Raw genomic sequence first — 278,071 nt, 5'->3', positions numbered from 1 at the left:
CCAGGCAAAGCCATGTGCCCCTTTGGCGCGTGCGGCTTGGGCAGCGCGCCGGCGTCAGCTGCGCGCCGCAGGGGGGTCTGTTTTTATCGTCCTTCTCTCCGGCTCCATCCAGTGACGTCAGACCCGGAAACTCCGTTGAGCGGGCTCTCTGCCCCGGTCCACCGCTCCAGTCCACCAGATGAAATTAGGGGTAAGCTCTCCTCCGCCTCGGGTCAGCGCCACAGGGGGGGGGGTCTGTTTTTATCGTCCTTCTCTCCGGCTCCACCCAGTGATGTCAGACCCGGAAACTCCGTTGAGCGGGCTCTCTGCCGCGGTCCACCGTCGGGCAGTCCCTCCGCTCCAGTCCACCAGATGAAATTAGGGGTAAGCTCTCCTCCACCTCCGATAAAGTGTTTTTTATCTGTACCTGAAAAAATCTATTGCTGAGGTAGGATCTGAACCATTCAATTGTTTTGTTTTGTAGTCCTATTTCTTCTAGCCTTTTTAATAGTATGTTATGATTTACTGTATCAAATGCTGCTGACAGGTCTAATAATATCATAATGTAGTGTTTCCCGCTGTCAAACCCACGTAGTACATTATCTGTTAGAGAGATAAGTAATGTTTCAGTACTATAGTGTTTTCTGAAGCTGTGTTGTGAGGGGTAAAGTATGCTGTTGTTGTCTAGATGTTCTGCTAGTTGTTTTTGTATCATTTTTTCTATTAATTTAGCAAGCATGGGTAAGTTTGAAACAGGTCTATAGTTACTCAAGGTGTTTGGGTCACTGTTTTTTTTCTTCAGTATTGGTTTAATTATAGCACCTTTAAGAGAGTCCGGCATTAGGCCTTCACTAAGTGATAGGTTAATTATTTTTGCTATAGTGAGGGAGGTTATGTCAGCTAGTTTTTTTATGTCCATGGTGGCAATGGTATCAATTTTATGAGGGGCGGGGGTTCAAATTTTTTATCATGGATTCTACTTCAATCTGGGACAGCTCGTCAAATGTGGACCATGGTGTCACATCTCTTTTGTGCATCTTAATTTCTTGCTTTGTTGATATCGGAAGTTTTGCTTTAAGGTTAGTTATTTTATCAGAGAAATAGTGTGCTATTTCATTGCATTTATTCTCTTGTGGGGTTTGGGGCATCTCTGTTTTATCAGTAGTTAGATTTTTTACTATGTTAAATAGAACTCTGGGGTTATTTGTAAATTTTTCAATTTTTGAGCTAAAGAATTGTTTTTTTGCGTCGAGAATTACTTTTTTGTAATAGGCTAGTTGTTTCCTGAATTTGGTTAAGCTTTCCTCTGATTTGTCTTTTTTCTATTTTTTTCTTTTTTTCTCAGACTTTGATTTCCTTTATCCTCTCATTAAACCATGGGTTTTTTTGTTTAGGCTCATGTATTTTCATTGTTTTTATGGGGTTAATGTCATCAGCCAATTTACTTGTGCTCGTCAGCCATTCTGTAGTTGCGGTTACACAGTCTTTGTGGTCAAAGCGTATTAGTGTCTCTTCTAGTTTAATCTTTAAAGTTTCAATGTTAAAAGGTGGACGGTATTTAAACTCTAGCGGTTCCTTTTTTATTATCTCCTTTGGCTTTATACACTTAATACTGGACTGAATTAGGAAATGGTCTGATCATGGAATTTGATTATATTTAGTGTTCAAGTGTTCAAAGAAACTATGGTTGATGTATGTGAGGTCAAGTGAGTGTCCTGCTTTGTGTGTGGGTTTATCTGTGATTAATGTGAATCCTAGTGCTGTCATCAAATCGTTTAGGGTCTGGCATGTATTAGATAGTGGATGTGTGTCCATGTGAAGGTTGAAATCTCCAAGTACAATGGTTGGTTTGGAAGGGTTTAGGTTTACTGTTAGATATTCAATGTCGGGCGGATTTTAAAAGCCCTGCTCGCATAAATCCACCTGGATTTACGCGAGCAGGGCCTTGCGCGCCGGCGCACCTATTTTCCATAGGCCGCCAGTGCGCGCAGAGCCCCAGGATGCGGGTAGGTCCCAGGGTTTTTCGAAGGGGGCGTGTCGGGGGCGGGACCGGATGACGCGACGTTTCGGGGGTGGGGCGCGGCGTTTCGGGGGCGGGACCGGGGGGCGTAACGCCGGCCCGGGGGCGTGGTCCAGGCCTCCGGACCAGCCCCCGGGTCGGAAGACGGCATGCCAGCAGTCCGCTGGCGCGTGTAGATTTACGTCTGCTTCTCACAGGCGTAAATCTAGGGACAAAGGTAAGGGGGGGGGTTTAGATAGGGCCGGGGGGGTGGGTTAGGTAGAGGAAGGGAGGGGAAGGTGAGGGGAGGGCGAAAGGAAGTTCCTTCCGAGGCCGCTCCGATTTTGGAGCGGCCTCGGAGGGAACGGAGGCAGGCTGCGCGGCTCGGCGCGCGCAGGCTGCCCAAAATCAGCAGCCTTGTGCGCGCCGATCCAGGATTTTAGAGGATACGCGCGGCTATGCGCGTATCTTATAAAATCCAGCGTACTTTTGTTTGCCCCTGCTGCGCGAACAAAAGTACGCGATCGCGCTTTTTAAAAAAAATCTACCCCTTAGTGGGGATATATTTAGGTCAAGTATGCTGGGGGGCAATAAATAAGGCATATTTGAGTATGTTCGGTGTCAAACATTGCAATTTCATGGTTTCGTGGGGGTGTAGTTTGAATTAGTTTACATTTGAATTTTTTTTCAATAATTAGTACTAAGCCGCCGCTGCGTTTATTAATCCTGGGGATTGAGAAGACGTCATAATTATGGTGTGCTATTTGGTTTTTTAGGATAATGTCAGATTTTTTTAACCAAGATTCGGTGATAGCTATAAAACTTGGTTTGATGTCATACAATAGGTCAGTTACTATTGGGAATTTTTTTGTTATTGACTGAGCATTAACTAGGAGGAATGTTAAAGTTAACAGTTTGTTCAGATTTAATGTGTTTTGATTATTAGTCTTTTTTACTTGGATGATGTTAATTAGGTTTGGGTTCCTGTTCACTACTGACTTGTATTTGATATTTGATATCCTTGAGTATTTGTAGTTGTATTTACCTTTGTTGATGCATGTTTAAATGATTTAAATCAAATAATGGGGAGGTATTTTGATAAATACCCCATCAATTACTATGAGAAAGTAGTTAAGATATTCCCTGATTTGGCAGTTGCTACACAGACTAGACTGAAAGGTTTTTTTAGCATTTCAATTAGAAGTAATTGCAATGGGATACACCTTCACCCTACGCTTTCCATGTAAATGTATGATCAAGAAACAAAATGATCTATTTATTTTCTTCATGCCTGATCAGTTAAAAGATTTTGTTCAACAAAGAAAATTAGCCACTTCCTCTCCAGTTATTTAGAATGGTAAATAAACAGAATTGTATGGGGGTCTATGCAAAATTTTCTTAAATTTAATTTTATTCTAAATTTTTCTCCCTTTAATCTTTAATGCCACCATGTAGAATCACTAATATTGATTGATATTGTAATGGTATTGGTGAATGAAAAGTATGATTGTAAAATTTATATATATGTAATGAGAATCAACCAATCTTTGATATTCTGTTACAAACATGTTTTTGGTTTGTATAAATGAAAAAATTTAAAAATAATAAAAAAAAAAATCGGCCCGCCTATGGCTCTCTTCCGAGGTGAGGGAGAAGGGAGCACAGACCTGAGAACAGAGCCGGACTTGCTGACAATTATTTCCTGGAAATCTCTTGCTGCTGCGGGTGAGAAGGAGAGCTTGTCCTGACGACGGAACTTTCACTTCCGGTTTCTGACATCAGAGGGGCCTTTAAAATTGGCCCACCTATGACGCGCAGTTGCTTGTGGCACACGCGTTGCCCAAGCCGTGTACGCCTAAGGGGCACGCGGCTTAGTATAGAACAACCTCCCTGGGTCTCCTTCACCTTAAAAGTGAGTAATTTAAGACTTTACTTTATCTCTCTCTAAACCTCCTTTTGGACAATCAACACTTTTCCTAGCAAGAGAAATAAAAGAAGTTTTCTGGTATTGATTTAATTTTTTTTGTGTCTAATTGATTTGGCATGCCCCACACAAAAAGAAAGGGCAAGATACGGGTGGTAACCCCGACCACCCCGTCAACAGCCCCTTTGCAAACAAATATCGAAAACATCTTTGTCCCGATGGCGAGCTCTTCCCCGAAGGTAATGTCCATAGCGATGGGAGGTAAGGAGCTTATACCAACCTCGTAGGACTTATTAAAATCTTGGAGCCCCGGGGCTCCCATAACACCTTCTCCTCCACGTTTGGGGCAGACACAGGATTCGGGACTAGTTACTCGACCGAAGTTGCCGAGGGAGCTCGATCCATTCAGGAAGAATCCAGTGGGGCTAACCTTAAACGCATTTAGTCCTGGAGTTACTGGAACCATAGAACACATGTCACAGCATGTGCTGGAACTGACTGTGAATAAAGAGCTGGAACCAGTTACCCCAGAGTATATATAGTATATAGTTACCCCCAGTATTGGGAGCAGAAAGCCGTCCTGAGGGTATGGTTAATGCTTGTTCCACTCTGACTGCTGTAAATCTGCAAGAAATAAGTCTAGAGTCTGTTTGGAAAGCTATACTCTCCTTGGAATCCTCCATAGTTAACTTGTCTAAAATTATGATGGATACACAAAATCACATATATCAAATTGATCCTTTGTTAACAGTACATAATGATAAAATACAGGGTCTGGAAAATCAAGTATCTGCACTTCAGACTACACAAAATACCTTAGTACAAGGAGGTTTGACGAATTCTAGGAAAATAGAGAACCTAGAAAATGAATTGAGACCTAAGAATTTAAGAATACTGAACTTTCCACATATACGTTTAATTGCACCACTGGAACAACTTAAAAAGTATTTAGTGGAAATAATGCAAATGCCTAGAGAACAGATTCCAACTATTGTTAAGGTATTTTATACCAAAACTGAGAAGAAAGAAGGGCAAGGAATTCCAATAACAAATTTGGATACTGGAAATTTAACAAATTTCCTAGAACAACCATCTGAAGAGCAAATAGATTATAGTGGGACATTATTAGTCACTTTCTCATCTGTAGCAGATAAAGAACAAGTCCTAAAGCTATTTCTTCGAAATAGAGAAAAATTGTAATTAGGATACAAGTTATGGATCTACCCAGACCTGACAAAGATTACTCAACAAAGGAGGAAAAGCTTTTTGACTATGGGGCGGATTTTAAAAGGGTTACGTGCATAAGTTACGTGCATAACCCTTAAAAAAAAACCCTGCGTGTGCCGAGCCTATTTTGCATAGGCTCGGCGGCGCACGCAAGCCCCGGGACGCGCGTATGTCCTGGGGCTTGCAAAAAGGGGCAGGGTGTGGGCGGTTCAGGGTGGTCCGGGGGCATGGCGGGGGATGTGGCCCGAGCCTCCAGGCACAGCGGCCATTTGCCACTGTGCCCGGGATCACGGGATGGCCATCGGCCGGCGCATACGTTACGCCTGCATGGAGGCAGACGTAACTTATTCAACAAAGGTAAGGGGGGGTTCTAGGTAGGGCTGGGGGGTGAGTTAGGTAGGGGAAGGGAGGGGAAGGTGCGGGGGGGGGGGGGGGCGGAAAAAAAGTGCCCTCCGAGGCCGCTCCGATTTTGGAGCGGCTTCGGAGGGAACGGAGGCAGGCTGCATGGCTCGGCGCGCGCAAGTTGCACAATTGTGCACCCCCTTGCGCGCGCCGACCCTGGATTTTTTAACATGTGTGTGGCTGCGCGCGCATGTTATAAAATCGGGTGTAGATTTGTTCGTGCCGGGTTGTGCGAACAAATCTGCGCCCGCTTGCAGGTTTTAAAATCTGCCCCCATGTGCCAGGAGGCTAGGGATATGGGAGCACAGATCACAATCCGATATCCCTGTAAATGTGTAATGCGATTTAACAGTTTGAGATATGTTTTCTTTGATCTACAGCAGTTAAGATTATTTCTTGATTCATATTGCCCCGTTAATCAAAGCACTAACTAAAATCTATTATGGGAATAAATAATTTTAACACTGTCAATCTCTTGCTTATTAGATATGCTTTTTTTTATTTCTTTTTTCCTTTAAATAGCTCCTAGTAAGTTGATTCTCCAAGTTTCTTTATAACGAACCTGGAGTATATTGGAAAAAAAAATTGTTATTGTTGAATTGTTTACAAAAGAATTTGTTATATGACTTTTTTTAATGTAATATGAGTGAAATATTACCTTATGGTTCAATATAATGATATGCATGTACTGCTATCTAAGAATGTAAAAATGCAATAAATAATAAATTAAAAAAAAAAAAAGCTGATGTATTTCTGGGTATGAGAGTGCAAATATTCCCTAATTTGGCGAAAGAAATGCAGCTCAGGAGAAAACAGTTCCTAGAATTAAGACCAAAAATATTACAATTGGGTGCGCAGTTTCTCCTTAGATTTCCCTGCAAGTGCCTCATTAAATTCAAAGATTTAAGTTGTACTTTTTTTCAGCCTTTTCAGCTGGAAAAGTTTATAAATGAAAGGTTGACTATTAGGATTGAAAGTAGCCCAATTCTGGAGCAGGTGTAACCTCATAGAGGATGTGTTCAGATAAATTTACAATTCTTGTCTAGAGCTTTCAGCAATAAATTGTTATTGATATGTTATTTCTTTATTAATAAGACGTCTCATGTGTGGATCTCCCCCTAAGTATTGAGGGCTAATGAGATGTAATGATAGTTTGTAAGTTGATTCATGAAGGGATATTGGGGTTAATATCTATATGTTAATATCACTACATTGTATTTTCCTTTTCAATTGTATACAAATGTATCATTGAAAAAAATTTAATAAACAGATAATTAAAAAAAAGAAATTTAAGAGGCTGTTGAAAGAGTTTCTGCTCCAGCGTGTCTTTAGTATATTTTAGAATGCATGATCTTGACATATGCTTAGACCTTTTTGTAAGGTCTATTTGAGTCATTTTTGTCTGCTTACTCCTATATTATGTGTTGGCATAAGATTGTTGAGATTATGGTTTCTATGAGACTTGATGACTTTTGTTTTTGTTTTGTTTGTCATGTTATTGTTTTAATGATATATATGTACGTTGTAAATCACCTAGACCTTTGCGTTAGACGATTAATACATTTTAATAAATGAAAAATGAAATGAAATATCCTAATTGCCAGCTGCAGAATGCAATATTTTTCCTTATCCAGGACAATCATTTTTTGTCTTCCTTCTTTGTACTCTACTGTCTTGGGTTAAGGTGGGTACCGTTGTGACGGTATCCACCTTAACGACGGTATAGAAAAAGATTTAAATAAATAAATAGAAAAGTATACAAGATCCCTACTTAGTCCCCTCCAGCTCCCATTTTTCCCATGCCTAACCATGAGGACCTTGATGCAGTCATCAAACCCTAGGCTGGTTCATAAATGTTGTATGAATACATAAGAGAATGAAAATCTTTCAAGGCTGCAGAACAAGCTACTTACTTGGCTTGATGCAGAAGCTGTTATGCCTAGTTTGTAAGGAAGGATTGTGAGAGATGGTATTAGATTTGAGGAAAGGATAACTTGCTGATGTGGCTTTTACTACCCTTAATCACTAAGCCTGATAAGTTTGATGCAAGTCCAACTTTGCTCTCTGCTTCCACGGCAAGGAAAATTGGATTCAAACAGCATCCGAGGCCCTGACTTTTATGGTCTGGGAAACTGATAAGCATAGGGGTAACCTGCACACATACTGGCATAAGCTTGCTGGGCAGACTGGGTGGATCATTTGGTCCTTTTCTGCTGTCATTTCTGTTTTTATGATATGATACGCAACAGCAAGAAGACTGAACTACTATACTTAGCAGTGATACCCACAAAACAAATCAACACTAAAGTAAATTTGCTTACTGTAAATGGTGAATTCTGTAGATAGCAGATGAATTAACCATGTGGGTGATGTCATTGGGAGGCACCAAATGGACTTGCCTCTCCTAGCTAGTAGGGCTTTTAGCTCTACTGAACATGCATGGCACTTCCTGCACAGCCATTGCCTTGTGAGTTTTCTCAGTTGATCCTAAAGTTGAATCTAGCAAAGTAGTTGATTCTCCAGGGAGGTACATGGACATTCCATGGCTAATTCATCCTGCTATCTATGGAAAACACCATTTAAGGTAAGCAAACTTGCTTTTTCTTTTCATAAACAGGCTGAATTAGCAATTACATGTGGGAAGTCCCAAGCTAAGGGTTGCAGCGGAGCATTTACTAAATGAGCAACCCAGATTCTTTCCTAGAGAGTAGATTATTGTAAACAGGCTATGCCAGACCACTTGCCCAAAGATACTGTCATACACAGAGAATATACAGACCTTAAAGGGTCACGAAGACGCTTATTGGCAACCTTGTTGCAGCCGTGTAGATGCTTTCCAGCATGCAGCTTGAAATGAGCTGCTGAGCAGGCATGATTGTAACTTGACAAATCTCAATGGTGAGAGTTACAGGTCAGCTAGTGGAAAGCCTAGCACAATGTAGTCTACTTCTATGTCCTGCCTGCTGCACACGTAAAAAAGAGCTAGTTGTCTAGCCTGAATATGCGACTGAGGTTTTTACTCCAAGTAAGTCAAAACTCTGTTACAGTGTAAGGTATGAAGTATATATCATCTTCCTGTTGTGTGTAAAGCCTTGGTAAGAACATAGAATAAGATAGCCCGATTAATATAAAAAAGGGCTAATATTACATAGTAGCATGACAGCAGAAGACCAAATGGTCCATCCATCCAGCCTGCCCAGCAAGCTTCTTCTGGATGTATCTGATGCGCTGTGCAGATTATCTCCATGTTTCTGTTAAGGGTAGCAATTGCCGCTCCGTGCAGTTATCCCAAAGCCTTATGATAAAGGTAGTAATATTTACAATCACAACCAAGCAACTGTCAAACCTTTGAAAAAATTGCCATTAGCAACATTTTTACTGCTTGGCATGCTTTGCTTTTGGACTTGGCCGTAGAGGCAGTCCTGTGCTTTTTCCCTTCTGTCAGCATATCAATACCCAGACCATAAAGGTCAGGGCCCATGATGTTTGTCATCTGAATCCAATTCCCCTTTCCCCACCCCCTCTCCTGTTGTTGAAGTGGACGGCGATGCTGCAATTGCATCAAAAGCATCAAGGCTTATTGGTTAAGGGTAGTAATCCCCATGCCTTCTGTTAAGGGTAGGAACCGCTGCACTGAGCAGGTTACCCCCATGCCCCCTTTTCTTCATTTCCATCCTCTAACCTTTAGGGATTCACAGTGTTTATCCCATTCCCCTTTGAATTTTCTGTCTGTTTTGGTCTTCACCACCTCCTCTGGAAGGGAATTCTAGGCATCCACCATCCTCTCCATGAAGAAATATTTCTTGAGGTTGATTCTGAGTCGTCCCCCCTGGAGTTTCAAATGTCTTTTTAAATTTAAGGTTTATTGAACGTATCCAATAAGGTACAGTACAATGGCTATGTATGAAAGAAAAATAAGCAAAGTTCAGAAGCCAAATACTTGTTACCTTTCTTTAAAGGTTTTCATGTATTAGTTGTAGAAGTAAAATCAGAGCATGTTTTCTTATAATCTTGATGGAGGGAGAGTAGCTAATGGAATGAACTTCCATCGATTTAAAACATGAATTCTAATGTGTACACTAACTTAATATTGAATGATAACCTCTGTTATGCACACTGAATTAATAGTGAACCGTGGCTTCTCCTATGGTGCATGCTGAATTAATACTGAGTGATGGCGCCTGCTACTGTGTAATTTTTAATTAATTGAATTTAATTAAAAATGTATCAGTTGCACAATCCATAGGTCTAGACGACTTATACTTTGACATACATAATATCATTTAACATATAAGATATAAAAATGAATTTATAAAACTAATAACTAAAAATAACAACAATAATTAAGGTGGAATACTACTGGATGGCTCTTGCTGCTCTGTACACTGAATTAATACTGAGTGATGGCTCCACTTGCTGTGTACACTGAATTAATACTGAATGATGGTGTCTGCTGCTGTGTACAGTGAATTACTACTAGTGATAGCACTTGCTGCAGTGTACACTGAATTACTACTACTGAGAGATAGCTCTTGCTACTCTGTACGCTGAATTAATACTGAGTGATGGCTTCACCTGCTCTGTAAACTGAATTACTACTGAGTGATGGCTCCTGCTGCTGTGTACACTGAATTATTACTGAGTGATGGCGTCTGCTGCTGTGTACACTGCATTAATACTGAATTGTGGCTTCTGCTTCTGTGCACATTGAATTAAAATTGAATGATGACTTCTTCTGCTATTGGATTAGTACCTCATCCCAATGCTTTTCACTGGGGCTTCATGACACAAACCTCATTTCCATCGTCTATCCCAAAATGTTCCTCAGAACAGTATTTACAAATTGGCCACTTTAACTGTGACTGCTCATAGACTATGGCACTGTACTGACACAACTTGACATTGTATCAAGAGAAAATGAAATGTCTCTTTTCACAGTGCAGACACTGGCTCAGACTCTGCAGCCTCACTGCTCAAAATTTTCTTTTTATTTCTTTTCTGTTCTTTTCTACAACATAAACCCAGTAACACAGCCAAAAGCCTGGAAGCTCTTTCTTTGAAGGGGGCTCAGTTCCACTGGCAAACTAACGACTGCAGGAGCACCTACCATGTCTAGTTTCTTGTGGTCTCGGAAGATGGCAGAGGGACTGCGGGAGCATTAGCCATGTTTGTATCTCCCCGTTCATTGTAAGATATTATCCAAGTTTCATTCACCCTGTTCATTGTAAGACATTATACTTTATACTGTCATTGTAATTGTTGAAATGTAAACCGAAGTGATTAGTAACTCTGTTACCTGAACCTCGGTATATAAAACTGTTAAATAAATAAATAAATAAATAAATATCTCTGTGCAGTCTCAGGAGAAGACAGACTGCAGGAGCACCAGATGTGTTCGTATCTCTCTGTGATTTCGAGAGAAAGCAGATAGACTTCAGAAGCACCGGACATGTTCGTATCTCCCTGTGATCTTGAGAGAAAGCAGATAGACTTCAGAAGCACTGGACATGTTCGTATCTCCCTGTGGTCTTGAGAGATGGCAGAAAGTCTGCAGGAGCATCGACCATGTTTGTATCTCCCTGTGGGCTCAGTATTAAGAGGAAGTGATGCCAGTGAGGGAAATGATAATACGGCATTACAAAAAAGACTGTAGTCTATCTGTGCCTGTGCAAAGTCAGACAAACGCTCAGGACAGGTTTTTTTTTTGTGGGGGAAGAGGGTCAGCAGTAATTTTCACCTTCTTATTTGAGCTTCCAGCTCAGTCAGAACTGGCCTGCATTAGGCTATAGTTCCATGTGCCTGTTTTCACAACTATCAGCCTCGGGTTCTCTTCCAAGTTTCTGACACTGGGTCCTGACTGTCATCCTCACTCCTGCCATCCTTAGATGGAAATGTCACTCTTGATGTCCCTCACCTCCCACAGGCCCCTGATGATGATGTTACTCTTATACAGTGTGGCATGAGCAGTAGGGTGCGGTTATTAAGAAGGATGAGTAAAATAGTGTGAATGTTCCAAGTCGCCCTCTCCCTGCCAGGACTGGGAGAAAGGTTTCCAGTTCTATACAAATTATCTCAGACAAAAACAATTCCACTCTAGCACAGACTACATCCAATCCTGCATGATGTGGTCTATTAAATGTGAATTACTACCAAATCCCCTCAGAGTCTTTCTCTCCTATTGCCAGCTCGCATAGTCCCCTCAGCAATTTGGCGCAGGATCTGTTATTCTGCAGTGCCCCCTTATGGCCCTCATGATTGTTACACTGTTAAAGCAGTTGGCTCCCCAACAGGGATGTCAGTATCCATATCCATAGCTGTTCATTTTCATGGTTGGTTTTATTAGAGTTTCATTTGGAAAGCAATGAGATCAAGAATAAATTATAATACTTTAAAATCAGGAAAAAGGAAAGAGGAAGGGATATTCTACCAAACTTGGCTTGCCATCTGAGATGGATACATGATTAGGAAAATAACTCTGATAATAATGTTACCATTGGGGGTGTGCATGGAAAATACATTTGGATTCAGTTTGTGTGCTTTTTTGCTTTGGCTTTTTGTTTCATTCATTTCATTTAGTTCAGATCAGAAGCTCATTTGTTTCCTGCGGATCATTTGTTTCCATTAAAGTCAAGGGGAAGCAATGCATCCTATTTTTGACTTTAACGGGGTTTTCCATCCAGTTTCATTAAACTTGCTGGCAGGCATCAGCATCAAAGGCAGTAGCACCCCAAGCCACCAAGACTAGTATGAACACCCTATGGCACCAAAAGAAGATCAAAGGGCACCAACAGTGACATGAACAGCCCAAGGCATAGAGTGAGGAATATGGCAGGAAGAAGAGTAATATGAACACGCTCAAGCCAGTAAGCACAATGGCATCAACATCCTAAAACAGCAAGTGAGCGGTAAGGCAGGAAAAAGAGTTGCATGAACACCCCAAGGCATAAAATGGGTCAAAAAGGCAGTGAAGCAGGTCAGGCAGCAGCATCAAGAATGGCAACAAGATCCTTAGGTATCCAGAGGGGGGCAGAGGAAGAGATAGGGGTTTTTTCCTTTTTTCTTCTTTTTTTTTTGTTTTGTTTTGGAGGCTAAAACACCCTAGTGGAACCAAGAGGGTGGCAGAGCAGCGGGAGCAGGCTAGGAAGCAGCAGCAAGACTGACAACATCAGCACAGCAGGGCGCTAAAGTAGGAGAAAGGCAAGGCGGGAGAAGTAGGCAGCAGCAGAGGTGCCAAGATCCCAAGGCATAAAAAGATGAACTGTAGGACAATGTGTGCAGAGGTATCCTTTACTGGGGGCGGGTGGGTGGGGTGTTACTGGCTTTGTGGCCATCCACTCAAGCTATGGCCTGTGCCAGGAGAGTCTGTTGAGTGGTGGCCATGGAGAGGGGTGGTGAATAAAGATGGGGAAGGAAGAACAGGGTACGGCTGATGTTGACAATACTGTGTGGGGAGCGCACTCTTTCCTCCACTGCATCCTCACTGCTCTCTACCTGTGGTGCTCCCATTTTTGTAACCTTTTCCTTCCAGTATACCAGAGTGCCAAAGTGGAGGACAATACACCCTTCCACTTTTAGGTCACACAGTGTAGCCAGCATATAAGGATCCAGATGGATGAAGAGTCTGAATCGATTTTGCACTTGCAGATGTCAAGGCTGGGGTTACCATTAGACAAACTGGACAGTTGCCTCGAATTCCGAAATATGGTAGGCCCCCAAAACCACTGCATTGAGGAGCTGACCCAAGTTGGCAGGGTCCCCCAGATTCTTCCAGTCAAAGATGAGGAGGAGCACTGACATCAAGTGGAGGGGGGCCAGTGGGGTTTACCAGATCTGCCAGCTGAAGAGGAGGGATGCTGGCAGCAAGGATAGGGAAATACCCCAGGGCCTCATCAGGATTTGGTTGGGTTGGAGCAACTAGATCCTGACTTCTGCTCCCTGCCACTCTGCCTTCTTTGAGTTAGCACACTCGCATGTTCAGAACTCAGGGCTGGGACTTCCTGATGCCAATCTCATGCATCGTGAGATTAGAAGCAGAAGCGCCAGCCACAAATTTTGCAAAAATGCTCACAGTGGCTGTATAGAGAAGGCAACGCTGTGGGGAGCAGTGGGCCATGCTTCTGCTGTTCCCACATCAACCCCGGGAGAAGGAGGAGGGGAAAACATGGATGAGATTAGCTTCTGATGTGGTTGAATGGTGAGGCTGCAGAGCCACTACCAGTGGTAAATTCAGGAATGGGAGTAGGTGCAATGCTGAAGATTCACCTAGGCTGCCTATTGCTCTTGCACCTGCCCTAGCAGTTGCAACACCTCTGGTGCCAAGCCAATCCCTATTCCTGCCAGAAACCCCTATAATTATGGGAATGACATTGCCCAGGCTGTCAGTTGTTGAATTCAGATCTTTTGTGGCATCCTTGAAGGATTTCAGGTCTTGTACCACCTGCGCCATGTGTAACCAATCCTGAAGTCCCATGGGGTGATCCACACCAATCTTGGCATCCATAGACAACTAATGGAGGGGGGGCCGTTGCTCCACTAACTTCTGCATCATCAGATACGTGGAATTCCATCTGGTCCCTACATTCTGAATAAGCTGATGCACAAGTGCTCCAACTGCTTCCTGCTTCTCATGGTGCTGCAGCCCGCCCTTCATGCTCTGGTTAAAATGCCATGCTGTCCCACAGTACAAAGGTCCCACAATACAAAGCGGCCACCTTCCTTGGCCCTCAGCACCAGGGAGTCCCTTATTGCCAGATTATATACCCGGATGGCATGACATCAGCAAGGGGAAATGCCCCCGAGGTTTGCGCCAAGGTTGGAATAAAGATGTGGGTGGCGCGCGTGCGCACCCTAGTAGGTACCTGGGAGGAGCATGGTGGGAGGCTGTACCATAGCCGTTCCAGGGAAGCCGGAGAGGTCGGCTTGTAGACGCGGCGGTAGCCATCTTTCCTAGGTAAGCGGGAGGAGCCATGAATAAGGTGAGGCTAAGGTGAGGCAAACGGGGCGAAGCCGTCTAGCACCGACGGATTCAACATGAATAAGGGTATTAATCACCAGGTAATAGCTGTCATTCCCACAAGCCACCCCATTGCCTCTTCTCTTCATTCATGAGAGGCTTCTAGGAAAACTGAAAGGGCATGGAATGGGAGGTGATGTCCTTTAGTGGATTACAAACTGGTTGGGAGATAGGCAACATAGAGTAGGATTAAGTGGTCAATTTTCTCAGAGGAGGGGGGTAAGCAGTGGAGTGTCTTGGGGATCTGTGCTTGGACTGGTGCTTTTCATTATATATATGTAAATGATCTGGAGAGGAATGCGACGAGTGAGGTTATCGAGTTTGCGGCTGATACAAAATTGTTCGGAGTGGTTAGATCACAGGCGGATTGTGATGCATTACAAGAGGACCTTGCAGGACTGGAAGATTGGGCATTCAAATGGCAGATGAAATTTAGTGTGGACAGGTGCAGGGTGTTGCATGTAGGGAAAAATGGCTCTTGCTGTAGTTACACGACGTTGAGAACTACCAACCAGGAAAAAGATCTGGGCATCATGGTGGATAGTACTTTAAAATCATTGGCTTGGTGTGCTGCAGCGGTCAAAAGAGCAAACGGGATGTTAGGAATTGATGGAAGGGGAATGGTTAATAAAACGGAGAATGTCATGGTGCCTCTGTATCTCTCCATTGTGGGACCGCACCTTGAATACTGTTTATCGTTTTGGTCGCCGCATCTCAGAGAGGATGTGGTTGCGATGGAGAGGGTACAGAGAAGGGCAACCAAAATGATGGGGGGGGGGGGGGGGGGGGGGGGTGGAACGGCTCCCCTATGGAGAAGGGCTGAGGACCTTGGGCCTGTTCAGCTTAGAGAGGAGGCGGCTGAGGGGGGATATGATGGAGGTCTTTAGAGTCATGAGAGGTCTTGAACGAGTGGATGTGAATCGGTTATTTGCACTTTCGGATGGTGGAAGGACTGGGGGGCACTCCATGAGGTTGGCAGGTAGCACATTTAGGACTAATCGGAGAAAATTATTTTTCACTCAACGCACAATTAAGCTCTGGAGTTTGTTGCCAGAGGATGTGGTTGATGCAGTTAGTGTGGCTGGGTTCAAAGAAGGTTTGGATGAGTTCTTGGAGGAGAAGTCCATTGACTGCTGTTAATCAAGTTTGCTTGGGGAGTGGCCACTGCTATTAATTGCATCAATGGCATGGGATTTTCTTGGTGTTTGGGTGGTTGCCAGGTTCTTGTGGCCTGGTTTGGCCTCTGTTGGAGGCGAGATGCTGGGCTTGGTCTGACCCAGCAAGACAATTTCTTATGTACCAGAAATAAGTCTTGTCAGATGAATCTGATCAACTTCTTTGACTGGGTGACCACAGAGTTGATTAAGGAAGAGAGCTACACTTAGTGTACTTGGATTTAGCAAGGCCTTTGACACGATTTTACACAGAAGACATAAATAAATTGTGCGTCCTTGGTATTAACTGACTGGGTTAGAAACTGGCTGAGTGGGAGGTGTTGCGACCATCGCTGCCCGACGTCTGCACTCCGCCCTCTTTTACCTTTGACGACTCCCTCTCTGCTCGCTGGAAGCTTTGGTTGCCGCGACCTTCTCCGGTGTCCCCGGATCGGCCCGACGTTGCACTCCGCCATGTTCCCAGAAGGCCTAGGGGCGCACGCGGCGCGGCCCCAATTGAAGTACCAGAAGTGGCATGAACCTCAGGGGCGTTCCCCCGAGATGACGTCATTCGCTTCGGATATATAAGGTCTCAGAAATCGCTAACTAATCGAGTTAGCAAGGGTTACACTACCTAAGTGACTCTGCCTCCTCGAACTTACCAGGAATACCCGCTCCTCGGGAGCCTCCCTCTCTCTTTGTTTTTCAGGTCACAGTCTGGAACCGGTACTCGCTCCTCGAGGGCCTATGTTCCTGGACTTGTTGCTGAATACCTCTTCTGCCTGGAAGTCATTGCTGCCTACAAGCACAAGTGAGTTACCATCTCTCTCTCAGAGCCTTCCTGGAACTAGCTCAGCCATCCCGGGATCGCTGTTCCAGTACCTGAGGGACTACAGCCCAGCCGGGTGCTTCCAGCTCACTACTGCCACCTCTGGTGGCTCAATATATTGTTTAATAAAAGAACTAGTGTGTGTCTGTCTCCAACCTCTGAGCCTGACCGGTGGCCCCTCTCGGAATCTTTCCCTGGGGGCGTGGTCATCTGCCACCGGCCCAAGGATCCACCCACAACTACCACAAATAATAACAGGAGGTGACAAAGGGTAGTGGTAAATGGAGTTTTCTCTGAAGAGGGAGGTGTTACTAGCGATGTGCCCCAGGGATTGGTCCTTGGACTGGTTCTTTTCAACATTTTTGTGAGTAACATAATGGAAGGATTGTCAGGAAAGGTTTGTCTTTTTGCTGATGATACCAAAATTTGTAACAGGGTGGACAACCAGAAAGGTATGGAAAAATGAGGAGGGATCTAGTGAAGCATGAGGAATGGTCTAAGGCAGCTAAGATTTAATGCTAAAAAATGCAGAGTAATGCATTTAGGATGCAAAAACCCAAGGGACAGGTACAGTATTGTAGGTGAAATTCTTCTAAGCACAAAGGAACTGCGGGATCTAGGGGTAATTGTATCAGAAGGTAGCCAAACAGGTGGATAAAGCAATAGTAAAAGCCTGAATATGCTTCGCTGCATAGGGAGAGGAATCATCAACAGAAAAAGGGAGATGATATTGCCCCTGTATAGGTCCCTAGTGGGAACTCACTTGAAATACAGTGTAAAATTTTGGAGACTGCACCTTTAAAAGGATATAAACAGTATGGAGTCAGTCCAGAGGTCTTTGTTCTAAATGGTCCATGGTCCATGATCTTTGTTCTAAAGCATATACAGATAGACAAATATCTAAACATGTATACCCTAGAAGAAAGGCAAGATAGGGGAATTATGATAGAGACATTTAAATATCTAAAAGGTTTCCATGCACAGGAAGTAAGCCTTTTTCTATGGAAAGAAGGCTCTAAAATGAGAGGTCATGCGATGAGGTTGAAAGGGGGTAGACTCAGGAGTAATCTTAGGAAATATTTCTTTACAGAGAGGGTGGTGGATGCTTACAACATCCTTGAAGTAGAAGTGGTAGAGACTAAAATAGTATCTGAATTCAAGAAAGCATGGGATAAATACAGGGGATCTCTAAGGAAGTGATGAGAATTATAATGCTAAATTCATTGGACAGATGGGCAGACTGAATGGGCCATACAGTCTTTTTCTGCCGTCATGTTTCTATATGTTTCTGTCTTATTGTTGGGTATGATGTGCTGATGTCAGAAGGCCTGTATATAGAAAAGCTCAACAAAGTGGCATGTTCATACACTGGAAACTGCATCAATACTATAATACCGATGTACCAAAAAAAACACTGGAATCACAACTGTGACAGAACTGTAGAGAATGACAAAGTTGTGATCACCTAGGACAGGCCTTCCCAAATCTGTCCTGGGGACTCCAAAGCTAGTCGGGTTTTCAGGATATCCACAATGAATATGTATGAGATAAATTTGCATATCATGGAGACTCAATATATGCAAATTTCTCATGCATACTCATTGTGATTATCTTGAAACCCTCACTGGCTGTGGGGTCCCCAGGGCAGGTTTGGGAAGCCCTGACCTAAGACATTCCAATTCCAACCAATAAAATCAGTGCTAGAGAACCAGACAATGTGGTAAAGGAGAAAAACACAAGAATGGCATTGCTAATAGAGGTGTTAGTACCAAGCAACTATTCTGTGGAAGGCATGGAGAGGAGATCCTCACGTACTTAGGGATGCAATTAGGAACCAAGAAAATGTGGCAGAAAGATACAGAAATCGTCCCAAGTATACTGGGCACCACTAGCCTCATTAAAAAGAACTTCCCTGTGATCCCTAATATGTTGCCTATACATTTTACACCCTAGGAACTCCAGAAGGAAGCTCTCTTTGGGCACAATGCAAATACTACGCCAAGAGACCTGCCATCTAACTTTTAAGAAAAACCTAAAAACGTGGCTTTTCAGGCAAACATACACAGAATCACAAGTTCACTTAGACACCGGCCAAAAAGAAAAACAGCCCAACAACAGATCCTAGATCACCTTCAACAGATCCTAGATCACCCTCACCCCCCTCAAGACCCAACCACGGCAGACCTGAAATACACACCTGCTTAAGACTTCTACTCTGATTCATCAGTATTCCTCAACTCATGCATATTTCGCATTTTTTGCACATCAGCACGGACTATGTACCCTCATATCACAATTTAGTCCACCCCTTCAATTTTTCTAGATATTTATTCTCGCTTTAAACATGCCGAACATTTACCCACGTCCTGTTGACGAGTTATTATTATTATTATTATCTATGTAATATTTAATTCTTATTATTTATACATATATGTTATATGTTATATGCCATATGTTATACGTTATATGTTAAGAAAACGCTGTTCAATGTAACGCCTTTGTTGCGAAAGTTTTGTTATATGTAAACCGACCTGATTTGATAATTGTATTGAGAATGTCGGTATATAAAAATCCGAAATAAATAAATAAATAAATAAATATTAAGAAGAGCATTAGCAGTACATTTAAAAGACTGAAATAATTCCCAAATTACTCTGATTTTGGAATGAAGTTCATTTCTGTCAAGAAATGCACAAAACAAACCCATTTGGGGACACTTCCTCCCGATAAAAGATCTCTAAGAACATTCCTGAAAACTTCCATTTCTTTAAACGTCTTAGAGAACACTGCACAATTAAAAATATGTATTTCCATAGCTATTTATAAATACAATGATTTCTTCCATTCAAAATATTTAGTAGCTTTAATTTTTTGACAGGAGAGAACATAATAGTGCAGCAATAAGACAATTTTAAAGCTACTTCAGCGAAGAGAGGGCGATTTGTCATGGAGCGATCCTCGATCTGGGGGCTGGGTATAAACAACAGCCTGGCTGCCTACACATTTCATTCATTTCCAAAGTCGCTAAGTGATACAGAATCTAAAAGGAGACTTTTCAACAGTCCTGGGTTTTTAACTTCCGAGACCGATCGATCCGGTCTGCTATTCTGTGCCGTGGGAGTTAACCTCCTAGAACCGTTACTATGACGATGGGGCACGCTCCGGATCCTCTTGTTCCGGTTTCCGACCGGAAGAGTCAGTTACCATGGAGACGTGACGCGTTCTGCGCCCCAGGATCCTGCTCAGGTAGGCAAAACGTGGCTCATGCTTTGGACGCGCTCTGAGCAAATTTTTCCAAATCCTTCTACAGGAGGGTAATAGCACCGGAGCTCCTCCGAGCTCATCGCTTCCCGAATATTAAAGATCGTGAGCGAGTCTTGCGGAATATTTCTATCACACTTTTGGGGACAGAGGGGCACTGCTGCCCTGTATTCTACTTTGAATGAAAAAAATCTACCCCATCACCCCCTTTAAAATATGATGGGGGTCAGTGTGCCTTATGTAACCTGACAGCTATATTCTAGGAGGAGGCATCTATGTCTGTATTTAATACATTCGGTAAACTATGTGAACGTGTCTGTAATTATATAAGTGTCAGCCACTGTGCATAGTTCTGATAGGCAAATGTGTGTGCAGTGACATTATTGTATAATAAAAGATACCATTCATTTTAAATGTTATCTAATTGTAAAGCACTTAAGAAATGTATTCCCCCAATTCAGCACACTGATATTGAGGCTGATGTATGATGCTACAAATACAAATCAGAAGGCGTTTGATAAAGTCCCTCATGAGAGGCTTCTACAAAAACTAAAAAGTCATGGGATAAGAGGCGATGTCCTTTCGTGGTTACAAACTGGTTAAAAGACAGGAAAAAGAGAGTAGGACTAAATGGTCAATTTTCTCAGTGGAAAAGGGTAAACAGTGGAGTGCCTCAGGGATCTGTACTTGGACCGGTGCTTTTCAATATATATATAAATGATCTGGAAAGGAATACGACGAGTGACGTTATCAAATTTGCGGATGATACAAAATTATTCAGAGTAGTTAAATCACAAGCAGACTGTGATACATTACAGGAGGACCTTGCAAGACTGGAAGATTGGGCATCCAAATGGCAGATGAAATTTAATGTGGACAAGTGCAAGATGTTGCATATAGGGAAAAATCATCCTTGCTGTGGTTACACGATGTTAGGTTCCATATTAGGAGCTACCACCCAGGAAAAAGATCTAGGCATCATAGTGGATAATACTTTAAAATCGTCGGCTCAGTGTGCTGCAGCAGTCAAAAAAGCAAACAGAATGTTAGGAATTATTAGGAAGGGAATGGCTAATAAAACGGAAAATGTCATAATGCCTCTATATCGTGCCATGGTGAGACCACACCTTGAATACTGTGTACAATTCTGGTCGCCGCATCTCAAAAAAGATATAGTTGCGATGGAGAAGGTACAGAAAAGGACAACCAAAATGATAAAGGGGATGGAACAGCTCCCCTATGAGGAAAGGCTGAAGAGGTTAGGGCTGTTCAGCTTGGAGAAGAGACGGCTGAGGGGGAATATGATAGAGTTCTTTAAGATCATGAGAGGTCTTGAACGAGTAGATGTGACTCGGTTATTTACACTTTCGAATAATAGAAGGACTAGGGGGCATTCCATGAAGTTAGCAAGTAGCACGTTTAAGACTAATCGGAGAAAATTCTTTTTCATTCAACGCACAATAAAGCTCTGGAATTGTTGCCAGAGGATGTGGTTAGTGCTGTTAGTGTAGCTGGGTTCAAAAAAGGTTTGGATACGTTCTTGGAGGAGAAGTCCATTAACGGCTATTAAACAAGTTTATTTAGGGAATAGCCACTGCTATTAATTGCATCAGTAGCATGGGATCTTCTTAGTGTTTGGATAATTGCTAGGTTCTTGTGGCCTAGTTTGGCCTCTTTTGGAAACAGGATGCTGGGCTTGATGGACCCTTGGTCTGACCCAGCATGGCAATTTCTTATGTTCTTATGTTCTTAAATAGTTTTGCAGGAATGGGCCGATAATGACTTTTGAGTGTTGCCAATTTATTTGAATTTGGAGAACGCTATACTAAGCCAAGTAAAATTTTGCAAACTCCGCTTTGTGCGCAAAAATGGATAACAGTGCACATGCAGGCCAATGCAATAAAGTGCACCCAGTCCAGCGCACAGTTTAACAAGCATTTGAATGTTAGTTTTGACATGCGTCCATAACCCCCTATGCGATAAGGAGATCAGCATGTGCAAAACGTGTATCCAAATTCACATTAGCCAAAGCGCTCATTCCCTGTACGTACCCAGATCAGTCCAGACCATGGGTTGAGCCTCCTGTCCAGCAGATGGAGACAGACAAAAACTGAAAGGGTATCCTGTATCAGGACAGAGCCTACCCTGCAGCCTTTCAGTATTTGTCTGTCTCCAGCAGTTGCCAGGCAGCTCACCCTGCGGTTCCCTTTCCTTAGTAGTTCTTTCTTCTTCCTTAGGGCAAGCTCAAGCAAGTATTTAATTTGTTATTCATTAGAAAAAAAAAACAAAAAAGAACTCTGTATTTAGGGAGACAGTTTTTGTCTCCCTTGCTCTTGGGGGGCCTAGGGGGGCTTGCCCCTTGAAAATCCTTCAGCCTAGGCCCTCTCTCCGGTGACCAGCGTAGTTTGGGGCGATACTGGTGGTCCAGTCACTCCCTCTGCTCGCACTGCCTTGCCCTGAGACGTTCATTCCTCGGGTGCCCTGAAAGAGATGCTTAATTCCTCTGTGTGATCAAAAATAAATAAATAAATAAAAATAAAGATATACAAGAGTATTTAAGAAATTGTAATTTTCAGGTCAATAAAGTTGAAGGCAGTGCTTTCAGACGCGGGAGAGTGCAGGGTTCGATCTCCTGCACTTCTCCCCCAGGGCTTGTCGGCTCAGCTGATTTTTTTCCCTCACTCGCGCGGCTCCCTGCCTTGATGCCGCGTTCTCATTTCTGGTTCGCTTGCGGAGAGCCGGCCTCCCGACTCTCGCGTGATCGAGTGTGTTCCGGATGCTTGCCGTGTGGGGAGGGCCCCTCCTTGGCAGCTCCGAAGATTGCAACCTAGGGACGCGCTCCCCGACGCATGGCTAGGCCGTTCCCGGCTCCTCAAACCGCGGGAACGACATCCATTTTGGGGGTGTGTGCTGATGCCGATTCAGGAATGCAGGCACGAGAGGAGGCTGTTTTCCCATTATCTCCCCCCGATTTGAGCCCGGTGCATTCTCAGGGGGATGTTCCTGACCCCCCTCCCCCCCCGGGAAATGAAAAAAACAAACAATTTGGCCACGTTTTTCTTTAGATTTTGTGCTTCTAATGCACAATTCTTATTTGGCCAGCCTGCAGGAGGAGGTTGACCCCCACCAGGCCCTCCTCCTTCCAAGATCTTTCGGATGCCTGCTCCAAGGCATCCCACTGTCCCGGATGGGTAAGGCTCCGTCCGGGTTCGAGTGGTGCCGAGGACACCCCTTTCCCCGGATCCTCTGCAGCCTCCCGTGGATCCAGCCCAGGACCCAGAGTGGGATCCCCCTCTACTGACCCCTCCCCTGGAGGGAGATGACCCCCGAGTTCTTCTCTTGTTCCAACGTGACAAGCTGGAGCCGCTCATTCCTTTTATACTGCAGGAACTTGGGATCGATGCCCCTCTGGAGGATTTGGTGACAGTCGCGATGCCGGCTAACGCGGACCCAGCCCAGGCAGGGCTCAGGGCACTTCCGCGCATGTTCCCTTTTCATCCCAGGCACAAGCTACTTCTCTTAAGGGAATGGGAAGCTTCTGAGATGGGTCTCCAAGTAGGCAGAGCTATGGACGAGCTCTATCCCCTCCCCGAGGATTGCCTGGAAATGTTAAAGATTCCCAAGGTGGATTCTTTCGTATCGGCGTTTACCAAGCACACCACCGTCCCTGTGGTGGGAGCCACAGCCTTGAAGGATGTCCAGGACCGCAAACTTGAATTTTATCCTAAGCAGATCTTCGAGGTCCTGGCCTTGGGGTCCCGGTGACTATCTATAGCAGTCTCATGCAGCGGGCAAGTCTCAGGTGGGTCCATCAATTGCTCAGCATCTGGGACCTCCCGTCTGCAGAGGCAGAGCAGGCTGGGCGCTTGGAGGGCGCCATTGCGTATGGAGCGGATGCCCTCTATGAGTTGCTTCGTGTGCAAGCCAAGGCAGTGGTCTCCGCAGTGTCAGCCAGACGTCTTCTCTGGCTGCGCAATTGGTCTGCAGACTCTTCTTGCAAGGCGCAGCTGGGCACACTTCCTTTCAACAGGTAAGAACTAATTTTCCTTTGCATGTAAATTCCATGTAGATGAGGCTATTAGTTATTACCCTGCGATGCAAAAAATCCCCGAGTGCCCGAGGCACACTTTTTAACCCATAACTTTTTTTTATAAACTGTTTCTTTATTAACAATCATATGCCACAACATACAATAAAAACAGCAGCACAGAAATCCTATTGTCACTCTTCTGGCTAAAAACAAAGATTATAACATTATAACATATGGCAGCATAATCCCACTGCCCCCACCCATCCCTTCCCTGCCACCCTACGCCCTCTTCCTTTTCTGCACTTCAGTTGAGGTGCTACCATGGAATTGAAGTTAGGGTCAGCTTAAGACCAACATAATCAGCAAGTAAAGGAACCAGGAGCATTAGGCGCTCGTTAAACGTGAATGCAGTAAAAATCCCACTAAACTTTAGCATGATCCAGTGCCTTTCCATTAGCAGCTGCATCCACCCACCTTTGAAAAGGTGACCAGAGTTGAGTGCTATTGTGTAAAGAGTCATGACGCATAGCTGTCAGCTTTTCCATATAATGGACTGTAAACAATCTCTGGCTAACCCGTAAAATGTTTTGCTTGCCTCGGAGCAGGCGTAAAGTCTTCCCTGCGCGTCAAGGGCTCAACTTAAAAAAACAAAAAAAACCCCCGTTTCTGTGGTTCCTCCTACTTAGTATCACCGCAGTATTAAGTAGGAAGAACCACAGAAAGCAGCAGCATGCAAAAAAAAAGTCTTGATGTAAAAAAAATTTTTTCGAGGCGCACAATATACACCTACAATATACATGCGCCGGGCCGTGTATATTGTGTGTGCATATTGTGCTGGTAAATTAGTTGCCATGGGATAAAATGGATGTCCGTAACAGCCACATCTCCTGGGCACTGGATGACATGGTCACGCTAGTGATGTACAATTTATCCCTGGCATGGCCTTTTTAGTGCGGCAGCTCATTTGCCCAGGAGAGGTGACAAAGCATGCGTTAAAAAAGCATGCTCGCAGTTTGGACGCATGTTTTTAGCGCATCCATATTGCATCAGCCTGATTATTTGCAATAGCACACAGTTAGGGCCAGATTTTATAACATGCGCACAGGATTAGCCCGATTTTATAAATTGTGCGTGCTGCCGCGCGCATGTTATAAAATCCAGGGTCGGCGCACGCAGGGGGGTGCACAATTGTGCAACCTGCGCGTGCTGAGCCGAGCAGCCTGCCTCCGTTCCCTCCGCCCCCCCCCCCCGCACCTTCCCCTATCTAACCCGCCCCCCAGCCCTAACTAAACCCCCCCTGACCTTTATTGAAGAAGTTATGCCTGCCTCCGGACAAGCATAACTTGCGCGCGCCGGCTCTCCAGCCCCCGGCCCGGTGGCTGTTCTGGAGGCTTCGGTCCTGCCCCCGGAATGCCCCCGGGCCAGCGCCCCGCCCACGGCCCCACCCCCAGAACAGCCATTTTTTCAAGCTTCGGGACTTACGCTCGCCCGAGGCTTAGGCCCGGTGTGTGCAGGGGGAGGCAGGGGTAGGTTTTCGGGGGTTCCGTGCATATCTTATGCGTGCAGTCCTTTGAAAATCTACCCCAATATTTACTATTTTAGCTTGCAAAGCCGAGTTTGTGAAGAAATTCAATTTTGCATGTAGTATTTCATATATGAAATTTTATTAAATGCATAGTTAATAAGTTACTGCAATACAAAACCATGCAAAGCAGCTAAATAATATTAATGCAAAAGTAAACTATGTGCAAATTTTGCTTCATGAACAAATTTTGCAAAAGTGAATAACTATGCCTCTATGTCTAGTTTTCTAAGGGGCTCATTTGCATGTGAAAAAATGAATGAACTTTAGTATGAGCCTTGCCGTTATAATTGTTTAATGGGACTAAGTTTTGCAAAAAGGTTTGCATGAAATCATGGCCTTTTTTCCAAAAAAAATATTCTGTAGTACATTTCTCTGAGATATAGTTAAATTTCACAAAAAATTTGCCACATTTTTAGCAATAACACTAGTGCTGAATCGCTAATGGGCTGGTCTGCATGATTTTTCAGTTCCTTAGCAATTTTGTATAAGTTTTGCGAACAGCTTTGTAAATTAAAAATAGCACAGGCAAAAATTCCAAATCTCAAATGTGATTACTCATGCTAATTGGTATTTATATGCATACTGTTGATTTTGTGAAGCCATTCGCAATAAGATAAGATATGCCATACTGGGTCAGACCAAGGGTCCATCAAGCTCAGCATCCTGTTTCCAACAGTGGCCAATCCAAGTCACAAGTACCTGGCAAGTACCCAAACATTAAATAGTACATTAGCCTCATAAAGTACACATTGAGGTATAATGCTTTGAGGAAGTTTAAATTATATTATCCTGAATCTGATGAGGCAAAATATTGAAACAAACAACATAAACTTAAATCCCTGTGCCACTTTCCAGTTAATACAGTATTCTGAGGAGTATTGAGAATTGAAATATCTATGAAAGAGCTCAGCTAACCTAGATTTCCCATACAAGCTTTCAAAGGATTCACAGAGATATTTAACTGAATTTCTGGGACAGGGGTCAGCCAAGATATTCTCTGAGATACACATTCCTCATCTCTAAAGTTTGTATCTAAAGTTGTAGAGAATAAACCTGACGACAGAGCTCTGTTTAAACAAAAAAAAGTAATCAGAGATGGCTTAAGGCAGTGATATTCACTTCTGGACCTCAAAGGCCACAAACAAGTCAGGTTTTCAGGAGGATATCCTTAATGAATATGCATGAGATTGAACAGGGATATCCTGAAAACCCAACCCCTTTATGGCCATCTAGGACTGGAAGTGAACACCACTGGCTTAAGGCAAGCCAAACTGGTTGGAATTTCACCTGTTTTTTTTGTTAATAACATAGGTGAGACTACAAATTTAAAAGACTGGCTGTTACTGCTTTCAGTGGTCTGGTGATGTTTGGCATATCTGGTAAAGACTTTACTGAGGGTCCTGGTTTCCTTTAAAGAAGAACTGCCATTAATTCAGCCCATAAATGTGTGTAAACAACAAGAACATAATATTGCAGAGCTGGTGAACTCCAGTCCTCGAGTGCCACAAACAGGCGAGGTGTTCAGGATATCCGCAATGAATATGCATGAGATAGATTTGCATACAGTGGAGGCAGTGCATTAAACATGATTTATATGCACTATTCATTTTTTGGCACACATTTCTAGGTTTATGCACTTTTTTTAAAGTCTGGATGTATTTGCATACTATTAGCATACTGCATCGGGAGTTAATTTATTTTTGGCAAGCATATTAAGAAAATGTGCCTTAAAATTCAGCACCCATTTTTTAAATTTCTGTCTCATTACATCGGGCCTCTAGTTTTGAAAATCCAATGTAGGCATGCTGTTTTCATCCTCCAAGAGGGCCTCTTTTCCCGTCGATAGCAGGGATGAATTAGCCATGCTGTCCTGGGATCTGTCAATCAGGTCCGGGAGGCGGAGCTTGATAAAGCAGAGGATAGATCTTTGTTCCCTCTGCGGCTGCGCGTGGGTTCCCGCGCAGGAAGTACAGATTCTCCTCAGTCTGTTCTTTCCGCGCGCGGGATCGCACGCGGAGCCAACACTCTCCTCAGAATGTCAAAATCGGGCTTCAAGCGCTGCCGCTGTGGTAAGGTGATGTCGGTCACGGATGGCCATGACCGGTGTTACCGATGCCTCGGTGGTAGCCATGATGTCCCGAATTGCGAATTCTGCTCCAAAATGTCTCCAAGAGCCAAGCGACAGCGAGCGTATCGCTTACAGGAACTTCTAAGTACCTCAGACCCCTCTGAGGTACACTCTTCACCGGGCCCGGTGAAAAAGTTGAAGTATTCCGCTCCAAGGACGGCGTCGTCGGACACCCCACGCCCCAGTGACAAGAAGGTAGGAAAACAGGGCTCTGTTTTCCCCAAAAAACACGGAGCGCCCAGTATTTCGAGCAGAGACTCGAAGTGTGGCCTATCGCCAAACAAACGCGCAGACATGGCGCACAGAGAAGGACATAAGACGGCGCCGGAAACTCCACGGAGTGAATCGCAGAAGATGGCGCCGAGTCCAAGGGCGCGGACACTCACGGCGCCGAAAATAGGTCAGCAGACGGCGCCGAGTGCAACGGCGCCGATCTCCAAACACCGCACGGCGCCGGAATCAAGCCACCAGACCAAGATGAAATCGGCCCACCATAGAGCTCCGAAGCAGACGGCGCCGAAGACATCTACTTCCTCGGCGCGGGGGAAATCCGACCACGCGCCGTCTCTTTCGGCGCCGTCTAAGACGCCGGCGCCGTCAAGGGCGCAGGAGATGTCAGAGCCGTCGAAGGTACAGGACTCACTGGCATCCAGACCAGCACAAGAGAGGTCGGCGCCGACAACGACGCGGGAACCAAGCTCCAGGGCTGCTTCACCAGAAACATCAGCCCCAAAGAGGGCACCAATGCCATCGGCCTCACACAACACAGGAGTACATAAGAAAACAACCTCCGAGTTGGGGCCAAAACCACGTCCAAAGAAGCGACCACTCCCTGCCTCACCTGACTCTTCCTACAGAAGTGATAGAGCATCAGGGAAGAACGGAATAGGCCCAGAGGGACGGTTTGTCACAGAACATACAGACAAACGTCCGGAAAGATACTCCCTCTCAAAACATCATAGGGAACATTCTCACAAGCGTACTAAGAAATCGCCTTCTAGAGAATCTAGGGCCTCCAAGAGACAGTCTTCACATGACTCAAATACCTCAAAAACGAGACATGCTACGCAGGGACGAGAAGCGCACCATCGACGCAGACGGGAAAGGGCGGTCAGCCCGTCCACCTCCAGGTCATCCAAACCATCCAGATCAAGAGGCTCACATTCCCCGATTTATGTGACTTCCTCTCAGGCATCTTCTCCATCCAAGACCTCCAGCACACCAGACGGTGCGTCTAAACCTAGTACAAGCCACCATAGACCAGAGATGACAAAAGCCACCAAGGATGCGTTCTGGCAACTATCCCAATCCCTGGCGGGATTTTATAGCACATTGGAATCATCATTCAAATTGGGAAAAGATTCCAAGATTACACAACCGGAAGCGGAGGACACACCCCCATTACCGGACAGAGAAGATATACCAACCTCGCCGGAGCGGGATACTCCTCAATCCTCTCCACACCATTGGAACTCACCAGAACACTTCCACTCTCCGACTGAATCCCCCTCTTCATCCACGGGGTATCCTTCGGATGTTCCAGACACTCAACCGGAACCATACTCTCCCCCGGAGGACTTATCATATCCTCGCTTTTTAGAAAAAATGGCGAACATCCTCCAGTTACAATTTCTAAAGGAACCTGATCCTAGAGCAGAGACCCTAGGACTGTTAAAAAATTTTGATGTACCGGGGGAACCCACCACCCTTCCGCCTCATGATCTCCTGCACAAACTCATGTTAAAATCATGGGAAACTCCCTTCTCGCTACAGGCCGTATCTAGAAAATCAGATATTAAGTTCCGTATAAAGAAAGAAGCTCCGTACGCACTCCCTCAACTGCCTCACGAGTCCGTAGTAGTAGAATCGGCAATGCAGCGCTTCAGAAAACAAAAGCTTCATGCCACATATCCTCCCAATAAGGACCTTAAGTACCTAGACGAAGTTGGGAGGAAAATCTATCAAAATTCAATGCTCACTACTCGTATCATCCACCACCAGTTTTACATGATTCAATACATGTACGAGTGCATACAGGCCACTAAAGGATTCCTCTCCACTACAGCGGAGAAATTACCACAAACACTTCATGATATGGAGGAATGCTCAAGGCATCTCCTACGTTCCATGTACGAGGGAATGGAGACTTCAGCAAGAGCGTCGGCCACAGCCATAGCGGCGCGGAGAACCGCGTGGCTACGTTCCAGCTCTATTAGGGAGGACGTGCATGAAAAACTCGCGAACCTTCCATGCACAGGGGAACACCTTTTCGGCACCAAACTACAGGAGACTGTGGGAAAACTAAAGGAGGAAGCATTAGCGGTACAGTCGCTGCAATCGCATCAACCTTACCAGTCTTCCAGACGGGGCTACCCATACCCTCGCAGATCGTCATATGGACGTCGTCCATATCGCTCTTATCAAGGATATCGTGCTCAACCGTATTCTACATACCAGAGATCACAATCTAACCAACACACCGCTCAAATTCCACGAAGGGGTAAACAACGGGCGCCCCGTCAACAAACCCAGACACAACCGGCGGCAGCTAAGCCGGTTCAATCTTTTTGAATCTAATGCCACCACCACGTCCATCACTACCGCCGGGACGAATCCAAGCTCGTCTACAAGTGTGGGAACATATAACATCAGACCAATGGGTTCTCGACATTGTACGTCAGGGGTATCATCTACATTTTCAGTCAAAACCTCACCTTCCACAATTCACCTCTCCAAACCAGCTGCGGTCTCACCCACAGCTTCAACAGGAGATATCCCTCCTTTGTCAAGCAAAGGCCATAACACTTCTTCCCAAGAACTTGCACAACCAAGGTTTCTATTCTCCATACTTCCTCATCCCAAAGAAATCAGGCGGCCTACGTCCGATCTTGGATCTACGCGAACTCAACAAATTTCTGGTAAAGGAAAAATTCAAAATGGTATCCCTGAAGTCAATCCTTCCACTCTTGCAGACCAACGACTGGATGTGTTCAATCGACCTGAAGGATGCATACACCCACATTCCAATGCACCCCTCTTCCTGGCGTTACCTATGCTTTCGTTACCAACACAATCATTACCAGTACAGAGTACTCCCCTTTGGGTTATCAGCTGCACCCAGAGTGTTCACCAAGTGCATGGTAGTGGTGGTGGCTCATCTCAGACTACAGGGAATGACAATCTTCCCTTATTTGGACGATTGGCTAATAGTAGCTCAGACCCGAGAACTCCTCAACTCTCACCTACATCTCATCCTGCAATGTTTACAACACTTGGGGTTGGTAGTCAACTTCCAGAAGTCTCACTTACGACCGACGCAACAACTCCAATTTATAGGGGCATATCTGGACACTACGCGAACCAGAGCATATCTGCCGCAGGACAGACAACTTCAGTTACGACAGCTCCTACTGAAGCTGCACACAAAGCAAAGAACATCAGCACGTCAGGTTCTAGTAGTCCTCGGCCACATGGCAGCAGCCAATTTCCTGGTTCCGAATACCAAATTACACATGAGAAGATTACAGTGGGGACTCAAACGACAGTGGAGACAGCATTCGCAGCCTCTCACTCAGTCCATCCTCTTAACAAGGGAAATGCTCAAGGACATAGCTTGGTGGCTCCTTCCATCCACCTTAGTGAAAGGAGCTCTCTTTCGACAGCCCATACACAACACAGTCCTCACGACGGACGCTTCCCGAAAAGGCTGGGGAGCACATCTAGAGGTATACGAGACGCAGGGATTATGGACTTTAGCAGAACAATCCCTACAGATCAACTTACTGGAGCTGAGAGCAATTCGACTGGCGTTGCGAGCATTCCAGACATTTTTGCGTGGCCGCAGACTCATGGTATATACGGACAATCAAGTGGCAATGTTCTATATAAACAAACAGGGGGGCTCAGGCTCCTGGATCCTGTGCAGAGAAACACTACAGATTTTCCACCTAGCTCAGAAACAGAGCATCCATCTTCAGGCTACATATCTGCCAGGAATAGCAAATACAAGGGCGGACAAATTAAGTCGTATTTTTCATCCCCACGAATGGTCCCTCAATGGAGAAGTAATTCTCCACATATTCAGCAAGTGGGGAACTCCGACAATAGACCTGTTTGCTACGGAACACAACACGCAGCTTCCCAAGTTCTGTTCCCTCCATTCCAGCAGGCTCAGGATAGCACAGGACGCTTTTCTGATCCCGTGGTCTTCAGGCCTTCTATATGCCTTTCCACCGATCCCTCTGATCACCAGGACCATACAAAAGTGCATAGCAGACAGGGCACAAATGATACTCATCGCCCCAGCTTGGCCACGCCAACCATGGTACAGTTACCTCCTTCGCCTTTCAGTGGACGATCCGATCAGACTTCCGAATCGTCCAGACCTTCTACTCCAGGAGCAAGGAACGCTGCTACATCCGCTACACTCCTCCCTCCATTTGACAGCCTGGAGGCTGACAGGTGGTTGCTAACACAACAAGAAGTTTCTCAGAGGGCTCAGCTCATACTTCTCGAATCCAGGAAACCCTCCACTAGATTGAACTATAGTTACAAGTGGAAGAGGTATACCTCGTGGTGTCTTTTGAACCAGGTTTCTCCCATGGATTGCACGCCTCAACAATTGCTGAATTATCTGCACACCCTATACGAAGCGGGCTTAGCAACAGCATCCATTCGAGTCCATCTGAGCGCTATTGCAGCCTACCATAGGCCAGTTAATAATGTAATAATAGCGGCTCATCCTCTTCTGGCTCGATTTCTTAAAGGCATGCTCCACATTAGACCACCGTACAAGAAACCGGCAGTTCCATGGAACATCAACATAGTATTAGAACAACTTATGCGTGCTCCATTCGAACCCATAGAATCCGCACACTTAAAATACCTAACCTGGAAAGTAGTATTTCTTGTCGCAGTCACTTCAACGAGACGGGTAAGCGAACTACAGGCGTTGGTTCATTATGAACCATACCTACAGTTTTTCCATCAGAAGGTAGTACTACGGACGCACCCCTCCTTCCTGCCAAAGGTCGTGTCACAATTTCATATTAATCAGACTATTGACTTACCAACCTTTTTTCCAAAGCCGCATGCCAATGAACGCGAATCCTTACTGCATACACTGGATTGTAAAAGAGCATTAGCTTATTACAGAAATAGAACAGCGGCTGCTTCACGACCATCTCAACTATTTTTGTCCTTTGACCCTAAGGGACCTGGACTTCCGGTCACAAAACGAACCATTTCGAGCTGGATTATCCAATGCATCCAGTTCTGCTATGACAAACAGAACTTAACATTACTTCCTAAACCTAAGGCGCACCAGGTGCGGGCCCTATCAACAACATGGGCTCACCTCAGGAATATTCAGCCCATAGATATATGCAAGGCGGCGACTTGGACATCGCTTCACACTTTCACAGCACATTACTGCTTGGATCAACAAGCTTCGGCGGATACAATGCTAGGTCAGATAATCCTACAATCCGCAACAGCTCAGACGAAGTGATTGCCACAAACATTTCACGTTCAAAAAAAAAAAAAAAAATACACAGAACGTGATTGGGAGCTTGGAACTCCCAGGACAGCATGGCTAATTCATCCCTGCTATCGACGGGAAAAAACAAGTTTGCTTACCGTAAACGTTGTTTCCGTAGATAGCAGGATGAATTAGCCATGCTGACCCACCCTCCTCCCTGGCAATCACCTATATTTCGATCTACCACTGCTTAATCACAGACTGAGGAGAATCTGTACTTCCTGCGCGGGAACCCACGCGCAGCCGCAGAGGGAACAAAGATCTATCCTCTGCTTTATCAAGCTCCGCCTCCCGGACCTGATTGACAGATCCCAGGACAGCATGGCTAATTCATCCTGCTATCTACGGAAACAACGTTTACGGTAAGCAAACTTGTTTTTTTGATCCAGCTAAACATGAGTGCACTGTGAAAGCCTGTGAGGGTTTTTAGCTGTTCTGAGTGGGCAGTTGTCAGCTGGGGCAATCTAATCAGGCAAATATCTATTTCACTGCTTCAGCATCTTTGAAACTTGTTCTCTTGGGAAGTAATTTTCTAACAGCTCGCATAAGAAAGTCATCAAATATATGCATAAATTACACCTGTTTTCAAAGTGAATGTATGCATGTATGTTCACGTTGAAAATGATCCCACCTAGTTGTGTGTAGCACATTCTCCAGGAAATCTTTGCACTAATATTTTTCAAAATCCAAAAGTGTGTGCGTAAGTTCCAAACCCTGCCTCTGCTCAGTCTGGGTAAACTTGCATGCATACAGGCCCAAAATGCGTACATTTACCCGCTTATCGGGCAGGCAATTTTATAACAAGCACTGTTTTACCTGTGGAAATGCCAGTGTGTTTTTACCAGTGTGTTTCACTGTCTCCATCAGCTCGATAGGAAAATCGAAACGGCATCTCCGAGCATGCGGTAGGGCAAAACCAGGACTGACTCAGTTTGTTTCCCCCTGACATGGAGCTTTATGGTCACCCTGTTTAATATATAATTCAGTTTATGTTATATTGTCATCAACGATGACATACAGTATGGGGGCAATTTCCAAACTGCCTCGTTGGAACAAAGTTTGCGGGTGCCTTTTCCTTGTGGACTTTGCCCCAGAATTCAAAGAATAAGTCTCGTGTACCCTTGCCGTGGGTACAAAATACCCAGGGACCTTTGTACTTGCTTTATAACACATAAGAGAGTTAGACATGCCATGTACACACGTTCTCTTCCTACCCTAACTTGTACATGCTCCCGGGCATGCCTGCTCAGGACTTTTAGGTGCATTGAGGGAGGGCGATTTAAAGATGGCTAGTAGACACAAAGAAAGGGCTCTGAAATGATCCTCCTAGCCTCTCTTCACTATAAACCTGCTGAAATAATGTTTTAGATTCCCTTCTTGCTCATGTGTTTTCCTCTGAACTATAAATGTGCATCTGACATGCCCAATAGAAACAAAGGAGGTAAAACACTGCTAGTTCACTGCATTTCTACCGGGGTCAGTGTTAATGGGGGCAATATTCAAAGTCATTTCCACGAATAACACAATGTTTTACCCGCAGAAATGGAAGTTTTGAAAACAGGCCACTCTTAATGCTGATAAGAATATTGCATGTGTTTTTTTATTGTATGTTTTGACACTGTGAACCTACTCCATCTGTTGGAGCATACGGTATATAAATTATTTTAAATAAATAAGAGTGCATGTGTTGTTCCACAGCATGCATGCTTTTACCCGTATAGAGCAGAGGGACAGGGTTAGGATGGGGAAAGTCAACAGTGTGCCTGTAAAAATTGCCCATAGAAAAAGCAGAACCAAATTGCTGTGAATGATGTTCATGCAGCAATAATTAAAGCAAAACTACACTCGTCGTTTTACCTTGATTACTGGTGCGAACTTTGAGGGTAAAACCTATCCACAGTGTTTGCACCACCGTGGGCAGTTTAATTATTGTACCCAGAATATATCCATGATATCACTGTTAAATAAAACAACTTTGTCCATGTTAATTCCATGGCTTGCTAAAGTTTCAATAGAAAAATAGAAATGAATTTTCATTTGATTGCGCAATTATATTACTACTTTATGTAACACACAGGATTACAACCCAAGCTAAGATTAAGTCTGCTCGAAAAATATCAGACTTGCTGGTCTGGCCTTGAGGACACTATACTTCACTCTCTCTTAGGTGCTTTCAGTCATTGAGTTGACGTGTGCTACTGTAGAATAGATACCAACATTGGAGTTTTCAAAGGGGGTTATTTTCTGTTGAATTGATGGGTATGCCTCAGTTCCTCACTCTTATACTTTATTGTGCAAAAAATTAACATCTTTCCTAGCCAAAATGCTGGCTTTATCCTCCTAAAGAGGGTCTCATTTAGGAGCTCTGTATACCGAATAGAGTCAACTTGCCTTTACCCAGGCATGAGTTAAAACTGGCTTGTATGTGCTCCTCAAGGACTATCAGCCAGTAACACAGCCTTAGGACATGTGCTATGATGACATTTAATTTAATATAGTATTTTTTATTCCACCTTTTTGAGCAATTGCTGATACAAAGTGGCTCGCAACATATATCTTAAAATAACATACAATCATTCAAAATTACCACTTCCCCAGAGTCCCCGTTTAACAATGTACTAAATACAGTGTCACATATGAGCAAAAGTAAACACATAAGGTACATTATAAAAATACCACAGTTACCACCAAAACCATAAAATCAGCTCATTTCTTCCAAACATTTCTGCATCACCATACTCTACATTGCACTCATACCTCCCATCTGGTACTTCTCAGGTAGCATCACATCCATGTCTCACCCCTACCACTATACAATACCATAACAGCTAGACCATCCCACCATCATTTCCCTATCTGGCATTTGCCTTTGTAAGCACTTTCAGATCTTATATTTGAAAAGAATAACTGACAATTACCCAGCCGTCAGTCCATCATGAAGGAGAAAGGCCTAATATCCAACTTCTTTATTCCAGTCTTTCATCCATAGGTGGTGAAATGAATGTTGACATTGTTGGGACGATCTGGCCTAGCCAGCAGGGGGAGAGAGAACCCAGTCTGCATATTTCTGGACTAGGGAAGACTGTATCGCTATCCCCTGGGGGTGATGGACTGTCTTTCAGGTAAAGTTGAATTTGAAATTGTTTCATTTCCTCATATTATATCAACTGATAAGGAAGGATAGCTTCTCAGGAAAGGCTGAGACTATGACTATGCACTTCTGGTAGTGCCACTATCGTGTCACTGGTTTGCCTTTATAACATCTCCATGGTAAAATAGCACTTGTAAAATCTCAGACAACATCAGGTAAGAAACAAACTAATTTTAAGGGAATTGAGCAAAACAAAAACAAAAAAACAGGTTGAGGAATTGGTCAAGCAGCACACTTATCTCAGTCATTTGTACATTTATTAAGGCTTTTTTTTTATACCGATATTCGTGGGTACATCATATCGGTTTACAAAGAACTTGAAACAATGTACAGTGAACAAGGAGCAGTAACTTGGAGGGGGGGGGGGGGTAATATAACAGTTTACAGAAAACTTGATATGGGAAGGTGGAGAAGATTATTTAAGTATATTCAAGGCATTAAATGCATTAGGAAGGGGGTGAGGGGGAGGAGGAGGTTGGGCATGTACCAAGATTATCGTAGGAGGGGGTAAGGTGTGGGAGGAATTAGGCCATAATAAATAAAATTATATTTATTTTGATAATTGTATAAATTCTCATTTACATAGTAACATAGTAGGTGACAGCAGAAAAAAAATGCATCTGGCTCATCCAGTCTGCTCAGCTATTCTGTGCACACTAAGGATACATTGCTGTTGTCAGCCACATTTTAATTTATTTATTTAAAAGTATTTATTACCCGCCTCTCCTAATAGTTTGGGGCGGGGTACAAAGAATGTGACCGCCTGCAAGATTTCTTCTTGTTCAGGACAGTCCTTTTGTCTTCCCCCTTTATGCTTCACCATCTTGGGTAGAAGAGTGTACAAGATCCCCCTTAGTTCCATCCAGCACTCACTCTTCTGATGCCCGGTCAAAAAGCTCTGTAATGATCTAAATAGCCAGGAACACTCACATAATTGCTGCCCGAATATGCAGCCTTCTAGGGGGACCTGCACAGCCTCTCAGACAGACCTTACTATGACAGTGACTTTTAAACCGGCACGCGGTCGCGTATGTACGCATGTTCATCGGCCCACACCCAGGGATACAGCCATTTTATAACATGCGCATGCACGGGTGCTCAGTTTTAAGCGAGCGTCGCCTGTGCTCGCAATTGCTGCTTCTACCTCATAAGTGTGGGGGATTTTAAAAGCCACTTGAGCTGACATCATTGCCCGTTTTCCCAGTTTGTTCCCAGTTCGCCCAGTTAAGGGATATGACTTTCCAACCTCCTTCCACCTCCTTCTCCCCGTTAGCCCCAATCCTTAAAACCTCTCTGATCTGTTTAATTTTTTTAATTACACGCCATCCATAGCACAAGTAAAGTTACGCAGCAGGGGATCCCGGCACGCGCCAGTGCACGTAAGCATTTATGTGCTAATTTCAAGTCAAAATCCAGAAACACCCATGCCCCGCCCACACCCCACCCCTATTTGGAAACTTTTCATTTGTGTGCACAGCGGGAGATACGTGCGTATCCAGGCGGCTTTTAAAATCTGCTTGGCGCGTGCTGGCCTGACATATTCACGCATCCCCTAATTGATGCACGCGTCAGGCTTTTAAAATTCACCTTTATGTGACCACCTGCACTTCAGCTAACCGTCTTCTAACATTTCATCTTAACCACTTTTACATTCATTCTGGCAGCCCCAAAACTTGTTCAATCAGGTGAATATGGCACTGTGAACACTTAAACACGTGCTACTAGGTCATGCTTTCTGCTCTCATCATTTTTAGCAGTTGAGGATCCTGTAGGCTTAGCCCAAGCTTTCTTAACTTCATTACCATTTTAGTTGCCACCACTCATCCCAGGAAGGCATTCTCTACTTCCACCACCCTTTCCGTGAAAAAAAATATTTCCTGACATTTCTTTCAGGGGTCCACCAGTTTCCTTCTGCACCTTTGAACCTCCAGCTCATCTAGAACTAGCTTTCATTGGGCTAAGGCATCATGAGCCTTCATATACAGTTACCTGGGGTTTTGGCCACAAATTTATATTCCTTCCTATTTAGCCCAGCCAATGCAGTGACAATCCTTGGCCAGGGGACCTTGATCTGGCTAGCAGATGTAACCCAAGAACAGTGACTAAGATTTCTGATCTTCCACCCTGTGTATTCAGCAGAAGAAGTTATCCGGCTAACTTTTCCACTCACCAGCTTACTGAATATTGGCCTGGATGTGTCTCGGACAAAGGCAGAATCCAGGTAATGCCCTTCTTTCTTACCGTGTTGCTTCTTAATGTATTTCCTTTCAGTTTCCAGGAGCTGTTTGATGCCCGAGCTTCAAGAGCATCTGTTTTCTCCAAGACACTGGAACCTCTGCTGAATGTCTTCACTGAGGGGATGAATGTGGCCATTATGACTCTTGGGGAGTGGGACTCCAGGAAATCCCAACTGCTGACCGGCGACAAGAGTGACCGCTCAGGTCTTGTCCCTCTGACCATTGATTACCTGTTTGGGGAGCTGCTGTCTGCTCAGAGATTAGCAGCAGGTGAATGTAAAATCAATGATTTTATTGAGTAACCCTTCTCCAGTGGTATATATAAAGGAGGGCTTGATTTGTGGGAGAGGATCAGTGCACAGGACAATGAAACATCATTTCATAATATGATTTCTGCCACATATGCATTTTCTTGGTTAAAGCTGAGAGGAAAAATAGCAGGCCTCAATCTAGCCAGGTAAATTTTGACTGGCTAGATTTGGGAGAATTTTCTTCTGAAAGCATAGGTAGGTTCAGGTGAAAATCTGGTAAAATTATCCAGTTGACACTTCTACAGGCACGTCTGTCTTGAGTCCTGCGTGCTAATCCCAGGCTCTAGTTTTAAAATAGATTCCACCATGATTGATGTTTAATCCAAAAAAGGACATACAGTATAAAATCAAACTGAAATCAGTGTTTGATAGCTGTATTTTATTTATTTAAACAAGTTATAATCTGCTGATTCACCAATCTCAGCTGGTTGCAAGTTACATACCAAGTCAATTTAACATACAAGTTTATCAAAGCATAAGTAACAATAGCACAGAACAAATAGCATAAAATCAAATAGTATTTTATATTTGAATAGCCCAGTGGAGAAGCAAGTAAAATAGCATCATATTCCTCTGGTTTCCGCTTAATTGCAGCAGCAAAAAAAGTGCTGGAAGTTTCCAGTGTCACATAGATTTAAGTAGAGACAGCAAGGAGCTGAAACTGCTTCAAGAGTGGATATCTCAGACTGGTGCAGCTGTATAGTCGGCACTCAAAAACCTGCATTTGCATTTGCCCTCCTCTCACAAGGCACTTAAGTGCCTGGTGTAAATGATGAATGGGGGAGCCAAGGGAAGAAGGCCATAGACACGCTGATTCATTTTCCTGCAGAGGATAGAGAGAACTTAATTCAGAGTCACGAGCTGACGCATTGGTTTGGGCTGTGACCTGCAAGTTGTTCTTCCTATGGAAGGTGACACTGCCCTTAAGGAGGCAGAGGACAGGAAGACTGCAGCCTTTTCCTTTTCAATCTGCGCTGTCCAGTTCTCTAGTTGTGGAAGATACATGGCTTGGGCTTTAGTGCGCTGTCGCAGAGGTTTCCAGAAAGTCCAGAGGTTATCTTGTGGGAATCCAGGGCCACCTTTATAGTAGAGGCATTGTAAGACCTTGTGAGAATTTCTTTACCAGCAGTAGTGGCAGTTGTTTTGGTAAGAAGACTGCTGTGGCTGCATAACTGGGCGGCAGATACAGTATCCAAGGCAGGGGTGGTCAACCGGCATCTTGCGAGCCGCATGCGGCTCTTTCACGCTCAAACTGCAGCTCCTGAGTGAAATCTTCCTCCATTGCTGACTGCTAATGCACACATGCAGGTTTGCTGTCTGCCTCCCGCAAGCAGCAATCCTCCTCCTCCTCAGCAGCCGGCTCGTGCCCAGGCAGGCTGCCGAGGAGGGGAAAGATCGCCATGTGCCTGAGCTGCCCGCCTTCAAGCTGCTCCCCCCTCCCAAAGCACTGCACAGAACTTGAGTCGGACCAGACCCAAGAGGCTGCCCCAGACGTCATCACCCCAGAGCAGGGCAGAGAGCCAAGAAACCCTTCTGCTGCAGCCTGCCCTCACACCGACTCTGCCTCTATGGGCAGGAGGCAGTTAGCAGACCTCCTGCTGCTGTCTCACCACTAGCTGAGTGCCTCTACTGGTTTCCTCTGCCACCAGCCTCCCCTCACCCCCAGTGCTCAGCTGTGACAAACAGTAATTAAAAAAAAAAAATACAGCACTGGGGGCCTTCTTTCTTTCTTTGAACAATTTATATACCGCATTATCCTGCTTGCTAAGCGGTTTACAGTATCACATGCATAAAATCAAAACAAACAGATCAATGCAAACTAAATGACAACATAACAAACCCACTCAACATATTTTCAGAATCTCTTCTACTAATCGATGGTCAACTCCAAAACAAATTGTTTAAAAATGTTAATTATCCAACTCTTGCATAGTAGTTAAACCAGGCTTCTTATCTTAGTTTGTACTATGCTCAAATGCTGTGTGTTCCTGTCATTTTTATTTCATCTCTTCTTTAGGTTCTCCTTCCCAGAAGCAGCAGCAGCAGCAGGACTTTGGGATCTGGGCACTTTCTATGTCTATGTATGAAATTCACAATGAAGTCTTAAAGGATCTTCTCCAATCACCTGGACTGGCTGCCACCAATGTAAGACTGGCTTATTCTGCCCAGGATGGAGCCCATATCAAGGTATTTTTTTTCCTCTCAATATTTTTTCTCCAAGTTTACCTGTTTCCTGCAGAACAGTAACTCTAAAAAAAACCCTTCAAACTATAAATATTTGTAGTTGGTCCAATAAACAGGCCTTACCTGATGACTGCCAGGTAGGATGCACCCTTGGAGCTTCTGGTCATCAGTTCATGGAACTGTTCGCTTTCAGCCTTAAAAGTGTTCGCTTTCAGCCTTAAAAGGGACAGATCATAGTGACATCGGGGAGCTGGGGAGCTGACAATTGTGTTGTTGGGCACCGGAGCAGAGAGGCATTTGTGGGACCTTTGACTGGAAGCTCTGGTGAAACACTTCTGAGATTGTTGGAGTGCAGAGTCTTCTGTGGGACTGTTTTTTTGAGGACGCTGGTAGCTCATTTCTGAAACTGTTGGAGTGGAATTTTATTTTTAGGACTTTGTTGGTGGCAGGGAGTCACTGAAATATTTGTCAGGGCTGTGGAAGTGGAGAGGAATTCGGCAGGGATCTTCACATCGGAATGCTGTTGGGGCATTCTTTTGCAGTACGTGTGGTATGGATCTTTGAGTCTGGGGAATTTTGTTTTTCTTTATTTTTGGGTTGCCTCTTGGCGACAGAAGAAGGCTTAGAGGCATGCCTAGTTTTGTAGGCAATGCCGGCCAACTCTCAGACCTCGCTTGCAGCTGTTTTACCAGTGAACCTTTTTGTGATCAGGGGGATGCTAGCACTGGCAGATACTGCTACTTAATTTTTTCAGTCACCAGTTCCTCCTTTTCTTGGTGGCCCCAATGGCTGGATCTGTTTTAGAGGAATTATAGTCATCTCAAACCCGAGCTTAATTTGAGGAATCAACCCCTAAAGGAGAGGATTCAAGTTTGTCAGATGTTCGATCCCCAGAAGTACATTTTCTGACTATTTTTTTAGCTATACAGGAGTTCCCTGTATGTACTCGGATCAATCCAGACAGTGGGTTGAGCCTCCTTTCCAGCAGATGGAGACAAAGAAAAATTCCTATATCAGGACAGTGCTCCCCCTGTGTTCCTTCATTATTTCTCTATCTCCAGCAGATGCAGATAGCAGAACCTGTGGTTCCCTTTCTTTGTAGCAGTTTTTGGTTTGCAGAAGTTCTTCCTCCTTCTCTAGTTATAAAGGATCAAGCAAGTATTGGTTTAATTCCCAGTGTTTAAAAAGTAAAAAAAAAAAAGATGTTTAGTCATCAGGAGCAGTTTTGTTCTGACTCCTCGCTCTTGCTTGGGCCTAGGGGGGTCCTGTCCCCTTGATTTATTCAGCCTAGGACCCTTTTCCCGGTGGCCTCTTGCCTGGCTCTGGGGTGATACTGGTGGTCCAGTCCCTCCCCCGTTGAGATCCCTGAGAACAGGGGGAGCACTGTCCTGATACCTTTTGAGTTTTTCTCTGTCTCCATCTGCTGGAAAGGAGGCTCAACCCACTGTCTGGACTGATCTATGGTACTACAGGAACGAAAATTAGCAGGTAAGAACCAGTTTTCCTCTTGAGTCGATTGATTACAAAATACAAGCATTTTCTACTTCATCAGAATGTTTGCAAAAAGAAATAAAAATTTAACAAATAGATATGGTCAAAATGATCCTCCAGTTGGAAGCTTATAAGGCTGTTTCTGGCTGTTTAATTAAAGAAAATGCAGCTTAGATCTTCAGAACAAATATTTGCATGATAAAATTAGCTTAAAAAATGTATGTCTGATTGATTTACCTGAGAATGCTGATTTTCAACATTTTTAGCAAAAATATTGGAAACACATTTTGATCGCTTGCTTCAAATAAACAAGGCTTATTGTATTCCAGAATCTTCCTTGTATTAGTTCTACCTTTTTATATAATTTTACTTTGAGTTTGATAAAGATCGTATTATGTCTTTGGTTAGTAAAAGAAGCTACTTAAGTATCAAGAACTTAGAGATTATATTTTTTCAGTCTTGACAAGAGGAACCCAGGAATGTCATTAGAAATGTATTTGATTTTGACAGGAATATTAAAGCCTTGATTTTAAGATCTCAGTCTTATTTCCAGCCAAGTTGCAGGTGGTTCATGAACATTCTGGGTCAGACCAAGATCTATCAAGCCCAGCATCCTGTCTCCGACAGTGGCCAATCCCAGTCACAAGTACCCAGCAGAATCCCAGTCCTTCTTGTTTCATGCTAAAGTGATATAATAGATGATGGCAGTTGGCAGATAAGGAGCAAATGGCTCATCCAGTCTTCCCAGCTGTCTACATGTGGTTCTCTATCATTTGGGTAGATAAGCATATAAATCTCCATGCTTAAACCAACGTCATCTCCCCTGCCTCCTTGTCACTTGTATTTTATTTAACCACTCAACTCTGTTCCTTCCTCTGCTCTGTATATCTATCTCAAGCATATTTAATCACTGTTACATTGCTGACCCCACAACCTCTACTGACAGACCATTCCAGGCATTCACCACAGCCTAGCATTTCCTTTGAGATCAACATATAACAGATGAAGATGACAGCAGAAAAGGACCAACTGGCCCATCCTGGTTATTCCTGTCAGACTCTAAGGATATATTCCAGATGTTGGCCATAGAATCTGAACTGTCTGCAGAATATTGCTCCTTATTTAAGTCAGTTTTGTGATATTTCTCTTTGTTTTTTACAAGATCTATATTTTGTCCAACACCCAGGCCCCTCTTATATGCAGTACCTGGTTGAAATTTTTTTCTTTATCAATATTTGAGATTTATTTATTATTATTTCTTATAAGCACACAACAGATGCCAGATCTGGCCAGAGCGGTTTACAATTAAAACAATGGTTAAAAAGCTTTACAATCAATGTAACCACATACATAGTCATAAAAATCACTCTTAAAATTATCACACAGTACATTTAATAGCACCTCAAACTTATATCCTTCATAATCAAAACTTTCTGAGTTTGGAGAGGCAAACAACCTGACTTGGCACCGTTGGATGATTTCACCCTTCTTGTGTGGCTGTTTGGGATGCTTGTCATAAGAACAAAAGAAATTGCCTTACTGGGTCAGATCAAGGGTCCATCAAGCCCAGCATCCTGTTACCAACAGTGGCCAATCCAGGCTACAAGTACCTGGCAAGTACCCAAAACATTAAGTAGATCCCATGTTCCCTGTACATACCTGGATCAGTCCAGACTCCTGGGTTTATTCATCCGTGCCAGCAGATGGAGACAGAGAAAGTAAAACTGACACTGCTTCAAATACCCTGGTGCCACCTGCAGTTCCTCAGTATTTCTCTGTCTCCAGCAGATGGTGGCTGGAGAATATACCTGCAGTTTCCTTCAGTGTGCCCAATATTTTTTTTTCTAGCTTTTTTGAGCATTTCTGCCAGGGGTTGGGGTTCCTAATCAGGGATCCTACCCTGTTTGGTTGAGGCAGATGGGCTGGGGGGTTGGTGACCCTTTTGTACACCTGGTCCCAGAGTAGCCGTAGGGTGTACATGTGGTGGTCCAGATCCCTCCCCTCACGTGGTCACTTCGGTGACTTTTGTTCTTTGGGCTTTGTTAGTTTTTGTTTTTTTTCCCCTCTCCATTCCTTAATTTGCTGAATTGAGCTGGATAGCTCTCTTCAGTTTTAGGAAAGGGGACCGGCTGTAAACTTTATTAAAGTTCAGAAAAAAAAAAAGGCAGGGCAGGGGACGGTTATCAGCAGAAGGCAGCGGTAAGTTCTGCTCTCCCCCGCCCCCCTCCCCCCCACGCGTTGCTTTGCCTTTCCTTCGGGGATCTCTTCTTTTTTCTTTTCCCTCCCACGGTGCAAAGGTGCGTGGGTCAGCTTTTCGCGTGTGTGGTATGGCTCCAGGAAGGCGAAATTGTCGTGGTCCGTGTGTGGCGTGTATTTCAGGGGGGCAGGGCCCCCCTGAAATACATGCTAGCGCGGCCATGCCCATTTTAGAGCATGTAGACACTGTGGGATGTGTGCAGCCTCTCGTGCCTTTAACCGCAGGAACGACAGCCATTTTGGGATCCCCAGGCATTTCCACGCTTTCAGGGCCTGATGGGGATTTCCCTCCCCGGCTTTCCTCAGTCCAACCAGGACCTGTTGGGGGATAGTGGGACTCAGAGGGTGCCCTGGATCAGGGTCCCTCACCTACGGGTGGGATGGATTCGCGCCAGCAGGTTTTTCCTGTGGCCCCCTCGGCCTTTTTCACCGGAATTTATCCTGCTGTTGCACCAGGCTTTTTTGGCACAGCAGTGGACTGGCCTTGTGCAGATTTGGACCCCGAGGATCCATCTGAAGGGCCAACGACTTCCACGAAAGGACTGCCCCCAGGCCTGACCCCGAGGAGAAAAGGGTCTCTGCGCCACGTAAGCCCCCCCTCGCCTAGCGAGCTCTCTGATTGTCCCGAAAACGCAGATGTGATGGAAAAGCAAGTTTGCCCTTAGGTCTGTCTTCAGGCAATTTATGCACTTTATTGTCACCTAACTGCTTCACTAGGTGCTCCAGGTCCTCCCCAAATAAGAGGTGACCCTTAAAAGGCAAAGAAGCCAGCTGGGACTTAGATGAAACGTCCGCGGACCAGTTACGGAGCCACAAGAGGTGCCGTGCAGAAACCGTAGCCCCCATAATACGGGAAGAGGTCCATACCAAATCATACAAGGCATCTGCCACATAAGCTTCCGAAGCTTCCAAGCGGTCTGCCTGCCCACCTTGGGAATCAACAGTCAGCTGTCCATCCTGGAGACGCTGCACCCAGTGCAAGCAAGCTCTCTGCACAAAACTGGTGCAAATGGCCACCCGGAGACTCAGAGCTGCAACCTAAAAAATTCGCTTGAGGTGGACCTCCAGCTAACGATCCTGAACATCCTTCAGTGGCGCCGCTCCCACCACAGGAATAGTCATCTTTTTTGTGACCACCGAGACTGCCGCATCCACCTTGGGGAGTGCAAAGAGGTCCAAAGTGCCTTCCGGCAAGGAGTAAAGCTTCGCCATTGCCCTGCTGATACGCAAACCAGCATCCGGGGCGGCCCATTCTTGACCCACAATTTTCTTAATGGATGCATGATAGGGAAACCCAGAGGGAAAGTTTTGCATACCCTCCAGTACCGGATTTGCCCCATCTTTGATAGACTCATCCCATAAGGACTGGAGTCCCAGCTCCTCCAGCACCTGGGAGATGAACGGGGCAAGTTCCTCCCTGCGGAACAAACAGAGGATTTTGGGGCCATTCCCCTCTGGCGCAGGGACAAGATCCGAATCATCCCGTTGGGCGGCGTACGTAGCCCCTGGGTCCAACCCTGGCTCTCCTGACAGCGTCGCCCCCAGGTCAGAGGCCTCGTGCCGCAGAGCGGGACAGGCCGAACATACCACCCTGGGACCTGAGGTGACCTGCAATGTCCCACGCCCGACTGGTCCCGTGGCTGGCTCAAGGGACAAAGTGGGAGGGATCTGACTCCCCTGCTGTAAAGGAAGGCCTTCCTGCTGTGCCAAAAAAGCCTGGTGCAATAGCAGGATAAATTCCGGTGAAAAAGGCCGAGGAGGCCACAGAAAAAACCTGCTGGCGCGAATCCATCCCACCCGTAGGTGAGGGACCCTGATCAGGGCACCCTCTGAGTCCCACTATCCCCCAACAGGACCTGGTTGGACTTCAGTACTTACTTCACCTCATGGCTCTGGGCTAAAGACAAACTTCATCAGGGTACATTTGCGTGCAGTAGCAGTCTACCACATCACGACTGATGGAAAACTAATTTCTTTATATCCATTAGTGGCAAGATTCATAAACGGGCTATGTAACCTTAAGCCATCACTAAAATAGCCTTCACCTCAATGGGATCTGAAAATTACATAGAAACATAGAAATGACGGCAGAAGAAGACCAAACGGCCCATCCAGTCTGCCCAGCAAGCTTTTGCACTTTTTTTTTCTCTCACATACTTATCTGTTTCTCTTGGCTCTCAGTAACCTTTTTTATTCTATTTCCCTTCCACCCCCACCATTAATGTAGAGAGCAGTGTTGGAACTGCATCTAAGTGAAATAGCTTAATTAGTTAGGGGTAGTAACCACCGCAATAAGCAAGCTACACCCATGCTTATCTGTTTATCCAGACTGTGTAACAGAAGGGGCACTGAAAGGGCAGAAATGGTTCCAGGAGCTGTACCCTGTCCCATGTAAAAGCACATAAACCCCTCAAAATCTCCTGGGAAAATCACTGCCCAGGGCAACAAGAACACATCCAGAACAGGAATATTAAGTACTGCAGCTGCAGAAGCAACATATGCCCTCAGGACTGCTTCAAAGTCCAACTGATGTTCAAGACAGAGGAGGGAGGCCCAATATCCCCTTCACCGTGGCTGTGTCAATGCTGCTGGTGACCTTCAGCAAAGACTGCAATGCAGACTCTCCTTTAGATGTCTTCCCCACTCCAGATCCCCCAGCCACCAAAAAATTGTAGTTTAGCAACTAACCCCTGACTGCAAAGCAATCCTACTACTTACATACTACTACTACAGCGCTGTACAAACAAAAAACAAACAAAAAAAGACAGCCCCTTTTTAATACACCTTACAGTCTAATAAGAAACATATAGGACAAGAGACTTGGAGCATTTCATAACATAGAAACATAGAAATGACGGCAGAAGAAGACCAAACGGCCCATCCAGTCTGCCCAGCAAGCTTTGCACTTTTTTTCTCATACTTATCTATTACTCTTGGCTCTTAGTAACCTTTTGGTTTTATTTCCATTCCACCCCCACCATTAATGTAGAGAGCAGTGTTGGAACTGCATCTAAGTGAAATATCTAGTTTAATTAGTTAGGGGTAGTAACCGCCACAATAAGCAAGCTAAACCCATGCTTATTTGTTTACCCAGACTATGTAATTCAGTCCTTGTTGGTTGTTGTCTGTATATAGATCCACTTTTCACAACTATATCATTACCCATGAAAACCTTCTCCAGTACGGGTACCTCCCCAACATCCTCTACAGTAAACACCGAAGCAAAGAAATAATTTAATCTTTCCGCGATGGCCTTATCTTCTCTAAGTGCCCCTTTAACCCCTCGATCATCTAACGGTCCAACTGACTCCCTCACAGGGTTTCTGCTTTTGATATATTTTAAAAGGTTTTTACTGTGAGTTTTTGCCTCTACGGCCAACTTCTTTTCAAATTTTCTCTTAGCCTGTCTTATCAATGTCTTACATTTAACTTGCCAACGTTTATGCATTATCCTGTTTTCTTCTGTTGGATCCTTCTTCCAATTTTTGAATGAAGATCTTTTGGCTAAAATAGCTTCTTTCACCTCCCTTTTAACCATGCCGGTAATCGTTTTGCCTTCTTTCCACCTTTCTTAATGTGTGGAATACATCTGGACTGTGCTTCTAGAATGGTATTTTTTAACAATGACCACGCCTCTTGCACATTTTTTAGTTTTGTAGCTGCTCCTTTCAGTTTGTTTCTAACAATTTTTCTCATTTTATCAAAGTTTTCCTTTTGAAAGTTTAGCACGAGAGCCGTGGATTTGCATACTGTTCCTCTTCCAGTCATTAAATCAAATTTGATCATGTTATGATCACTATTGCCAAGCGGCCCCACCACCGTTACCTCTCTCACCAAGTCCTGTGCTCCACTGAGAATTAGATCTAAAATTGCTCCCTCTCTCGTCGGTTCCTGAACCAATTGCTCCATAAAGCTATCATTTATTCCATCCAGGAACGTTATCTCTCTAGCGTGTCCCGATGATACATTTACCCAGTCAATATTGGGGTAATTGAAGTCTCCCATTATTACTGCACTACAAATTTGGTTAGCTTCCCTAATTTCTCTGATCATTTCACTGTCCGTCTCACCATCTTGACCAAGTGGATGGTAGTATACTCCTATCACTATAGTCTTCCCCGACACACAAAGGATTTCTACCCATAAAGATTCAATTTTGCATTTAGTCTCATGCAGGATGTTTATCCTGTTGGACTCTATGCCATCCCCGACATAAAGCACCACACCGCCTCCCGGGTGCTCCTCTCTGTCATTGAGATATAATTTGTACCCCGGTATAGCACTGTCCCATTGGTTATCCTCCTTCCAACATGTCTCTGAGATGCCAAATAAGTCTATGTCATCATTCACTGCTATACATTCTAATTCTCCCATCTTACTTCTTAGACTTCTGGCATTAGCATACAAACATTTCAAAGTTTGTTTTTTGTTTGTATTTTCATTCTGCTTTTTAATTGATAGGGATAAGTTAGAATTTTTTAGCTCAGGTGAGTTTTTAGTTACAGGCACTTGGACTACTTTTCTTATTATTGGAACCTCACTGTCGGGATGCCCTAATTCAAATTTAAACTAATAACTGGAAGGGGGACAATAAGTAAATCTGCAGCTCTAACACTAAACTTTCAAAAGGGAAACTTTGATAAAATGAAGAAAATACTTAGAAAAAAACTGAAAGGTGCAGCTGCAAAAGTTAAAAGTGTTCAACAGGCTTGGACATTGTTTACAAATACAATCCTAGAGGCGCAGTCCATATGTATTCCACAATTTAAGAAAGGTGGAAGGAAGGCAAAATGATTACCAACATGGTTAAAAGGTGAGGTGAAAGAGGCTATTTTAGCCAAAAAAACATCCTTCAAAAATTGGAAGAAGGATCCACCTGAAGAAAATAGGATAAAACATAAGCATTGTCAAGTTAAGTGTAAAACATTGATAAGACAGGCGAAGAGAGAATTTGAAATGAAGTTAACCATAGAGGCAAAAACTCATAATAAAAACTTTTTAAAATATATCCGAAGCAAGAAACCTGTGAGGGAGTTGGTTGGATAATTAGTTGACCGAGGGGTTAAAGGGGCTCTTAGGGAAGATAAGGCCATTGCAGAAAGAATACATTAATTCTATGCTTCTGTGTTTACTAATGAGGATGTTGGGGAGATACCAGTTCCGGAGATGGTTTTCAGGGGTGATGAGTCAGACGAACTGAACGAAATCACTGTGAACCTGGAAGATGTAGTAGGCCAGATTGACGAACTAAAGAGTAGCAAATCACCTGGACCGGATGGTATGCATCCTAGGGTACTGAAGGAAGTAAAAAATGAAATTTCTGATCTATTAGTTAAAATTTTTAACCTATCATTAAAATCATTCATTGTACCTGAAGACTGGAGGGTGGCCAATGTAACCCCAAAATTTAAAAAAGGCTCCAGGGGTGATCCGGGTAACTATAGACCAGTGAGCCTGACTTCAGTACCAGGAAAAATAGTGGAAACTATTCTCAAGATCAAAATCGTAGAGCATATAGAAAGACATGGTTTAATGGAATACAGTCAACATGGATTTACCCAAGGGAAGTCTTGCCTAACAAATCTGCTTTACTTTTTTGAAGGGGTAAATAAACATGTGGAAAAAAGGTGAACTGGTAGATGTAGTGTATTTGGATTTTCAGAAGGCATTTGCCAAAGTCCCTCAAGAGAGGCTTCTAAGAAAACTAAAAAGTCATGGGATCGGAGGCGATGTCCTTTCATGGATTACAAACTGGTTAAAAGACAGGAAATAGAGAGTAGGATTAAATGGTCAATTTTCTCAGTGGAAAAGGGTAAACAGTGGAGTGCCTCAGGGATCTGTACTTGGACTGGTGCTTTTCAATATATATATAAATGATCTGGAAAAGAATACAACGAGTGAGATTATCAAGTTTGCGGATGATACAAAATTATTCAGAGTAGGTAAATCACAAGCGGATTGTGATACATTACAGGAGGACCTTGCAAGACTGGAAGATTGGGCATCCAAATGGCAGATGAAATTTAATGTGGACAAGTGCAAGGTGTTGCATATAGGGAAAAATAACCCTTGCTGTAGTTACACGATGTTAGGTTCCATATTAGGAGCTACCACCAAAGAAAGAGATCTAGGCATCATAGTGGATAACACATTGAAATCGTCGGTTCAGTATGCTGCGGCAGTCAAAAAAGCAAACAGAATGTTGGGAATTATTAGAAAGGGAATGGTGAAAAAATGGAAAATGTCATAATGCCGCTGTATCGTTCCATGGTGAGACCGCACCTTGAATACTGTGTACAATTCTGGTCGCCGCATCTCAAAAAAGATATAATTGCGATGGAGAAGGTACAGAGAAGGGCTACCAAAATGATAAGGGGAATGGAACAGCTCCCCTATGAGGAAAGACTAAAGAGGTTAGGACTTTTCAGCTTGGAGAAGAGACGGCTGAGGGGAGATATGATAGAGGTGTTTAAAATCATGAGAGGTCTAGAACGGGTATTTATTTATTTATTTATTTATTTATTTAAGGAGTTTTATATACCGTCATTCGGAAACGTTAAAATAATGCCATTATAACGGTTTAACAAAATAGGTTACAGGGAAATGGGGGGTTAACAATGGTTGTAAAGTACAAACTGTTATAAGGCTTAGGAAATAAATAAGTAATGTTAAAGTTCAGTTTATGAGTTCTTTCTTATTTAAGAAGAGCATAGATGTGATGAATTTCAATTAGTCATGAGGCTGTGTTGGAGGACGGCGATGTTTAGATGATCCTTGGGTGGATTGGTATGCTTTGTTGAACAACCAAGTTTTTAATTCTTTTTTAAAGGTTTTTAGGTTTTCTTGAATTCTTAGCTTAGTCGGGAGGGAGTTCCATAGTTTTGGGCTGTCAAGGGAGATGGCTCTATTTTGGGTGGAGTTGAGTTGATTTGAATGCGTTGGTGGTGTTTTTAGGAGTCCTTTGTTTGCTGACCTCAGGTTTCTACTTGGGGTATGTAGGTGTATGTAGGGGCTTAGCCAATTTTTTTGTTCTCCGTATATAATTTTATGTAAGATGGAAAGGACTTTGTATTCAATCCTGTATTTTATTGGTAGCCAATGGAGTGAAATAAGGGTTGGGGTGATATGGTCATGCTTTTTGGCTCCTGTGAGGATTCTTGCAGCTGCATTCTGTAGGATCTGGAGAGGGCGAATGGTGTTTAGCGGTAAGTTGAGAAGTAGAGAGTTGCAGTAGTCTAGGGTAGATGTGAATCGGTTATTTACTCTTTCGGATAATAGAAAGACTAGGCGGCACTTAATGTAGATGTGAATCGGTTATTTACTCTTTCGGATAATAGAAAGACTAGGGGGCACTCCATGAAGTTAGCATGTGGCACATTTAAAACTAATCGGAGAAAGTTCTTTTTTACTCAACGCACAATTAAACTCTGGAACTTGTTGCCAGAGGATGTGGTTAGTGCATTTAGTATAGCTGTGTTTAAAAAAGGATTGGATAAGTTCTTGGAGGAGAAGTCCATTACCTGTTATTAATTAAGTTGACTTAGAAAATAGCCACTGCTATTACTAGCAACGGTAACATGGAATAGACTTAGTTTTTGGGTACTTTCCAGGTTCTTATGGCCTGGATTGGCCACTGTTGGAAACAGGATGCTGGGCTTGATGGACCCTTGGTCTGACCCAGTATGGCATGTTCTTATGTTCTTGATCATGTTATGATCACTGTTGCCAAGTGGCCCCACCACCGTTACCTCTCTCACCAAATCCTGTGTTCCACTAAGAATTAAATATAAAATAGCTCCCTCTCTTGTTGGTTCCTGAACCAATTGCTCCATGAAGCAGTCATTTATTACATCCAGGAACTTTATGTCTCTAGCAAGTCCTGATGTTACATTTACCCAGTCAATATTGGGGTAATTGAAATCTCCCATTATTATTGCACTGCCAAATTGGTTAGCTTCCCTGATTTCTCTTAGCATTTCATCATCTGTCTGACTATTTTGTCCAGGTGGATGGTAGTATACTCCTATCACTATATTCTTACCCAACACACATGGGATTTCTACCCATATAGATTCTACTTAGCATTTAGTCTCTTGTATGATCTTTATCCTGTTGAACTCTATACCCTCCCGGACATAAAGTACCACACCCCCACCAAGCTGATCCTTCCTATCATTGTTATATAATTTGTACCCTGATATAGCACTGTCCCATTGGTTATCCTCCTTCCACCAAGTCTCTGTGATGCCAATTATGTCAATCTCATCATTTGCTGCTATACACTCTAACTCTCCCTTCTTACTTCTTAGACTTCTGGCATTGGCATACAGACATTTCAAAGTGTGTTTTTTGTTTGTATTAACAACCTGCTTTTCAAGGATAATTCAGAAATCATTTTCTTTGGTGATTTTTTACATATAGGCACATGGACTATGTTTGCTTTTAATGGATGCCCTAACTCTCCTCTTTCATTAGTATCTTTCAAGGATACATTTCTCCGAACCATGCACTGCTGAATGACTGTTGGCTTTCCCCCTTGTTCTAGTTTAAAAGCTGCTCTATCTCCTTTTTGAAAGTTAGTGCAGCAGCTTGGTTCCACTCTGGTTAAGGTGGAGCCCATCCTTTCCTTTCCCCAAACGTTTCCCCAGTTCCTTACAAAGCTGAATCCCTCTTTTCTGCACCATTGTCTCATCCACACATTGAAACTCTGGAGCTCTGCCTGCCTCTGGGGACCTGCACGTGGAACAGGAAGCATTTCAGAGAATGCCACCCTGGAGGTCCTGGATTTCAGCTTCCTACCTAAAATCCTAAATTTGGCTTCCAGAACCTCTCTCCTACATTTTCCTATGTCGTTGGTACCCACATGTACCACAACAGCCGGCTCCTCCCCAGCACTGTCTATAATCCTATCTAGGTGACGTGTGAGGTCTGCCACCTTCACACCAGGCAGGCAAGTTACCAGGCGGTCCTCATGACCAGCAGTCAAAAAACAAACCTTATCAAGATGATTGACTCAATGCATATTTGAAATTAGAAATTCCACGTGGATTAAAAGTGCATCAAGTGCGAGCAATGAGCGCCTCAATGGCAGATCACAATTCAGCATCTCCCCAGGATATTTGTAGAGCTTCCACATGGTCAACAGTATATTTACTTAGCATTATTGTCTAGATAAAGACTTGTGCAAAGACAGTATATTTGGAGAAGCAGTGTTAAGAAAAAAGTTTAAATCAAGCAAACTTCCTACAATGCATAAAATGGATTGCCAAAAAACTTTGAATCTCAACAAGGCAACACTCAGCTAGGGAATCTCATCTTGTATGGCTGTTTGGGATGCTTGTCCACACAGAAGACAAAGTTGCTTACCTATGACAGGTGTTCTCTGTGGACAACAGAACAAACATTCCCTCCCTCCACCTTGGGAAGTTTCCCAAGCTTGGAAAAGGACTGAGGAGACTCACACATAGGGACACTAGTATGAGAAGGCCCATTCATGCTCAGAAAGCAGAACTCAAAACTTTCTGAGCTTGGAGAGGCAAACAACCCATCTTGTGTGGCTGTTTGTTCTGCTGTCCCCAGCAGAACAGCCAGCCTTTAGAGTAAAAGTGTTTATTGAAGTATCTTAGACTTCCTATTTTTCCCCAAATATAAATGGAGCTTCTAGGCTGTCATCTTCTCAGCACTAAAACATAAACATAGAAACATAGAACATGACAGCAGATAAAGACTATGCAGTCCATCCAGTCTACCCATCCATATCTCCCGCTTAACTTTACAATCCCTTCCTCTCTGTCAGAGATCCTCTGTGTCTGTCCCATGCTTTCTTGAACTCTGAAACTGTCCACCACCTCTACTGGGAGAACATTTTATCTGTCCACCACTCTCTCTGTAAATAAATATTTGCTTAGAATCGAAGAAAGATGGGGTAGGGGAGATATGATAGAGGCATTTAAATACCTCCAAGGTTTTCATGCACAAGAGGCGGGCCTTTTTCAACAGAAAGGAGGTAAAGGGGTAGGTTCAGGAGTAATCTAAGGAAATATTTCTTTATAGAGAAGGTAGTGTATGCATAGAATAACCTCCCTGTGATGATGGAGACAAGGACAGTATCTAAATTCAAGAAAGCATGGAATAAACATAAAATCTCGGAGAGACTGGTAGGGATTGCAAAACTGAATAGTTGATTGTAAATTCCTCCTCTTCACCTCTGAGTTTTACAATCCTGCTTTTTTATTTTCACTTGTCACTAACAAATCTAACTAAAGTCCTGTCCCCTGTTTTACTGTATTAGTTATTATTTGTTCCATTTATGCCTTTGCTCTCCTGACTTCTTTCCCAGCTTCTCTTACTTTTTTCTGCCACTTCCTTAGAAAGCCACAGTGGTAGTGGTGGTGGTGGTGGTGGTGGTGAGGGGGGAGGAGTTAAGATGGCGGCATAACAACAATTTGTTTACAGGTGGAAATGGCTTTGAAAATTGCCCTCCTTGTGTCTTACTTTACTGAGCAGTATTTGAGTTATACTATAAAAAATGGCTCCGCCCTCCTCAGGCCTTCGGAATCCTTCGTGCATCTGGGAAGTGACTGAATTCAAGTTTCTGAAGTACTACATCATAAAGTATATTGGGACCTTGTTTAGTCCCATCATAGGACTTAAAGTTTTGCAAATATTTACAGAAAGGTTTATCAATGAAAATACCCCAGTGGAAAAAAACCAGGGCAAAGCAGAAGCAGATATACACTTTAATACATCTGCTTCAAAGTCCATTAAGCTCAGTGCTTTTTAAAATGTATCGTTTACAATCTGTTTAAACAGCTGCCTCATAAGATATTAACACTGAGTTTTGGCCCAGCTGAAGAATAGGAGGAGCTGAACAGATCCAATTTCAGAATTGATTTTGTGTTGGCAGGGTTTGTCGCAGGCCATGGTATCCTCAGCAGCAGAAGCTACAACAGCATTCCGTAAGGGTTGGGAACGACGAACTGGGGCCATATCAGACTATGGGCCTACCTCAAGTCATTCTTGTACCATCATCCACTTTAACCTGAAAGTGGTAAGTTTGGTTCATGTCACTCAGTGTTTTTATGTTTTGTTTTCTTCCTTTGTTTTTTTCACCTTGATTATGCCCTAATTCATATCAGTTTCTGTCTTTGCCCTTTTGTATTGTATTTCCCTGGCCCAGGAGAGACATTGCAATTACCAGACCAGGTATATTGTGAGCTGGGGTGGCAGGAGATGGAAGATAGGGGAAAAAACCGACCGGTAATAATAATAGATTAATTCTTAATGTAGGTAAAACAGAGATAATTATTCTTACCAGATTTTCTTCTAGAGATTATCCATCATGTTTTGAATGTGATGGTCATCAAATCCCAACCAAGTCTGTGACACAAAATTTAGATTATAATTGACAGTAATCTCTTGATGTGATCTCATTTAAAAGCATTAGTCAAGGGATCTTTTATGAAGTTGCACCTTCTCTAGTGCCTTAAACCTTGACTTCTCTGACTTTTTCACTACTCTTCAAGCCTTACTCATTCTCCTAATGGATTACTACAACTCTTTTTTTTTTCTGGGTCTCCCAGCTTGTGCATAGGGTCAGTAGCGTTTAAACCGACATGTGGGCATATTTTATAACATGTGCATACACACGCTTATAAAATAACATGTCTGCGTGCATATGTGCGCACAATTTTAAGTGGACGCGTGCCTATGCGTGCAAATACCACTTCTACCGCGTAAGTGGGGGGATTTTAAAAGACATGTGTGCCTGACACCATTAACAATTTTCCCAGTTTGTTCCAGGTAAGGAATAAGACTTCCACACCTCCCTAGTTTAATAGCCTCTCTTCTCCCCTGTTCGCCCTGACCTGTAAAACCCCGCTGATCTGCCTAGAATTTTTTGTTTTACAGCTTGCACACATTCCACAGCAGGAGTAAAGTTACGTGGCCGGAGACCCCGGCCTGCGCCTGTGCGCAGAAGCATTTACACGCTAATTTCAAGTTAAAACCCAGGGATGCAGACGCCCCGCCCCTTTTTGGAACTTTTCATTTGTGCGTGCAGCGGCAAGTCCGCGCATATCCAGGTGGCTTTTAAAATCCGCGCATCCTTTTGGTTCAGCAGCAGCTCTGGTGGCGCTGCGATATAAAAGTTTCCTGTCCATTATGACTGCCAGAGGGACCGGCAGGCTGAACGCATATCACTGAGGTGGAGGAAAAGCCTCTTGTTGATGCAGAGTTGATTCCATGCTTAATGGTTTAGTCTTTTAAAAGACTTCTTTTTCAAGTCTTGGCCATCAAAGAGAACAGGATCATCCAAGCAATTACATTGGGGATAGCAGAGGAGGAGTCTTTAGAACTGAGCTCTCATCGCAATCCTTCTCAGCATGGGAGAAGAGTTCTCAGTGGAGGAGTAGCCTGTTGGTTATAGCAGCAAGCTGGGAGCAAGGGAAGCCAGGGTTCAAATCCCCCTACTGCTCCTTGTGACCTTAGGCCAGTCACTTTACCCTCCATTACCTCAGATACAAACTTAGGGCCTGATTTACTAAAACCTTTTTTCCAGTTCTATCTCTTTAAGAAAAATGCTTAGTAAATCTGGCCCTTACATTGCAAACCCTCTGGGGAAATACCTACAGTACCTGAATATAATCCACTTTGAAGTGCCAAAAGATGGAATGTAAATCAAATAGAAATAATAAAATTAATTTCCACGTCCATGCAGTCCTGGGCTTTTCACATATGGCTCCATTAGTAGACATTAGCTTTGCAGTAGAGAAATATCCTATTTTCTGTAGTGAGAGTGGAATTTAGTTTTAGCATTCATTTATTTACTGTTATATGTGCAGACGCAGATCTTTTTTGAGGAACAAACCATTCCGAGGAACTGAATTTCTTTCTCCATTTTCATATATTTCTGAGCATATCTCTTATTCTGCCTGTGGACCCTAATACTCAACTGCATGGCTCAAAATTGTCGTTCCAGCACCTGCACTGCTTTCCTCATGTGAGCCTTTGGCACCCACTGCCCCTGTACTGTTTTGTGTTCAGATTAAGGGTTGCTTAAGTTTCATGCCATGGTTGCAAGAAATTGTGAGTTATCCTGCTAAATACTGACTTTTAAAAATTTGGGGCACTTACCCAGATAAATTTTAGCAGTATAACTCATTCCCTGTACGTACCAGGATCAGTCCAGACTGCTGGGTTATGTCTCCCTTCCAGCAGATAGATCCAGAGAAAAGCTGAAAAACACCCCCTAGATATACCGGTGTGCCACCTGCGATCCCCCAGTATTTCTCTGACTCCAGCAGATGAAGGAAAGCATAACCTGTGGTCCTGTTCCTTGTCAAATTCCATGATAATCCTGTACATTGGGAAAGGTTTGGCTTTTGAGATATCCCTTAGACCTTTGGCAATCTTGATTAAAAAAGATATATATCTATATAACTAATAATAAATACTGTCAGGTAAGGCAAGTGTACTGATAGCATCCTGAAGGGCAGGCAAGGCAGGACAGTCCCCTAATGCCTTTTTACCCAGCGATTGTGTCCCTACCCGGTGAACTGGGGGGAGTATTAACCGGTGGGCCGGTCACTCTCCCCCCCCTTGTATACAAGCCCAGAGACGATAAAATTCCTCTGGTGGGTGCTAGCTTGTGCTACAAGCCCAGAGATGATAAAATTCCTCTGGTATCAGGGAGGTGTTTACCCTGCTTCGTGGCTGATTAAAAAAAAAAAAAGAAAACTATTTCACAAAAGGGCACATTTAATAGGGTATTCAGACCTTTTCTTCATTCCTAGCCTGCCTTAGTCTCCCGGGCCTCCAGAGGGGGTGGATTACTTCACCCAGCTGCCTTTCATTTTTTCGCGCGCTTTTAATGCCACGTGTGTCGTGTTGCGGGGCTTGTGGGGAGCCGTCTTTGCAGCTCCTCCGCGAAGGCCTCTGCTCCCGTTGTATCCCCGGGGGCGGGGGGCCTTCGCAGAGGCCAATTTCTCGGCGGAGTTTTTTTCCCTGCCGTGACTGTGCGGCTCGAGGAGCGATCAGCCAGCTCGCAGGCAGAGGCCTGTCCCGTCCCCGCACGGTGCGGGTGCAGCGGCCATCTTGCCTGCTGCGGGTTCTGAAGCTGCACAAGGCTCATGGGGAGGAGATCTCTCTTCTCTCTCCCCGCCGTCTTTGAGCCCTCAACGGCCCCGCGATTGGCAGCCAGATGCAGACCCTCTCCCGTTTTTGCCTTGGGGGGGGGGGGGGGGACACACACACACACCACACCTTACGTAGGCAGCGCCCATTTTCTTCCCAATTTTTTTCTTTCTACTACATGTCGTATATATGCAAGCTGAGGCTGAGTGGGACGCACAGTATCCTGCCTCGGTTAAACAATTTAGACCGGCTGCAGACCCGGGGAAAGCTTGGCCTCTGCTCCCCCACTCGATTCCGGACGGGGGGGGGGGGTTTCCCATGCCTTCGGCTCCAACGCCTCAGAATCCCCTCACACTGTGGGAACAGCGGCTTTTTTGCCTTCCCCACCGGGGGGGGGGGGAAGAAGAGGAGCTGGGTGCAGGGGGAGAGGTGGTCCAGTCCTTTTCCCGTGGAGACCCCTGACAAGTCTTATGCCTCAGGCCTCTGGTCAGAGAAGTAAAATTCCTCCTTCACTTAAGACCCCTGGGATGTCTCATGCCTCAGGTTCCTCTGTCACTTAAAACCCCTGTGAACCTTCATGTCTCAGGTCTCTTGTCACTGGTCTCTTACTGTCAGAGAAGTAATATTCCTCTGTCACTTTAATCTGTCTGGGGGAGAAAAAAAAAAGGAAAAGTTTTTACTTTTTATTAATCAGTACCCTGTACAAGGACCAGCAGCTTATGGGGGAAGGAGCGAAGAGCAGTTATCGCTCTCTCCCGCTCGCAGCAGCCGGGCACAGAAGGACTTTGCCGTTCCCATGGCAACTCCTAACCCCCCATCCCTCCCGATGCCTGGATTGCCATTTTGTATCCACATGTGGAGAGCTGGCCTGCTGCACAAATCAAGCCTGTTTTCTTGCCGGATGGGGGAAGGGATTCTGTAGTTCATCAATCCCCTCCGGCTTTGCGCCTCGTGGGCTCCCCAGATTTGATCCTGGACCCTTAGCACGAAATCCTCTCTCCTCCAATTCCAGGGAAAGCCCCTTCTTACTTTACTACTGGTTTTGTACTTTTATTATTATTATTTATTTTTTTTGTTTTTTATATACCGGTCTTCTTGCATTAGATGCAAATCAAATCGGTTTACATTGAACAATTAAACTTGCTTGAAAGCATTACATGGAACAGAGAACATCAAACATGAAACCTGTAGGAACAATAATAAAACATGGAGATTGAAGTATTCATCTTAAACAGATGCCTTGCAGAAAACCAATGAGGAATTAAAAATTAAATAACAGAAGGATGTATCGAGAGAAATAGGGCTTGGGAGCAAAGAGAGGATAATTATAAGGGAGAAAGTGGGGATGAGAGGGAAGGGGAAAAAGAAGAACAGAGGGACCAGAAAGGTGGATAAAAAAGGAGGGATTAGAGGGAGGAATTATACAAAAAGAACAAACATCAAATTTGCCATGGTAAGTCTACTGTAAGTAATCAGTGAAATGCTAGATTAAATAGCCAAGTTTTCAGTTTTTTCTTGAAGGATTGCTGGCAGGGATCCTGTCTAAGGTCTGGTGGAAGTGAGTTCCAAAGAGAAGGACCTGCCGTGGAAAGAGCCTTATTTCTTAGTGGAGTTTTGGCTTGAGGGACAAAAAGGGAGCCTTGATAAGCTTTTCTTATTGGTCTCTTTGATTTGTTGGTGCGAAACTGAAAGGTAAGATCAATTGGAGCTAAGTTGTTTAAGGATTTGTGTATGATGGTCATGGCTTTGTAGAGGACTCTGTATTTAATCGGAAACCAGTAAAGCTTGTAGAGAATGGGTGTGATGTGGTCTCTCTTATTCGAGTTCGTCAGGATCCTGGCTGCTGAATTCAGTAACATTTGTAGAGGCTTAATGGAGTTGGCTGGAAGACCAAGTAGCAAAGCGTTACAATAGTCAACTTTGGAGAGGATGATTGATTGAAGGACAAGGCGGAAATCGTGTGAGTGCAACAGGGGTTTTAGCCTTTTCAGAACTTGTAATTTGAAAAAGCATTCTTTAGTTGTGTTTACATATCTTTTGAGGTTCAGATGATTGTCCAAAAGCACGCCTAGATCTCTTACGTTTTTGAGGTTGTCCAGGATAGTTGCAAGAGGATTAAGATTAGAGGAAATGTCTTTTTGTGTTTTTTTACACCTAATTTAAGCCTGTGAGACTTAGAGCCTGCCTCTCTGGAGGATGCGGCCCCTCCCCTAGGGGGGCCTTAAAGAGACAGCAGGTTTTTTCTTCTAGGTTTAAAGAGACAGCAGGTTTTTTTCTTCTAAGTTTGAGTTTTTAATGCCTAAAGCTTTTTTAGAAGTGGAGGCTGAATGGCAGGAGGAGGGACCTACACCAGCAAAGGTCCCCAGGCCATCAGGGGTGTTGGATCCCTTTAGGGGACAGTCAGGACGGACAGCTGTTAATTCCTCGGGGTCATTAGCTCCTCATCCGCTGGACTCTGGATCACAGGACCTTCTCCTTGCGGATGGAGATGGGGACATTGATGGGTCCGCCCCAGACGAGTTAGACCATATCATTAAATCGCTTGGGGTGGATAAGAACATAAGAACATGCCATACTGGGTCAGACCAAGGGTCCATCAAGCCCAGCATCCTGTTTCCAACAGTGGCCAATCCAGGCCATAAGAACCTGGCAAGTACCCAAAAACTAAGTCTGTTCCATGTTACCGTTACTAGTAATAGCGGTGGTTATTATATAAGTCAATTTAATTAATAGCAGGTAATGGACTTCTCGTCCAAGAACTTATCCAATCCTTTTTTAAACACAGCTATACTAACTGCACTAACCACATCCTCTGGCAACAAATTCCAGAGTTCAATTGTGCGTTGAGTGAAAAAGAACTTTCTCCGATTAGTTTTAAATGTGCCACATGCTAACTTCATGGAGTGTCCCCTAGTCTTTCTATTTTCCGAAAGAGTAAAAAACCGATTCACATCTACCCGTTCTAGACCTCTCATGATTTTAAACACCTCTATCATATCCCCCCTCAGCCGTCTCTTCTCCAAGCTGAAAAGTCCTAACCTCCTCACCTCCTCTGCCGGGGCTCTAGGCAGAGGTGGTGAGGCATTCTTCCTGACGACTCCAGCATTCATCCAGACCTTTCCATCACTCATCCAGACACCTCCAACATTCATCCAGACTCATCCAGCACTCATCCAGACTTTTCCAGCATTCTTCCACACGCCCCCAGCATTCATCCAGACGACTCCAGCATTCACCCAGACGCCTCCAGCATTCACCCAGACTCTTCCAGCATTTCATCCAGACCTCCCCAGCATTCTTTCAGTCTCCCCCAGCACTCATTCAGACATTATTCTTCATGCACACGTTCGCTATCCCGATCATTCACAACCAACGGAGAAACCTCGTAAAAAACCACACCACACCCAACCTCATTCAAAAAAGAATTATTCCAATCATGACATCACCACTGAACCAACTTCTGGGCCTCAAGCTATTCTCCTTAACCCTGCTTAATGCACATTCACTCTCGAAAAAAACTAATCTCCTCTACGACTATCTAATAGAATCAAAACCGGACTGCTGCGCAATTACCGAAACATGGCTGAAACCTGAAGACACGGCACTAATCAACCAACTCCCTACACATTCATAGACATCTTCATAGACATCTTCTCTATCCAACTCCCTACACATTCATAGACATCTTCATAGACATCTTCTCTATCCCCAGACTTAAAAAAAGATGCGGCGGTCTGCTATTAGCCGCAAAAAAAGAACTAGGTCTATCTCTACAGATTACAAACTCATCTACTTCTCTTGAATTTGCGATATTCAAATCTAAACACCTTCAAATCTGCCTTACTTATGCCCCACCAGGAAGCCTAGAATCTGACCTGTCTCCTTTAATTGAACTCTTAGCCAAGCACATCAACACAGATACCCCTGCTATAATAATGGGAGATTTCAGCCTCCACGTGGATAAAACCCCTCAATCCTCTAGTTGTGAAACCTTTCTCACCACGCTTAAGTATATGGGTTTCAAACAAATCATTAAGGGTCCGATGCACAAAGCGGGACACACACTGGATTTAATTTTCATAAATGAAAGCCTTACCCCTGCCTCATCCACGACTTGCACCCCAGTCCCCTGGTTGGACCACAGGTTGATCACTACAACTCTGAAGCACATCCAACCCATCCTCCAATCATTACAAAAAACCATGGTCCAATTCAGGAAATTATGCAACCCAGAAACCCTTAGCCCGCAACTATCCACAGCATTAGACAAACTAGACCTCTCGGATGCTAATTCAGCCACATCCTCCTGGATCAAAATAACTAAGAACGTAGCAGACCTTACGTGCCCTTTAACTACTAAAGCCCTCCATTCTAACTCGAACAACAGGAAACCCTGGTACACCCCACAACTTAAAACCCTGAAACAAGAACTTAGAAGATTTGAACATGCATGGCGAAAAAATCCTTCCCCATCAAACCTGGGGGCTTACAAATCTCTCATGCACCGCTACCGGATATTCATCCTCCAAACAAAGAGGGATTTTTTCTCACAGAAAATCCACCACTTCATCTTCGATCCTAAAGCATTATTCTCTCTTGTCTCGTCTCTCACCAAATCCTCCCCCACGACCATCCCGGATGATCAAGCTGCCAGCAAAGCCTCAGAGTTAGCCACATACTTCAAGAAAAAAATCACTGATCTGATCAGACCTTTAAATGCCAATAATGTTCTTCCTCCTCCACCCTCTTACTCTTCATATATTCAACAGAACACAAGTCTGGAAACCTTCGAGCCGACTTCCTCCTTAGAGATTGAAACATTCATAAAGAAGCTCAAACCTGCCTCACCCCACAGATGCGATCCCCTCCAACTTACTCATCGCCATCTCAAAAACCGTCGCCAAACCAATCGCTGACATCATTAATTGTTCACTAATGCAAGGCTTAGTTTCTGACCCCTTGAAACTCGCAATTCTAAAACCACTTCTGAAAAAACCCAACTTGTCTCCAGACGACCACGCCAACTATCGCCCGATTGCTAAACTCCCCTTCATTTCCAAAATCTTAGAAAAAATAGTTAATAAGCAACTTTCGGAGTACTTGGACGATAACAAAATATTAGCCCCCTCTCAATTTGGCTTCCGAAAAGCCCGAAACACAGAAACTCTCTTAATCTTTTTAACAGACACCATACTTTTGAATCTTGATAAAAAACAACCCGGTCTACTCATTCTCCTCGATCTATCAGCCACATTTGACACGGTGAACCACTCAACACTCCTGGATCGGCTATCTGACATCGGCATCAAAGGCACTGCTCTTAGCTGGTTCAAGTCTTTTCTACATAACAGATTTTACAAGGTCAGAGTCAACAACAACGAATCACACCCCGTCTGCTCTTCTCTGGGAGTCCCTCAAGGCTCATCCTTATCCCCTACCCTCTTCAACATTTATCTATTACCGCTCTGCCAGCTCCTCTCCAAACTAAAATTAACTCACTACATCTACGCAGACGATGTGCAAATATTCATCCCGGTTACCGAATCTCTACAAAAAACACTAGAATTCTGGAACAACTGCCTTCAAGCCATCAACAATCTGCTCATGAGCCTTAACTTAATCCTTAACTCCAATAAAACTGAAATATTCCTCGTCTCACAGGACTGTAGCGATGCAAGTTCTAACATACTCCCCGCTAGTCAACCATCCTTTTCTTCTCAAGTTAGAAACCTCGGAGTCATCATGGACAATCAATTAAACCTAAAGAGATTTATTAATAATACTACTAAGGATGGCTTCTATAAATTACAGGTCCTAAAACGGCTCAGACCGCTCCTCCACTTCCAAGACTACCTTTCAGTTCTCCAAGCAATCATTTTCTCAAAAATTGACTATTGTAATTCTCTTCTACTCGGCCTCCCAGCTAACACCATAAAACCCTTACAAATGCTTCAAAACGCCTCAGCTAGGATTCTGACAAAGACCAACAAAAGAGATTATATTACCCCCATCTTGAGGAACCTACACTGGCTCCCAATCAAGTTTAGAATCACTTACAAAGTACTAACAATCATACACAAATCTATTCACAAGCTCATTCCACTGGAGCTCAACATTCCTTTTCGACCACATATACCCTCCAGACCGGTGAGAGCAGCTTATAGAGATACTCTCCTCGCCCCACCCATCAAAACCTCTTTAAATAAACGAGCTCTATCCACAGCGGGCCCCACGCAATGGAACTCTCTACCTCCAGAACTCCGGCAGGAACAATGCCCGATCACCTTTAAAAAGAGACTCAAAATTTGGCTATTTGAACAAGCTTTTAAACTATGCCAATAATTTCCTCTTACCTCACCTTTCTAACCTACAAGCTATCTGTCAGATTATCCATCAGATTATATATCATATTAGCTTTCCAATACTGTAGTCGATCAATCCAAATATGTGCATAAATAATATGTACATAAATAATGTAACTTTGCTCCATGTACCGTGACTTTAATCTAATCCAGTACACACCTAGATCTTTAGCCAGGTTAGTCTTAGCTCCACAAAAGAATCTTATTATTATTATTATTTATTCGTTGTATTTTATTTATTCACTGTATTTTATTCCCCAGTTCCTTTTGATCCAAGTTTATCTCCCTTGTTCAATGTAATCGCATTCTTACATGTTTGTCAACGTTATAATGTAAACCGAAGTGATATGTAACTTTGCTACATGAATTTCGGTATATAAAAATGTTAAATAAATAAATAATAAATAAATAGTCTTTCCTCATAGGGGAGCTGTTCCATTCCCTTTATCATTTTGGTAGCCCTTCTCTGTACCTTCTCTATCGCAATTATATCTTTTTTGAGATGCGGCGACCAGAATTGTACACAGTATTCAAGGTGCGGTCTCACCATGGAGCGATACAGAGGCATTATGACATTTTCCGTTTTATTCACCATTCCCTTTCTAATAATTCCCAAAATTCTGTTTGCTTTTTTGACTGCCGCAGCATACTGAACCGACGATTTCAATGTGTTATCCATTATGATGCCTAGATCTCTTTCTTGGGTAGTAGCACCTAATATGGAACCTAACATTGTGTAAGGTACATAAATTGCTGGAAGATCGTCCTCGGACCACCAAAACCTCCAACACTACGCGGCCCCGGTTCAGAGGGCAACGGCGTGGTCGTTAGACTAAACCGGTGCCTCATAGGACTCCCTCTTCGTGGTCGCAGTCCTGGTCTCATTCCTTTTGAGACCGGAGACCAGCTCAGGACTCCTCTACGCAAGGAAGTCCGGCTAAATCTACCCTATGAAACATTGCTGGCCCACTCTTTGGGTGATAGTGGAAGTCGCAGCATGCTTTCGGCGCGATGGGATATTAGGTCATCCCTGCCTGGACGTTAGCCTCCAAGGCGGACAAGTTGATGGCCTCGGTGGAATGCAATCTGACCCGCATAGCGGCATCTCATATAGCCGGAGTAGACAACGTCCAGGCGGACTTCAGCCGACAGCGGCTAGATCCCAGCAAGTGGGAACTGTCCGAGGAGGCGATGCGGCTAGTGAGGCGCCGGTGAGGGGCCCCTCGGCTGGACTTGATGGCGACTCGGCTGAACGCCAAAGCGGCTCGTTTCTTCAGTAGCAGAAAGGAGCATGGATCGGAAGGGTTCGGTGCCCTGGTTCTTCCATAGCCTCCCGACATTCTCCTCTACGTGTTTTCTCCTTGGCCATTGGTGGGAAAGGTTTTAAGGTGAATAGAATCCCACCGGGGACCTGTTATTCTCGTGGCTTCGGAGTGGCCGAGAAGGCCATGGGTCGCAGATCTGATCAACCTAGCGGTAGAGGGTTCTTTGCGTCTGGGTCACTTACCGAATTTACTGTGACAGGGTCCAGTATATTTCGATCAGGCGGATCGCTTTTGTCTAGCGGCTTGGCTTATGAGAGGAGGCGCAGAAGGGTGGTAATCACCGCCTCTGGATAGACTTTCTTTCTCAGTTGCCTCCTCTCAAAAGCCAGTGGCAGAATATTGCTCCCCAAGAGTCTGTATAGAGAATGACAGTGGCTCCTTGGCATATTTTACCTTCCCTTTCCTCTCTTGAAATGTGGTTCTCTTATTTCATTTTCAGCTTTGACTATAACTGTCTTTTTCAGCATCTACACAATGAACCTTATCCAACTAGATCATGGTTGAAAATTGTAGATCTCCCTGGCACAGAAAACCTCATTGAAGACTTAGCATTGGTACGTTTAAGAGAGAGGCCACTGCTACATAAGTCTCTGCTGACTTTTTATCGCATTGTGAATGAATTGGCAGGATCTCCATACGCAGACCGAGTGATCAATTATGGGTGAGTATTACTTGGCTATAATAAATACATTATCAGCTTCTAAAGTAGTGTATATTAACTTATTAATGAATTGTGGAAGCTCTTGAGAAGAAGCGCTATGTAGGTAACAAAACATAGATGTGGAGATGTTTGTTACAGGGTGGATTCCAAATGGAATAAAATGAGTGCAGATGTGCAAAAGGACCAGTCAGACATCAAAGGCATTTTCAAAGAAGTAAAGTATTTGGAGGTCGATATTCAAAGATTTTGTCTAGCTATCTTTTGGAGTTAGACAGACAAAAGCCACGATTTAAATGTTTCCTCCCACCTAGCAGATGCACAGAATTTATCAGAATAAAAAGAGGTAGCACTGGGGGAATTCTAAGTGCAAGGCTGAACTTTAGCCGATGAGTACACATAGATGGTAACTTTTAAACAGGCATACAGGCGCACATGTACACGTGTTTGTCGGCCCGCGCTCAGGGATGCGGCCATTTTATAACATACATGCGTATATGCATGCATATTATGAAATAGCCTGATCATGCACACATATGCTCGCAATTTTAAGTGGACCACACCTATGGATGCAAATGCCACTTCTACCACATAAATGGGGGGGATTTTAAAAGTCACACACGTTGACGGTATTGGCCGTTTTCTCAGTTCATTCCCAGTTTGACCAGGTCCAAACCCCCAAGTTTAATAGCCTCCCTTCTCCCCTGTTAGCCCCGACCTTTAAAACTCCACTGATCTGTCTATCTGTATTTTATAACTTGCACATCATCCATAGCAGATGATGTGCCTGTGTGCGAAAGTGTTTCTAATTTGAGGTTGAAATCCAGGAATGCCCGTGCCCCTCCCCTTTTTTGGAACTTTTCATTTGTGCACACAGTGGGAGATACGCGTGCACTCAGATGGCTTTTAAAGATGTAAGGCATTCACCAGCCTGATATAGTCATGCATCCCCTAACGATGCATGTGTCAGACTTTTAAAATTCATCTGATACTGAGTGCATAAATCTGGTCAGAAATATAGCTGTCCGAAAGTTATCCAAATAAAGTTATGTGCATATCTTTATCATAACTTTGCCTGGGTATATTCAACAGTAGACTTGTATGTCTAAGGCCTGCTGAATATCTGGGTAAATTACAATCATAAATTTATCCTGCTAACTTCCCTACTTGCTGGCTCTTTGAATATTGACATCTTAGTTCTGGATAAATGTAGGTGTGCAAAAATGAAGCTGTTACGCTTGGGCTCCAGTCAGGAGGCGTGAACACCACCCAGCAGGGTGGCTCCAGGTGGAGAGAGACAGGAAGCTTAGAAACAGTGTCTGGTTCCAGGCTGGGTCAGGGCAGGCAGCAATAAGCAGGGCAAGGCAGGTCAGAAGGCCCATAGGCCACACACACACAGAAGGCCCGTAGGCCACACACCATAAGCGGGGCAAGGCAGATCAGAAGGCCCGTAGGCCACACACACACACAGAAGGCCCGTAGGCCACACACCATAAGCGGGGCAAGGCAGGTCAGAAGGCCCGTAGGCCACACACATACAGAAGGCCCGTAGGCCACACACCATAAGCGGGGCAAGGCAGGTCAGAAGGCCCGTAGGCCACACACACACAGACAGAAGGCCCGTAGGCCACACACCATAAGCGGGGCAAGGCAGGTCAGAAGGCCCGTAGGCCACACACACACAGACAGAAGGCCCGTAGGCCACACACCATAAGTAGAGCAGGCAGGTCAGAAGGCCCGTAGGTCACACATACACAGAAGGCCCGTAGGCCACACACCGTAGTCAGGGCAAGCAGGTCAGAAGGCCCATAGGCCACACATACACAGAAGGCCCGTAGGCCACACACCGTAAGCAGAGCAGGCAGGTCAGAAGGCCCGTAGGCCAGGTGAGAACAGCGAGGAAGGAGGCCCGAAGGCCGCGCAAGGCTAGAGCAGGGAGCCCAGGTGAGCTCGATGCCGAAGCACCGAGGCAACTGTCAGGCAGGGTTATAAGGGCACACCCAGAACATAGAGTGGACAGAGGAGATGGACTGGACCTGTCCGGAAAGCCAGCACTAGAGGGACCCCTGGTGGTGAGGCGGTTGCACTGCAGCCAAAACTGTAACAGTACCCCCTCCTCAAGGCCTCCCCCTCCTCCTGGGTCCCATCTTAGCAGGGGGTACTCAAAGATGAAATCTGGCCCCTCCGAGGGCAACAACAGCTGGAGCAATTCAACAGGCTCAGATGGCTGAGTTAGAAAGTCTGTTAGTGGTACCGGTTTGAGCCCCTCCGGGGGTGGCAGCAGGACCGGTTTAGCAGGCTCCTCTCGGGGTAGTGCAGCAGGTTCGGGCCCCTCTCGGGATGAAACAGCAGGCTGGAACACCTCTCCGGGCGTTGTAGCAGGATCGGACCCCTCTCGGGGCGATGAAGCGGCCTTGGCCCCCTCTTGGGGCGATGCAGCGGGCTTGGATCCCTCTTGGGGCGATGCAGCGGGCTCGGCCCCCTCCTGGGGCGATGCAGCGGGCTCGGCCCCCTCCTGGGGCGATGCAGCGGGCTCGGCCCCCTCCTGGGGCGATGCAGCGGGCTCGGCCCCCTCTTGGGGCGATGCAGCGGGCTTGGCCCCCTCCTGGGGTGATGCAGCAGGCTTGGCCCCCTCTTGGGGTGATGAAACAGGCTCAGATGGCAGAGCAGCAAGGTTAGAAGCAGTGCACATAGAAGACACAGGTTGCACTGCTGTGGGCTTGATACCTCGAGCCGAACCCTGAGGCTCCTTACTTTGTTTCCGGAGGAGCAGTTTAGAGAAGGCACAGGCAGTTCTAGGACGTCTAGGGAATGTGCTCGTTAGTGTCTCAACAGCAGCTGTGGGAAGCAGAGCCCTGCTAGAGTTCATCAACTCTCTCCGTTTGAGAGAAACCTGTTCCTGAGGCTCTAGCACTGGTCTCACAGAAGCCTTCTTGGCCAGGTAAGTCCTGGGTTTTTCTATCCACAAACTGCCAGCAAAAATGTCTGTTTTAGTTGAGCCAGAAACAGAATACTGGTTAGGAGAGCTGATAGCTTTTTCTAATTGCACAGCTGGTCCTAGAGCAGAACAACGGGGGCAGGGTTTGCCTGGTGGTAACAAACACGGAAGACAGGAGCATTTCCACCACCCTGGTTTAGGAGCCAGACAGTTCAAACACTCCTGATAGACAGAGACATTTTTCTTGTTGCAGTTATTGCATGACCAGTGTTCCTGACCAACAAGTTCACAGGCTAGACAGTTCTGATAGCTTGGATAATTCAAAGTCTGACAGGAATTGCAGGTATAAAACTTTAAAGAAGGAGGCATCTTGAATTAGTGAAAAGTTGACTCACCGGCAGGACACAGACCTATCTCTTCCCCTGGAAAATGTGATGACTTCGGCATACTGTTACGCTTGGGCTCCGGTCAAGAGGCGTGAACACCACCCAGCAGGGTGGCTCCAGGTGGAGAGAGACAGGAAGCTTAGAAACAGTGTCTGGTTCCAGGCTGGGTCAGGGCAGGCAGCAATAAGCAGGGCAAGGCAGGTCAGAAGGCCCGTAGGCCACACACACACAGAAGGCCCGTAGGCCACACACCATAAGCGGGGCAAGGCAGGTCAGAAGGCCCGTAGGCCACACACACACAGAAGGCCCGTAGGCCACACACCATAAGCGGGGCAAGGCAGGTCAGAAGGCCCGTAGGCCACACACACACACAGAAGGCCCGTAGGCCACACACCATAAGCGGGGCAAGGCAGGTCAGAAGGCCCGTAGGCCACACACATACAGAAGGCCCGTAGGCCACACACCATAAGCGGGGCAAGGCAGGTCAGAAGGCCCGTAGGCCACACACACACAGACAGAAGGCCCGTAGGCCACACACCATAAGCGGAGCAGGGCAGGTCAGAAGGCCCGTAGGCCACACACACACACAGAAGGCCCGTAGGCCACACACCATAAGCGGGGCAAGGCAGGTCAGAAGGCCCGTAGGCCACACACATACAGAAGGCCCGTAGGCCACACACCATAAGCGGGGCAGGGCAGGTCAGAAGGCCCGTAGGCCACACACACACAGAAGGCCCGTAGGCCACACACCATAAGTAGAGCAGGCAGGTCAGAAGGCCCGTAGGCCACACACCGTAGTCAGGGCAAGCAGGTCAGAAGGCCCATAGGCCACACATACACAGAAGGCCCGTAGGCCACACACCGTAAGCAGAGCAGGCAGGTCAGAAGGCCCGTAGGCCAGGTGAGAACAGCGAGGAAGGAGGCCCGAAGGCCACGCAAGGAAAGGCCCGAAGGCCGCGCAAGGCTAGAGCAGGGAGCCCAGGTGAGCTCGATGCCGAAGCACCGAGGCAACTGTCAGGCAGGGTTATAAGGGCACACCCAGAACATAGAGTGGACAGAGGAGATGGACTGGACCTGTCCGGAAAGCCAGCACTAGAGGGACCCCTGGTGGTGAGGCGGTTGCACTGCAGCCAAAACTGTAACAGAAGCTGAGAGCAGTGGCTTTGCAATTGGGTTTACTCAGCTAAGTTTTACTATGTTAGACATGTACATCGACCACACACTACTGCACCTGGCATTTAGGGTTCTAACTCAGAACCCTGTTTATTGCTCTTCAATTGATTCTAACTTTACAGCCCTCAATTAATTTCAAGTGCAACCCAGAACTTTTGTAAAGTGAGAGCTTTGTGGATTTACTTTCACCTCTGTGTACTCATAGTGACTCCAAGCTGACTCAGTTACTGGAAGAAGCCCTGGGTGGAAACTGTAAGACCAGGGTTATTTGTTGCTTGACTCCTGCCCCAGAATCCCGACGTTTGGCTGTACTCTTGAAAACCTGTGCTGCTCTCTCACAAGTCAAGAACTTCCCTGTTCTAAATGACTACTACGTGGAGGTATGTTTCAGCTTCCTCTGCAGGAGAGGTTGCTCCCTCTGCAATTCGAACCATGCTGTATTTAAACAGAATGTATACCATGGGCAAAGAAGGTAATATGGTCTCTTCCATCAGTCCAGATTCCTTGAAACTGTCTTGGGACAGTGAAAGGCACTTTGACATATTCCTGCAGAAGTTCTTCCAACTACAGTTCTTGTAGAGTCCCTAATAAAGTAGCTTTTTTTGACAGACACTCCAACTGCATCTATTGCATTCGTGTGAACATACCTCCCATCACACAATGCCTTTTGGGTAGCATTAAGTATCTTGAGCAAACCATAACAGAAGCCAATATGATATTATGAAATGAAAACCCCAAGACTGATTTGCATAATACCTTTATAAACTATTTGTCATTGTTACATTTTTTTAAACAAAGTATGCTTCTGTAAACCCCCACCACCTCTCAACTGTGTGATTTAGATTTGGCATGTGTAAGATGTCCACACAACTAAAGAGCCTCCTAGGGATGGGGAGGAGAGGCTGGAGCAGAACATAAAAATGACACACATACAATAAACACTAAGGAGGTCGTTTTCAAAGGAGTTACACATGTAAATGTAACATACTGTCGTAGCAATTTTAGAAAGCCATTTACTTGCGTAAAGTGTACTTACATGTGAATATCCTATGGACAATTTGGTGGCATATATTGTAGCAATTTTCAAAAGCCCACTTACACAGGTAAAGTGTATTTACACATGTAAAACCCAATTTTATGCATGTAAATACTTTTTCCTGTTCATACCCTAGATCAGTCCAGACAAGTGGGTTTATGCATCCCTACCAGCAGATGGAGGCAAAGAACAAAACTTTGAGGCACTGCTACATAACCAAAAGTGCCACCTGCAGCCCCTCAGTATTTCTCTGTCTCCAGCAGAGGGTAGAGGTGCAAACCTGCAGTCTGGAGTTTAAGAAAAAAAAAGAAAGAGAAAATTATAAGGAGATTTCGGCTCCCTGAGGTGTTAGGTTCATTTGTGGGCCATCCCTTAGGTAGAGCAGGGTGAGCAGGGGGTTGGAGATACCTGTTCTGGCTCAGCCCTTGTCATCCGGGGGGGGGGGGGAGGAGCCGGAATTCTCTGTAGGTACTCGGATCAGTCCAGACTCCTGGGTTAATTCATCCCTGCCAGCAGATTGAGACAGAGAAACCTGCAGTCTTTTTCTTTACCCTTGCTTTTAGATTTTTTCTATTATTGATGGAGCCTTCCTCCCAGGGAACGGGTTCCTTGTGAAACCCTTTTCTTGTATGGTTGAGGTAGACGAGTTAAGGTCCAATTTGGTACTGTGGGGTGTGCATCTGGTGGTCCAGATCCCTCCCCTCACAAGGCCGGCCATGTGGCTTATAGCCCTTCTCCTTTTTTCTTTCAGGGGATTCCCTCCTTGTTAAAAAAGCTGATTTGCGCTGTACAGCTCCTTTCAGGTTAGGAGGGAATCTTTCTGTTTCTGTTCTCTTTTTTAACTTATTTAAAGTTTAAAAAAAAAAAAGTTTGTGTCAGGAAGAGGTAGTCGGCTGAAGGGTAAGGCTCCGAGGAGATCCCCCTCCCGTGGGTCATGCTGATTTTTAGAATTTATTTTTAGATTTTTGTTATCAGCTGTTTTTTCCTCTGTCGGCATGGTTCGCGGCTCAGCATGCTGCGCATGCGGAGCAGTTCCAGCGCGACTCAGCCGTTCGGGGCTGTGCTCGGCTGCGTTTCGGGGGGGAAGGGTCCTCTCTCCTCCTGGGGGTGTCAAAATGCCAGCGCCTGTGTAAGCGCACAACTGCTGCAATTGGGCTATTTTTGCAGCCTTCCAAGGTCCCCAGAGCTGCTGGCTCCCTTGAGGTGGGAGCGGCGGCCATTTTGGGAGGGGGAAGGGGATTTGCCACCGCAGCTGTCCCCGGTTCATCCCGGTCCCCCCGATGCGCAGGGGTTATCCGGGGGTGCAGATCAGCCAGGTCCTTTGCCTCAGAGGCCTGGGGGAAACCAGAACCCCATTTTACCCCTGGGTTCGCGACCTTTTTTGCCTGATTTTATTCTCCTGCTGCACCAAGCTTAGCTGACGCAGCAGGAGGGTTTAGGGGGTCCACCTTTGCCTCTCACTCCTCAGGATTCGGGTCTGTGGCCTTCGGGTCCCGATGCAGGGTCTGCGCGGCCACAGAATGCCAGCATCCCGAGGGGCAACAGAAGGTTTACAGGGTCCGATCTTTCTGGCAGGAGCAGCGCTGGGCTCCTTCCGGAGGGAGGAGTTGGCACCTCTGCTCCTGCAAGTCCTTGAAGAGCTGGGTTTAAAACCCCCTCAAGAAGTTCCAGAATTGGATGGGGCGGACCCCGTTTTGGACAGTCTTCGGGCTCCTCCTTCTGCTTTCCCGTATCATAGGTCGATGTGACAATTAATTGAGCATGAGTGGGATTCCCCGGACTCCGGTTTGAGGGTAGATAGGGCTATGGCCAAGCTCTATCCATTGCCAGAACAGATCTCGGAACTTTTTGGACTTCTGCAGGTGGATGCGGCGGTTTCCGCGGTCACAAAAAAGACTACAATTCCGGTAGAGGGGGCCGCGGCCCTTAAGGATCTCCAGGATCGAAAGTTAGAGCTTCACCTTAAGAGGATGTTTGAGAGTGCAGCCTTGGGGCTCCGGTCTGCCGTGTGCTCCAGCTTTATGCAGAGGGCATGTCTGAGGTAGGTGCAGAATTTTCAGGTTGCACCTCCTGGTCCCGACTCGTCAGATGCAGATCGCGTGGAAGCATTCGGTCGCATATGTAGCAGATGCCCTGTATGACTTGGTGCGTTCGCTGTCGCGGGTTATGAGTTCAGCAGTCGTGGCCAGGCGTTTACTTTGGCTCCGTCAGTGGTCGGCGGACGTTTCTTCCGAGGCCCAGTTAAGTTCTTTGCCTTTCAAGGGTCGTCTCTTGTTTGGGGAGCAGCTAGAACAGCTCATTAAGCAACTGAGTGAGACAAAGGTGCATAAGCTGCCAGACAAGCCAAGGAATCACCAGGCATTTCAATCCAGGTCCCGCTTCAGGGACGCCAGATGGTCTTGTCCTTCTAGAGGTCCCGTAGGGCGCAGTCTCAAAGCCTTTTCAGCAACTGCGGGGCTCGAATTTGGCGCAGACCCTTCAGAGCTCCCTCGGCGGGGGGAGCAGCAGCTGTCAAGTCCTCCCAATGAAGCGAGGCCGGTTCACTCCGCCGTTCCCTATATAGGGGGCCGGCTGGCAGATTTTTACGGGGAGTGGACCAAAATCACGCAGGATCAGTGGGTCTTCTCAGTAATAAGAGACAGTTACACTTTAGAGTTTGCATACCCCGTTCGCGACCTCTTCTTGGTCTCCCTTTGCGGGTTCTCGGCAGGCGGTTCGGGAGACTTTGCACAGGTTGCTCGGTTTGAGAGTGGTAGTCCCGGTGCCGCCTCGCGAACGGGGCAGGGGTCGTTACTCCATCTACTTCGTTGTCCCAAAGAAGGAGGGAATGTTTTGGCCCATTCTGGACCTCAAATCGGTCAATAGGTCCTTAAAGATTCCACGGTTTCGAATGGAGACGCTGCGGTCGGTAATTGCGGTAGTCTGCTCTTGGGAGTTTTTGGCCTCCCTGGATCTGACAGAGGTATACTTGCATATTCCAATTTGTCCAGACCATCAGCGGTTTCTGCGTTTCGCGGTGTTGGGTCGACATTTCCAATTCTAGGCTCTGCCTTTCGGTCTAGTGATGGTCCCTCGCACCTTCACCAAGGTGATGGTGGTGGTGGCGGTGGCTCTTTGACGAGAAGGGGTGTTGGGGCACCCTTATCTTGATGATTGGCTAATTTGGGAGAAGTTGTTGGAAGGTTGCCGCTCGTCAGTTCAGAAGGTTGTTGGAGTCTCTCGGCTGAGTGGTGAACTGGACGAAGAATTACTTGGAGCCGTCCCAGGAGCTAGAATATCTCAGAGCTCACTTCAACACGAGCTAAGGCAGGGTGTTTCTCACTCAGGAGAAGATACTCAAACTACAGTCACAAGTTCGATACCTGTTGGCGTTGAAGATTACATGAGCCTGGGACTTTCTACAGTTTCTGGGTTCGATGGCTTCAACCCTGGAATTGGTACCGTGGGCCTTCGTGCATATGTGGCCACTTCAGAGGGTCCTGTTGGACCAATGGAATCCCCTGTCGCAGACCTTTTATTTACCAGTTTTGCTGGATACATCAGCATGGAACAGCTTGTTGTGGTGGCTACAGTCTTCCTATTTACAGCGAGGAGTCAGCCTAGAGGTTCTGGAGTGGGTGGTTCTCACTATTGATGCCAGTCTCTCTGGTTGGGGAGTGGTCTGCGAGCGACAGTCTGCCCAGGGCACATGGTTGTCGGAAGCCTCGAGGCCAATCAATCGGTTGGAGACCAGGGCGGTGCAGTTGGCACTTCAAACCTTTCTCCCCCTTGTTAAGGGTCATTCGGTCAGGATTCTGTCGGACAATGCCACAATGGTTGCTTACATCAATCGTCAGGGTGGGACCAAGAGCCAGGATGTGGCAGTGGAAGCGCAGGAGCTGTTTCAATGAGCGGAACAGTGCTTGTTCCAGATAGTGGCTTCTCATATCACAGGTGTCGACAATGTTCAGGCCGATTTCCTCAGTCGTCAGACCTTAGATCCAGGCGAATGGGAGTTGGTGGAGTCCGCGATGCGGTTCAACTGGAGAAGGTGGGCCATCTCCCAACTCAGCTCAATGCAAAGGCTCCTCAGTTCTTCAGTCACAGAAGGGAGTACGGGGCCGAGGGAGTCGATGCTCTAGTAGTGCCTCGGCCTCCGAAAGTCTTGCTGTATGTGTTTCCACTGTGACCTCTGGTGGGCAAATTATTGCGCAGAATAGAGAAGCACCCCAGGAAGGTGGTCCTAGTGACTCCAGAGTGGCCGCGGTGACCATGGTTCACAGATCTAGTCAATCTAGCGGTGGACGGTCCATTGCGCCTGAGTCATCTCCCGGAACTTCTTCGTCAAGGTCCCTTATTTTCCGACCAGGCAGATCGCTTTTGTCTAGCAGCTTGGTTTTTGAGAGGCGTCGCTTGAGGTGGAGAGGATATCCAGAACCGGTGGTCACTACGCTTTTACAGGCCAGGCAGCAATCTACTTCCCTCTCATATGTTCGAGTCTTGAAGGTATTTGAGGCTTGGTGTACCGGCAAAGGGATTCCGGCAGTTCAGGCCCCGATTTCTTTTCTACAGGAGGGTTTAGCTAAATGTTTGGCTTTTAATTCCCTTAAAGTGCAGGTAGGGGCTCTAGCCTGCTTACAAGGCAAGCTTGAGGGATACTCCTTGTCGTCGCATTCGGACGTGCGGAGGTTTCTTCGGGAAGATAAGAATTTGCGTCTTCCGGTGTGGAAGGTATGTCCTTCTTGGAACCTTAATCTGGTTCTGCGGGTATTGTGTGATGCTCCATTTGAACCGATTCGGAGAGTGACCCTTAAGGATCTGACTCTCAAGGTGGTGTTCCTGGTGGCCATTTGTTCCGTCAGAAGAATCTCAGAATTGCAGGCCTTGTAGTGTAGGGATCCATTTCTTCAAATATCAGAATCTGGGATTATGTTGCGGATGGTTCCTCCTTTGTCCCAAAGGTGGTTTCTGCTTTTCATGTTAATCAAACTATCAAGCTTCCAGCATTTGCAGACTTGGATGATTCTACGCAGCATGCTAGGGAGCTTAAGCTGTTAGATGTCCGCAGAACCTTGCTTCGCTATCTCAAGGTTACTAATGAGTTCAGGAGATCTGATCATCTTTTTGTGTTATGGATGTTATGGTTTTGAGGTGTTGGAGTGGATTCTTGGATACTGTGGTGATGGTCACTCCCACGGGGAGGAGCCCCGTGAGGAACCACAGTACTAGGCTAGTCTCTAAGCACGCAAACACAGTTTAGTCTTTTATTATACAGCAGAATGATACCACCGGAGGTGGCAGTAGTGAGGTGATCCAGTGGAAGCAATCCAGGGGCCCTTGGCAGAGGAGACCCGTCTCACAGTGATAGTATAGGGAGTGCAGGATGCAGGTTCCCAGTGCTGAGCTGTAGATGAGACAGACTGACAATGTTAGATTACTCACTAAGTTGGTAGCTGTATAGATGGAGATCCCAGCTGGCAGAAGTAGTTGAATACAGGTACCGAGGCAGGGAGAGCAGGCCCTCGAGGAGCGAGTACCTGATCCCTGATAGGCACCTGAAAGAAAGCAAAGGGCCCCCGAGGAGCAGGTACCCAGGTTAGAGAAATACCCCAAAGGGCAGAGAGAGCTTCCAGTGGCAGCAAGAAAGCGGCAGAGTAGCTTAGACCGGACGAGTCCAATCCTTGCTAACTCGATTTGTTAGCAAACGAAGGGCAGGCTAAATACCCGGATGTCATGACGTCACTCGAGGGGGACGCCTCTGAGGATCCCACCATGACGTGGATAAAGACGTGGGTGGCGTGCGCGCACGCACCCTAGGAGGCCCTCAGGAGAAACATGGTGGATTGCCTTGCCATTGCCGTTCCGGGGACGCCGGAGAGAGCGGCATGCAGATGCGGCGGTAGCCATCTTCCCAAGGCTTGTGGGGAGAGCAGAGAAAGGTGAGGCACAGAGGTTGAAGCCATCTGAGACCGACGGACGCAACAGTACCCCCCTTCAAAGGGCCCCCTCCAGACCCCCTACCTGGTCTTGGTTTTCGAAGATGCGATCGGTGGAACTGTCGAAGCATCTCCTTATCCATGATATTAGCCAAAGGTTCCCAAGAGTTTTCTTCAGGTCCATACCCCTCCCATGACAGGAGGTATTCCCAAACTCTGCCTCTCTTTCTTATGTCAAGGATAGCATCAACCTTGTACTCGATGTCTTCTTCTGCATTAATGGGAGTAGGTTCAGGGGTCTTGGTGGAAAACTCGCTCAGGATAAGCGGTTTCAGTAGTGAGACATGGAACGCATTATGAATCTTCATTGCTGGATGAAGTTTCAGACTACACGTGAGTGTCCCCCGTCGTCGGAGGATGGGAAAGGGTCCGACAAAGTGTGGAGCAAATCGAGCTGATGGTAGCTTGAGTCTTAGATGTTTGGTAGACAGCCAGACCTTGTCACCAGGCTGGAATTCAGGAGCTTTGCTATGGTGAGCGTCATAGCCTTTCTTTGCTCTTTGTCCTGCTTTTTGGAGCATCTCTTTAGTCTTTCTCCAGAGTTGTTGGATATCATTGGCAGTAGATTGAGCTGCCAGAGACGAAACTGAAAGTGGAAGTGGTAAGGGTGGTAAAGGTAGTCATCCATAGACTACTTCAAATGGTGTAGATCCAGTTGATGTTGCTGGATGAGAGTTGATGGCAAATTCAGCCCAGTCATTCTGACGTGAAGCAACATAGGCTCGAAGGAACTGCTTGAGTGTTCTATTCATTCTCTCAGTTTGGCCATTCGACTGAGAATGGTATGCAGAGGTGAAGTTGAGAGTGATGTCAAACTTCTTACACAAAGCCTTCCAGAACTTTGCTGTAAATTGAGCTTGCGACAATGGAGTGGTGCAAAGAAGGGTACCCATGCCTCCAAAGCGACTATTGCCAGATGGCTTAAGGAGGCTATTGGGTTGGCATACATTCTCAAGGGCCGTCAAGTTCCTGAGGGTTTGCAGGCCCACTCGACACGGGCTCAGGCTGCTTCTTGGGCGGAGGCTCAGTTAGTGTCTCCGCAGGAGATTTGTAGAGTGGCAACTTGGAAGTCGCTGCATACTTTTGCAAGGCATTACCGACTGGATTTGGGATTTTCTGATTCCAGGTCTTTTGGTGAAGGTGTCTTGCAAGCGGGACTCTCCAGGTCCCACCCTCTCTAGGAAGCTTTGGTACATCCCAGGAGTCTGGACTGATCTGGGTACGTACAGGGAAAAGAAAATTCTTACCTGCTAATTTTCGTTCCTGTAGTACCAACGGATCAGTCTAGAACCCACCCGGATTGGAGGGGAGAGTCATCCGCTCAGCTATAATCTTTTCAGCAAACGTTCTGTTCGTTGATGTAAACTTATGAATTTTTTTGACATGTTGTTTGACACGGTTTTTTAAGTCAGTTTATTGCACTTATAGTGTTTTTTCAGCTTGGGTACAGATCAATACTGAGCTACTGCAGGTGGCACCAGGGCTTTTCAAGCAGTGTCAGCGAGGCTTTTCTCTGTCTCCATCTGCTGGCAGGGATGAATAAACCCAGGAGTCTGGACTGATCCGTTGGTACTACAGGAATGAAAATTAGCAGGTAAGAATCAATTTTCTTGTCCTGGTTCCCTCACCCCCTCTGGTCCCTGGCACCCACAGCACTCAGCCTCCTTCAGAAGTAGGGAAGTATTTGAGTTTTCTTCCCTTCCCTGGCCCTGTGTGTGTATGTTTTTAAATAAGCTAGGGCAAGAGAACATTGTAGAAATCTCATGTTTGTGAGACTTTCCTCACTCCAAATGACGTCAAATCTTCATTGAGGTGTACTGTGCTGATCGTACGTCTCACGCCGCATGTCAACTGGCTCCTAAACCACCAACACCTCACCTTGAGCTATTAGCTGGCCCTCCTATAGTGATATAAATAGTTGAATACTGTGAAGGCCTCCCCAAAGCGCACTCTCTCTCTCAAATGCCCTTCATTTTAATCTGCCCAAACCCCTCCCCAATCCCACCCCTAGAAAAATTTGCATTCATGTAATGTGATGCCATTACTATCGCATGCGTTATGGCGTTAACTCCATAACACATTTTGATGAATGACGTTATAAGAAAGCTCATTAGTATTAAATCCCTTAACACTCATTGGCTCTAGGCAGTATTGCCCACCCAAGCTCTGATGCAAGGATATCTCAGTCTCCTTTCAATGGTTCCCAACCTTTTTTCTATTGCCTCTCATCTGGCACAAGGTTCACTTCATTGTGGCACACTTCCACTTTCACCATCATCACTTTCTCTTCTCTTCCCTCTACCCCCACTCCAATGGCATCATTAGCATCTTCCCTCTCCCTCTCCTCCCACCCCCACCCCATCACCCCTTCTTCTTCTTTTCTTTCTCTCTGCCCCCCTCTTTCCTCGCTCTCCTCCCTTCTCTTCCCCATCTTATCTCCTAGCCTGATTAAAATTAACCTCATAGTTTTCTTTCTTTTGTACATATGTATATAATTGCAAACTTTGTTTATAATTTTATTGCAAAACTTCCCATGTTATTGTTCCCCCTCTCGTTAATGCCTTGTTATCATGTTTTTACTGTTCAATGTAAAGCGCCATGCCGTGCGTTTGTTTTTGGGTTACAATGTGAACCGATATGATATCCTGGATGAATGTCGGTATATAAAAAATTTTAAATAAAATTAAATAAAAAAATAAATCACCTTCTTCTCCCTTCGCTGTCCCTTCCCTCTCCCATCAACCCCCAGCATCATAATCACCTTCCAGATTTCCTGGCATCATCACCATCTTCCCTTCCCTCCACTCCCCCCACCAGGTATCATCAACATCCCCTTCCCTCGGCCTTCACCCCTTGGCATCATCATCCCCTCCTTCCTTCTCCCCCACCCCCATCCCTCTGCCTGCACCCCCTGTTATTATCATCATCCCCTTTCCCTCCACCCCTTTCCCTCCATCCCTGGCCTCACCATCAGCCCCTTGCCTCTCTTACTCCATCCCTCTCCTTCCCCCCTGGCATCATCGCCTTTCCTTTCATTCCCTTCCTTGTCCCCCATCTCCCTGGCTTCATCACCTTCCTTTCCCTCTCTTCTCACACCTCATGGCAAATTCAGCTTTCCCTTTTCTCCACACTGTCCTGGAACTGGCAGAAGTCTAACAAGCATTTATCTGGTGCTGCTTCTTCTTCCCCTAACAGCTTCCCTCTGGAATCTGAACTGCACTGAGCCAGCAAGTCTGGCAAGACTACAGGGCTCATGCATTTTCTGTTACAGAAGAAAGCCAGCAAAAGGGGTAGCAGGAGCAGCAGCAAATAAGCACTACTCTCTAACTACTCTTGCTGGTGGGAGGTCATCCTGCAGGCCAGGAGGGAAATAAAAAATGAAGACTGCAGCCATGACACACCTGCCCTTCAGCCACAGCATACTAGTGTGCCGTTGCACACGGGTTGGGAAATGCTGATTCCCTGTACATACCCGGATCAGTCCAGACTGCTGGGTTATGCATCCCTGTCAGCAGATGGAGACAGAGAAAGTTTCACTGACACTGCCTTATAAACCCCAATGCCACCTACAGTTCCTCAGTATTTCTCTGTCTCCAGGAGATGGCAGAGGATGTGTAACTTGCAGTTCTGAATTTTTCTGGGGCTGTATTGCTTTTGAGCCTTCCTCCCAGGGGTTCTTTTCTTTTTGGCTTGTTTAGGATTCTTTAAGGGTCCTACCCCATCCGGTTGAGGCAGATGGGCCGGGGGTTGTCACCCTTTTGAGTGCCCGTTTGTGCGCCCATGGGGTGTACATCTGGTTGACCAGATCCCTCCCCTCATGAGGCTGCTTAGGCAGTTGCAGGCTCCAGGGGAGTTGTTGATTTTTTTGTTCCCCCTGTTCCTGAGACTGCCTGTTTCCAGGCTTTCAGTCTCAGTGTTTTTTTACCGACAAAGTTTGAAAAAAAAAAAAGGAATTTCTCTTGCCGTTACCTCTCGAGATCGTGGCTAGAAACAGTCTATCTTGATGGCTTCAGACTCCCAATCTGGTTTGCGGGATGGATCTCAAGGTTCCGGACTGGGTGATAGTTACTACTGTGCCAGTCTCTCTGGCTGGGTTGCGGTTTGTCGACATCATTCAGTCCAGGGCATCTGATCTACGAGAGAATCTGCATGGTTTATCAACCGTTTGGAGACCAGGGCAGTCCGTCTAGCCTTGAGGGAGTTTTTGCCATTGGTGAAAGGTCGCTCTGTGGATTCTTTCTGACAATGCGACGACAGTAGCGTACATCAATCAGCAGGGTGGAACCAAGAATCAGCCACTAGCTTGGGAAGTTCAAGTCTTAAATCGTTGGGCAGAGTCCCACGTAGAGGAAATAGCTGCATCTCACATAGCCAGGGTCGAAAATGTCCAAGCGGATTTCCTAAGTCGGACTTGGTTAGATCCAGGTGAGTGGTAGTCGTCAGAAGCCATGATGCAGCTCATCAGAAGTCGTTCGGGCTCTCCTCACGTGGATTTAATAGTGACTCATCAGAATGCCAAAGCGTTTCGATTCTTCAGTCGAAGGCGACAGCACGGACCCGAGGGCATCAACGCTCTAGTTTTACCTTGGCCTCGGGGGGTTCTACTTTATGTGTTCCTCCCTTGGCAGTTGGTGGGCAAGGTATTGAGTCGCATAGAAAAACATCATGGGGAAGTGATATTGGTTGCATCGGAATGGCCGTGGCATCCTTGGTTCGCAGATCTCATCAAAATGGCGGTGGATGGGCCGATTCATTTCAGTCATCTGAAGGGCCTTCTTTGTCAGGGTCCCATATTTTCAGACCAGGCCACTCACTTTTGTCTAGTAGCATGGCTTTTGAGAGGCAGAGGTTGAGGCATAAAGGTTATCCTGAATCTGTCATCACCACCTTATTGCAAGCCAGAAGACAGTCCACTAATCTATTTATGTTAGAGTTTGGAAGGTGTTTGATTCCTGGTATGCTACTCAGGGAATTCGCACCCTCCAGTCCTCCATTCCCAATATTTTGTCCTTTTTGCAAGATGGTTTCGCTAAAGGTTTATCTTCTAGCTCCCTTAGAGTTCAAGTGGCGACCTTGGGCTGCCTTCGGGGCAAGATCAGGGATTCCGCTATTGCAGCTCCTCTGGATGTTATCAGGTTCCTTAGAGGGACTAGGAATTTGCGGCCTCTAGTTTGCACCTGTAAACTCCTCTCTGCCAGGCAAGACTTTTTCATGGGAAACTCCACAGAGTTGAAAATGAGTTTGCAGGTTCGCGGGCACAAAGTATAAAGTGCCCAAGGCCTTTCAGCTCCTTGGGGGAACTGAAAAGTGTCTTCATAATTCTTAAGTCTGAGTCCCACTGGAATAGGCTTTACCATCTTGTAAGCTATGCTGAAAGTCAGATGTCTTAAGCCATGGGTAGGGGGTAAAGATAAAGACAGCTTTCTTGGCGGTATTGTTTACTGACAAGGGGAATAATGCTGTTAAAAAAGAGAAAATATCACAAAACCTGATTTAGGATATGTTTTAAAAAGTTATTCCTTTAAACCAGTTTATCAGTGGCAAGGCCTGACTGGCCTGCTGAACCTCACTGCTGTTTAGCCAGCAGAAATGTTCCATTTAAAAAAACCCATTTAACACTTACTTGACTGAATGGTCCGTTACATTTCTATAGAAGGCTTTATGCAATGGAATAGTTCACCTTTACATTGCCAGCCAGCTTTTTTTTTTTTTATATACGTGATACATTTATGTTCAAACAAATCAATATCTATTATTCCCTGTACGTACCCGGATCAGTCCAGATAGCTGGGTTATGCCTCCCTTCCAGCAGGTGGAGTCAGAGAACAAACTGAAAAGGCACCCCCTGATAACCCAGTGTGCCATCTGTGGTCCCTCAGTATTTCTCTGACTCCAGCAGATGGAAGACAGCATAACCTGTGGTCCTGATCTTACTAATTTAATTTTTATTGAATCTTTATATTCTTTATATTCTTTCAGTGGCCTAATGACTAGATCAACAGCATAGTGAGTATAAAAAAAACAAAAGGACTTTTTTATTGCTAGGGGTTTGGATTCTCCTATTTACTTGCAGTATAAAGTTTCCTCTCAATGCAGGCATAGCTGAGCCTTGTGGTCTTCCAGCATACTTACCTGAAGAGCCAGTGGCAGCCCGGTGAGAAGGGGAGATTTACCGGTGGGCCGGTCTCTCTCCCCTACGTGTCAGAAATTTCATTCCTCCGTATTCATGGACGTCTCCATTCCCTTGCTCGTTTAAAAAACAAAACAAAACAGTAAAACGAGATAGCCTGCTTCCTTCCCGGGCCTCCAGTAAGAGTGGACTCCTACCCGGGTAGGTTACTTTGGCTGCGCCATTGGTCTGCGGATTCCTCTTCCAAGTCTCAGTTGGGTTCCTTTCCTTTTAAGGGGAAGCTTCTATTTGGAGACGATCTGGAGCAGCTTATCAAGGACTTGGGAGACAATAAAGTTTACAAATTGCCGGAGGACAAGCCTAGGTCTATTCGTCTTTTCAATTCCTATAGGGGTCGTTTCCAGGGCCAACGGCATTTTCGTTCAGCTAGGGCACTGCCCTTTCCTTCTCGGCAAGCTCCGTCAAGATCGCAGGCTTGGGCACGCTCCTTTCGGGGTAAGTGGCCTCCCCGAGATGGTACTTCCCAGGGGTTCTCCAACAACAAGACAGCACAATGAAGGTGCGCCGGCTCATTCCTTGTTCCGGTGATAGGGGGCCGTCTCTCTTTTTCGAGAGGAATGGCTCAAGTTCATGTCAGATCAATGGATCTTAGACATTGTAAGTCGCGGTTACGCTTTAGATTTTGCGCTCCCTCTACGGGACCTTTTCCTGTTGTCTCCTTGCGGATCTTGAGTGAAAAGGCAAGTGGTACTCCAGACTTTGGCTTGCTTGAAGACCTTGGGAGCGATCATTCCAGTCCTGCCAGGGGAATGTCGGACAGGCAGATATTCCATTTATTTTGTAGTCCCAAAAAAGGAGGGCTCATTCCGTCCCATCCTGGACTTGAAGAAGGTCAACAGAGCCCTTCGGGTTCCCCTTTTTCGCATGGAAACCTTAAGATCCGTCATTGCGGCCGTGCACAAAGGAGAATATTTGGCCTCTTTAGATCTGACAGAGGTTTATCTGCACATCGGTATACAGGAGCATCATCAAAGGTTTCTCCGGTTCATGGTGCTAGGGGAACGTTACCAGTTTCAAGCGCTATCATTCAATCTGGCGATGGCACCACACGTATTCACCAAGGTCATGGTAGTGGTAGCAACATCTCTGCGAAAAGAAGGGATTCTGGTTCATCCCTATTTGGACGACTGGCTCATTCGGGGGAAGTCACAGCACCTCTGCGAGCAGGCAGTTCAGTCGCTGGTGCTGTGCCTTCAGTCACTCGGCTGGGTGATCAACTTTCCCAAGAGCCAGCTGGTTCCATCGCAAGAGCTGGAATTTCTAGGAGCCCGATTCGACACAATGGTGGGCAAGGTGTTCCTTCCCATGCAGCAAATGGCCAAGTGATGTCTCAGGATCGGCAGCTGCTGACCCTCCCATTGTCCATCGTCTGGGACTATTTACAAGTTCTTGGTTCTATGGCTTCTACTCTGAAACTGGTCCCATGGGCATTCGCTCATTTGAGGCCTTTGCAGAGGGCGTTGCTTTCCCGCTGGGATCCCAAGTCTGAGGAGTTTCACTTTCAGTTGCCTCTCCTGGATCCAGCCCGGAGCAGTCTCCAGTTGTGGCTAGTACCAGAGCACTTTCAACAGGAGATGGATTTGGAAAATCCCCAGTGGCTGATTGTGACAACGGATGCCAGCCTTTCCGGTTGGGGGCGGTTTACCAGTCGCACTCTGCTCAAGGCCAGTGGTCGGTTCCAGAGTCCAAGTGGTCCATCAATCATTTGGAAACCAGAGCGGTTCGTCTGGCATTGCGCAGCTTCCTTCCCCTGGTCCACCATCAGTCGGTAAGGATCCTATCCGACAATGCCACCACGGTGGCCTACATCAACCGACAGGGAGGAACATGGAGTCGGCTGGTGGCCGTCGAAGCCGACAAGCTTATGGCATGGGCAGAGCACAATCTGCGTCGTCTGGCGGCATCTCACATAGCCGGGGTCAACTACGTCCATCCAGTTGTCAGCAGCTAAACCCCGGGGAGTGGGAACTATCCGAGGAAGCGATGCAACTCTTGATCCAAAGGTGGGGTGTTCCCCACCTGGACTTAATGGCTACGCAAGCAAACGCAAAAGCAGTACGGTTTTTCAGCCGCAGACGGGAACATGGAGCAGAAGGGGTGGATGCTCTAGTCCTTCCCTGGCCTAGCAGTGTGCTTCTCTATGTGTTCCCTCCTTGGCCTCTGGTGGGCAAAGTGCTCAGACAGATAGAGTCGTACTGGAGTCTGGTAGTCCTTGTGGCTCCAGAGAGGCCGCGAAGACCTTGGTTTGCGGACCTGATCAATATATTTGGCGGTCGAGGGTCCCTTGCATCTCGGACACCTTCCGAACCTCCTCCGTCAAGGTCCAGAATTTTTCGATCAGGCGGATCACTTCTGTCTCGTGGCTTGGCTTGTGAGAGGCGCCAGCTGAGGAAAAAAGGATACCCGGAGTCGGTGATTTTTACTCTGCTTCGCGCGCGTAAGACTTCCACATCACATACTTATGCACGGGTTTGGAAGGTTTTTTATTCCTGGTGTAACGGTTCTCAGGTTTCCCCGCAAAAGGCCACGATAGTGCACATTCTAGAGTTCTTTCAGGAAGGCCTGAAGAAAAGTTTGGCATACAGTTCTCTTCGTGTTCAAGTAGCAGCCTTGGGCTGCTTGCGTGGCCAGGTGGACAGTACTTCTCTGGTGGGGCATCCAGATGTGGCACATTTTCTGAAAGGAGCCAAACATTTGAATCCCCCAGTACCACAGGTCTGCCCTTCGTGGAGTTTGAACTTGGTTCTTCGAGCACTATGCGACTTGCCTTTTGAGCCCCTCAAGCGGGCCAAGTTAAAGGATTTGACACTTAAAGTGGTGATTCTTGTAGCCATTTGTTCGGCGAGACGGATATCCAAGCTTCAGGCGTTGTCGTGCTGGGAACCGTTCTTGCGGTTTTCGTCCTCGGGAGTTTCGCTTCGGACAGTGCCATCCTTCCTTCCGAAGGTGGTGTCAGCTTTTCATTTGAATCAGTCAGTTGAGTTACCGGCCTTTTCAGATTTGGATTGCGATTCCTCTCAGGCTCAGGAGTTGCGAAAGTTGGACGTTCGTTGGGTCCTTCTCCGATATTTGGAAGTGACTAATACTTTTCGGTTGTCAGACCATCTCTTTGTTCTGTGGAGTGGCCCTAAGAAAGGGCAGAATGCATCCAAGACTACTATCACCCGATGGTTGAAAGAAGCCATTGCCTCGGCGTACATATGTAAGGGCCGTCCGGTACCTGATGGTCTTAAGGCTATTCTATCAGATCTCAGGCGGCGTCTTGGGCGGAGAGTCAAAATGTTTCTCCTCAGGAGATTTGTCGAGCGGCGACTTGGAAATCTCTGCACACTTTTGCTAGGCACTATCGCTTGGACGTCCGGGCTTCAGATACGGATTGTTTTGGTAGCGGAGTGCTCCGAGCGGGACTTACCGGGTCCCACCCCAGTTAAGGCGGCTTGGGTACATCCCAGCTGTCTGGACTGATCCGGGTACGTACAGGGAAAGGAAAATTGGTTCTTACCTGCTAATTTTCGTTCCTGTAGTACCATGGATCTGTCCAGATGCCCACCCAGATAGTCAGGTAAGTCCGTTGATTTCTTTTCTTTCCTTTGCTTCCTACACAGAAGATTTACAGATGCGAAGATGTTCGTTAGGCTGTAAGGCTTGGAAGAATCTACACTCCTTGCAACTACATAGTTCTGACAGTTGGGACCATTTGTTATTAGTTTTTGGTCTAGTCATTGGCTGTTAAATTGTTCAGTGGTTAAGTTGTGTTTTCTTTCTGCTTGGATATTCATTATACTGAGGGACCGCAGATGGCACACTGGGTTATCAGGGGATGCCTTTTCAATTTGTTCTCTGACTCCACCTGCTGGAAGGGAGGCGTAACCCAGCTGTCTGGACTGATCCGTGGTACTACAGGAACGAAAATTAGCAGGTAAGAACCAATTTTCCTTTATTATTATCTAAATATAAGATCGCTGTAGATCTGAGCTAGGAAATAGAGGTTTTCAGTTTACAATTTGAGAACTCCCTGTTCAAAAAAGCTTATGCTTCTTCCAAACCAAAATACCTCAGCGTAACCTTATCAATTTAAGGAAGTAGAAAAAGATGAGAAAAGGTATAATCAGAAGCATAAGATATCACAGAAACCTTCAATGGAAAGGAGATATTCATATGAGTCAAAGCTCATTCTTTTGTGAGAAGAATACATATTCGTAATTCTAGATTTCCATCTGTTTGAGTCACTGCAATAAGAAGGTGGCACTCCTACAGGCTTTACATTTATTTGAATCACTGCATCTCTTCAGTAGTTTGCCTTTTCCATCTATTCATTAACAGATTACATTCACATGCCCCTCCTGTTGTGGACCATGGTGACGCCTCCAAATAAAGCCACTTGTGCAGCGAGAGAGATAGAGAAAGGCACATACACATTAGCAACCCGAGTTCCTAGCAACCCCGTGCAGTCTGTAAACACACATAGATGGCAGAAACTGAGTTGTTCTGATTTTACTCATCCTACTTCCCATTCTTTCTTTGCTCTACAGTCCTTGGTCACCCAGTATCGAGCGAGGATCCTGGCCCTTCAGCACCGACCGTATGACCACATGAATGCCCACGGGGATAGTGAGAACATTGGTGCCCTTAAGGAAGAGAACCAACGCCTCATCAATGAAAATGTAATGGTTCATCTGATCTTTTGTATGTGCATGTATAATATGTATCTAAATTGTCTATGTAATATGAGCATTAATGCTTCCGTAAAGTTTTCCAGTGAAGTGGGACATGCAAGCTGGCCAAATGATTCTGTGATGTGCTGTGACAGTAGACTAACGAATTGCTTGTTGAAGTCATGAAGCATTCACTTGTTCATTATTCAAATGACTAATTATAGTATGTTATAGTCTGATTACTTTTTTAAGCGATGGATTTCAGTAGGAGATTGCATTTTGTAAAGTACACAAGTAAGTTTCTTTTCTAGGGACAAAAATAATAGCTTATTTGTAGCTGTTTATCTCTATTTTCCAGAAGCTGTTTGACTAAAATACTTTCCCATCCCTTTTTTTTCCTGTATATCGAGGTAGGGTGGAAGCTGTTCAAAGAGGTTTTTCCATTCTATACTTAGGGCAAAAATCTTAAGAAAACAGAATCCAATGGGACCTTGGGAACTTAATGTGATGATGCTTTCCTTTTTCCATCTTAGCAAGATGTAACATTTTCTTGCATTAAAATAATCTAAATAAAATTAGTAATAGACTGTGTACTAGGAAAGGTAGTCAGCAATGTGTAAGTGATTTCACGAATAACATTAATAACATGGTCTATAAATGGGCAGCTACAGTGGAGTAAAATGTGGAAAGCACAGGCATATCCTCTATCCTTAGGTTCACATACTGTAACATTAATTTGAAAATATAGCAGTTAAAAGCAAACAAATGATCTGTCCATTAACATATTGAAAAAAGCATTTAAACATTTGCAAATTGACAGGTTTTCCCCTGCTTCACCATAATCAAGTGTTGTGTGCTGTTATTGCAGGATAGACAGACAACTGCCTCTGGCGCGAGATTTTGATAGGCGCCGGAGCATTGCTGATACTACCACCATCTGGGCCTGCTGCTGGTTTCCTTTTTATTCAGCTGCATCAAGAGCTTCAGCTAAACTCAGTCCAGTGCCTGTGAGCCGGTGCTCGCATTCACAGAGTCTGCAGCAGTCCCACTGCCTGCTCCAGTATAAGCTTCCTGTTACTAGGGCAACCTGTGAGAGAGGCGAGATACCGCAGAGTCTGTGAGAATGCACACTGGCTCACAGGCACTGAGCTAAGTTTATTTATTTATTTATTTATTTATTTATTTAAAATCTTTTCTATACCGTCGTTTAGTAATGCACCATCACAATGGTTTACAGAGAGGCACGTAAATTTACATTTGGTTAAATTCTTACTAACAAAGTGCCAAAACATTTATCGGTAAGAAGTTTTCATAATATAAGGTATATGATGTGTGAGCTGGATCTTGTCCTTTTATATGATTAATAGGAAAAACCATACAAGAATTGTACTTTATACTGCATATTCTTAAATTATTCCATAATAATGATGAGTAAAAATAATAAAATATACAGTACGCTACTAGGTGACTTTAGCTGTGTGTAGATGTTCATTTGCTTTTTCATTTAAACTTCATATTCCCCATTCTCATTGTAAAATGCTTTTTTGAAAAGCCATGTTTTTAAACTTTTTTTAAATCACTTTCGGGCCGATACAGTAAGGAGCAGTAGGAAGAAGTGCGTTACGGCCAGGCACACCTGCGTTTGCCGCACGCACAGTTCGGATCACCTACCGCTATACAGTGCCTATACAGTATCCTGGGTGCGTTGGTACCTGTCATTTCAAATGTCATTTCAAATGACGTTTGAAATGACAGGTACCAGGGGGGATTGCGAGTCCTCTACCCTCCTCCCGAAGCAAGGCAGCGCGAAAATTAAAACAAAAGTGAATAAAGTGTAATAAGAGTAATAAAAGTAAACTTACTGCATGTGAATTTCCTTTGAACAGTCCTCTCTCTCTCTCCTCCTCCCGGGCGGGCGAAAGCGGCGGGCGAAAGCGTACGGGCGAAAGTGAATGAATGCATGCCCGTATGCGGCGGGAGCTGGCGGGCGTGCATTCATTCACTCAGCTTCACCGGCGGGCGTGCATTCATCCAGCGGAGGGAGCCGGCGGCGAAAACGGCTTCCAGCAGCCCCCGCCGGCGAAGGTGAATGAATGCGCGCCTGTGCGTGCAATTTGGGAGCTCAAGGCGTGACATCACGACGTTTGACGTCATGGCGTGTGACATAGGCGTTCGCTAATGCACTGCCTTAGTGCATTAGTCACCAGTAGGTGGCATAGAGGCAGCATGTAGATGTTAAATAGTGTCGCCGAGAGTGTGGATCCCTGGGCTACTCCTGTTTTTAACTCAATTCTATCTGATATTGTGTCTTTAATCTGTACTTGGAAAAATCTATTGTTTAGGAAAGATCTGAACCATTTCATTGTTTTGTTCTTTAGACCTATTTCTTCTAGCCTTTTTAGTAGTATGTTATGGTTTACTGTGTCAAATGCTGCTGATAAGTCTAATAGTATCATGTAGTGTTTCCCACTATCAAATCCTCGTAGTACGTTGTCAGTTAGAGAGATTAGTAATGTTTCGGTGCTATAGTGTTTTCTAAAGCCGTGCTGTGAGGGATAAAGTATGTTATTGTTGTCTAGATATTCGGCTAGTTGTTTTTGTACTGTTTTTTCTATCAATTTAGCAAGTAGGGGTAGGTTTGAGACAGGTCTGTAGTTACTTAGAGGTAGATCTTAAAAACATATGTGTGTGCATACTTTTGTTCGCGCCACCGGCGAGAACAAAAGTACACCGGATTTTATAAGATAACGCGCGTATCTTATAAAATCCGGGGTTGGTGCGCGCAAGGCTGTGCAAAATCAGCAGCCTGCGCACGCCGAGCCGCGCAGCCTGCCTCCCTCTGAGGCCGCTCCGAAATCGGAGCGGCCTCAGAGGGAACTTTCCTTCCGCGTCCCCCCACCTTCCGGGAGGATTTACGCGCGCAGGGCTTTTAAAATCTAGCCCTTAGTCTATTTGGGTCACTGTTTTTTTTCTTTAATATTGGTTTGATTATTGCACCTTTAAGTATATCTGGGATTGATCCTTCATTAAGGGATAGGTTAATTATTTTGGCTATTGTATGGGAAACGGTGTCAGCTAGTTTTTTTATGAATTGTATCGATTTTATGTGGTGCTGGATTTAAATTTTTTAGCATGGATTCAACTTCGATACTGGATATCTCATCAAACGTGGTCCATTGTGTCACATCTCTAGTCTGCATTGTAATTTCCTGTTTTGTTGAATTTGGGATTTTTGCTTTTAGGCTTGTTATTTTGTCTATGAAATAGTGTGCTATTTCATTACATTTATTCTCTTGTGGGGTCTGTGTTGTTTCTGTTTTATCATTAGTCAGGTTTTAAACTATATTAAATAGTGTTAGCAAATTTTTCAATTTTTTGGCTGAAGAATAGTTTTTTTGCGTCGAGAATTACTTTTTTGTAATACGCTAGTTGTTTTCTGAATTTAGTCAACCTATCTATTGTTTTCTCTTTTTTCCACTCTTTTTCTTTTTTTCTCAGATTTCGTTTTACTTCTTTTATTTTCTCGTTATACCATGGGTTTAGTTGTTTAGGCTTATGTATTTGCAATCTTTTTGTGGGGATTATATCATCTGCTAATTTACTTGTGGTTGAATATGGTAGTCCCATATTCCAGCCATGCTGTTGTTGCGGCTTCACATTTTTTGTGGTCAAAGTGTATTAATGGTTCTTCTAGTTTGCTTTTCAGTATTTCAGAGTTATATGGTGGGCGATATTCAAACTTTACTGTTTCATTTTTCTGTATTTCTGTTGGCTTTAGGCATTTAATTGTAGACTGAACTAGAAAATGATCTGACCATGGAATTTGTTTATATTTAGTGTTCGTGTGTTCCATGAAGCTATGGTTGATATATGTCAGATCCAGTGAGTGTCCTGCTTTGTGTGTGGGTCTATCTGAAATTAATGTGAATCCTAGTGCTGTCATTATATCATTTAGTGTCTGGCATGTATTTGTTAATGGGCACACGTCCATATGAAGGTTAAAATCCCCAAGCACGATGGTTGGTTTGGAGGTGTTTAGGTTTACCGTTAAGTATTCGATTAGTGGGGAGATGTTTAGGTTAAGCAGGCTGGGGGGGCAATAAATAAGGCATATTTGCATATATTCGGTGTTTAAAACTGCAATCTCATGGTTTTTAGCTATATAATAAATTGGCACCAGCCTGAGCTAGGCTGTCAGTGAATGGCCAATCAACGACATACTTCCCTCTAAGCTAAGGGGCGGATTTTCAAAGGGTTACGCGTGTAGCCCCGAAAACCCGCTCCTGTGTGCGCCGAGCCTATTTGGCATAGGCCCGGCGACATGCGCAAGCCCCTGGACGCGCATATGTCCCGGGGCTTGAAAATATGGGTGGGGAGTGGGCGGGCTGGAGGCCTGGGGAGACAGAGAAACTTGTGCTTATGAGAAATTCACAAAGGAAGTAATTTTCCTGCACAGCGCAACTTCATCAACAAAGGTCGGGGGGGGGGGGGGGTTTAGATAGGGCTGGGGGGCGGGTTAGGTAGGGGAAGGGAGGGGAAGGTGGGGGGGGGGGGCGGAAAGAAAGTTCCCTCCAAGGCCGCTCTGATTTCGGGAACGGGGAAAGCCATCGGGGCTTCTCTAGGGCTCAGCGCGCGCAAGGTGCACAAGTATGCACCCCTTTGCGCTCGCCGACCCTTGCGCACACATGTTATAAAATCGGGTGTAGATTTGTGTGCGCCGGGTTTCGCGCACAAATCTACACCCACGCGTAGGTTTAAAAATCTGGCCCTAAGCGCGTGAGCGATTTCTCACACATTTCGGAGCATCGTTCACAGGCTTTACATAGTTGCTCACATAAATTTTGCTTTTTGCTATTACAGAAATGCAATGCTAATACTGGCACTCAAAAATTGTTGGTTTAAAAAAAATTGTTGCTCCCATGAAAAATGTGCACACATCTAATTACTCCTTGGAGGGAGCACTCAGCAAAGGAGTGCAGAGAATAAATAAATATATAAGTGCCTAAACTGCCAGAGCTATGAGTACTTATGTATTAAGCAAGGGGGAGGGAGGTAAGAGACTCTGCTACTCCTGCTCTGCATTTGGGAGCCTTCAGGGGTGAGGAGTGGAGGGAGGTGAGGATTTACTCAAATATTATTTTGATGGTGGAGGAGGGGGTGGGAGAGTGCCTCTTAACCTGATAATTTTTTAAAGAGATTTTGAGGGGGTGGAAGGGGGGAAAGTGGCCTTAGCCTTATTGCTCTTTTTTTATACTCAGTGAGCCAGGGAGCAGCAAAGTTACCTGGATAACCTAACTGGTTAAGTCCCACTGAATATACTGCTAAAGTGCTGGTTAACTTGCTGTTCACCAGCCTACTCCACATGGACCAAATTGTTGTCATTAATCTTTGGCTGTAAGTGGTCCATACATTAATTGCTGACCATAGGTTGATTGTAATTTGTACATTAATCATTGATTGTAAGTTGATGACAAGGTATCATATGGCTATCTATGTAATGTATCATATAACTATGTATTTATACGTAACCTCCTAATCAGGGCTACTCCTGTGTTATCTGCCTTGAAAGAGAAATTAGCCCTCAGAAAAGTGCACTAAAAATCTAAAATCTTAAATTATGAGATGCTCATCCTTTTCTGTGCAGTCTGGTGCTCAGTTTCCTGCAGTACATCGACTACGGCTGGAGTAACATCTCATAAGTTGGAACTTACTTTGACAACGTTGCACATGTAAAGGGCACAGAGATGTGTTCTGTTGATACTACCACTTAAAATGAGCAGTACTTTGTTTTGTTTACACGACACTACTGAATGTGCAGAGTGTGCAATGATTTGTTCTGCCGACATCCCCGAATATGTAAAGTGAGCAGTGAGGCTTATGTTGATGCAACTAATGGAGATGATGATTTTTTCATGTCCAGGTGCAGTTGCAGGATAGGAATGAGAGATTGTACACAAAGCTTGGGGAGATGCAGGACAAAATGGGGAAGTTGGCAGGCTCCAAAACTGACATATCATCTAAGCTGGTCTTCAGTGAGGAGGAGAAGCTTAAGGTATTTATTTATTTATTTAGGCCTTTTTAAACTGTCGTTCCGTGTATAGATCACAACGGTTTACGAAGTAACATTCATAGTTATAACTCTACAGATATACAATGATTGGTCACAAAGGTGGTATTCATAGACAGTCATTCATATTTATCAAGTGAAATTTTCTAGGATATATTAATGATTGAGCAAGTACTTAAGGCAAAGGTTATTGAAAATTAAAATGAAATGATAGTTTTCACATCTTAGTGGGTGTTTTGAGCATCTTACAGCTTTGGATAGAGACTACAGCTGCTGGAGTCTAGCATAACTTAATGGAGAATTTGAGATAAAGTATAGTCAGCATTTCAATAGCAACTCGTACACTTTCTTTCTTATTTGTAGTGATTGTTTACATAATACAAAAAAAAGCATGATGATAGTAGCAGTAAGCACTTAAAGGGGCCGATGCAATATTTCTGCATAGAAAAGAGGCGCTCAGTGTTGAGCGCCTGTTTTCCTAACGAGTGCCTAGCCACCTCTCCTGGGCATGCGATCCAATATTTAAATGAGGGGTTATACAAAAAGGAGGTGCTAAGGAAAATGTGTGCGTCCCTGGCACCTCCTCAGCATCAGGCGTACAGGAGAGGTGATTGTCAAGCGGGTTAGGAAAAAGGACGCTCAATCTACAAGTGTCCTTTTTCTCCCACTACTGGCATAGACACGCAGAAGATATATGACCTAGACCGTGTATCTTGTGTGTGTCTATTGGGCGTCCATAATTTTTTTTTTTCAAAAACGTTTTTTTTAACTAAATCTGCTTTATTTGATTCCTCCTACTCAGTATCGCTACGATACTATTAGGAAGAATTACAGAAAGCAGGATTTTTTTTTTCAATGGGCCCTCGAGTGTGGCATACCTTTATGCCAGCCCTGGGCTGGCGTAAAATTTGCCGCATTGTAATGGGCGCATTGGCCACGCAGGAAAATTTTTTGCATTGTGGGGATTAGCTAATAGCCTCATCTACATGGAATGTACATGTGATGAGCACTATTAGCTATGCGGTGATTTGGATGCACGTTTTGGACATGCTAATCCCCGTATTGCATCGGCCGTTATGTCCGAAACGCACGTGCAGTCGCGTGTTAAACCATGCTTTAGCCGCGGCGCATGGATTTCATCGGACCCTTTGAGGATCAATTTTTAGAGATCTGCTATGAGTATTGTCACAGAAATACCAGAAGCCAAGCCAGGGGAGCAAAGCCTGTATCATCCTTTCAGCTTCGCTTAGGAGATACCATAGGGATTCTTTTGAGAGGCTCTGGGGGAAATGGGGATGAGAGTTTGGGGGAATGGTGGGGAGGGGGGATTGTTTTTTTCAAGGTTCAGAGGGGGAATGAGAAGGGGCTTGGGGCAACCCAGCACTTTATTGGGTGGCAGGGAGGGGATTAGGTAGTCTGGCACTTTTTTTTTTTTTTTTAATTGTTGGGAGGGAGACCTGGAAAACCTTTTATTGTTATTGGATTAGGGGGAGGGTGTTTGAGCACTGACCAAGCAGATTTAAGTCTCCTATTGCAAAACCTAGATTTGCCAAGCCAAGTTCGTCAATGAAAAGCAGTGATAACCACTTGACTTTCTGCTCCTGCCCCCAGAACTGACCGGTTTTTAATTGGCTAAATTTGTGCACCTTGGACATATGGGGTAATTTTAAAAGGAGTTATGCACGTAAATGCAACATACTTTCATAGCAATTTTCAAAAACCATTTATGCATGTAAATCTTATGGACAATCCAATGGTATATATTGTAGCAATTTTCAAAAGCCCACTTACACAAGCAAAGTGCATTTACATGTGTAAAACCCAGTTTTCTACGTGTAAATCCTTTTAAAAATTACCCCCTTAGCTGGTTAAAGTTAGCCAGTTTAAAGGAGCCAGTTTTAAAAGGGGAGAGTTTAACTGGCTATCTCCCAAAGTAGGCCAGTTAGATGATTTCAAAATGTACCCCTTTGCATTACACTTCCATAACTTCAGTAACAGGACACACTGGGATCCGTTGTCAAAGAACCTCTGAGCAGATAAAAAAAACTGGCTAATTTTAGCTGTTGATCTTTATGAAAATCTTCAGCTGAAAATGTTCCTAAATCTAGTTGATCAAAGTTTGACTGGCTAGATTTAAGACTGCTTTTTGCATGACTAAAGTTGTCCACTTAAACTTAACTGGCTACATCATAAGCCCACCCTAGGAACTGCCCTTTTTTGAGCAGCTAAATTTGGCCTCCTTGTGAATTTTGTAAATTAAGTTTAGCCAGTCAGTGGATGTTTAACCAACTAACCTTTGGAGTTAGCTGATTTAACAGTTTGCACATCTGCCCCATTGTGACTGCTGCCATTGTAGTGTGAGCTGTCACTGAGTTCTGTCACTCCAGTTATTGAGACTTATTTACTGTAAGCTTCCATTCTGTTCTTGAGCAATGTTTGATCTTTTTTCAGATTTCCAAGGACCTTATCGACCTCCAAATTGAGACAAATAAGTTGCGAGAACAGTATGAGGCAGAAACCTTTGAGCTAAAGAAACACAGTAGAGGCTTTTTTTGCTCATAAAAGTGAGTTTAATTCATCTTGCTTATTCTGTGGCAAAATTGAAATTTTTTTTTTAGATAGTATAAATATTTTTGATAATCTGCAAGGGTTTCAGGTTGTAAGTTACAATCCATCCAGCAGCCTCCTATAAGCAAATGCCTCCGCCATCTTAAATGATAATCTCTGGGTGGATCCAATATGGCCGCCTGAAAGGAAGCTGCTCTCGGTGGCTCTGCACTGGTTAAGAAATTTAACCTAAAAAATTTTTTTTATGCCGAACAAGAGAAAAGAAAGGGTTAGGGTTTATCCGCCCGAACCCAGCCCTCCAACCGACCAATGCTTGATCCGGGAGTTTGCTGTTCCTGCTTTGGAATTGAGGGCGTTAACCCCTGCTGGTGGAACGGAGAGAGGAGCTCTGTTCTCACCGGAGGAAATAACCTTAAGCCCTCCAGACCTACGACATCTGCTCTCAGCTTCCCCCTCAAATGGCATCGCAGATGCTGGAGAAACAGGAGGGAAACCTACCGGTCGGTCTCAGCTGGTCGGGAGCTAGCAGTGCTAATTCTGAGAGGGTGCAGACTTCGACCCTGACCAGAGTCTGGAATTCTCTGAGGAGGGGAGAGGAAATATTGTAGATGATCTGCTGGAGACAGTGAGTGCAGAAGATCAAGTGGCTGGAGCTGGAGGGGTGAGTCAAAACCCGGTGGGGATTATAAGACCAGCAGTTGTAACTCTAGAGTCCCTTTGGGATTTGGTGGCAGGCCTTGCCACTACCTTTCAGGAACAGTCCCAATGATTGCAAGGGGTTTTTCAACAACTGGGATATGGTTGTCCAAGACCATCAAGGTATTTTGGTGGTACTGCTATTCAAAATTTGGAGGAGGAGGTGAAAACCTTAAAAAATACAACTGGAAAAAAAAGGGAGTGGCTTATTTATGCCACCACCTCGACCTTCTCGATGTATGGAGAATTCTCCACCCCAATGAACGAGATTATACCCACATATCGAGATCCCCATAACACACTATCACGCCTTGTCTACTTCTTATTTCCAAACAGGAGTTTATTGCAGTGTCAAAGGCACAGATAGAGAACCCTGGCCATTTGGACCATGCACCTATCTCCATTCAGTTAAAAACCCCGGGATCTACCCCCCCCACACGCGCATATGGTGTTTCCGTTTTTCCTGAAGGATGATCCCCGATTCAAGGCCTTCCTCAAGGAAAGATGGACAGACTATGCAAAAATAACCAACAACATATCACCAATATCCATCTATTCTGGGACACTGAAAGGCGGTACTCAGGGGGAGATTATCTCATATGTCCACACGCGTAATAAACAGATAAACAAGTCAATCCTAGAACTAGAAAAATCCCTGGAAAAAGCGAAAAAGTCCCTGATTCAAAGCACATCATTGCACACAGAAATGACTCTATAGCATATTGGGACAGTTGAATACTCTGCTGGATACTAGAGCGCAATCTTACCTGTGGAAGGGCCAACAAAACCTCTTTAAATTTGGAAATAAGTCCAGTCGATTATTAGCAAATTTAATAAAAATGCAGAGGAAAAAATCCTTTATCGCCAACTTAACCTCCGCATCAGGGAGGAACGTTTCCAGTGAACCTGAGATCAGTGAATTATTTAGACAGTTTTATAATACTTTATATGCGTCAGACGTTCAAGAGGAAGGGAGCTCAGAGATCAAATTTTTCAAGGATATTACCATGCCCACGCTTTCGGCATCCCAACGTGACTTTCTGAATCACCTGCTTCAAACATTCGAAATTTCACAGGTTATCTCTGCTGCCCAACCAAGCAAATCTCTTAGTCCAGATGGATTCTCTTACGATTTCTACAAAATATTGTCACCATACATAAGTGAGCACCTGACAAATTACTTTAAAGAGAGACTGGCACGGGAAGGTTTTCCCACCTCCTTTAATACCGCACATATTATAGTACTTTCCAAAACCCGGAAAGACCTAAAAAGCACGTCATCATACCGACCTATATCATTATTGAATTGCGATTTAAAAATATATTAGCCAAGTACTAGCTGAGAGATTAAAGATTCTCCTCCCTCCCTGATTTCTCATCACCAAGCTGGTTTTGTTAAAGGCCGCAAACCAGTTTCGACTATTGTAAAACTGTTAACTGCCATGACAATTTGCCAAAATCAGGACATCCCAGCGATAGTTATTGGCTTTGATTCAGAGAAAGCTTCGACCGCGTAACCTGGCCATATCTTTTCTCGGTTCTTCAAAGATTTGGAATTCGTGGCAAGTTTTTACAATATATCTCCATATTATACTCAGACCCCATATCACGCATACTAGTAAATGGCCATTTATCGGATGACATTGCTATACAAAGAGGAGTACGCCAGGGATGCCCCCTATCCCCTCTGTATATATATTGGCCCTTTGACCCCCTTTTACGGAAAAATAGATGGAAGTAGACGGGTGAAGGGATTTGGTGGTCCTAACCATATATTTAAAATAGCCGCCTTTGCAGATGACTTACTGGTATACCTTACGCAACCCTCACTGTCACTGCCAGCAGTACTCGAGCTTTTAGACCACTATAGCTCTTTTGCGGGGCTCAAGGTTAACTATGTTAAATCTGAGGCTCTTGATGTTACAGGTATACTACATACCACTTGCAGCACAGACTTCCCCCTTAGATGGTTGACAAACGAACATATCTAGGCCTACACATCCCACACAAAATAACTAATCTATACGCGGCAAATATACAACCCCTAATGGAGAAAACGCTGGCTACTTTCAAGAGGTGGACGGACCTACCACTGTCGCTGATAGGCTGAATACAACTCTTTAAAATGGTCCTAACGCCTAAATGGCTATACATCCTTCAATTAGCCCTGCTATGGATCTCAAAAAAGGACCAACGTCAACTCCTACAGGCCCTACGCTCCTTTCTTTGGCGGGGGAAACGAGCACAACTTGCACTATCCACACTCATGTGTCCAGTAGACAGTGGGGGGGCTGGGTTGTCCAAACCTGATGTATTACAACTTAGCCTGTTCCATCCGACACATTAAAACTGGCTTTTTGCAACTTCTACGGTTTCCCCATATGCATACCTATTAGAGTGGTATGGAGTTCAGTCCCTTAACCCGTTAATATTGATTCCATCCCAAATGATCCTTTCCCACATAAAATCGCAGGTTCTGCTATGGACGTGCAGGACAGCCTGGCAGACGCTCTGTAAAGTAGGGAACTTGCAAAATCCCCTTAACCAGTTTGTTACGATTATGGGACACGACTTATTTCCGCTGGGGAAGTCAGGAGGCATTTTTCAACGCTGGCATAAACGGGGACTTACCTACATATCGGACCTGTATGATAGGTTGACTGGAGCTCTGCTGTCCTTTCAAATCCTCCAACAGAGATACGCTTTACCAGTAGAGGACTACTATGCATACCTCCAAATCTCTCATTTCACAAAATCTGGGACACAACAATCGGCAAACACACCAACAGTTCAAAATTTAAGGGAAATAGTCCAAGTGGGGGGAAAAACCAAGCCATCTGTCTCCTATTTCTATAAGGAGATAGTGGGGTATGCAAACTTACACCCAACACAACACCTATACTCTAGATGGCAAGGATGGCCCCTCTTTTCCCTAACATATGCAGAATTTGAGAAATTTGAGAAATGTTTTAAAGACTTGATGAAGATCTTTGAAAATGTACGTGTACAAGAAACGCAGTACAGATTTCTTTGGATGAGTTATATCACCCCTACCCGATATCAGATGAAGTTCGCACAAACACCACAGTGCCCAAAGTGTGCCGATAGAGATAGCAATTATTTTCACTGTTTTTGGGACTGTAGAAAGATTTCTTCATTTCTGGAAGCAGGTATGTTGTACTTGCTCTGCCATCCTGAAAAAGACTTTATCGCCAAACCCCAATTTATGGCTGTTCGGGATGGCGAAATCGACCCACGTTAAATTATCAACCCCAGACCTCTTATTCGTCCTGAAGGCAGGACTGGTGGGCAAACAAGTCATCTTAACAAATTGGCTAACTACAGATACCCCTAGCCACGACCAATGGTTTAAGAAAATGGTGCACCTCTGCTCTATGGAGCACGCCATTCTTACAACACATACACCAAAGAAGTCTGTACAAACCAACTTAGTATGGGCAGCCTTTACAGGGTACCTGGCTCCCAAAGTGGGTAATTGTATAGATCCATGGTACGGTGAGGACACTTCCCAGGATTGAGAGAGACCACGCAATCTTGACAACAATGGAAAACTAGGATTGGTTCAGAGACAACAACACGAGGACAGAGCGGCATACAATTACTGGTTCTTCCATACTGTCTCTTTCTCCCGATTCTTCAACCTTCAAAGAACATGTGCTGGAGAGGAAGGGAGGGAAGGGGAGGGGGGGGGGGGGAAGGATGACATATGAGTTAATGGATTAAGGATGTACCACTGTTTTTGTTGTAAGTTATAAACCTCAATAAAGATATTTACAAAAAAAAAAAAAATACAACTGCAGTAATAGTACGTTAGCGACTGGCCTCAGGTAGGTAAATGGAATTTCTGGAAAATACAATTCACATCTAACCTGCAGATGTTAAATTTTCCAAGATAAAAGGAGAACTGACTGTGATAACCTTAAAAAAAATATTTGGGGGATATTTTAAAAATCCCTTCAGATAGAGTTCCTGTGATTAAGAGGGCAATTTTTTTGTCCCAGAAGCAAAGTTCATCGAGAATTATTCCTGTTGAGAACTTATCCAATTTAACCCAATATTTGGAAGAATCTCAAGTAGAAGTCATAAGCAGAACAACACTACTGGTGACTTTTTGCTCAGTATATGATTTGAATACAGTAATGCTGTTGCACTGGAGGTGGACTCTTGGCCTGGTGCAGAATTGGTACAGCCCTCTGGTCGGACCCAGAGAGCGCCTGCCACCAGGAGGCAAAGCACACTAGGAGACAGAGGCTAGCTGGAGCTTCACCAATAACAGTCCGGAGGCTCTGCAGGTTGAGCCCTTGGATTCCTGGACCGCCTGGGCTTAGGTGGGCTTCTGAGGGTCTCCCGGAGAGGTAGCGGAGAGATATTCCCACCAAGAGCAAAGGTGCACGGCTAGTGGAGAACAGGTGAGCTAGATTGGAACAGAGAATACCAGAGACCTCTGGAAGGAGACAGGGACTAAAGGTCCTCCGGACAGGATAGGCAGCGCCTAGTGGTCTAGCTTGTAGAAGGCCGTGGGCAGCGTCAGAGCAGGCAGGCCTGGTGGTCACAGGAGAAGCAAAGAGACTGACCGAATGGAGTGCAAGGGTTAAAGCCAGGGTATCTATCCGAGAGAGGTCAGCCAAAGCAAGGGTCAGTTCTAGGTATCAGTCCGAGCGTGATCAGTGGGCAAGCAGAGGTCAGTTCCAGGTATCAGTCTGAGCGTGGTCAGTGGCAAGCTGAGAGTCAGTTCCAGGCAGCAGTCCAAATGTGGTCAGAGGCAAGCAGAGGTCAGTTCCAGGCAGCGGTCCAAATGTGGTCAAGCAGAGGTCAGTTCCAGGCAGCGGTCCAAACGTGGTCAGAGACAAGCAGAGGTCAGTACCGTGTTACAGTCCGGGCGTAGTCGGAAGCAAGCCGAGGTCAGTACCGTGTATCAGTCCGAGCGTGGTCAGAGGCAAGCCGAGGTCAGTACCGTGTATCAGTCCGAGAAGGTACAACCTGGGTAGCGGAACATGGAACAGGAATCAGGAACAGACGCTGGGACACAGGAAGGACCACAGGAACGCAGGAACACTGGAACAACACTGGAACAACACAGGAACGCAGGAACACTGGAACAAGCACAGGAACAAGGAACGCAGGAACACTGGAACAAGCTGTTATGGTTAATGGTGTTTGGGTGGATCCTTGGACACTGTGGCAGCTGACCACGCCCACGGGGGGCAGTCCCGTGAGGGACCACGGTGTCAGGCGAGACTCCGGACAGACAAACACAGATTTGAATCTTATATTAAACAGTGTGAATGACCACCAGAGGTGGCAGTAGTGAGTAGTGGTTGTAGAGCCCGGCTGGGCGCGTCTCACACAGAACGCTGGAAGAGCGGATCCTCTGCAAGGCAGTGCTGTAGTGGAAAGAGGCTGAGAGTTATGAGCACACAATAAGATTAACATTCAGAGTCCCAATGTAGAAATAGGAGAAGCTCCGAGACAGGGAGAGCAGGCCCTCGAGGAGCGAGTACCTGATCCCTTAGAGCAGAGAGACTTGGTAGCAGTGTACTCACTTAGTAGTAAAAAAGATTCCACTAGACAAGAGGTCTGGCACCGGAGCGGAGAGCAGGCCCTCGAGGAGCGAGTACCTGGTTCCAGTGAAGCAGTACTGTGGAGAGAGATGGTTTCTGTACTCACTGATGGTAACTGTAAGTTAGTTCTTCCAAGTAGAAGGGTAGAGGTTGCAGGCAGCGACACAGGGAACATGGGCCCTCGAGGAGCGAGTACCGGTTTCCTGATAGCACCTGAAAGAAGCAAGAGGCCCCCGAGGAGTGGGTACCCCGTTAGAGACCCCGAAGTGTAGTAAGAGTTCCAGATAGAGCTGGAGTGGCAGAGTAGCTTAGGAACGGAGAGCAAATTCCATCCGTACGAATCCTGTTGCTAACTCATAGAGCTAGCAAATACTGTAGGCAGATATACCCAGAAGTCGTGACGTCAGAACAGGGGGATGCCCCTGAGGTTCGCGCTATCGTAGAGTTAAAGATGAGGGCGGCGTGCGTGCACGCGCCCTAGAGGTACCTTGAAGGAGAATGGCGGGAGGCAGCACCAAAGCCGATCTGGGGACGCCAGAGAGAACGGCAAGCAGACGCCGCGGCGGCCATCAGTCCAAGGTGAGCAGGAGGAGTCGAAAGTAGAGAGCGCTAGGCGGGGCGAAGCCGTCGAAGACCGATGGACGCAACACAAGCACAGGATCAAGGAATGCAGGAACACTGGAACAAGCACAGGATCAAGGAACACAGGAACCCAGTATGGCAACTAGCTTCACACAAGTGTGACGACCCGTTTGCCAAGGCGAGGAATTGAGGGAAGGCCCTCACCTTATATATGATGCTAGGTGATGTCATTGGGAGGCGTCTGGCCGAGGTTCCCACACTAGGCCCTTTAAATGAGGGAGTGTCGCCCTCGCGCACACCTAGGGGCAGGGCCAAGGATGCCAAGGATGCGGAGCCCCTGCGGGAGCTCTGCTGAGAGGCCTGCGAAGACGGAGGTGTTCGGGGGAGGCGCTGAGGACGCTGAGAGCTGGGAGGATGGAACGGAGCTCGTGGAGGGAAGCCCGAGGTGAGCAGGCCCGGTCATGGCACCAGCGCAGCCGGGACGCGCAACAAATGCGTTCCTACTTTAAATGTTTGGATATACCTTTTCTGGGTGGCCTGGTGAGAATCTATCCTGATTTAGCCAGACCAACCCAATTGCGCCATAAGGACTTCTTGGAATTGAAACCTGAAGTAGTTTCTTTGGGTGCAAGTTTTTTATTAAAATACCCATGTAAATGCATAGTGAAATTGGGGGGCAATACATATATTTTCTTTGATGTTGTACAATTAAGGTATTTTCTGATAGCTAGAAGGCATGAACCTGTTATCAACTTGAGTAGCAGTGGATCTAATTAGAAAGTGAAGTTGGGATACTTTCAGATTACCTGTATTTTCTTTGTATAATATATGCGATGATTCTCCTCATTTACTTGTTCCATCCACCTCTCCCTTCAATTTCTTCTATGATATTGGGAAGTGTGTTACGAATAATTGTTTTTTCCTTGAATTAGATGTTTACCTATTTTTTATGAAAAGTTGATTGTTGTACACACTTGAATTTCTTATACAGAGTGTTATTACTTTGTTATGTAAATGAAATGTAATAAAGAGAAAAAAAAAAGACAAACTCCAACTAGACCTTCATGCTCTTCCATCCAAGAAGCTGATCAGACCTTTCTGGCCACCCTCTCCAGAGTCCTACCCCCAAAGTCAAGGGGTCTGGGGATAAGGGGTCTGGGGATAAGGAAACTCGCCAAGGTCTATGATGGCCCAGTTGGAAATTGTGGCTGAGAGAGTTTGCACCTTGGTAGAGGGGAGGGGTTTATAAGAAAGATCCCAGATCCCAAGACCCAAACATGGCTTGGGATCATCAAGGGTTGAAGGGCCTCAAAAGCCTTCTTATGGCTTAGGGGCATCCAGGGGTGGGTGGCCCCTGTGTAGGCCCAAAATTTTCAATCTCGGATGGGCGCATTGGGATGGAGAGGGATAGGTGACTTTTCTGGTGGGGAGGAGTGGGGGAGTCTAGAGTTGTGCGTAAACATGAGCCACCGGTATGAATAATAATTATACCCCCTGAGAGAGATGTAATTAACTTTCATATGTTAACTTTCATTCATTAAGCCTTCCGGGTACTAAGATTGGATGTACTATCCAGCATTAATACTTAGGGGGTAATTTTCAAAGGAAAATTGGTTCTTCCCTGTATGTACCAGGATCAGTCCAGACGGTGGGTTATGTCCCCCGTCCAGCAGATGGAGTCAGAGATTGCTGCAGATTGTCGCCCGAACTCCTAAGGACAAGACTTCAAAGATGTGCTTGAGATAAAGTTCAAGTTTGTGGTCCTAAACATCCTTCAATGCCGTGGCCCCCACCACCGGGATGGTGGTGTGCTTGGTAACCAAAGAGACAGAGGAATCCTCCTTGAGTATCTTAAGCAATTCCAAGCAGTCCTCAGGGAGAGGGTAGAGCTTGTTTATTGCCCTACCCACTTGGAGTCCTGCCTCAGGAGACTCCCATTCCCGAAGAAGCATCAGCTTGTGCATAGGATGGAATGGGAAGGTACATGGAGGAGCCCTAAGTTCCCCAGGACCGGGTCCACGTTAGCGGGCATAGCGGCTGTAACAGTATCCTTAGGGGACACCTCAATTCTCAGCTCCTTCAAAATGAAGGGAATAAGTGGTTCCAGTTCCTCCCTTTGAAATAGGCAAAGCACTCGTGGGTCATCCCCCTCAAGAGGGGGGGGGGGTGCTTGGAAGCAGGGAATCCGGATCAGGATCAGGAACCGGCGAAGGCTGGGGGGGGGTCCGGAGGCGGCGGGACCCCCGGCACCACCCTGACCCTAATGGAACCCTGCCCCTCTGGCGCTGCAGATGGCTGCGGAGATGAAACCCGCTGGATCTTTGCTGGAAGGGGCCCTGGGGGGGGGGTCCTCATCCTCCAGCAGGCTAGTGAGATAGGATTTGTGCATGAGAAGCACAAACACCATGGAAAAACGAGGCTTAGACTTTCCGGGGGGGGGGGGGGGGGGGGGGGGGAGGAGGAGAGGGAGGGGGGGATAGGTCAGAAACCCCCTCCGGAGAATGTGCAGGGCTCAAATCCGGAGGAGAAATCAGAGAATCAGGCTCACCTTCCTCCTGCAGTCCCAATTCAGCATCAGGAACTGCTCCCAAAATGGCTGCCATTCCTGCGGTCTGCTGAGCCGGGAACGGCCTGGCCACACGGCGTGCAGCCCGCCCCTGGGTCGCTGGTTTTGCGGGTGCCGAGGAGAGACTCTCCCCACCCGGCAGGCACCCAGAGCAGAACCCGCCGCAAGAGAGCCGCGTGGCAGGCTCTCTGCAGGCGGTACAAACGCTGGAACGCAGCATCAGCTGAAGAAAAAATCACCGCTAAGAGAAAAATCAGCTGTGCTGAGCCCTGCCAGTAAGCGGAGGCAGAGACTGAACCCTGCACGCTGCCAGAGCTGTCCGCTGTCCTTAAGATTGCTTGCTGATTAGGGCTTAGTATAAGCCATTAGGGCTTAGTATAAGCCCTAATCAGCTTTGAATAAGCTTCCCTGCCAAAGGCCTGAGGACACTTCTCAGGGATAGACAGCCAGCAAGCGAGAGTGACTGGACCACCAGTATCTCCCCAAAAGGTCACCGGGAAATGGGGAGCCTAGGCTGAAGAATCAAGGGGCAAGCCCCCCTAGGCCCCCAGCAGAGCGAGGAGATAGAACTGTCTCCAAGAAACAAACAGAGAAATCTTTCAAAACTTCCTTTTTTTTTTTTTTTAAATTATCAATCGAAACTAATACTTGCTTGATCCTGACTCCCTGGGTCATTCCCTTTGAAATTGAGTTTTCAGGCTTATGGGTACAGAACTTTGTGGGGGACACTGAAAATCGCCATCCCTATGAAGCCGTCAGCATAAATTTTGATTTTATTTAGGTCATTTGCATGTGTGTTATAGTACTATGTGATAACACAAATGCATATGCAAATGATAATGCCCGTGTTATTATTAATGCACATTTAAAATGCATTAACACTCTTTAGTTAATAGCAGTACTTGCCCTTCTTTCTCTCCTCTCTCACTTTCTTTCACACAGAGACACTGTGAATGCTACTTTAGAATGTTATTATTATTATTATTTTTACTATTATTTGTAGATCCTGTCCTTAGAGAACCATATCATGGAGCTGGAGCTCCACAGGGAGAAGTTGACTAATGAGCATCAGATTGCACGAGAACGTTTGCGAGCTGTGGAGACCAATCGCAAGGAGCTGGCTGATGAGTATATTGTGCTTAAGAGCAATTATCTGGCCCTGAGCAAGGAGCATGAACAAGAGGTAGGCCCAGACCTGTCTCCTCAATGACTCACTCTGTGCCTGTGCCTCTCTGCTCCTCTTTGCTCACTGTCATGCTGTATGCGACACTTCAATGTATGCATAATTCTTGCTCTCATTCTCTATGCTGACTTCCATTGTACATGGGTGCATCTTCTGCCTTGCTCTGCTAAATTATATGAGGACAGACTTACAGATCTAAACATGTATAGCCTAGAGGAAAGATAGGATAGGGCCTAGTGTAGATATGACAGAGACATTTAAATACCTCCAAGGTTTCCATGTAGAGGAGGCAGGCCTATGGCAAAGGAAAAAAGACTCTAGAATGAGAAGTCATGGAATGAGGGTGAAAGATGATAGATCCAGGAGTGATCTAAGGAATTTTTATTTTTTTTTACAGAGAGGGTAGTGCATACATGGATCAGCCTCCCTGTCAAGGTGATGAATGGAGTTAAACACAGAGTATCTCTGAGGGAGTGCTGGGAATTGTAAAGCTGAATAGATAGGCTGTAACGGCTTTTTCTGCCGTTCTGTTTGTGTGTTTCTATGAGTGTCCTCTGCATAGCTTTGTTGTTCTGTACCCTTGTGAGAGCACTTTTTATATCTGGTGTAGATCTGTCAGTGTACTCTACAATTGGTATTACCCTGCATTTCTTCCAATGTTTATTTATTTATTTAAATCTTTTCTATACCGTCGTTCAGCAGGGATCGTCACAACGGTTTACAATAAGGCACATAAAAGTAATGATACTAAAATTTGTCAGTTTACATAGGTGCCATAAGGTTCGGTAACAAAGGGGGTCATTTATCAAAATGCGATAAGGCGTTTTCGCATGCGTTAAGGGCTTATCGAATGCGAAAAGCCCCGTTAACGCATGCGATAGGCCCTTACCGCATGCGAAAACGTGTTTAACGCATGCAGTCGCACCATATCGTATGGTGCGATGCAAATTCAGAAAATAGGAGGAGTTAGGGGCGGAGAGTGGGCTGGGTTAGCCTGTCTGCGAAGAGCTATCGCACAGCCGTAACGCCGATTTTAACTACACCTCTTTGAATTGCGTTATGCTGTGCGATAGCTGCCGTGACCATGCGGTAAGGTTTCATCGCCCTTTGTGATGTCTCCCATAAGGCCTATTTCAGGTGAATTGAAGGGTTGAGTGAGAGAGAGAGAGAGAGAGAGAGAGAGAGAGAGAGAGAGAGAGAGAGAGAGAGAGAGAGAGAGAGAGAGAGAGCCTGGCCATAATGTTATGGCCCATAGGTAGGAATTTGTATCCCTATGGCCCACCTAGTAACTCAAGGTGGGGATTAAGTAAGAGTGTAGGGGGTTAGGGGCCACTTTGACATTCTACGTGACACCTACGAACAGAACAGTAGTCTCATGAAAATTTGATGACCTTTGGAGTGAGGAAACTCACTCCAAGATGAGATTTGGGCAATGTTCTCTCAACCTAGCTTGATGGACTGTAACATCAAGCTAGGTTGAGAGAACATTGCCCAAATCTCTTCTTGGAGTGAGTTTCCTCACTCCGAAGGCCATCAAATCTTCACAAGAGACCACTGTTCTGTTCGTAGGTGTCACGTAGAATGTCAAAGTGGCCCCTAACCCCCTACACTCTTACCTAATCCCCACCTCGAGTTACTAGGTGGGCCTACCATAGGGATACAAATATCTACCTATGGGCCATGGCATTATGGCCAGTCTCTCTCTCTCTCTCTCTCTCTCTCTCTCTCTCTCTCTCTCTCCCCCTCCCCTCCCCCCCATGTCTGTGACCATTAACAGTGGTCCCCCAGTGGTTGAATACAGGAAATACAACAGGTCGGCCCTTATTGCAGAATCTGAAAAGGGTATCACAATTTGTGCTAACTTTGCTCTTCACACAGGTAATTAGCACAAATTGCGATAAATGCTATATTAGCATAAAACACACCCCTTTTGCTATCGCATGCGGTACTTACCGCATTTTGATAAATCCAGGTCATAGTTTGTTATAAATGTTTAATTGTTACATGTGATGAATCATGTCCAGGTCATTCTCAGCTTTGAGTACAAAACTATCTTTAAACTTGTAACTTTAGTGATGCGTTATTTAATAAAAAACTACACCCTTAGTGAATCCTGCAGTGCGTGTGTGGGTGTTTGATTGTTCGTGCTTTGCCCTGCCCTGGCATTTTATTCTATTCCCCCTTCTCTTTTTTAAACGCTTGTTTAAAGAGCCAGGTCTTTAAACTTTTTCTAAAGGTTTTGCAGTCTCTTTGTAATCTTAACTTCAAGGGCATGGAGTTCCATAGTATGGGTTCTGCCAATGATAGTGCCCTTTCTCTTACTTGTGTTAGTCTTGCAGTTTTGACTGATGGGATAGTTAGCAGTTCTTTGTTTGCTGATCTTAGGTTCCTGTTAGGGATGTGTACACGAAGGGCTGTGTTTAACCAGTCTGCGTTATCATTATGTATTAATTTATGTATGGTGCACAGTGTTTTGTAATGTATTCTTTGTTCAATGGGCAGCCAGTGTAATTCAGCCAGTGTATCAGTGATATGTTCTCTTTTACTTTTGCCGGTTAAAACTCTTGCAGCGGTGTTTTGTAAAATTTGTAATGGTCTTAGTGAGGTGTATGGTAGACCTATTAGAAGGGCATTACAGTAGTCAGTGCTTGCAAATATCAATGCTTGTAGTACTGATCGAAAGTTGGCGGTGGTTAGAAGTGGTTTGAGTCTTCTGAGGACCATGAGTTTAGCGTATCCTTCCTTTACTTTTAGGGTTATATGTTGTTTTAAGCTTAGTTCTGAGTCAATAATTACTCCTAGATTGCGTACTTTCTCTACTAGCATTAATTGTTGGTTGTTTTTGAGTGTGATAGGGCTCTGTTTGATTTCCATATTTTTCCGTTCTAGGTGTAGGAATTCTGTCTTCTCTGTATTGATTACTAATTCCATTTGGTTTAGGAGCTGTTTGTTGATATCTACATACATATTGGCTAAGTTTAATGTTTTTTCAATTGTATCGTCAATGGGTAAAATTAATTGGATATCATCAGCGTATATATAGTGTGTAATTCCCAAACCAGCTAGCAGGTGACATAGTGGTAGCAGGTATATGTTGAATAGTGTGGCAGATAGGGTGGATCCCTGTGGTACTCCTGTTTGAAGGTTTATTTTTTTTGATGTAGCATCTTTAATTTGAACTTGAAAATATCTGTTATTAAGGAATGATCTAAACCACTTGATTGTTGTGTTATTTAAACCTATTTCTTCTAGTCTATTTAAAAGTATGGCATGATTTACAGTGTCAAAAGCCACTGACAGGTCTAGCATCACTAGGATGTAATGTTTACCATTGTCGAATCCTCTCATAATGTTATCTGTCAGCGCAAGCAGAAGTGTCTCTGTGCTATAGTGTTTTCGAAAGCCATGTTGTGAAGGATATTTATTTATTTATTTATTTATATATACCGACATTCGATCTCAATTGAGATATCACACCGGTTTACATTCAGGTACTGTATTTCTCTATCCCCAGAGGGCTTACAATCTAAGTTTTTGTACCTGAGGCAATGGATATAGGATGTTATTGCTATCTAGGTGATCGGCTAGTTGTTTTTGTATAGTTTTTTCTATTAATTTTGCAATTAATATTGCAAAGATTAGTACCATCTCAGAAATGTGGCACAAATCCAGCTGCTCAGTTTTTAAAGTATGTTTATGCTTATGTTACCATCTGCAGCAACCTGCTTATGACTTTTGTGCTCCATTCCAGTGAGGTCACAATAGGTGTTTGCAGCACAGTCACTGCCACGCAAGGTATATATAAATAGTCTGACATCAATACATAAATCATATAGGTAAACTAGGTGAGAGGAAGCTTCCTTTATAGAAGAACCTCCAGTCTGTGTGGATGGAGACGGGAGGAAGGTGGTGACAATGACAATTCTGACATATAGAACTCAATCAGATTACTTCCTCTATCCATTTCATAAACTGCACCTATCTTTATGACTAAACACTGTAATGTTGAATTCCTAACATAAATCTGTATGTTTGCATGGGCCTTGCAGGTTATGAAGAACGATGAGCTGAGCATGGAACTTCTGAATATGGCCAACACCAAGCGTACTTTCCAGCCACAGCAAGACACCTATTTGCAGTCCCAAACTCTTGTCAATGAGGCCACAGCTGAACTTGAGAGAGTTCGTGCCATGGTCAACCGCCTGTCTGCCCGCAAAATTAAGGTATGTATCAGGAAGCCTCAGCCCAGGACTCAGCTGGTAGAAACTACAAGCTTGATCTTCTTTACCTGAATATATATATTTGCAATAGGATTTGCAGTCATGCTGAGGAGCAGCTGGGCCAGGATATCCCTCTCATCCAGGTTCGATGAGAGTAACTGTGTAAGGCATCCCTCACAGTAAGACTTTACAGGATCATCTTGTCCCAGAGATGCTTAGTGGGAATGGCTGAGCAAGCACCTTTCATTTATTTATTTATTTATTTATTTAGAGTTTTTCTATACTGGCATTCGCGATGGGAATCGCATCATGCCGGTTTACAATTAACAAGGTGTGACAAACTAATATAATAAGAACATTAACAGGTGCTAAAAGAGAAAGTAGCAGTTACAATAAAACAGGGACATAATACAACTTGGTACGGTGAAGAGGCAGTAGAAGTTTAACAGAGTAAAAAGTCAGCCAATTTAAGGAGATCGTAAAGTTAATGCATTGGCAAGGTTGTTGATTACACTGATGGGTGATCAGAGTTGATTAAGGTGAAATAAGTTTCAGATGGTGTCAGGAAAGGCTTTCATAAATAACCAGGTTTTAAGTCTTTTCCTAAATGTTGGAAGGCAGGGTTCTTGTCTCAGATCTGGTGGAATGGAGTTCCATAGAGTAGGTCCTGCCGTGGAGAATGCCCTGTCTCTGAGAGTTATATGCTGATAGGTTTTGGAAGGAGGAACTTGTAGTGAATCTCTATAGGACTCCCTGATCGGTCTGGCTGAGGTATGTTTTTTAAATGGAATTTGAAGGTTAAGCGGAGAGAGTTGATGGATAGCTTTGTAGATGGTGGTAATGGACTTATATAAGATTCTAAAGTGAACTGGCAGCCAGTGTAAGTCTTTGAGAATAGGAGAGATGTGGTCTCTTCTTCTTGTGTTTGTCAATATTCTGGCCGCCGTGTTCTGAACCATCTGGAGGGGTTTAGTGTGAGAAGACGGGAGACCTAATAGAATGGAGTTGCAATAATCTAACTTAGAGAAGATTATTGATTGCAGGACTGTTCTGTAGTCATGGGAGTGGAAAAGTGGTTTAATCCTTTTTAAGACGTGAAGTTTATGAAAGCAGTCCTTGGTAGTTTGATTAATAAATGCTTTTAAGTTTAGCCGATTATCAGTGATGGCTCCTAGGTCTCTTACTTGTGATGTTTGAAAGCTGGTTGGTGGATTTGCAAAGAGGTTACTGTTTTCTGGCGAAATTAGAAGTTCGCTTTTTGAAGAATTTAGGATTAGATTTAGACTGGAGAGCAGGTTGTCTATTTTTAGAAGGCAATTTTCCCAGAGTTTGATAGTTTTTGTGAGGGATTCTTTGATGGGGATGACGATCTGGACGTCATCCGCGTATAGAAAGTATTTGAGGTTCAGTTTGGTTAATAGTTGACATAGGGGGAGGAGGTAAATGTTAAAGAGCATGGGAGAAAAGGAGGAGCCCTGCGGAACTCCTAGCATGGAAGGATAAAACTGAGATTCTTTGTTGTGTATTTTGACCTTGTATCCTCTGTTCCCCAGGAAAGATTTGAACCAGGCAAGAGCAGAGCCAGTTATTCCAATGTTCGCTAGTTGATTAAGGAGGAGGGAGTGATTAACAGTATCAAAGGCGGCCATGAGTTATTGTTATTGAGCAAACATCTTTTAGGCAGAGGAATATACTCAGTGAGAATTCCTGGGCAAACATTTTCATTACAGCTGTGCTTAGCAAAAATAGCTAGGCAAGGGTGCCCCTCAAGCTCCTGCTCAGTCAGAGTAGCCAAGTACCTCTTATGACTAAACTCAGTGGGAGCACTTTGATAGGGACACCCTCAGAGCTCTACCCAGTAGGAGCAGCTAAACAAGAATCCTTCTCATAATAAAGCTTAGCAGGAGTACCCCTCAAAACCATGCACATTCATAGTGTTAGATAAAGCTATTCTAGCAGCTGGGCTCAGTGAGATCAGTTGGACAAGAGACAAGCTATAGACTTAACAACTATCAAGGGTATAATCATACAGCTATAGTGGGTTTAGGGGCAGTAGCTGGGAAAGGAACCTTGCATTTCAAGGCTCATTGGAATGATGAGTTTGAATGCCTTTCAAGCCTCTTTTCTGCAAATTTTTACTACAAACTTAGTGTAAGCCAATATGGTTCCATCCTGAGGAGATTTAGAAAATAGACAAAATGTGAAATGTTCAATACACCTAAAACAAGTACTTTTGCTCATAAAATCTGGCCCGTGCATGATATTCAAGTGTGCTAGAAAACTGACCAACATTTTGGGATTTTTTTGTTATTGAACCAGCCAGAAGATGTTGTGGCCTCTGAACATGAACGTCGGAAACTGGAGAAAAATGTGAGTATAGCCATCAAAGGCTTCAATTATTTTCTTATAATTAAACCAATCCATTTGATAATATCTCCCTTTCCTTGCTGAGGACAGTGGTAGGAAAAAGATTGAGAGGTCAGGAAAAAGACTTTAAGACTGGGGAGCTGGTGTTGATTTACATTTGGGAATTTATATACTTATCTATCCAAAGTGTCAGGAAAGCTGCCAGTTGCTCAAGAGCACATGGTTTAGAGTAATGTATCTTCTAAGAATACAGTTAAATCAAGGAAGTCAGATTATCCTAATAGTAAAGACTTCAAGGATGTCCAGTTGAAGAGCAGACAAATATAAATGCTTCCAAATTGCCTGAATCAACTGCTAACAATAAACAAGAGGCTAATAAGAATGTAATAACCCCCAAAGATTTAACTGTCTCTATGCAAATGCTAGAAGTCTAAAACTTTAAATTGCAGAGTTAAGGCACTAACTGAAGATACAGGCATAAAAGGCATCTGAGAGATCTGGTAGAAAAAAGATAACCATGGGACACTGTAATACCAGGGTACAACATGGTGAAATTTAAACTTGCCTGTTCATTTCCTTTCCTTTAGTCCTGCCAGACCAGTTCAAACAAGTGGGTTATGAGCCCTCCATGCCAGTAGATGGAGACAGACAAAAAAGTTCAAAGCTGACTTCACTCCCTCTACAGGGTTTTAGTGCTACCTTCAGCTCTTCAGTATTCTGTCAAAGCTAAGACAAATGAATGCTATTGTTTGTTTTGGTTTTCATATCGTTACCATAACCAAAACTTTGGTGGTCTCAAGAGTGTCAAGTCAAAACATTTTTCTGTACGATGATGGTGTTGGCCATGTGAGCTGCTGTTAGGTACTGCAGGGGAACTCCATTCCAGACCAAATCTGACTCACCAGGATACCTTAGGGCTACTATATTCCCTCAGATTTTTCATATTGGCTAATGGCAGTACACTAATTGTTGCCACCCGGGCTGCCTTCTCTTGAGCTAGAGGCCAGGATTTCTGGAGTGCTAGATGGCTGACTATGGCCCTGGCTCTCACCCTAGACCTCGACCCAATGGTTCTCCACTAGGCCTCCTACCTCACTTCAACTCACCTGGATCATAATTCCCTTCCTACTCTATAAAGCTCCTACCTATGGTGCAAAATAATCATGAAGGAGACTGCAAATCCATTCCCTGAAGGGGACAACTATGAAAAGCCACCTGCTCAGACTCCTAACCTCCAAAGAGAGAGGGAAACTAATATGACTTGGCAAACAGCAAGCAGGCTACAAAGATCACAACAGCAATATCAGGTGCAATTACTACTAGTTAAGGCTTTTTATCATGCCAAGCTTTGTAATAGGGCATTCTCTAGGGTCATCCCCAAGATGTGGAATGAGCTGCCTTTATCACTTAGGGGAGAAGAGGATCTGTTAAAATTTCACAAGAAATTAAAGATTTGGGTAGTGACTAAAGATGACAACTAAAGAAGGGTCTTTGGAAATAGCCAGGCTGAGCTATTCTGTATTTCATTTTTATCTTATGTGTATTACAGATGTTGAATGTTTTGTTGATTGTTTTTATTTGATTGTTGTACAATACCTTGAACAATTTATTTAAATTGATAAGGCGGTATATAAATAATTTTTAAATAAATAAATAAACCTTTATTATTTATTTAATTTGATTGACCGCTAATGAATCAAAGTTATCAAAGCCTTGTAGCACTGGATATCACCCTGAGGGGAGTGTGAATTGAGTAAGTCGCATGTAAATCTGCATCCAAGGTACATCCTTCAGGTCCCTTGCCCTGAGGTCTGTGACCTGCAGAACATGGAAATGGGAGATCTGGGCAGCAGGAGTAAGGCCTTCATCCCTTGAAGCCTAAGACCATAAGACTGCTTTCTACTTTAGATATGAAAGGGCTTCTCTATGTGCCAAAGACTAGTCAAGACTAATTGCTGTTCAGGATAATCAGCCTAGGGACTCTACATCTGCATAATCCTTACTGTTGCTGAACATCTTTCCTACTCTGACTAAAGGAGGAACCAGAGTCCTTCCCTGCATAGGAAGGCCTTTACAATGCCTTGTTCAGCAGGAACCTCTTGTCAAGGTTAGCACAAAGCCTGATAGATGTTGATAATAGATTTAGGATAATGCATGTGAGAAATATCTGGTAGTTTCTCACAGGACAAGCAGGATGGTAGTCTTCACATATGGGTGACGTCAGTGGACGGAGCCCTGCTACGGAAAAGCTTTCTGTCAAAGTTTCTATAAAGCTTTGACTGACGCTGGCACTGTATATACATTTGAAATTCCATCTTTTTCCAAGCATGGCCTCAAGACAGGTTATAAACAAAACATTTAAATCAAGCCATTACAGTACATTGATTGAAATCATTTATAATCACAGTTGAATCAAATTACAGTCAGAACAGCATTGAGAGTCCAGGGGTGTATAACTTATAATCCTTTATCGAAAGTTCAGGTGGTTAAGTCAGAAAGACTGAAGGTCTCCGTTGGGAAATCTACAGGAAGAGTTGACTGAAAAGCCATACCTTAGCTTTTTTTTCCTGAAAGTAAGGTAGCATGGGTCAGGCCTAGGGGTAGAGAGAGGTAGCTTGTTCCAACTTTCTGGTGCATAACAGTTAAAAGCACAAAGTCTTGTATAGGATAATCTGGGAAAAGTCTATTTGGAGGATCGGAGATCTCTTGAGCGAGCATATGAGAAAAGAAGTTGGGAGAGATACTCGGGAGCTTGTTTGTTCCTGCACTGGAAAACAAAGGGTCTTGAATTTTATTCTGCTTTTGACCGGGAGCCAGTGACGTTGATGCAGTATTGGTTTTATGCATTCAGTTGCCTTAGACCCTACTAAAATTCTTTAGGAGCTGGAAGTGCTTCAGATTGTATTGAATACCGTTAGCTAGAGTGTTGCAGTAGTTAATTTGGTTGATGATTAACCCAGTTCACGAGTAGCCAGATTGTGTTTATCAAAGTAGTTGCACAGTTGGCATATCCAACATAAATGCATAAAGGAGATTCTTACAACCATAAAGGTGAATTTTTAAACATGCTCCAACATTGGGGGATGTGTGAATATGTCAGGCCGGCTCGTGCCAAGCAGATTGTAAAAGCCGCCGGGATACACACGTACATGCCGCTGGGTGCACAAAGGAAAAGATTCCAAAAGGGGTGGGGCATGGGAGTTCCGGGAATTAAACTTGAAATGTGCGCATACTTACAAGAACAGGCGCGCGCTGGGGTCCCCTGCCATGTAACTTTCCTTCTGCTATGGATGGCGTGTAAGTAGTAAAACAAGAAAATATAGGCAGATCAGCAGGGTTTTAAAGGTCAAGGCTAACAAGTGAAGGGAGGCTATTAAACTAGGGGGGTTTGGAAGCCCTATCCCTTAACTGGGTGAACTGGGAATGAACTGGGAAAACAGCCAATTACACGGCACACATGGCTTTTAAAATCCCCCCACTTTATGCGGTAGAAACTGCATTTGCGCGCATAGGAGCACATCCATTTACAATTGCGTGCACATGTGCACGCGGTCAGGCTATTTTATAATGTTTGAGCATATACACGTCCCTGGGTGCAGGTGACTAATGTGTGCACATGTGCGCCCATGCGATGCTATGAAAGTTACCGTCTTAGAGATGTGAGTTTCCATCATGAGGTTATGATTTAGTTGAGTTCCTAGACTTCATGCTGACTTCTTATAGTGTAGAGGGGCACCTGGCAGGGAAGGTAAGCTTAGTAGGCGAAGACCTTGCAGCCTGAGCCAGAGCTCTGATTTGAAGGGTTTTGAGTTTGTGGTTACTAAGCTATAGAGCTACTGCGGTAAGACAATCACTGAAATTGGCAACGGATGCAGTTTGACCCAATCCCATTTTGATGGAAAGTTGGATGTCATCTGCAAATAAGTGGCAATGAATAAGGCATGCATGTAAGAGGGTGAGCATATTTCTCAAAGATGAAAAATCACTGTATGATAGGGGAAGAAATTAGAGGAATTATTGTTTTGCACCATGGATTATTATATCTGGATCCAGGAATTTCTCCTCCTACCAATCTTCTCTCATCTTCCTCGCCACAATTTTTGCCTTTTGCAGCAACCTTATGCAGCCAAGGAACCATGGATTCCTGTAGACACCAGAGAATGCCATATGAAAATGACCCATAGACGCAGATTATGAGAAAAGCCTTGGTGATCAGTCCCCAGGGGTCATAAGAGAGCAATGACTGGTATCTCTCGGTCTTGGGATCTGCGAGTGCTGTCTCCACAATAACCCACGTCCCTGCTGTTTCACAGTTCTTGATAAGAACTTCCATTTAGCTTTTTTATGTAACTGATGTTTTATCCTTGTCTCACAGTTGCTGGGCAACCAGGATCAAATAAAAGAAGAGATTGAGCAGATGAAGAAGACACATGATACACAGCAACAGAAGCTGGAAGAAAGAGTGTGAGTGTTCACATGGAACCCAGGGCTGAGACACTATGATGGGGCCTGACAGAGGAAGACTTACAGCTCAGATCTGAGATCCTGTCACAAGGACAGAAGGAGCAAGAGTTTGAAGGTTGCACACAAAGGAGTGAATTTCAAAGAGTTACATACATAGGACCCGATATTGAAAGCACGTTCAATACTATTTAGCTGGATAAATGGGACTTATGCAGTTAAGTAGTGGCCACTGAATATGCGCCAACATTCAGCAGTTGCCGCTTAGTTATATGTCCCTTATAAAGCTAAAAAATTGGCCGCATAAGTTGTTGGCAGACAGTGGGTGGATTGGGGTGGAGCAAGTTAGCCATACGACTTACGTGGCTAACTGTTAAAATTCAGATTTAGCTGCATAAATTTTACGGCTAAACTTATACATGCCATAGAGCAGGTCTAGCCTTAGCTGGTTAGACTTCTCTGGCTAAGCACAGTTATATGCGTATATTCAGCGGCATAGCTGTGCCACTGAATATACATCATAACTTAGCCAGATAAGTTCTAATTGGCTATGTTACCTAACTGGCCAGTTTTGAATATTGACCGTAGTAAAATTAGCATATACGCACATAATTACCATCTACTTGCATACATATTATTTTATAAACATCAAAAATGATAATAGGTGAAAGTTCAACCATCAAATATGAATGGCCAATGAAAAGAGGAAGGACATCAAAGTTCAAACAGTGTCCAAAATGTTCAAGATTTTATTGTATTCAAGGCAAGCAAAAAGTTCAAATTGTCAGCATCAAGCCAAATCATTCATATCAAAGATTTCACAGTCCCCTTATACAGGCCGTGTTTCGAAAAGACTGCATCAAGAGGGAGCCTAACAAAACAGTGAAAATTAAAATTAAAAAAACAAACAGTTCAAAACAAGGACATGTACATCTGGGAATAGACAAATGTATATATATATAAAATTAAATATTAAACATGAACCAATGTGAAGGGGAAATTATATAATGCTGTCTGTAATCAAATATGTCTATGCATGGTAGAGAATTTTTATTAGTAAAAGCATTCATGAAAAATATTTAAATATTTAAAGGAGTTTTCTATAATTGTTTCAAAATTTGTTTCTAAAGTACAGCCACTGGGACTCTTCATGGTCAATCCTTATTATAGGCATAAATCATCTTCTGTGTATTTGTTTTTGCAGGGTGGTGATGGGGAAAGAGCTGCAAGAGGCCAAGAGAGCCATTCGTAACACTCAACACAAGATAGCAGAGCAGTCAGCGGTAAGAGTGCTGGTGCTTCCAATATCATAGTGAGACTTGGGCTGGGAGTTTTGTCAGGCTGCCTGGTTTGTATTGCCTGAGTGAAGGATCACTACTGTCTGTGTTGGGTAACAGATGGTATCTTTGTGGAGCAAGATAAAGATAAGAAAAAATGACATAATAAGTCAGAAACCTGATCACGGTGACTTGGGCAAAACTATACTGCTTGTTCACCAGGAACCTTTGAACCATACCATGGTGATGCATTCACATGTGTTGATCTGTGTTACCAAACAGGCCATGTTATTGTTTACTATGAAATGAAAAGAATTCCATTGAAAATCAACCACAAAAGTGGTCACATTGGCAAAGTGAGTAATATCAAGAATAGAAACGCTAAAAACTTGCAATTTGGGAGGATAACTTTCAAACAAATGTACATGGTGGTCATATACCCTGGTATATGGCTGCCATCAGATCTACGCAAGTATTTTATAAACTATGCATATGATATACGCACGGTATATAAAATACTCATTTCCTGAACATACCCAGATCAGTCCAGAGAAGTGGGTTGTGTATCCCTACCAGCAGGTTGCTGGGCTTGATGGACCCTTGGTCTGACCCAGTATGGCATTTTCTTATGTTCTTATGTTCTTAGCAGGTGGAGTCAGAGAGCAAAACTTTGGGCACTGCCATATATACGAGAGTGCCACCTGCAGTCCCTCAGTTTTTCTCTGACTCCAGCAGATGGTAGAGATGCACCTGCAGTCTTAGATTTTTTCAGTTTAGATAGATTTTTTCTCAGGTTTTTTTTCCGTCAGGTTTACTTCCTGAGATGTTAGGCACCTTCATGGGCCATCCCTCAGTCGAAGCCGGGTGTCCGGGGGGGTGTCTGTGTCTCGCCTGTTCCCGCTCGGGGTGTGATGGCCAGGGGCTCCTGGGTTCTCTCCCCCGTAGCTGCTCTGAAGCTGCTCCCTTGACCCCTGCACAAATGGACTCTGTAAAGTTTTATTAAAAAAAAAAGTTTACTTTCAGTTTTGAACCGGCTGAGGTAAGGAGTCTGCATCAGGGGGGCCGTCCTTGCGGCTGGTCGGGGAGTGTGTCAGCTTCTTCGCTGCAGTTTCCCTCGGCCTCTGGAGCTCCGGCTGGCCTTAAGAGGGAAGGGGTGAGTGAATTTATTCAACCTCGCAGTTGGCGCGGCTCAGAGCAAGCAACAGCGCAGCGGGGTTGAAATGGGCTGGCCTGCCCTTTCTCGTCACGCCACCGGCAGCGCATGCTTTTTCGACTGCGGCCCTTCCCCCTGCTTGGCCTTAAGACCACGTGGCTACGCGGTCCCTACGTCTATTGTTACCTTCGCCGGCAGCCTTTTTCCTGGCCACTGGCCTTTCCCTTTCAGCCTCAATCACTGCGTGGCTGCGCAGTGATTAATGGGACCCTGCTCCAAAGCAGCTGCCTGCTGCGTGTGTGGAGCGCACGGACAGACATTAGATTCCGCCACCCTCTGCCCAGCCTGCGCCTCAGGGATGGAGGGATCGTCGGAGCCAGTGTCTCCTCCCCGGGGGGGGGGGAGGTGCCCTTTGCTGCGGTTTGCTGGAGGAGGATTCCCCTCCTGTTTTGGCCCTCGTGGGGGAGGAGGTCTCAGCGGGGCTGCTGACACGGCAGATCCTGACCCCATGGAGAGGCAGGGGGACCCGGATGAGTTTTCCCCTGAGTTTATTTTACTCATGCACCAGGCCTTTATAGCCAGGAAGCAGGCAGTTCTTAAAAGGTCCGGTCAGCCACTTGGGTTCTCGGAGCCCACAGTTAAAAGATGCCGGCCAGAGGAACAGTTTTCTACCTTGATCGGGGATGATTCCCAGATACCACAAGACCCAACCCTGGCGTCAGGAGCAGCGGCAGCTTCCGGGTCGGTTCCGGACCCGGATCCCATCCCAGATCTGGGGGATATCGATCCAGCGGACACGGATGGCGATGATCTGCCATCAGCGGAGGGTGATGATCCCAGCATCATCCATCTCTTCAAGCGAGATGAGCTGAGGCCACTTATTCCCCAGGTGTTAGAGGTCCTGGGCCTTAAGGTTTCGCAAGAGGAATCTGATAATGAAGGGATTAATCCGGTCCTTGATGGCATTCGTGGGCCAACTACGTCTTTCCCGCTGCCTAAGAAGGTCCGCAAGCTGGTGACCCGTGAGTGGGATTCTTTGGACACGGGACTGAAGGTGGGCAGAGCTATGGCAAAGCTGTACCCTCTTTCGACGGATGTTCTGGATCTGCTGAAGATTCCAAAGTTGGACACAGCGATATCAGCAGTAACAAAGAAGACCACTATTCTGGTGGCAGGGGCTGCTGCCTTGAAGGACCTGCAGGACCGCAAGCTGGAGATTCAGTTGAAGCAAGTCTTTGAAGTGTCAGCCTTCAGTCTTCGGGCTGCGATGTGCGCTAGTCTGATGCAGAGGGCATGTCTGTGCTGGATTCAAGAGTTCAGTTCGGGGGCCGGCAGTGATGGTGCGCTACAGGGCGCCCGCTTGGAGGTGGGTATCGCTTATGTGGCAGATGCGCTTTACGATCTAGTGAGGACCTCGGCAAGCAGTATGGTTTCCGTGGTGGTGGCACGCCGACTTCTCTGGCTGCGAAATTGGTCAGCATATTTGTCCTCCAAATCTCAGCTTTGTAACCTCCTTTTCAAAGGTCAGCTTCTGTTCAGTAACAAAGAAGACCACCGGAATAGTAGTCTTCTTTGTTACTGCCGATACCGCTGCATCCAACTTTGGAATCTTCAGCAGATCCAGAACATCCGTCAAAAGAGGGTACAGCTTTGCCAGTAGGCGAAGCTGCTCGCTGAGTCCAAAGGCAACAAATTATCAGAAGATAGCAGATCTACCAAGAAAGTTTTTCCTATTAGGACTCGGTTTCGGGATTCTCGCCGTTTTTGATCCAGCAGATATTCCACCCCGTCCACGCCTAAGCAGACTCCAGGACGCCAACAGTCCTTTCGTGGTGGCCACCGAGCCGGTAAGGACTCTGGACATCTTGGGGCAGGAAGCAGTAAGCCCTCCCAATGAAGCCACGAGTACGCATTCCGTCATCGAAGCTGTCGGAGGCAGATTATCCAAGTTTTACATGGAATGGGCAAAGATTACCTCGGACCGTTGGGTTTTGGAGGTGATCAGAGACGGCTATGCTCTAGAATTCTCTCGTCCCATTCGGGAGGTGTTTGTGGAGTCTCACGTGGCCTCACTCAGCAATCAAGAGGCGGTGCGGAACACCTTGCATCTGCATCGTCTGATCGAACTAGAGGCCATTATCCCAGTGCCAGTGGCAGAACAGGGACGAGGCCAGTACTCGGTGTACTTTGTGGTCCCCAAGAAAGAGGGCACCTTTCGTCCCATCCTCGATCTGCAGAAGGTGAACCATTGTCTTCGAGTTTCACGTTTCCGGATGGAAACCCTACGGACAGTACTAGTGGCGGTTCGAAAAGCAGAGTTTCTGGCGTCTCTGGATCTCACGGAGGTGTATCTTCATATTCCGATCCAGCCCAACCACAGCGGTTTCTGCGCTTCAAGGTGTTGGGACAACACTTCCAGTTTAGTTTCGAGCTCTTCCCTTCGGTCTCGCAACGGCTCCTCGAACATTCACCAAGGTCATGGTGGTGGTGGCAGCTTTTCTTCGCAAACATGGAACCTTAGTCCATCCATATCTGGTCGACTGGTTGATTCATGCGAAGTCCCGGGAGGAATGCAAGAGAGCCATTCAGAGGGTGCGGCTCACGTTGCAGTCACTCGGCTGGATAATCAACATGCAGAAAAGCCACCTGGAACCCAGCCAACAACTGGTTTATTTGGGAGCGCTGTTCGATACCTCTCGAGGCAAGGTGTTCCTGGCGGCTGACAGGGGGGCGAAGTTGCAAGATCAGATCCGCGCCCTTCTTCGGCGAAAGACTCCCACGGTCTGGCACCATTTACAAGTCCTAGGATCCATGGCTTTCGCCTTGGATTTAATTCCCTGGGCGTTCGCTCATTTACGACCCTTACAGCGTGCACTTTTGTCGCGTTGGCGTCCGGTGTCGGAGCAGTTCCACCTAACCATGCCGCTGTTACCAGAGTCCAGAGCCAGTCTGTCCTGGTGGCTGTCGGCCAGCAATCTGAATCGAGGAGTGGATCTAGACCCTCCAGATTGGGTGATCATCTCCACGGATACCAGTCTGTCCGGTTGGGGAGCGGTGTGTGCAGACAAATCCGCCCAGGGGCTCTGGTCCCCGACGGAGAGAACCTGGTCCATCAATCGTCTCGAGACGAGAGAGGTTTGGCTAGCTCAAGAAAGCCGTTTGGACTTCTCGGGTTCTGTCCCCTTCATGGGCTGGGATCACTTCCGAGAGGAACCTATACCCCTGTCCCCCTCCAAGGGTGCTGGGGCTGACTGAGAGACCTTACCTCCATGCTTCTTAGCCATTTTCCGGGCCTTATATGCTCCCAAATAAACCAGATGTTGGGTGGGTTCCAGGTGGCTTTTCTGCCACCTGGAACCCACCCAACTGTCCATTCTGTCCCACCTGCAACTGCAACGTGGGACAGAATGGTACGAGTGTTCTCCGACAATGCGACGATGGTGGCTTACGTCAACCGGCAAGGTGGGACAAGGAGTCCCGCCATAGCGCTCAAAGCGCGACTGCTGTTCGCCTGGGTGGAGTGTCATCTTCAAGGAATAGCGGCATCACATGTCGCGGGGTAGAGAACGTGCAGGCGGACTTCCTCAGCAGGCAGCAGCTCGATCCCGGGGAGTGGGAATTGTCCCCCGAAGCGTGGAACCGCATCTGCGCCAGATGGGGTGTTCCTCAGTTAGATCTGATGGCCACTCGGGACAACGCAACGACGGAACGCTTTTTCAGCCTTCGTCGAGAGCAGGGGTTGGTGGATCTTGATGCCCTGGTGTGTCCTTGGCCCCGGGGAATTCTGCTTTATGCCTTTCCCCCCTGGCCGCTCATCTGTCGCCTTCTCCGTCGCATAGAACGGCATCTCGGCGAAGTGATTCTCGTGGCTCCGGAGTGGCCGCAGCGCCCTTGGTTCGCGGACTTAGTTCGCCTAGCTGTCAAGGGTCCCTTGTCTCGGCCTTTCACGTCAAGCAGACAGTGGAGCTTCCAGGATTTCCGCAGGGAACGCGGCTTTCCCCTCAGGAGAAGGAACTGCATCTTTTGGACGTTCAACATGCCTTATTGCGCTATCTCGAGGTTACTAATGATTTTCGGTATTCCGATCATTTGTTCCTTCTCTTCAGTGGTCCAAAAAAGGGAGACAAAGCATCAAAGGCAACTATAGCCCAAGGGAGTCAAGTACCTTTGGGTCTCAGAGCTCATTCCACCCGGGCCCAGGGTACTTCCTGGGCTGAGTGTCAGCTTCTCTCGCCTCAGGAAATCTGCAGGGCGGTGGTGTGGTCTTCCCTGCACACTTTCACTAAGCATTATCGCCTCAACGTTAATGCGGCGGGGGAGCCCTCCTTTTGTACGAGTGTTCTGCGTGTGGGTCTTTCGGGTTCTCGCCCAGTTTAGGGTGGCTTGGGTACATCCCACTTCTCTGGACTGATCTGGGTATGTTCAGGAAATGAAAATTGGTTCTTACCTGCTAACCATCGTTCCTGTAATACCACAGATCAGTCCAGAGGCCCACCCCTTGGTTCAGATTCCGAAAGACTGGCTGGTTATGCAGTTACGATTGCTATATTGTTCTTAAAGCTCCTTTTTGCAGAGATTCTCGCTGGAGCAATTTCATGCATGTTTATTCGGTTTCAGTTATTTTAAGCGAAGGGGTTGTAGTTTCGTTTGGTTCAACCCACTTCAGCCTTTCTTCGTTTATTAAGGACTTACGTACAGTCCAATATTGAGGGACTGCAGGTGGCACTCTCGTATATATGGCAGTGCCCAAAGTTTTGCTCTCTGACTCCACCTGCTGGTAGGGATACACAACCCACTTCTCTGGACTGATCTGTGGTATTACAGGAACAAAAATTAGCAGGTAAGAACCAATTTCATATCTCTTCCCTGCGACATACACACGTAAATACTTTTACTGTGTCTCCCGGCTCAGCGTCCTCTTCAGTCCCCCCCCCCCCCCTGAGATTTTCTCTTCAGCCTTATCAGCCGTTTTGTTTTCAGAGCTCTTGGGCTATTTTTAGTTATTTCAGTATGCTGCGTGGTGCGGCCTGCACAGCCTGCGGCAGCATGCGCACGCAGCTCTCTCGAGCCAGTTTATGTTCCAACTGTCTTCCTGGCAGGGAGGGCACATTGGGGAGGGCGGCGGCTGATTCCTCCCACGGTGGTGATCCCAGAGGGCGCAGAGAGCCTGAGAGGCTCATCAGTTGTCGGCAGTCCTCCGACCTGGGGGAACGGAAGCCTTATTAAAAACAGTCAGGGAGCAGGAGCAGGCAGCTTTGAGGAGAGGAAATTCTCCTCCGCCGCTTTCCCCGCAGCCTGTGGCCTCCGGGGGGGGGGCAATTTGCAGGCGGATCGGGAGCACACATTGGAGGAGGACCAGGACAGTGCCTCTAGCAGTTCTTCTTCATCATTCTCCTCCAAATTTAATTTAAGGCTCCTTAAGGCATAAAAGGCCCGGAAAATGGCTAAGAAGCACGGAGGTAAGGTCTCTCAGTCAGCCCTAGCACTCTTGGAGGGGGACAGGGGTACAGGTTCCTCTCGGAAGTGATCCCAGCCCACAAAGGGGACAGAACCCATGAAGTCCAAACGGCCTCTGTGTTCTCTGCTGGGCCCTGAAGACTTTTCATCTTCAGACATGTCAGATGTGGACGACACATCCGCAGGACCCTACCGGTCCGGATACGGATCCGGATGGTGAGCTGCAGTCTCCCAAACAGGCGGGCGCACCAGTGGTAGAGGGAGATGATCCAAAAGTGGTGCGCTTATTCCAGAAGGATGAGTTGGGCCCTCTCATCCCAACAATTCTGGAAGAGTTGGGGATTGATATACCCCAGGAAGATACGTGAATGGGAGCTGTGGACCCGGTAATGGTAGGACTCAGGAGTCCAGCGCGTTCCTTTCCATTCCATTTGTCGGTTATGGACCTATTGTTCCAGGAATGGGACACTCCGGACTTGGGCTTGAAGGTCGGTCGGGCCATGGACAAATTGTATCCGTTGCCAGAGGACGCGTTGGACCTGCTCAAGGTGCCGAAAGTGGATGCAGTGGTTTCCGCGGTTATGAAGACCACCATCCTGGTGACAGGAGCCACGGCCCTTAAGGATCTTCAAGATCGCAAATTAGAGCTACAGCTTAAGAAGATTTTTGAAGTCTCTGCTCTTGGAGTTCGCGCCGCCATGTGCAGCAGTTTTGCACTGAGTCAGCCTCCGCTGGGTGCAACACTTACAGTCGGTGGCATCCCTTTCTGAGGCCGATGCAGTTCAGGCTCGTCGCCTAGAGGCTGCAGTAGCTTACAGTGCAGATGTTCTCTGTGACTTGCTGCGTACTTCGGGCAGAACCATGGTTTTGGCTGTCTCCGCCCGCAGGCTCCTCTGGCTTAGGAATTGGTTTGCAGATGTTTCTTCGAAGATTCAGCTGGGTTCATTGCCCTTCAAGTAAAGGCTGCTCTTCGGTCAGCAGTTGGAGGACTTGATCAAGTCTCTGGGAGAGAATAAAGTCCATAAACTGCCAGAGGACAGGCCCAGGACAAGGGCATCCTTTCCTCAGAGGTCGAAATTCCGTGGGAATCACTGTTTTCGTTCTTCACGCTCCTCAGGATCCTCGTCGCGCCAAGGTCCCGGCCGTCAGCAGTCCTGGAACCAGTCCTTTTGGGGCCGACGTCCCACCAGAGATGGAGGTACCCCTCAATCTCGTGGGGGCGTCAAGTCTGCACAATGAAGTGAGGCTGGTTCACTCCTCCGTTCCACAGATAGGAGGAAGGCTGTCCCTTTTTCTGGAGGAGTGGACCAAATTGACCTCAGATCAATGGGTCCTAAATATAATAGAACATGGCTACGCTTTAGATTTTGCTCAGCCGATCCACAACCGCTACATGGTTACCCTGTGTTCTTACCATCAAAAGTGTCAGGCGGTGCAAGACACCCTACAGCGATTACAGGACCTGAGTGCCATAGTTCTGGTTCCCGCAGGAGAACTCAGGCAGGGGCATTACTCCATCTATTTTTTAGTACCCAAAAAGGAGGGCACCTTCCGTCCCATCCTCGACTTAAAGAGGGTCAATTGGACTCTAAAGGTTCCTCATTTTGTATGGAAACTCTTCGCTCGGTGATAGCGTCCGTGCATAAGGGGGAATTCTTGGTATCCCTCCACCTGACAGAAGCTTAGTTACACATACCCATTCACCCAGACCATCAGAAGTATCTGCAGTTCGTGATTCTCGGTCATCATTTTCAGTTTTGCGCTCTGCCATTTGGTCTTGCGACGGCACCCAGAATGTTCACCAAGGTGATGGAGGTAGTAGCAGCGGCCCTACAAAAGGAGGGGATACTAGTACACCCATACCTGGACGATTGGCTGATTCAGGCCAAATCGGAACACCTTTGCAGGGCAGCGGTCCAAAGGGTGTTACAGATGCTGAGCTCGTTGGGTTGGGTGGTCAACCCAGACAAGAGTCACCTGATTCCATCCCAATCCTTGGAGTTCCTGGGAGCCCGGTTCGACACAATCTTGGGGAAGGTTTTTCTTACCAAAGAGCGGCTGTCCAAGCTTCTCACTCAGGTGGAGTCCTTGCCGTCCATGCCTCGTCCCAGGGTGTGGGATTACTTACAAGTCCTGGGTTCAATGGCTTCCACCCTTGACCTGGTACCGTGGGCCTTTGCGCATATGCATCCTCTTCAGACAGCTTTGCTTTCCCAATGGAATCCACTCTCTGAGCAATTTCACCTCCTCTTACCACTGATGGACTCAACACGTTCCAGTCTTCTTTGGTGGCTTTGTCAGGACAATTTGCACCAGGGTATGGATTTGGAAATTCCCTCCTGGATAGTGGTAACCACCAATGCCAGCCTCTCCGGTTGGGGAGCAGTTTGTCGCGAGTCGGCAGTGCAAGGCCAATGGACAAGAACGGAATCCTCCTGGTCGATCAATCGGCTGGAAACCAGGGCAGTTTGGTTGGCGCTACAGGCCCTCCTTCCATTAGTGGAGGGACGATCAGTGAGGATACTCTCCGACAATGCGACGACGGTGGCTTACATCAATCGCCAGGGGGGAACCAAGAGTCATCCAATGGCAACAGAAGCTCAGCTTCTAATCAACTGGGCGGAGCAACACCTCGACAAGATTGCCGCCTCTCACATTGCAGGGGTGGACAATGTGCAAGCCGATTTTCTCAGCCGTCACCAGTTGGACCCGGGGGAGAGGGAACTCTCCAAAGAGGCCTTTCGTCTTCTGTGCGAACGTTAGACTCGGCCCTCCATGGATCTCATGGCGACGTACAGCAATGCCAAGGCTCCTCGATTCTTCAGTCGGTGTCGGGAACAGGGAGCAGAGGGGGTGGATGCTCTGGTTCTTCCCTGGCCAATGGACGTTCTGTTGTACGTCTTTCCGCCATGGCTTTTGGTTGGAAAGGTTCTGCGCCGCATAGAAATGCATCGGGGCAAGGTGATACTCGTGGCTCCGGAATGGCCAAGGCGTCCGTGGTTTGCGGACCTTCTGAATCTAGCAGTGGACGGTCTGCTGAAGTTTCGGCCATCTCCGACTCTCCTGCAGCAGAGTCCCATTTGTTTCGGAGAGGTAGATTGCTTTTGTCTAGCGGCATGGCTTTTGAAAGGCAAAGATTAAGGGGTAAGGGTTACTCGAATGCAGTAGTGGCCACGCTTTTACATTCCCGTAAAACTTCTACTTTCATGGTGTACGTTAGAGTTTGGGGGGTGTTTCAATCCTGGTGTCTAGACCACGAGGTACAGCCATCTAGGGCTTCTGTTCTGGACGTTCTGGATTTTTTACAAGCAGGGTTAGCCAAGGGGTTGGCATTTAATTCCCTACGAGTTCAGGTGGCGGCACTTGGTTGCTTTCGGGGAAAGGTGCAGGGAGTTGCATTAGCCTCTCATCCGAATGTGGCTCATTTTTTGAGCGGAGCTAAACATCTGCGTCCCCTGGTCCGGAACCCCTGTCCCTCGTGAAAGCTCAATCTGGTTCTCCGAGCCCTTTGTAATGCTCCTTTTGAGCCGTTGAAACGAGTGACCCTGAAGGATCTGACTTTGAAGGTCGTTTTTCTGGTGGCTATTTCTTTGGTGCGGCGGGTTTCCGAAAATCAGGCCTTATCTTGCAGGGAGCCTTTCTTATGGATTTCAGAAGCAGGAGCTTCCTTAAGAACAGTTCCCTCCTTTCTCCCTAAGGTAGTGTCCTCCTTTCATTTGAATCAATCGGTGGAGCTCCCTTCCTTCGCAGGTCTGGATTCCTCATCTCCAGAGTCTAAGGATTTAATGAAGTTGGACGTAAAGAGGGTGTTGATGCGCTACTTGGAGGTGACTAACAGTTTCCGTCTCTCGGATCATCTGTTCGTCCTGTGGAGTGGACCCAGGAGGGGTCACAAAGCTTCAAGAGCCACTATCGCTCGCTGGCTAAAGGAAGCTATTGTGTCAGCATACCTTGTTCAAGGCCGTCCGATCCCGGTTGGTCTTAAAGCTCATTCTACTCGATCGCAAGCGGCCTCGTGGGCGGAATGTCAACAGGTGTCGCCGCAAGAAATTTGCAGGGCGACTACCAGGAAATCTACTCATACATTTGCCAGACATTATCGTCTGGATGTCCGGGCTCCAGAGCCCAGTTCCTTCAGGGCCAGAGTGCTCCAAGCAGGACTCTCTCAATCCCACCCTGGTTAGGGAAATTTTGGTGCATCCCAGGAGTCTGGACTGATCCGGGTACGTACAGGGAAAGCAAAATTGGTTCTTACCTGCTAATTTTCGTTCCTGTAGTACCATGGATCAGTCCAGAGTCCCACCCATGGGAAGTTAGAGAGTCCACTTGGCTCGAAGTCCATTATTGTTCTGCAAGTTTACTGAATGCCCCCCTTTTCAGGATAGCAGTATGGGCAAGTTTGCATTTGTTGAGTTACCAGTTTTTTGTTCCCTCTTCTCTTCGGGGGGAGGTTGTTTTTATGTGGAGGTTATGGTTTACTCTTTCTGCTTGGGTACAGTGTAATACTGACAGACTCTAGGTGGCACCTCAGGGGTATAGGATGGAGTCCGTTAAAACTTCTCTGTCTCCATCTGCTGGAGGGGAGGCAAAACCCAGGAGTCTGGACTGATCCGTGGTACTACAGGAACGAAAATTAGCAGGTAAGAACCAATTTTCCTATAAATTAAAATTCACTAAAACATAAAATGAAAAATAAAAATAAAATACAAGGTTGCAATAGTGGAAATATCAGATCTCTGCCAGAGTATGTACAAATCAAGGGAATTTCTGACCTCCTTGTTGCGATTCTGCCTGTTCAGGCAGCTTCTCACCTTTTTTCCCCTTTTCAGCTGCTTCCTCAGCGCAGCTGGAGCCGCGCTGCTACAACTCCTCTATTCCATCGCTGCCTGGAGGCCGCCTTGTCCCTCATGCGGCTGGAGCCGCGTTTCTGCATCTAAAGCAGCTCAGAGGCCGCCCACACTCCCTGCTCGCGGCTGGAGCCATGTTGCAACACCCTGTGCGGCCTGGAGACCGCTGACGCACTCTCTACGCGGCTGGTGCCGCGCTGCTACTTTCCATGCAGCCTGGAGGCTGCCAACCTGCTTCTCTCGCGGCAGGAGCCGCGCTGCTATTTCCTATGCGGCAAGGAAGCCGCCGACAGGCGTTCCTATGTGGCCCGGAGGCCACCGACCCTACCTGTCCCCTCCATGGGGAGAAGGCCTGCATCCCTGACCTCTCCTGCGGCATGAAGCCGCCTGTGTTCCATCCTGAGCAGCCTGAGTGCTGCCGCTCATCTCAAGACCGCCCGGAGGCCGCCATTGTCTCCCTTATGTGGCTGGAGCCGCGCAACAGTGTTTCCTGCAGCCCATAGACCGTCGACACTGCCGCTGCGGCAGGATGTCGTCCGGGTGCGCCCCTATGCGGCAGGAGGCCGCTAACAATACTTCTATGCAGCCCGGAGGCCGCCGACATACCTCGGGCCCTCCGTGAGGAGAGGGCCATCATCCCTGGTCTTTCCTGGCACTGGAGCCGCCCTCTGTTCACCTCCTGTGGCTTGGGAGGCTGCCTTCCAGCGTCAGGGCCTGCTCCTCCTCCTCAGCATCGCAGCAGGGCCGCTGTCCGTGGTCCTGCACTTCCTGCCTGCCTCCTAGGGGGCGAGGCCGCATCTTCCTTCCCTTCTTAAAGGGACAGTGAGGGAGTAGTCCATCAGTGATGTCATCGTGGGAGTCACCTTTCCTGCAGTATAAAAAGGTCTTGTCTTCATTCCTTCCTTGCCTTCGCAAGGAGCCAGTCCTCTTTAGGACTTCTCTGCAATCCAGCTTTTCAAGGCACTCCGTTCCATGTTTAGAATTCCATGTCTTCGTCTTCATCTTCATATGGTCTCCTGTCTTGCACCTGCGTCTTTGTCTCGTCAGTTCCAGTTGTTCTGATTTCTCCTTTGTTCATCTTCATTGATCTGCTGATGTCCTGCTCTTCAGATCTCCTGGACCTTCTCTTCATTCTCCGATGTCTTCGTCTCCAAATAACTTCATCCTGTTCTTCTCAACTCTGGATCCTCTCTGCTACGACAGCTTAAGCCTTCAGAGGGTTCCGTCTTTTATAGTACCGCTCCGAGTCTCTCATTGAGCTTTTAGCCTCAGGTCCTCCGAGTCTCGGATCCTGAACCATTTTTCCTACCATACCTTCAGAGTTCTCTTTCATCTGTTTCCATGTGGTTGGAATCTCACTAATTCTTGTTCCGTTGTTGTCTCCCATGCCTGGTCTTCATTGGCTGTGCATGGCACGCCTCGGTACAGGCCTCATCTGAGTCTTCTTTGGATTCTTCTATCAACCTGTGTGGGGAACTACTGCGTGGTCTGCGACCAGTCCTGTCTGGCTGTGTAGGACAAGCCGGCTGGCGTGGTCCGGGACCAGCCCTCATTGGCTGAGTAGGGCACGTGATGTGGCAGTACCTAGTCAGTATGGTGGCTTGTGACTCTGTCGGAGTCCTTCTCTTCTAGCAACTCTGAGTTCATCTCATTCCTTCTTCATCAACTCTATATATATTGATTCCTTATCTTCAATCGACCTGAATTTCGTCATTGTCTCCGTGAAGCCCTCACTTATTTTATGTCTTCATCCTTCGACCACTGTCCGCCCTGTCGCAGTTGCTGCTCTGTGCGGCAGGTCCAAAAGGGCTTGGAGTAATCGGAGGACCACTCAAGAGACCAACATTGCGTTGTTTGGGTCTTTCTCTACTGCGTACAGGTTCGGCTCTGGTCAGGACCATCAATTCTACATCTTCAGCCCATGCTGGGGCACCTCTCACCTGCCTCTGTGCTTGCCAGAGCTCCTCTGCAGCTGTGTCGGGGCCCAGGGGCACACAAAACCACCAGAGATGGGTCTGCTACCCGCGTATCCACAACGCTCCTTGGATCTGTCCAAGGCGTACCTCCATATTACCAACATTTTCTGCATTTCACGGAGTTGGAATGCCATTATCAAGTTCAGGCACTGCCTTTTGGACTGACCACCACTCCCAGAACTTTTTCCAAGGTTATGGTGATGGTGGCAGCAGAGTTGAGAAAGAATGGGATCCTGGTACACCCGTATTTGGATGACTGGCTGATTTGGGCCAAGTCTCTGGAAGAGAGCTGCCTGGTGACACGCAAGGTGATCTCCCTGTTGCAAGAGCTAGGTTGGGTGGTGAACCTAGCTAGGAGCAGTCTTCAGCCATCTCAGTCATTAGAGTATCTGGATATAAACAGGGTTCAGCACTTTCATTACTCTTCAAACACAAATTCCTGTCAAATACTGTACAATATTTACAATAGGTCATCATGCCTCGCCTGTAGGAGATCTCAGACTCCCAGCATCCAAGGCAACTTCAGAGACACTCTCCCAGTACTACTGAAGCTCCCTGAGTTCTCCTTAGGCTCTTTGTCCAGATCTTGGCTTCCATATACACTAATAACATTGAAGCTTTCCAACATGGGTGTGAAGGATTGTTTTGTTTTGTTTTTTTAATTTCATTGATTTGATTTTTCTTAGTGTCCACTATTTTCCAATAACATGCACTAAAACGTTTTCATGTAAACTATTGGTAGTGTACACTAAAAGCTGGCTGCTAGCCCTGCCCCATCACTCCTCCCCTCTCCCCTCTCCCCCCACCCCCACCCTAACCAATTAAAACTGCATGTTAAATAAAAAAGAAACCCTGGGCTTGCCCCTATCATCCTTGCATCTTACCCCATTGCCATGGAGTCCAAAGGGGGTCAGGAATGATCCTAGTTGATTCTGCCCCACCAGTTCCGTACTTCCAAATTATGCTTAGGCAAGTTTCTTCCTCTTCAGGTTCTCCTCAGGTATTATGTCCAGCACTTGGCCTCCTCATCACCAGATAAAAGTGCTACTGAACTTCTCTAGGTCTTCCTTAAGCATTCTGTCCAGATCTTGGCTTCTTTTTACAACAACCCTCTCTAGCCTTAGGGGAATTCTTTGTTGACATTTTGGTGTTTACCTCACCAGCAGCATTCACAAGATTCCGAAAACATCCTTACTAATATCCCTATATTCATGTCAGCTTCCTCATCTCTGACTCATGTCACAGAGAATCATTCTTTGCAGCACATGAAGTCACTGTACTCCTGTTGTCATGATTCTCCCTTGGGGTGTATGGTAATCCTATCAAGGAGTCAGCAGCAGCTCCTTTAATGCTAGCACGCTCACTGTACTGGCTTGGGATTCCCTCCTATCTCTGCCCCAAAGCTGGTGGACCCAGCCACATGGGGTCTCACTGCAGGCCTGTTTCTAGAGCACACTGTTACTTTGGATCAGATGTAGCATGGGTTTTCAGCCAGGCATTTCCCTGAGACCCACATCCTCTGGCCTAACCACCTGAACTCCTGACTAGAGACTGTGCTATCCATAACAGGAATACAAGAGGAACCCCAAACTATACACAAATGAGTTTCCTATACTGGATCCCAGTGCTACTCTAACTGCAAATTCTGATTTTGATTGTAAGCTGTTCCAATGCCTCTGTCTAGTTAAATTTATTGTAGTTTGCCGTGGGATCAACTTTGGGAGAAGGAGGAGTATCTGATCTCTTTAAATAAAATAAAAAGGTTTTCCCATTTTATGTGAATGGAAAAAAAATGCTTACCACAGTGAACCACAGGGCTACACAGGCATACCCTTTGCAAATTCACATCTGATACAGGGTCTTGAGGACTACATCTTAGAACCACTGATAGAAATGCATTTGCTTAGATTCTTGTCAGCCAGTTAGAGGGAGGAAGGCACAGCACATTTCTAATTACCTTTAAGATGTTCTATAGTCCTAATAGCAGTCAGTAAAGTAGCTTTTTCTAGTGAGACATAAGTTGGCTCCTGCCTAAGCCCTTATTTTTTTGACTGACATTTCCCTGCTGCTGTACCAATAGATACTGCTAACGTCCCAGAGTCAACTAAAAGAAGTAGAAGCAGAGAATTCACATCTGCAGCTGCAAGTGAAGGAGCTGAATGAGGAGTACCGATCACGGCTTGCCCGCTATATCCAGGACTTGGCAGTAAATATTCCTTATACTTGCTTTTTTTTTTTGGGTGGGTGGGTTTAGGGGGAGGAAGGTCCTGGCAGTTTCTTCCTGTTCCATCAGAACTGACATACTTTTAAAAAAAGTAAAAATATGCAACTCAGCCCCCATGAATACCTCCACTTAGTCCATGTCACCTTATGTGTGAACTGGTTGTATGCGCGTAACTTTACCAGCATATTGGGCAGGCAATTTTGTAAAAGGCCATGTCTGTGAATAAAGCATTTAAGAGGGTAATTTTAAAAGACATTTATGCGAGTAAAGCAATGCTTTACCTGCGGAAATGTCCTTTTATAAAATTGTCTGCCTGATATATGCATAAAATGGTTGCTTACCTGTAACTGATGTTTTCCTTGGACAGCAGGACAAATCAGTCACACATCTGGATAACATCATCCAACACCACTGAGAGCAGAAGTGCCAAAACTCTGAAGTATAGACTCTTGCTCTACTGTGAATGTGTAGTGTGCTGCACATACCCAGTGGCTGTGTGAGGTTTGAGTCATATATCATAGCTAATGAATGATAAGAAAACATAACTCCAAGAGGAGGAGGGAGGGTGTCACCAGGCAATAGTGGGAGGTGAAGGCATGTACAGAGCACCAGGTTGCTGATCTGCAGATGTTCTGTAGAGGCTGCCAGGACCCTTACAGAATGGGCTTTGATATGTCCCTGTAAGGATAGTCCTGCTTTGTTATAGGCAATGGATATGCTTTCAGATAGCAAACTTGCTATATTACATTTGGACACTGGTAACGCTGGTCTGTTTGGGTTAAAGGAGACTGATGCTGCTGTCACTGCAGCAGCGGAAGAAAGCACTTGTCCTCTCAAACCCCATGCGTATACTTTCTTCTGCTACTGCAGTAACAGCGATTGAATGATGCCCTTCTTTTCTGCCTCTGCCAATGGCCCTCAGTACAGGTTTTCAATCTCAACTAAAAGACCAAGAAGAGACTATCCTCAGTTCATAGTTCAGATCCTTAGATCTTAGCCAAAAAGAGGCAGACAGCGAAACTCCGGTTTATTCAATCTAAAGATAAACCAAAGTAGCAAGTATTCTCAAGCTACTGCAATCCATGCTTTCATATCTAATGTTCCTTTCCCCTATCTCTTCCCTGCCCTCCCCATTTCTTTCTCTTTTTGCTTCGGTATGTTTACAGGAATATGTAGACAGCACCTCAGATGCCAGCCATGGTGCCGGCAAAGTGCCTCTGGACCATGCCCACATGAAGCGCTTTGTGGACAGTATGCTAAAAGACATCCGAGTCTCCCACAAATCTCGGGAAGAACAGTTGGCAGGAGCAGCACGAGCTTACAAGAAACGCATGCAGAACCTGATCAAAAGGCATGAAAATCTGCTTATCAGTTACCGGTAAGGCTCATGAGCATTTTTTCAAAGAGCCATTTTCTGTGTGGAAATGCCTTTAAAATTGCTTGCCTTCAGTATGATTTCCAATTATCTGTTTTTACAGGATTATTCTGGGGGAGGTAGTGGTGGGTCATCATTTTGGAAGGATAAGAGTTGGAGCCTTTGTGCCTGAAAGTTAATTGGGGGATATGACAGAGTATTTAGACAAAGTCCCCAGAATACCTTAAGGAACCGGCTCCAGCTATTTGGGCCAGGTCCTACTTAAGGAACAGCCTGGTAAGAAATTATAATCCCAAGGAGTTTCCCTTCACAGGGAGATAAAAATACAGGTCCCAGAGGGAACATGGAGGCCCTAGGATGGAAACATAAACTAAGTTTAGGTTACGACAAGCTTGATTTGAGTACTGGAAAGTCTGCTAAGGTAAGCAGCCCTTTTGTGCTATTTTGTGTCAATAATAAAACTTGTGCAAGGAACCAGCCAGAGTCCTCTGGCCTGCTTTCCAAGCCTTGCCCATTCACACTATACCACGAGACGTGGGGAGGGAGGGCATCAGACTGAATGTTTTTTGCACTAATTACTACATGTCTATACATTGATTCCTGCTCATTGAAGCTAGGACTGAGGAATATACAAAGGTGCCAGTTCCCCAACAAAAAAAATGAAAGTTAACAAAAATATATTTATCAGAGGAAATCTTTTTATTGGATTAACATTTTTTAAGTTAGTTCAATAGAAAGGTATCACCTTATTATTATTATTTCGTTTGTTAACTTCTATTTTGTTTTTCTGGGGAATTGGCACCTTTGATTGCTGTTAGATCCCTCAGTCCTGATCTCTTCCAGTCAGAGCTGCTGTATAGAATCGGGAGTATTTTACAGCTCCACTGGCTTTGGGGAGCTCACAGATCCCACAGTCCTCTCTCTGCAGGAGTCACTGTACAGAGTTGGGAAATGGCCCCACTACTGTCTCCTCTTGCACCAGATACTTCAGGAATGCACGATTTGGTGCAAGCGGAACTGGTACTCGGGTCATTTGGCATATTAGGATCAAATTTGACTTATCTGGAGGAAGGACGTTAAAGAAAACTACCTCTCTAGCATTTAACTTTCAAAAGGGAGACTATGATGAAATGAGGACCAGAGGAAAAAACTAAAAGGTACAGCTGTGGTGTAAAAAGAAATATTTACTCCTGAAGCTCAGATTGAGTGTCATAGCTTTAGAGATTGATGTGGAAGCACTGCAAGGGAACTCATCTTTATTTTATCCAGGTCTTTCATACACATTTTACAGAAGCCCGTAGGGATCTGAGTGCTGTTTCTCTATCAGTGCAATTATATGTTGTATTTCAGGAGGAAGTAGCAGGGCATAACATAGACCTTTCTCCTTAGAATGCAGCGGGAGCAGATCCTGTCACTGGATGGGAATGAAATGGACCCTGGGCCCCCTGAGCACCATTTCACCATCACTGATGCCGAGTTGCAGACAAGTATGACCCAAGAGTTAAGCCGACTGCGGGAAGACAAAGCCCGGCTGGAATCACAGATCCAGGAACTGCAGGAAAAGGTAAATCCTCGCAAACATCACCTGATCTGCTCCAGAGTACCATTTAGTCCTAGTCTGCAAGTAAACTTCTAGAGATGGCAGTTATACCTGGAACCTCGCTACCTCTCTAAGACTGCATGAATTTCCTAATCTGATACATTTCTGCAAAGTGAACAGTTGTTGGAACAGGTATAAACAAAGATGGCATTCACTAGGTAATTTTTAATATGTTCTGATGCATATCAGGCCTATACTATAGTTGTTTAAAATAAGTCTTAAGCACATTATTTATATTTATTGGATCGCAAACAATCTCTTTAGAAGCAACTTGGATTTCAGCAATGGCCATTCTCCTGGTTTTTTAATGGAACTACCAGGCCAGCAATGTCTCAGCTTTGTCATCCTGATCAAATGGGTTGATTTTAAGGTTTTAGTCATAATAATCTGCTTGTTTTGCACACATCTTATCAAGATATTTAAGAAGCTCCTCTATAATTAGTTTGAGCCTCTATAAGCAGTCCAATTAGCAAAAGTTATAAATCATCTTATCCTCACTAGATCCAAATGACCCATATTGGCTATGTTGTCACATCATACACATTAGACTGTACGTTTTCTTGAGCAGGGAAACAACTACAGTACCTGAATTGTAACTCAGCTTGAACTCAGATTTGGAAAAGGCAAGTAATTAAATCTAAAATCTAGATTCAGTGCATGAACCAAGCAGATTCTATACCACGTAAAACAGTTTATGACACTGCCAAACATGACCAATCCCATGAGGTTCAGGGGAACTGCAGAAGTTGTGTAAAAAAGTTGAAATCCAGGGGGCACATTTCAAAATTGCCTCCCCTTGGGGAAAAGGGGGAGGGGGGGTGCTGGGGGCAAGGATGGGACAGGGCCAGAGCTGTCCTCACAAAGAACACATGTGCATACTTCTCAGCAGACAATTTGCACTTGTAAGCTTTGCAGGTACTTATCTATATCTGGTCCCTGCTGGGCAAGACATTTTCAAAGGGAAACTCTCTAGGAGTTTCCCTTTGAAAATGAGCTTGCAGACTTGTCGGTACAGGCTGAATGGGGGTGACTGAAAATTGAACTCTCCATGAGTTAGCAGTAAAATTGAACAAATGAAAAACTGAAATTTTTGCTCATTCAAGTTGTGCTTTTTCTTTCTTTCACTGTAGAAGAGACTAAGTGAATCTTCAGGCTGGGGGCTTTCTCCTCAGGAGTAAGTATATCGCACGCTGCAGAACTGGTTTGGATGGGGGAGGCTTACAGGTCTTACCTCTCAACTAATATAGCATGAAGAATTGTAATAAATTATCTGCGGGCTTGTGGAGGGCTGCAGTGTCTCAACAGACCAGGATAAAAATGGGAAAATTGTGGGGTTCTCCTCTCTTCATGAGTAGCCCTAGGTTCAGAGAGACAGAGGACAGAGCACAAGTGTTTTATGCAACATGCAGCAGTGTGACAGTGGCAGAAGAGTCTCACATAGTCAATCTTCAGTGGCAGAGTGGATTTTTTAATGACAAATCCTTAGTGAGCCCTGACTGAAGATCCTCAAAGTTTTGTTATTGATGCACCTATAAAAAGAAATAAGAAAGGCAGAATAGAGTAGAATCAAGTTTAATTTTTATCCCAGGACAAGCAGGATGCTAGTCCTCACATATGGGTGACATCATTGATGGAGCCCTGTACGGAAAACCTTTCTGTCAAAGTTTCTAGAAACTTTTGACTGGCCCTGTGAGGCCACTGAGCATGCCCAGCATGCCATGTTATTCTCTGCCACAGGGGTCTCTCTTCAGTCTTCGTTTTTCCGCGCTGCTGTAGGCATCGCGGAGCAGGAGCCTTTGTGAGTTTTCTCACAGTTTTTGTCTGATTTTCTCATTCATTTTCTCCCACACGGGATCTCTCAGGTTTCCACCGGCTGGTGAGTAATCGTTGTCTCGATTTTACTCTCTGAGTAAAGTTTTTTCCTCTCATGTTTTCTCCTCATTTCATCGACAGCTGTCGACATTAAAATGGCTACGGGATTTAAAAAATGTCCCATCTGTAATCGGACAATGTCCATTACAGACCCACACCTTGAGTGTGTGCTTTGTTTAGGGGAAAAACACGACGTAACAACCTGCCCTAAATGTGTAGAAATGACCGCGAAGGGAAGAAAGGCCCGCCAAGAAAAGATGGAGCATTTATTCTGCCATCTCCCTCTACATCGACTAAATCGTCTCCGGCCAGAGTCTCCAAACGCATAATTTTGAAAAAACCTCGTCCGGAAGGGTCGGGGGACCATCCATCGCCAATGTCATAGATAGCATCGACGAAGTCAGCGATCGAACACCGCTCAAAGCACCTTCATCGGCATCGACACCCATTGATACCAGAGGCGCTTCTCTCCCCAGAGGAATCAACCACGAAACGGCCAAGAATCCAGGAAACACCGGTACCTCTGACGCCAGGGCCTTCATCCCATGGAGATGCACCAATTGTCGAACCTCCACAGGGCTCTGTGGAAGGAACATCGACACCTCCACTGCCACCGCGTACAGCTGCTCTGCCTGCACCAGCTGTTACACAGGAATTGTCGGTTCCCTGTACGTACCAGGATCAGTCCAGACACCTGGGTTGTGACTCCGCACCAGCAGATGGAGACAGAGCAAGACTTGTCGGGCACCCTCACATATAGTAAGGCACCACCCACAGCTCGTCAGTCTTTCTCTGTCTCCAGCAGATGGGGCAGGTTCACCCACAGGCTCTGAGGATCCCTGGGTAGTTGTTTAGCTAGTCAGGGTTGTTGGATTTGGTTTAATTTGGTTTAATCGTTTGGATTATTAAAAAAAAAAAAAAAAAAGAGTTATAGAAAGGCTTCGCTTGTCCTGAAAGCCTCCCAGGGGGGTTGCGAGGTCCTGAGGGGACTACCCCTCCCTGGTCGAGGCCGCTGCTGAGGGTTGAGGACCCGGCCTGTCACTGGCAGCAGCGCCGGGGGTGACACCGGGGAGCCCGGTTCACTCACCCCCGCTGGACCGGACACTTCAGGACCAAGGTCAGCGGACAGGTAGAGAAAAAAAAAAAAAAAAGTGACTTTGTTTTCTTTCTTGCCGTTTTTCGCCGTCTGTGAGGTTGGCTTTGGTTTTGCAGTGGGAGCGTTCCGCGGCCGTTTTTGATTTTTCTCTGGCCTCTTGGCGGCTTCGGCGGTCCGGGCCGGTGCGGTGCTTGCCGAGGGGCGTTTCGGGCCGCGAGTGCGGCTCCGCGCGCGCGCGCAGGTGCCGCGCGGCGGGCTTTGTTTTTCTTGTTCTGTCGGGCGGTGAAGGGCCGTCCGGCGGTCGGGGGGTTCGCGCTCGACCGCGATCGCCGCCGCGCGCTGCTCCTGAAGGAGAAGGCAGGGCCGACCGGTCCCCGCTCAGCGCGGGAACGGCGGCCATTTTAGGGTCCGTAAGGGAAGCCACGCGGCGGGCGGTGGAAAATGGCGGCATGCCGCCGGCGTTGTCTCCCCAGCAGCGGGACCCCGGGGGGGATCCCCCGCAGGGGGGCTGCTCCTTCGGCGGTTCGGAGTCAGGAGGAGGCCTCCTCCGACTCTGAGGCCTCGTTTTCGTCGGCCCTCGCGGTGCCTTGAAGTAAATTAAAAAAAAAAAAAAAAAGAGATACATAAATAAATAGATTTATGCTCAAAACGGAAGGGATCGTCGGTCAAAGGGTCGGTCTGATCCCCAGAAGAAGCGAGCGGGGGAGGGTCCCCAGAGACCCGTGGACCCGCTTAGAGAGCGGCGCTCGAGCCGCGGGGGCCCCCGGGAGACCAACTTTGCATTGGCTTCATCCGGGGACGTAGACCCTGATTTAGGGGCCCCGCGGGACGACGGTGCGCATGCGGCCGCGGATACGATCCACGCGGGGCACAGTAAGGGCACCCCTGCGGTGGAGGGTGCCGACCCCAAGGTGGTGCGCTTGTTCCGGAAGGAGGAGCTCGCACCGCTTATTCCGGCTATTCTCCTGTAGGTGGGTGTGCATGCTCCACCCATGGAGCCTACAAAGGATTTACCACGATAGACCCGGTGCGGTTGGGCCTGACGGGACCCGCCCCGGAGTTGGGCTTCAAGGTTAATAAAGCTGTGGATAGCTGTACCCGTTGCCGGAGGACGCGCTGGATTCCCCGCGTCTTCCACGAGTGGACGCAGCGGTTTTCGGTGGTCACTAAACGGTCGACGATTCCGGTGACGGGGGCCACGACGCTCAAGGATATCCAAGACAGAAAGCTGGAGACTCAGCTCAAGAAAGTCTTTGGAGTTTCGGCTCTGGGCGTACTGGCCTCTAATAGGCACAGTCCGGGTGGCTATTGGTAGTATTTGCCCTGAGAGCCGGCTTGCGCTGGGCTCCGGTGCTCAGGCCAAGGCGAGCCTCTCGGGTGAGGAGGCGGCGCAAGCGGACAACTTGGTGGCGGTTATCGAGTACAGCGCGGAGGCGATGCACGACCTTCTGCGGCCGTCGGCTAGAGCCATGGTCTCGGCAATTTCGGCCCAATGTCATATTTAGCGGTGGATGGATCTCCCAGGCTCATCTAGGCTCGCTCTCTTTTAAGGGGCAGTTGTTACTTGGCAAGCAACTGGACGACCTGATGCAGTCCCTTGGAGAAAACCGGGCGTTCTAGTTGCCGGAGGACAGATACAGGGCCCGGACTTCGTTTTCCAATAGGTCCCGCGTTGGGGGGGCCCAGGAAGTCGCGGCCACAGAGATCGTCGGGGGCCCCGTATAGATTTAGTTCCTCTCGACGGTCGTCCTGGTCCCAGTCCTTTCGAGGAAGGACATTTGGACGGCAAGGCGGTTCCTCCTTCAATGAAATGCGGAGGGCCCCTTCCCCGCAGCTGGCTCCATCGGTTACACCGAAGGTAGGAACCAGGTTGGCGCGGTTTTACGGGGAATGGGCCAGGATAATCATGGACCAGTGGGTCCTCAGCGTGATAAGACATCTGGGCCGGTATCCCATTTCCTTCATAGTGCCAAAGAAGGGGGGCACTTTCTGGCCCATCCTGGACCTCAACGGAGTCAACAGATGACTCCGCGTCCCTCGGTTACGCATTACATTTTGCTCGGGTTCCGGCGGATATAGTTCTGGTGTCCCCTTACAAGGGAGGCATCAAGCGTTGGCAGTCCGGGATACGCTGCGACGCCTAGAAGACCTGGGCGCGGTAGTTCCCGTGCCTCCGGGACAGCGTCCCTCGATCCCAAATGGAGACGGTCCGCTCAGTCATAGCTTCGGTTCGACCAGGGGAATTCCTGGCATCGCTGGCTCTGACGGAGGCTTACCTCACATCGGGACTTCGGCCGTGCCTTCACCGCACGCCCCTACTTGGACGATTGGCTGGTTCGAGCCAAATCCGAAATGCAGTGCCGACAGGCAGTCGACAGAGTCCTGCAGCTCTTGCAGTCGCTCGGATGGGTGGTCTATCTCGCCAAAAGCCGGCTGGTCCCCACCCAAACCCTGGCTTACTTGGGAGCGCTGTTCGACACGACGCAAGGCAGGGTGTTTCTGTCCATGGAGCGGGTCTGCAGGCCGCAGGGTCAGGTGAGCTGGCCTGTCCCTCCGGATTCCGCAGGTGTGCGATTACCTGATGGTGTTGGGATCGATGGCGTCATTGGGGGCGCTAGTCCCTTGGGTGGGCGCTCATCTGCGTCCATTGCAATCCGCATTGCTCTCCCGCTGGAGGCCGGTGTCCGAGGAGTTTTCTCTTCCCCTCCCGCTCACGGATCAGGCGAGGTCCAGTTTGCAGTGGTGGCTCAAAATCAACAATCTGACACGCGGAGTGTCTCTGCTCATGCCCGCCTGGACGGTAGTCGCCACGGATGCCAGCCTCTCCGAGGGGACTACCCCTCCCTGGTCGAGGCCGCTGCTGAGGGTTGAGGACCCGGCCTGTCACTGGCAGCAGCGCCGGGGGTGACACCGGGGAGCCCGGTTCACTCACCCCCGCTGGACCGGACACTTCAGGACCAAGGTCAGCGGACAGGTAGAGAAAAAAAAAAAAAAAAAGTGACTTTGTTTTCTTTCTTGCCGTTTTTCGCCGTCTGTGAGGTTGGCTTTGGTTTTGCAGTGGGAGCGTTCCGCGGCCGTTTTTGATTTTTCTCTGGCCTCTTGGCGGCTTCGGCGGTCCGGGCCGGTGCGGTGCTTGCCGAGGGGCGTTTCGGGCCGCGAGTGCGGCTCCGCGCGCGCGCGCAGGTGCCGCGCGGCGGGCTTTGTTTTTCTTGTTCTGTCGGGCGGTGAAGGGCCGTCCGGCGGTCGGGGGGTTCGCGCTCGACCGCGATCGCCGCCGCGCGCTGCTCCTGAAGGAGAAGGCAGGGCCGACCGGTCCCCGCTCAGCGCGGGAACGGCGGCCATTTTAGGGTCCGTAAGGGAAGCCACGCGGCGGGCGGTGGAAAATGGCGGCATGCCGCCGGCGTTGTCTCCCCAGCAGCGGGACCCCGGGGGGGATCCCCCGCAGGGGGGCTGCTCCTTCGGCGGTTCGGAGTCAGGAGGAGGCCTCCTCCGACTCTGAGGCCTCGTTTTCGTCGGCCCTCGCGGTGCCTTGAAGTAAATTAAAAAAAAAAAAAAAAGAGATACATAAATAAATAGATTTATGCTCAAAACGGAAGGGATCGTCGGTCAAAGGGTCGGTCTGATCCCCAGAAGAAGCGAGCGGGGGAGGGTCCCCAGAGACCCGTGGACCCGCTTAGAGAGCGGCGCTCGAGCCGCGGGGGCCCCCGGGAGACCAACTTTGCATTGGCTTCATCCGGGGACGTAGACCCTGATTTAGGGGCCCCGCGGGACGACGGTGCGCATGCGGCCGCGGATACGATCCACGCGGGGCACAGTAAGGGCACCCCTGCGGTGGAGGGTGCCGACCCCAAGGTGGTGCGCTTGTTCCGGAAGGAGGAGCTCGCACCGCTTATTCCGGCTATTCTCCTGTAGGTGGGTGTGCATGCTCCACCCATGGAGCCTACAAAGGATTTACCACGATAGACCCGGTGCGGTTGGGCCTGACGGGACCCGCCCCGGAGTTGGGCTTCAAGGTTAATAAAGCTGTGGATAGCTGTACCCGTTGCCGGAGGACGCGCTGGATTCCCCGCGTCTTCCACGAGTGGACGCAGCGGTTTTCGGTGGTCACTAAACGGTCGACGATTCCGGTGACGGGGGCCACGACGCTCAAGGATATCCAAGACAGAAAGCTGGAGACTCAGCTCAAGAAAGTCTTTGGAGTTTCGGCTCTGGGCGTACTGGCCTCTAATAGGCACAGTCCGGGTGGCTATTGGTAGTATTTGCCCTGAGAGCCGGCTTGCGCTGGGCTCCGGTGCTCAGGCCAAGGCGAGCCTCTCGGGTGAGGAGGCGGCGCAAGCGGACAACTTGGTGGCGGTTATCGAGTACAGCGCGGAGGCGATGCACGACCTTCTGCGGCCGTCGGCTAGAGCCATGGTCTCGGCAATTTCGGCCCAATGTCGTATTTAGCGGTGGATGGATCTCCCAGGCTCATCTAGGCTCGCTCTCTTTTAAGGGGCAGTTGTTACTTGGCAAGCAACTGGACGACCTGATGCAGTCCCTTGGAGAAAACCGGGCGTTCTAGTTGCCGGAGGACAGATACAGGGCCCGGACTTCGTTTTCCAATAGGTCCCGCGTTGGGGGGGCCCAGGAAGTCGCGGCCACAGAGATCGTCGGGGGCCCCGTATAGATTTAGTTCCTCTCGACGGTCGTCCTGGTCCCAGTCCTTTCGAGGAAGGACATTTGGACGGCAAGGCGGTTCCTCCTTCAATGAAATGCGGAGGGCCCCTTCCCCGCAGCTGGCTCCATCGGTTACACCGAAGGTAGGAACCAGGTTGGCGCGGTTTTACGGGGAATGGGCCAGGATAATCATGGACCAGTGGGTCCTCAGCGTGATAAGACATCTGGGCCGGTATCCCATTTCCTTCATAGTGCCAAAGAAGGGGGGCACTTTCTGGCCCATCCTGGACCTCAACGGAGTCAACAGATGACTCCGCGTCCCTCGGTTACGCATTACATTTTGCTCGGGTTCCGGCGGATATAGTTCTGGTGTCCCCTTACAAGGGAGGCATCAAGCGTTGGCAGTCCGGGATACGCTGCGACGCCTAGAAGACCTGGGCGCGGTAGTTCCCGTGCCTCCGGGACAGCGTCCCTCGATCCCAAATGGAGACGGTCCGCTCAGTCATAGCTTCGGTTCGACCAGGGGAATTCCTGGCATCGCTGGCTCTGACGGAGGCTTACCTCACATCGGGACTTCGGCCGTGCCTTCACCGCACGCCCCTACTTGGACGATTGGCTGGTTCGAGCCAAATCCGAAATGCAGTGCCGACAGGCAGTCGACAGAGTCCTGCAGCTCTTGCAGTCGCTCGGATGGGTGGTCTATCTCGCCAAAAGCCGGCTGGTCCCCACCCAAACCCTGGCTTACTTGGGAGCGCTGTTCGACACGACGCAAGGCAGGGTGTTTCTGTCCATGGAGCGGGTCTGCAGGCCGCAGGGTCAGGTGAGCTGGCCTGTCCCTCCGGATTCCGCAGGTGTGCGATTACCTGATGGTGTTGGGATCGATGGCGTCATTGGGGGCGCTAGTCCCTTGGGTGGGCGCTCATCTGCGTCCATTGCAATCCGCATTGCTCTCCCGCTGGAGGCCGGTGTCCGAGGAGTTTTCTCTTCCCCTCCCGCTCACGGATCAGGCGAGGTCCAGTTTGCAGTGGTGGCTCAAAATCAACAATCTGACACGCGGAGTGTCTCTGCTCATGCCCGCCTGGACGGTAGTCGCCACGGATGCCAGCCTCTCCGGCTGGGGGGGCGGTCTTGCGGTGGCCGCTCGGTGCAGGGACAGTGGTCCAAGGCACAGTCACAGTGGTCCATCACTTGCTTGCAGACCAGACCGGTCACGTTGGGCGCTACAGTCGTTCCTCCCTTTGCTCCGGGGGACTTCGGTCAGAGTGTTGTCGGACAATGCGTCCACAGTGGCGTATATCAATCACCAGGGCGGTACGAAGAGCCATGCGATGGCGGAGCAGGCGTGGCTGCTAATGCTCTGGGCGGAAAGAAATCTGATCAACATCGCGGCGTCCCACATCGCAGGAGTGGACAATGTCCAAGCGGTTTTCCTCAGTTGGCCTCGGTTGGACCCGGGGAGTGGGAACTGCCAGAGATGGCTTACCACCTAAGTTGCCAAAGGTGGGGAACGCCACACATGGATTTGATGGCCACAGGTCAGAATGCCAAGGCTCCCCGATTCTTCAGTCGACGGTGAGAACGAGGAGCCGAAGGGGTAGATGCGCTGGTACTCCCTTGGCCCACGGACGTTCTCCTATATGTTCCCTTCCTGGCCTCTGATCGGCAAAGTCCTTCGTCGAATAGAATTGCATCTGGCGAAGGTGGTCATGGTCAGAGGGGTGCCGGAGTGGTCACGACGGCCATGGTTCGCGGACCTCTTGCTCTTGGCAATGTAGGCTCCTCTCCGTTTTCGGGGGGACGCGGGGTCCGGTATCTTTGGAGGACGTGGCTCACTTCTGGCTCGCGGCGTGGCTTTGAGAGAAAACGTTTAAAGACAAAGGGATAGTCGGATGCGGTGGTAGCTACCTTGCTGAGTTCTAGGCAGCGGTCTACGTCTTTTGACTACGTCCAGGTCCGGACGGTGTTTGACGATTGGTGTAGATCGCGTGAAGTGAATCCGGGGTTACCATCCGTGCCGGATATCCGCGCTTTTCTTCAGGCATGCAGCGCCCTCCGAGTACAGGTAGCGGCGCTTGGCTGTCTCAGAGGAAAGGCACACGGTCGGTCGCTGGCTCATCATCCAGACGTGGCGCGTTTTCTTCGTGGAGCTACGCATTTGCGGCCTCAGTTGTGGCATCTTGTCCTTCCTGGACTCTTAATTTGGTGCTCTCTGCTCGGTGCCCGTCGCCTTTAGGAGGGCGACACTAACAGACCTTACCTTGCAGGTGGGTTTTGTTCTCGTAGCATGGAGAGTTTCAGGTTACAGGCGTTACCTTGTCGAGAGCCGTTTGTGCGCTTCTCGGATTCTGGAGTCTCTCTAAAGACCGTTCCTTCGTTCCTTCCGAAGGTGGTGTCTGCTTGTCTTTTGAACCAGACGGTTGAATGGCCTGTTTTCCTGAGGGCCCGCGGGCTGATCCGGACGCCAAGGTGTTGGTGAAACTTGATGTCCGCAGAGTTCTGCTCCGTTATCTGGAGGTATCGAATCCTTCCGGGTTTCGGACCAGCTTTTTGTTTGGTTTTTCGGGTCCAAAGCAGGGCGGCGCTGCTTCTCGAGTGTCCGTTTTCTCAAGGCAGGGTGGCGCTGCTTCTCGAGTGTCTGTTTCTCAGTGGCTGAGGGCAGCTATTTCTCCTGCGTACCTATTGAAAGGTAAGCCTGTTCCGGTGAGCCTCCGTGCTCACTTGGTGCGAGCTCAGTCCACCTCGTGGGCGGAATCTTCGCACGTGTCGCCACTGGAGTTTTCGCAGGGCGGCAATTTGGAAGTCGTGGCATACGTTTTGCTCGACACTATCGGCTGGATGTTCGGAACCTGGATTCAGGGGGTTTCGGGGGGAGAGTTCTGCGAGCGCTTCTCTCCCCAGAGGAATCAACCACGAAACGGCCAAGAATCCAGGAAACACCGGTACCTCTGACGCCAGGGCCTTCATCCCATGGAGATGCACCAATTGTCGAACCTCCACAGGGCTCTGTGGAAGGAACATCGACACCTCCACTGCCACCGCGTACAGCTGCTCTGCCTGCACCAGCTGTTACACAGGAATTGTCGGATTTCATCCGTCAAGCGGTGCTCCAGGCCTTAAAGGAACAGATGCCGATTCCGGCGCCTTCGCCAATGCCGGTGCCTCCACCGATGCCGGTTCCCGAACCGATGCCAACAACCTCGCCGGTGCCTGCACCGATGCCAGCACCACAGCCTAAGTCGATGCCGAGGCGACCATCGATACCAACGCCGATTTCATCGTCGATACCAGACCTGATGCCATTGATGCCGATGTCACCTAGGGCTCCAGGACATCCTGAATTTGCGCTATACCAGCTTCTCATGAAGAGCTTTGATGAAGTAGTCGGTGCTCTTCCACCCAAGCCGCAAGAAGAGATTCCTGGACGGATACCGCTCAATGATCCGCAGCCAGGTCCTTCAGGACTTCCTCGTCCACCAAGATCTTCTCCGATATCTCCACATCAGGACGATCCATACGATACTTGGGATGATGGGCATACAGACACTTCCTCTGAAGAATTTATGTCAGATCCTTCCCCTCCAGACCAAAGGAAGAAATCTCCACCGGAGGATTTATCCTTTACAAATTTTGTTCAGGATATGGCAGACACCATACCCTTCACCTTGGTAACTGAAGAAGATGCTAGACAGCAAACATTGGAGGTCCTCCAATTTGTGGATCCTCCAAAACAAGTATTAGCCATACCTGTCCATGCAGTCCTCCTAGACTTACAGCATCGACTCTGGGAGCACCCATGCTCAGTACCTGCTGTCATTAAAAGGATGGACACTACTTATTTGGTACAGTCTGTTCCTGGCTACCAAAAGGCATAACTTCCACACCAGTCAGTGGTTGTGGACTCCGCACAAAAGAAGTCAAAAAGGATAAGGCCGCATTCCTCCACTCCCCCAGGAAAGGATCATAGATTCATAGATTCCCTGGGGAGAAAAATTTATCAAGGAGCCATGTTAAATACCAGAATTTCACCTTATCAATTATACATGACTCAATATCAAAGAAATCTGTGGAAACAGATGCAAGAATTTTCAACATCATTACCACAGCAATATCAAGAAGCAGCCCAAGCAATCATTCACAAAGGACTTGAAGCTGGCAAGCACGAAGTCCGAGCCGCTTATGATGGTTTTGAAACAGCCTCCAGAGTAGCGGCCTCTGGTATAAGTGCAAGATGTTGGGCATGGCTTAAGGCCTCAGACCTCAGGCCTGAAGTCCAGGAAAAATTAGTTGACTTACCATGTCTTGGTGACAACCTTTTTGGTTCCAAAGTACAAGATGCGGTAGCACAATTAAAAGAACACACAGAAACCCTGCGCCAACTTTTGTTAATTACATAGGATTCTGCTGCCCAGTCATCTCGTCGGCCTCCAAGAAAAGAATCTAGACGACCCTTCTATCGACAGAGGTGCTATTACCCTCCAGCATCAAGGGGCAGATCTTCTAAGCCGCAGCAAAGAGCTCAGCCCAGACAACCTAGGGCGGCTAGGCCTCAACTTCCACCCCAGACGGGACCGGTTGCAGGCTTTTGAGGCCATTCCCAGAGACCAAAGTCACCTCTTTAATCCTCAACCAGATCTACTGGTAGGAGGCCGAGTATCCTCCTTCTACAACCATTGGATACAAATAACAACAGACCAATGGGTACTCGCAATAATATCTCGAGGTTACCAACTCAATTTTCTCTCAACTCCAGGAGATTCTCCTCCGAGACCTCTTCCTCTAAGCAAAAATCACATAATCCAATTACAAGTAGAATTATCCACCCTTCTGAGAGCCAGAGCTGTAGAGCCGGTGCCCCGGACTCAGCAGGACAGAGGATTCTATTCTCACTATTTCCTCATTCCAAAGAAAACCGGAGGCTTACGTCCCATCCTAGACCTCAGAAATCTCAACAAATTTCTGAAGAAAGAAAAGTTCAGGATGGTCTCTCTAGGCACCATGCTTCCACTTCTTCAAACAGGAGATTGGCTTTGTTCTCTGGATCTTCAAGATGCTTACGCTCACATTCCAATATTCCCTCCTCATCGCAAGTATCTGCGCTTCATGGTGGGTCATCAAAATTTCCAGTACAGAGTACTACCATTCGGAGTTGCATCAGCTCCCAGAGTATTCACAAAATGTCTGGCAGTAATAGCAGCACACTTACACAAAGAAAGTGTCCATGTCTTTCCTTATCTAGACGACTGGCTCATCAGAAGTCAATCTCAACAAGGAGCTCTGGCTTCCCTCAGTCGAACAATTACTCTACTTCACTCCATGGGCTTTCTCTTCAATTATCAAAAGTCCCATCTCATTCTGTCTCACCTGCTTCAATTCATAGGAGCAGAATTGAACACCATACTTTCAAAAGCTTTTCTACCCAAGGGCAGACACACTTTCCCTATTGGCAAACTCGCTACACTCAAAGAAACAAGCAACAGCTCATCACTTTCTAACCTTACTAGGCCACATGGCCTCCACAGTTCATGTCACTCCTATGGCAAGGCTAGCCATGAGGGTAACCCAATGGACTTTAAGATCACAATGGATCCAAGCTATTCAGCCACTGTCCTCTCCAATTCACTGTCCCCTTATTGGAGAGGACAGCCACTGTCCTCTCCAATAAGCTATTCAGCCACTGTCCTCTCCAATTCACTGTCCCCTTATTGGAGAGGACAGCCACTGTCCTCTCCAATAAGGGGAGGAGGAATAGCCTAGTGGTTAGAGCAGTGGACTATGAACCAGGAGACCAGGGTTCGAGTCCTGCTGTTGCTCCTTGTGACCTTGGGCAAGTCACTTTACCCTTCATTGCCTCAGGTACAAAAACTTAGATTGTAAGCCCTCTGGGGATAGAGAAATACCTACAGTACCTGAATGTAAACTGGTGTGATATCTCAATTGAGATTGAATGTCGGTACATAAAAATAATAAATAAAAAATAAATTCAAGTGACCCACCAGTTAAGGTCATCTCTACTTTGGTGGGCGAACAAGGACAACTTGCGCAAGGGCCTGCCCTTCCAACAACCAGTCCCACAGATAACTTTAACTACAGATGCATCTACCTTAGGTTGGGGATCTCACATGAACAATCTCCAAACCCAGGGTACTTGGACAAAACTCAAAGCAACATTTCAAATCAATTTCCTGGAACTTCGAGCTATACGTTATGCACTGCATGCGTTCAAGGACTGCCTTTCACACAAGACTGTTCTGATCCAAACGGACAACACAGTGGCCATGTGGTACATCAACAAACAGGGAGGTACGGGCTCGTATGTCCTCTGTCAAGAAGCTGCACAGATTTAGGACTGGGCCCTGATACACTCGATGTTTCTACGGGCCACTTATCTGGCAGGCATTCACAACGTAGTGGCAGATCGACTCAGTCGCCAGTTCCAACCACACGAATGGTCCCTGGATCCCTTAGTAGCAACCAGGATATTTCAACGTTGGGGACAACCAACAATAGACCTCTTTGCGTCATGCCTGAATCACAAAGTGGACAAATTCTGCGCTCTACACAGACAGAATCACCAATTAGCCAAGGACGCCTTTGCTCGCCCTTGGAACTCAGGCCTTCTATATGCGTATCCTCCAATACCGCTCATAACCAAAACTATAGTGAAGCTACAACAGGACAAGGGGGTCCATGATACTCATAGCCCCATATTGGCCTTGACAAGTATGGTTTCCCACACTTCTAGACCTCTCGATCAGAGAACCAATTCGCCTGGGTGTAGCTCCCACTCTCATAACTCAGGATCAGGGTCGGTTGCGCCATCCCAACCTTCACTTCCTATCCCTGACGGCATGGATGTTGAAAGCTTGATTTTATAACCACTCAATCTTTCAACCAATGTATCTCAAGTGCTTATAGCTTCACATAAACCTTCAACACGAAATAATTATTCTTCGAAATGGAAAAGGTTTGCCTTGTGGTGCATGCAAAAGAGTATTGACCCTTTCTCCTGCCCCACAACTTCTCTACTAGACTACTTATGCCATCTTTCAGATTCTGGTCTCCAGACATCATCTGTAAGAGTACATTTAAGAGCAATCTCAGCTTACCATAACAAGATGGGAGATGCACCAATATCCTCTTGTTAGTAGATTTATGAGAGGTTTAATTCACCTTAAACCACCGATTCGGCCACCTGTCACAGAATGGGACCTGAATCTGGTCTTAACAAGGCTCATGCATTCTCCCTTTGAACCCATGAATTCCTGTGATCTTAAATCTCTCACATGGAAGACTATCTTCCTCATAGCCATTACATTGGTTAGAAGGGTTAGTGAGTTACAAGCACTTGTCATGTACTCACCTTATACAAAATTCCTACATGATAGAGTGGTTCTCCAAACACATCCAAAATTCCTTCCCAAGGTAGTTATGGAATTCCACTTGAACCAATCCATAGTTTTACCCACATTCTTTCCAAGGCCTCATTCTCACGAAGGAGAACGGGCCTTACATACCTTGGACTGTAAACGTGCGCTAGCCTATTACTTAGACCGCACTGCAGTCCATAGAAAATCCACTGAACTCTTTGTATCTTTTGATCCAGACAAACCGGGTAAAGCAGTGGGTAAACATACTTTATCCAATTGGCTAGCTGATTGCATACAGTTTTGCTATGAAAAAGCAGGCCTCCCTCTCCAAGGGCGAGAAAAGGCACATTCAGTAAGAGCAATGTCAACCTCAGTAGAACACTACCGTTCAGTGCCAATTCTTGGCATATGTAAAGCAGCAACATGGAGTCCTCTTCACACCTTTGCAGCTCATTACTGTTTAGACAAAGAAGGACGACAAGATTCAGCCTATGGACAATCTGTCTTAAAGAACCTATTTCCAATATAATCCCAACTCCTTCTACATCCAACCTGCTGTGATCTTCGGCTGCCTCATTTTCAACAACACTACTTCACTGTTGTTTCACTACAAAATGACTCAGCCTCTAGCTTGCTAATCACCCATATGTGAGGACTAGCATCCTGCTTGTCCTGGGATAAAGCAAAATTGCTTACCTTGTAATAGGTGTTATCCCAGGACAGCAGGATGTAGTCCTCACGAAACCCACCCGCCACCCCGCGGAGTTGGGTCTGATACGTTTTATTATTTTATTTTTTGCTAAAGCTTATTGCTACATACGAGACTGAAGAGAGACCCCTGTGGCAGAGAATATCATGGCATGCTGGGCATGCTCAGTGGCCTCACAGGCCAGTCAAAAGTTTCTAGAAACTTTGACAGAAAGTTTTCCGCAATAGGGCTTCATCAATGATGTCACTCATATGTGAGGACTACATCCTGCTGTCCTGGGATAACACCTATTACAAGGTAAGCAATTTTGCTATATAGAATTACTCAATGAGCAAAGTGGGAATCAGAAGCTTCCTCACTGAGCTGCTGAAGAAAAGGCGCTCAGAGTGGGAGTGGACAGTGGGAAGAAGTCTAAGCTCTAGAACTTTGAGCTTGGGACAGCATGACATTGACCACACGAGCCATCAGTGTAAATCCATGGAATAGACTTGTCTAGAGCATCTTCTTTGTCATAGAAGAGCTGAATGAATTCCTGCTTGGCAACTAGTGAGGGTGTTTGTGACCCATTCAAACTGGGGACACATATGAGATATTCACTAAAATCTGAGTATATCCTGCATATGGCAATCCAATGTTGTTTGCATATGTTGGTGCAATTAGGAAATGTGTCAGTGCACTTAAACTTCTTTTACTTCCTCTGTGTGTTCTCTGACTTTAGCTAATGTGTACTAAAACATAGTCCTTTGGGTACTATCCCATCTTCTTTAATACTGCACAGTTCAAGAAAATGCCTGCTCAGTGAGACTGGCTTAAAACCAAATAAATTCTTCTGTTTTGTAGGCCAAGGATTAGTGGAAAGCTAGGTGATGAGGGATGGGCTGAAATAAGGAAGCAGCTACGAGAGTTCACACACGCCACTCAGGTAAAACCAAACACAAATCTCTCCATTATCCCCTCTCCCACCCCACATACCAGGGGGCAGATGGGGCAAATTGTATCTTCCATCATTCTGTGCAAATCTCATCATGTCACATAATCTGGCAATGCCACTAAAGAAGTATGGGGAGAAATGTGCACAATAATATTTAACTCCATTACAGGACAATAACCCCCAGGTCTCATGCATTGTGCTGCAAACTCCAGCATTTTCAGCTCTAGAGATATCAGCACAAACAGCAGACTTCCATCAAAATATCTGAAAAATCTCCAGCATAGCTCTTGAGCGTCTTTGCAGACAGTGAACATTTGGAATTATGATTCGCTGTACGTATCCGGATCAGTCCAAACCATGGGTTATGCCTCCCTTCCAGGAGGTGGAGACTGAGAAAAACCTGAAAGGCACCCTCACTTAACCTGGTGTGCCTCCTGCATCCCTTCAGTATTTCTCTGTCTCCAGCAGATGGAGGTGGTGCAAACTCTGCAGTCTTGCCCTGTTTCTGGGGTTAGGCTATCCCTTAAATTTAACTAAAATTGAACTAGCTATAAGTTCCTGAACATACCCAGATCAGTCCAGAGAAGTGGGTTGTGTATCCCTACCAGCAGGTGGAGTCAGAGAACAATTAGAACTTTGAGCACTGCTACATAACGAGAGTGCCACCTGCAGTCCCTCAGTATTTCTCTGACTCCAGCAGGTGGTAGAGATGCACTCCTGCAGTCTTAGTTAGCTTTTAGTCAGTGTGTTTTGTTTTTAGCAAGTTTAAAAAAAAAAGACAGTTCTTCTGCAGAGAGAAGTTTTCTCTATCCTCCCAGGGGGTTGTTAGATTCTGCGGGGTCATCCTCTCTGGTGGCAGGTTAAAGGAGCTGGAGCTGGTAACCTCACAGGGCTCCAGGCAGATAAGAAGCAGGGTAAGTGATTACTGGTGGTCCAGTCCCTCTTATCCCGGGCTGCTTTGGCTTTGGAAAAAAAAATTTCTTTTTTGGTCAGTTACGATCCAGGACCCCTGCCCATCGGAATTGCCACATACTGGACTAATTTTGCTGCTTTTTTTCACGTTTTTTGGGCCATTTTTCTCCCCCCATGATGCCACAGCCATTTTTGTGTGTAGCATATGATGAATCCACTGCGCAGCTTTCTAGAGCTGAGATTTGCTCCCGATGCTTACCTGGTGGGGAAGGCAGCTCCTTTTCAGGGTCTGCCGAATTGCCCAAGCCTCGAGGGGCTTCCAAATGCCCTGCTCAGCGAGATTTCAGTGCTGATCCCTTTTCCCTCAGTGTGCAGGGTCAGCAGCCATCTTAAGCACATGTGCAGCAGCTCAGGCTGATGCTACGGGGGAGGGGCTGTTTCTCCCAGCCCTGTCACCAGTCCCTGCCAGTCCTGATGATTGTTTGATCAGGACCAGGATTTTTTCCAAGGGGGATAGGATGTTGATCCTGATTCTTTTTCTTTAGATTTTGTCCTCCTTATGCACAAAGCATTTTTGGCTTCCAGGTCTGTGAGACCTGTGCAGGGACCGGCTCCCAAAACCGCATCTTTATGGGTAGCCAAGTTAAAAGGCGCTGTGGCTTCAGATGGCTCTGCCGCCCCGGTGGTGCCAGGACATGCGGCAGCTGATGCAGGGGCCTCTCTGCCCCCTCCCGCAGGGGGCGGGGGAGGAGATTGGATGAGGATCAGGGGAAACAGAATCCCCTGGATGGCGATGACACTAAGGTGGTCTACCTGTTTCAGAGAGAGGAATTAGAGCCTCTCATTCCTGAGGTTCTTTCAGAGCTCGGGGTGGAGCTCCGCCGCAGGTCTCGGTGGACCCAGTTCTAGCGGGATTTCAAACACAGACCCAGGTTTTTCCAGTCCATGTCCTGCTGCAGCAGCTGATGACCAGGGAGTGGGATGCTCCGGATGCTGGTCTGTGGGTTGGACGAGCCATGGATAAGCTTTATCCCTTAGTGGATGATTTTTTGGATCTTTTGCGGTCTCCTAAGGCGGTCGCTTTGGTTTTGGCGGTTGCCAAAAGAACCTTGATCCCGGTAGCAGGCTCAACGGCTCTCAAGGGCCTGCAGGACCGCAAGCTGGAAGTGCTGCTCAAACGCATTTTCGATGTGTTGGCCCTAGGTATCCGGGCGACGGTGTGTAGCAGTTCCCTGTACATACCCGGATCAGTCCAGACATCTGGGTTTTGTCTCCCCTCCAGCAGATTTCCAGGGGAAGAGATAGGTCTTGGTGCTAGACCGGTGAGTCAACTTTTTTTCCCACTATTACAAAATGCCTCAGCCTTCAAGATTTTATATATGTGCTCGTTGCCAGACCTTAAACTATCCTACTTACCAGAACTGTTTAGCTTGTCAGCTTTCTGACCAGGAACACTGGGCTTGCAGCAGTTGTCTGAAAAGGAATGTTTCCGTCTACCAGCAATGCTTAAACTGTTCCGCTCCTAGACCAGGATGGTGGACTTGCCCTTGCATTCCGTGCCTTTTCCCTCCAGGCAAACCCTGCCCCTGCTGCACAACTACCGGGCCATCTGTTTCCCTAGATACATCAGCCAGTTCTTTTACACCATGTTCAGCTACTGGCTCAACTAAGAATGTTTTTACCAATGGCAGTTTGCAAACAGAGAATTCCAGCACATCATTTCACAAAGCTTATAACCAAAAGGCAAGTCATATTTCAGAAAAACCTAAAACTGCCTGTGTCTTCACTAACCTGCAAGTCCACACTAGAGAACCAGGAAACCATGATCTGGAGTTTAAGAATCAGTCCTCATTTACCATGTCCTCTGCTGCCCTGTCTTCACCCCCCTTTCACACCAACATAACTACTCCCATGACTGGTGAACAACGCACAACTGACTTCAGTGCTCTGCCACCTCTGAATGTCAAACTACCTCAAGAGGAGCCTGCTGCCTTAGTGCCCCGAGAGGTGTCTGAGCCTGCTGCCTTATCACCCCCGGAGGGGCCTGAGCCTGTCCTGCCGCCCCAGGTGGGGCTTGGACCTACCGCTGTGCCTCAGAAAGGGCTTGAGTCTGCCGTACCGCCCCCGGAAGGGCTTGAGCCTGACCTGCCGCCCCCGGAGGGGCCTGAGCCTGACCAGCCGCCCCCGGAGGGGCTTGAGCCGGACCTGCCGCCCCCGGAGGGGCTTGAGCCTGACCAGCCGCCCCCGGAGGGGCCTGAGCTGGACCTGCCACCCCCGGAGGGGCTTGAGTCTGCCGTACCCCCCCCGGAGGGGCTTGAGCCTGACCAGCCGCCCCCAGAGGGGCTTGAGCCTGACCTGCCGTCCCCAGAGGGGCTTGAGCCTGCCCTGCCACCCCCGGAGGGGCTTGGATTTACCTCTGTGCACCAGGAGGGGCTTGGACTTACTGCCTTGATGCCCCCAGAGGGGTCCAAACCGGCCCAGCTGCCGCCCCCGGAGGGGTCCGTACCGGTCTTGCTGTCGTCCCCGGAAGGGTCCGAACCGGTCCTGCTGCCGTCCCCGGAGGGGTCCGAACCGGTCCTGCTGTTGCCCCCGGAGGGGTCCGAGCCAGTCCTGCTGCCGTCCCCGGAGGGGTCCGAGCCGGTCTTGCTGCCGTCCCCGGAGGGGTCCGAACTGGTCCTGCTGTTGCCCCCGGAGGGGTCCGAACCGGTCTACTGCCGACCCTGGAGGGATCCGAACCGGCCCAGCTGCCATCCCTGGAGGGATCCGAACCGGCCCAGCTGCCGTCCCCAGAGGGGTCCGAACCGGCCCAGCTGCCGTCCCTGGAGGGGTCAGTACCGGTCTAGCTGTCGTTCCTGGAGGGGTCTGAGCCTGTCGCCTTGCCCCAGGAGGGGTTATGCACTGCCTTATCGCCCCAGGAGGGGTTATGGACTGCCTTACTGCCTCAGGAAGGAGTTCAACCTGCCACTTCACCTCAGGAGGGGTCTGACTTCATTATTGAATACCCCCTGCAAAGATGGGACCCAGGAGGAGGGGGAGGCCTTGAGGGGGGGGTACTGTTACGGCTGTGGCTGCTGTGCAACCGCCTCACCACCAGGGGTCCCTCAAGAGCAGGCTCTCCTGACTGGCCCAGTCCATCTTCCTTGTTTTTCTCTATGTTCTGGACTTCCCCGTATAACCCTGCCTGGCAGTTCCCTCGGTGCTTCGGCATCGAGCTCGCCTGGGCTCCCTGCTCTAGCCTTCCTTGCTTTGCTGTGCGTGTGGTCTTGGACCCTGCTTTGCTTTGCCTTGCGCTGTGTGTGGCCTTCGGGCCTTCTACCCTGCTTTGCCTTGCCTTGCGCTGTGTGTGGCCTTCGGGCCTTCTACCCTGCCTTGCCTTGCGCTGTGTGTGGCCTTCGGGCCTTCTACCCTGCCTTGCCTTGCCTTGCGCTGTGTGTGGCCTTCGGGCCTTCTACCCTGCTTTGCCTTGCCTTGCGCTGTGTGTGGCCTTCGGGCCTTCTACCCTGCTTTGCCTTGCCTTGCGCTGTGTGTGGCCTTCGGGCCTTCTACCCTGCCTTGCCTTGCCTTGCGCTGTGTGTGGCCTTCGGGCCTTCTACCCTGCCTTGCCTTGCACTGTGTGTGGTCTTCGGGCCTTCTACCCTGCCTTGCCTTGCGCTGTGTGTGGCCTTCGGGCCTTCTACCCTGCCTTGCCTTGCCTTGCGCTGTGTGTGGCCTTCGGGCCTTCTACCCTGCTTTGCCTTGCCTTGCGCTGTGTGCGGTCTTCGGGCCTTCTACCCTGCTTTGCCTTGCCTTGCGCTGTGTGTGGCCTTCGGGCCTTCTACCCTGCTTTGCCTTGCCTTGCGCTGTGTGCGGTCTTCGGGCCTTCTACCCTGCTTTGCCTTGCCTTGCGCTGTGTGTGGCCTTCGGGCCTTCTACCCTGCCTTGCCTTGCGCTGTGTGTGGCCTTCGGGCCTTCTACCCTGCCTTGCCTTGCCTTGCGCTGTGTGTGGCCTTCGGGCCTTCTACCCTGCCTTGCCTTGCCTTGCGCTGTGTGTGGCCTTCGGGCCTTCTACCCTGCCTTGCCTTGCCTTGCGCTGTGTGTGGCCTTCGGGCCTTCTACCCTGCTTTGCCTTGCCTTGCGCTGTGTGCGGTCTTCGGGCCTTCTACCCTGCTTTGCCTTGCTTTGCGCTGTGGGTGGTCTTTGGGCTCCCAGCCCTGCCGTAGGTGTGTGGCCTACGGGCCCTCTGCTCTGCCGTGTGTGTGTGTGTGGCCTTCGGGCCCTCTGCCCTGCCTTATGAGTGAGGCCTTCGGGTCCGCTGTCCCACTGGGTGTGTGTGTGGCCTACGGGCCCTCTGCTCTGCCATGCGTGTGTGTGGCCTTCGGGCTCTTTGCCTTACTACTAGGTACCCTGACCCAGCCTGGACTCTGACACTGTTGCCTGCCGCCTGCCCTGACCCAGCCTGGACTCTGACACTGTTGCCTGCCGCCTGCCCTGACCCAGCCTGGACTCTGACACTGTTGCCTGCCCTGACCCAGCCTGGACTCTGACACTGTTGCCTGCCGCCTGCCCTGACCCAGCCTGGAATTTGACACTATTTCCAGCCATCCCTGTCTCTCTCCACCTGGAGCCACCCTTCTGGGTGGTGTTCACGACACCGGACCAGAGCTCAGCGTAACAGATTTCTCATTTCCTTCACTTCATTCTCAACCTTTTCACATCTTTCCATTTGTTTATTCATATCTTCCTCTAGTTTTCCCATTCTCACCGTGGTATTATTTAACACAGACACCAAAGGATTTATCTGATTAAAGAGATTTTCATTAACCGTTTGTATTGCTTCCCATATCTTCTCTAAAGAGAAAGCTTCTGGTTTTATTAATTCTTTCTTTTTAGGTAATGTTAAAAGTACTTTCCTTTCTGTTGGAGGCTGTATCGTACAGCCTGCAGCGTCTCCCAGGCCGGTCTCGTCCACGGGGTGTGGCCTCTGCTGTTCCTCCCTGCTGCCTTCATCGCACAGCCACGATTCTCCGGCGGTTTCATTCTCACTTTCGTGGTTGGGATCCTTCCCGTTTGCTCCTCGCAGAGCTGCAGGGTTTCCTGGGGGCATCCATGGTACCGGGGATAAAGTTGTCTGAAGCTCATGTGAGGAGGCGGTTTCCTCTTCCACCCGCTCTCCTCGCTGTGAGCTGTCCTCCGGCTTCTGCTCCCGTATTACGTGGGAGTCCATAGGTTCTTGAATCCGGCCCTCCAAATGTTCACACTGACTTTCTCTCTTTTGCATGGCTTTTCCTGCCGGTATGAGGCATTTTACTCAAAAATATGCGTTACTCCTCGGAGCCCTGGTTACCCACATCCGGACCCGTCGGCCATCTTGGATCTCTCCCTTCTGAAGTCAGAAGATTGAATATTAAACTGGTAGTCCCTCCCTTAGAAAGGACAGAACAAGGCAGTATCCTCCTGCTCTCCCAGATGATATTTTACTTCTCAATCTCTGGAATAAAAATAGAAAAAACTGAACACCCAAAGGCAAGAATAGCCATTAAGGGGAACTGTTGAAGGAAGGGAAACCTTCATAGGAATACTGTAATGTCTCATGCAGAGGAAGGAACTCAGAAGACTCCAGATACAGGGTAGAACCTGCCCTCCGGGAACAGACTTCCCCAACTTTTTTTTTAATCTGACTTTGGAACACCACTATAATTATGAAGGCAAGGTATTCCTTAAAAAATGGAACAGCCACTGCCTCTCTTGTAGAAAAGTCTCCTGTCTCAATTTCCTCTCCTTCCGAAGAACTCCTATAGAAGAAACCTTGGAGTGGGCCTTGGGAATGAACCCCACCAATGCTCAAAACTGCATAGCCGCCATTTATTTAGAGTCCATTCTTTCTATGATTTTCCATTTCTGATAACAATTAAATTCCCCCTGAACCTGGGAGAAGGAGTTGCAGTTGCATTCATATATAAAACAGGGCTGCTAAAGGCACATCCAGGAAAAAAAAAATTAGGGCCAGACAACTGCCTTCCGTGGGACTGAGCGAGGGAAGTACTTGCTCCTTTCACTTTCCTGCTCCACAACTATGTCTGTCCGTTCCTGCCTACAAGTAAGACTCCCAGCAGGAACTCTAATGTCACCAATCCTGCTGCGACTCTCTGCACCCCTGTGATGATAGCGTGGTTAAGCGATCTTCCTGAGTACTACTTGCTGCCCCCTTGGCTGTCTTTCAGCCTTTTTCAAATCATGCACATTTGCTGTCACTGAGCTGCCAAGGGACTGCAAGGTGCCTGCTAATAGGCATTGCCTTCCTGCATTCCCAAGATCCACTACAATGAATGGGCTCAGACATCGGACAGTGGAACACTCACAGCCTGCTCCAACAAAAGAGACCAGCTGCAGAAGGTGTGGTTCCCTTCCTATGCCGCCTAGCTGGCGCCATTTTAAAATGGCTTCTTCTGGTCCGCACCAGCATGCAGTCTGCAGTTTCCCTAAAATCCCCTGGCATGGTCTGTCATTGCTGGACAGATCTCCCGGGAAGCTCATCAACGTTCTGTGTTATTGCTCTTTTTATTTTCATAATGGTGCAAAACAGCCTTCTCAGAAAGTCACAGAGCCCTAGTGACAGAAGAAAGAGAGTCAGTCAGGAGTAGTGTCCAAATGGGGAGTGGTATGATCAGGGAAAGGAGGGAGGTGGGGAGTGGAGTCAAGGAAAGAGAGTCTAGCCTTACCCACCTGGAAGGCCCCTGGATTTGGTCTGCTCGATAGAGGGAGGGAGTAGTAAACTGTCATCTCTGGAACTTCCCTCCGTGGTCCGATCAACAGAAGATCAAGAACCAGCTCAACTGAGGAAGGGAGAAGTAAAAGTTTGCTTCACCATCAGGCCTGAGTCCATAGCATGGAATGCATGTCCACCATCTGCTGGAGACAGAGAATACTGGCAACGTTGGTGTCAGCACTGAAGTATTTAAGAGGTGACATCAGTGAGCCTCTTGATCTCTGTTTCCATCTGCTGGTCACTGTGCATAACCCATTCGTATGGACTGGCTTGACTGGGTTTACTGAAATGCTTTCATTCTTATCATTTCTTGGACTTACATTCCTTTTAAGTGTCTGAATGAAATAGTTATAAAAATACCCATGCTGCTGATGTTCCTATTCTGTATGAACTTGCCACCTTAGGAGGAGTTGGAGAAGGAGAGGAGTCAGTTGTTATCAAGAGCGATTGTGGCAGAAGAACAGCTGGCGGAACTGCAGGAGTATGTAGACAAACATCTGGCAAGGTGAGTTCAATCAATCCTACTACTACTACTTAACGTTTTATAGTGTTATCCGATATGCGCAGCGATGTACAAACACACAAAAAAGACAGTCCCTGCTCAATAGAGCTCACATTCAGGACGACTTGGAGAATTTCATAAAGCAAGACAATGGTTAAAGTTAATCAGGCTAAAAGCAGACAATCAGGCCTAAGATTTAAAAAAAATGGGTCTTTATATAGGATTTAAACACAGCGAGAGAGGGAGCATGATGCACCAGTTCAGGAAGAATATTCCAAACACACGGCGCAGCCAGATGGAAAGCACGGAGTTGGGAATTGGCGGTAGAGGAGAATTGCATGGATAGGAGTGACTTATCCAACGAGCGGAGTGCTCGAGGAGGGGTGTTGAGAGAGAGATAAGAGAGGAGAGGTAGTGAGGTGCTGCAGAGTGAAGTCATTTGTAGGTGCTTGAACTGTATGCAGGAGCAGATAGGGAGCCAATGCAGTGACTTCAGAGGAGGAGATATGTGAGTGTAGTGACTTTGGTGAAAATCTTTTCATCTGACTGTGGCATCAATTAGTCAGCTGCAAGAACATCCCAGTTTTATATGTCAATAGTTCAGTGTGACAGCACATATCCACCCTACCCATCTTACACAGATACTTTATACTGCTTTATATAGTAACTCCACCCTCAGACCATATGCACACATTCAGATATTCCTGAAAGATATTGAACCCTAATCTGTCAACAGTGTTGAGATCTTCCATACTTTCCTTATTCACAAAAAGAGACCCCCTAACCAGGTTCTCATATCAAGCTGCACAACACCCTACCATTAACACTCCCTCTGCATCAAGACTTTCACACAGATTTATTGTCCTGTTCTTGACAGATGAATTGATATTGCAGTTCAGTTGATATTTGGAGACAGGAGGCTACAGGACCAAAGAAGGGCAGATATCGCTCTTCATAAAAACAGACAGGGTTCCTGGTCTTCCATGAGTCTGCAGCCACAGCAAGGGCCGAAAAATATGGTCCTTGCCACAAAATTTCCTGTTCCCTGTACGTACCCAGATCAGTCCAGATTCCAGGGTTTTGCCTTCCTGTAGCTCTAAGCACATCAGGATCCACAAGATAAAAAGAAGATTCAGTCAATTAGATGAGATTGCAATGTCAGTGGAATCTTCTTTTTATCTTGTGGATCCTGATGCGTTTAGAGCTACACCATTCACATACCTTAAAAATATAAAGAATGCACAAGAAGGTATCAAACTTCAAAAAAATATTGTAAACTGCCTTGAACTAAAAGCTGAAAGGCAAAGATTCTTAGTTACGAAGGCTTAAAGGAGAAAACAGGATCAGCTGGGGCCAAAGGAAATGCAACAGGAATTGAATTGCTCCTTGTCATCCTTATCTGCCATCATGTTTATGCTAAAAAGAGGTAGAGGGGATGAGGGTATGAAGGAGCAATTCAATTCCTGTTGCATTTTACAAAATTTATTTGAAGTTTTGGTGGTTTTTGCATGCAAAAACGCTTTAACGCATGCGAAAACGCCATATAGTACTTAGATAAATAACCCCCTTAGATAGCAATAACTAGCCAGATGCACTGCAGAAATAGCCAGTTTCAATTACAAAAACAAACCCATCTGCTTTAATCTTTGCCTGCCTGAGTATCTTTCTCATTCCTGTCTCACTGCAGATATAAACAGGAGATTCTCAGACTGCGGAAACTCCTTGGAAATGAGATGCAACGAGCCTTCAGTGCTGATGTCTCCCAGAAACATGTGCTACAAGCATCCAAAAAGAAAAACAGCCAGGAGTTTTAGTTGCTTAGGCATCTGACAAGTAGAACCCCCAGAAAGAAGCAAGAAACCTTACTGGAAAGATCACCACTAGCATGCTCCCATTTGTTTTCTTTTTATACTTCATGACAGAATTGATCTTCATAGTTTAATGACACCCAGAGAATCTCCATTTGGCTATCAGCCAGAGAAACATTGTTCTTAGCTTAAACAACTACAACAAAGAGAGAATCTAACTAGTTATAATGATTTACAAGAAGTGAATGCTCATTCACTAAAGATAGAAACTTTTTACATGAGAATATCTATCTTGCTTTGTAACCAATTCATATTTTACTTGTATTACATTTCTAATGACCTAACAAGCCTAAAAGAGAACGGACATAACTGCAAGTATTGGGTATCTGCTACAGATTATAAAACTTAGAAGTAGGATTGAGGGGTGTCACATGTACAAGAGAAAACACTGGTCATCCTCTTTCTCTTTTAGCAGCACTTCGCAAATCTTTATCCAGTATGAAATATTTTGACACTTGAAAATTCACACAAATCCAGACAATGATGAAAATCCCAGTGGACCTCTACGTTACCTTCCCTCCCTCTCCCCCAGCAGACTTCCTTCCCCATTCTATCCACAAGCAGACCTCCATCCCTTTTCCTCTGTACACCTTCTTGTCTCCTCCTTTCTCTCTTTCCCACCCCTCAGCAAACCTCCATGCCTCTCCTCTTTCCTCTCTATGGGTAGAAATCCCATGTGTGTTGGGTAAGAGTATAGTCATAGGAGTATATTACTGTCCACCTGGACAAAATGGTCAGACAGATGATGAAATGCTAAGAGAAATCAGGGAAGCTAACCAATTTGGCAGTGCAATAATAATGGGAGATTTCAATTACCCCAATATTGACTGGGTAAATGTAACATCAGGACTTACTAGAGACATAAAGTTCCTGGATGTAATAAATGATTGCTTCATGGAGCAATTGGTTCAGAAACCAACAAGAGAGGGAGCTATTTTAGATTGAATTCTTAGTGGAATGCAGGATTTAGTGAGAGAGGTAACAGTGGTGGGGCCACTTGGCAACAGTGATCATAACATGATCAAATTTAAACTAATAACTGGAAGGGGGACAATAAGAATCTGCAGCTCTAACACTAAACTTTCAAAAGGGAAACTTTGATAAAATGAGGAAAATAGTTGGAAAAAAACTGAAAGGTGCAGCTGCAAAGGTTAAAAGTGTTCAATAGGCATGGACATCGTTTAAAAATACAATCCCAGAGGCACAGTCCATATGTATTCCACACATTAAGAAAGGTGGAAGGAAGGCAAAACAATTACCGTCATGGTTAAAAGATGAGGTGAAAGAGGCTATTTTAGCCAAAAGAACATCCTTCAAAAATTGGAAGAAGGATCCATCTGAAGAAAATAGGATAAAACATAAGCATTTTCAAGTTAAGTGTAAAACATTGATAAGACAGGCGAAGAGAGAATTTGAAATGAAGTTGGCCATAGAGGGCAAAATCTCATAATAAAATTTTTTTTAAATATATCAGAAGCAAGAAACCTGTGAGGGAGTCTGTTGGACCATTAGATGACCGAGGGGTTAAAGGAGCTCTTAGGGAAGATAAGGCCATTGCAGAAAAACTAAATGAATTCTTTGCTTCCGTATTTACTAATGAGGATGTTGGGGAGATACCAGTTCCAGAGATGGTTTTCAGGGGTGATGAATCAGACGAACTGAACCAAATCACTGTGAACCTGGAAGATGTAGTAGGCCAGATTGACAAACTAAAGAGTAGCAAATCACCTGGACCGGATGGTATGCATTCTAGGGTTCTGAAGGAACTCAAAAATGAAATTTCTGATCTATTAGTTAAAATTTGTAACCTATCATTAAAATCATCCATTGTACCTGAAGACTGGAGGGTGGCCAATGTAACCCCAATATTTAAAAAAGGCTCCAGGGGCAATCTGGGTAACTATAGACCAGTGAACCTGACTTCAGTGCCGGGAAAAATAGTGGAAACTATTCTCAAGATCAAAATCGTAGAGCATATAGAAAGACATGGTTTTATGGAACACAGTCAACATGGATTTACCCAAGGGAAGTCTTACCTAACAAATCTTCATTTTTTTGAAGGGGTTAATAAACATGTGGATAAAGGTGAACCGGTAGATGTAGTGTATTTAGATTTTCAAAAGGCGTTTGACAAAGTCCCTCATGAGAGGCTTCTAAGAAAACTAAAAAGACATGGGATAGGAGGCGATGTCCTTTCGTGGATTACAAACTGGTTAAAAGACAGCAAACAGAGTAGGATTAAATGGTCAATTTTCTCAGTGGAAAAGGGTAAACAGTGGAGTGCCTCAGGGATCTGTACTTGGACCGGTGCTTTTCAATACATATATATAAATTGTCTGGAAAAGAATACGACAAGTGAGATTATCAAATTTGTGGATGATACAAAATTATTCAGAGTAGTTAAATCCCAAGCGGATTGTGATACATTACAGGAGGACCTTGCAAGACTGGAAGACTGGGCATCCAAATGGCAGATGAAACTTAATGTGGACAAGTGCAAGGTGTTGCATATAGGGAAAAATAACCCTTGCTGTAGTTTCACGATGTTAGGTTCCATATTAGGAGCTACCACCCAGGAAAAAGATCTAGACATCATAGTGGATAATACTTTAAAATCGTCGGCTCAGTGTGCTGCAGCAGTCAAAAAAGCAAAATGTTAGGAATTAATAGGAAGGGAATGGTTAATAAAACAGAAAATGTCATAATGCCTCTATATCGCTCCATGGTGAGACCACACCTTGAATGCTGTGTACAATTCTGGTCGCCGCATCTCAAAAAAGATATAGTTGTGATGGAGAAGGTACAGAAAAGGGCAACCAAAATGATAAAGGGGATGGAACAGCTCACCTATGAGGAAAGGCTGAAGAGGTTAGGGCTGTTCTCACAGGACAAGCAGGATGGTAGTCCTCACATATGGGTGACATCATCAGGATGGAGCCCAATCATGGAAAACTTCTATCAAAGTTTCTAGAACTTTGACTGGCCCCTACTGGGCATGCCTAGCATGGCACTAACCCTGCAGCCAGCAGGGGTCCCTCTTCAGTCTTCTTTTTTCCGCGCAGCAGTAGTCTCGCAGTTTAGGAGCTCTGAAGAGATTCCTGACAGGAATTTTTCTCACAGAATTAATTAAACTTAAATTGTCCCACAGGGGTCCCTCCTCTAACTTTTCTCAGGCCACGGTACTCCGGTAAGTTTTTTGACAGTCTTCCGTCGATTACCGTTGAGTTTGGTCCTCGCGGCCTACTGGCCGTCGTCCGTATCGCGGCTCGATTTTTTTTCTGTGGCCATGGCATCAGGGTTCCGTCTGTGCCCGGAGTGTACTCGCACCATGTCTATCACAGACCCTCATGGAGTCTGTAATGTGTTTAGGCCATGAGCATGATGTCCTGACTTGCACCAAATGTGCCCTCATGACACCAAAAGGTCGCAAAGCCAGAATGGAGCAGATGGAACTCCTCTTTCATGCTCAGACCCCGACGCCGTCCATCGCATGGACGTCATCGGAACCATTGACGTCGCGCCAGCATCGTCCACTGTCAAACAAACTTCAGAGGGCGGAGCCACCTATACCAGTGCACCCTCTGGCAAAACCTCAGTATATAGAGAATATCCAAGCATGGACAGAAACAGAAAACTGGATGGATCAACAACCGAACCAACATGACAGATAGAACTGTGAAACAGTTGTACAAACTGACAACCAATTGGCAAAACGAACAAACATTCCAGTCTGACCGACTTGGAAGAGAACAGAGCAGTAAAGAAAGAACATTAGAGCAGGGATAGCCAACCCCCCGTCCACCAAATCTTAGGGAGGGCGTCTGGACTGATCCGTGGTACTACAGGAACGAAAATTAGCAGGTAAGGAATAATTTTCCCTGTACGTACCCGGATCAGTCCAGACAGTGGGATGTACCAAAGCTTCCCTACGTAGGGTGGGCCCCGGATTGCCCTGCCCGAATGACACGATCTCCAAAGGAGCCAAAGACCTGCGATGGAAGATTCAACCGGTAGTGCCTTGCAAAAGTGTGCAAGGAAACCCAGGTTGCCGCTCGACATATTTCCTGAGGCGAGACAGAGGCACTTTCCGTCCAGGAAGCCGCCTGAGCTCGGAGAGAATGCGCTTTAATGCCCGCCGGCGGCTGTTTACCTGAGCCCAGGTAAGCCGCTACTATAGCTTCTTTCAACCCGCAAGCAATCGTGATTTTTGATGCCTCGGACCCCTTCTGAGGGCCACTCCAGAGAACAAACAGATGATCAGACAAATGAAAACCATTTGTAATTTCTAGATAGCGAAGCAAAATCCTCTTGACATCCAATTTACGCAGCTCCCTGGACGCCGAGTCCGCGAAGGATGGAAGTTCCACCATCTGGTTCACATGAAAGGTGGAAACCACTTTGGGAAGAAAAGATGGAACCGTACGCAACGAAACTCCCGAATCCAAAAAACGCAAATATGGCTCCCGGCAGGAGAGGGCCTGGAGCTCCGAAATCCGCTTGGCAGAACAGACAGCTACAAGAAACACCGTCTTAAGAGTGAGGTCTTTGAGAATCGCGGATCGCATGGGCTCAAAAGGGGGGCCCCCTAAATTCCGGAGCACTAAATTGAGGTTCCAGGAAGGAAATGGAGCCCGTACCGGAGGATGCAGGTGCTTCACGCCCTTTAGGAAACGGACGATATCCGGGTGTGTGGAAAGAGGAACTCCCCCGCGATGGTGTAGTAGAGATCCAAGGGCTGCCACCTGGACTCTCAAAGAATTGTAGGCCAATCCCTTCTCCAGCCCCTGCTGTAGGAAAGACAAGATCTGAGACACTGAAGCCGAACTAACAGGCGTGTCACTCGAAGAACACCAGGATTCAAAGACCTTCCAAACCCGAACGTAGGCAACGGACGTAGAGGTCTTCCTTGCCCGGAGGAGAGTGGAAACCACGGCCTCCGGGTAGCCCCGCCGCCTCAAGTGGCACCTTTCAAAAGCCAAGCCGCAAGACAGAAGCGATCTGCGTGGTCGAAAAATACAGGACCCTGGTGGAGAAGCCATGGAGATGGCTCAGCCGAAGGGAACCGTCCTCTGTGAGATTGACCAAGTCCGCGAACCAAGGCAGTCGAGGCCACTCCGGAGCCACCAGTATCACCGGTCCCCGATGGACTGCTACGCGGCGAAGAACCTTCCCGATCAGAGGCCACGGTGGAAAGACATATAGAAGAACCTGAGGAGGCAACGGGAGGACGAGGGCATCCACTCCTTCCGCCCCGCGCTCCCTTCTGCGGCTGAAGAATCGTGGCGCCTTGGCATTGTGGAACGTGGCCATCAGGTCCACCTGTGGGTGTCCTCACCACCTGACAAGGAGCTGCATCGCCTCCTCGGAGAGTTCCCACTCCCCGGGATCCAGGCATTGTTGGCTGAGGAAGTCTGCCTGAACGTTGTCCACTCCCGCAATGTGGGAGGCCGCCAACCAAGCCAGGTGAGCCTCTGCCCACGCCATCAATGTGTCCGTTTCCAGAGAGACGAGCCGACTCCTTGTGCCTCCTTGTCGGTTGATGTAGGCGACGGAGGTTGCGTTGACTGAAAGCACTCGAACTGCTCGACGATAGAGCAGGGGAAGGAACCGTTCCAATGCTAGACACACCGCTCTGGTCTCCAGGCGATTGATGGGCCAACATGCTTGCAACGGCGTCCACTGCCCCTGAACCGAGCATGACTGGCATACAGCTCCCCATCCGGAGAGACTAGCATCCGTCGTGACTATTACCCTCTCCGGTATTTCCAAGGGCATCCCCTGCGCCAGATGAAGGGGGTCGAGCCACCAAGACAGACTGTCCCTGGCCTTCTGCGGAAGGGGGAGAACCACTTGATACTCCTGAGACACCGGCTTCCATCGGGAGAGTAAAGCTCTATGAAGGGGCCGCATATGCGCGAACGCCCATGGCACCAGATCGATAGTGGACGCCATGGAGCCCAGTATTTGGAGGTAATCCCAGGCCGTGGGAAGGAGAAGAGACTCGAAGCTTCGGATCCGAGCCCTCAGTGACTGGACCTGATCTGGGCGCAGGAACACCATGCCCCTCACCGTGTCGAAGCGGGCTTCCAAGAAGTCTAGAGACTGAGAGGGAGACAGGGTGCTCTTGGCGAAGTTGATGATCCAGCCCAGTGATTGAAGGAGGTGTACCACCCTGTCGATCGCTTGATGACACAGGCTGAAAGACTTCGCGCGAATGAGCCAATCGTCCAAATAGGGGTGGACAAGGATGCCCTCCCATCTGAGGGCCGCCGCCACCACCACCATTACCTTTGTGAAGACTCTTGGAGCGGGAGCGCCTGAAACTGAAAATGTTGTCCCAGAATCTTGAAGCAAAGAAAACGCTGGTGCAGCTTGTAAATGGGGATGTGGAGGTAGGCTTCCGTCAGATCCAAGGAGGCCAAGAACTCCCCTTGATGCACCGCAGCAATCACGGAACGCAAGGTTTCCATCCGGAAACGTGGCACCTTGAGCGCCCTGTTGACCGCCTTGAGATCCAGGATCGGGCGGAAGGAATCCTCCTTCTTGGGAACTACGAAGTAGATGGAGTAATGACCCGTTCCCACTTCACGAGCTGGAACCGGCATGATGGCCCCGAGCGCGAGGAGTCTGTCGAGTGTCTGACGTACAACGACCTCCTTCTGCGCCGAACCGCAGGGAGAGATGAGGAAACTGTCTCTGAGAGGGCGAGCAAAATCTAATGCGTAACCGTGTTTTAGAATATCGAGGACCCACTCCTCGTAGAATAGTGCGATCCGTCCCCCTATCTTGGGGATGGGGGAGTGGGTCTGCCTGGCTTCATTGGGTCGATTTGGAGGGCCCCCCTTGGGCCCCCCCGTCCTGAGTCTGCCGGCGTCCACGAAAGGAACGCGACCATGTCTGGGAACGCACAGAGGGCTGGCGCGGGGTCGATTGTTTTTGAGGCCGATACCGACGTTGGCTCCGATAGCGACTTTGAGAAAGATCTAGACGACCGAGGCCTGTCTTCCGGCAATTTACAGACTGAGTTTTCTCCCAGTAATTTGATAATTTGGTCCAGATCATCTCCAAAAAGGAATTTGCCTTTGAAAGGTAGCGATCCCAAACGCGACTTAGAGGAGGCATCCGCCGACCAATTGCGGAGCCATAGGAGACGCCTAGCTGAAACTGCAGAGACCATTGACCTGGCCAAGACTCTGATAATATCATACCGAGCATCCGCCCCATATGCTATCACCGCCTCCAAGTGGTCGGCCTGCTGAGCTTCCTCCGGAGGCAACTCCTGCGAGCTGAGTAGGTGTTGTGCCCAACGAAGGCCTGCCCGTTGCGCCAGAGAACTGCAAAAAGCCACCCTAATCCCTAGAGCGGAGACCTCAAACACCCGTTTGAGATAAACTTCAAGCTTTCTATCCTGAAGATCACGGAGAGCTGTGCCCCCAGTCACCAGGATGGTTGTCCTTTTTGTGACGGCTGAGACCGCAGAGTCAACACTGGGGGCCTTGAGAAGCTCCAGGAAATCAGCTGGAAGCGGATAAAGGCGTTCCATCGCTCTACCGACCCTAAGCGAGGCCTCCGGAGAATCCCATTCTCTGGCCAAAATCTGCAATAAGGTAGGGTGGGTAGGGAAAGCTCGGGTCGGAGGTCGCAGTCCCACTAAAACCGGATCTCCCTTCTTTCCTTGAGGAGTGGGTAGAGGGGTGGGCACCGGGGGGTCCGGCGGGGCGTCAATATCCAGCTCCTGAATAATGAACGGTATCAGAGGGTCCAACTCGTCCCTGTGGAAGATTCGAAGAACCCTGGGATCATCCCCCTCTGTCTGCACCGCTGGTAAAACATCATCCAGATAAGGGTCTGCTGAGGGATCCGTCCCACCCCCTGGTGGGTGCACCACTCGGATCCTGGAAGTGCCCGGGGGGCCGATGGCGTTTGGCCCGCCGTGCCCTGGGAAACCCCTACTGGAGAAAAGACCGCCAGCCTAGGTATCTTGGGAGGTGAAGGACCTGGTGCTGGTTCCTGCGGGTGGCTCAGGCTAGCTAGATAAGCACTGTGCATCAATAGGCAAAATCTGTGGTAAACTGGTGCAGTCCCCGTTGGTGTCCGAATTGGGGGGTCTCCCGCTGGAGGCAGGTTGCCCGGAGACGCTACCAGAGTTAAAATCGGCGGTAGTGTGTTCAAAACGCCGTCCTGCTCATCCTTCGACAGAGAGTGGGCATCCGGCTCCTCACTCAAAATGGCCACCGTTCCCTCACTAAGACGGAACGGAGCCGAGGGCTGCCCCTCATCGCGCGATTGCGAGCGCAAAACAGCGCTTTGACGGCTTCGATGGGCCCTCCCCCCCCCCCCCCGGGGAGGCACGTCGAACCCAGCCCCTCGCGGGAGAGCCTCGACCCGGGCTCCCCGCATGCACTACACCGGTATGACCGCGGCATCGGGAGTGGGGGAGGGGCACCGTGTGGCAGAGAAAAGCGCTGAAAAAAACGGCGGGAAAGTTCGTCCACCGCGGCAGAGGGTTTTAGCCCAAAACTATCCGACCAAAGAGGAGAAAATTCTCAATGACAACAGGGGTACTGCGCGTCCCTTCCTAAACTGCCCCGAGGAAAATGCCTCTCAGGGACAGGGGGTCGAATCGTGGCCGGAGAGGCTGGACTACCAGCGTGCACCCCAGAGAGGAGAGCCAGGAATTCACCTGTAAGTCAAAGAAAAACAAAACACTTACCCCAACCACAGGAAAGAATAGAGAGGTAAGGAAGGTGCAGACTGCAAGGTAGTCGCTGAGCATTAGACTCACTGAAAAGACTTTTTTTTTTTTCTACTTTTGTTTAATTAGCCAAAAGTGATCCATCCAAAGGAAATACAAGACAAATAAGTGCAAAAGCAGTAAGGAGAAAAGAATCTAATGGGGAACCAAAGGTTCCACACTCGCATCTGCTAGAGTCAGAAATATACTGAGGTTTTGCCAGAGGGTGCACTGGTATAGGTGGCTCCGCCCTCTGAAGTTTGTTCTGACTCCATCTGCTGGACTGGGGACATAAACCCACTGTCTGGACTGATCCGGGTACGTACAGGGAATGCCAATTTATGCACATAAAATGTTATGCGCAGAAAAAAATGTTCATGCACAAACTGCTGAAAATTAATAAAACAAATGCACATCCATAGGAAAATAGCAGAAAAAAAATGGCAGTCAAAAGGATAGACAGGAACAATGTAAATAATCCTGATAATTTATTCTTTCTAAAACAGATTTACCATAATAAATGAATAAATAAAATATATTTTCTTATCTTTTTTAAACAATAAAAGGTATTATAATGTGCTGGGCACTAAAACATGATGCCACTGCTGTGGGCAACACATACTTTTTAGTAGGTGGAGCCAGCCACTGCTGGTTTTGGAAAACCTCAGTCATTCACTCTATGGAGATAATTTTCAAAGGATTTAAGCATGTAAATGGGCTTTTGAAAATTGCTACTTTTTGACTGAACTTTCAAAAGGTTTTACATGCATAAATGGACTTTTGAATATTGCTGGTATATATGCTACATTTACACATGTAAATCCTTTGAAAACTACTTCCTATGCATATAGCATTAAGAGCTTTCACCTGTCTGTAGCCAGCACAAGAATCCTATGGTCATTCTTCTTACACAGCAGATATTCATATTTATAGAGGTTTGGGGGAAGTAATTGCTGATTAGTCTCTAAAAGTCTGAAACCCTTGCACGTTGTGATGCCTTTTATTGGGCCAACACAAAAGCTGTAGTGCAGGAGTTCTGAAGATCACAGTGAAAACATCTAAAATATATTCTATAGTATCTTTCCCTATCCCTTTTTCCTAGTATCTACAGTACCTGCTCAGCTCTTCTGCTAAAGCACTAAGAGGTCCATGTTTAAAAGGCTTATTCAGCTGAGTTTGGAACTCAGCCAAAAAAATGGTGGAATAAATAAATCCCACAGCACTGACCTTGGATTGGTCTGGGTATAGACAGTTAAAACTTACCCAGATAAAACATAAGTGGTCTAGAGCAGGACTAAGATATCTGGATAACTTAGCCAAATAAGGTGAATATTCAGTGCTAGCCAGCTGACTTTAGTTATACTGAAGGGCTGTGCTGAAGTTAGCTGGATAAACTTACCCAGCTAACTGGAGATGTAACTGGGTATAGTCAGTGGCACAGCTTTGAGGTTGAATATCCAGTTTAAGTTAACCGGATAAGTTTAACCACAGCTGAATATGGACCTCTAACTGTATGGTAGTGTGAGATGAGGTGACAAGTCATTGGGAGGAAGGATATCATTTGGCTGTTAGCTAATTTAAGGACATTCAGCTGAAGTTTAAAGACATGTTAGTGGAGATGTACACAGCTTTGCTCAAGCACGCTGACTTTCAGTCACCCCTGCTGAAGTTTATGAAACACAGCTTGTGTTGGGTTGCTTGAAAGTTGAGATTGTGCTGAATATAAGTGCTGTTTTAAATGCAAAGAAAATATTTTAAAAAATGATACAAGACTGTTTTAGTGATCCCTGTGATTATAATGTGGAGCGGTTTTCACTAAGGAGACAAATAAGACTCCGTTGTATGATGGTCTCAAAGGTATGGGATGTGTGTTTCTAAAGATGGTGGTTATATTTCATTTGTTATTTTTTTCATGGCCTATGTTGTTTGTTTTAACGTACCGGTTTAACTGGTATATTGCTGAAGTTTTATGTTATCTGATTTGTTTGTTTTTGTATGGTTGTTAGTGTGTTGTTGTTTTATGCTGTTTTAGATTTGTCTATGCTCATGACCCGTAAGCTGCTTTGAGAAATTTTAGAAAGTGTTATAAAAAACTAACAATAAAAAATTAAAAGGCATATATGTGGGTGCATAGCAATTTACCCATCTAAAATGACTGAAAATTGCCCTCCCTTAATGTGGCAAAATGTTCCTAAGAGCATGTTTAGCTTGGGGCGGAAAGTTATATGAGTAGATGATATTTTTAACTCTGTGCACAAACAGCAGAAGCAAAAACCTGTGGTACTTTGAAAGTGAAAGTACTCACATACATTCTCTCTGATAATTGGTGCAAAGTCTGCTGGTAAAAGGGATCCATGGACTTTGTCCTAGTGCAAACAGTTTGCAAATTGCCCCTGTAGACCACCGAGAAATGGCTTACTCTTTCAAAGTTCCCCTCCACTGATACAAGTTAATATGTAAAAATCAGGGGAGCTATTTGAGTGAGCCACATAGTGTCTGTTACCACACAAGGAGAGTCCCTAGAATCTGCAGGCTTTTCTTGTTTATGCCAATCTGGGTGCAACCTTGCACAGTCCATTGGTGAGCAGTCCAATTACACTGCCGTCTCCTGTGGTTTCTTCTGTGCAGCGTGCCGTATGGTTCGGACATCATAAGCCCATGCTCTGTCCACACCTTCCCCCACGATGCTGCTTGGTGTCCAGGTAGGCAGTGGGAAACGTCCAGCTACTACGCGAGCCTCATCAGGAAGTTCTGCCAGCAGCTTTGCCTCCAGTAATGGCAACTGTGGGGCAGCAAGCATGTGAGAGAACCAGATTAATGAGCATCTGTACAGCCTAGCATCCTGTACCAACGCAAAATACGGCTGCAAACTGAATGGAGGTTTTGTGATGATTTGCCCAGGTTAGATCCTGATATGGCATCAGAAAAACTATAAACCCAATAATTGTCACCAAAAAATGAAATAATGGCTTGACAGTAAAAAATGTAATGTATCAGTATTTGTACTGGGGCTTCCTAATCAAGGCTGGGTTAAAATCCAGAACAGATTGGGGGCCTCAGTGGGAAAGAATCCTTGCAGGCTGTGAATGAAGGGCCACGTCTCCTCCGCTTTGGACCCCCCACCTGTCAAAGAGCAGCAAGCAGAGTGGCTCATTTGCAGAAGGTGACAAATCAGCATTTAAAAAATATAATTATATAGCTTAATTGTTACTTTTTGTCACATATATTTTACATACTACATAGTAGAAGGAATGCAGCTTTAAAAAAAATCATCTATAGCAGGCAGACTTTCGGCAAAGCTTTATAAAGATACCTTAGCCCACCTCTGTGTTTGCCTCAAGGTTTTCTGTTACAATAGTTTCCTAGAGCACAATAGGATGTACATTTGTTTGCAACAAAATGATAGATTTTAACTACATTTTCTGCTTTGCTTCGTTTTGAAAACAAATGAAAAATGAACAAAATATTATTTTTCATTCATTGTGATTTCAAAATAAGTCAGGCTCCAGCTCCATGCCCCCAGTGTGCCTGTGGCCAGCTTTCCAGCTCTATGACTTCCTCCCTTACCCCATCCACAGATCTTCAGGGGCAAGAGTAATCCCTGAAGGAATCACATGCACACATTCACATCCGAAGACAAGCTGCCACTATTATCATATCTTTTTTTTTTTAATATTAGGATATGCATTCATTTGAAACAATGAGAAAACACAGCAAATGAGCTGATTCTTGATTCGGTTCATTGCCTCTGAACTAAAATAACTTTTTCAGTTCATCTGCTTCAGTGCCATTAAAGAATGCAGGAAAAGTAAAGTAATATATATTTTTTTCCTTCAAGCCAGAGTGGAGCCAGTCAGGAATGGGACAAGTCAGGAGTAAGACCAATCATGTTGAAGTGCTTTATAAACCAGCCTGTCCCAGTTGCAAGTCTTGACTTCATCAATTTTTTAGGTGACAATGAAACTATGAGCAGTCGGTATTTTTTTCTGTCAGTCCTCTGTTGGATCTCAGAGACAGATCAGGCAGAGAATCTGATGCTCCTTGCTTCAAAGTTCAGAGTTAAAGAAAAGCTCATGAAAAAGATTTAGATTTAGAAAAAGCAAAGTGTGCTGTTATAGTCACTGTGACTTTGCTCCATCACGTGATAGAGGGTGCTCTGGGCCCTTACTGAACAACAATGAGGACACTGAGGTATGAGGTGGGGGGCTCAGGGGGTGAGGGTGGGTTCCATGGGGGTCCACCCTAGACCATCAAGATTTTCATTTTTGTTTGGGGAAGGGAGGAACCACTAGACTCCAGGGATGTTGATTTTTGGCAATGGGGGACAGATGGAGGGGATACTTGAAAGGAGGGGTTGTTGAGCTGGAGGGAGTCATTTTCATAAAAGGGGAGGGGTTAGGGTAGGAGAGCGGGGCATTGCCATGCAAACATTTAATCTTTTTTTCACACTTCTGTGAGTCATGATTAACTTGGAAAGTATCAGGGGTCTCAAAAGAGCCTTGGAGACAGATTTAAGCACATTTCAGGCAGGGTAGTTTTAGGCCAATTGGCCCTTTAAGAAACAATATGGGGGGATCTTTATGCACGTTAGCATTCTGGGGCCCATGCGGTTTTTCTACACTTCCTCAAAATGCGCTACATGATGGGGCTGACTTTTTTCAAAGTCAGCTGTGTTATTTTATTTGCGTGGGCTTTCTTAGTGATGAGGTGCTTTGCATTCATTAGGTTAACCTATGCATGCAAATGCATGCAAAGCAATTCATTTCAATGAGCGAAGAAAACATGTTAAAATAACAGGCGATAGAGCCATGATATTGCCTTATTGCGGCTTAGAAAATCTAGGCCTTAGATTGTAAGCCCTACCTACAGAACCTGAATGTAACTTGCCTTGAGCTACCAATGTGAGTTAAATATAAATACATAAAATAAATCTAAAATAAATTCTGTAAATGAGGCTGCTAGCTCTCCTACACTCAAGACCCAAATATATCATTTGTAAAAAAAAAAAAAAACCCCCAAAACGGCTAGAATTATCATTTTCAGGTGAGGATGAGGACACGGTTACATCTTACTGTTTTCAGGAGAAATAAGCAGTAGTTGCTCTTACTTACCACACTGGGGGCCAGGAACACTGAAATGTTGACACAGTCGTGCAGTCTCACCTGGGAAGAGATCAAATTCAGTCAGCATTAGAGATGAAACTTGCATTTTCTCCACTTCACCCCCTTGTAATTCTGTTGCTCTTTTTGTAGTGTCCTCGCTGTTGATGAACATTGAAGCGGTGCAGAGGAGAGATTTCTTAAAGTATGCATATTCTATATTTGATATTTTTTAGGGAGGAAATGGTTTCTAGGGAGCCAGGGGTTAACAGAGAGTGGTGCATTGGGCTGCCTTAATGCCAGGCCATAGGACACCAGCACTACAAAATCACTTACCTTCCATAAGTCTTTCCGCTGATAGGAAATCTTCCTATAGTAGCCAGCCTTCCAAGCATAGAAGTTGGACAGTCGGACCAGCCATGGATTGAGTTCATAGCCTATTGCTGGTTGGAAACCATGTCTGTATGCCTCTAACACCTGGTTGAAAAATGAAAGGGAGAAGGAAGCCCAAATTCTGATTCTGTGGAAGCTCACTGCTCTTCCAGTCCTAGGCTCTCCCAGCAGAGGTCACTGTGGGAGTAATGTAGGTGTGCTGATTGTGGGAAGCATTCAGCTACTCCACTGTCAGCCTCTACTACAGGAATTCTCAGCTCAGACTCTTTTAACTATCAAACATAGCTGCATTCCAAGGGAGTCAAAATACACCAATTCACTTGAGGGTAATAATTAAACTCCCTGCATTGGTGTGAAGACTGGGGGTACCAACAGGGTTTGCCCAGAGAGTTGTGCCTGCTTTTTCCAAGGGTACTTTCCATGTAAAACACCTTGCACAATTTGTAGCACTGTTGCTTCCTCCCACCTAAATCTGCCTCCAGGAATGCCTCCGGTCAGGAATGTTCTACCGTGTGCATAGTTTTAACTATAGTGAGAATGGACAACTTTCAGACAGTCCTTTTCTGCCGGATTGAAAACTCTTTTCCCTGTGGAAATGGCTTGAATTATTACCTTCTCAGTTCTTGCACTGAATGCATGCAAATATGTCCCATTCATATTCATTGTTCTATTCTGGAAAATAGACCACAGTTGAGAACGACTGGTCTACCATCAAAATTATTCATAAGCAATGATGTAAGGAAACTCAAAGGGCCCAGTCCCATTTCCAGCCAACAGAGATAATCTGAGAATAAGATCGCACTGGCAGAAACAGCAGGGGATATGGAGACCTCTCATTAATACAGGTTTTCATATTATTTTAAACAATAGGATTCCACTGTCCAGCCAAACGTTAAGAGTTTTCAAAAGTGTATATCGTTAGGATTTCTCATTCCATGTAAAACCACACTTTCAACCTATCCGGTTTGATTTTCTTTCTGTCAGCTCCCCCCACAGTCACTATATGGGTAAGACTGTCATAAATATGACATACCTTGCTTATTGGCCTTACAGCTAAAATCAAGTTTAGAGGGTTTTCAGCTATTTGCTAAGTAGGTTCCTTATTGGCATTTTGGCTGAGACTGAATGCTGTCAAATATGGAGCCCTGCCACTCGACTCCCCTGGGAACCTGAGGAACAATCATTGCTAAAGCAAGATTAAAACTCCTGCTTTAGAAAAAATAGAAACAACCGGAACATTGGCAAAAAAACAAAATGATATTCTATACTGTGCATGACCAAAACACCAACCTCTGACATAACTTCAGGGGAGAAGATTATGGTATGTGACCTTTTATTAAATAATAATACAAATAAATTAAAACCAAGGAAGGGAGAAGTAGAACCAAAAAACACAAACCAAGAGTTTGAGAGAAATACAGCTGCATTAGATGTGAAATGTTGAGTTGTGTAGAGGGAATTACAGATGTGTGGCCTGATGTGTGCGATGTGAAGTTTCCTTCTAACGTGCCATAGCATGCACAATCAGAAGCTGTAGAAAGTTTGGAATGCTTTGTAGATTTGTTTTTTTTCTTACAATTCTGCCATCACCTGAGCCAAGATCTACCATCTTCCCCGAGCGGCCTTTCAATAAGGCTAAAACATTCTCCACCTGCTGGGAACTTGCTGGTATGTAGGGAACCTGCATTTAGCAAATGAAAATAATAAGCTCCATCTGCACACCAGCGAAATGCAATATTAATAATAATAAATAATACAGTTGAGTGTATTAATTACAATATAAACAAAAGCACTTCAGAGCAAGGCATACAGTCATGGCTTGGCAGCCATTTTCTATCCTGCTGACTATTTTTTTTTAGTGAAGTTGTAATATGAATCCAAATGTCTATAGGTAGGAAGGTGCACATTACCTGCAACTTCAGCGGCACCTTTCGGAAGCCTGGCATGAGAATCCCCGCCCACACAGCATAGGTAGCCAATCCAGTGCATCCTGCAATCTGCAAGAGGCCCCACCACCCTAAACTTTTTCCCTGAAGCGAAGCTGTCAACTCTTTCAAGTCATCTTGGTCCATTCCTAGAGAAAGAAGAACAGGTTAATATATCAACTTCCACTTCCACCTCCTCCCAGGACCTCTCGTCCCCATCACTAATAAATGTGCCATAGAATGGACGAGCAGTAGAGTACAATGATGAATCAAGATACAGCAAACACCTAAGCTTCACTGAGGAAGCAACTAGTATTACTGTATTAAACTAAGCTCTGGAGTTGATGCACATGCATATCAACCGTTATTTTAAACCCAAGGGAACATTTAATTATGTTTTATTCTGCTAAGCTCACCAACAACCCAGTACACTGAGGTTATTGATTTCAGCATTCATATAGTACCCTATAAGGTACATTGCAATAAATTACATATAGGCACAAGAAGTCCCTCTAAGTGGGTACCTGAAGCATCGGAAAAATGACTTGCCTAAGGTCATGAGTGTCAGTAGGAGTAGCCTTGAACCGAAGCCTCCTGGCGCCCAGTCCATGATTAAGCATTCTTTGTCAAAGACATAAAGAATACATTAAGAAGGCGCCAAGTCCATCTGCAGTTTCAAGCTGTGAGAAAGAACTGCACAGGTGCGCGGGGGGGGGGGGAGGGAGCGTCTGTGAGTGCTGGTCTGCTAACAAAGAATGAATAGGGTCCTCTGTGCACGCCAAGGTGTACACCGTTCCTAACTTGCACTCCCTTACGCATGCTCCATCCTCTCCCACCGCCTGTCTGAGTGGTGATGATGCCATCACATCTGCAGTAGCAAGGTGAGGTTTCACACAAAATGCCATCTTTGTGTGAAACCCCATTACATCACAATAGGTTTGTAGAATTCTCATATCTAAACCTAATAAAAATAATAATCAAATAAGTTATGCATGATACCTTTCTTACAGGGTGGTGGATGCCTGGAATGCCCTTCCGGAGGAAGTGGTGAAGACTAAAACTGTGAAGGATTTCAAAGGGGCGTGGGATAAACACTGTGGATCCCTAAAAGGCTAGAGGATGGGAAAAAATAAAAAAGCTAAACCAGCACGGAGCGGCAGTTACTACCCTTAAGAGAAACATGGGGATAACCTGCACGGAGCGGCAGTTACTACCCTTGAGAGAAACATGGGGGTAACCTGCACGGAGCGGCAGTTACTACCCTTGAGAGAAACATGGGAGTAACCTGCACGGAGCGGCAGTTACTACCCTTGAGAGAAACATGGGGGTAACCTGCACGGAGCGGCAGTTACTACCCTTAAGAGAAACATGGGGTAACCTGCACGGAGCGGCAGTTACTACCCTTAAGAGAAACATGGGGGTAACCTGCACGGAGCGGCAGTTACTACCCTTAAGAGAAACATGGGGGTAACCTGCACGGAGAGGCAGTTACTACCCTTAAGAGAAACATGGGGGTAACCTGCACGGAGCGGCAGTTACTACCCTTAAGAGAAACATGGGGGTAACCTGCACGGAACGGCAGTTACTACCCTTAAGAGAAACATGGGGGTAACCTGCACGGAACGGCAGTTACTACCCTTGAGAGAAACATGGGGTAACCTGCACGGAGCGGCAGTTACTACCCTTGAGAGAAACATGGGGGTAACCTGCACGGAACGGCAGTTACTACCCTTAAGAGAAACATGGGGGTAACCTGCACGGAGCGGCAGTTACTACCTTGGGAAGCTTGCTGGGCAGTCTAGATGGACCATTTTGGTCTTTTTCTGCTGTCATTACTATGTTACTATGTTACAGAACTAAGCATTAATGTTCTATGATGAAGGAAGGCAGCATAGCTCTTGAAAGCTAGTCCCATACAGTATGCATGAAGTTACTTCTACAAAAAGGTATCATCTGCAACTGCTTTGTTGACTTTTATTTTTACAGTTGAACTTGGAAACAGACTTCAGGTTCTCTGCTGAAGTCCAAGTGGCAAGTGCAACCCGGGCTGTGAGAAGCTGCCAGTGCATGATGTGATGTGATGTGACCACGTGATGACCTGTATAACCACATGGAGAAATCACATGAGCTGGCATCTGTGGCACAGTGCATTACACACAGAGTTTAACAACATTACCTCCTGTTGCTGTGCTGACTTGAGTTTGGAGAGTGACTCTTTGCTGCTGTTTGTACTATTGCCAGGCTGTTATCATTTTTCTATTTCAAACTTTTCTTAATTGGATAAATTCTTCCATTCTGTATATGAAACTATAGATAATAAAAAAAAATTGGCTGGCTGCCCTTTGTGTGAAACACTAATTTGTCAATATGCACGTTAGGCTTATGGGATTTGATGAACGCGATGAATTGTTTTTTTTAGTCTGCAGTTTATGTAATTCTATTGTATACATTTTGTTTTAATTTGTAAACCGCTTTGATGTTTAAGGAACTGACGATTAATCAAGAACAGGAATAAATTAAATTAAACTAACTAAACATTTTCAATTAATGTTTTTTATGTTTTAAAGGGGAAATTTTCTTGAAGCCGGCGAGTGGCAAGGAAGTACCTGTGAGGTGAAGTTTTAGCCACATACTATGACAGCAACTTTAAAATGAGCACATGCGCCCCCACATATGTGCGTACGAGCACCCATACGCTGGAATTTTAGATTGGCCGTGCAAATGCGCATGTAAAGTTTAAAATACGCCTCGCGTGTGTATGCATGCGCCTAATTTTAAGCGGTTATGCGTAGGTTTCCTTGTCAGCTTTTACACGCGCATTTTAAAACGTGCGCACATGAAGGAAATAACCAGTTTGAACACTTAGTCCACCGGTTTGCCCGGTCTGTCTCTAGGTTGTCAAGACCCCTCTGGTTCTTCAGCCTGTGCTCCCCCCAGACCTCACCCAGTCACTTTGTGGCTATAATAAAGGTTTTTTTTCAGACTTCCACCTGAAAAAGAGCAGAAGTAAATAGTTATTCGCTGGATATAAAATCAGGATTTATGCGCTGGCCCCACTCAGGAACACTCCTGACCTGCCCCAAATCCACCCCTTTTTTTTTATTTGCGCGTTCTGTTGCTTGTGCTCATGCATATGTATGTAATTTGCTGGCTTTAAAATACGAGTTGCTCATGCTTGGCCCAAATACTCGTGTATAGGGGGCCTTTATATGTGAGCAACTCTTTTAAAATGTATCCTTATGTGGGCACAAAAGTCCACGCATATCTTGCCCTTGCTTTATCTGCAGGTGGGATAATGTGGAAAAAAAAATATGCATGTATATTTGAAACTTCAATTTGGGCAATCCCAGATAATTCATTTTTTGGAGCAGTTAAACATAGCCCTCTAGTAGTTTTCTTTATTTATTTGAATTCATTACCTGCCTTTTTTAATGTAAAATTCACCCAAAGTGATTTGCAATACATTAGAAACGCAGCATACGAGCAAAGGTAAAATACAGCTTTACCAAAAGAAAGCAGCGGAGGACAATTTGCACACCCATTAATCTAAGACAACTGACAGTTCTGGAAACTGTACTCCCAGACGGGCACTTTCCCCTCTGGAAATTCCCTACAAGTTACACAGGTACAAAATGATCTTGCCACTAGTTAACTCAATGAACATTACCCCAATATGTCTTACATGAGGAAGACAAACGTTCCTGGTCCACATGACCAGTTATTTAATTGAGTCACCAGTCCAGTCTGTCAGGGTACAAAGTGCTCTGCTGGACCTTGAACCAGAGTTTCCAGCTGGTGGCTTACAGGTAAAGCCACAGAGTAGCTTACGCAGAAGCACACTCAGTTGTTAGCCTAATACATGGCCCGACTCCTGAGGATCTGGATTGGTCCTCAGGGGTTCAAAAGAGATTGCTGGGAATTCCACAGAGTTCTGGCAACTTGAGCTGTTGCACATGAAGAGACCTGGGACTGCTCATATCTATCAATCTGCTCCTGGAAGTTTCTCTCTGTCAAGCACACAGAAGATCGATATAACTGGATTACCAGAACTGGACTGGATCTTGGATTGTGTTTGTGTTAGCCTATGCTATATAGTCTTATCTGGCAGAAATGTGAGTTAGGTTTTGGTTCATTTTAAATGCATTGAATAAACCGCACACATTTACACTAACTGCTTCCTTGCCTGCCTTGGTGCCCATTGTGACACCTGGGACCCTGGTCTGTCCTTGGATCCTGTTTGCCTTTCAGCTCCTGAGTACTTGCCTCCCTCCCTCTGGCATTCGGAACATCTTGGCCCTGAACCCTGCCATCATCTTCACAGGGTTATTTAAACACCGCGATGACGCCAAAGTGAATTTTCACCATCTGCTTGTCTGCCTGCGTGCCCATTGTGACACCTGGCGTCTAGGACCCTGGTCTGTTCTTGAATCCTGTTTGCCTTTCAGCTCCCAAGTGCCTGCCTCCCTCTCATGGTTGGAAGATCTTGGCCTCTTCCTCTGATCTCATCTTTGTAGGGCCATTTAAACACCTCGGCAATGCTGTAAGCACTGTGTACTGGAGTGGCACGTGCACAAAGCATGTCAAAGGAGTGTGCTCTTTGTGCCACAGAGCCTTTAATTTTCTGTGCTACTTATTTTTCCTTGCTACAATAATGGTCACTGGTTCTATTTCTATGACATTGGGAACCCCATAACAGGAATTACCTGACATGAACATTATGGAGATTGGGGAAGAATGGGCGGGCATGTATCGAAAGACATTGCGTGGTAGAACTTCTTGCTGTATCGCCTTGTCTTTCATGCTTTTAAATGTTCCATCAGTGAAAAGAAAGTTACCTGTAATATTTTATCTATTACACTCCAAATCTCCTGTCTCTGACTCACTGAAACCTGGTTGTTAGATTCAGATTCTGTTTTGTTAAATCAAATTTGTCCTCCAGAATGCAAGGTTTTGTTTTTTTACAGCCTCATCCAAATAGATGTGGGGATAGACTGATGTTTAGTATAAAAGATAAATTTAGGCTTTCTCAAATTACACTTGATTTAATACCTCCTTTTGAGGTCATGTTGGTTACGTCTAATCTTGCAAATTTTTGTATACCTTACTGCCCTCCAGGAACTTAGTCTTCTAATTGAAATACTCTCCGGTCTAGGATGGGAGCAGTTTGTTAACTTCCAGAGCTATAGGCATGGTCATATGCTTGACTTAATTTTTCTTAATTCTGGATTTCTTATGCAAATACCTGTACAGATTAAAGTCCAGGAAATCCCATGGTCTGACCATTTCCTATTATCCATGACCTGTTCGTTTAAATCATTAAATACTAACCACCAAGCGTGGATATATAAACCCTGACCTTTCAACTGGTATATTACCTAGCTCTTTGAAGATGTCTTCTTTTCACCCTGACCTGAAAAAGCCAACTGCTGATCAAACTATTGACCACTATAGTTTCTACCATTTCTTGCCAAAATAATCACAACAGCAGCACTAAAAAATCAGCTCACAGATCTTTTTGAGAGCATGCCATTATCGATCAGTTTCAATTCAGCTTTAAGAAATTACCCGTACCGAGACTCTTCTTTTGTCAAGCTTTGATACTATCATCTGGGGTTTTAATGGCAATGTTGAATATGTCATGGTCCATTTAGCCATATCTGTTATTTTCAATACCTTTGATCATGGCATTCTCCTGGCATGGATTGACTCATTTGGAATAACCAGCACTGTGCTGAGATGATTTTCTTCATATTTGTCTAACTGCACTCAGCAGATTAGAATTGGTAATATGGTTTCTGACTGGAGTACTGTGTTGGCAGCCCTATTCACTCCCTTATGTAAGATTCTGGCTTGCTCAGTGGAACGTACCAAAGTTTATGCCAATGACATCCAGTTCTTTGTTGCCAATGCCTCCTCTTGGTTGGAGACCTTCAAGCTTGTCTCACTATGCTTAAATTCTGTGAAATGCTAGTTATTCTAAAAAAAAAAAATTGATGTTGAATATTGAAAAAATGGAAATAATTATTCTCAGTCAAGTTCTTTCATCTAATACTCCCTCTATATTTGAGCTTAATGGTCACAGTATTCCAGTGGCCCACTGAGTGCAGAACCTAGAAGTATGGACTGACCCATACTGACCCCAGTTTATCACTATTCCATACAGCAAGGCTGTTGTTAAAACATCATTTTACAATTTTGAATGCTTAGACGACGCAGACCAATTCTTGAGCCACAAGACTTTCACCTTATATTGCAGGGTCTTGTGTTAATGAGATTGGACTACTGTAATTTTTATACATAGGCCTTCCCACGAATGCTATCCATCCACTACAGATGTACAGAACACCACTACATGGAAATTAACAGGTGCATAAATGTCTGATCATTGGCTACCAATTAAATCACAAACTGGCCTCCATAACACACAGATCTTTACACAAGGTTTCTGGTTCTTGGATTAATGCTGTTTTGTGGGTCTATAAACCTGTTTGCTCTTTAAGGTTAACAAATTGTTCATTTACTGGAGGTGCAAGTCTGTGAGGTTGGTGCATTTAGACCTTACAGAGAGAGCTTTCCCAATGGTTGAACCACTACTCTGGAATTCGTTTCCAGAGCAGCTTTGAGCAATAGCATATTTGAAGCATCAAAACATACTTATTTACACTGGCATTCAATCATGAGGCTTTGCCTTAGATTTGTATTGGTTTATATAATCTGCAGAAAGGATTGTTCTAAACTATGTTTTCATATTGTCTTTTTTCAGTTTCTGCTTTTATTATGTATGTTTTTTTGGATTCTGCCTGAAACATGTTGTTATGAGAGCGAATAACAAATTTTTTAAAATAAATAAATAAGTAACCTTCCGTCCAAACACCCAAGACAGAAAGAATAGTGAGACTCAGATTAGAAAGCAGCTCATCTGGGATGTACATTTGCAGTATGGTTAGTGAGATGCCACAGCAGCAGTATCACAGATAAGGGTAAGATGCCAGCTGACATTCTTAGTCAGGAGCTTTGGAAAAATTCCCATCAGGTAGGGATCTAGTCCGTGCGTCCCATCCAACTCTAATCAGGGCAGGCAATCGGTGTCTGGGTATCTAGTGAAGCTGTTACAGACAGTTAAATAAGTTCCTGGTTTCAGAAAACATAAATGAAGATGAGACACTATTTCTAACAAGCATAAAGCTGAAGCTGAATACAATAAAAATCATACGGAGCAGATAAAGTAAAAACCAGAAAGCAGACGTTTTTCTACTACTGACGTGAACTTTAATGCCTATTGCTAAGATAAAAAAGGGTCATGCTTTACATATAGATCTGATATTGTTTTTATTTGGACCAACAAAATGAATCACTTTTATTTCTTTGTTAACCTTTTATTTCCGTGTGAAACAGATCTGAATCATCAGAAAGGGATTTGTCGCTTTTGTCCTACTGCATACAGCTCTATTTTATAATTTCCCTATAGAATGGCATATAATACTTAATTAGGACTAGCTTATCTTTATTTAGTTCTCGAAATATGGCAAACCTACGTTAATCGAGGTTCAGTCCCAGGACACGGACTCTTCCGAGGAAGACCCGGAGCTGCTGTCAAGGCCAAGCTGCCCCACAGTATCCCACAATCCTCAGCTCCGTAGAGCACAAGGCCAACCTTATTCCCATGACAACGCGAGGTCGGGTCTTGCTGACCTCTGCCGGAAGTGACGGAGAGGATGCCAGCTCGGTATGTCTTCCCCGACCCCGGCTTCAAGAAACACGTGGGTGTGAGCGTCACGTTACTGTCATGATATTAGTGCACGGTTTGGGTGGGGTTTGTGGGGGCTTAGTAGTTTGTGCATTTATTTTTTTTTTTTTTATCTTGGATCTATTTCAAGACTGGAAGTGTTCAAGTATTGCTTTGACTCGCGGCTCAAAATGTGGAGTTTGTAGCAGTATACCATGACTGCAAATAAACGTGAGAATGATGTCTATATCGTTTTCTAATTGTCTGTACAGCCACAGCATCCTGTTACAGTATGAATCGGACATGGTCTGGACTGCTTTCTTGTTTTTCAATTTTTTTTAACTAATTAAGAGGATTCAGAAGTTCATGTACTACATTTTTTTGTTGGTCCCTTAAAAGTATTAACCTACAGAGATTCTAGTTTTCTCTGGGACCCATAGGGCTACTACAAAGTTATACTTCATTTTTTTTCTAATTTAATTTAGTGTGCAAAAATGTAAAAGAAAGATAGAAGAAAGGGTACTTTGGTTAAGATCCAAGTGTAGAGCTTGACGTTTGGCTGAGACTGAGTACCTGGGGGGGGGGGTTAATACCCTGCCATCTGACCCTAATGAGGATATGATGTTAGCATTACCAAAGTAGGAAAATTCGATTACAGAACAGGTTCAGCATTAGCTCTATTTTAAAGCCAAAGGCAACTCTACCAAATAAAAACAAAAAATCCCCAACTCCTTGACCCTCTCATCCCAAGGGAGCCACACAAAAATGGACTTCAGCTAATAAACTGGGCTTAGGTCTGACTTCATTGCCAATTCCAGGAACTTCCCCTCGGAGTTCCATGAATGTGAATGAAGGAGAGAGGAAGGGTAGTTCTAAAAAAGAAAATACTAAAAGGCATTGGAAGAGTGAGATGCTCCCTACCAGCCCTTGTTGAGGTTTTACTTGTTTTGAATATTTTCTTGGACATATGGTAAAGAGGAAGGGGAAAGTAAGGGGGTCTTCTCTGAGCAGCCTTCCCTTTATGCAGAAGACTATTCCTTAACTTTTGAGCAGAAGTATGGAGCCTTTAAACTCGGGACAGCCTCTTTGTAGCGATGCTGGGGAAACGATGCCAAGCCTGCCCGAGGCAGATGTTTCCCTTAGCCCCGCGTGCTGCTTACCTCCGTCAGCTCCAGATCCAGGAGATACCAACATGTTGATGGGAGCCATGGGGCTTTTTCTTGAAAGTTCCCATGTGAGCATTGCAGAAGAGCCATGCGATGGATGTAGAAGGTCTTTTGTTGTCGGCTGTTCCTTTTGTAGGAGCCGTGCAGAAGTCCTGCAGCTTGTGAGAGATTGGTGCGGTTGTGGCAGGAGGGAAGGAAATAGAGAATTGTGGAAGGAAAATGGAACTGCCGGACCCCACTAAATCTCTTGTCTTGCTTTGGATTTCATCTTTAGAGATACCAATAAAGAGGTCTGGAGGATATACGGCAAGCCCTTATAACATTGGAATGTACTGTGAGTAAGAAGCTTGAGGATTTTGCCACTTTTTTACAATCTGTTAAAGGTCAGTTTTCAGCTATGGAAATGCAGAAAAGGTGGAGACATACAGTGCTATTTTTCAAGATTTTAAAGTTTATTTATTTAAAACATTTGTTACCCGCCCTTCCATAATTTTTGATCAGAAATTGATCTTATTTCAAGCAGAAGGGAATTCCACAACATGGATCCAGCCATAGAGAAGGAGTGCTGGTATCATCGAGACGAACAAGCCTTGGAGAAGGAACTTACAGAAGTCCTTGATTAGAAGATTGTAGAGTCCATGATGGAGTGCATAGAAACATAGAAACAGACCTTATGGCCCATCCAGTCTGCCCATCTGTCCAATTAATTTAGCGTCACTTCCTTAGAGATCCCCCTGAAGGTATCCCATGCTTTCTTGAATTCAGACGTGGCTGATATCTATGGAGAGGAAATGTTATTCAGAAGGTTGTGAATGATGACGGCAAGTTTATATTGAACATGGAAGGTAATGGGAAGCCAATGAAGAGACTGAAAAATGAGAGTCATATGATCTCATATAGGGGTACCAGTTAGAAGGCGAGCAGCAGAATTTTGAATAATTTGTAGGGGATGGATAGCATAGCCAGGTAAACCAGTGAGAAGAGAATTACAGTAATCGAGCCCAGAGAAAAGAAGTGACTGAAGAACTGTTCGAAAATCAGGTGGATCCAGAGAGGATTTCAGATGCGGTGACTAGAATAGAACACAGTATTCCAGATGCAATCTCAATATGGAGCAATACAGAGGTATCTCGGTATTCTCTATTTTATTCTCCATTCCTTTCCTAAGAATCCCTAGCATTCTGTTTGCTTTCTTGACCGCTGCTGCTGCTACACACTGAGCAGAGGATTTCAACGTGATACTTAGATCCTTTTCCTGGGTGGTGACTCCCAATGTGGAACTCTGTCAAGGGCAGAAATCAAAGTGTTAAAACCCGCTATGAGTTCTTTCTTTATAGCTCCCATTATCTTCATCACCCGATCATAGCAGTCCAAATCTTTAAGGAAAATACACACTATCTCCCCAACATCACATTAAAAGACAATGCTCACTCATATAAAATCAAAAGACAAACAAGGAGAGGGAAAATAATTCTCCCAATCAAATATTTACTGAATTCTAAGAAAAAAATCACATAAGGCAAAACGGTATCATAGAATCAAAGTGCCTCCAATTTAATCCACTGTCTCTCGCCCGCAAAGGGCCCCAGGCAGTATCAGCTATCATGTACCATCTCCCTTATACGATTTTTTAATTTTATTAATTTTTAATTGTTAATTTAATTTTATTCAATTCTTTTATTAATCTTAGTTACTTAAAAAAGAGAGTAATACTTTGTTTGTAAACCACTCAATAGTTTCATTAAAAATCAGCAAATAATTAGCTCTTTTAATCCGGCATTCAGTTGCACTGTTCAACACTGTATCAATCTGGTTATTCAAAAAATGTTCCCAACACGGCCCATGTTTCGGCTAAACAGCCTTGATCAGGGGATATTTCTAATCGAACACTGTCAATATGCCAGAGTTTCTTCATATTACCACATCCTAAAACATACAATAGCAATTCATATATTACAAAACTCCAGACTCCTACAAAAGATAGCATCCCGCAAAGAAACTCTTCCACCCTTAGGGGCGGATTTTCAGAGCCCTGCTCGCGTAAATCCGTCCAAAACCGGGCGGATTTACGCGAGCAGGGCCCTGCGCGCCGGTGAGCCTATTTTACATAGGCTCACCGGCGCGCGCAGAACCCCGGGACTCGCGTAAGTCCCGGGGTTTTCGGAGTAGGCGTGTCGGGAGGCGTGCGGGGGCGGGGCCGGAGCGCGCGGCGTTGCGGGGGCGTGTCGGCAGCGTTTTGGGGCGGGTACGGGGGCGTGGCTACGGCCCGGGGGCGTGGCCGCGCCCTCCGTACCCGCCCCCAGGTCGCGGCCCGGCGCGCAGGAGGCCCGCTGGCGCGCGGGGATTTACGCCTCCCGGAGACAAAGGTAGGATGGGGGTTTAGACAGGGCCGGGCGGGTGGGTTAGGTAGGGAAAGGGAGGGGAAGGTGAGGGGAGGGCAAAGGAAAGTTCCCTTCTAGGCCGCTCCGATTTCGGAGCGGCCTAGGAGGGAACGGGGGTAGGCTGCGCGGCTCGGCGCGCGCAGGCTATACGAAATCGATAGCCTTGCGCGCGCCTATCCAGGATTTTAGCCGATACGCGCGACTACGCGCGTATCTACTAAAATCCAGCGTACTTTTGTTTGCGCCTGGAGCGCAAACAAAAGTAGGCTGTTCGCGCTCGTCTGAAAATCTACCCCTTAATGCGTATAAATAACGCAGCCAGTTCTTACCTTCTGCGGAATAAGTGGTTCTCACAAATCACCTTTACAAACACAATTTTATAAATGGCGCCAAAGCGCTCAAAAATGCCAACCCTTCATTTCCTCTATTTAAAGCCCAAAGCCTTAGCGTCACCAGAAGCTAGACGTCACTCAAGCTGTCAGTCACAAGCAAACTACATCAAATCAGAACACAGACCAGTCTATTTAACTCCTTAGGTGCCACGGTATCAAACAGATAAATCCATCTTTGTTCCCGTTTCAGCTCTGTCAAAATCACCAACACTGTGAAAACGGTTTTGGCTGCTCTATCACGGCAAAAGTTAAATCCGCAAAAACATGTCACTGAGCAAGACAATGTTGGACTAAAGGAGTTTCCAAACGATTTCCAGAGATAGCACTACGATGTTCGACCATACGTGTGCGCAAACATCGTTTAGTTTTATCTATATACAGAAACGGACAAGGGCACCATATGCCATATATCACTCCAACCGAAGAGCAGTTCATACATACTCGTAAAAGAAAAGTACCCCCCTAAAAATATGGGAGGGTATCTCCTGCAAACAATTGCTCACAAACCGAGCATTTATTACAAGGAAAATGCCTATATTTAACAGGAGCCACCATAGAGCTATCACATGATTTCTCCTCAAAATTTGAACGAACAATCATATCCCTGATGTTCCTGCCTCGTTTTAAAGCAAAAATAGGCAACTCTGAAAAAATCTCATGTAATCCGAGGATGTGCCAATGTTTATGCTGTTTTACACGATATATAGAGGAAGAAAAAGGTAGCACACATATACACACATAGCTGATACTGCCTGGGGCCCTTTGCGGGCGAGAGACAGTGGATTAAATTGGAGGCACTTTGATTCTATGATACCATTTCTCCTTATGTGATTTTTTTCTTAGAATTCAGTAAATATTTGATTGGGAGAATTATTTTCCCTCTCCTTGTTTGTCTTTTGATTGTATGGATTGGGAGAGGAGTTGGCTTCTGTGTTTGTGATTTACACTCATATAAAATGTCATCCAGTGGTCTTTTAGTAGTACTAACGAGAGATCTATAAAACATTATTTAAAGCATAGTTAACAAGGGCACTCAGAACCTCTTATATGGCTGCCAACTAAAAAACAAATGCACCAAATATGGGGTCTTCCTACATATATAACATTAAGATTGAGGAAATTCACTCTTAGGCTCTCTGCCTATGATATATCAACTTACGAGGTCCATATTCAAAAGCTTATCTATCTAAATGGCTTACCTGGCCATATTTATTTATTTATTTATTTTTAATTTTTTTATATACCGAAGTTCTTGTAGGGACTACAAATCACTCCGGTTTACATACAACGAAGAACTGCTCAACAAAGAGCGGAGCTTTACATGGAACCGTATAACATATGGAACAGTATAACTGGTTGACAATTTAACATAGTGCTAAATAAAGTAATAATATTTTAACTGGTAATAAATAAAGAAATATAATATTTTATATAAGAAGTATAACTATTTAACATAGCAATAAATATAAATATAAGCAGTGCCTAATATATATATGAAATAAAGTGAATTTTTGAGCTCAAAGATAATTGTCCAGTTGCAGATTCTTAAAAATAGTACTTGATACAGTGTCCTTAGTTAAGGGATACCTGGTAATTAGGAAGTCTGTCAGTCACAGTAAGATTAAGCGTCTGGGAAAGCTTGTTGGAAGAGAAATGTCTTCAATCTTTTTTTGAATTCTTGATGACTAGGTTCTAGTCTAAGATCTGGGGGAAGCATATTCCACTGGTGAGGGCCTGCTGAAGATAGCGCTCGTTTGCTCAATGATGATTTTATTTGCGGAGCATGCAGTGTTCCTCTGTATGCACTTCTGATTGGTCTGGAGGAAGTGTGCGGTTGGAGTTCAGAGCTTAATGTGATGGGGGCTAATTTGTTTGTCGCTTTGTGGATGATAGTGAGTACCTTATAGAGTATCCTTTGTTTAATGGGGAGCCAATGTAAGTTCCGAAGGATTGGGGTGATATGATCTTTTTTGTTAGTGCTAGTTAGAATTCTAGCCGCTGAATTCTGAACCATCTGTAATGGTTTGATAGTGTTGGCGGAAATACCTAGTAGCAGGGAGTTGCAGTAGTCGAGCCCTTATCCAGCTACATTCTAGCTGAGTTACCCAGCTAGAATTTAATTGGTTAAAACGGAGGGCATTCCAGGGGCCGGCAGGAGGTATTCTGGGAAGGAGCAATAACTACTCTGCGGCTAACTCTGGTCGGGCCGTAGAGATTGTCCTAAAGTTAGCCGAGTATATTCAGTGGCTGAATATGGATCCCTTATGTTTTATAATATGCCATAACTGATAAATTCCTTACAATAAAGACTGGTTATTCTGAAAAGACAATCTTACAGGTGGAAACCATAGATTCAGAGGATTTGCAATTTTACAAATAACCATTTTTTGGTGGAATGACTTGCTAGTTATGCACAGAAATAGTGATGGAGCTGAAATGAGAACCCTGGGACTAGATTTCAAGCTCTTTTATTGGAGCTCCTCTTCTGCAGACACACAGAGGTGCAAATAATAGTTTGAGTACTGTACTCTGAAAATGGAATGACCAGATTCAACAAGGTGCTGCTGTTAGTTAAAAAAAAATAATTAAACATTCAACCTGTTCTTTGTGCCAATGTGCTTCATGCCTGCTGAAGAAGACCACCTCTGGGGTAGAGAGGGTAAGTCAGTCTCCATGTCCTTGCAATGTTTGACCTCTCTGCAGAGACTCTTAATCAGTGGCTGTAGTGAGGACCTCTTTATCATTGGGAATGGGACTGAAACCACCAGCTCATTTCTACATAAAGTACCTTGTCAGCTAGACGTGACCTGGAGGTGAAAGGCTGAGCAAACCTGACAAGTCTCTTGAATCATTCACCCCTGATAGTGTTTCTTTAATTTCTATAAATGCTAGCTGTATCATAGAATGCCCTTTTGCTGTCTTTGGCTCAGGGCACCCACCTTTCTGCATAGGAATGTGTCTCATGATATCTATTGCTATGCAACTGGCACGATTCTTGCAGTACTGTCTTGGAGTGTGTGTCTCTACATATTATTTCATGCGATGGAAACTGTTCCCTCTACAGACAGAATGAGAAATGGAGGAGAAACATGTTGACATTAACTGCAGATGACTCCAACAAAACTAATCTGCATATGTGAATACATTGTAATTTTTTCATTTTATCTCTTTAAAATATTACTTTAACAAATGCATTGTCATGCCAATAAAGTTTGTTGAATTTGAATCTATAGTACCTTCAGTTTCCCACAAGATGGCACCAAAAGATCGATATCCCATGTTACTGCCTCGAGCCTTTTGACTGCTAATCATTGGGAATAGAGAAGCAGGTTCACAGCTTATTTCTCTCGACCTGCCAGCCCACTCTCCCGACTATCATAGGCAATTTCAGCTTGTCTCGGATTTTTAACTCATCTCGGAGAATGATGGAATTTATAGTACTGCATTTTGTAGGATTACAAGACTCTGAGAGGGCAATTTTGAGAGAGGCCGGGCTGGCATGGACCATGGGTACAAAAGTACCCATGGACTTTGCACTTGCTTTATAGGTGTAAAGTATATGCGAGAATTTCAAAATGAAATCCCTTCCCCCCCCCCTCCATGTTCTTTCCTGGCCCATTCTAACTGCACCCCCGACCCATCCCTTTGCAGGGTGGGCAACAGTGCTCATGCTTTTACCAACATTGAGGAGGGCAGTGTTCAGCTATGTTTAATCTGTTTGAACTTTGTCCTCAGGATGCAGAGAGAGATGAGAGTTTTAAAATACCAGGACTAGCACCAAAAGTGCCTGCTGACTTATCATTAGTTATAACCCTGTTTTGTAGGCTGGTTAAAATTACACAACACAGAGCGGACTACGCGGAGAGGCCCGACGAGCAATGGCATCCTGGCCTGAAACGCTGGGGACTATGGCGGAGCCGGAGGTACCGGGGGAGGCCCGAGGTCGGAGCTGGTGGTCCATCGCCGCTAGCGAGGAGGAACCAGAAGCTGGAGTCCTTATAAGAAGGTGAGGGGGCCGTGCGAAACACCTTTATTTCTTCTGGCATCAACTTTTAAAAATCACTTTCCATTCTTTTGGACATGTAGTGAGGACAGTTTTTAGCAGCCTGCAAAGTAGGGAGATACTTTTAGCATGCATCCTTTGTATCCTGGGTAGTTTATGTCTGAAAATTTAGCTGGCATATAACGTTCATACGCTAAAAAGGCCTGCATACTTAGTGCCTGCTGCTATATGTGCAGGCAAGTAAAGGGGTTAAAATAACAGGTGTGCATCTGAGAATCTCATATGTGTGTGCTGTTTTATTTCCCCAACTTAAATATGCCCCTGAGAACACTTCTTTGTAACCTGGCTAAAAAACAGGCGTGCTGTGGAAGCCTGTGCATACTTTCAGTTGCCCTGTGGAGGGCATGTCACCCGGGTAAATGGCTCTTACAGCGCAGTGCTCGAGCCTCCATAGATACTCCCTTCAGTGACCTTTCACCTCCTGACCGTGCTGGGATTTAAACATTCAGGATTGGGTTACAATAAGAGGCAGCCAGGGAGGGAGAAGCTGGAAGGCTGACCAGTGTAAATACAAGGGCGGGAGTCACTGTCTAGTGTAAATAAAGGGATAGGAGATACTGGGCTAGTGTAAATACAAGAGTGGGAGATGCTGGTTAGTGTAAATACAGGGGTGGGAGATGCCGGCTAGTGTAAATACAGGATAGGTGTTGCAGCAGAGGGATGCTGCAGGCCAGTGACTGCTGGTCCCAGCCTGCTAGAATCTGGTGTTCTTATGAACAGAAGGATGGTGGGGGAGAGGGAACAGAGGTGTTTCTATGCATAGGCTGCTTCCACATCATTGAAACATAGAATGGTGGCCAATAAGGACCACAAGACCCATGTAGCCTGCCCATTTCCCCTTCCTGCTGGAATACCACAAACTACTTGAGCTCCAGCTTGTAGTTGTCCCATGCTTTCTTGAGTTCTAATACTGCTTTTGCCTCCTGCTCACCAACACGATAGAAGTCCCCCTCATGACACACACTTTTGAATTGTCTTGGTGTGTCTGCTCACGGACCTACGCCTCCAGGCTTGCTCAAATTATTACTCAAGCATCTCTTTTTTATTTTTTTACCCTGTGTTACTAGGAAATCTGTTGCTTGAATTGTGTATTTCTTGCTCAACTATGATTCCGCATTATTATTAGTTACTTATACGAGGATAACTTTAAAACATGTGAGAGCGCACCCATATATGCAGCTATATGGACTCGCACATGCATGCACTCATATTTTATATCATGCGCACATACTATAGAAAATACACATAAATCTACCCAAGGACATGTATGCGTGTTAAAAAAATACGCAGCATGTATTTTAAACATAGCCAGATAAGTTTTGACTTATCCAGCTAAATAGTGCTGTGGTGACCTAGCCAGCTAAATAATGCTGTTTAAGACTTATCCGGCTAAGTAAGATAGCCATATAAGTAAAAGAAAAGCACTACCTTGCCGGATAAGTAAGCTTGATGGATAACTAGTGTTTGAAGACTATCTGACTATCTTACTTATCTGGCTAAGTAGTGTTTTTTTAAGATTTATCTGGATAAGTAAGAAAGTCAGATAAGTAAAAGAAAAGCACTACTTAACCAGATAGGTGTGATAGATGGATAACTATGGTTTGAAGACTATCTGGCTTTATTACTTAATCTGGCTAAGTAGCTCTTTTTAAGACTTATCTGGATAAATGGCGGCAAAGACACCACTTAGCCGGATAAGTAAAAAATTATCCGTATAAGTGGTGGACTTCTGCTATGCGTAGGTATTTGTGCTCCTAATTTTAATCATTTAAACGAGGAAATGTAACACGTAGTTTTCATGGTACTTGCTTTTTACACATGTAAATTCTCAAACTTTATAGCATGCACGCGTGAAGGAAATGATCAGTTTTACCTATTAGTCCTCCAGTTTGCCCAGTCTATCTCTAGGCCATCAAGATACCTCCTGGTTTTTCAGCCCCCAGTTTACCCAGACCCTCACCTAGTCAGTGTTTGGCTATAAAGAATTTTATTCTCACTTTCACCAAGGGGCGCGCGGCTTGGTCCAGCTTAGTCCGGGTGAGTTTGGGTGTTTGGGGAAACCTCTGACTTTGTTCCTTTTCTTCGTGGATGGGGAAGAAAAGGAAAGCAAAAATTTTAACATCATCCCTTGTGCAACAGCATCGCACCGGCCCAGTGGGTCATCATGTCGTGAGGCAGATGACAACGCCAAGAGAGGACGTATTGGGAGGTACAACATTAGCCTCCCTTAGTCCTGGTGAAGGACCTGATTCTCCACCGCAGCCAAATAGGAGTCCTTCCACCGAAATGGCCAGAGAACTGGTAGGAACAGTACCGTTGGAAGTAAGCCTGATCAATCAGGCTGAGAACCATGGGGCTGGAAAAGTTACTTTACAAGTTAAAAGTATAGATTTACCACCAGTTTTTGCTAGTAGCACTGTCTCGGCTACACCGCCAGATAATGTTACTTTATTTGATGTTTGGAGAATAATATCGAAGCTAGATGATAATGTTACTTTAATAAATACATCTTTGTCTGCAATGATAAAAGTTAATACAGAAACAATCAGTGATTATGGGGTAAAGATGTCTAAGTGTGAAAAGGACATATCAGTTTTAAATGCAAAAATGCAATTAGTACAATCAACGGAGAGTACTTTTATGCGTGATAGTTTGAATATGCATAAAGAGAGAGAGCGAATGGAGAATCTGCTAAGATCAAGGAATTTGAGAATAGTAAATTTTCCATTAACTCGCTTGCTATCCCCTATGGAAATGTTTACAAAATTCTTGAAAGAGATCTTAATGTATAAGGATGAAGATATACCTAAACTTTCCAAGATATATTACTTTATAATAAAAAAACAGAGAGGAATGTGCAAAATGCAAATCTTGAGGCACCTCCAAGTTTGGGAATTACAACCTTCTTGGAGGAGTCTATAGATTTAATTGATAAGAGGGCAACACTTTTTGTAGCCTTTCTGTCTGAACAAGACAAAGATAATTTATTTAGAAAATGTTTCCAGATTAAGGATGCATCGTTTTGTGGACATAAAGTTCAAGTTTACCCAGATGTCTCTCGAGGCACTCAGGCTAGGAGGAAGAGCTTCTTGTCATTGAAACATCGAGTAGTGGCTCTGGGGGCAAATTTTTTTTTTTTATTTCCTTGCATTTGCCTTATAAATCATCAAGGAAAAAAATTTGGGTTTGTAGATCCGGTCCATTTAGAAACATTTTTGTCAGATAAAACTCCAATTGAGAATTTAGGGATAACAGGTCTATAAGTAAATTTACTCTTTCCTCCTATTATTGGTATCTAATTGAAACCCAAGATGTTTTGATTGGGTTTATACTAGATAGTTTGATTTATGCAGGGTAATAACCTGTTTCTTTTTCTTAGTTGTTCTCCCCCAGTTATGTTATGTGTAGAACAATAATGTTTATTTGGATTAATTTGTAATGATTAGATTTTGCTTTAATATTGTGATACATATTACTTAAAAATTTCATGATGTTATCATTGGAAAAAAATGAATAAAGTATAAATTAAAAAAAACAAAAAAAAAACATTTAGGAGACCAATGAGCATAAAAGGTCAAGCTAATTTAAATTTAGTGGTTGTGGGATGAAATATTAAACCTCATAAACTATATTTGAATGACTTGTTTAAAGCCTGCTATTTCATATGAAGGTCTCAATAACTGAATTAGACTCTTTGGCCCTATTTAATGTGGGTTTTCATCTTGTGTTTGATGCATCTGCAACATTGCTCCCCGCTTCGACTACAGGGGGAAAAACAGAAACTGGATATAGACAACAACCAACATGGGCCCTTACTTTTAGAGTCTGAGGTACTGACAGGCAGACATAAGGGAAAAAGCACAGGACGGCTTCAACAGCCAAATCCCAAAGCAAAGAACGTCAAGCAGCACCGTCTGAATGATCAAGAAGGCTCCTCACCCAGGATAAATGTTGCTAGCAGTAATTTGTTATGGGTTTGACAGTTGCTTGGTTTTGATTGTAAATAATACTACCCTTATCATAAGGCTTGGAAATAACTGCACCGAGCAGCAATTACTACCCTTGAGAGAAACGTGGGGGTAACCTGCATGGAACGGCAGATACTACCATAAGAAACTTGTTGGGCAGACTGGATGGGCCATCTGGTCTTTTTCTGCCGTCATTACTATGTTATGATCAGCATAATTAAGGGAAAATTAAACACAATCCTGGAACATAAGATTTTTGAACTTAAAATGATCGGGCACTTTGGAACAGACAAAAGACTCAAAGTCCTAGGTTTCATTATGAGCCATAAATTATACCATCAGTCACCTTCTGATTGCCTATCAAACCTTTCCCTTCACACTAGGAATGGCTTTATGATTCACTTATATTTTCTGGTAATGCCATCTTTTGCTCATTCTATTCTGATGCGAGGAAGGGAGCATTAACTCCCATAAGCTAATCAAGAAATGTATTAAATTAGTCCAATAAAAAGGTCTCACCGTATATATGTGTTTGTTTTAATTTCTTAACCTTTAGTTCCATGGATTAACACAGCAGCCACACTACTTCATATATTTACATTCAGTTTTAGCAGAGTGAAGATAAGTGGCTTGCTGAGGGTCTGACAGTGTAAAACACTAAATTAACGGCTCCAGGCTTGCAGCTGTCTGCATTTAAACACTTAGGGGTGTGCATAGGAAAAACTGTATTCATGTAGGGTTTGCTTGATTTTCCATGCATAAAAAATATCTGTGCGTTAAATTAATAAAACAAAATGAATGCACATTCCTATTAAACATTGAGCTCCATTGCCAACCATTAATGTACATAAAGAAGAAAGAAAGAGAATAAAATTATTCTAAGAAATAAAATAAGCATGCAGAAATGTTCATGTCCCTACCCAGAAGAGTTTACAGTATTGGCAGCAGATGGTAGTAATGGGGCTGAGTCCTACACTTGCAGCTAGACAAAGTACTCAGGCTTTATAGGACCATATCAGCAAAGAGTCTACCACACTGCAAAGTATTCATAAAACAAAAAATAGACATAAGAAAGTGTCCAAAAACATCTGTTACTTTAGACATTTTGCACGTTGGGGATATGCAATGCCCTGTGATACAGACTGGATGAGGGGTATGGATTTTTCCCTTGGTTCATCCCTGTTCTCTGGTGATTCAATAGCAGAGGTAATGGGGGTACAGCAGCACCAGGTCCCGTATTGTAAGGGATCCCCTACTATGATCAAGGTGCACCTTTATGCTACTCCGCCAACCCAAACTTACATGTTCCCCATACACCATGGAAACTACGCAGACTTAAATCAACTGAAACATGCGAGTACACTTCCCTGACCTGAGCCAAGCCAGGAAGAGAAGAGTGCCACAGGGGCCAATTGTGGCCCTGACTAGAAGAAGAGCTTCTCCAGTAGCCAGCCTGAGCTAGTCCCAATTAGAGCCAGCAGTCAGGAGGAGAAAGAATGTTGCAGGGGCCAATAGTGGCCTTGACTCACCCAGTCCCACTGAGACCAACTGGACTCAGTATTCAGGAGGAGATCTCTTGGGGGCCGACTGTGGAACTAAGGAGCCTCACCACCACTGCCTGCCTTTTGCCTAAGACCCTAGTATTAAGTGTTTATGCAAAATAATGTCTCCTACTGACAGGGTTTGGGGGAAATTAGTGAGAACTGGGGATTGGGAGGGGGTGCTTGAGGACCAGGGGGACTGGTGACCACTGGGGATTAGGGAGGGTCTTGGAAGCTTGAGGACCACTGAGAGAAAGAGATGTGACTCAGGAGGGTCAGGGAGCTCAGTGTGTTCACATCTGCTCCTGAAGAGAACATCAGCCAAGGGGTCAAAATGCCTCCAAAACACAAATGTGGAGCACAGAAACATAAACAGAAAAAGGAAAACAGATAAGCAGGCTGTTCCCGAAATGCAGGTGAACTGGTGACAAATGATACAGCAATTAACATAGTGGAACAAAATAGTAGACCCCAGTACCAATAGCCCAAGGGACACTGACAGCTTCAAAGAGGACTTCCTACAGGTGGGCATTATCACAGAACAAGTGCTGAAGTAAAGGGGCTTTGAAATTACCGATCAACGTGCTGCCCTCCCAAATGAAAAATGTCCAACGCACAGAGGTAACTTCATTTTGGATAAAGCGAACAACCAAAGAAAGCAATTATATAATAATGAAAGGCCTATGAAAGCCCACTGATCCTTATTCAAGCGAGAGCCAGTTTGCAAGAAAAATCAAGAAGACAACCATTAAATGTACACAGGAGAAAGGTTTAGATCTGACAAAGTGTCATGGGCAGGGATGTGATGGGGCCGCCGATACGGGGATACAAGAGATGAAACACTTTTATGAGATCATCGGAAAAATTGCACAATTTTTTTTTGGACACAGCATGAAGAGGTGGCCTATTCTATTTTCATTTGTGTCTACCTCAGAAATAGATTGCCCCAATCTAACATTAAAAAAGCTTTACCCTATCCGGTGGTTGTCATGCTATGAATCAAGTTGCTCTGAGATTGAAGAATGTAGATATCTGAAAGGTACTTACATAAACAGTGCTTTAAGTAAAATTGCTGGGAGTGCAAAGAGGCAGCACCATTACAACAATCAATGGAGAAGTTTGGTGTTTCTTATTCTCCAAATAATGTAATTCTGGCTCTCTGAGGAGGCCCAGCTAGCTGTAAAGAAGTGGAAGGAACCAGAGGAGCTAGGTTGGCAGGGTTTCCCAGGCTGAAGGAGAGAAGGAAGACCTTCAGCCCTGGGAGCAAGAGGAGGAGACTCTATGGCCCAGATCAGGGCTAGGAGGCTGGAGAAGAGAGAGGGAGAGGGCTACAGCAGGGGAGGAGAAGAAAGTGGATGGGGGGGAGAGGGAGAAGATCTCTGGGGGTGCACCATCAAGAAGCCCTCAGGGGCAGGACCGGCTCTAGGCTGACTGGTGCCCTATGCAGAAACTGAAATTGCCACCCCCTCTTCCTCAGTGGCAATAGCTTTGGCTTAGAATAAAGCAATATCTCCTCCACCCACACCCACTCTTCCCCCACTCTCTGCCCAGAACCTCCTCTTCCCTGCTCTCTTTTTCCCAATGCCCAATAGCCCCCCCCCCTCTCCCCTTTCCTGCCCAACAGTATCCCCCTCTTTTTCTCGCCTCCCCGCCTCCTCTTCCTCACATACCACCACAGATGGAAGCTTCCTTCCTCCTGCACAGCCTTTCTGAATCTCCTGCTTGTAGACATTGTATGAAAGGGTGCGGGAAGGAGGGAGGCATTGCCTTCCCCTTGAGTGTGCACACAGGTTGCACACCCCGAAACCCGGCCCTGCTTGGAGGCTCCGATAGGACCAAAGAATTCCTTGCCAAGGGGCATGGAAAGGGCAACTTAAAGGCCACCTTTCGAAATTTTGTTAGCCATGGAGTACACCTTCTCAATCTTGTTGTTGACTCTTAAGCTATGGCCTTAATAGAGTCAGATATTGGATAAGAAGAGCAGTGCTGTGCTGCATTCCGATGAGCTGAAGTTGTGTTGTTAGTTTTAAGGAAGGACAGTCATGCAAATCGGCCATTTCAGCTCAAATTTTGGTAGCACGCCCTTTGCTTTCAAGACTTCTGATATAACCCTGCTTTGTAACGACAAGTCTAGTGCATAGTTGGTTAGGCTCTTGTCATCCCAGCCTGAGCTGGGCAGGAAACAAAGCTTCTTTGTAGAGAATACTCTTCCATTTACGGTTTAGAAAGGAAAGGAATGGGACACGAGCCTGAAGAAGAAGTGTATGAAAAGAGGTTTGGTTTCTCTTTCTTGTGGATGAGTGTCTGAAACTTCCCCCTACATCCAACCTCAAAATGAGAGTATTCTGGAAGGAGTTTAACAAATTTCTGTGTGTTTCAATAATGAAGCAAACTCGGGAGCATGCTCACCAAGTGCTTTAGCCTCAGAATTAACTCGTTTAGCTTTTCAATACATTTTAAGTTTGCATTACATTTAAATGAACCACAGTTTGCTGTGGATAACCAAAAGTTCATAAAATGTTTTGGTGTTTTTTTGACCTGATAGTTTCCTCCTACTCCTTTATACTTTGGCTCAATCAGATCCAGGCCTTCATTCGTATGCACGTGGAGATTTTTGCCTTTACTTTATATTCCTGGATCTCCCCCTAATGTATCTAATCTGGACGTTACAGCGACAGTCTTAGGAACCCCGTGACATCATGGTCCAAAATCTGGCCACTAGGTGTCACCCTTAAGCAATAACCATGACTCCCTCCTGCACCCCATTGCCTCTGCTGCATCCCCAACTAACCTGAGGAGCGGAAGACCCGACTTGAGGATTGAATTGTCTACATTGTGCGCCAGGATATTTTCGGTAGCAGCACCTCCGCTTTGGAACATATTTCCTCTCAATATCAAGTTAGAAACAAATTATTTGATGTTTCAAAAATAACGAAAAACTTGGTACTTCCTAGTTTGCTGTGCTGCTATGTTCCTCGTGCGACCGTTTGAGATGGCTACGCCCATTGGGCATATTAACTTTGTTTTAATTTTGTTTGTTGCGGTGTATTTGTGTTGTTGGCTTTGAGACTTTTACTTTGTACATGGCTTTGAGTGATCATTTTTATTTGGGGAGGCAGTTAAAAACCGTTTTTAAATAAATTAATTGAAGTGGGGACCTTCTGCATGGCAGTGTACAGCACTGCCACAGAGCCATGGGGCTGGCCTCTCAAGAAATTAATTTTAACAACTCTGTGAGCCCTTAACGCCCTTTTTCCTGTTTGGACCTACTCGAAGAGAACAGTAGCCAAATCATGTCATTCATCAGAAAACCAGATGATTAATGATATGCAAGTCGTCGTGGGATTTTCACTGGAAAAACTTGATTCTCCTCCTTTTTCGAGCCAGCAGCTATCGAAACTTATAAACTGCTTGTGCCAGACCTCCTGGCTCAGTTAGCCGGATGAAGCAAAATCACTGCAATAGTACAGACCTCGGTGAACGTTCCAAACACACTAATGGAACATGGGAATAGCTGCATAAAACAGCATTTCTTCAAGTTTTAAAGTCACACCCCACTTTTTCTTGGCTGTGATATTTTTAGTGCCCTCTCAACAGAGTAGGATCAAGTAAAGTTTTTTTATTTTTGAATTGCAGAACAATGTAGTACAGATGGAGTGTGATTTTTTTTTTATGCTTTGCCAAAATGCATACGATATACCGATTTTCAAAGTGAACTCATCTCAGTATAACCCGCACAAACTCAGTTCATAAAGTTACATCTTCTCCTTACTACATGTAAACTGTGGATTCATTTTCGCATATAGAAACATAGAAATGACGGCAGAAGAAGACCAATCGGTCCATCCAGTCTGCCCAGCAAGCTTCACACTTCTTTTTTCTCATACTTATCTGTTTCTCTTGGCTCTTAGTAACCTTAGGTTCTATTTCCCTTTCACCCCCACTATTAATGTAGAGAGCAGTGATGGAGCTGCTTCCAAGTGAAATATTAAGTTTGATTAGTTGGGTAAGCGGCAGCATAGCTCTCTGCCGTTGAAGCAGAGAGCAATGCTGGATATGCGTGAAGTATTAGTTTTTCTTCTCCCCATATAGTGGTTAATTTTAAAAGCCCAGCGCCGCACAAAGCCGGGAGATATGCGAGTATGTCCAGCCAGCGCACGCCGAGCGGATTTTAAAAGCCGCCCATGTATGTGCATATATCACCTGTGTACATGCAAATAAGCTGCAAAAAGGGCGGGGAGTGGGCGTGGTCTGAGCAGGACATGAACATTCTGGGACTTTAACATGAAGTCCCCTACCACGTAACTTTATTACTGCTATGGATGGTGTTTGAAGAATAAAATCAAAAAATCCAGACTAGTGCTAACAGGGTAAAAGGGAGGCTATTTAACCAGTAGTTTTAGGAAGTCCTATCCCTTACCTAGGTGAACTGGGAACGAATTGGGGAAACTCATAAATTGCGTCGGCCAGCATGTCTACTAAAATCCCCCCACTTACGCGGTAGAGGCGGAGTTGCGTGCACATGCGCACATCCATATAAAATTCTGTGCACGTATTTGCACATACAGCCTATTTTATAACCATGCATGCTTATACACACATATGTTATAGAATGGCCATGACCTTTAGTACAAGCTGGCATACACACACACGTGCATGCGCACGCCAGAATCAAAGTTACCATCCCCGTTTTAAAATCAAAGTATGTGCCTGTTATAAAGCTGCTGCTCGGAGTTAACAATCTGTTATCGAGCTCCTCCTGTAATGGATCTCCTCCTGAAGAGGGAGGAGTTAGCAATCTGTTGTCAATACCTGCTGCTAGGAATAGCAATCTATAGAAACTGCTCCCCAGAGGGCGGAGTTAAAATCTGTAATAAATCATCCCGCCACGGGGAGGCGTTGGCAATCTGTTATAAGCCCACCAGGGAGTTAGCAATCTGTTATGGATCACCCTGCCAAGGGGAAGAGCTAACAATTGTAATACTCCGTAGGCGAAGTTAATGATCTGTGGTGGGTTGGCTTCCCACAGAGTGGCAGTCGTATAATACCGCTCTAGTAGTGTAAGGAATGAACACTTGAGGTAAACTGGTGAATCCCTGGGCCGATAGCAGATGACAGCGCCCTCAAGAGGATGTCCTGAGAGGGACCACCGGCTAGGCTGGAGTATGGAGACAAACACAGATAGTTCTTTATTAGACAGGAAGTAGAACCACCAGAGGTGGCAGTAGTGAGCTGATGTGCCCGGCAGGGCTGAAGTCCCTCTGATACTGGAATTGCGGTCTCTGGGTTGCTGAGCTGTAGAGAGAGACTATAAGTAGTGAGTAGACAGGGTATGCTGGATACATAACCAGTAGCAGATGATAAACTCACAATTGTAGATATCTGTAATGGCTTCTATGCAAGAGAGTCTTCAGTATATTCAGGAACAGGAGCTGTAGGCAAGTGCTGGTTCCTATATGAGAACTCACAATATCTGTGTATGAGATGGCTTATGGAATAGAAGAAAGTTTTTGGAGGGTTTTAGGAACATAGGCCCTCGTGGAGCGAGTACCGGTTCCTACCTGCAATCTATAATAGTAATGCACAGATATAGGTATATGATAGCTTCTGATATAGAAGAAAGATGAGAAAGGATTTAGGAACATGGGCCTTCATGGAGCGAGTACCGGTTCCTATCTGCAATCTACAATAATGTCTCATGATCTCTGTACCTGCGATAACGTTTTAGACAGAAGGGAGTCTTCGGAGATTAGGAACATAGGCCCTCGTGGAGTGAGTACCGGTTCCTATCTGTAATAGAACTCACTGTGTTCACGTCTGCGATTGCTTCCAGGTAGTAAGGAGTCTTCTGAGCATTCAGGGACGTAGGCCCTCGAGTGAGTACCGGATCCCATCTTAGCAATCTGAAATCAAGAAGAGAGAGCGGGGCCCCTGAGAAGTGGGTACCCCTAGGTAAGGTGGTGGAGGCAGAGCAGCGGAAGATGAAGCGGGTCGGAATGATCCCCGCAATCAAACCCCTTGCTAACTCAATTCGTAGTTGCAAGCAAAGACCTTTTTAAGGTGGAAGCGGATGACGTCACTAAGGGGGGACGCCCCGAGGTTCGCGCCCTTGCTGGTACAAACTCTGGAGCGCGTGTGCCCTTACATCATCAGGAACATGGCGGATCCGCAGCATCAGGCCAGCCCGGAGATTCCAGGAAGTATGGCAAGGAGAAGCCGTGGCAGCATCTGTCCGTCAGACCCGAAGGGAGTCGCCACTAAGGTAGAGAGGGTGGAACGAGGGCGAGAACAGGCACGAACGCAGCAGTGCCTGAATTCCAGTTCCACCTATCTCTATCTCCAGGAACGCCTTTCTTTTGTGCTCATAAAAGTGTGTGCAGAATTGGGTTTCCATATACTTATATGCGTACAAACCTCACACAGTTTCATAAAGAGACATTTACATGCGTAAACCATGTTTTATTATGTAAATGCCTTTGAAAATTACCCCCTTAAAGTTATATCAAACCAAATATTTTGCACCGTATAGAATTCATCCTGTCCCCACTGCCGAAAAGAGCTATGAAGATAACTTTCAAACAACTGTGCACAATGGTATATACCTGTGAATATTTGTTATTGTATTAGATAATACACGCATATGATATGTGTGTACTTAATAAAATGCTTGGAATTCTACTACACAACTTACGCACATAAGTAGGCTTACGCACGAATACATGCCATGTATTGAAACCATGCGTATAAATGGATCGAACTCTCCTACTTTACCCATCTATTTTAAATATATACATGTGTATGTTTTACACATGAAACTAAACTAGGACTTACTCCTGTAAGCCCCTGATTTACATGCGTCAACTGGCCAATTTTAAAACATGCGCACATCAAGAAAATTAACCAGTTTACCAATTAGTCTACCACTTCGCCCAGACCTCCAGGTCATCGAGACCCTCCTAGATCTTCAGTCTGAACTCCCTCCAGTCCACCCAAACTACCCACCCTGTCAGTACTACACAATAAACACATTCAACATCAGTTAACGGCAGATAATTAGTAGGTATAAAAATATGCAAGTGAGCTGGAAAATGTACACGTGTGCCTTTTAAAATAGCAGCGTACACGCCTGTTAGTCCTGCCCCAGAACACCCCTGGATTTCCCCTTTGTTATAATAATTATATATGTGCACAAAAGTGAACATGCGCGCATATTTTCAACTTTGATAAAATATGGAATACGCAAGTAGAGGCTGTTTTATGTGTGTACATGCTATACTTTACACGCGCAACATTTTGAAAATTCACCTTTATATTTTCAAAGCTAGACAGGGGGGGGTGTCTAAAAATAGTATTACATGCCTAAGATCTGACACACAAAAGCTATGAATGTTCTGTGATTATTGGATATCCCACCTTGATTCCTCTGCAGACAGGAATTCTAATAGTGATAATGAGAGACATACAGCTCTCAGGTCAACATTCAGTTCATTTGGCTAAATTTGAGACTTAGCCAGACAAATGGAGGGACTAAAAAAAATTCCTGCTTGCTGAATGCCTCCAGATTATAGAAACATAGAAACATAGAAGTGACGGCAGATGAAGACCAACGGCCCATCCAGTCTGCCCAGCAAGCTACGCAGTTTATCCATTTTTTTCCCCCTTTTTTCTCCCTCCCACCCGTCTCTATTGGCTTCCAGCACCCTCCGGCCCCAATTCCCTTCTACCCCTCCACCAATGCAGAGAGCAGCGCCATCCTAGTGAACATCCATCTCAATCAGGGGTAGCAACCGCCGCAACCAGCAGGCCACCCCCTGCCCCTTACCCACCCCTGTTTTGTTTGCTTGTTTGGTTTTTTTTTATTTTATGAGATGGCAGCCCTCCATCCTTCCGCTCCGTGAAGGTGGAACACCAACCACTGGCCACTGGCATCCCGCTCCGTGAATGCCTCTGTGGCTACTGCCGCTCCGTGCAGTGTTTTGTTGCATGAAAGTGGAACACCAACTACTGGCCACTGGCATCCCGCTCCGTGAATGCCTCAGTGGCTACTGCCGCTCCGTGCAGTGTTTTGCTGCCTGAAGGTGGAACACCAACTACTGGCCACTGGCATCCGGCTCCGTGAATGCCTCAGTGGCTACTGCCGCTCCGTGCAGTGTTTGCTGCCTCCTCTCTATTTATGCCCACTAGATTTGATGGATCCACAGTGTTTATCCCACGCCCCTTTGAAGTCCTTCACAGTTTTAGACTTGTATGTGTGCACTCGGTGCAAAGAGCTCCTGGCTCTCAGGGAACAAGTCCGATCTCTGGAGGCTAGAGTAGCAGACTTGGAGGAGCTGAGGGAGACAGAGAGGTACATTGACGAGACCTTCAGGGACATAGAAGCCAAGTCCCAAATCCATTCTGGCAGCCCCAGTGCTGCCTTGGATCAGAAAGGTCTCCCAGTAGGAGAACATCACCCCGGTGTAGCAGGAAGTGATCCTGTAGCAAGGACCTGCTCTCCAGGTGATGCATTGTCCTCTCACACTGAGGACAAATCTCCCAGGGCTACTGCCCAGGAGGGAAGGGTTAGGCCAGCCATCATAGTTGGTGATTCGAATATTAGAAATGTAGATAGCAGGGTGGCTGGTGGACGTGAGGACCGCCTGGTAACTTGCCTGCCTGGTGCGAAGGTGGCAGATCTTATGTGTCACCTAGATGGGATTATAGACAGTGCTGGGGAGGAGCCGGCTGTCGTGGTACATGTGGGCACCAACGACATAGGAAAATGTGGGAGAGAGGTTCTGGAAGCCAAATTTAGGATTTTAGGTAGGAAGCTGAAATCCAGAACCTCCAGGGTGGCATTCTCTGAAATGCTTCCTGTTCCACGTGCAGGTCCCCAGAGGCAGGCAGAGCTCCAGAGTTTCAATGCGTGGATGAGACGATGGTGCAGGGAAGAGGGATTCAGCTTTGTAAGGAACTGGGGAAAGGGGAGACTTTTCCGAAAGGATGGGCTCCACCTTAACCAGAGTGGAACCAATATTATGTTTTAGATAAGACCCTGATTGATTTTTAATGAGAAAGTGTCTTGTGCCTAAAAATCAGGGGTTGAGTGGGTGGGAAAGACACACTAGAATTAACTATCTCGGGCTTGCTTATTACCTCAGACACACACACAAACTCTAAAGAATATATCCCTTAATTTCACCTTTCACCAAACTTTTATAAGCCCAAAAATTTCTGAAAACTATACTTACCAATCCTCTTAAACCACGGTTAAATTAATCTTCACTCAGTCAATGGAAGGATTCTGGAAGCTGGGGCTGTGGAAGTCAATCCCTGGATCGCTTGCGGTGTCCTCTGGACTCCTCTCCCGGGGGCTGCTGGGAGCAGTATGAAGATGAGCCTTCCGGTCCTCCTATACAGTATTCAAGGTGCGGTCTCACCATGGAGCGATACAGAGGCATTATGACATTTTCCATTTTATTCACCATTCCCTTTCTAATAATTCCCAACATTCTGTTTGCTTTTTTGAGTGCTGCAGCACACTGAACCGATGATTTCAAAGTGTTATCCACTATGACGCCTATATCTCTTTCTTGGGTGGTAGCTCCTAATATGGAACCTAACATTGTGTAACTATGGCATGTTATTTTTCCCTATATGCATCACTTTGCACTTATCCACATTAAATTTCATCTGCCATTTGGATGCCCAATTTTCCAGTCTCAGAAGGTCTTCCTGCAATTTATCACAATCTGCTTGTGATTTAACTACACTGAACAATTTTGTATCATCTGCAAATTTGATTACCTCACTTGTCATATATCTTTCCAGATCATTTATAAATATATTGAAAAGTAAGGGTCCCAATACAGATCACTGAGATACTCCACTGCCCACTCCCTTCCACTGAGAAAATTGCCCATTTAATCCTACTCTCTGTTTCCTGTCTTTTAGCCAGTTTGTAATCCACAAAAGAACATCGCCTCCTATCCCTTGACTTTTTAATTTTCTTAGAAGCCTCTCATGAGGGACTTTGTCAAACGCCTTCTGAAAAACCAAAAACACTACTTCTACTGGTTCACCTTTATCCATATGTTTATTAACCCCTTCAAAAAAATGAAGCAGATTTGTTAGGCAAGACTTCCCCTGAGTAAATCCATGTTGACTATGTTCCATTAAACCATGTCTTTCTATTTGCTCTACAATTTTGATCTTTAGAATAGTTTCCACTATTTTTCCCGGCACTGAAGTCAGGCTCACTGGTCTATAGTTACCTGGATCGCCCCTGGAACCCTTTTTAAATATTGGGGTTACATTGGCAACTCTCCAGTCTTCAGGTACAATAGATGATTTTAATGATAGGTTACACATTTTAACTAATAGATCAGAAATTTCATTTTTGAGTTCCTTCAGTACCCTAGGATGCATACCATCCGGTCCAGATGATTTGCTACTCTTTAGCTTGTCAATCTGGCCTACTACATCTTCTAGGTTCACAGTGATTTGGTTCAGTTCGTCTGACTCATCACCCTTGAAAACCATCTCCGGAACTGGTATCTCCCCAACATCCTCATTAGTAAACACAGAAGCAAAGAATTCATTTAGTCTTTCTGCAATGGCCTTATCTTCCCTAAGAGCCCTTTAACCCCTCCGTCAACTAACAGACCAACTGACTCCCTCACATGTTTCTTGCTTCGGATAGATTTTTAAAAGTTTTTATTATGAGTTTTTACCTCTACGGCCAACTTCAATTCAAATTCTCTCTTCGCCTGTCTTATGAATGTTTTACAATGCTTATGCTTTATCCTATTTTCTTCAGATGGATCCTTTTTCCAATTCTGGAAGGATGTTTTTTTGGCTAAAACAGCCTCTTTCACCTCACCTTTTAACCATGCTGGTAATTGTTTTGCCTTCCTTCCACCTTTCTTAATGCGTGGAATACACCTGGACTGTGCATCTAGGATTGTATTTTAAACAATGTCCATGCCTGTTCAACACTTTTAACCTTTGCAGCTGCACCTTTCAGTTTTTTTCTAACTATTTTCCTCATTTTATCGAAGTTTCCCTTTTGAAAATTTAGTGTCAGAGCTGTAGATTTACTTATGGTCCCCCTTCCAGTTATTAGTTTAAATTTGATCATGTTATGATCACTGTTGCCAAGTGGCCCCACCACCGTTACCTCTGTCACCAAATCCTGCATTCCACTAAGAATTAAATAGCGGCCTTTGCACATGCAATTTTGACAGAACAGTGGGCAGTGTCCCACCCTATTCGGGAGTATCTTGGGTACATCCCACTTGTTCTGGATTTATCTGACGGGACGCTAAGAAATGAGAAATTACTTCTTCCCTGATAATTTCTTTTTGTTCAGGACATTCAGATGAATCCAGCTTCCCTCCCTTGGCTTCTGAATGATTGTGCTATGGTCCACTTATGTGTCTATGTGTTACAAGGATTACTGATAAGTATTTAGTCCAGTCCCTAGACTAGTGTTAATACGTTTCTTGTCTGTGCTCAGTGCTTCCTGTTGGCTGAGTACTGAAATGGTTATCTGTTTTTAATCAAGTTTTTTGCTAGTCTGTCCACAGTTTGCTTTTCAAGACAGTACTGGCAGGCTGATGTCCCTGCAGGGACATATACTGTGACGTCAGCTTTGCTCTGTCTCCATCTGCTGGTGGAGGTGCACGACCCACTTGTTCTGGATTCATCTGACTGTCCTAAAGAAAAGGAAATTATCAGGTGAGTAGTAAATTCTCACTTTTCATCGCTTATAAAGGACTAAAATTCTTTAGTGTTATCAGTTTTACAATGAATACTTCTGAATGTGTCTGTAACACCACCCCCTAACCCCAACCCACCTCCCAAAAATCCACCCCGATTCAAAGTGCCCATCTAGAGTGGTACTTATATATAGCGTGTCAGACTGACCCTATACAGAATCTCTCTCTCTCTTTCTCCATGCGCGTTTCTTTTAAAATTTACCAGTCAGCGTATAGTTGCTTCCTCTGACCTAGCCCTGTGCTAGGAACGCCTGCAAAGTTATGCAGGCAAAAGTTCATGCATTGTTGATATCCATACATACTGTTCGCTTCGTAGAGGATGGCCAATATTTAGGGGCCTTTTTTTCCCCCCCAGTTTTTATTTTACTTTCCTCACAAATTTATCATTGTTAATTATAAGCAACAAAAACTGGAGAAAAATCATTGGGAAAAAGAGTCTTTTCCCCCCGCCCCCCCCCCCACTGATTTTCTGCTGTGTGGCTGGTTATAATAAACACTGATCAATTCCCAGGGAAAATAAAATAAAAACTGAAAACGAAGGTCCCTACCCATAATCAAACAACCCATTTCTGCATTAAAACAGCATTGTACCTATGGAAATGGCTTTCATTATTGTGCTCTTTATGGTTAGGAAATCTCTAACTGCCCTGGGTTTTTATTCTTAATCTTTCTTCTGGCAAACACTTGCAAGGTCTCGTTGTTAGATCAAATTCATATTTCTCTTGCTCCATTACACCTGGTACTTGCTATCAAGCTGAACACCTAGCTCCTCTGCAAGGGCCAGATGCAATTCAAAAATATCAAAGCTTGAATAGATTTCATGGATTAATGCCCCCTGAAGCAGTTTTGGGTTCAGCCACAAAATCCATTGAAGGTTTGATATATTCTGCCTTTGAAGAGTGATTAATAGCCGGGATTATCAAGAGCTTTGCAATGGCACAGCACAAAGGAAAGTCAAGTGCTTGATAAATCAGGTCAGAAGATAGAATTGAACAAGTCTGCTTTATATAAGGTGGTTGTGTGTCAGCTTCATGGTAAAAGTTCAGTTTTTCATTTTCATACAGGCCCAAATATGTACAGCTGTGAAAACCTGATCTTGGACGACAGAGGTATTTTCTGCAGTAATCTTTTGGGTCTGCATTCCATCAGCTGACTTAAAAAGAGTTTGGCTGTGCGAGATGCCTTGACCACGTCCTCCGGCAACAAATTCCACAGCTTGATTGGGAGCTGAGTTAAAAAAACCCCACTTCCTCCAATTTGTGCATGGCCCTTGGCCCGGGAATGTTGTCGCAACGACCAGACTAAGTCTTGTTGGGTAAGGACCTAAAATAGCAGGGTAAGCCCCCCAGGTAGAAGGTTCATGACACCAGCCTGATTCTGATTTGAGCTGGAGGGCCAAAGGAATATGAAGATAATGCCGGGTCAAAAAATCCCTAAACCAACAAACATGGTTCATCAGTGCTGTTGTACAAGCAGTGTGGATACAATCCCTGGACCAATGAAGGTGGGGACGCTGCACTGGCTTCATTCAGAGTCCCAGCCATCATGCACTAACAACCATACATGGGAACATTTGATTTCCTGTCACCCTGAGATCATAGCGGAGGGGGCCCGATAGAAAGTTTGTGCACATGCTGCTATCTCACACACCACCAGAAGGACTAGGGGGCATTCCATGAAGTTAGCAAGTAGCACATTTAAGACTAATCGGAGAAAATTCTTTTTCACTCAACGCACAATAAAGCTCTGGAATTTGTTGCCAGAGGAGGTGGTTAGTGCAGTTAGTGTAGCTGGGTTCAAAAAAGGCTTGGATAAGTTCTTGGAGGAGAAGTCCATTAATGGCTATTAATCAATTTTACTTAGGGAATAGCCACTGCTATTAATTGCATCAGTAGCATGGGATCTTCTTAGTGTTTGGGTAATTGCCAGGTTCTTGTGGCCTGGTTTTGGCCTCTGTTGGAAACAGGATGCTGGGCTTGATGGACCCTTGGTCTGACCCAGCATGGAAAGTTCTTATGTTCTTATGTTCACTCACAGTCTTACACTTCTTCCTTTTCTACATACACACACATGCATACTCATTAATTTCTCTCCCTCTTCCGTACACATATATGAACTCACATACAAATGCACATTCCTCTTCCTTTTCCATCTACACCCATTCACATCCCTCCTTTTTCTGATTATTTTGTGATCTATTTAAACCAGCCAAACACCCCCCACCCCCCCTTTATCACAGCAATATTTGGATGAATTAGTTCTGCCTGCAGTTTTCAGCATTGAGAGGCGGGAGGATATTAACATGGGGGTGACCCTTTCAACCCATCATACCCCCCCCTGCTATTGCCCCCAGGCAGCAGAACTCCGACTGAAGGGTAGAAGAGGCCCGCCTGCAGGGCGAGCGGTGCTTGCTGCAGCAGAACTCAAGTGCAGGGGGGCAGAGCCACTCGGGATCTGAATTGCTTTCCTGTTATTTTTTTTAAACTCCCTCCAATTAGTCTGTTTGGCTGGAAGGTCAGAGGCGAGGCTGCATGCAGGAAGCAAGCGCACAAGCTGCATGTTGCCTTTACAGAGAGAGGTGGCTGGTCTTTTCCAGGGAAGGCTGGGAGTCACAGCCGGGAAAACAGAGACAGCAATTTAAATCTGGCTTATCTAGATTACAGCAGATGGAATAGGAACACGTTAAAGGCAGATGGATCTACGATTTTCTGTAGGGTAAGAGTTGCTGCAGATGTATTATCTGTGAACTTACCCCACTATTTTCAATAGGAAAACCACTGGGACAGAACTGGAGTCATTTTTGTGCCGCAGCGAAACTTAAGTTATAACTGGTCCCTTATTTCTCTGCAAGGACCACTCTAGACACTCTGAAACAGTAAGGCTAGCTTATCTGTTCCTGATTAAGCATTAAGCTCTTTAATCTTAACTCTTTCTGCTTCTTGCCACAGCAAATAACCCCGAGATTAACCCTTTCCATTCCCTGATCCACTTTCCTCGCATCACACTGTGTATAATTGAAGGAATGTCTTAGCATCCACTTCCAGTGCCGATGTACCCAAAATAAGGTCATTGGCAAAATAGACTGATGTGCGTCAGCTGCAGGACTGCAGTGGCAGAGTATTTCAAGGCTTGTGTATGAACACGATGTATGACGTTGCAGTCTCCTAATGGATCGCTTCCCCCCACCCTAGTGAAAGATATTTGCAGCTCTCCAGCTCCTGGCCCTATCCAAGTCCCATGTTCCCACCTCTCCCACCTGTTGCAGACTGACATGCTGTGGACAAATAGGCTCCATCTGGAGCGTCAGTAGCGAGAACACCTCATTCATGTAGCTATCAGATGGGAAACTACAATCCATCCTGTCTGAGATCTACAGATGCCCAGAGCGGTGCTCCAGCCAGACCTGCAAGCATAGCTCTTTCCCCCAGCGATCTTGGGGTGAAATGCACTGTAGCCCCCATCCCGGTCAGCTCTTGGACATGGGGCCACGCAGGGAGAGCCCTTCAGCACGCAGGACCCTGTGACCATCCCGGGGTCCCCACATGGAGTGGGGGAAAACAGTTTTCAAGGATCTTAGGGCTTTGTCTATCTCCGGGACTCTCCTGCCGTCCGGGCACACAAAAATTCTTTCTCAGCTCGTTCAAAATAAAAGTCTTTTCTCAAAAAACCTGGTGGCAAAACACAAGACCCAACAGAGTACACAGAGGATAGTGCACCAATACTGCAACAAAATCTGCAGCACTCTCTTACCAACTGTCCCTTAAGCAGGTCAGCTCTTTTGGAAGGCACCCTCTTCCTCCCTGGGCCCTCCCAGTATCGGTTTGGTAGCTGTAATCCTTCCCTCTGAAATCCTTTGTTCTTTCTCTCTTGCAGTCTCGATTGCATTTGGATCAGTCTGGCTCTGGTGACTTTCCTAGGCAGGCTGCCCTTTGCCTCGGCACCTCCCAGGACTCTGGTCCACCAAACTCTGCCAGCACTTCTTCCCTTTTTTCCCGTCCCAGGAACTTCCACCCTGGAATTTTACTCCTGCTCTTCAGTCTCTCTGGGGCCCACTCAGTGGGACATAGGCCCTAGGGAGCCCCTCAGTGGCAGAGGGTTCTGGACACAACTCAGGACTACTCTCTCTCTCTCTCTCAACAATCCAACTTCAATAACTACTCACTTCTCCTACTCGCATGGACGCAGACGTTTTTATCCCACTAAGAACATAAGAAATTGCCTTACCGGGTCAGACCAAGGGGGCATCAAGCCCAGCATCCTGTTTCCAACAGTGGCCAATCCAGGCTACAAGTACCTGGCAAGTACCCAAAAACTAAGTAAGATCCCATGCTACTGATGCCAGTAATAGCAGTGGCTATTCCCTAAGTCATTTTGATTAATAGTTAATGGACTTCTCTTCCAAAAACGTATCCAAACCTTTTTTAAACCCATCTGCACTAACCACATCCTCTGGCAACAAATTCCAGAGTTTAATTGTGCGTTGAGTGAAAAAGAATTTTCTCCGATTAGTTTTAAATGTGCCCCATGCTAACTTCATGGAGTTCCCCCTAGTCCTTTTATTGTCTGAAATAGTAAATAACCGATTCACATCTACCCGTTCTAGACCTCTCATGATTTTAAACACCTCTATCATATCCCCCCTCAGTCGTCTCTTCTCCAAGCTGAACAGCCCTAACCTCTTTAGCCTTTCCTCATAGGGGAGTTGTTCCATCCCCTTTATCATTTTGGTCGCCCTTCTCTGTACCTTCTCCAATGCAATTATATCGGTTTTGAGATGCGCCGACCAGAATTGTTCACAGTATTCAAGGTGCGGTCTCACCATGGAGCAATACAGAGGCATTATGACATTTTCCGTTTTATTCACCATTTCCTTCCTAATAATTCCTAACATTCTGTTTGCTTTTTTGACTGCTGCAGCACACTGAGCTGACAATTTCAATGTGTTATCCACTATGATGCATAGATCTTTTTCCTGGGTGGTAGCTTCCAATATGGACTTAACTTCATGTAACTATAGCATGGGTTATTTTTCCCTATATGCATCACCTTGCACTTGTCCACTTTAAATTTCATCTGCTATCTGAATGCCCAATCTTCCACTCTCGCATGGTCCTCCTGTAATGTATCACAATCCGCTTGTAATTTAACTACTCTGAATAATTTTGTATCATCTGCAAATTTGATTACCCCACTCATTGTGTTCCTTTCCAAATCATTTATAAATATATTGAAAAGCACCAGTCCAAGTACAGATCCCTGAGGCACTCCACTGTTTATTCTTTTCCACTGAGAAAATTGACCATTTAATCCTATTCTCTGTTTCCTGTCTTTTAGCCAGTTTGTAATCTATGAAAGGACATTGCCTCCTATCCCATGACTTTTTAGTTTTCTTAGAAGCCTCTCGTGAGGGACTTTGTCAAACACCTTCTGAAAAACCAAATACACTACATCTACCAGTTCACCTTTATCCACATGTTTATTAACCCTTTCAAAAAAATGAAGCAGATTTGTGAGGCAAGACTTGCCTTGGGTAAATCCATGTTGACTGTTTTCCATTAAACCATGTCTTTCTATAGCTTTCTGATTTTGATCTTTAGAATAGTTTTTGCTGTTTTTCCCAGCACTGCAGTCAGGCTCACTGGTCTATAGTTTCCCAGAACGCTCCTGGAGCCCTTTTTAAATATTGGGGTTACATTGGCCACCCTCCAGTCTTCAGGTACAATGGATGATTTTAATGAAAGGTTACAAATTTTAACTAAAAGATCTGAAATTTCATTTTTTAGTTCCTTCAGAACCCTAGGATGCATACCATCCGGTCCAGGTGATTTGCTGCTCTTTACTTTGTCGATCTGGCCTACTACATCTTCCATGTTAACAGTGATTTGATTCAGTTCATCTGATTCATCACCCTTGAAAACCATCTCTGGAACTGGTATCTCCCCAACATCCATATTAGTAAACACAGAAACAAAGAATTCATTTAGTCTTTCTTCAATGGCCTTATCTTCCCTAAGAGCCCCTTTAACCCCTCGGTCATCTAACGGTCCAACCGACTCCCTCACAGGTTTCTTGCTTTGGCTATATTTAAAATGGTTTTTATTATGAGTTTTTGCCTCTACAGCAAACTTCATTTCAAATTCTTAGCCTGTCTTATCAATGTTTTACATTGGACAATGCTTATGCTTTTTCCTATTTTCTTCAGATGGATCATTCTTCCAATTTTTGAAGGATTTGTTTTGGCTAAAATAGCATCTTTCACTATTTTACCCCTCCCAACGAGGAGTGGTGCTCCTCCTTAACACACTACAATAGTCTGACATCACCAACAGGCCAGGTCTGGTAAGACCCCTGTCATTCTGAGAGCACTCAGACCAGCTGAAGCCACATTCTGCATGTTTGTAGAAGACAGGGACATTTTTCACACAGGTAGATGTGTAAATTTAAGTTTGGTAGATTTTTCACACAGGTAGACATTTTTCACACAGGTAGATGTGTAAATTTAAGTTTGGTAGCTCGAGCGGTAGGCAGCTTGATAACAGCCAGAGGAAACAGGAGGTAGACTCTGGCTGTTCCTTAAGTGCACTTTATTTACAGTGAAACAAACAAATTTGGCAGCACACCTCTTCAGGAGTCACAATAAACAATACGACTCACTTTGCTTTAGGTATTGCACAGTCCTTTAAACACAGGTAGTACTTGCATATGGTAGCGCTCTCTCTCTCTCTCTGCTTCCTGGGGACTCCCTAACCTCCCTTGACCTGCCAACTTAACCCTGGCTAAAAGGAATTCCCCTGGACCAGAATGTCTTGCAGTGTTGGTCATTAAGGCAGACCGGGCCAGATACCTGTGGCCGATCCTTTAAGGTGGTTTGAGGAAGTTTCTTATAGACTCTGTTACATTCCTCCCCCTCAGCTTGGCCTTGTCAGGTCGAGCGTCTAGCCGTGTCCTCCAGGACATCCCCCTTCTGGGTGGACTGCCCCAGTTATCCATAAGCTGACCCCACAGGGTTGAAAACTGGGGACAGTCTCGTCCCAGAATTATTGGATATGGGAAAAGACTCCCGCTTCCATCATGGCTTGTCCTGCCGGGTTCGTTAACAAAACCCGACTGGTTAGACGTTTCAGTTTGACCCTGTGTATATAGGCAAGCGTCTCTTTCCTCTTATGGTTGACATGCTCTTCCTGAAACAAATCCTTGTGAACGAGAGACTTGCCACACCCTGAATTGACCAACGCATGGGTGGGGACTCCAGGCCAACCTGGATTATAAAGCCCTTGAGTTTTGAATGAGAAATATCCACAAAATTGCAGCATTGGAGCTTTAACCAAGTGCAGTCCTAGTCATGCTCCCAGTCGTCATTCTAAATTCTGGAGCTCTATCCTATCTCTGGTTCCCTTTCATGTTGTTCGACCAATTTACATTCCCAATCCAAGTTTTCATGCCAGGGACATTCTCTCTCCCTATCGGGCCAATTCAGTAAAATATGCGGGAGAGCCGGCGCTCCGAGGCGAGTGCCCGCTCCCCCAACACGCACCCAGGCCACTCTCCTGGGCACGCGATTCTGTATTCAAATGAGGGCCTGCGGTAATAAGGAGGCGCTAGGGACACTAGCGCGTCCCTAGGGCCTCCTTATTGACAGAAGCGGCGGCTGTCAGCGGGTTTAACAGCCGACGCTTAATTTTACCGGCGTCGTTTGTCAAACCCGCTGACAGCCACGGTTCAGAAAACGGATGCCAGCAAAATTGAGCGTCCGTGTTCCGAGCCGCAGGCAGATTTTTAATTTTTTTTTTTTTAGAAATTTAATTTTTTTTTATTTTGGGGCCTCCAACTTAATAGCGCTATGATATTAAGTCGGAGGGTGTACAGAAAAGCAGTTTTTTCTGCTTTTCTGTACACTTTCCTGGTGCCGGCCGAAATTAACTCCTGCCTTTGGGCAGGTGTTAATTTCTGAAAGTAAAATGTGTGGCTTGGCTGCACATTTTACTTTCTGTATCGCGCGGGACTAACTAATAGGCTCAACAACATGCATTTGCATGTTGCGGGTTCTGTTAGTTTTGGGGGGGGGGTTGAACACGCGTTTTCCTCGTGCTATTACTCCTTACTGTATAAGGGGTGATATTAGCGCGTGGAAAATGCGTGTCTAGACGGGGGCTAACGGTGCGCTCATACTTACAGAAAGCAAGTCGGCGGAGCTGGTTGCCTTTTTGTATTGCCTTTTTCTCCTAATGGCTCTTCATTTTCTGTCTCTCAATATGGACAGTGCGCTTTATCATGACCATTCCTAGCACAAAGGGCACAGAAGGAAAAGATATTCAAACCCTCATTCCTGGGTTAGTTCCAGCCTCTCCGAGATTCCCTTTCTCCTTCGACTTGAGGGTAGAGCCTGTTTTGGAGATTTGCTTTTCTCCATGTGTATTTTACCCTCTAGTGTTGGCTATGTCACTAGGCAGACATCCATAAGTTCACTTTGCTCATACTGACAGTCCTTTGCCAAGTGACCTCTCCGACCACAGTCAAAGCATGTGGAAGAGAGTGTGGCCTGGGTTCTGGGAACGAAAGAAGAGCTAACTGTCTCTGAAGGACGTTGCTTAGGACCTCCATTCTCTGCGCTTCGCCAGTGGGTTTGTATGGGCTATTTTTCTAGCCTCCTTACTCTGTCGGGCATTAATTGTGCCTGGTGGAAGGCTTCTGCCGTTTCAAGAGCTCTTTCCAATGTGATGCCTGTGTGTTGGCAGACCCAGTTCCACATGGGCTGGTCAAGCCCATCTAGGAACTGTTCCAGAAGCACTTGTTGGACTACTTCAAGTCCAGTCTTTGCTTCCGGCTGCAAACACTTCCAGCCGGCATCCTTCAGGTGGTGAAACAGATTTTGGAGGCTCTCCCCAGGCTGCAGGGAACCCCACCAGAACTGCTGCAGGTATGCTTCTGAGGTGTACCCAGCTCTCTCCAGGATAGCAGCCTTGACTTCTGCATAGATGGCCGTCCCATCTGGTTGGCTGTTTGAAAAGCTGCTTGACTTCTGCCCATGAGCAAGTTAGCAAAGTAGGTTGTCTAGCTTGTTTCAGGCCACACCAACAGGTGGATGGTCCTCTTGAAGATTTTTAGGAAGACCTCCGGGTCTTTGCCAGCTTTCATTTTAAACAGGATGTGAGGAATTGAAGATGCCTGCTGTATCCTACTCAGAACAATCTGCACGGCCTCTGCTATCTAACAGGCCGATACAGTACAGTACGCTCCGGTGGAGCGCACTGTTAAACCACGATTGGACGCGCGTTTTCGACGTGCTAGCATTACCCCTTATTCAGTAAGGGGTCGAAAACGCGCGTCCAACCCTCCCGAACCTAATAGCGCACGCAACATGCAAATGCATGTTGATGGCCCTATTAGGTGTTCCCGCGCGATTCAGAAAGCAAAATGTGCAGCCAAGACGCACATTTTACTTTCAGAAATTAGCGCCTACCCAAAGGTGGGCGTTAATTTCTCCGGGCACCGGGAAAGTGCACAGAAATGCAGTAAAAACTGCTTTTCTGTGCAACCTCCAACTTAATATCATGGCAATATTAAGTCGGAGGTCCCGAAAGTTATAAAAAGTTAAAAAAAAAAATAATAATTTGAAGTCGGCCCGCAGCTCGCGGGTTGAAAACCTGATGCCCAGTTTTGCCGGCGTCTGGTTTCCGAACCCGTGGCTGTCAGCGGGTTTGAGAACCGACGCCGGCAAAATTGAGTGTCGGCTGTCAAACCCGCTGACAGCCGCCGCTCCTGTCCAAAAAGAGGCGCTAGGGACGCGCTAGTGTCCCTAGCGCCTCTTTTTACTGCCGGCCTTAATTTGAATACTGGATACTCTCCTGTGCGCGCGCCGCTCTCCCGTGACTTTTACTGTATTGGCCCGTAAGTTAGTACTGTGTGTTGCTGCATTAGCTGCTTTCGAAATGCCTGTTCTGATCAATTTGCGTTTGTAGGGCGTTTTTCAATTGCTCGTGGCCTGTAGCAAGGACCTGGATCACCTGCTCCATTTCATCAGCTTAGTGAGCTGCCTCCACATGATATACCTCTCCGGGAATAGGAGAGTGAGAATAAAACAAAAAAAATCTGTGGACCTATTCAGCCCTTACTCACTACTTGACTCCTGACTGTACAGGCGGGGGTAGCCCCCTTGGCCTGTTATACAAAGCCAGGGGAGTGAAACTGGGAGGCCCCAGGAAAAGAAAAAAAACTCTGCAGAGGTTTTTTTCTCTCTCTTCTTTTGCTGCAGCTGTGGGCTCGTGTCTGTGCTTCAAACTTTTGTGCTCTGCCCCTCTAGAAACGCTTTTCTTCTTGCCCAAATCTATTTCTTTAGGTAGGGCAGCCACAAAATGTTTTCCCACTTTCTTGTCCTCCCCTGGGAAACTTGGGTTTATTTATTTATTTTTTTTACTGTACCAAGCTTTGGAAAAAAAATCTCAAATCTGACACCATATGTGGTAGCTCGAGTGGTAGGCGGCTTAATAACAGCCAGAAGAAACAGGAGGCAGACTCTGGCTCTTCCTGAAGTGCCCTTTATTTACAGTGAAACATGCTCAGAAACAGATATAGCAGCACACCTTCACTTCAGGGGTCACAATAAACTATTAGGCTCACTTTGCTTCAGGTATTGCACAGTCCTTTAAACACAGGAGGTCCTTGCGTATGGTAGCTCTCCTCTCTCTCTCTGCTTTCTGGGGCCTCCCTAATCCCTATGGGCCCTGCCAATTTATAATCCAGGCTAAAGGGAACTCCCCTGGACCAGAATCCCTTACAGCGGACCAGGCCAAATACCTGTGGCCAGTCCTTTAATGTGTTTTGAGGGAGTTTCTTATGTGGTAAAATCCTATTGTAGCCTTTTTAAAAAGCCATTTACATGCATAAAGTGCACTTACACAAGTATAACCTATGGACAATTCAATGGTATATATTGTAGCAATTTTCAACCATTTACACTATACAGGTAAAGTGCATTTGCACATTTAAAGCCCAATTTTAAGCTCAAAAGAACAGTCCTTTACAGCAAGAATAGTGTGTGTGTGTGTCTGTGTGTGTGTATGTGTATGTGTGTGTGTGTGTGTATATGTGTGTGTGTGTGTGTGTGTGTGTGTGTGTGCGCGCTATAAGAACTTCACTGCACAGTCCTTGGGTACTGGAGGACTGGATGTGCTCTTTTCTTACGGTGGAATAAAGGCTCAATGTATAATTTGGGGGCAGCCTTTCATCAGGGTCCCCGCAGTGTTCTGGGACGCAGGCTCATTTTTAGGGTGGAATGTAATCCGTGTCTCACTTTATCCCTCCATCCCGCACTCCTTCAGAGATGACTTTCTGCCGGGTCACGCTAAGCCACTCTCTGGAATCTTTTGCTGCGGACCTGGAACCTTTTTTATTAACTTGATTCTTCTTCCCCGCTGCAGTTGGGCTGGAAGCTGGAGGCTGCCGCTGGCCCCAACCCGAGACCTTTGCTTAAAAAAAAAAAAAATTTATAACTGCACTTATCTCTTTCATAATTGAACCCTCTCATTTCTTCCTTCACTCACCCCTCTCTTATTCTCTCCCCCTCCTTCCCATTATCCCTTTTCCTTTCTCTCATTGTCACTCACCCTTCCCTCCCAGCACTTATCGTTCTCTCTTATTCTCTCTTATCTTGCCCCTTTTTTTCTCCCTCACGCTCTTCATCTCTCGGCGTTCCCTTCCCTTTGCTTTACTATTCCTCTGTTTCCTGGTCTTCCTCTCCCCCATCATTTTTTCATTTTACACTTTCTCCCCGTTGGATTTGAAATTCTCACCACCTGTTGAGGCCCTGGACACAGCGCTGCAGTCAGATCTGAGCCTGGAATTCTCAGCTAATGGAAACAGGCTTGAGAATCAGGCTGCGAGTGTGGGAAAGTTCCAGTGTGTGGGAAGACAATGGGGATCCGCAGAGCCGGGGGGGGGGAGGAGGGGAGGGGGAGCTGGAATTAAGTTCCCCAGCCTTTGCTCGCTTCATTTAATAGACAGAATTCCCTACCCATCATTATAAAAACTGAACAACGCAGTCAAAATGAGAGAAACTGGGGCCAGAACACTCTTTTTTTCTTATTGGGTCACTTTTCTGTGGGGTTTTTTTTTTGGTTTGTTTTTTTTAAAGCATGATGCCAGCCTGCCCCCGCTTGTTGGCTTTGGAAATTATTTATTTATTTGAAGGCGCTTGTTATCTGGCTAAAGGCTTCATTCGGCCCGCCAAGTCTCCCGCGGGAGCGGGTTTTTTTCTTTGTAGGGAAAAAAAGACGTCTCTGTCCCTGCATCGATTACCAGGGCCTAAACGAGATCACCCTAAAAGACCGCTACCCATTGCCTTTGATTTTGGAGCTTTTTGATAGGCTTCAGGGAGCAAAAATCTTCTCCAAATTGGACCTCAGGGGAGCTTATAATTTGGTCCATATCCGCAAAGACGATGAATGGAAGACCGCGTTTAACACGCATGACGGTCACTTTGAATACCTTGTGATGCCGTTTGGCCTTTGCAACACTCCTGCGGTCTTTCAGAATCTGATGAACTTGGTCTTTAGGGATATGCTTTACCAATGTGTTGTGGTGTACCTTGACAACATCTTAGTATTCTCCCAAGACCTACAAAGTCACCGCCAGGATGTCTCTCGTGTTCTCCAGCGTCTACGGGACAATCAACTCTATGCCAAACTTGAAAAGTGTTCTTTCGAGCAGGAGACCGTCCCTTTCCTTGGCTTTCGTGGTTTCCAGTCAAGAGTTCAGAATGGATCCTCAGAAGTTGAAGAGTATTCGCGATTGACCTCAACCTACGGCCTCAAGTTACTACAAATATTCCTTGGCATTGCCAATTACTACCGGTCGTTTATTCACCATTATTCCACTCTGACCGCACCACTTACAGCCATGACTCACAAGGGGGCCAATCCGTCTCAGTGGTAGCCTGAAGCCATGACCGCCTTCCAGGATCTTAAGACCGCCTTTCTCAAGGAGCCATGTCTCTGCCATCCAGATCCCAGATACCCATTCGTAGTTAAGATCGTCGCCTCCAACGTGAGAGTAGGGGGCGGTTCTAAGCCAGTTCTCGACTACCCATTCCTTACACCTGTGCTCCTTTTTTTCTAGACGCTTCTCTCCAGCGGAATGGAATTACGCGATCGGGGATAAGGAGCTACTAGCTATTAAGCTAGCCTTTGAGGAATGGCGCCCCTGGCTCGAGGGAGCCCAACACCAAATCACAGTGAATACTGATCACAAAAACCTTGAGTATTTATACCGTGCTCAGCACTTGAACCATTGTCAGGCCCGTTGGGCCCTCTTTTTTACCCGATTTAATTTCTTGCTGCGCTACAGACCTGCCAACAAAAATTGCCAAGCCGATGCTCTCTCCAGATCCTTCATTGCAGAGGATGTTCCCGACACACCTCGGCACATAATTGACCCCGCTAAGGTCATCCTGTCCGCCACGTTTCCGGTGCCACCTGGGAAGACAGTGGTCCCTTGCCAATTACGATAGAGGATTCTTCAGTGAGCTCATGACTCCCTGAATGCAGGACACCCGGGGCAGTCTAGAACTCTCTCTACACTCCAGCGGTTTTACTAGTGGCCTACTATGAAGAAGGACACACAGGCCTATGTAGAGTCTTGACCCACTTGCGCTCGCCATAAGTCTCCTGTGGGGCATCCATGGGGACTCTTGCAACTGCTGCCAATTCCCAGTGAGCCATGGACCCCATATCTTGGGGCAGCTTACGTCACTACTTTGGAGATTCGACTCAGGCTTTCCCGCTCCTTGGGTCAGCCTATATCATCACACCAGAGCCTCTCTCTCTATGCTGCCCTGCCCCTCGGGACAGTCTCCGCTGCATTTCTCCAGGAGTTCCTGCCTCGCTCCTCAGCGCAGTGCCTACGTTCTCCACCAGAGACTGTACTCTGTGCTTCCCTGCTCCTCGGGGCAGTGCCTACGTTTCTCTACCAGAGATTCCACCATGTGCAACCCCGCTTCTTGGGGCAGCTTACGTCACTACTTTGGAGATTCGACTCGGGCTTTCCCGCTCCTCGGGTCAGCCTATGTCATCACACCAGAGCCTCTCTCTCTACGCTGCCCCACCCCTCGGGACAGTCTCCGCTGCATTTCTCCAGGAGTTCCTTTCTTGCGCTCCCCGCTCCTCGGGGCCTGCCTAGTGCTTCTCTGCCGGAGGCTCCAGCTCTGGTACTTGCATCTCCAGTTCTGCCTGAGTACTGGGTGTCCCCTCCAAACTGTGTCTCTTGCCCCGTTCCTCGGGACCCCTCACAGTACTTTCTCTACAAGTCCCTGTGATCATGTGGCTGTGATGCAGGACGTCCTATCTCTCTACCACTACTACCATGTCTCCAGCTGTAGCTGACCTCACCTCCTGACGGTGAGGACCTGAGGGGCTCCTTCCCGCAGGTTGTATCAACCCTCACCTCGGGCCAAGGGTCCACAAAACCCACGAATCCTAACAGCTTGCATTGTTGACTGAACTGTTAAGTGTGAAAAAAAAGCCCCCCCAAAATAAAGAAAAATAGAAACACGTACGTGCAGAACAAGAACAATATACAGATAACTCTGAATTGGGCTCCAAGAGAAGTTACGTTGACAAGTCTCAGAGAAAAGGCTTGGAAAGGTTTCCTCTACTAGGAAAAATATTATCAGGGTCAGCTTGCCAGGACAGAACCATCTGCTAGAGGAGCCAGAAACAGCAAGTGACCACAGGAATTTACATACACGTTGTGAAAAATCTACTTTAGGAAAGTGTCTGGCATCCCATGATGGAGAAATACATGCTGTCTCTATTTTCTTGGTTTAGAGTTTCAGAAACTTTAAGTACTTTCCCTTTTTATGCATCCTTTCTCATGACAGCTGATTCCCTTAGAGGAGAACTTTAGAACATGCGCATGTGTGCCTGCCTATGCATGTATAGGGGTGTGCGCGGTCATGCCCATGCATTTTACACCGTGAGCGTAAATATGCATATATAAAATACGCTTAAATCTACCCAACAGCATGCTCACATATCTAAAAGATAGAAGGCCTGTATTTTCAACAGAGCCAGAGAAGCAGTGTTTTAATACTTATTCGGCCATCTTATTTAGCCGGATAAGTAGCGGTGTTCGAGACTTATCCTGCTAAGTGGCAGCAAAACCACCACTTACCGGGAGAAGTCAAAATATATCCGGATAAGTGGCGCAAATCTCCTACCCACGAGTATTTGTGCACCTAATTTTAATCATTTACATGTGGAGATTTAACTCGCATGTCGGCTTTTATGCGTGAAAGTCATCGAATTGTGTAACATGAGTGCGTGAAGGAAATTACCAGTTTTACCAATTAGTCCACCAGTTTGCCCAGCCTATCTGTAGGTCACCAAGACCCTCCTGGTGACCTCCCCAGTCAGCATTTGGCTATAAAGAATTGTATTCTCACTTACACCAGATAATTAGCAGGTGTAAATATAGGCAAATAACTTACGGACACGCGTCGGTTTTGCAGGTTATAAAATAGCAACTTATACGTGTACATTTTGGATTTGCCACTCCTGGCTTAGTCTCTTCTTGATTAATTCTGGTTGATAAGTTACTGTATCTGTCCCTTTTTTGGAAAATGGAGATGCCATATCTCCTAGATATCTAGTTGTGCCTTATCAGAAGAGTCACACACAAACACCTATTTAAAATTCTCCCCAAGTTTTATGCTGCATTATGAAGTTATTGATCTTACTCATGGTTTATTTTCTGTCATGATATACAACATGTTCCTCTCATAGGCCCTGCACTACTATTATAACCCTGCATTTTAGTGGACTGATGTATTGATTAAGACTGGGCAGTCCCATGTCTGATGTCCCAGTTTTATGGCATGATTTGGCATCCCGAGTGGTATTTTCAGCCTTGAAAAAGGCTGCATGCATTCTTGACTGCCAAAATCACATCACATTGATGCTGGTTCATAGGACATGGTTTGTATGTCTTGGGGGAAAGAACTGAGAGTAGAGAAGGAATATCGGTGGGCAAAGATGATGATGATGCGATACTAAATCTTGGCCCACCACTGCCAAGGTTGAGTGCCGGGGTGCCAGGCACGCAGCCTGGTGATGTCCTTCACAAACAGATTATTGTAATGCTTGTTTGGGACTGTGGAGGCAGCCAAGCCAATGGGAGAACCAGTTAATGAGTGGGAATGGGGATTTAGGCAGTTTGTAGATGCAAATGAGCTTCACTCTATTAAGAATGATGCTCTGTTCATTGCTGCTAACAAGATAAAATCCCATTGAAAGCCTCATGAACGGTGTACAAAAGGCCGACAGTCGGTTGCTGATGAAATCCTAGACAGGAAATGTTTGCTGGAGGTCAGCAGTGCCCGACAGCTGTTAGTTTAGGGAGGTGTTAGCAGTGCTTATGGGGTGGGGAAAGGTTATGTTTGTAGAAGATATTATTTTAGCAAAGACGTTTTTTGCTTATGGTGGCAGGCTTGCCAGATTATTTTTTTATTCTCAAACTCTGCGGACAAAATATTTTGTTGTAATAAAAAAGTATATTGTTGCTAAGTTACTCATAAATGTTCTCTTCTCTATGGCCATTTGACAGCTATTGATAGACGCTTCCTGAAAAGTTGCCAGGACTCTCCTTCTCCAAGTAGGAGACGCCCTTTTATTTGGCTAAGAAAGATGCCGTTTTGCTGTTCTGTTCCACAAAATGTTCCTGTACTAGTGAATTTTAGTGGGGAATGAGTAGCACCCATGCTTGCTATCTGAAACGTCCCGCTTAAAGGAGGAAAACACAGCATACTGTAATAGAAACACCTCTAGCACATATAAAAGTAGAGCAGAAGAGTGATACACACAGAGGTGATATCCAAATAACAAACAGGCCCATTCAGTAAAGTCCGCGGGAGAGCCGGCGTTCCTAGGCGAGCGCCCGCTCTCCCGAAGCGTACCTAGACACCTCTTCTGGGCGTGCGATTCTTTATTTAAATTAGGGCCCGTGCTATTAAGGAGGTGCTAGGGACACTAGCGAGTCTCTAGCGCCTCCTTATTGGCGGAAGCGGCGGCGGCTGTCAGCGGGACTGTGGGTCCCTGTGGGTGTCAGCGGGTTGTCGAACCCGCTGACACCCACAGGTTCGGAAAACGGACGCCGGCAAGGTTGAGCATCCGTCTTCCAACCTGCGGTCTGCGGGCAGATTTTTTTTTTTTTAATTTAATTCTTGGGGCCTCCGACTTAATATCGCTATGATATTAAGTCGGAGGGTGTACTGTACAGAAAAGCAGGTTTTTTTTGCTTTTCTGTACACTTGCCCAGTGCCGTCTGAAATTAACTCCTGCCTGCAGGCATAAATTTCTGAGAGTAAAATGTGCGGCTTGGCTGCACATTTTACTTTCTGTATTGCGGGTGACTAACTAATAGGCTCATCAACATGCATTTGCATGTGATGAGCGCTATTAGTTTCAAGGGGGTTGGCCGTGTGTTTTCCATGCGCTAGTAACCCTTACAGTATAAGGGGTAATAATAGCGCGTCAAAAACGAGCGGCCAAATGGGGGCTAAACAGTGCACTCGGCTGAGCGCACCGCTCTGTATCGGCCTGAAAGGTAGTAAAGGTAAGGATGCAAGAGGTGCAAACTCAAAAGGCAACGGGCATTCATCTTCGGTACAACATGTTTTATTTTCAATTCAATATCTGTTAAATAACCAGCAGTGTTTCGGGCCCCCAGCACGGACCGCGTTTCACCACTCTAGCTACATCAGGAGGGACAGGTTCACAGCAGCTGTTTAGGAACAAGGACCTCAAAACAAAAGAAATCAAAAAGATGGCTACAAACAAAGGGTAATTACAAAGTGCAAAGCGAGTCACATACCGCAAAATACATAGTAGAGAATAAACGACAGTGCTGAGAGAGTCGGCGTTTCCAAGAGCTACAGGGATAGAACCAAATACTACAATGAGCACAGACGTGAGAGAAAAAAATCAAATTTATCAGTGAGGTACATACCACAGGGATTCAAAAGCGATGCTCAGAGAGACTGTGTCAAAAAAAGAGAGCCGCCGGGAAAAGTGAATGCTGAAGGATGCATATACGCTGTCAGGGGGCGGAGATATCAAAAAACCACGCCCAAAATCCCAGATGCAGAGAGCGATGGGAAGGGTTAGAGAGGAATATGGCGGGAAATCAAAAGTGTGCCGTTCGGTGCCAGGCAGACCCCGTAGGCTGGGTGAACCAAGTGATCCTTATTTTCCAGCAACTACTAAGCATCTGTATATCTGTCTTGTGCTTCGCATTATGCATAGTTTATTGTGGACAGTGCAACACTATTCAGGGTGATGGCGTAGGCACACAAAGCCGCGTGTGCAGCGGTGCGCGCCCAGGTGATTTTATAACATATGCGCAAATCCCGATCCTACCACGCAAATGGGGGAATTTTAAAAGGAGCCCGCGCCCAGTCTGTGGCCAGTTTTACCAGTTTGTTCACCCAGTTCACCCAGTTACCAGCTGGGTCCTGCCAATCCCCGTAATTACATAGCCTGAATTCCCCCCACTTGGCCCAGACCCCTTAAACTCCTCAGATCGTGCTATTTTTTAAATTTTTTTAAAACTTACACCTGGTCCCTAGCAGAAGTAAAGATACGTGGCACTAGACCTGGGCGCGTGCCCGAGTATGTAAAAAGATACGCACTCATCACTTGGCCCGCCCCCAGAATGCCCACGTCCCACCCAAACAAAACCTTTGTCCTTCCCCCTTTTGAGATCCAGTGAGATGTGCGTGCCGAAGGAGATTCACGCCTATGTAGGCACCTTTTAAAATATGCTCTGCACGCGCCAGCCTGGCATAGTTGCATATCTCCTGATTTTGGCGTGCACCGGGCTTTTAAAATTCAACTTTATGTAGTTATGAAATTTGAATTTTATTAATTGATATTGTTATTAATTTGTTTATGCTATTTTGTGTTTGTATTGTATTTTATATGCTTATATTATAATTATGTATTTGTGAATTGTATTTTTTCTGGTTTGTAAGCTGCTTTGGGAAATCCTTTTAGTTTGTAAAGGTGGGGGCATAAATTGAAATTAGAAATAGGAAATGTTATATCCCAGATTAATAGGACCCATTTTATCTAATGAACTCAAAGAAGCATGAAATAGAAGGCATGCCAAACTATATTTATACAATAGGATGGTGCTGTTATTACACAGAGATCAATTTTTAAAGCATGACCTTGGACCTCTCAGATATTGCTTATAGATATGGTTCATGTCATCTTTAGCAAGGAGGCAATTTTCAAACAGCCTGTGTAATTGCAAACCATGTGCTTTCCACAGATTTTCAAAGAGAAGAAACTACCTTAATTTTTCCTCTTTGGAAAATAGCAAATGCAAAGTACACACTTTAAAAGCACCCATGTCCTCAACACCTTTAGTTTCTGCGGATGGCCAAGGGTTGGCAAAATAGTTTGCATACAAATGTACATACACTGTTTTCCTCCCTGTCCTAACCACGCCCTTTTTTATGTAACTAAAAGAACAAGCCTATTTTTAGCCACATTTGAGGAAGGCAGTTATCAGGCCAATTTTTCCCGGTAGCGAAGGAAGATGACAGGACAGGGGCTAAGACCAGAGGGATGCTGGGCTGTGTAGAGAGCAGGAAAAAGGAGGCGATAATGCCTTTTTACAGGTATTTGGTGACCGTATTTCAAAAAGGATAGAGACAGGATGGAAGTAGCCGAGAGAAGGGTGACCAAAATGGTATGGGGTCTGTACCCAAAGACTTGTGAGATGAAGCTGGAGGACCTAAATATGTCTAGAGGAGAGGAGAGACAGGGGGGATATGATACAGTCTTTTAAATACTCGAAAGGTATTAATGATGCACAAGGACCTAAGTATACGTACCCTGGAGGAGAGGAGAGATGAGGGGATATGATATAGTCTTTCAAATACCTGTGAGGCAGCGATACAAAGGAATCAGACCTCTTCTGATGGAAAAGAAGCTGTAGAAGTAGGGGCCATGATATGAAATTCCAAGGAACAGACTCAGGAACAATGTTGGGAAATATTTCTTCACGAAAAGGGTGGTGGCTGCTTGGAATGTCCTCCTGAAAATGGTGGTGAAGATAAAGAATGATAATGGAATTCAAAAAAGTATGGGATCAACACCAGAGGACCACTGCAGGCTAGAGGATCATCATCATTATTGCTTTTCCAACAAAAAGAGTTCAACGCGAGTTACAACAGTGAAGTCGGGGACCATTGAGCACCATGTTGTAAGGGACAGGCTGAGCCGCTCCTGGTTTTATCCCATTGCATCTATGTACGTGCAGTCCTGCCTTTCCTATTTAAAGTGGAACTACAACTTCACAGGTGCAACAAGGACTTAGCATATGGTCGCAATAGTCTAGATAGAGGGAAAAGTGTGTGAGTGGTGGTGGGGAAACCACTGGAGGATGCACAGAGTATTCCCTAATGGAGAGAAGTGTGGGACTGAGTCATGCATAGGAGGGGCCTCCAAATGTTTAAAGGGAAGAGCCACTTAGGAAGCCGGGGGAGGGTTTCCTGAGTCGCACCCTGGAGCTTCCTTAACAAAGTGTGCGTGTGTGTGTGAGGGGGACCCCTTGGGATGATTTGAAAGACTCGGAAAGGTTGAAAATGGGATTCCCAGGGGTGTGGCAGATAAAATGCCAGTAACAATATTTCTAGATTTTCTGGAAGTTGGCAACCCTGCTACACGCCCAAGGACCCTGCTTCCTGGCTTCCCCTTTCTTCTGCATCTTCCCCACTGAGGTGCAGGTGTGGTGCACCCCCCTACCCTCCCGTCACGTGCACGCTGACCCCAGGCCGAGGGCAGGGAGGCCCGGCCCGCCCCGCGACACGCACCCACCACGCGCGCCGCCCGCCCCCGACGCGCCGCCGGGCCAGCCCCGAAGGGGCCCGGCCGGGCGCACCCCGGCCCGGCAGGCACGCGCAGCCGACGCGCCGCGGACCCGAGGCCCGCCGGGCCGCAGGTGGCGGTAGTGGCCCGGGTTCACCCCGTCAGTCACCCGACCAACGCGTCATCCTACTCCCTCCCCGTTCCTCACACCCCACTCTCCTCTCACCCTATTTCCCTCCCTCACACCCCTTCTTTTCCCTTCCCTTTCTCACCCCCTCCACTCACCTTACCCACTTTCATCCTACTCCCTTTCACTTTCCTCTCATCCTATTCCCTTCCCTTCTCTCCTTCACTCTTTTCCCTTCCCTTTTTTACTCCCTTCCTTCACTCACCCTACCCCAATTTCCTCATTTCCCTCTCCTTTCTCATTCCCTTCTTTTCACTCCCTTCTCTTCCTTCTCACACCTAATGCCCTTCAGACTGGTGGGGCCTGGGCCCCTCTGCCAGAAGCTTTCTAAGTCCGGGAGTCTTCTGCCTCTGGTAGGAGCTGGCCTCCCCGCAACTGGCCCCCAACAATGATGCTGGTCCTGGAGCCTCTTCTGTTGCTGGTAGGGCCTGGCTTCCCCACCTCTGGCCTCCAACAGTGGTTCTGGTCATGGAGCCTCTTCTGCTGTTGGTAAGGCCTGGCCTCTCTGCCACCGGCCTCCAACAATGGTACTAGTCCTAGTGCCTCTTCTGCTGCTCATGGGGGCCTGACCTCCCTGCAAGGCAGCCAACATCAATGGCGCATGTCCCGATGCCTCTCCTCCACACCAGCCATGGGTTAACTAAACAAAATACTTCCTCTGTGGTCCTAATCCGGCCATGTGAATGAAAAGCCTGGCAGGGCGGCCAATGAGCTCTGTGGACTGGGTCTGGCCTGCGGGCCATGGTTTGGGGACCACTGATGCATAGAATACAGTGCTGTGGCTGGATTCTCTCCTGCAGTGTGGGGCCCAGACTTGGCCCGGCACCTGTGTGAATGTGTCTGGCATTACTGCTCTCGCTCTGTCACCAGGCTCATGGCTCATTTTCATGGCATGCAGAAATGTTCACGGATTAGACGGGTTTTACAAAACTGTCAGCTTTTCCCAGGGGCATGTCCATCTGGGAGCTCCTCCATGCCTGGGTTTAGGATATTACTCCCTCCCCCTTGCCCACATGGATATCATCAGCTGAGTGCCCTATTCATCAAATCTCTATTCACAGACCAGAACTAAAACTAAAATTCTGGCTGTGTGGAAACAAGAGCAAAATGACATTATACATAAAAAATGAATTCAGTACTAAAGTGCATGGTTCCGTGTAACTGAACCTCCTTTGCTGCTCTGGCTATGAAATCCTCAATTCTTCTGGGCCCCAGGGTCTTGGTTTGTGTTGGCTCTGAGCTGGGAGCCCTCTTCAGGCCAGCAGAGAGCAGAGGGCGAGGAAGCCGTGAGTCTGTTGGGAAAGGCTGCTGGCCAGGACTGACTCCCTCTTATGTCAATACCGGCCAGAAGAATAATTTTTCAACTCAGAGACAAGGGGAAATTAGAGCCTGTACAATAACACGGTTTACTTTTTCTAGTCTTCTGGGGGATATGTTGCATGGGAACAAGGAACTCATTTGCAACAAAAGAAATGAACTCTTGGTGGTTGATTGCTTGGTGGATTTGCACAGAGATAAAAAAAATAAATAAATACTTTCACCTCCAGCTCTGGGACTGGGTGGCCTGGGGATTGGCACAAGGATACAGCTTCTCACCTCTAAAATGGATGACTCCAGTGTACTGACAAAGCAGTATACAGCCTTTGGCTGACTTAGTGAACTGACATTGTTCTTAGACTTTTTGGCTATGATTCAGACCAAATCAATCTTCTCTTAGAAACTCAGAACAACTTCTCCCCTAGAGACTCTCTTGCGCAAACCATTGGGGGGGGGGGGAACATTCCTGGCCACCATTCCTGAGGTACAGGAAGGCGGTGAACCTGAGCCCTCCCCCTCTCTTTTCAATTGGACCACACTGAGGCTTAAGTAGGAAGTAACACAGAAACCACATGGAAATGGGAGAGCAATAGGATTCTTGAAGTAAAATGAAGAGGAGAAGCAGAGAAAGTGGAAAGGAAAGCAAGGCTAACAAGAGCTTTGCACATTGACAAGGCTCTATTGATGCTGCCAATTCATCCACAGTAGCTGGCAGTGCAACCGGGTATATTGCTTACCTTTGTTTTTAAAAACAGGACGGATGCGCCTTAAAGCTGATTACCTGGGTAAATTGGCTGTGGCTAACATTTTCCCTCTGCCTGACTAAAATAATGTGTGGGCTTCCAAGTACATGTTCTTTTAGCTGGGTTAAAAAGAGGCGTTCCCTTGGGCGTGTTTAGGGTGGGGTTTTCACAGGTAACACGTGCTGTTTTGCCCTTGCTTGGCCGCCAGTGCTGTGATGCGGAGTATAATGTTCAGTAGGTCAGCATGCGCAATGTTCAGCCAGAGACTGTGTTAATAAAGTTGCCAGCAAAGGTTGTAGGGCGCCAAAGAGCACCCTGGGAAATAATAAAGGTCACTATTCCTGTTTAGACTCAACTGCATGGTCAAGTCTCTCAAAGATGGGACCTAATTATTATAACCTGACAAGCACAAATAGAAGGGGCAAAGTATGCAGGTGCTTTCAACGCGTGGACGTTGTGCTGCTAATTTTCGAAGAGAAATGATGCGCATGGTTTTCCTTTGAAAGCAGGCTGTGCTGTTGGTTTCATCCCAGTTTCCTGGTAATCCAGGACTCTGGGAAAAGTCCACGTTGACGTTGCTCATAAATGGGATCATTCTGAGAAAGTCAGGCCTAAGGAAATCCCCCAGATTATTACTGAGATGAATGTGACCTTTCACCCTTCAAGTTATTGCTCAAATGCTGCATTAAGAGTGAGAGTTTTAAAATCGCGGTTTGTCCATTTAGAAGGATAACTTTTCATTATCTGTTTAAATGGCTTTTGAATATCTACCCCTATACATATAGGTAATAATAATAATAAGACTTTTTGCCACAAAGTATACCAAATCTTTTTTTCATGTAACTACTTGGAGACACATCACAAGCAAGAAGCAGCTATTGTTAACTATGTCTATACGGTTTTCTCGCAAGCAGAACGCAGCTATTGTATTAGGATAGATTAATCAGGGGATGTTAACTTTTAATCTAGTATCAGGGACAGTTTAGCTCTGTAAATTTTACTTTTAACCTGTTCAGAGCTGGAAACAGTTCCCTTATATATGTTTATTCCATGCCTTCTTGAATAGGGGAGATAAAGGCATTTAAATACCTGCAAAGTATATATGCAGAGGAGGGGAGTGTCTTTCAAAGGAAAGTAGGCTCTAGAATAAGGGGTAATGGGATGAGGGTGAAAGGAGTAATCTAAGTCTATCCACATGTGCTTTAGAATGAAGATCACTAATCATTTTAGTAGCCACCCTCTGGATCGATTCTAACTGGTTTATATCAATTGAAGATGTGGTCTCTAGAACTGTGCATAGTATTCCAAATAAGGTCTTACTAGGGACTTAAATGAGGGCAATATCACCTCCTTTTTTCTGCTGACCATTCCTCTCCCTATGCACATAAACATCATTCTGGCTTTTGCCGTCGCCTTATCCATTTGGCCATTTTAAGATTATTAGATACAGTCACCCCCAGATCCCACTCTTCTTTTATGCTTAGAAAAATTTAACTCCCTATATTGCACTTCTCCCACAATTTTTTGCTTCCTAAATGCACAACTCTGCATTTTTTAGCATTAAAGTTTAGCTGTCAGACCCTAGGCCTGTTGCGCAGGAGGAGGACCCTTGAGTTGAGGTGGGGTTGGCGCTACCCCCAGGGCAAGCCCTATGGATCCCCACCGTCGGTAGGCGGAGCTGGCTGGCTGAAGGAGGCCGGCTGGAGCTTCGCCAATACCAGCCCTCGTTCCCCACAGGTTGAGCCCTTGGGTACCGGGGCCAGCTGGAGTTAGGTGGGACTCCGTCCGAGGTCTTCTGATGGGCGAGGAGGAGGTCAGCCAGGAACCAGCAGTAGTAAGAGCAGCAGTTCTGATCTGAACAAAGCGGAGTCCCAGAGCCCCGGGCACCAAATGGAACGAGAGGCTCGAGTAAGAACAGGCCGAAGCCTGAAAAGCCAAGACCAGAATGAGTATAGCAGAGGCGTCAGTGAACAAGCTGGAGTCAGGGTATGCGGCAGGCAAGGTAAAGTGGTGAGGCAGGGCAATGGTCAAGTCCAGGAAATAATCAATGGCATAGTCAGACAAAGCAGAGATCAGGTTCAGGAGAAGATCAATAGCATGGTCAGGCAAAGCAGAAGTCGGGTTCAGGAGATGATCAGTAGCGTGGTCAGGCAAAGCAGAGGTCGGGTCCAGGAAATGGTCAGTAGCGTGATCAAGCAGAGGTCGGGTCCAGGAGTCAATCCGTGGAACAAGTAGAGTAATACAGGAACACAGGAACAAAGGCGAATACCAGAACTAGGATCAGGAACACGAACAAGACTGAACTAGGAACACAAAGGAATCACCAGGGGAAGCAATGAAGTACTTGACCAGCATGGAGATCTGTTGCAAAGACAACTAACCGAGGCTGGACCCGGTCTTATATACCGGGACCCAGTGACATCATCATCTGGGGCTGCGGGTTAGTTTTCCGCCGTGGTCCCTTTAAAAGAAGAGGAGATGCACACGCCAACGGTATCTCCCTGTGGACCGCACAGGGAGGCCTGCCATGGAGCATGGACGTCCACCGTGGAGATAGGAGCACCGGGTTGGCCCGAGGTCGTAGGTGGCGGCCCATGGCCGTGAGAGAAATGGAGCCAGACGGTGAAGCAGGCAAAAGAGGGTAAGAGGGCCTGGCCGCGGGCCTGCTGCGGCTGGCACACGCAACAAGACCATTCCTCATGCTTCACTAGAGCTCTCCTCCTGTTTTCCATAACTTCTTGGCAGTCTACCCTGTTGCAGATTTTGGTATTATTGGCAAAAAGACAAATCTTTCTTGATAATCCTTCTGTAACTTCTTTGCAGTCTACCCTGTTGCAGATTTTGGTATCATTGGCAAAAAGACAAATCTTTATTGATAATCCTTCTGCAATGTTGCTCACAAAAATGTTGAAAAGAACTGGCCCAAGGGGCCAATCCCTGCAGCTCACCTTAGTAAGCTCCCTCTCCTCAGAGTGAACTCCATTTATCACTACCATTTGTCACTTCCCATTCAACCAGTTACTAACTCTGCCAGTCAATTCATGGCCCATACCAAGAGCACTCAATTTATTTATAAGTCGACTATGCGGAACCGCGTCAAAGGCCTTACTACATCTAGTACTCTCTCCTGATCCAACTCTCCAATCACCTAATCAAAGAAATTGATCACATTCATCTGACAAGCTCTACCTCTGGTAAAACTATGCTGCCTTTGATCTTGCAATTCAGTGGATTCCAAAAACTACATTATCCTTTGTTTTAGTAGCAATTTCATTAATTTGCTCACCACAGAGGCCAGACTAACTGGCCTGTAGTTTCCAGCCTCCTCCTTACTTCCACCTTTCTGAATAGGAACCATATCTGATTATCTCCTTGCCCTAGCAGGGAGATGCTGGCGCCGTGAGGACTGCCCCACCCACTGCCTGCCCACCGATGACTCCAGAGCTGGGTTGAAAGTTGCGGTGACGCCAAAGGCCTCCTATACCACCATGGTGACTGCGAAGACCTCCTTCACCGGCCAGATGTGAGGGAACAGCGGCAGCAGGGAAGATGTGGCAAGTGAGCCCCCCTTGCAGGGAGATGCTGGCACCGCGATGACTGCCCCCCCCCCCCCCCCCCCCATCGCTCAACCACTCCCTGCCGACTGATGACTCCAGGGTCGGGTTGAAAGCCACGGCGATGCTGAAGGCGCTTGCGCCATGAGATGCGCACACGAAGGAACGCAACAAAGGAGCTTGCCCCTTTGTGTGCCCCTTCATGCAGACCCGAATATCTGACCCAAAATGGCTACAACCATGGATGAGATGTGCTTCATTGAGACAATTCTAGGATGGAGTCGATATGGAGATCTGAGGAGTATCCCAAGAAAGAAGGAAAGAATGAACACAAATTTGGTCCTCCCTATGAAAAGTAACAACCCCTCGGCTATCTCTTCCTTCTTAATGTTTCCACTGCTTTTATTAAATGTTCAGTCGCTGTAAAAAAAACATCCCTGAAATTAATGATATGCTAGAAGATTTAAACCTCACTATTTTCTGCATCTCTGAAACCTGGCTGAATGACAAAGATAATGTGCTCTTAAACCAAATTTCCCATCCTAGCTATGATGTATTTCATTTTCCAAAACTCAAATGAAAAGGAGGGAGCTTATTAATAATTAGTAAAAAAAAAAAAAAAAAAGAGCTTAAGCTATTACTTTACATAGTAGAGATTAACCCTCCCTATGAGTTGGCAATTCTAAAATCCCCACAACTAAACTTAGGACTGATCTAAAGATTGCTCACCACTGATTGAATGATTCGCTAAGGTGTTTCCATCACCAGAATCTACCCTAATTGCAGGAGACTTTAACCTCTGTGTAGATAAAATACCGAGAACCGTAGCCTGTGAAATGTTTCTAGAGACAATGGAAGCTTTGGGATGGCCCCAATTTGTTTCTAAAGCTACTCATAAAGCAGGACGTATCCTAGACTTAATATTTGCCAACAGCAGCAGCTGTCTAATCAATACGTCTCACACTATATTACCCTGGTCTGATCACCAGTTAATAAAGGCGGAAATAACCCTCCTCAAACAAACTCATAGAAGTATAGAAAATAATCTTACTTTTAATTTCAGAAAAAAGATAGAAATGGAGGTACTAGGTTTTGGAAAACTCAGTGCGATAGGTTTTTGAATTTTCCTATCACAATGTTGTTTATCGCCTATAGAGATGTTTAAAAAATACCTAAAGGATATTTTAGGTTATACGGATGATCAGATTCCCAACTTGTCTAGTATTTACTATCTTCTTAAACAACGAGCTAGTTCAGAGAGTACACTAGAGGTTATTAGGAATGATAGGCTGGAAGTTTCAGCTTTTTTGGAATCTTCATGTGATTTAGTTACAACTTGGGCAACTTTGATTGCCTCCTTTGCAAGGTCATTCATCAAAGTGCGTTATGGCGATAATGCCCACGATAATGCCATAATCTACGCAATAGTTATTGCAGCGCATGGCGCAAATGCAAATTTGGCAAATTTATTCAAAGGGGCGGGATTGAGGAGGGGTTGGGGCGGGATTAGTGAAAATGAGGGGCGCTATCGCACCATGCGATAACGTAACGCACACTATCACACACTTTTAATGCTGGAAATAACTACACCTTTTTTCCTGGAGTGGAGAGAAAGGGAGAGAGAGAGAGCGCCTCTGGGGTGGCACACATAGTAGTCAACTGTTTATACTGCTATAGGAGGGCCAGCTAGTAGCTCAAGGTGAAGTTTTGGTGGTGGTGGAGGGTTTTGGGGCCAGTTTGACATGCAGAGTGAGACGTATGAACAGCCTAGTACACTTCAGTGACGAGGTCTAGAACGGGTAGATGTGAATCATTTTTTTATTCTTTCGGATAATAGAAAGACTAGGGGGCACTCCATGAAGTTAGCATGTGGCACATTTAAAACTAATCGGAGAAAGTTCTTTTTCACTCAACGCACAATTAAACTCTGGAATTTGTTGCCAGAGGATGTGGTTAGTGCAGCTAGTATAGCTGTGTTTAAAAAAGGATTGGATAAGTTCTTGGAGGAGAAGTCCATTACCTGCTATTAATTAAGTTGACTTAGATAATAACCACCACTATTACTAGCAACAGTAACATGGAATAGACTTAGTTTTTGGGTACTTGCCAGGTTCTTATGGCCTGGATTGGCCACTGTTAGAAATAGGATGCTGGGCTTGATGGACCCTTGGTCTGACCCAGTATGGCATGTTCTTATGTTCTTATGATTTGACGTCATTTGGAGATTTCTACAATGTATTCTTGCCCTAGCTTGATTGAGTCTCTGCCAGTAGTGGCTGGAGGGTACCATACTGTTAGAGAGATCCTCCTGAGTAGGACATCTTTAGAGAAATTGCTGAAAACTGGGAGTCATCTTTCTATCTCTGTAGCTCCTGTTCTTCACTACAAAAAAATTAAAAAAAGAATGAACTGACTGCTCTCCGAAATAGAGGAGCACTGATAAACAAAAATTATTGTTTGATGCTAGTGGTTTAGAATGGATGTAAACAGACTATTCACTAGCACTATATCTATACCTCAGAATAACATGAATTCCTTGGAAACAGTTTATATGGAATAAGATTACTCTTTGTTGTAGCAAGAATAAAGAGTTTTCCAACTGCAGAGCTATTTTTAAAATGTTTTTTTTAAATGTTTGGAATAAAACGTTTGGTAACAGTGGGTGATAAACCCTGACCCAGCCTGAAGAAACTTGGCAACAAAGATAAACAAACAGGTAAAATGGAGAGAGTTGAAGGAATTACAGCAAGAAGTAATTGAAGAGGCTGTTGGAAGTCTAAGGACTGCAGGCTCCCTTGCTGGCTGTACAGCCGGGAAGTATAGGATCCTGTTACTGGCTCTGCAAAAGATGGAAGGGAGGTGGAGACAGTAGGAGGGAAAAGGCAGAGTTTCATTAAGCTACAGAATTTTTCAACAAAGCAGATCCAAATTGCTCCGTTATGGTGACTTCTGCAATGCTACGGTCTGTTCCTCCAGCTGGAGACAATTAACAAGAAACTGGCAAACAATGAGGGGAAAACCACAAATATGCAAAAACAAAAAAATAGGAAGAACTTCACCAGACAAAATGCAGTACAAAAAAAGTGAGGGATTGTGTATCTCCAATCGTCTCAACTACTAATGGTCTCATAATCAAATAGTGAAATGTCATCCATGAACTGTCGGTACCTTGACTGAGAACAATGGGCTCCAAAGAAACTGTTTTGACTTTGTGAGCAGATTTTTGGGGACATCAATGCAAGATGTTTTAGTTCCTTCTGTTGGTCTCCAAAGCATTGGAGTACAATGATGAATGAAGTGACATTTTAAAGAACGACACTGACTAGAGCAGAAACTAATCAAATTCTGAATGTTTGTGACGCTGCTATTAATGTAACTGTGAATCTAGTTTAAGCTGACTGTAATCTGCTTTGAGTCCATTCTTGGAAAAAAAGCAGAATATCAAATGTTTGTATATAAATAAAATAATTTATTAAATTCACTTCTCTTTCATTTCCACCCATCACCATGACCCAACAATCATAGGGAGACCAAGCAAAGAAACCTATCAGGAGGCAAAAAAAGAATATTTTTTAAAATACTTTTATTTATGCCAGCATTTTTAAATGGGCATGCTTGCCTCCTGATTGGTTACTTTGTTTGACTGGCCTCTCTGCAATTGGTTGGGTCATGTTTGTGACTGGAAACACGAGAGACGTAAATTTGATTGGCTCCTGCTCTAGTTGGTGTCATTCTTTAAAATGTCAGCTGGCCCGCCATTCTTTTCCAACGCTTTGGAGACAGAAGAGGAAGTAAATATTCTTGCACTGATGTCCCCTTTTTTTTGTTGTGGTTTTTAACTTAAAATTTTTTTTAAACTCAGCTTTATTTTTTGCATTTTAATATCCTCAACGTGACCCCTGAAGCTGGCATTTTACATGCCGAAACTCTGACAGTGTCGGGTTGTCCTCCTCACATCATCTTTGTGGACTCATGCAGCTTCTATTTTTCCAAACCTCTTTTTGATAGGAAAAGAGAAGTAAATCTCTGTTGCTTGATATGCAACTTTTGCCACATTCAAAACTTGTTACATTTGAATAAGAGATTTTTACATGCAACAAAAGAAGTAGAAAATTAATAACTGGAAAATCTCTATGGTAGCTGATTAAATAAATGTGCTTACAAAGTTGAAGCTGTTCCTTTGTAGACATGTGTTCTCAGTCAAGGTACTGACAGTTCATGGACGACATTGCATGATTTGTTAATGATAGCATTAGTGGCTGGGACTATTGGTGATACACGATTGCTCACTTTTTGTGTATTAAATAAAGAGAGAAGCCAATGACAGAGATACTGGGAGAATTGATGAGGGAAAGGAAAAACGGTGGTGGAAAGAAACTGGACGTGAGAGAGACAGGTGGAGAGAAACAGAAAATATGATGGAAAATAAGGCCCATTTGTCCTTCCCAGTTCACTTCCTGGTGCAAGCCGTAGACCCCAGTTGATCTCTGACTTACCCATTACTTCTTCACCGGCCAGCATCCTCTATGCTTATTCCATGCCTTCTTGAATTATGTTAATCTTTTTATCTCCATCAAATCTTCTGGAAGGCCGTTCCATTCATCCATCACCTTTCTGTGAAAAAAAATATGTTCTGATGTTACTCCTGAGCCTGCCCCCTTGGAACCTGGTCCTCTTGTTCTAGAACTGACTTTCCACTAAAAAAAAGTTTAGTTCTTGTACCCTATTTATACTTTTTGAGGTTCCTGAACATCTTTGTTAATTCCCCCATTTCTTCTTTCTTCTAGAGATACATATTTAGGTTCTTAAATCTCATGTCATAGGGCTTTTGGTGCAGACCATGCACCATGTTGCATGTACTTTGTCCATATCCTTTTGCAGGTATGGCCTTCAGAACTAGACACAATACTACGGTTAACACAGTTGAAGTCTCAACAACAGCCAGAACAATGGCATTATCATTCCCTTTTTCCACTAGTTATACCTCTTCCTATGTACTGTAGCATTTCTCTGGCTCTGGCCACACTGTTTCATTACCTTGAGTTAATCAGATATGATCAGCCCAATATTTCTTTCCCACATGGTGGGCATGGAGTTTCTCAACCAATGTTCACTCTAAGGAGCTCACATGTGCAGCCGCAAAGTGTCCTTTATGCAGCCGCACATGTCACACCTCAGTCTACGCATGACCCAGACCCAGTAGAGAGGAAGGAAAAGAGGGAGTCTATTCCGTCGCTGCTTCTTGTGTGTTCTGGCCTTGCAACATACTTGAAACTAGCATTGGACCTAGTACTTCTTCTATGCTGAACTTGCAATGCCCAGGATCTGCATAGAGGAAGCCCTGTGAGTTTCGAACATGCTGTAGGACGGCCCACACGGAGGAACAGCAGAATGGGTCCTGCAGCTGTCTCTTCTGGATCCTGCTGTACAACAGTTTTCCCTGTTGGCAGGCCTGGCGGAAGAGACGGAGAGGCCCTGGTGGGGCTGGCAGCCAAAGTAAGGAAGGAGAGAGGCCTCAGCGTGTATGCGTGCATGTATGAGTGAGTTAGTGTGAGTGAGAAAGGAGAAAGTTTGTGTGCTCCTCTTTCCCCCCACTAATCTACAATAATCTCAGGGTGAATGTAAATCAGAAGTACCCAGATATGGAGAGTGGGACATTTTTTCATCCTTACTAATTTTAATCATTGGATGTTATTTGATCTGCCTGCTGTTTTGAAATATTTTATTGATGCTTGGGAATTTGTTTTTAAATGTCTATATAAGTTTTTAATTATTGGATGTTCTATTCATCTATTTTGAACTGTTATTGTTTTTATTATTGTTTTTTTCTGTTATGATGTTTAATATTTCTTGATTTTATTGTCTGTTTTATGAGGAATGGTTTCTGTTTCTCCATTGTTGTATACAGAGTCTGGCTTGTTGTGGTTTCCAGTTCAGTTTTTATCTGCACATTTCTGTTTATATTTTATGGTCACTTTATTCTGCAATTGGTAAGGGTCTGTCTGTGTTCAGCATGTGTGACTGAAATTAGGTATTCTACTAGCATATACTTGCAGTGTAGGGCTCTATAGCAGCTTGGCTTGTACTATTTTCCTAATGGGAAGGTGGATTAGTGTCTTAGGGCCTGATGTAATATTCGCATTGTTGCCTTTTCATAGGTAGAGTTGTTTCTGTTTGAGTGCTAGTCGCAAAAAGTAACTCAGCATACAGTATCAAAAGCTTAGCTGAAATCCAAGCACACTACATCCAGCATGGGCCCTGATCTAATTCTGTGGTCACCCAACCAAAGAAACTGATGCTTTGTTTGACACAATAACTGCCTCGGATTCTGCAACCTACTCACTTCAAGATACTTCACTATCCTTTCCTTCCCCACCTAAATATCATATCTAGTATAAGACTAAGGATTTTTATTTAGATGCAAATTTTCAGCACAAGTAAAGATCTGAAGGTAGAAGAATAAAAATAATTGATCTAGAAAAGTAAAAGAAAACATCAGATCTTTTTCCCCTTCCTTCCTCCTATCAGCCCTGAATAAAAAAATGATGGTCCTTTTCATTTTCAAGGGGTATTTCTTCATTTTTTTGTCGGATTTCAAGTCATCAACTATTTTTCTAGGTGAATCTGCTTGGAGTGGCATCCAGTAATTTTGCTAGGCATGTGTCAGATTTTCCAGTAAATGCTCCCTACACGTCAAAAATCTGCTGCTGATTTCTTCCAAGGGTTAGAAGCCTCTGGTCTGAAATGTTGAAGTCTATAGAGAATATCCTCCATGCCTTGTACAAGCTGAAACCGAACGATTTTATATACTGTACCTAATGCTCTTTGCCAGTCATCATGAATATTTTACCAGCCATCATTACAAGTGCCCCTTTAAATATCTTGTGTTGGGGAAGGGAAGGGATGGCAAGTTTCCTCCTGCGCCTTTGGGTTTCTAGCAAGCATCTTCTTTTAACATGGACAGCATTTGTTTTTCTTATAGCTTGCATTTGTTCATAATAAGTCAGGTTTTAGGTTTCATGGGGGTAAGATAATATAATGGGGCCAGATGTATTATCGGGTTTTTCCTATTTTGTGCTTATAGGAATAAATGCTTAATCAGGCCTGGCGCTGGTGATGTGGAAGGGATGGTCCCCCCCCCCTTCGAAGTCCTGGCTGGCAGGCAGAGGGAGGCCTGCCCGGGTAGGGGAGTTCCCCTCTGCTGATGCCTCTGGCTGCGGGGGGGGGGGGAGGGAAGTGTTGCTTTTACCATGCACCCATGCGGAAGCAGACATGTCAAGGCTTAGTTCCACTTGGTGGGGGTCTGGTGCACTGGCACCCACTCGTTTTGCACCCCAGATAGGTGCTCCCTTGCTCACCCATCACAACAGCCTTTTGCTTTGTGCATCTGACCCAAAATGGACTTAAACTTGTATCCAATATCATGAAACCTCTGGGCTAAGTTGCACACTGAAGAGTCCATGGGCCACTCTTAATTGCAAGGGCTTAAGATATAAACCTCCTATACTGTCTTTGTTTCTATGTTTTCCAGAATTCCTTGTCAGGGAATTTTGGGGGTGGGGAGGAGACTGATCTCCAAGGCCCTGAGTGTTGTTTAAAATGTTTTTAACATTTACAGTAATAATGGTGCTGGACGATAAATGCAGTTTCAACATAACTTTACTGAAAAAGTCTTTGTTTCATGAAATCCATTACATAATTCAGTTCCAATAAGTCTGTGACTCTTTACTGATGTTTTTATTTACTTTTCTGTGTCCACATCCTTTTCCAATTGCAGGGGTAGTTTTCGAGTTCCTTCCTTAGATGGTATACACAGTGGCACCTGGGGAGGATATTTCTTTTGGCACCCTCACCCCACCCCTATATATAATTTTAAACTTTCCTAAACATAGATAAAATATTTCAGAATAGCAGACACATCAAATAACACCCATTAGTTAAAACTAATGAGGATATTAAAAATCCTTCCCTCTCCATATCTGTCATCCTGAGATTGTCGTAGACTGGGGGCACGAGCACGCGCAAGCACACACACATATACGCACACACACAATATGCTTCCTCTGTCTCTCACACACACACACACACACACACACACACACACACATGCGAAAACTGAATTGGAAACTGCAACAAGCCAGATTCTGTATGCAGTGCAATGATAGAAAAGCAGAAACATTACCATTCCTCAAAACATTACAATCAAGAAATGTAAATCAATCAGAACTGTAAAACTATACTATGTGTGTACCTGCGGTCTGCAGATATACATGATCGCACCTGTCAGAGTCCTCTTGTCCCCCTGATATGTCCTGAAAATTTGGTGTGAATAGAATACCAAACAAAAATGTTAATAAGGACTCACACACACAGACATAATGACCTTATCAGCTTCCTTTTCCTTCATGAAGCAGAATAAAAAGGAAAGAACAATGAAACTGGAACACAGTCAAAAGATGAAAAGAAGAGAGCGTAAAGAGAAAATCAGCAGAGTGATGAGGTTGAAATGGATAGAAAAGAAAAGATTAAATAAAGAGGGGAAAGTCTTCAACCTAGATTTTCTACATTCAGGAAAGCTGAGTCATCCCTGCAGCTAGTCCAGATAAGGGTAAATAAACACACAGAGAAGGAAGAAGCAAATAATACAATAAGAAAGAAATAGAAGAGGCCCCATTTTATTATGGGTTTTTTAAAATGTTTATTTTGGTTTGGCAAAGGAACTGAACCGAAATAAACATTAAATGAAACAAAATCCAGAAAAAAACACAAAATCCAAAAATTGAACCAAAGTGAAATTTTGGGGACTGCACATCCCTACTAAGAGTTTGATATTCAAAGGCTTCATCTGGTTAACTTTTGGAGTTAGCTGGACAAAACCCAAGATTTGAATATTTCCTGCCACCAAATGGATAAATTGTGTACATACAATTCACTGTGTGCACAAAATGTATCCAGATAAAAAAAAAATGTGGTGCAGAGGCAGGGATAAACTTTAGCTGCTGAGCATAGATACTGAGCCCTCTCCGGCTACATATGTAAGTCTAATCAGAAAAATACCTTTCCTAAAGTTATGCGCATAACTTTATCCTTGTATTTCCAGCAGCAGACATATATATATATATATATATATATATATATATATATATATATATATATATATATATATATATTTATTTATTTATTTATTTAATTAATTAATTAATTAATTAAAGAATTTATATCTAGGTTAAGTCCTGAATATTCAGATAAAGTTACTGGATAAGTTACCTGCTTGCCAGCTCTCTGAATATATGTTACTGAAGAAAATGTTACTGAGAAATAAACAGAAAGAAGGGAGGAAGGAGAAAAAAAAGGGGTGCACAGTAAACATTAGAAGAAAAAAAAGAAAGAGATGGAAGAGAAAAGGGGGAGACACAGAAGGAATGAGGAAGTGAGTGCCATGAAGGGGGGACGAAAGAAAGGATACAGAGTCCTATGAAGAGTCAAAGCGAGAGAGAAGGATGGCAGAAAGCTAGAGGAAGACAAGAAAGGATGGCTGACTTCAAAGATTTGGATAGTGCAAGAAAGAAGGCACTGGATGCTGAGTGTGATGAGGTGGGGGAGGCGAGAAGAACAGAACTGGGTGGGTGATTGTAAAATAGCAGGTGGTAAATCAAAATGTCAAAAAAAAAATCTTTCTTAATGAAAGCTGTCTGTGTGGGTTAGTTTTAGCTAATGGCTGCTCCCCCTAGGAGGCGGTTAAGTAGCAGTGAATGTGAAGAATTTGTCACTATGTGCTGGGAAAGACCAGCCTTCTCCAGCTGTCAGCAGCCTTGCTGCAGATAGTTTTAAACAAGTGGAAAGAGGGGAGGAGGGGGGAAGGGGAAAAAAAAAAAAAAAAAGGCTGAGAGCCACTCATGGACGGGGAGAGATGCAGAGTGAGAGGGAGAGAAGGGAGGACAAGCCCGGGTCAGGCCGATGCTGTATCGTGCGCTGAGCCCCAGCGCACAGGCTAACACCCGGTGCAATAAGGGGCTGAGTGCGTCCAAACCAGCCCGTACCTAATAGCGCTCATCACATGTACATGCATGCAGATGAAGCTATTAGCCATTACCCCACCCCCGATGCACACGTTTTAACACGGAAAACTTAACGCCAGCCCCAGGGGCTGCTTTTCTGTGCTTCCTCCTACTTAGCATCGTCTCCATAATAAGTAAAAGGAAGCAGCAGGAAAAAAAAATTCTTGCCGGCGGTCAGGTTAGGGAAACGGACGCCCATTAGTTGAGCGTCTGTTTTCCTAACCCGTGGCTGTGTGCAGGATAAGAAAACTGATGGTTTTGTTTTTTTTGGGGGGGGGGGGACAGATACCAGTGATGGATTTAGGGTTCTCTCGCTCCAGGGCACTCTGGGTGCTGTTGCCCCAGCCTACCTTGCTAAAGTCGGACAACAGGGAGCAGAAGATTTAAGGCGCAGGTCCACAGTCTCCTGCAGGGGTAGAGTCTGTAGCATAAATTAGGAAATGATGGTGCACCTTGGCAAACATTTCCATCTTTTTAGATTATAGAAATAAAGGAGTTTTCTAACCTTGCTTGTGTCTGAATGATTTCTTTTGTGTCTTTATTGGGTTAGAAAAAGAGATCCTAAGTATCAGTACAGGAAGAAGTTCTGAGGGATGGGAGGAAGAGAAGGAGAGAGGGCGAGAGGACCAAGGATGGGCACAGGAGAGGAAGGAGGTCCAGGAATTGGGGTGAGGACTGAGGATGGGGAGAGCAGAGCAAGGAGAGAGGATTAGGGGGCGGGGGAAGGATTGGGGATAGGTAGTTTGGGAGATGGGGAAGATCGTCGTTATTTATTTATTTGCTTTCAAAAATGTTGCTATTTCGTCTTTTTCCAAAATGGCCTCAGAAGGGATTGCAAACATTAAGAGTAGACGACGGGTACATAAGAGGGAGGAGAAGATTGCTGAAGGTGGATCGGGGGGTGGGGGGAAGGAATCCTTTCCTTCCAGGATCCATAAGCTCGGCAAGGCTAACACAAGTACGCGAGAGAGCCATTTCGTTCGCAGGCCCAAAACTGTGGAATGAGCTCCCACCTGAAATGAGAATGCAATCTGATCTCAAGGGGTTTAAAAGAAATGTAGAAACCTGATTGTTTAACAGCCTATGAGGGAGCATGCCGAGTCAGGGACTGATTTATTCTTTGACTATTTATTCTTTTATCCTGTTTATTTTACATTTCTCTGATATTTTGTTTTTACTGCTTTTATTGGTAATAACATTTTTCTCCTCATTTTATGTATTTATATTCTAGATTGTGTTGATGTATCTGCTCCTAATTTATGTAAACCGTTGTGATGGGTTTTTTTTTATAAACGACGGTATAAAAATAGCTGTTAAATAAAATAAATAAATAAAAGATCTGGGGGGACAGTAGGAGAATCTGAATTGCAGTGGTGGAGGGGGGTTGGGGAAGGAGGAAGGGGGGGGGGGGAGAGAGAGGTGTCCATATTGCTTCTTCTTGCATCACTGTCCCCTCTCTAACCTCCCACCCAGTCTAGCATAAGCACACCCAGTGCCAATCCCATCTCTCTCACACATTCAAACATTGCACCCCCTCCTCCTCCCCTCTGTCCATCCCCTCTCTCTCACACACACACACAGTTACATGTCCTCCAGCTGATCCCCTCTAATCCCCCAGCTCCTGTCCTCACCACCCAATGATCCCCCTTCTCAGCCCCTCCTAATGTCCCCAAAATGATTAGCCTTGGCTCTGTCTGCTCCGTGCGCACCCCTCCCGGCTAGATTAGGGAGCAGAGTGGCTTTACTTTGAGCTGCTGCTTCTGCTCCATTCTCAGCCCTGCTTCTCCTGTTCCCTGTAGGCTGCTTGGGAGGGGAAGGGAGGGGCTGGGGCAGGAACAGAGAGAGAGAGAGAGAGATTCAGCTTAGCTGTGAGGCAGCTTTAGCAAGCCTCCCTCCCCCTCCACCCCAGATTTGAGATAACCTTAGGTACAGGCCTAGTATGCCTATTGGCAAAACCTAGGCCTGAGAACTACTAAACATCTGAGGGAGATGGAGAAGTATGGGTTACTATACAGCACTATATACAGAGGGGCACTGTGAGAGAGATGGGGAAGGGTGTTACTACACAGGGGCAGTGTGAGGGAGATGAGGAGGGGGAGTTACTATATACAGAGGGGCACTGTGAGAGAGATGGGGAAGGGTGTTACTACACAGGGGCAGTGTGAGGGAGATGAGGAGGGGGAGTTACTATACACAGAGGAGCAGTGTGAAGGAGATGGGGAAGGGTGTTACTACACAGGCGGTACACAGGGGCAGTGTGAAGGAGATGAGGGGGAGTTACTATACACAGAGGGGCAGAGTGGAAGGGTGTTACTACACAGGCTGTACACAGGGGCAGTGTGAAGGAGATGAGGAGAGGGAGTTACTATACACAGAGGGGCATTGTGAAGGAGATGGGGAAGGGTGATACTACCCAGGCTTAACACAGGGGCAGTGTGAAGGAGATGAGGGGGAGTTACTATACACAGAGGGGCAGTGTGAGAGAGATGGGGAAGGATGTTACTATACAGGCTGCACACAGGGGCAGTGTGAGGGAGATGAGGAGAGGGAGTTACTATACACAGAGGGGCAGTGTGAGAGAGATGGGGAAGGATGTTACTATACAGGCTGCACACAGGGGCAGTGTGAGGGAGATGAGGAGAGGGAGTTACTATACACAGAGGGGCATTGTGAAGGAGATGGGGAAGAGTGTTACTACACAGGCTGTACATAGGGGCAGTGTGAAGGAGATGAGGAGGGGGAGTTACTATACACAGAGGGGCAGTGTGGGAGAGATGGGGAAGAGTGTTACTACACAGGCTGTACACAGGGGCAGTGTGAAGGAGATGAGGCGGGGGAGTTACTATACACAGCGGGGCACTGTGAAGGAGATGGGGAGGGGGAGTTACTATACACAGAGGGGCAGTGTGGGAGAGATGGGGAAGGCTGTTACTACACAGGCTGTACACAAGGGCAGTGTGAGGGAGATTAGGAGGGGGAGTTACTATACACAGAGGAGCAGTGGGGAAGGCTGTTACTACACAGGCTGTACACAAGGGCAGTGTGAGGGAGATGAGGAGGGGGGAGTTACTATACACAGAAGAGCAGTGTGAAGGAGATGGGGAAGGGTATTACTACACAGGCTGTACACAGGGGTAGAGTAAGGGAGATGAAGAGGGAGAGTTACAATATACAGAGGGGCAGTGTGGGAGAGATGGGGAAGGGTGTTACTACACAGGCTGTACACAAGGGCAGTGTGAAGGAGATGAGGAGGGGGAGTTACTATACACAGAGGGGCAGTGTGGAAGGGTGTTACTACACAGGCTGTACACAGGGGCAGTGTGAAGGAGATGAGGAGGGGGAGTTACTATACACAGAGGAGCAGTGGGGAAGGGTGTTACTACACAGGCTGTACACAGGGGCAGTATGAGGGAGATGAGGAGGGGAGTTACTATACACAGAGGAGCAGTAAGGAAGACAGGGAGTTACTATAGAGCACTATATACAGAGGGGCAGTGTGAGAGAGATGGGAAGGGGGAATTCCACTACATCACTATACACAGAGGAGCAGTAAGGAAGAAGGGGAGGAACTATAGAGCCCTATATACAGAGGGGCAGTGTGAGGGAGATGAGAAGGGGGAGTTGCACTACATCACTATACACAGAGGAGCAGTAAGGAAGAAGGGGAGTTACTATAGAGCACTATATACAGAGGGGCAGTGTGAAGGAGATGGGGGGAGGGGGAGTTACTACACCCCAGACCACAACTCTCAATAGCAAAAATATGTGCAGTTATGACTAAAAACTGACAGCAAAAAACTAAGTCCAAAACCAAATCTAAGTGATGCTGGAAAGTTTCAGATTTTCTTTTTTCATAAAATTGTGGAGTTTTTCTACATTTTTTTTTCCAGAAGTGTTGACTTTTTTTTTTTTTTTTTTTTAGGAATTTAATCCATTAGCGATAACAGTTATTGCCAGGTTGGAAACAGCGTGCTCCAACTTTCCAGAATCCAATCGGGTCTATGTTGGCAGGCTGGCAGTGGCCTGGCAACGTCCAGCAAGGCCACCGGGGGCCTAAGCAGCTGGATCTTCAGGTAACAGCCTCACTAGTTTTGGCAGCTGTTCAGTTTGTTACAAAGTCTGGTGGTAAGATGTGGAGGAGTCGGGGGTCTGGGTGTTGGATTAAGTGTGGGAAATATTTCTGTGCACCCAGGATGGTATTGAATCAAAGAGAGGCAAGAAAAACTGACTTGGATAAGGGTAGGGATCCCACAAGCAGTCAAATTTCTACAACTGGCAGCAGCCCTGGATTTGTCAGTAGGCACTCATTATGCCTGTGCCTAGGGGTAGCAGGCCGGCTAAGATTTGCTGCCTTCCGGCACCAACAGTGCCTAGGGTGCGGCAAAATCTGAAGTCCGTCCCTGATCTGGCAGCTGCAGCATAGAACTGGGCAGAACAGATTTCTTTATATCTCGCACTTTATTTTCCACCTTATCCATACAACTGCTCAAAGCGGATTGGATTCGTACAAAGGTAGAGACTGCACATAAATACAAATCACAATAACATTAAAATAAACCACAGTTCAAAATAAATCAATGACCTAATTGTATAACTCATAGAAAGATCCAAGCTTTGTTTTTTGGTTTTTTATTTCCTTTCCCTAAATATGAGACACTTTGTTGCCAAACGGAGCTGCTATTATTTATTTTATATTCTGCTTTCCAGGCGCTCCAGAGCAGATTACATTCAGGTACTGTGGGTATTTCCCTCTCCCCACAGGGCTCACAGTCTAAGGGGGTCATTTACTAAACATTTTTCCCATAGACCCAGAATGGGAGAAAATATTTAGTAAATCAGGCCTCTAGGGGGGTCATTTTCTATCCGTATCGCACGCGAAAAGGGACTTTTTGCACGCAAAAAGTCCCTTTTCGCGTGTGATTCCTTGATAGGGGCGACGTCGGGACCGGAAGAGGAGGAGTCGGGGCGGACGCGGCGGTAACTTCGCAGGCGGCGATAAGGTAAGACTCCTTATCGCCTCCCGTAGCGCGCCCAGTAGCACCACCTTTCACGGTGGCGCTATTGGGTGGGAAAGCCGGCAGCGATGACACCGCGGTGGTGCGATCGTTGCCGGCTTTCGCAGGCCCGCCCCCTGCCCCCCCGCCACGTTACCGCGGGATTCACAAAGCTGTGCGTCAATAGAAAATCCAGCCCTAAGTTTGTAGCTGAGGCAACGGAGGGGGAAGTGACTTAAGGCCACAAGGAACGGCAGTGGGATCTGAACCCTGGGTTCTAACAGAATCTCATTCCAGGCTTCTGGAATTATAAACTGCTTGGTTTCCATCAGTTTATAATTGGAATGGGACAATATCGCCCCTAAAGCCTGCTGAGAGGATCTTAAGATCCTTGTAGGCTGGTAGGGTGTGAGTAAATCATCCAAATCTTTTGGGCCCTTTTGATGTATTTATTTATTTATTTATTTATTTATTTATTTAAAAACTTTTCTATACCGTCGCTAAGTTATACCCCCACTTTCAAAAAGAAACTTAAAACCTGGCTCTTTCAACAAGCCTACCACATGTCACCCCCTATTACATAAAACCCCCCTGTGAATTTTACAATGTCATTTTGTTATGAACGCCTTATGTCCGCTGATTTTGTACTGTGCACTCTCATGTATATAGTTATAGTTACAGTTCTATTGCTTTGCATCTACCCATTGATGTTTGTTATATGTAAGGGCTCCTCCCAAAAGTTAATTGTATTTTTCCTAGTTCACTTAGTTATCTGTTACATGTAAGGGCACTGCCCAAAAGTTTTTGTTTATTGTGAACCGATGTGATGTGCGAACGGATATCGGTATAAAAGAGATGTTAAATAAATAAAATAAATAAATAAGTTATATACCATCGCAATGGTTTACAAATAGGCACATAGACTAAGGTAAGTAAATGTAGGATATCTTACATTCTAACAGGTGCCAATAAAGTTCGGTTACAATTTCATAAATAAAATCATTATTTGAGTAATGTTGGTCAAGTCCAGGTATATTATTGAGTTACTATCGCTTTGAAATATTACTTCTTAAAAGTAGGATTGATTAAATTCATTCTCATCTGCATTACCTTGTACTTTCATTCTCTACCCTCCACACTCTTTAGTGAAGGCTTTTTTAAAGAGCCATGTTTTTAGATTTTTCTTAAAAGTTTTGAGATTATTCTGTAATCTGAGTTCGGGTGGCATCGTGTTCCATAGTATGGGCCCAGCCAATGATAAAGCCCTTTTTCTCACTTGGATTAATATTGCTGACTCAACTCTCTCTATAGGAAGCCAGATCAGCTCCCTCAAGACAGCTGCAATATGATTGTTTCATTTTCCTCTTACTAGCAGTTTTTCCGCCGTTTTATGTAGAAGCTTCAATTGCTTCATGTTTTTCTGCAGGAGATTATAATACAGGGGAGGTGGATTTTGATCCTCAATAGCCTCAAACAGGTCTGGTTGTCAGGATACCCACAATGAATATTCATGAAACAGATTTGCAAACAGTGGAAGCAGTGTATGCAAATATATCTGATGCATATTCATTATGGATGTCCTGTACGCCAGGTCTTTTTTTTATCTCTTGGCCACGCCTACCATAATATAAGTAGATGCAGTAATCAATATGGCTAATTACTAATGAATAAATTATCATGGTCAGCTCCTTCCTGTCCAGAATGGTAATGATAATGGTAATATTTATTTGTTATACTGCTTTTCAAGGAGATTTCCAAAACAGTGTACAATGCAATACAATAATACAAAATTATGACATTAGTATAATATACAATCAAAATACAAAATTATAAAAAAATACAATAAAATCTGTTTACCAGTATATAATTAGTAACAATATCAAACATAAAATACATAATGGATAGATTTTGAAAGGTGCACGCGCTTCCCGGTGTGCACACATGGACATGTGCATGTTATAAAATCTTTAAGCTGCGCACACTTGCGCACTGGATTTTGTAATTTGCACGCACATGTGTGCACAGCACGCGCAAGGGGGGTGTACAGTTCTGCAAAATTTGCTTAGCGACGCATCCCGACCTTCCCCAGTTTCCTCCCAGTCCGCTCCAATTAAGGAGTGGACTGATAGGGAACTTCCCTACCTCCTGCCCTAACCTCCCTTCCCCTTCCCCTCTCCTCCCTGCCCTTATCCCTATCCTTTCTACCCCCGATTTTTTTTTTAATCTTTTACTCCTCAACAGGAGCAGCAGCAAGTTGCGTGCACCAGCAGGCCCTGGCACAGCAGCAAATGGCCGCTGTACCCGGCCGCCTCCAGCCCCACCACTCCCCACCTCCCAGACCGCTGCTTCCCGCCCCCCGGACTGCCCCTTTATCTGGGCCCAGCACTTCAGTGCATAACGGGGGTTACGCACGTGGCTGGACCCCTTTGAAGATGTGCGCAAGCCTCAGCCACACGCGTAACCCCCGTCTTTTACGTGTGTGGGGGATTAAAAATCAGGCCATCAGAGAAAAAAACCACTTAACTAATAAACATCTAAAACAATATACAGAATTAAAAACAATAAACAGAAGCAAGGGAATGAATTCAACATAAGAACATGCCATATTGGGTCAGACCGAGGGTACCCAAAAACAAAGTGTATTCCATGCTACTGATGCCAGTAATATCAGTGGCTATTCTCTAAGACAACTTGATTAATAGCAGGTAATGGACTTCTCCATGAACTTATCCAAATCTTTTTAAACACAGTTACACTAACTGCACTAACCACATCCTCTGGCAGCAAATTCCAGAGCTTAATTATGCGTTGAGGGAAAAAGAATTTTCTCCGATTAGTTTTAAATGTGCCCCATGCTAACTTCATGGAGTGCCCCCTCGTCCTTCTATTATCCGAAAGAGTAAATAACCGATTCACAACTACCCGTTCTAGACCTCTCATGATCTTAAAGACCTCTGTCATATCCCCCCTCAGTCGTCTCTTCTCCAAGCTGAAGAGCCCTAACCTCTTTAGCCTCTTAGTCCTCATTCTGAATTGATTTAGATCATTGGAATAATTGCTCAAATAGCTAGGTCTTAAGCATCTTTGTGAATTTCAAAAGGTCATTCTCAATACGAAAATAAAAGGGCAAAGAATTCCAGATCAGAGGAGCCTGATACTGAAAGGTAGACTCTCTAGTACCCTCCAGATGAATTTCTTTAGGAGAGAGAAGCCTCAATAATTCTTTGGGGAAGGATCCTAAAACTAGATGGTTTGTAAGGTTGGCAAAATAATCAGGTCTACCCTTTGAAAGGGTTTTAAAAATAAGACAAAGCACTGTAAACACTATACGGCAACGAATGGGCAACCAGTGCAGCTGTTGGAGTAACAAACATGATCAGATTTAGACACCCCAAACACAACTCTTGCCGCAGTATTTTGTAGCAGCTGGATATGTTTTAAGTTGTTCTCCATAATCCCCAAATACAATGCGTTACAATAGTCAGTTCGAGATATAATAAGAGCACTCTGCTAATGTAGGCATAGTTAGAAGAAATAATATTTAATCACCACTGAGATATGAATTAAATGATATAGAATCTAGGATTATCCTTCGCAAACATATTCTATCTTTAGGGTGCAAATGTACCCTCCCAGCTTTGGCAAAACAGACAATGCAGAAGTCAATTCCATTAAAGCAAGGATAGGGCTTTGCAAGTGTTTAAGATGATGGCTACATTGTATCAGTGAATCAGGAAGACATTGATTGTTTTTTGTTTTAAAATCAAGTTGTTTGATTTCGCCACACTTGTTTTTTGGCCGACGTCCCCAAAAAGATAAGAAAGCCAGCAGTTTCAACAAGTGCCCCTGGTGTGGTCGCATGATGCCTACCACATCTCTCCATGGTAGATGTGTACTTGGCCTGAGGAAGATGATCTCCAGAAGCTACCGTTCCTGCTTAGAGCCGATGGAAAAGCTCTGTGGGGAAAAGTAAGTCTGTACCATCAGCACCAGCACTGGAAGTATTGACATGGACATTGAAGGGCCTGGGAGCTGAACTGGATGCTGGCAGGGGCATCAATATCAAGGAAGTGTCACGCTCCCTTGGCATCAAGCACCCATAGGGACCTGGAAGACAGACCATCATCTAACTCACCCCATTCAATAAAACTGAAGAATTCGGCTGCGTTGGCACTGGCACTGGGCCTCGTTACCTCCAACGTTGCTATCACAGTTATGCTGGAAGCTGCCGGGTTCACCACAGAAACGTACAGTGAGCCTGGGGCCAGAAAGGCCTTGGTTAAGGTACCGGGTGGGTGGGAAAGTGAGGACTGGAGAGGAGGGGAGGTGACAATGTGCCTCGTTTGTCTAACTAGAGGGCTTGAGGCGATGTAGGGGTTGACCAGCGAGACAACCCTTTTTGTGTTATGGAGTGCATGGGATGTTAGGTGAAGAGTTTTGCCACCCATATTTCACCTCCTTTGCCTGCTTCTACCTTTCTGACATGTTTAGCACCTTCCCCTGCTGCTTTACCTTTCTAGTGTCTGTCTTAGCTGCCCACAGTGTAAACTTCCCCAGTTGCCTGTTTAGAGAGCCTAGCGTGCCATCAAATACACTCGCAAAAACCAGCAAAGAACGTATTTAAAATAGTGCAGAAAATCCAGACTGCTGCAGACTTTGCAGTTCTTTTGCAGATGCTAATTTTCAGTGTCCTTAGTCCTAGTTAAAGTGAGATCACTGAGAGTGAGATTATTATCTTCAACCGAGCGATAGTTACTCCTGGTGAAAGAGACTCGACCCGGCCTGCAGCAAGAAGTCCAGAGAGGGAGAACATTCGAGAGAAGGAGACTGAAAGGGGAGGGATAAAAGGAAAGAGAGAAACTACAAAGAGAGAGAGAACGATAAGAGGGCATGAAAGGGAAAGAAAGGTGGAGATGGAGGGAGGAGCAGCATGAAAGAAAAAGGGAAGAGAGCGCAAGAGGCCGAAAGAGCAGGGGGAAGAGTTCAGATCTGGAAGACCACAGGAAATTATAGACTGAAAGTACAAATCTGCGAAGAAATCTTCAAGTCCAGCTGCTTTTTAATTTATTAAAAGTCTCTTGTTTCAACACCAGCAGTGAAGCCTCAATGTAGTCCCCCCCCCCCCCCTCCACTGCCCTCTAACCCCCTCTAGACCTTGTACCTTCACAATAGGGGGCAAGAAGAAATCATCTGTTCAGCAAAAGGCTTTTCTTCAGCCGCTAGGCCGGATTCCTTTCATGGTTGGAGGGAAGGCAGGCTTGCTCAAGCACTCTGCTCTCCAGGCCTTTGTCAGCCTCTTGTTTGTCACCAAGTGATTCACAAATTCAGCCTTTTATCTCCATGAAAAGGGATAGAGGGGAAGGGGGAGGGGGCTCGCAGAAGCAAGAAAAGGGCCACAATGAGCACAAAAATGGCGGGAAATGTTTCCTTAGAGGCTCCATTGTGTGCGTTTTGCCGCGTTACAAGGGTAAACACACTAATCATGTGTGAGAAGGAGCCCTCAGGGCCTGGAGGGTTAGGGGAGAAAAAAATTCATGGACAAGCGACACATTCTTCGCTGGAATGTTGAAGGGCTTTGGGAAAACTGCAGCCCGAGTATTTGCCGACCCTCCCGAGGGCTCTTCAGCATAGAAACAGCTCTTTCCCCCTTCTTCGGCTTTCACGGTTGCCCTCCAAGTTGTCTTTGTGTGAGCCAGTTCTTGGCTCTTTATTTGTTCCTTAGAATATGGCGTTTGTTCTTTACGGTATGAAGAACAGAACTTTCTTGAACCTTTCCTGGCCGCCCCTCCGTTTTCCTCCCAGGAGAAAAGGAAACCAGAGGTTCCCTCTGAAAGTCCTGTAAGAACTGCTGGTAGTGAGCTGGGTCGTGTCTTAGTGGCTGGCGGGACAGAATTAGCCCTTGGTGTAGGTTTCCTCCACAGATGCTGGAATTGTTTCCTCGTGTTAATGTACATGGGCTGCCAGGCCATAAATATGCGGAGGAATGACTCATTCATGCTCATGATAAGTTCAGTAGAAAAGCACACTAGTATAAAGCTAGCGTGCCACCGTGAAGATGTGAATAAATGCAAAGTCTTCAATTGCCGGAGTCTATCCCAAGCCCTGTCTCACCCTGGCGTGGCTGTGAGTCTATCGTTCCCCCATCTTTCCATCCCTCGTTTGAGATCTGAGCTTCTGTGTCCCACACAAACCTGCAGGCTATCGCACATCTGTCAACCCTCTCAGCTTATCCCTGACTACAGATAAAATCCCTCTTCTGTCTCACACAAATCTGCTGTTATTCTGCCTCTGTTACCTCTCTCCTGTGCCCCCCCCCTGTTACAGATCAGAGTTCATTTCTCTCCCACACAAACCCTGGGCGAGATTTACCTCTCGCATGCCTGCAGGCAGAGGATTAGTGGGGAGGGGGAGGGGGGAAAGGTCCGTCTCAGAAGGATGCAAGATCGAGAAGAAGGGGGGGGGACCTCAGGATCAAGAGGCAACTTCTCCTCCTTCCTCCCCGCAACCCTTTCTCCCCCACCCCTAAAAGGCCCGTGGTGCCCTCTGGACCTCAGCTGTCCCTTGGTAGGTGCCCTCTCTGCCTAATGGAAAATCCAGCCCTGCGCAAACCTGTTGTTACCCCTACCTCACACCCCTCTGCCTTGTCCCCCATTATAAATCAAATCCAAACCCGAGTTCCTTTCTGCCCCACACAATCCTGCTGTTATCCCAGCTCATCCCTTTTCCTGATCAGAGCTCCTTTCTGTTTCAGATAAACCTGCTGTTATGCCACCTCTATTATCCTGTTCCCCTGTCCCTCGTTACAGGTCCAAATTTTATTCCATTCTCCATGTCTGGTTCCTCAGCATTTATTTTACATTTAGGAAACTTGGTTGAAAGGTCTCTTGTTTGTCCTCAAACTGTTATGTTCGTGGACCCTTGGGCTGGCTGAAACTGCGGATGTTATCCTGTGGGAACCCACAGGGAGCGTCACAACCGGGAGGCGGCGCTGAAGAGACTCCGGAGAAGACTTCACCACTGGAAGTCCGAGGTCCCCCCAGGAGGAGCCCGTAGGAACCCGGACCTCTTGCTTAGGCGGGATCCTATGCGACCAAGGATCCGGGCAGCGGCCGAAGAGATGGATGAAGAGGACGGCTGGGGCCCAGGAGGCTGGAAGAATCTTCACCCTCAGAAGCCCGCGGCTCCCCCAGGAGGAGCCCGTGAGAACCCAAGCCACTGGGACTTAGGAGAATCCTCTGGGCCAGCAAGTACCGGATACCTGAGGTGGTGGAAGAGGGTGAAGTCGGAGTCCAAGAACAAAGCCGGGTCAGAAGCCAGAAGTCAGAGGTCTGAAGCCAGAGCCAGGGGTGGAAGCTGGAATCAGAGTCGTGGGACGGAGCCGGGTCGGAAGTCAGAAGTCAAAACCAAAACCAGGGACGGAAGCTGAAGACAAAGTCAGGAGACGAAGCCGGGTCAGAAGCCAGAAGACGAAGAGATGATCCAAGATCCAAACGCAGCAATTAATAACTCAGGGGACTGAGTGAACCTCATTGCAAGGCCCTGAAGATGTCCAGAAGCAGGGTTTAAATACCCTGATAGAGTCTGACGTTATCCGAGGCAGGGCTTGAGTTTCCCGCGCTGGCCCCTTTAAGAGGGACTCCTCCCCATGCGTGCGTGTCTAGGGGGCGGGGCCAGCCGTGGCGGATCGTCGGCGTCTCTCCCAGGGAGGGAGAGACGCGCTGGAGGCCGTGCAGGCCCGAGGAGGCCTCGAAACTGCCCGGGCCATCCCCAAGGTAGGTGGAGGGACCGGGGCACGGCCCGGGACCGTAACATAAACTGGACAAAACTATTTTATTGGGGTTCTACCAGGAAGGTGAAAGGTTACTTCCAGGACCCGAGTATGATGATTGTCCTCTGGTTTTTTTAATCATTGTTTATTTATCTCTTGGACATGTTCACATATGAATTTGATCTTCCTATAGTTCTGTTTTCTAGAAAATCATGATTTAATAGCACAGAAATGAATTATACATTGCAAACCTTTTTTTTATACAAATTTCACTAATGTTAGTCTTGGTCATTCACATACTATCAAAAGTGACCTTGTTATCAATTAAAAAGCCTTAGATTTTAAAAGACACCAAATAATTTAAAACCCCTTAAATTGAGAGCCATACCTACTCCATAATCAGCTTTTAAAACTGTAGCAACTTAATAAAATGAAGATGCAGACAGAAGTCCAGCAACAAGTTGGGGGTTATCTAATCTTTTGCACTACGTGCCACATGTAAGATTACCTACCCATTGGTGAGATGTTGCGTGTGTGCACCCAGTGCAAAGAGCTCCTGGCTCTCAGAGAACGAGCCCCATTCCCTGGAGACCAGAGAAACAGACCTGGAGGAACCGAGGCAGACAGAAAGGTATATAGAGGAGACCTTCAAGGACATAGTAGAGTGGTCCTAACTCCATTCAAGCAGCCCGATGGTGTCACCGGGCAGGACACCATCACCTTAGTTTGGCAGGAAATAATCCTGTAGCTAGGACCTGCCCTCCAGGTGATGCCTTATCCTCTTGCACTGAAGATGTGTCTCCAGGGCTGTGTGCCCAGGAGGGAAGGGTTAAGACAGCCGTTGTAGTGGGTGATGCCATCATTAGAAATGTAGATAGCTGGGTGACTCTTTAGGTAGGAACTGAAATCCAGAATCTGCAGAGTTGAATTCTCAGAAAGGCTCCCTGTTCCACGTGCAGGACCCCAGAGGCAGGTTGAGCTCCAGAATCTCAGTGTGTGGATGAGACAATGGTGCAGGGAAGAGAGTTTTAGATTTGTTATGACTTGGGGAACTTTCTGGGGAAGGGGAAGCCTGTTCCATCGGGATGGTCTTCACCTTAACCAGGGTGGAACCAGGCTGCTGGCGCTAACCTTTAAAAAGGAGATAGAGCAGCTTTTGAACTAGGTGATGGGGAAAAGCTGATAGTCTCTCGGATCACCAAAGTATTTGATCAAGGTTTTACAGATAGTATAGAATGCTGCTGTGAGGGTCATTTATGGGTTGCATTGGAGGGATAATGTCACTATATATATATATATATATATATATATATATATATATATATATATATACCAAAGAGTTGAGCTCAGCATTCTTTATTCAAGTATTGTACATTGTTACATAAGGCTGCTTATCAGAATTAATTTTACCTTAGTGACAAGCTCACTTGGTATGAGTCAGTGTGCCTTGAAGTTTTCTTTTCAAGCATTATTATATGTTACAATTGTGGCATATAAGCTGCAAGCAAATAGGTCTAAGGTATTCCCAATCATTGGCCATTTATGATGGAATGAGTTGCCATATGAGTTAAGAAGTGAGAAAAAATATTCGAAATTTCAAAAATTAGTTAAGGCCTTTTTTTTGCATGTTTATTCTGGACATGGTCACCCTTAGCAGCAATGTATCTGGTTGATGAAATATATAAGCATAACATTTTCTTTGTTTTTCTATTTTTAATTTGTCATTGCACTTCTGTATGTTTTCATTGTTTTTATTATGACTGCTTCTTCTATTCCGCATTGGACAATTTGTGGTTTTGTGGACTATAAGAATGTATTTATTTATTTATAGTCCACCTTTCAGCACTTCAGGTACTCTAGGCATTTCCCTATCCCCAGAGAGCTTACAATCAGGGAGGATAACTCAGGATAGCTCAGGCGCACCCATATATGCATGTATGTGAGCGTGCAAAACTACTCCGATATTTTATAACCTGTGCATGTACGATGTATAGAGGTAATAAAATACATGGGAATATGCACGGGCATATTAAAAATATGCAAATACAATTTTTGCTCTTATCCGGATAAATTATGAGTTATCCGGCTCAGTAGTAGCACTTATCCAGATAAGTAACTGATTTATCTGACGAAATAGCAGCGTAAGTCAGATAGCCAGATAAGTAGCACTTTTTAGACTTATCCGGGTAAATCGGAACTTGTCCAGATAGTTGCCATTACTTAGCCGAATAACTCAGAATGTATCCAGCTAAATATAATAGGAATTTAGCCAGATAAGTGTGCACAACTAGTATATCCGCATATTTTTACATATAATTTATGTGTGATTAGATTTAACACGTGTAAATTAGATGCATTTACCCCACCTAAGTTGACTTTCACACGTGTAAGTGGGGAGAATTTCTAACATGCGCATGTAAATGAAATTACTTATTTTATCAACTAGTCTACCAGGTTGCCCAAGTCCATCTGCAGGTCATCGAGACCCTCCAGGCTCTTCAGCCTGAAGCTCCCCCATTTTACCCAGATGCCCCACCCAGTCAGAATTTCACTTTTAAGACGTTTTCGATCACATTTTGAGCAGGAGTAAGTTGCTAAATTTCCTTGCATAAATTGCTTACAAAATAAGCAACTTACTTGCACAAATATTGATTCCGCCCTGAACGTCGCTGGCCTGGCCCTTTTTATAAATGTGTAAATGTATTTGTGAACCCTGGTTTACACGTGTATGCTGAAGTTTCTAAAACAGGATTTGCATGTGTAAATACTATTTTACACGCGTAACTGCTCATTTTTATGCACCAACTTTTGAAAATTCACCTTTAAGTTTGTACCTGAGGCAAAGGAGGGTAAAGTTACTTGCCCGTGGTCACAAGGAGCGGCAGTGGGATTTGTACCCTGGCTTCCCTGGGCCGCAGGGAAGCTGCTCTAACCATTACTCCTCCACTCCATAATTTAATAAAACACATGGCTCAGAATGATGTATCTTTGAAGGTTACTGACAAAACAGGAAAGTTAGGGCATCCCAATAGAGATTGCAAAAATTGCTAAAGTCGCCCACATGCCTTTACTTAGAGATTCCAAATGACCCCTGTCAACTAATGAGCAGGTTCTTAATGCAAACAGAAAACACACTGTGAAATGTCTGCATACAAATGCTGGAAGCGTAAAAAATAAGATGGGAGAGTAAGAGTGTATAGCACTGAATGAAGTGGTGGTGGATATAACTGGCACTTATCCAGCTAAGTTAATCGGATAAGTAGCACCGCTCCATTATGCCCCATTGCCCGCCCTGAGTTATCCGGGCTGCAGATCTATAGCAAGTTTTGAGACCTCTCACTGATGGTCAAGCCAATTCATGCAGATAATTTTAGTCTTTCTCCCTTCCAGTAGTTAGGGCATGTCCCGCAAAGAAACCTAAGATCTGCTAATAAGGCTCTACTAACTGGCCCCTCTGTCAAAACAGCACTCCTCACGCAAGTTAGGGAGAGAGCACTATCACTGGCTGGCCCCGTGCTATGGAACACCATGCCACTCGAAATAAGGTTGCAGAGAAATTTCAAAATATTCAAAACCAATCTGAAAACCTGGCTTTTTAAACAAGCTTTTTATAAAGATAAAGAGAAGGAGAAAAGCAGTTGATGGATAAGGAAGCACCAGATTAGAAGTTGTTACTTGTAAACTACAAATGCACATTGATGTTAAATTCAATCCTCCTAATAAGCTCCCAACAGACAAGCTTATTTTACACACATAGTTTATTGAAATAAATTGTTACCGCACTATGAAGGCACATGATTAATTTGTAATCTATACCACTCACATTTTCATTATCGTGCCTTGCTGTAAACCGTTGTGACGGTTATCTAACATATGAAGTATATAGGCCCTCGAGGAGCAAGTACCCAATGGTCCAAGAGAAAAGACCCCTGAGGTGCGGTTGTGTAGGTTAGTGAGGACCCCGAAGGGAAGTTGGAAACGAGAGACCTCCGAGGAGCGGGTGTCTAGAGCTTCTGCTGGAGCGAGGCCCTTAGCGAAAGATGGCGTCTAAGCTGGCAGCTTAGAGCAGGCAGAGCAGTGAAGCAAAGGGGAAGAACTTTCTTAGTGACAGACTGAGCAGGAAGAAAACATTTCCCATTCATCTTAGGAGGACTTAAGAAGGCCTGAAAGACCACAGACATTGATTTCTCCTCTCCTCCGAGGGACAGAGTAAATCCTTCTCCCTCCATTGGTGAAGCAACAGAAGAGGATACTGCAACATAACATGGAGGAAGCATGTCCTCTATCACCCCAGGACACAAGGTGGAGCATGTAAGGGAGGTACCCTGGAGACTGACGTCTCTGTGGTTTTGGACTCTTGTTTTGCTCATTACCATTTGCAAGCAGATTTTGCAAGCTTTGTCAGTATGCTTTTTCCTTTTTTTTTTCCCCCCCTCGATCTCCAGTTTTCTTTTTATGGACATAACAATACCAGAGGGGGGTTGGGGTTTTTTTTTAAGATATATATATATATATATATATGTGTGTAATTCTCTGAATTTTGGCACCGTCCCAGGAACTGCTGGAAAGAGATAGAAAGCGGGAAGCGTGGGCAGAAGACTATAGTTGACAAGGATAAAGGTCACCCCCAAAATCCTGGCTGGAGAGAGAAGAAAAACATTGTTTTTCCATAAATTAACACATATTCTCAACTTGGCCAACTAAACATATTTTACAGAAAGGAAAAGATTTCTCTGCAGCCTGGATTCGGGGCATAGACATGAAATCCACAGACTGCTGGAGGCAGTTTGCTGCAGGAATTTCTGTGTGAATAAAAAAGGACTAGGAGGGTCTGGTCTCTCACTTCTTTTCAAGTCTGTTCTTATTTGTCTCTGCATCTTTCTCTCTGTTTGCATGTTCCTTTCTTTCTCTTTATTGCTTTGCCCCTGTCTCTATCTTCATCTCCCTTTCTCTAAGTTCTTTGTCTTTTCTTGCATAGGTCCCAGCTCTGTGGGTGCTTTGATCGCCCCAGTATGGAGGGATAATTTGTGTTGAGTTTAGCACCCGCAACCCCCCCCCCCCCCTAGGTTTTCTTGTCCTTCTCATCCTTCCTTGGCCCCTCGTCTCCATCTCTGTGCCTCTATCTGTAATTCTTTTCCTCCTCCTCCTCTATTCCCAGGTATGTCAGCTTTCTCAAATTCTACACCCGAGCTCCCAAATTCCTACCCAAAATCTTACTACTGGAGAAGAGGTCCTTTTATCCATCATAGCATTAATTTCCTATTCCTGTCCCCCATCCTGCTAACAGCAAAAATTAGATATTTTGCAGTAAGAAAGAGGCAGTGCTGCTTTGCCCATGATTTAGGCACTTGACTAGAAGATCCTTGAGGTTGCAGCTCTTTTGCAATCCAATCATATATATTCTGTAACTTTTTCCTTTTTCTTCGCAGGGAGGGGATCCAGCCATTTCCTTTTGCTTCTTTGTTTGGGCTTCCAGCTCAGTCAGAGCTGTGATCCAGGGCTATGAACATTAATTGCAACTACACATAGATTTCCCCCTCCAGTTGACTTCCCTTCCTGTCTCACCTAGCCCAGTTATCGCAACAACAGTCCATGGCCAGAAGGCACGCAGTGTTGCCTTTTCATACAGGATTGCTGTTTGAGTTCTGGGGATTCTTCCCCTGTTTTATATTCCCTCAACATACCTAGTCTGGTCATTGCAGCGATAATCCTGGATCAGGGATCTTGCACCAGAGCTAGTTAGTTAGTTAGTTTATATACTGTCATTCCAAATAAAGATCACAATGGTTTACAACATAACATACATATAATGGCACAACTTAAACAGTGACTCCCGGTAAATGTAATCACATAACATACATAATATACATAGGCATGAACATTGATAATGTAATCAAGTGAGATATAGGTCTACGGGGTGTTCTAGAGTTTTAACTAAAGGTACTGGGATAAGAGGTTAGTGGTTTATAAGATAAGTTTTTTATTTTTTATTTTTATGTCGTTGGGGTGTGATGGGTTGTTTAGTTCTGTTATTGGTTTATTAATGTCTTTGACCTTATTGGTGCTTGTTCTGAGCACAGGTAATTTTAAGTTGTCCTTATTGGTGTTTGCTCTGATTTCAAGTAAGTTTTATGGTAGGTTATAGGCATTTTTAAATAACCATGTTTTCAGTTCACTTTTGAATTTCTTTCTTTCTGGGGTCAGTCATAGTATTGAGTTCCATAGTATTGGGCAATGGAGAACACATGGTTTCTTATTTTTGCTAGATGAGTATTCAGTAATGTTGGCACAGCTAATAATCCTTTATTCTGATATCTTAGCGATTTCTGTGGCTTTTATAGTTGTATTCCTATGGCTGCCAGACCTGGGTTATCAGAATGGGTGGTTGTATGAATTAGTGTTAATAATTTGTAGTGAATTTGGGATTGTACAGATAGCCGATGTAGAGCTACCAGTAAGTGCGTGATGTGATCAAATTTTCGTGATCCTATTAAAAGCCTTGCTGTGGCATTTTGTAGAAGTTGCAGCTTTTTTATTAGACAGTTAGATACTCCTAGTAAAAGAGAGTTACAATAGTCGATGTTAGAGAAGATGAGGGTTTGCAGGACCATGCAGAAGTCTTCATGGTCAGCAGTGGTTTCAGTTTATGTAGTAGGTGCAGTTTCGCATAGCCTGTTTTAATTAATTTATGTGCTTTTCCATTGTTAGGCTTTCATCTATCTGCATTCCTAAGTCCTGTATGTGGTGGAGGGTATAATTTTAAAGTTACCCAGGTCTAGTGGCTGGGGTGTAACTATGGGTGGGTTTCTTCTTAGCAGTATGATTTCTTTTTTTTTTTTTTTGTGTTTAGGGTTAGTTTGAGTTGGGATAGTTCATGTTGTAGTACATTCATGTATGTTGAGAGAGTCAGTGCTGTATTTTCAGTAGATTTGGTGCATGGTATGTAGAACTGATTGTCATCAGCGTATGGGTAGGAGGCGATTCCTAGGTCGGATAGTAATTTACATAGAGGAAGCTTGTAAATGTTGAAGAGAATTCCCAAGAGTGCTGAACCCTGGGGGACTGTAGCGTCCGTCGGCCTCAGACGGCTTCGACCTTTGTGCCTCACATTTCTCTCTGCTCTCCCCGCTAGCCTTGGGATGATGGCTACCGCCGCATCTGCATGCCACTCTCTCCGGCATCCCTGGAATGGCAATGGCAAAGCCTCATGCCATGTTTCTCCTAAAAGCCTCCTAGGGTGCGCGCGCGCACGCCACCCACGTCTTTATCCACATCATGGCAGGAACCTCGGGAGCATCCCCCTCAAGTGACATCACGCCATCCGGGTATTTAGCCTACCCTTGTTTGCTAGCTATTCGAGTTAGCAAGAATTGTGAATGGATGGAAAGCCTCCGGTCTGAGCTACTCTGCCGCTGGAAGCTCTCTCTGCCCTTCGGGGTATTTCTCTAACCTGGGTACCCGCTCCTCGGGGGCCCTTTGCTTTCTTTTAGGTGGCTAACTGGGATCAGGTACTCGCTCCCCGAGGACCTGCTCTCCCTGGCTCGGTGCCTGTATTCAACTACTTCTGCCTGCTGGGATCACCACCTATACAGCTACCAACTTAGTGAGTAATCTAACATTCTTAGTCTGTCTCATCTACAGCTCTGCTGCACTGGGAACCTGCATCCGGATCTCCCTGTACTATCTCTCTGAGACGGGTCCCCTCTGTCGAGGGTCCCTGGACTGCTACCTCTGGATCACCTCACTACTGCCACCTCTGGTGGTATACCTCAGCTGTATAATAAAAGACGAATCTCTGTGTTTGCTTGTCTCGAGTCTAGCCTAGTACTGTGGTTCCTCATGGGGCTCCTCCCCGGGGCGTGGTCATCTCCACAGTACCCAAGAATCCACTCAAACACCTCAAAACCATAACAGGGACACCTGAGTTGATCTCGAAGGTATTAGGCATATGGTTGCCCATTTTAACTTGGAAAGTACTTTTTGATAGGAAGGAAGAGAACCACTTGATAACAGTGCCACCAATCCTGATTTTATTCAGCTGATGGCATAGGAGGGTATGGTCAACAGTGTCGAAGGCTGCTGTAGGTCAATTAGCACCAGGATATAGGATTCATCATTGTTACATCCTCATAATAAGGGGTTAATCAAGGATAATGAGTAAAGTTTCAGTTGAGCGATTTTTCCTGAACCCAACTTGGTTTGGATGTAGAATGTCATGATCGTCTAGATAGTCTTCAAGTTGAGATAGAACAGCTTTTTCAAGGACTTTTGAGAGGAAGGCCAAGTTGGATATTGGACGGTAATTCTCCCAATCAGTGGGTTTTAGTTTTTAGAATTGATTTTATCACTGCTTATTTCGTACCTTATGGGACTACTTCTTCTGAGAGTGATTGATTGATTATGGATGTGATTGTTGGAGTGATAACATTGTGTATTCATTTTAAGGAGCTAGCTGGAATTGGGTCACATGGGTGACTTGCAGGTTTTATTTTAGAAATTATTTGACTGGTTTGAAGTTTGGGAACTCTGTTGAATGTGGACCATTTAGCTAGTTTATGTTTTTCTTCTATATCTATCTTTGATGAGCTGGAAGGGAATTGTATTTTTAGCCTATTTATTTTTTCAAACAAACGATTGGCTTATTCATTGCAGGCATTCTTTGAGAAGCAGTTGTATGAGATTGAGGAGGATGGGTGTTTAACAACATAAAATAAGGAGTTTGGAGTTAAAAAATTACCACATGAATCTGTTTCACATAGTATTCTATTTTTTTGCTTTGTTGATTAGCCTCTGGTAATGAGATAGTAATGATCTGTATTTTCCAAGTGATTCTGAGGTCAAGCATTTCCGCCATATTTTCTTGGATTTTTCTCGGAGATTGTTTAAAGCATCTTAATTCTTCGTTGTACCATGTTTTGTTTTGTTTTTTTGTTTAGAGATACTTTGTTCATATTGGATTATTTTTGTCTGGACTGGGCTTAGGTGATTGGCTATTTCTTTGACAATATTTTCCCAGGCATCATATGCTGCAGTGGCGTTAACATAGTTGCAATTGATTAGTTTATTTTTATTGATTCAGTGGGTGTATCTGTCTCTATTGTTTTTCTGGTTATTATTAGTGTTTTTAAGTGTTGGGTTGAGGATGGATATGTCCACTTTTATTAGTTAGTGATCAGACCAAGGCAGTATAGTAAGAGAGGCATTTATCCTACAATTATTGTGATTGGCAAATATGAGATCAAGAATGTGTCCTGCTTTTTGTGTGGGTTTGGTTACAAATTATGACCATCCCATTGCTTCCATTGTTCTAAAAAGGTTTCACAGGCAATGGTTTTTGGTGTTCTGTCGACATGTATATTAACGTCTCCTACTATGAGGGTGGATTCAGGCGAGGGAAATGCTCTAGAAAATACTTCAGTTAGTGGGGATCAAGCTTTTTGAAGTATTCCTGGGGGGCAATATACCATACTAATGTTTATTTGAGGCGATTTAAATATTGCCACTTTGAAGGGTTGGGTTTTTTTTTTTTACTAATTATTAATAGTCCCCCACCTTTACGTTTAGGTCTGGGGAAGTGAAAGACATTTTTGGAATTTTCAATTTGATTTAAGAGTACATTATCATTGCTGTTTAGCCAGGTGTCAGAGATGCAGAAGATGGTAGGATTTAATTCTTCTAGTCAATCATTTATCAGTGGGATTTTTTTTTTTTTATAGAGACTGCGCATTCAGTAGAAGCAGTGTGAACAATAGGTGGGAGTGGACTAGGTTGGAGGTCATTCGTTGTTTGTTTTTTATGGGTCTTCTCAGGTTTCTGTGTAGGCCTTGTCCTGTTGAAGGAGTGATGATGTGTGTCTGCTCCATTTTTTTTTTGTCTCGTGTTGTTAGAGCAAAGCTTCACTTCAGGCGCGCACAAAGGGACAAGCTACTTTCGGAAACCTGTTATCATGGGCCCTAAATCTGGCCACTGGGTGAAACCTTTGAGTAATAAACATGACTCCCTTCCCCCTGTGTGCTTTGAACATTGCCTCTGCAGCAACCTCATCCCCGACAATCCATGGAGTGGAAGTCCCAACTCGGGGATCGTAGCAAGGACCTTCCACATGGCAGTGTGTGGCACTGCTATGGGGCTGACACACAATTTCCTTTATAAATACATTTTGCTTACAAACTTTGCTAGTATTTTGAACATAAAATGAAAATAAATATATTTTTATGGGGTAAGTGATTATGTAATTTTTTTAAATTTCTTTTGTGAGGATTTTTCCTTTTATTCACAGGATTTTTTTTTGTTGCATCATCCATTGCCATCACTTTCTATCCACCCTTTTAGAATGTCCATTGATAGGTATGGTTTTTCTGCTTCCGTTTTGCTTGCTCTTATCTTTCAAAAAAAGGTTTTGAAGACATTCATAACAGAATAACCTCACGTCTACGTATCCTTATCAGTACAGCTTAACATAAATCCGTCACGTAAAATGTAAAGGTTATATCAGTACAGTTATATTTTAAGATATAACCCAGCCAGCAGTCCAATAAGAAAATAAATTAAAAAAGAAAAAGAACTTGCATTGGAATATAAGATCTCAGGCCTCTATTCTGCAAAAAAAAAAAAAAATCAGAGCTGTTCAGACAGTTGGGGAAAGTAGTAACTCTGCCTGGTGCACAGCTGAGTATCCCCTAATACCACTGGCTGATGACTCTGCCTGCTGTGGACTGTCTGGAGAAAAAGCTTTTGCAGGTGGAAGAAATGATCATGTGGTGTTCATTCCTTTATGTTTTTCAAAGTTTAACTATTCATTCCGGGATGATGCTTTTAATCACTTTGAGAATAAACTTTCCTGGAGTGGAGTAGGGGGAAATAATACATTTAGTCTTTAGCTGTCCTGCTTCCATTTGTCCCTTCATTTGGGCTTTTTAAAATATTTGTATATCTACTGGTTTGAAACTTTAAGTGGTATTTTTTAAATATTTTTTTGGGGGGGGGGTAGGGAGTGGAAGGACAATATTTTATTTCCCAGTGAGATTCATTTGATTCAAGGAACTCCCAGGAAAGGTGGAGTAGATGAAAAGTTACTTTATATTGATTCAATAGAGACAAATTCCTCTTTCTAAAGGGACAGATCTGGTGAGTCAGAATAGGCTTCTGCCAAACATTTAACAGACTGATTTGTTTACCTCTGGGGATACTAAAATGAATCCAGCTCTCTGTTCCTTGGCTGCCTTTATCCCTTTTTCTAGCCTTTTATCTAGTGTGGACTTTTCTCCCCTGTTTCATTGTTTTCCTTATTCTCCGATTGATACCTGACCTGGGCTCAGCCTTAATGATCTGTCTGCAAGCGTCCAGCATGTCTGTCTGTCTGTTTTCAATCCCCTCTCTTTTTTGTGCTCACTCTCTCTCCCTCATGCCTGCTCCTCGAGTATCAGCCTGATCTTTGCCAAGTATGATCTCAGTCTCTGGGAATCTCTGGATCACTCAGAGTTAAAGAGAGAGAGTGTGTGTGTGTGTGTGTGTTTGTGTGCATGTGTGTTGGGTGAATCAGGGGGTGAGGAGACCAAGAGAGGTAAAATAGTGAAAAAATAGTGGAAGGAGAGAAAATGAACATAACATATTTATTCACCTTGTATTGTAGTGTGCTTAAAATAGAAGCTAAAGAAAGGAATGAGAGACAGACACGGAGAAATATATCAAGGGAGACAAAGGGGAAAACAGACAAAGTTACACACACATAATTCAGAGCAAAAAAGCATGGGAGACAGAAGCATGCATCTGGGGTGCAGTTATCCAAAAGAGCTGTATGGGGGTGGGGGGTAGGGGAGGAGAATGACTTGTACATAGACTGGGAGAGAGATCTCAAGGTGATAGTGTTTGGCGATCTGAAGGCAGTGAAAGCAATGTGACAAGGCGATAGCTAAAGCCAGGAGGATTCTGGGCTGCATAGGAAGAGGAATAAACAGTAAGAAAAAGGAGGAAATAATACGTTTGTTCAGGTCCTTGGTGAGGCCTAACCTAGAGTGCTGGAGACCTTATCTCAAAAAGGATAGAGACAGGAACGGAGGTGGTCCAGAGAAGGGCAACCAGAATGATGTGGGGTCTGTATAAGAAGACTTATGAGATGGAGGGAATTTTGGCTAGTTGACTGAGGGGAAGGAGAACGGCTAATAACATTGGTGAGATGAAGGAGGGAGGTGAGGTGGTTAATATATCTATGAAGAGAGGGAAAAATAGTGGAAACTATTCTCAAGATCAAAATCGTAGAGCATATAGAAAGACATGATTTAATGGGACACAGTCAACATGGATTTACCCAAGGGAAGTCTTGCCTAACAAATCTGCTTCATTTTTTTGAAGGGGTTAATAAACATGTGGATAAAGGTGAACCGGAAGATGTAGTGTATTTGGATTTTCAGAAGGCGTTTGACAAAGTCCCTCATGAGAGGCTTCTATGAAAACTAAAAAGTCATGGGATAGGAGGCGATGTCCTTTCGTGGATTACAAACTGGTTAAAAGACAGGAAACAGAGAGTAGGATTAAATGGTCAATTTTCTCAGTGGAAAAGGGTAAACAGTGGAGTGCCTCAGGGATCTGTACTTGGACCGGTGCTTTTCAATAAATATATATAAATGATCTGGAAAGGAATACGACGAGTGAGGTTATCAAATTTGCGGATGATACAAAATTATTCAGAGTAGTTAAATCACAAGCAGACTGTGATACATTACAGGAGGACCTTGCAAGACTGGAAGATTGGGCATCCAAATGGCAGAAGAAATTTAATGTGGACAAGTGCAAGGTGTTGCATATAGGGAAAAATAACCCTTGCTGTAGTTACACGATGTTAGGTTCCATATTAGGAGCTACCACCCAGGAAACAAATCTAGGCATCATAGTGGATAATACTTTAAAATCGTCGGCTCAGTGTGCTGCAGCAGTCAAAAAAACAAATAGAATGTTAGGAATTATTAGGAAGGGAATGGTTAATAGAACGGAAAATGTCATAATGCCTCTGTATCGCTCCATGGTGAGACCGCACCTTGAATACTGTG

The 278,071-nt window shown here is 45.6% G+C and overlaps 2 protein-coding genes and 1 long non-coding RNA gene across 7 annotated transcripts; 2 read left to right on the top strand and 1 right to left on the bottom strand.

Annotated features, from left to right (window-relative positions):
• Positions 1 to 36,055: 36,055 nt before the first annotated feature.
• On the top strand, positions 36,056 to 167,099 carry CCDC78 (coiled-coil domain containing 78). Its single transcript, XM_029577285.1, has 22 exons — positions 36,056 to 36,192; positions 38,493 to 38,728; positions 40,787 to 40,956; positions 55,607 to 55,750; positions 66,985 to 67,181; positions 71,881 to 72,055; positions 89,409 to 89,540; positions 95,452 to 95,583; positions 98,050 to 98,137; positions 108,537 to 108,541; positions 108,596 to 108,775; positions 112,825 to 112,998; positions 115,315 to 115,365; positions 119,738 to 119,826; positions 121,028 to 121,106; positions 136,614 to 136,739; positions 137,924 to 138,135; positions 139,522 to 139,696; positions 140,863 to 140,906; positions 156,273 to 156,354; positions 164,425 to 164,525; positions 166,210 to 167,099. The coding sequence occupies exons 1-22, from the start codon at positions 36,068 to 36,070 to the stop codon at positions 166,334 to 166,336; spliced, it is 2,844 nt and encodes a 947-aa protein (XP_029433145.1). The 5' UTR covers positions 36,056 to 36,067; the 3' UTR covers positions 166,337 to 167,099.
• An 8,498-nt stretch (positions 167,100 to 175,597) lies between these two features.
• ANTKMT (adenine nucleotide translocase lysine methyltransferase) lies at positions 175,598 to 190,205 on the bottom strand. Of its 3 annotated transcripts, XM_029576589.1 has the most exons (7): positions 190,077 to 190,174; positions 188,410 to 188,517; positions 182,527 to 182,690; positions 182,193 to 182,297; positions 180,560 to 180,700; positions 180,236 to 180,286; positions 175,598 to 177,906 (listed from the first exon to the last, which is right to left on the bottom strand). In XM_029576589.1, exons 3-7 carry the CDS (start codon positions 182,686 to 182,688, stop codon positions 177,718 to 177,720), a joined length of 648 nt encoding a protein of 215 aa, XP_029432449.1. In that variant the 5' UTR covers positions 182,689 to 182,690; positions 188,410 to 188,517; positions 190,077 to 190,174; the 3' UTR covers positions 175,598 to 177,717. The 3 variants fall into 3 exon arrangements, with proteins under 3 accessions (XP_029432449.1, XP_029432448.1, XP_029432450.1); XM_029576588.1 differs by lacking the exon at positions 188,410 to 188,517 and having other exon boundaries at positions 190,077 to 190,205; XM_029576590.1 differs by lacking the exons at positions 182,193 to 182,297; positions 188,410 to 188,517 and having other exon boundaries at positions 190,077 to 190,205.
• Positions 190,206 to 190,247: 42 nt separating this feature from the next.
• Positions 190,248 to 202,224, top strand: LOC115076072. 3 transcript variants are annotated; one of them, XR_003852682.1, is made up of 4 exons: positions 190,255 to 190,301; positions 191,708 to 191,767; positions 198,031 to 198,212; positions 202,037 to 202,224. It is a non-coding gene; the product is annotated as an uncharacterized LOC115076072 (long non-coding RNA). The 3 variants fall into 3 exon arrangements; XR_003852683.1 differs by lacking the exon at positions 191,708 to 191,767 and having other exon boundaries at positions 190,248 to 190,301; XR_003852681.1 differs by lacking the exons at positions 190,255 to 190,301; positions 191,708 to 191,767 and adding an exon at positions 190,360 to 190,498.
• The last annotated feature ends 75,847 nt before the right edge of the window (positions 202,225 to 278,071 follow it).

The sequence above is a fragment of the Rhinatrema bivittatum genome, chromosome 14 (genome assembly GCF_901001135.1).
Source record: "Rhinatrema bivittatum chromosome 14, aRhiBiv1.1, whole genome shotgun sequence".
Taxonomy (NCBI): Eukaryota; Metazoa; Chordata; class Amphibia; order Gymnophiona; family Rhinatrematidae; genus Rhinatrema; species Rhinatrema bivittatum.
Note: the sequence above shows the minus strand (reverse complement) of the source record. Positions and strands in the feature narration are given on the sequence as shown.

What these genes read in the sequence shown, in the direction of transcription:
- CCDC78 (XM_029577285.1), top strand. Translation starts at nt 36,068, where the DNA reads ATGAATGTTGACATTGTTGGGACGATCTGGCCTAGCCAGCAGGGGGAG. An exon ending in AGTTCACACACGCCACTCAG is followed by an intron (nt 156,355 to 164,424) that starts GTAAAACCAAAC and finishes TTGCCACCTTAG; the next exon opens with GAGGAGTTGGAGAAGGAGAG. An exon ending in GTAGACAAACATCTGGCAAG is followed by an intron (nt 164,526 to 166,209) that starts GTGAGTTCAATC and finishes GTCTCACTGCAG; the next exon opens with ATATAAACAGGAGATTCTCA.
- ANTKMT (XM_029576588.1), bottom strand. Translation starts at nt 182,688, where the DNA reads ATGGACCAAGATGACTTGAAAGAGTTGACAGCTTCGCTTCAGGGAAAA. An exon ending in GCTCAGGTGATGGCAGAATT is followed by an intron (nt 180,701 to 182,192) that starts GTAAGAAAAAAA and finishes TTTTTCAACCAG; the next exon opens with GTGTTAGAGGCATACAGACA. An exon ending in TGTTCCTGGCCCCCAGTGTG is followed by an intron (nt 177,907 to 180,235) that starts GTAAGTAAGAGC and finishes GCTGCCCCACAG; the next exon opens with TTGCCATTACTGGAGGCAAA.